At 45.7% G+C, this 242,314-nt stretch overlaps 7 protein-coding genes across 17 annotated transcripts; 5 read left to right on the top strand and 2 right to left on the bottom strand.

The window, feature by feature from the left end:
- The first annotated feature begins 25,309 nt into the window (after positions 1-25,309).
- On the top strand, positions 25,310-64,333 carry BEAN1 (brain expressed associated with NEDD4 1). Of its 4 annotated transcripts, none has more exons than XM_081031580.1 (6): positions 25,310-25,501; positions 31,812-32,043; positions 35,045-35,151; positions 55,674-55,919; positions 60,950-61,100; positions 62,135-64,333. In XM_081031580.1, exons 3-6 carry the CDS (start codon positions 35,127-35,129, stop codon positions 62,457-62,459), a joined length of 747 nt encoding a protein of 248 aa, XP_080887706.1. In that variant the 5' UTR covers positions 25,310-25,501; positions 31,812-32,043; positions 35,045-35,126; the 3' UTR covers positions 62,460-64,333. The 4 variants fall into 4 exon arrangements, with proteins under 4 accessions (XP_080887706.1, XP_080887704.1, XP_080887705.1 ...); XM_081031578.1 differs by having other exon boundaries at positions 25,375-25,501; positions 55,671-55,919; XM_081031579.1 differs by having other exon boundaries at positions 25,375-25,501; positions 31,812-31,943; positions 55,671-55,919.
- Positions 64,334-77,419: 13,086 nt separating this feature from the next.
- On the bottom strand, positions 77,420-111,751 carry TK2 (thymidine kinase 2). 6 transcript variants are annotated; one of them, XM_081030811.1, is made up of 11 exons: positions 104,467-104,542; positions 103,324-103,355; positions 99,641-99,715; positions 96,844-96,897; positions 94,430-94,519; positions 93,006-93,163; positions 92,347-92,420; positions 85,580-85,668; positions 84,923-85,002; positions 82,584-82,664; positions 77,596-81,523 (listed from the first exon to the last, which is right to left on the bottom strand). In XM_081030811.1, the coding sequence occupies exons 5-11, from the start codon at positions 94,491-94,493 to the stop codon at positions 81,425-81,427; spliced, it is 645 nt and encodes a 214-aa protein (XP_080886937.1). In that variant the 5' UTR covers positions 94,494-94,519; positions 96,844-96,897; positions 99,641-99,715; positions 103,324-103,355; positions 104,467-104,542; the 3' UTR covers positions 77,596-81,424. The 6 variants fall into 6 exon arrangements, with proteins under 6 accessions (XP_080886936.1, XP_080886940.1, XP_080886938.1 ...); XM_081030810.1 differs by lacking the exon at positions 93,006-93,163 and having other exon boundaries at positions 77,420-81,523; positions 104,302-104,511; XM_081030814.1 differs by lacking the exons at positions 93,006-93,163; positions 104,467-104,542 and adding an exon at positions 111,680-111,751 and having other exon boundaries at positions 77,424-81,523.
- On the top strand, positions 104,415-113,825 carry LOC308489587 (uncharacterized protein; the record flags this gene model as incomplete). Its single annotated transcript, XM_081030921.1, has 5 exons — positions 104,415-104,620; positions 105,436-105,579; positions 105,669-105,861; positions 111,244-111,336; positions 113,661-113,825. The coding sequence occupies 5 exons, from the start codon at positions 104,415-104,417 to the stop codon at positions 113,769-113,771; spliced, it is 747 nt and encodes a 248-aa protein (XP_080887047.1). The 3' UTR covers positions 113,772-113,825.
- An 18,603-nt stretch (positions 113,826-132,428) lies between these two features.
- Positions 132,429-145,775, top strand: LOC308489588 (CKLF-like MARVEL transmembrane domain-containing protein 2; the record flags this gene model as incomplete). Its single annotated transcript, XM_081030922.1, has 4 exons — positions 132,429-132,671; positions 132,803-132,961; positions 144,961-145,062; positions 145,506-145,775. The coding sequence occupies 4 exons, from the start codon at positions 132,429-132,431 to the stop codon at positions 145,773-145,775; spliced, it is 774 nt and encodes a 257-aa protein (XP_080887048.1).
- A 5,243-nt stretch (positions 145,776-151,018) lies between these two features.
- LOC308490376 (heterogeneous nuclear ribonucleoprotein A3-like) lies at positions 151,019-152,581 on the top strand. Of its 2 annotated transcripts, XM_081032489.1 has the most exons (2): positions 151,019-151,056; positions 151,123-152,581. In XM_081032489.1, the coding sequence occupies exons 1-2, from the start codon at positions 151,051-151,053 to the stop codon at positions 152,191-152,193; spliced, it is 1,077 nt and encodes a 358-aa protein (XP_080888615.1). In that variant the 5' UTR covers positions 151,019-151,050; the 3' UTR covers positions 152,194-152,581. The 2 variants fall into 2 exon arrangements, with proteins under 2 accessions (XP_080888615.1, XP_080888614.1); XM_081032488.1 differs by having other exon boundaries at positions 151,019-152,581.
- A 6,928-nt stretch (positions 152,582-159,509) lies between these two features.
- CMTM3 (CKLF like MARVEL transmembrane domain containing 3) lies at positions 159,510-166,747 on the top strand. 2 transcript variants are annotated; one of them, XM_081030817.1, is made up of 5 exons: positions 159,510-159,792; positions 162,668-162,823; positions 163,885-163,980; positions 164,358-164,478; positions 165,599-166,747. In XM_081030817.1, the coding sequence occupies exons 1-5, from the start codon at positions 159,646-159,648 to the stop codon at positions 165,625-165,627; spliced, it is 549 nt and encodes a 182-aa protein (XP_080886943.1). In that variant the 5' UTR covers positions 159,510-159,645; the 3' UTR covers positions 165,628-166,747. The 2 variants fall into 2 exon arrangements, with proteins under 2 accessions (XP_080886943.1, XP_080886942.1); XM_081030816.1 differs by lacking the exon at positions 165,599-166,747 and having other exon boundaries at positions 159,526-159,792; positions 164,358-164,775.
- Positions 166,748-173,772: 7,025 nt separating this feature from the next.
- CMTM4 (CKLF like MARVEL transmembrane domain containing 4) lies at positions 173,773-225,402 on the bottom strand. The gene is made up of 4 exons (XM_081030818.1): positions 225,069-225,402; positions 184,297-184,473; positions 176,273-176,371; positions 173,773-175,201 (listed from the first exon to the last, which is right to left on the bottom strand). Exons 1-4 carry the CDS (start codon positions 225,252-225,254, stop codon positions 175,037-175,039), a joined length of 627 nt encoding a protein of 208 aa, XP_080886944.1. The 5' UTR covers positions 225,255-225,402; the 3' UTR covers positions 173,773-175,036.
- Between the last annotated feature and the right edge of the window lie 16,912 nt (positions 225,403-242,314).

Here is a 242,314-nt window from a genome sequence, read left to right on the forward strand (position 1 = left end):
TGCAAAACCGCAGAACCCAATGCATTATTTAGTCAAATCCCAATATTTTTTTCTAGTAGATATTCACCTCCATGTTTTAGAATGATGAACAATTTTTGTTTTCCTCAATTGTTTTCCAAATTTTCTATAATCAGCATGCATTATGTTTATAACCAGAAAAGATGTTATTTTAATGTTAATTTGTAAACACTTCTCACTGAAAATTGAAAAAAAATGAATTCAATAATCAAACTTCGTCCCCAAATATTTTTTTAAACATTGAAAGCTTTTGTCCAAAAATAATGTTTTGAATTTACTATCTATTAATGCAACAGATCCTTTTTTTAAAATTAAGTAAATTGCTTTTGAAATCATTATAAAGCAAAATGTTGTTGGAGGGTTAATTTCTTGAGGTTTTTAATGATTTTTTTTTTAATTTCTGAAAGCATTTCTTTGAACTTAGTCATGTGGGGCCTGTACCTCTTAGCTTTTGGACTTTTTTAGCCCCAAATGTCCTGCATCTTTCTGGATCAGAACAATCGCAGTCCACAAATGAGTAAAACCTGGTTTCCAGCAGGTGACCCCAAAGGATTCTTCAATGCAGAGACATATCTTATATTACTCTTTCTTAACGATATAAGAGAAATGACTGGGATCAATTTCTCACAGCCCGTCCTCCAGAGGCCATCTGGAGATATCTGGGAAAATCGAGTGTGCACCAACAGTCAGGACTTCACAGGACTTTGCAATGTGCTTTTGTAGCCTTTGATGTAGACAGTGCCGTTCACTTATGATGCTCCTGAGTAATGGCTGCTGGCGGGATGTTTAATGATGTCACACAGGAAGCTGTGCAAGGGAGTTTGGTGTTCGGAAGGGACTCTCAGCAGGAAGCGAGTCTTCACATCAAAGGAAGAAAACAAAACTCTACCTTTGATACCTTTGAGCTCAAGAAACTAGAGAAGGCTTTTCCTGGCTGAGCAGAAGGAGACCTACAGACATAGAGCGCTCAGCCGGAGACAGAAAAGCCCCACCGAAGACACCACATATAGCAGCCAACATTTTGCAGAGCGTAGGAAAGAATGAAAAATGATCTGGGGCTTGAAAAAAAAAAAAACAGCAACAACAAAAACTGGTACCCACATACATGACTGAGCAATCAAAAGGGACTGAGTGAAAAAAGTATGACTCAGTAACAAAAAGAGGAAACACTGGTACGTGCGACAACGTGGGTGACTCTCCAATGCATGAGGCCAAGGGAAGGAGGACAGACGCGTACGTCTGCGCACCGAGTGATGCCATTCGCACAACGCTCTGACACAAGGCAAAACAGAGAACAAATAGGGTTTCCAAAAGTTGGGGAGCACGGAGGGTTTGACTAACAAGGAGAAGCTGCACGAGGGAGATTTTGGGGTGATGGGAGTGTTCAGTATCTTGTTTGTGGCCGTGGTTACACAAGTCTATGCAGCTGACAAAATCCCAGAACTGTACCCCCCCAAAAAAGTGAATGTTATTACGTGTAAATTAAAAGTGATAGTTTCTTAAATCATCAACAATTTAAAAAAAAAAAAACAGAGAGATATTTGATCAGAGTCTGTGTCATTTTATGTGGTCAATGTATTGGTCACTTCACAGGCTCACAAAGTCCAAGTCAGGCACTTACTTACTCGTTTATTCTTTCTTTCTAAAATACCTGTGGAACCATGTGCCAAACGCCCTTGATTCTATTCCTGGCATCTCTTGAATCCCTCTTTTCTCCTTCTCTGCTGTTCCACCCTTCACTGGGGACCCTTTCATTCTCTCTCCTATGGTTTTCTCACAATTTCCTAATTGCTCTTCCTATCTCTAGCCTCAACTTCTGCCAGCCATTCTCCTGCTAGCACTGAAATGATTTTTCTAAAATGCAAATGAGATATTGCACTGCCTTACTTAAAACTCAACAGACTTTTTCAAACCTTCCATGGCTCTCCATTGCCAAACAATAGAGCCCAAACGCCTCAGTCTGGTACCCAAAGCCCTGTGTGATCTGGCTTCTCCTTAACATTTTCATCTCTTTATTGTCATGTCTGCTCTCATGCCATACACTCCATCGTATTAAACTACTAACCTTTCCTCAGATACATGGTAGATGGTCTTATTGGTCGAAATACACACTGCCCTTCTCTGTGGAAGGATTACACATCCCTAATCCATTGATGTTAAACTTGGCCAGGTGACTCGCTTTGTCAAATAAAATGTGAGTGGAAGAGACACTTGCCACTTCAGAGCAAAACTTTAAGAGCCAGCTCATGGTTCCACCAACTCTCTTCTCTCTGCCACCAGCAATGAACACATACTTGAGGGAACAATAAACCTTCACGTTATAAGCCACTGAGATTTGGGGGTTGTCTGTCACCAAAGCATAATTTAGCCTAAGCTGACTGAACAATGTATGTAAGCTCCATTATTGTTCACTTTGTAACCTGTGTGCATAGTACAGACACAGGGCTGGCATTCAACACATATTTGTTGAATGAATAAATATAATGAGTACAGGAATGAACACAGGACCACTGGGCCCCTGTACATGCTACTCTCTCTGTAAAGAATGCTTCTTCATTTGCTCAACTCCTCCTCAAGCCAAACCTCAAAGATATCGTCCTCCAAGAAGCCTTCCCTGCCCGTCTCTCTCTCCTCCCTAAGGCATCTGTGTATATTTCCGCTCTCATGATAATCGTCTGTCTCCCTGCCTTGGCTATGAGTCCCTTCGGCAGGGCCAGGTCTGCCCCACCTTGGTGGCCCTGTGCCCAGCACAGAGCCTGGCCAAGAGCAAATGGGTGGATGGATAAATGGATGCAGGGGTAAAGGGTGGGGAGTTTCCCATTCCTTCAGGTAGTCACAGGCTTTCTGCACTCCAGGTCTTTGCACAGGCTGTTCCTTTACCAGGAGCATTACTCCCATCCCTGTTTGCTGGCCTAACTGTTCTAAACCCTTTATATCACCAGCCCATCCACTGCATGTCCCTGTCACAAGTAAGGCACTCCTCTATGGCTCCCACAAACTTAGTATGTCCCTTCGACAGAACCCTTGTCGCATGGCAATGACGTTCTCTCTCTCTCTCTCTCTCTCTCTCTCTCTCTCTCTCTCTCTCTCTCTCTCCCCCACCCCCTCCACTCTGAGTTTAGGGCCTCAGTCTGATGCATCCTCAATAATAATAATAATGACAACAACAAAAACAATAATAATAACCAACAAGGGCTTACTCAGGTCAAACAAATGGTTGAATGAATATGCGAATGAATTAACGTGAACAGGGTCTAGCATGTTCTTCCATCATCCCTCAGAAAGCCCAATCTCATCATTGGAAGATGACTTTCTGAATGTGACAGGAGCTGAGCAGATTGGCACTTTGTTATGCTTTGCTCCTGTCCCTAACCTCATGGGCCATATGACCCTATCATTGGTGAGTACATGGTCCCACTTCCCAAATCCCCCAGCCACTCTCCCCAGCAGACTTGGCAGAGGTGTCCCAGAGCGCATGACTCCAGGGAAATGTGTGCAGCAGGTCTGCCAGCCCCGAGCCTGTTCTAATCCGTTACCCACAGAGAAGAACTGCGGGATGTAGGGAATGGAGAACCATACACAGAAAAGGAGGTCAACGTGCATGACTAATTGCATAATTGACTGCAGATGTGATTGGGAACTCTGACCATGACAGTGAACACCCAAGGTCAAGAAGCACTAACCACCTCCACATAACGCCTTCCTACTCTAACTGGCTTTTGCTCCAGAGAATCCCAAGGGAAGCAAGCAAAATGAGAGGAGGAAAGAAAAAGAAGCACTTATCCAGACCTCATCCTAAAGGCAGACCGCTAGGAACTTCAATCATCTGGAGACCAACCAGCAACCGGAAGCAAATAAAAAGCTTCTATGTAACTGATCATCAGAGACGTCAAGGTCACAACAGCAAAGAAAGAAAGAGGAACTTTTATAGATTGGAAGAATCTCAGGAGATACAATTATGAGCAATGTGGGGATCCTGAAGGAGATCCTGAAACAGGAAAGGAACATCAGGTAAAAACTAGTGACATTCACATGAGGTACAATAATATTATTGTACCAAAGTTAATTTCCTGGTTTATTTCCTGGTTTTGAGCATTGTGCTATAACCATAGTACGTGTAAGTTGTTATCATTAGGGGAAACCGAGTAAAAGACATACATGATCTCTATTCTTGCAACTTATCTGTCTAAAAGTCTAAACTTACCTTAAAATAAAAAGGGGGTTTTGTTTTGTCTTCTAAACGGCTTCTATGCAGCCAGCAACATCCTGGTAAAAATGCAGTCATTCTCACCAAACCTGGTTTTGCCGAATTGTCTCTGAATATAGCTTATTTATTTAGCAATCATGGACATTGTTCTCTCAAGAAACCCAGTTCTTCTGTGAAGCTTAAAAGTATGAAATGGAAGGAGGGGGAGAGCTAGAAGTGACACTCTGAGAAGTGGCAGGGAGAGAGAAAGAACGACAACACCGTTTGGGGCCATTTCGTGCAAGGGCAGGCCTGCCTGTGCACCTGAGGCAGCTCTGGTGGCAGCTCCCTGTTCCAGCACAATTGCTGGCACCTTTGTGATCCAACTCCATTTGTGCAGCAAATGTATATGGAGCCCTGACCCGACCCCGAGCTGGGGACACAGTATTGAACAAGACTCCAGTCCTGCCCTCACAGACAGGGAGGCAAGAATACACACACACAAAAGGTCTTATGCAGTTTCTATCATCTTGAAATGTGAAGTACATGATGGGACCCCAGATGAAGGAGCTATTAATTCAACCTGAGGGAAGGCAAGGTCAACAAAGCCACTGAAAAAGGGGAAGGGTGTCGGACATTAGAGGGGGCTAGAACGCAGGGTTTGAGGTGGAGAGTGGTTGGAATAGAACCTAGAGAGCTGGGCAGGGACCAGATCAGAAAGGACCTTGATTGTCCTTTCCAGGGTGGACCTGACCCTGTAGCAATGGAAAATTACTGACGAGCTTAGGCAAGGGTGTGGCTTGATTTAAGGAAGCTTTGAGGCTACAGTGTGGAAGGGTGTCCTTTCTCTAGAGTGAATCAAGAAGAGGCGATATTGAGGCCAGTCTGTGTGCCCTGCTTTACGGGGCAGGATGCCTGTAGCACACTGTATAACAGTGAAAATGAACAAGGCAATACTCCAAACAGAGATGCTGAGAAATAGCTTCTTCCCCTCAGGGCGAAATTCACAAGGCTCCCCTGTCCACCAGACTGCCGTTTCCCACGTACACAGGCTCAGCTGTGCTGCGCCAGAGGTGTAAATTGTCCATGTGCTGTGCTGCATGCAGGTGACGTGATTAACGTACTTCTCAGGGACAAGTTCTCCCAGCAGCACCTCAAGTCCACCCTGGTCAGCTCAAACAAATAGCAGACTGCCTCCTAAGGGAGCAAAAGAGGGGCCCCATCTCTCTATCTGCCAGTCTAGGTTTCCCTGCTGTCTCACAGAGCTCTCCTAGCTCCCTGAGCTGCTGTGCCTGTTTAAGAGGAGCAGGTGCAGAGGGCAGCAAAGCCCCCCACAGCCATTGAGCTGGGTTCTGGGGACTCCCTGTTCTGAGTCTTATGGGTATGTGCAGGTTACATGGAGCCACTCCTGAGTTCCCAAGCAAAGTTAAGAGTCCTCTCCACACTATGCTAGCTGCTCCAGTCGAGGTGGCCACAAGCTAAACATGCTGGACAGGACATCCGGGCCCCACACAGTGCCTACCTGAGACTCCTCCTGCTGGACCATGGTTCTGACAGGACAAGTGATTTGCCCCAGAACGCACAGCAGGTAAATGGCGGAGCAGGGAATTGAAACCAGCTTTTCTGGCTCCAAACCCAGAGCTCCTGACCCAGTCGAGTGAACTTCTCTGTGCTTCCAGAACTTCAAGAAAGCAGAGACCTCATGTAGTCCCCTGTATCCCCTCCCCATCCCCCACTGGCCAATGCCTCCCAGTGCACTGGGCACGTACTAGGGGCCAGGCCAGCCCCTCCAGAATCACAGCTCTTCCCCTGTGACTATCTGAAATGAATGCAGGAAATTTTGCCTGACACACACGCAGGTTTTCTATAAATGTTTTCTGTACTGCTTGGTTTATTCATATGCCATCTTCTTCCAAAAAGAATCAAAGCCACTCACAAACACACATAATGTAATGTTTTCTCTAACAAGTGAGTAACTAGGGGCAAAGGAAAAATACACACAACTCAATGTTTTTAAATAAGTGGGTGAATTGGAACCAAAAAAAATAAGGATAGGAAATAAAAGGAAAAACTCAGGATGACACTGAAAGACACAATTCCCGCACTAGCCAGAGGTAGACTCCCCAAGTTGACTTTAAGTCACAGCGACCATAGAGGGAAGGAAGTACCACCCTCTGTTGAAAGAGTCGCAATATTCAAGAGATATTTAAAAATAAACAAAAAGAAAAAATTGTTGTTCAGAAGAGTGAAACTATTTTTGTTACTAAGCCTGGAAAGAAAGTTCTCCCACAGAAAGAATAAATATTAGTTCCTTTCCCTTTTGCCCCCTCTGCCTGGAATCCCAATTCTTCTTCCATTTTCAAGCTGGGAGCTTGTCTCTCCTGCCTCAACAAGGCAGGTGCAAAAAGATGGGGTACTCTTTTTCTTTTTAAAAAAAGTTTTTGTCAAAGTCTAGTGTACATACATTAATATGCACTTAGGTGTACTGTTCAGTAAATTTTCAAAAACACAATACCCCTGTGTACCCAGCACTCAGACCAAGAAACAGCACAGCCAACATGCCTGAAGCCCCCTCCCAGACAATACCTCACCAAGAGCAAACACTGCATGGACTCTAATCCCATAGATGTGCTTTTCCTGTTTGGGAACATTATATAAATAGAATCACTCAGTGTCTGGCTTCTTTTGCTCAACCTTGTGTTCGTGAGTCACCCATACATTGCTTGTAGCTGTAGTATATTCATTCTCATTGCTGTTTTCTGTCATGTCGTTATACCACAACATATTCTGCTGTGGATGGGCAGGGCCATCCATTCTTGGTCAGGAAAACAAAGACAATCACAGGTTGCACATGTGTATTTTTAACTGAGTTAACTGTTGATAATTCACTTAAGTGCTTGAGTTCAGAAGATGCCAATGTTATTTTTTGAAACATTTAGACTCCAATACAGCATCTGAAACTGTCTGTCTGGCAGTTGACATTATTTCGATCACTGAAATCTATTTTTGTAACCAAAGATGTCTCAGTCCTGTGGCCAGGGGACCAAGAAACATATAGAAAAGCCATAGGGATTTTTGTTTTTGCTCTTTTGCAATTAAACATTCAATATTTGTAGGCAATATTTATTGAGACTTTACTATGTGTCAGGAACTGCACTAAACACTTTGCATGTATTATTTCTTTCAAACTTTACAACAACCTTGTGAAATAATGTTACTTGCATTACTCTCATTTTTCAAGCTTTGTCCTCGGCACCTAGTGTAGGATCTAGTACAAACCAGATACTTATTATGTGCTTATTAAACAAGGCAAGGAATGAATAATAGCAACTACCGTTAACAGAGCCATAGAGTACACAAGAAACTGCCAAATGCTTATCTCATTTCATCTTCTCAACAAACCTGACATAATATGGGAAACACCTTTGGGGGTTTTGCCCAGTTCACAAGTCCTCATTTTTTCTGCAAACTATACCTGCTTATACACATGTCCACTAACTGCCATGTTTGTGCTATATGACCCCACCCTTTTGATCACAGCTGATTGGACCAGACATGAACATCTAATTCAGCTCAGCCAATCAGATTCTCTCTTGGGAATTTGGATTTGTGGTTGAAAGATGGTCAGTTAGGTCTGCTTGTGGCTAGAACTGAGGTGTTGTGAACTCACTCCCAAGCTGCAGTGTGGACTTTTTAATGGAATAGTGGAGACAGAGTATCTGTAGGGCAATAAAAATTAGGAGACTAGTTGGGAGAAAAATGGCGGCGTGAGGTGAGCCTCTGTAACGCTCCCCTGGAATTTACAACGAATCGGACAACAATAACTCCACAAAGGACTCCTTGCACAGCAGACAGGCAAGACGAAGAGGCCGACTACTGAATTCACCTCCAGGTGGGTGAATCGCGCGAGCGGGGGAGGAGGGAGAGGAGAAGTGCGGAGACGGAGCCGCGCGGGCACAGGACGCAGACCTAGCTCAGTGCTCAAAGCCCGCTGCGCCCGGATCTTCCGCCGCTGCGGGAGAGGGAAGGACTCGGACTGCTAGGGCTCCGCTTACGGCCCACAGGGCTGAGGGGGCAGCATACAAAACCGCTGAACCCAACGCTCGCTCACGGCAGACCTCGGAGCAAAGACTGAGGGAAGAGGGCTGAAATCGGTGGTTTAAGCCCTCACTGCCGAGCGGAGAACGGAAGCCCTAGGCACGGAGGCTAGCCGCCCCCTCCCTACCCTCCCAGAGCTCGCCCCGCCCCCACCTGCCCGGTGCTAGAACCGATAAACTAGCAGTGTCGGATCAAAGGACAGAATATTTGCTGCTCTAAGAACTGTGGACCGCAGACACAGATTCGCAGCTCAACTAGTTCCGGCAAAGGGGAGGGAGCTGTGGAAGCAGGACTGGCTGTGGTAGTGGTCGCCGCCATTGCTCTGGGCCACCTCTCACAACTCACCCCGCCCCTGGCCCCACCTATCTGGGCGAATCCCTGCAGGAGTAAACAGAACTGCTGAAACAAACGGGCTCTGAATCTGGTGCAGAAAGAGCTTTGGAACTCCAAAAGCTCTTCGCATACCTATCAACCTGTTGCAGAAGACACTCCTGTAGATGTCTAGGAAGAGAAATAGTAAATCAGTGATTGCCATGAATAACCAAGGCAACAAGATAGCTCAGAAAGAAAGTGAAAAGTCTCCAGAAAAGGAACTTAGAGATATGGACCTTTGTGATTTAAATGACAGAGAATTCAAGATCGCAATTCTGAAAAAACTGAACGAGATGCAAGAAAACACAGAAAGGCAGTTTAATGAACTCAGAAACACAATCAAAGAACACCATGAGCATTTTACAAAAGAGATTGAAATCTTGAAAAAGAACCAAATAGAATTTCTGGAGATTAAGAACTCAATAGAAGAAATTAACAATAAAATATCCAGCTTAGGTAGTAGAGTTGACCAGATGGAGGAAAGAATCAGTGACATCGAAGATAGGAACCTGGAATTTACACAGAGGGAAGAAGAAAGAGACTTGAGATTTAAAAGAAATGAAAGAACTCTACAAGAACTTTCTGACTCCATCAGAAAGAGCAATATAAGAATAATGGGCATACCAGAAGGAGAAGAAAGAGGGAAGGGAACAGAGAATATATTCAAACAAATCGTCGATGAGAACTTCCCAAACTTGTGGACAGAACTGGATCCTCGAATCCAAGAAGCAAATAGAACACCTAATTACCTCAATCCCAACAGGCCTTCACCAAGGCACATTGTATTGAAGCTGTCTAAAATCAATGATAAAGAAAGAATCCTCAAGGCAGCCAGGGAAAAGAAGACGGTAACTTACAAAGGAAAGCCCATTAGATTATCATCAGATTTTTCAGCAGAAACTCTACAAGCTAGGAGGGAATGGAACCAAATATTCAAACTATTGAAAGAGAGAAATCATGAGCCAAGAATAATATATCCAGCAAAGATCTCCTTTAGATATGAAGGAGGAATAAAGACCTTTCCAGACATCCAGAAGCTGAGGGAATTTTCTAATACACGACCTGCACTACAAGAAATACTAAAGGAGGCTATTAGACCACCATCAACAGGGACAACTTGTGGCAACCGAAACATAAAAAGGGGGAGCGTAAAGGCCTGAACTGGAATATGGGAATAGAGAAAGTAAGCGTACTGAAGAAACTGGAATACTCTAAATATCAAACTTTCTTTTACATAAACTCAAGGGTAACCACTCAAAAAAGATCTAAATCTGAAATATATACTGTAATAAAAGAAGAAACAGAGGGAAACATCATAGAATACCACCACACAGAAATAACAGACAACAACAAAAAGAAAAAGAAACAATGGAGACACAGCCTTACCAGAAAACTAAAGACAGAATGACAGGAAATCCTCACATATCAATAATCACCCTAAATGTAAATGGACTGAACTCACCAATAAAGAGACACAGAGTAGCAGATTGGATCAAAAAACTAAACCCAACCATATGCTGCCTACAAGAGACACATCTCAGCTACAAGGACAAGCATAGACTCAAAGTGAAAGGGTGGAAATTGACACTCCAAGCAAATGGTACCCAGAGGAAATCAGGTGTAGCCATAATGATTTCCGATGAAACAGACTTCAGGGTGAAAAAGATAACAAGAGACAAAGATGGACATTTCATAATGGTAAAGGGGACTATACAACAAGAAGACATAACAGTCATCAATATTTATGCCCCCAATCAGGGAGCACCGAAATATACCAAGCAACTACTAACAGAACTAAAGGGAGAAATTGACCAAAACACAATTATACTAGGGGACTTAAATACATCATTGACAGCTATGGATAGATCATCCAAACAGAAGATAAATAACGAAATCGCAGCCCTAAATGACACATTAGAGGAATTGGACATAATTGACATATATAGAGCACTTCATCCTAAAACATCAGACTATACATTCTTTTCTAGTGTACATGGAACATTCTCAAGGATAGACCATATATTGGGACACAAAATCAGCCTCAGCAAATTTAAGAAGATTGAAATCATACCAAGCATATTCTCTGATCACAAAGCTTTGAAATTGGATATCAACTGCAAAAAGAAAGCAGGAAAAAACACAAATACATGGAGATTAAACAACATACTTTTAAAGAACGACTGGGTCAAAGAAGAAATTAGAGGAGAGCTCAAAAGATACATAGAAACAAATGACAATGAAAATACATCCTACCAAAATTTTTGGGATGCCGCGAAAGCAGTTTTAAGAGGGAAATTTATATCATTACAGGCCTATCTCAAGAAACAAGAAAAATCCCAAATAAATAACCTCATGTTACACCTTAAAAAACTAGAAAAGGAAGAACAAGCGAAACCCAAGGTCAGCAGAAGAAAGGAAATAACAAAAATCAGAGCAGAACTAAATGAAATAGAGAACAAAAAGACAATAGAAAAAATTAATGTGACAAAAAGCTGGTTCTTTGAAAAGATTAACAAAATCGACAAACCCTTGGCTAGACTCACTAAGATAAAAAGAGAGAAGACACTAATTAACAAAATCAGAAATGAAAAAGGGGAAGTTATCACGGACACCACAGAAATACAAAGGATTATCCAAGAATACTATGAAGGACTATATGCCACCAAATTTAATAACTTAGAAGAAATGGACAAGTTCTTAGAAACATATAGCCTTCCAAGGCTGAATCATGAAGAACTGGAAAATCTTAACAGGCCGTCACCAGTAAGGAAATTGAATCAGTCATCAAAAACCTTCCCAAAATCAAAAGTCCTGGACCAGATGGCTTCACCAGTGAATTCTACCAAACCTTCAAAGAGGATCTAATACCAATCCTGCTCAAACTCTTCCAAAAAATTGAAGAAGAGTCAGTACTCCCTAACTCATTTTATGAGGCCAACATTACCCTGATACCAAAACCTGGTAAGGACAACACAAAAAAAGAAAACTACAGACCTATATCTCTGATGAATACAGATGCTAAAATCCTAAACAAAATTCTAGCAAATCGAATACAACAATGCATTAAAAAGATTATTCATCACGACCAAGTGGGGTTCATCCCTGGGGCACAAGGATGGTTCAACATTCGCAAATCCATCAATGTGATACATCACATAAACAAAATAAAGGACAAAAATCATATGATTCTATCAATTGATGCAGAAAAAGCATTTGATAAGATACAACATCCATTTATGATTAAAACACTTACTAAAATTGGTATAGAAGGAAAATACCTCAACATAATAAAGGCCATATACGACAAGCCCTCAGCTAATCTCATAATTAATGGTGAAAAGCTGAAGCCCTTTGCTCTACGTTCAGGAACACGACAAGGTTGTCCCCTATCACCTCTGCTTTTCAACATAGTGTTGGAAGTCCTCGCCAGAGCTATCAGGCAAGAGAAAGAAATAAAAGGCATCCAAATCGGGAATGAAGAAGTTAAATTGTCACTCTTTGCAGATGACATGATGCTATATATAGAAAACCCTAAAGACTCTACCAAAAAGCTATTAGAAACAATCAATGAATACAGTAAAGTTGCTGGCTACAAAATCAACGTACAAAAGTCCATTGCTTTCTTATATACCAACAATGAAATCTCAGAAAAAGAGATAGAAAAAACAATTCCTTTTGCAATTGCAGCAAAAAGAATAAAATACCTAGGAATAAACTTAACCAAGGATGTGAAGGATTTATATGCTGAAAACTATAAGACATTTTTGAAAGAAATTGAAGAAGACACAAAGAAATGGAAAGACATTCCGTGCTCATGGATTGGAACAATCAACATAGTTAAAATGGCCATATTACCCAAAGCCATATACAGATTTAATGCAATCCCCATCAAAATCCCAATGGCATTTTTTAAAGAAATAGAACAAAAAATCATCAGATTTGTTTGGAACCACAAAAGACCCCGAATAGCCAAAGCAATATTAAAAAAAAAGAACAATACTGGAGGTATCACACTCCCTGATTTTTCCTTGTACTACAGGGCTACAATAATCAAAACAGCTTGGTATTGGCGGAAAAACAGACACATAGACCAATGGAATAGAATTGAGAACCCAGAAATAAAACCACATAAATATGGACAGATAATTTTTGACAAAGAAGCTAAAAACATACAATGGACGAAAGACAGCCTCTTCAATAAATGGTGTTGGCAGAATTGGATAGCTACGTGCAAAAGAATGAAACTGGACTGCTATCTGTCACCATGTACCAAAATTACTTCAAAATGGATCAAAGACTTAAGCATAAGACCTGACACAATAAACTGCATTGAAGAAAACATAGGTACTAAACTTATGGACCTTGGGTTCAAAGAGCATTTTATGAATTTGACTCCAAAGGCAATGGAAGTAAAAACTAAAATAAACAAATGGGATTATATGAAACTGAAAAGCTTCTGCACAGCAAAAGAAACTATTGACAAAATAATGAGGCAACCAACTGAATGGGAGAAGATTTTCGCAAACAGTTCCTCTGATAAGGGGCTAATATCCAAAATATACAAGGAACTCATGAAACTCAACAACAAAAAAACAAACAACCCAATTGAAAAATGGACAGAGGACCTGAAGAGACATTTCTCCAAAGAGGATATACAAATGGCAAATAGACATATGAAAAAATGCTCAACATCGCTAATCATCAGAGAAATGCAAATGAAAACCACAATGAGATATCACCTCACCCCAGTCAGAATGGCTTTCATCAACAAAACAAATAGTAACAAGTGTTGGAGAGGCTGTGGAGAAAAAGGAACTCTCATACACTGTTGGTGGGAATGCAGACTGGTGCAGCCGCTATGGAAGGCAGTGTGGAGGTTCCTCAAGAAATTACGAATAGAATTACCATATGACCCAGCAATCGCTCTCCTGGGTATCTACCCCAAAAATATAAAAGCATTTCTCTATAGAGACACGTGTACGCCAATGTTCATTGCAGCTTTGTTTACGGTGGCCAAGACATGGAAACAACCAAAATGTCCTTCGATAGATGAATGGATAAAGAAGTTGTGGTACATATACACAATGGAATACTATTCGGCGTTAAGGAAAGATGATATAGGAGCATTTGTGACAACATGGATGGATCTCGAGAGAATAATGCTAAGTGAAATAAGTCAGACAGAAAAAGCAGAGAACCCTATGATTTCACTGATATGTGGTATATAAACCAAAAAGAACAAGACAAACAAATGAGAAACAAAAACTCATAGACAGACAATAATTTAGTGGTTACCAGAGGGTAAGGGGGTGGGGGGTGGGTGATGAGGGTAAAGGGGATCAAATATATGGTGATGGAAGGAGAACTGACTCTGGGTGGTGAACACACAATGGGATTTATAGACGATGTAATACAGAATTGTACACCTGAAATCTATGTAAATTTACTAACAATTGTCACCCCAATAAAATTAATAAAAAAAAAAAAAAAAAAGTAGATGGTAAAAATACACCAAAAAATTAAAAAAAAAAAAAAAAAAAAATTAGGAGACAGAGCAGAGAACTGCAGACACAAAAGGCAGAGTACTTCCTGGGTTCCCATCTGCTTCTGTTCCCCCACTTCCGGACTTCAAAAAGCCCAGACTTAGGTTCTAGTAAACTCTTCTTTTTTGCTTAAAGTAGTTCAAGTTGGTTCCCATTAGTTGTATTAATCGTTACCAAAAAGAAAAAGAAAAATAGGTAAATATTATTTTTCTCTTGAAGAAGCTGAAGCTCAGAGGAAGTAAATTGACTCCCCCAAGGTCACAATTCAGTGAGTGGCAGAGCAAAGAGTCCACCAGTTCTGCAGCCTGAGCTATTTCCCTTCCCACATGCTAGTGTTTCTTGGTCTAGGTCAGTGGGACCCCCAGAGCAATTTTTCACCCTTGCTGCAAGCTTTTTGAGGGTTGGGGCCACAGCTGACTCACTGTACAAGCTCCAGCTGGGCTGAACAGTATCAGACGTCATTGGCAAACCACAAGGATGAAGATTTCATGGAGCCGGAGCAAACATCATGGCATGACTGATGAGACATTATGGGTTTTATGGATTCAAATTCGAGAGGCAGGAAAGGGGAGCATGGAACCAAGGTATTTCCTAGTGACCTTGACAGACAAGCCAGTGAGCGACTGACGAAAGTCCATGTCGGCTCTAAAGCCAGAAAGGGACCACCACAAGACTAAAGACCTTGGTGGGGGAGGGGGTTATACTGCATGCCACCCTGGAAAATAGAGAACCCCTAAATCTTCCTCATGTCACAACCCTCAGCCTGGCTGCTTTGACTTCAGTCTTGGCAGGGTAAATAGAATGAGAATTGGGTTTGGGTCCAGGCCAAATGTAGGGGCCTAGGCCAACTTCAGAGGATGGATGAAAAGCACATCACTGGTGAAGCCCTCATTCTACAGAGACTAGACCATTTGATCCACTCTGTACACACACACCTATCCCCATCTTCCCCAAGACCTACAGAGAAATCTTTCTAAAACACATACCTGACCACATCACCCACTCCTTAAAGCCCTTACATAGACCTGTTAGTCAAGGCCTTAGCCTGTCATCCAAGGCCTTATGACCTGCTGTCGTATAATGAGAAATATGCTCAGTCTTTGTCCCAGGTTCCTGGCATAGAGCAACTAAAACCCACATAATTTTCTGAGTGTGAAGGGTGATGGAGCATCTTTTGTTATGATATTTGTTTTTTGTACAGAGCTCCTAAGACTCTTGAAATTTCCTAAGCAATAGAAGTGTCTTTTGCTATTCATACCAAGCACTTTTGATCACACCAGAGTTGATGCTAATGAGATGACTTGGGAGAGGCCTCTACACAGCCTCAGGAGGGCTACAGTCACCAGAAAGTCCAAGTGATTACAGGGTTGAAATTTAGGTCCCACCCACTGACCTCCAGAAGGGGATGGGGGTGTGGGCAGGAGATTAAGCTGTATAAAACCTCTTGAACAATGATATTTGCTTCCTGGCAGGTGAACGCATGGAGGTGCAGGGAGGGTGGCATGCCCAGAGAGGTCATGGCAGTTCTACACCCCCATACCATGATTTATGCATGCCTCCCCTCTGGCTGGTCCTGAGTTGTAGCCTTTGTAATAAACTAGTAAACATAAGTGTTTCCCTGAGTTCTATGAGCGATTCTAGCAAATTATTGAACCCAAGGAGGGGATTGAACCCAAGGAGGAGCAAATTATTGAACCCTCTATTTGTAAACAGAAGGGTAGCTTTGCAACTAGCATCTAAAGTGTGGGGCATTCCTGTGGTAGTGAGCCCTTAACCTGTGGGGTGTGTGCTAACTCTGGGTAGTTAGTGACAGAATTGCATTGAGCTGTTGGACACCCACTTGGTGTCCAGAAAGATGAAGAATTGGTTCTTGGTGTTGGAAAACACTCCAGACCAGCCATTCCAGTCTTCTCTTATAACACACCACTCATTCACACTCAATTTCACTCCCAATATTCCAAATGACCTATGTCCCTGGAATCACCTTTGTACACACAAGTTATTCTCTCTTCTGGTATATTACCCAATCCATCCAGCTGTTAAAATCTTAATTGAACTTTAAGTTCAACTCAAGGAACACAACCTTAAAGCAGCCTTTTCTAACTTCCTCATATTGGGTTAAGTGTCCTTTCTTTGTCCATGTCTGGCACAGAAAATATATTGTTCTGTGACCATTGGTTTATTCATCTACCTCTCCTAACAGATTTGGGCTCTTTAAGAACAGGGACCTGGTTTTTTACCTCATTTTTTTTTTCCACCAGTACACAGCAGAGTTCTGGGCCTGCAGTAGGCATCAATGAGTATGTATGGGAAGCATGAATGGATGGATGCAGATGGGGTACATAGATGGGTACATGGATGGACAAATAGGAGATTGTGTGGACAAATGGATAGATGAATAGATATGAGAATAGGAGGAAGAATAAATGGATGTGGGGAGGATGTGGAAGTGGATAGGTGAGAGGGAGGCTAAGTGGATGAAGGAATAGATGTCAAAGATTTTATTTAACTCATGCCAAAGATTTTAACTCCTTAATGAGGGAACAAACAAGATTTATACACAATTTAAAGGTGAATCCCAAGCACAGCCACAAGTATAGCTTTTAGCACCCCCGCCCCCCCACACACAGGATATCAATTGACCTCACCTGATAAAATTCATTTGCATCTCAATGGGCAAGGATAGCTTGCATTACAATCAGTTTTTTCCAACTTAAAAAATAATAGAACATATCCAAGACGGCAGAGTAATAAACATTGAGCTTGCCTCATCCCCCCAAATTACTAAATTATGAAACAATCAGCCTGGAGAACCACCTGAAGTCTAGGTGAACAGGAGTCCTATAATTATGGATATAAAGAAGATTGGTAGGAGGCGCGGAGATGAGAAACGGGCTGGTCCCACACCCACTTGTGGTGGTTGAAAACCAGGAGAGAGCTCAACCACAGAGATTCGCCATGAGAAAATGAGGGACCCTAGCCCCTCACACCAAGCTCCCCAGCCTGAAGTACTGATGCCGGGAAGAGGAGCCCCCACAACTTCTGGTTGTGAAAAACAGTGAGGATTCCGACTATCTGGATGGGAAAGAAGGCTGTGGGAAATCCAAACCTCCTCTTAAAGGCCGGCCCAGGCACTCACCCTGAGCTGCGGGGGAGGGACAGTGACTCTGGGGCATCAGAGACATATGGGGAGAGACTACGTTGTGTAACTTCAGGGCAAGGACTGGAGGGACAGTCCCCATTTTCCATGTGGGGCCCTCCTCTGTGCAGCCGGCAAGCAGGCATCATCTTTCCTGTATTGAGCCCACCCTCACAGGCCAAGTCTGAATCTGATTGACCTCGTGAGCTCTGCTGCTCAGACCCTTCTGATTCATTGAGACCCTACCTCACCCAACTTGCCTACCACAGAAGGCTTTATCAGTGGCCGAAACTTACAGGAGCCAGCAGGTGGCAGATGGTCTCAGAGTCTCCTGGCTTTTTGTGGAGCTACCCCAGACCCAGTAGTGGTGGCAGCCATCCTCGGTTTGCCAGTACATGGGAGAGCATGGCTCTCTCATGCACCTGCAGGTACAGCACAGGCAGCAACCAACTGTGGATCACTTTGTAGCCCCTACCAGGTACTCCCTGGCCAGTCACAGGCAGTGGCTTACCTGGGTCTGCACCAGAGCCCCTCCCAAGAGGCCTCAGAACCAACATACTTGGAGGTTGGCGTCAGACCACAGCAGAGCACCATCCAATTAGCCCCACAAGCAGCACACACAAAGAGTGGTCTTAACAGGCACCACAGCCCACTGGGGTGAATCCCACTCAGTGGGGTAAGCCCCCCACACAGCAGACTGTAAGCTGTGGATATGGCCAATCCTTACAGCCAGTCAGCCTGAGGGTCAATACCACCCACTGAAATGCCAACAGCAATCAAGGCTCAACTATAACAGGAGGGCACACACAACCCACACAAGAGACACTCCTACAGCAGGTGACCAGGAGACTGTGCCACTGGACCCCACAGGACCCCTACTACATAAGACCACCTGGCAAGACTGGGAGACATATCAGCCCTACCTAACACACAGAAACAAATACAGAGAGGCAGCCAAAATGAGGAAACAAAGAAGTCCCAAATAAAAGAACAGGAGAAAAATCCAGAAAAAGATTAAGCAAAATGGAGACAAGCAACCTACAAGATACAGGGTTCAAACCACAATTGGTTGTAAGGATGCTGAAGGAACTCAGTGAGAACTTGAACGGAAAGATAGCAAGCATAAAAATGGACATGACACCATAAGAAAAGAACCATTCAGAAGTGAAGAATACAATAACTAAAATGAAGAATGCACTAGAAGGAATAACCAGCAGACTAAATGAAGCAGAGGCTAGAATCAGCAATTTGGAAGACAAGGTAGCAGAAAACACCCAGTTGGGACAGCAAAAAGAAAAAATAATCCAATAAAAATGAGGATAGTTTAAGAGACTGATGGGACAACATCAAGCATAACAACATTCACATCATAGGGGTACCAGAAGGAGAGGAGAGAAAGCAAAGGATTAAAAACCTATTTGAAAAAATAAGGACTGAAAATTTTTCTAACTTGGTGAAGGAAATAAATATACAAGCCCAGGAAGCTCAGAGAGTCCCAAAAAAGATGAACCCAAACAGGCCCATACCAAGGCACATTATAATTAAAATGGCAAATGTTATAGACAAAGAGAGAATTCTATAAGCAGCCAGAGAAAAGCAGTCAGTTAAGCTACACAGGAGTTCCAATAAGAGTGTCAGCTGATTTCTCAACAGGAACTTTGCAGGCCAGAAGGGATTGGCAGGAAATATTCAAAGGAATGAAAAACAAGGACCTACAACCAAGGCCAGCAAGGCTATCATTTAAAACTGAAGGACAGATAAAGAGCTTCCCCGACAAGAACAAGCTAAAGGATTTCATCACCACCAAAGCAGTATTACAAGGAATGTTAGAGAAACTTCAAGATGGAAAAAAAATTTAAAATATGAATAATAATATGGCAATAACTACATATCTACCAAAAATTGCTTTCAATCTAAGTAGATTAAAAGCTCCAATCAAAAACATAGGGTGGCTGAATGGATAAGAAAACAAAACCCTTACATATGCTGCCTATGAGAGACTTCAGATTGAAAGACACATACAGACTGAAAGCAAAGGAATGGAAAAAATTGTTTCATGAAAATGAAAACAAACAAAAAAAAGCTGGGATAGCAATACTTTTACCAGACAAAATAGACTTTAAAACAAAGAGACTCAGCACCCAGTAATTGCACTTCCTGGTATTTATCCAAAGAAACCCAAAACGCTACTTTGAGAGGCCATGTGCATCCAAACGTTCATTGCAGCACTGTTTACAATGGCCAAGATGCGGAGGCAGCCCAGGCGTCCGTTGGTAGAAGAATGGCTAAAGAGGAGGTGGTACTTACAAGGTGTGATCAAACAATATAGTGAATGTTTACATTTAAAAGACTTATTACAGTAAAAGACACATTGCCATTAATCCCCCTCAAAATACTCCCCCTCGCTTCAAACACTCTTATCCGATCGTTCTTGCCACTTTCTGAAGCAGTTCTGGAAGTCCTTTATCGTGAGTGTCTTTAGGTGTGCTGTCGTGGCTGCCTGGATGTCCTGAATCATTTTTACTTTGGGGAAGAAATAGAAGTTGCACGTTGCCAGATCCAGTGAATAAGGTGGATGAGGACACAGCGTAATGTTTTTATTTGACAGAAATTGCCGTACCAAAAGCGACGTGTAACACAGAGCGTTGTCATGATGGAGGATGGTTTACAGCACACTTTAAAACACATCTTCTCTTAACCATAGCTCACACCCGACTGACTGCACTGAACAAGTTGAAAATTGTCACATACCGTTACTGAGGTTTGACACGCTGCTTCCTATATTGAAGATCCCTGCCTTTCCGTTGGATGACACTTGGCATCAGCATTCACCGTATTTTCTGATTGCAACAGAAAAGGCTCCATGTCACACATCACTTCTGGTACAGCAATTTCTGTCAAATAAAAATGTTATAGTATGGGGGCCAGCCCGGTGGCTCAGGCGGTTAGAGCTCCGTGCTCCTAACTGCGAAGGCTGCCGGTTCGATTCCCACATGGGCCAGTGGGCTCTCAACAACAAGGTTGCCAGTTCGATTCCCGCAGGGATTGTGGGCTGCGCCCCCTGCAACTAGCAACGGCAACTGGACCTGGAGCTGAGCTGCACCCTCCACAACTAAGACTGAAAGGACAACACCTTGACTTGGAAAAAAGTCCTGGAAGTACACACTGTTCCCCAATAAAGTCCTGTACCCCTTCCCCAATAAAATTTTTAAAATATATATGTATATTACAGTGTGTCCTCATCCATCTTATTCACCAGATTTGGCACCGTGCGACTCTGGCTCTTCCCCAAAGTCAAAATGGCCATGAAAGGTAAACTTTTTGAATCTATTCAGGACATCAAGGTAGCCACGACAGCACAACTAAAGACACTCATGAAAGAGAACTTCCAGAACTACTTAGAAAGTGGCAAGAACGAAGGGATACGATGGGATAAGTGTGTTCGAAGATGGGGGAGTATTTTGAGAGGAGTTAATGGTAATGTGTCTTTTACTGTAATAAATTTTAATTTAAACATTCACCATATTTTTTTTTTATCGCACCTCCTATATGCAGAAACATTGCTCAGTTATGAAAGGGAATGGGTTCTTGCCATCTGTGGTGGCATGAAAGGACCTGGAGGGTGTTGTGCTGGGTGGAGTATGTCCGACAGAGAAAGACAGATGCAATTTGATTTCACTTATATGTGGAATCTAAAGAATAAGATAAACAAGCAAAACAGAAACAGACTCATAGATACAGAGAACATTTTAGTGTTTGCCAGATGGGAGGGGAGTTGGGGTGGTGGGTGGAAAAGGTGAAGGGATTAAGAAGTACGAATCGGTCGTTATAAAATAATCATGTAAAGTACAGAGAATATAGTCAATAACATGGTAATAACTATGTATAGTGCCAGGTGGGGACTAGACTAGTCAGTGGGATCACTTCTTAAATGAGATAATCATCTAACCACGTGCTATACTCCTGAAATTAATATAAAATAATGTTGAATGTCAACTATAACTGAAAATTTTAAAGGGGGGGAGGGGAAGCACAATAAGAGGTCCAAATTTCCAGGTATAAAACAAATAAGTTATGGGGATGCAATGTCCAGCATAGGGAATACAGGCAGTCACATTGTGATAGTGTGGTACGGTGTCAGACGGTTGCTGGACTTATCATGGTGATCACTTCTTTAGGATTATAAATGTTGAATAACTATTGTATACACCTGAAGCTAATATTGTATGCTAACTATATTTTTTAAGAAAAATCTTTAATTAATTAATTAATTAATTAATTAATGAAACGGTTCAAAGACCATGAAAGACACAAACCCCTAGAGAAACAGATAACCATGTGCCAGGTAACATGTAATATTCCGTTAGAAGGACATGCGGCAATCTTTTCTGCAATTTTAAAGTGCTTCACTTAACCAGTTGTGCATCTCTGGAAAGTCACTTAAAATCAGAGGGCCTCCGTCTCCTCATCTGTAAAGTGAGGTAAAACCACCAAATAAATAAATAAATAAATAAATGCTCCAAGCTCTCAGCAGAGAGCAGATCCAGAAAGAGCTGCTTCAAGTTTTACGTGTTATTTCCCCACCCCTGAGCTTTCTCCCTCTACTTTAGCACCGCCCCTGAGTTTGTTGGCCTTAGGAAAGCCCTGCCCCTGACCTACCACTCAACAAGCAAGAACCAAGCCCTTTTCCTTCATTTCCCCTTAACACCACCAAGACAGTAAATTTCACAGGGAAAGAGGAAAACTTTGAAAAGCTGGTGGGATAGATTTTGTTCCCTCACCTTCTTCCTTTTTAGAATATGGTGTGCTCCCCACCCCCAAAGCCAGGGCAATCTGGCTTTGTAATGTAATTCAAGGCTGGGGGGATGCTTTTGACACAATTCCATATGAAGAATATTCCAGCAAGAAGTAACCTTCTCGAAAGGTCTAATGGGTGTTTTAAACCAATATACCACCCAGAGGCCAGACCCTCCTGATGGCTTTTTCCCTTTCCTTCCTCCACCTTTAGTATCAGAAGATTCCCCAACAACTGAATTGATAAATTGACCATATCCTGTGACAGGGTCATACAGAGCACACTCTAGGGTAAGTCCCCAGGGCCTGGCACTCGGGACCTCTGTCCTGAGATGGCACTGCCTGACTTCCCACAGGTGCCTTCCTCCAGCCTTCCAGCCCTGCCCTTGACCAAGCAGACACTGAACACCACGGTGCTTCTCTGGCACTCAGGAGATGCTCCTCCTGCAAAGTCTGACCCCATACACAAGCCTCAAAAATATATGGACATAACTGCTGAAATAAAGAATCGTAATGGACTTGCACAAACTTACCCATGAGGATGTCCACGGCAGTCTTGTCTAGAACTGTGAAGAACTGGAGACAGACTGAATGCTCAGCAGTACAGGATTGGTTAAACTAAACACAGTACAGCCATCTGATGTAACGCTAGGCAGCCACTAAAAGGGTGACACCGGAAGACAGATGGTCAGCAAGCTTGCCCCACTTAAAGACACTTGTAGAGCTATGCAATTAAAAAGAAAGAAAACTCAGTATTAACAATGACTACTTTTTACGTTCTTCTTTCTCCTTTTGATGTTTCCCAAGTGTACTACACTAGTATATATTTGTGGGTGGATAGATAGGCAAACAGTCATAATCCAACTTCCTGAAACTAGATACACCACCAGCAGCCCCAATAGAAACCAGTTCTGGGTTCCAGTGTGAAGAACAAGCCAGATTTGCCAGACCAGGGATACTCAAATGGAGGGTAGGAGGGAATGAGCTCTTTAGGACTGGAACCTTCCACAAGGACTCACTCAAAGTCAGCTGCCTCCACACCTACAAAACACATCTACACATTCTCTTGCTGTGGAGGACAGAGTGTTCCATGCCGTGGTCACCGTCTGTCCCACAAGCTGTACCTGGCCCAGAACAGAGGTTGCTTTCTGCAAACCCCTCTTAGAGACTCACTGTAATTGATGTTCATTCTGACACAAATCAGCACCCCTCCCTCGCTTCCTGCAATGTGCTGGTTCCTGGAACAGGTTATTGTCCTGACCTGGTCAAGCATGTAAAGTAATTTCCCGTACCTGGTAGTGTTCACGTACTAGTACCCCCTTTACTGTATGTAATCCTTTGGCACCTGCCAAGCAGTAGAATCCATTTCGTCTTGCAATCACCCAAGACACACCTCATGTGTCCGTTTCTCTTAGTAAATTCCGTTAGTTGCCAGACTGGAGTGGCCAGCTTCTTTCTTTGGTCTCTCTCCCTGCCTTCTGCTTATGGAGGTAGACTTTGTCTCAGGGCTTCTCCCTGGGTCTGTATGTACAAACACTTGCCAAAGAAGACAGCTTACAGGTGAAAGTACTCAACAACCAAGGATCAACAGGTGTCTGCTCAATGAAGTCAGCATCCCCTTTAGCAGTGTTATGCACTGACACAGCCCTACGCTGGGGGTCCTAGAGCCTCCGGTCCTTGCCTGTCCTGGCCCCGGCCCTGGCCCACCCCTTCCTTTCTCTAGTCGTTTATTTGTTCATCCATAAAATAAATGCATGAGGTTGGACAAAGGGCCTCTTTCTTAAGACTCTGAAAGATGTTTCCCTTTATTCTGGCCCCTCTCCTGCATAGCACATATGTTCCCACGACAGCCCTAGATGGAGCTGGAATCCCCCAGCCTGAGGCCTACCCTCTCCCGCAGTGTAGGGAGAATGGGGAAGGCAGAGCCGGAGGCAGAGCCCAGAATGAACAGTTGTTACCAAAGGAGGCTGGGAAGTATCCTCACCCACTGAGGCCCTAGACCATGCAGGTCCCTCTGCCTCCCCCCGGGGAAGCCCAAGACATGGCGACTGGCAGAGCCGCGGTGGAGTGAGGTTTGTTTTTTCCATCAGAGCCTGCTCTGTCCCCACCCTTCCTACAGTGCCAATGGCTGCCTCACTTCTCTTCCATGCTACCCCATGGCTCCTCTGCTTCCCCAAGTTTCATCATCAACGTACGCAGCTCGTCATCAGGTTTTATTTTTTAATAAATGATACATATTTTTACTTTTTTTAATCATGTATTAAGAAACTAACTGCCATCAACAAAATTGGGGTTAGAAGAGTTATCAATAAAGCATTTCACCAATTCAGTCATCGAATTTAGAGTGCATGCTCTGTGCAGGCCCCCAAGCGTCTCCCTACTAGGGCTCCCAGCCAGGCAGGGGAGATTAAATAAATGATTCCACAAATCAATGGAGAGCACCTCACATCCCATGGGTACAATAAACAGGAGCTCTATTATAATGAAGAGAGGCCTGGGGGGGATGGGATGGGTTTGTCTAAGGCCCCAGAGGAGGACAGGAGCAGGAGGCCCTGCCAGGCTCGTCTGTCCCTCCCAGTGGCCGAGACAAGTTTACCGGCCCAAGTGTCCATTCCTGCCTCTGACCAACCTGTCTGGCTGTCCTTCCCTAGACATATGGTCTGTGTACACTTCTCTGTACACGTCTGTATGTCTTTCCTTCTCTGGTCCCCTCAGTCTGTATGTTACTCTCTACACACGCCTATCTGTCCTCACACGTCTGGCTGGCGCGCTGGCCTGCCCTCTCGGGACCTCCGGCATCTCGAGACCTCCCCGACGCGCCCGCCCGCCTGCCGCTGTGTGGGCGTCGGGCTAGCTGTGCGCAGGGGGGCGCAGCTCGGCCCTCCCCCTCCCCCGCGCCCCCCCATCTGAGGAATGACCGAGGCGGCAGCGCAGGGCTTCTGAGACTCCAGAGCCCCCGAGCAGTACCGCTGAGGCCCGGGAGGTGTGCCGCCACCTGGGGCGCCAGAGCCGGCGGTGGCGTGGGCGGCCGGGCGGGGCTGCGGCAGGGCAGGGCACTGCACGGCCAGGCTCGGGCAGCCGCCGCCTCGGCTAGGGCTCGCGGGCAGCGGTCGGCTCGGCTCGGCCCCGCCTCTCCTGCCCCGCCCCTGCGCGCCTGGCAGGCGGAGGAGGAGCGGCGCCCCCCGCGACGCCAGAGCCCGATCTCGAGCGCAGCAGCATCCGAGCGGGAACCGGAGCGGGAGCGCAAGCAGGAGCGGGAGCCAGAGACGAAGCCAGAGCGGGAAGCCGAGCTGGAGCCGAAGCTGGAGCCTGCACTGGGGCGCACCGAGCGGAACGAGGCTGCCAAGCCGAGTAAGGGGCGTGGGGCTGGGGGCGGTGCTGGGGAGGGGCGAGGAGGGGGTCCCGGGCCCCTCCCCTGCGTTCTGCGGCGGCCCCTGCGCGCACACATACACACACGCGCGCACACACACACACACACACACACACACACACACGCACACACCCGGGGCGCTGGGGAGGGCGGATGCGCGATCCCAAGCGGAGCCGCAGCGCGTCGGATCGCGATTCCCGCACTCCTGCGGACCGCGACCCCCAGCCCCCGCGCGGGCCGAGGCTGCCTAGAGCACGCCCTCTGGCCTCGGGGAAGGGGCGGTCTCCCGGATTCTTGCCTGACTCGAGTCCCAGATAAGCATCCATCCCGTGTGGGGGACATAAGACAGTCTCCCGGGCCCCGCGCCGTCGGTTTTGAGGATCTCTTAACAACACACCCAAGAAGGGGAAACCAGGATGCACTTTCGGTCGGGGTGGAACAGGAGAGGGGGTCCGGGCTTTGTGGAGTTTGAAGCTAAAACCCACCCCCCACCCTCCAGTCTGGAAGTTTGACCCTCCGACGTGTGGGTCACCCTGGCCATGCCCCCGCTTCAGTGCCTGCCACGCTGGCCTATCTCAGCACCAAGGGTGGGAGAGGGGGCGCCCCAACCGCAGCTTCTCCCGCTTTGGGGCATACTTTTCCTTGCGCGGTAAGTGGGGCCGGAGGCTGAGTCCGAGGCGGCTGCTCTGGCTGGCTACGCAGCGTCAAACGACATAGCCGCCTCTCCCCCAGCGCCCTCGGGAACTGGGTAGTGCCCACCCCACCCCACCCCCGGCCGAATTGCGCAGCTCTTTCTCTCTCCCCATCGGGTTCCTGGCTCGCGGAGGACCCAAGGCTGCCCTCCTGGTCCCACGCGGGTGCGGGCCGTGGGGGGAGGGGGGTCGTTGGCCAGGCCCAGGCTGGGAAGGGGAAGACACAAATGACAGGTGTGAGAGGCAGGGGTTCCAGAAGCTTGGTCCTTGGACTTGATCCACACAGTCCCACGCGCACCTGCCTTGACGATGCCCCTCCTGACTCTCAAACATCCCCACTGCTCTAGTGGAACAAGTGGCTTCACCTCCCTGTGCCTCAGTTTCCTCCACTGACAAGTAGGCTTGATTCTGTTGTTAGCAGAAGGTTTAAGGGCTTTGAAACCAGAGAATGGGCTTGGCTGATTTCCTGGCTGAGTGAGCTTAGGCAAGACACTTAACCTCTCTGAGCCTCAGTTTCCCCATCTGAAACATGGGGAAGGTGGGTTGGGAGGGTTAAATGAGATGATGCTTCTAGGGGGCCTACCACTGTGCTTGACACAGCCAGTATTCAGTTCAGGTTGGCTACAGGTGTCATTTTATGACGTGCCCAGCACCTGTAGATGCGGAGGCTGAGTGCCTTCCCCTGACGTGGTGGGGACATGACCCCCTCCAAAGTGGCCTTTGAATCCCCCATGGCCTTGTGGCCATCTAATTGCAATGCAGAGCTCCTTCTTTAGGGCCTTCCCTTTCTCGGACATTCCCTACTCCCCTGCCTTCTGCTGCCCCTCCCTACCCTGCCATCTCCGTTCAGGTTGGAAAAAACTGTATCTGACATTCCTTTTGCCCTTGGCTGATGTCTGCTGCCCTGGCAGAAGGCTCCTCATGTATTGCTCACACTTTGTACAAGGGAATTCTGCACACCTCCCTCCACTCCGAGGTGTGGGGGCGGATTGCTTTCCCTGAGGGGGGGGGGGAATCAGGCTGTCAGGGGGCTTGGACATTCCAGAGGTAGCAGTTCAGACAGGGAGTGGAAAGCAGCAGAGAGACCAGCCACCATGGCAAGGAGACAGCAGGATGTCTGAGGGGTCCCAACCCTGAGTCTGTGCTCATCCAGACCACTGAGCCACCAGTCCCCAGATGTGATGAACCTCAGAGACAAAATGGAGCCAGTGGCAACTGAGAGGTTAGAACGTCAGAGCTGGAAGGTCCCCAGGAAGAGTTCTGTCTGGTCTGTGCAGCTGGGGCCTCAGATCCAGAAAGAAATGACAAGGCCCAGGTCCTAGGGGGGGATGCTGGGATCCTTGGGGTGGCATGGAGGGTGTAGATGGCAGGAATATTGTTGAGAAGAAAACAGAGGTCTGGCTTGTGGACACCATGTTAGTCCTGGTCACCTGTAGCCCAGCTGTCCAGAACACGGTGGCAGAGGACGAGTGGGTCTGTCCACTTAGTGCCTGGTGGGGACTTGGTGAGATAAGCAGAATAAGCTGCTTCGTCAGGGCTCCTTCTACACAGAAACCCCCTCTCTCCTCTTCTTCCCCTATAGCCTACCCCCACCCTACCTCCACCCCACCCCCATTCACCCAGGAGGGTGTCACATCCCTGTATCTTCCATAATCCTCACTCCTCTTCATCCCAAAGGAGTTCATCAGAAACTAATTAGGAGGTTTGCCTCTTCTGGTTCACACAGTACTTGGAACAAGGCCAATAGAGGATGTGTTAGGGATATGGGCATTACCTTTAGTCTTTGGGAATGATCAATTAGACACACTCACAGGCCTGTTACCTTAAGCCTTTGCCTGGAGTGCTCTGAGCACAGAGTAAGGGGCAGAAAAGTATAAATCTGCTCTCGGCCTCCTAAAGGGAGAAACTGAGGCCAGGAGGGCTTCTGGAGCCCCTTGGCACAAAATTGAGTTGTGGCTGAGAGTGTGGTTTCCTGGAGTTTCACTATAGCATGTGATTCTGCGCAGGAGATTTACCTTTCAGAGCCTCAATTTCCTCTTGAAAATGGGAACAATATTACAGACCTCCCAGTACAGTTTTGAGGACTGAAGAAATAATATGCAGGTTCCCTCCGCTATCTGAACGCAGAGCATTGCTATGAAACCTTTCCTAAGCCAAAATGGCGTAAAGCAAAGAAGCTGTTACCTTAGGACACCTCTTGGTAACAGATGCACGAAATAAATGGAGATAAAGCACAGATGCTCAAAGACACAGTTCAAAGCTCTGGCTGCTTGATGCTGAGATGCTGAGTGTTGTTCCCAGGGAAGGAGCTTGGCAGGGCCACTCTCCCTGTTCTGGGTGCGCCCTGCCTCTATTACGGCTGCTGCAAAGCAAATGCTTAACACTATTTTCGCTTTTCGTCTTTTGTTGTAAAAGTCAAAATCCTCTTGGATTTCTTGCAGTTAGCAAAAACAGGTACTAATGTAGGTCTTGCCTAAAAGTGAAGTGGCACAATGCAAACTTTCAAAATGCATGAGATAATTGTATAGGAAACATGGCAATGCCAAGTGGACCCTTCCCAATGGCCTTGCTATGTCTATATTATGAACATGCCTCGAACACATGCTGTTTCCCAGGGATAAACGTTTTCTCTTTGAATTCTGACAACAGCCCTCTGATTTAGATACTATAATTGTCCCCATTTTATAGATGAGAACACTGAGGCTTAGAAAGGTTAACTTAGAAAGGTTAACTTATATAACTTAGCTAGTATAAAATACTTAAAATATCACCAGTAACTCATAATTTTATGAGTTTGTAAAATTGATAATTAGCACATTGTATCTTAGATGATATGTCATTAGTTATAGGGATGATTCCTCGGAGATCTCCAATCGCTTTATGTCTATATGTTAATTGTCCACGAGCTACAGAATTTTAGGAGACATCTTCACTTATTTTTTCTATTCAAACAGTAATCAAACTGATTTAAAAGAGCAGCCCCCATTTATTCCCACCCCTCTTCTCTCCATCTTTCTCCATAGCACTTATCATTGCCAACATCTATATAGCTTATTCATTTGTTTATTGTCTGGCCTCATCCATGTAATGTACACTCCCCAAAGGCAGGGATTTTTAACCATTTTTACTCACTGTGATATCCCCAGAGTCTAGAATAGTACCCAGCACTTAATATGTTTTGCAAATTATAAAGTGTTTTACAAACATAGGTTTTATTATTATTATTATTATTCCCAAGTGTATAGCTTGCCTGAAAATAAAACATTAAGGTTCATGGCACAATCATTTCCCTCAAGAAATTGGCAAATAGGACTTGCTCAAGCGCCAGGGAAAACATGATGAAGGTTAAGAACAACGGAGATTATTTTCCTAACATTTTAATAAAGCTCCTTATCAATAAGTTCAAAGACAAGTTAATTTTAAAAATCTTTGCAATAACGTATGACATGTTCAAAAGCAATTAAATTAGCTTTTAAAACTTTCAATGAGTTAACTATCACTGACTTATTCACTTAATTACTTTTTATTTTGTTAGCACAAAAGGCTTTTTCAAATCTTCGTTTAATGATTTTTTTCAGATTATACAAGTAATACACATTCATTGTAGAAATTTTGGAAAGTCATAAGAAATGTAAAGAACATAAAAATCCTTAAGCCCACCACTGCCTAGAAAGCACAGTGACTGAATATTTTAGTGTCTTTCCTTTCTAATCTTTTTCTGTCTGAATATTTTCTCTAGGATGTTGTTTTCTTTTACAAAATAAGGATCATGTTGTAGGCAGAGCTCTACAACCTGATAATTTTTATAACCTGGGGTTTTTTTTCCCCCTCTTTATACTGAAAGCCTTTATCTGTTAGTAAAATTTCTTTAAAAACATGATTTCATGGCAATATAATATTCCATTATAAGTATGTGCCATAATTTGCTCAGCCTGTCCTCTCTTACTGGACCATGGGGTTGGCTCCCATGTTTCATGCTATAAATAATGCTTGTCTGTGACCTCTTTAGTGGTTTTTTCGAGCCTTAAATCAGACTTCTCTACACACTTGGTCAGGACCTATTTGCCAGTTTGTAAATGGACTGGTTTATGTGGTTAGACAGAAAATCAAGCCTTAGAAGTTGGCCCTGGTTGGCAGTGGGGAAGTAGGTGGCAGCTGATCCTATCACAAGGAAATTAAGGTAACATGGAGACCCAGTAACCTCTAGGCACATCCTGGCTAACCTAGTGGAGAACGCATGTGGCCAGATGTTGCATGGAGACAGAAGGCCTCCTTGCTACAGAGGCTGCCACACCTGGATCTCTTTTCTAATCAGGACCAAGTTACCTGTTTGCAAATCTAAACATCCCCTGCCCACCTCTCTGCCACTGTTCTCTAGCTCTTTTTCCCCCACTACTGTGTTCATTCATTCCTCCATTCAATCATACAACGAACATTAATGACATTTATCCGCATTTGCCAAGGAGTGTTCGCCTCCATTGGGGAAGTCACCAGCTGGGTCCCAGCCTCATATAAAGACCTTCCTGCAGAGAAGAAAGGTTTTCTGCTGCCCGAGGACCCTCACCTGCAGCCCGGGGAGTTGGCCCCTACTTGGTGAGGCAGATGCCAGCCTTTCAAGATTAGTGTGGCTGACCAAAGTCCCTGGAATTTCTGATTTCCTTCTGGCTCTGGGCAATCACATGCACCCCACAGGTTCATGGAACCCCTATACAATGTCATCATTTGTTCATTAAGCAATCAGTCCCTGGGCATTTACTGTGGTGACCCCAGGGTACCAGTGGTTATCTGGGCTGTCTAGACCTGAAGTCACCACTTCCCCAACTCAGGAAGAGCCCCCATCTCTCCACCATCCCCCAGTCACCCCAGCAGACAATGGGAATCATCCTCAACTCCTCCCTCTTCCTTGCCCTTTACCCCTGCTTCTTAAACATCCCCTACTTAGCCCACTACGTTCATCAGAACCGCACAGCATGCCCTGCCCAGGGGCCTCTGCATTCTCTGCTCCCTCCACCCAGAGCCCTCTTTTCCCAGATAACCACCCGGCTATTCACCCAACTAGCTCCCTTCCTCCAGTCTTTGCTTAGAGGTCACCTCTCAGCAAGGCCCTCTGCAGCTGCTGTATCTGAATGTTCAACCTCCACCTACACACTGCTTCTGTGCCTTCCTCTCTTGTTACCTAACAAACGCCACCATTACGTTTGTGTCTCCATCACAAGAAAGCTCCGTGGGGACAGGCGATGTCAATGTTTGCTTCACCCATCTATCCCGAACACTCAAAATCTGGTACTCAAGGGATTTTCAATAAATACGTGTTGAACCAATGAATGTAGCCTCTCACCCTTTTCTCCAGTCACTACTGCCTTCATTTAGACTCATCATCTCCTTCCATGCTCCCCTGCCTCCTGTCTCCCCCCCCCCCTACACTGGGCCCACCCTCTACACAGACCAGGGAGACCTTCCTAAAACGATAAAAGCAGACCGCGTCCCTGCTTAAAATCCTCCGAAGGGCAGTCTTGGGGCAGGGAGCTCACCACCTCCCCCAACCCCCATCATTTCTGAGTCGCAGTATTGTAAAATGGGGATTTGTTTTGCGATCCAGTGACTGCACGTGACCGTGGTTGAGCTGCGCACCATAAACATCAGGACATCACGTGGCGTCTTCCACAGGCTCGCCCACTCCTGCCGCTCTGCGCAGTCTGCTGTCCACCGCGGTGACGCCGAACCCTCCCAGGTGGCTGCCGCGCATGCGCCAAGCCGCCCCTTGCCGCGGAGCCAGGCTCTCGCCGCCAGGAGCGCGGGGGCGCTCCCCTTACCCTCAGTCATCCGCCCAGGTCTGAGTGTCGCAGTCGGGGCCCCAGAGCAGATGCATTCTGGGAGCGGGGACGTGAAGCGGTGTGGGAGTGCCGCGGACTTGCCGCATACCGTTCAGTCACTTCAGAGCCTGGAGTGTCGCCGCCGCCACCCACCCCCCACCCGCCCTCCGGTTCCTAGCCAGACAATCCAGTCGGAGATGAGTCACAGGCAGGAACGCGCCTCGCCTGGGATGCTAGGCTCGGAGAGAGGCGGGCAGGGGAGACGTGACCTGGGAGCGGGCCCTTCTCCCAACCCCCACCCCTACAGTCCCTGCTCCAGGACTCCTCTCCCAGCAAACGACAGGCTCAGCCTGTCGGTGCCAAATCTGTCCATCCACTACCCCCATTACTGCCTCCTTACAGCAACTCCACACACATGGGGAGATGAGGGTGGGCACTTACTCACAAGGACACCACGTACCCAGCTTGGTCTTGGTGACCCCAACAAAAGCACCCAAGCAGAGGGTCTGATGCCACCAGTTCTATCTCCAGCAATCAAAGACGATTTCACTGAAGAAATTTCTCGAGCTGTGTTGACAGCTATATGAGTTTGCCAGGTAAAAAGGAAAAGAATGGCATCCCAGGGGAAGGGAATAGCCCGGAAGTATGAAAACCCCAGTGTGTCCAGGAAGCAGGCCAGCCAGAGTACCAGGGGTGTCAGATCTCTGGGGTGTCCCTGGCAGTAACTGAGGGGGACTAGGGATAACAGAGCCTCTCCCTGCACAGCTCTTCCACCATCTCTCTGACCTTGGCTGGGTTATATCACTGAGCCTCAATTTTCTCATCTGCAAAATGAAAATGATGTCACCCACCTGTTACAATGATGTTGGTGACCTTACCTGGCACGTGCAGGTGTTTGGTGAATGTGAACCACACCTGAAAGCCCAAGTGCCCAGAGGCCTCTACATACAGAAATGTCTACCTCACCCATGGCCAAACCAGCCAACCCCTCACCAAGCTCCCAAGCCATTTGAGAACTTACGCATTGTCCACCGAACACCGAAACTAACTACAGAAAACCATACATAATACAAGAGTTCTTGGTGCCACCTGCCCTAGGAGACCCATCTCCCACCTCCCTATACCTCGCAAAGATTCGGCCTTCATCTCAGGAGCCTGTGAGAAGAGTGCCTTTAGGCGGCCTCTAGGGGAAGCAGGACCCTGGGGACAACCCCTTGAAGTTTAGGCGGTGGTCAGCACCCTCTATGGCATCAGGTGCCACCAGGGCAGCCCTATAGGAAGTGTACATTCAGCATGCATTTATGAAGCACTTACACTATGCCAGGAGAGGTAGGCAGGGCCCTGGGACTGTGGAGGGAGTGGTGGAGGCCGAGACTTCTCCTGAGGGCACTGGGGAGCTACAGAAGGGTTTTCAGTAAGGGAGGGACATAGCCCATTTTGCCTTTAAGAAAGACCTCTCTGGAAGCAGCACAAGAAATGACCTGTCAGCCTACTTACATCCCCTTCTAGACACACAAGTGACCACAATGCACACGGGTACACCCTCAGACATGAATGCAGACACATGTACACACATGTATTTTTAGAAAGCATAGGTCCCCCCTGAGATCTTAGTGAATTTTCTGGTGTGAAATCCCAGTTCCCCAAACAGCCTGCCACACCAAGGAGACTTCTCTACCAGACTTGGGGAGATCACATCCTACCCTCATTTCCCTAGGCAGAACTTTCAAGTGGGTTTCTATGGTCCTGGGAGTGGGCTTCAGGCCAGCCTGGGCTTCACACCAGGGAGGCTGAGCTGGAAGCCACCTGGAGAGAGGGATTCCTGGGTCAGCAACAATAGCCCTCTCCCCTCACCCCTTCGGAGAGCAGTGAGGCCAAGCATCTCGTGCCAGGGGCTTGCCATAGATACCCTCATCCTCACAGCAGGCTCTTTCCCTATTGGCTCGTGACTACCAGCTTTCCCCTGCAAGAGCTCGCGGGGTTCTGCGTCCATGGTCCCTGCTCAGCAGCCCCCAAAGGTGCAGTTTGGTTTCTGCAAGTCAAGTGACCACACTCCCTAGAAAGAAGAACTATATCTCCCTGCAGTTCCACAGCCACATGTCATTTGGGGCTCAGGAGTGACTAAACCAGTTCAGATATTTCACAGCACCGGAGGATGGGTTACATTTTTAAAATGTGTCCTCCATTGCAAATGGGTGTTAGAGTGGGCTGGCACTCACTTGCTGCCAGACATCCAGGCTTCACACCAAGTTAATATGGGAGGTGTAGGGTCCTTTGGGGAAGAGACATTTCCATTCTCTAGGCCTTTATTTCTGAATTTTAGGTGTCTTTATTTCTGAATTTTAGGGACTGTGCTGGCTGAAGCAAACAGACCTGGGTTCTAGTCCCAGCCCATGATTAGAAGCTGAGTGACCTAGGACGAACTACATAACCTCTCTGAGGTTCAACTTCCTTATTTATAAAACGAGAATGAAAACATCATCTTCCTCTCAAAGCTGTTGGGACAATAGTAATAAGAATATTGTTTGAGCTGCACATCTGTGAACACCCTTCAAAAGCCAGCTGTGAAACCCTGAACTAGCCCCTCATCTTCTCGAGGTCTCAGTTTCCCCTTCTGTGAAATGAGGACATTGGGCAGATCTTTAAGCGTCCCTCTAGTCCTGACAGTTATAAGATGCTTGGGATGCCATGGCCCATTGCAGTTATCAGAGGCAGGGGGAGCTCATAGGTTCATGAGACAGGAGAACTCTGGCATCTCTCACTCTCACTCAAGGGTTCACGCAGGAGAGATATTCCACCCACCATGGGGACCCCAGCACAAAATTGCCCCATCCCTGCTCCAGCACCCCCATCCTCTGCAGCCCAGAGCTCTCCCCAGCTTCCACCCACAATGCACACATCTCAAAGTCACCATCCTCTCCCCAGAGGTTGACAGCCCAGGGGACATGGGTGCCCAGACTGCAGGGTCAATGGGTACTGTGTGGGCACCCCCATCACCAGCCTGTTTGTGTCTCTGCAGGTGAGCGGAGGGTCCTTCCTTGTGCGAAGTCAGAGCTGTGCACGTGGGCAGGCTGGCTCCGCTATTCTGCTCCAAGGATTACATGTCCTTCAAACGCCCCTGCCCCTGTAAGTCTCTTCCGGCATCCCTCTGGGCGAGGGCAAAGCTTGGCGTCAGGGTTGCAGAAAATCTCTCTAGGGTGTTTGGCCACAGAGTTCCAGGGGTCTGCGCAGGGGCTGATGTGGTGTGATGGGTGGGGGGAGGGCAACGCATGAGACCCCTGACTTCTGCAAGAGACATCTCACTTTTGTCCGTCCCTCTGTAGCAGCACTTTCCAAAGTGTGGATCAAGGTTCCTCTGAAGGATATTAACGAGGTTACTTAAAAATTCCATTGCCAAATGAATGTGGGAAATGCTGGGTGAGACAAGTTAAATAGGTTTTGCTACTGCAAGATGTTTCAGAGCCTTTAATGTGATGTGTATTGTGAGGCCTCCACAGGAAAGAGAAAGCCCAGGGGTCTTCCCAGACTTAATGGACCTCAAGGAATGTGTCATGGGAACTACACAGATCACACTCCCTGTCGTTCACTGTCCTAAGGAAACCCTTCCTGCAGCATCCCCTCTAGGAAGCCCCTCAGTTCCTAATTAATTTCCTCTAATGAAGCCGTTAGGTGATTTTGCACGTAACAGTCTTCTCATAGCTCCCTGGTGCCCACGAGGCCAGAAGTGGACTTAATCAGGTGTACCCTGGGACTCAAGGCTGCTGCCCCCTTTATCTTACTCCCCTCGTCTCCACCAGCCAACTCATGCTGCTACCCTTACCCCAGGCTCCCCTTCACCTCTCTCCATGGCAGCCACCTGCTTTCTCCCATGGCCCCCCAAACCCCTCAAAACTGCCGTCACTTGCTGCAATTTGAGAGGGCACACGTAACATCCCCATTCCTTCTCCTTGATGAGTTGGAACTGTGAGTCTGTGTAAAATCAGGGACCCCACCGTAGCCCCCATTTATCTCCCATGCTAACTCTGGCTCATGCCTCACCCCCACTCACTAATGTCTGTTCAAATTTATACCATTAGTATAAATAACGCATCTTGGGGATGGGGGTCTCTCTTCCAAAAAGACAAAACCCTAATTGTTAAATCTTTGAACATCAAGGGGCTGCTGCAGTAGTGGGTAGGGGGAGCTGGCATATCCTGTCTGGATGGAATCACCAGACATGCCTGGGGGAATAAGGTGACAGGGGATTCGTTGTGCAAAGAGTGGTGTTCAGAGAGGTGGGAGAGCCCAGCCTGGCCTCTGGCTACCACGGGTGCCCAAGGAGGACACAGGTCAAGCAATAACAAGGTCATTACTGATAGATAGTACAAGCTCAACTTGTTCTCACTGTCATCACTGGTTGTTCGGCATTACCAGGAAATCAAAGCCCAAGACCCAGGACAGGTATGAAGGCTGCTATTCAAGTGCACTTTGGAGCCCAGGGACATCTGCCCCAGAGGGCTGGGGTGGTCATGGCCTCGCCCCCACGAGCAGCTGGGAATGAAGGAGGCTAAGGCTGATGAGTGTGGAGAAGCTTCTGGGGCCAAGCCAGGCCCTTCAGAGCCCTGCCATCAGCACTAGTAGACGCCATCCCCGCAGGACAGCCCTCTGCATGTCCACCTCCTGAGGTCTCCAGGGTGTGTTCATCGATATGCTGGGCTGTTCAGAAGCAGTTCCTACATGTCTCTGAATCCCCCCACCCCGAGGCCAGGTGCCTGGCATGCAGAAGGCACTCCATAAATGCTTGTTGTATAAACGCATAGTCAAACACTCTGCATGAGGAGCTGGAGGCAGTGGGGTGGGGGGTAGGGGAACTACAGCTTCAGACTCTGCCACTATGTGCTCTCCATGACTTTGGCCAACCAGTCTTCCTCTCTAAAACAAAGGGGAGACTGAGGTTAATGGGTTCCGGGGGCTCGGGACTGGTGTGCCACTCCTTGCAGGGCAAGGGGAATCCAGGCAGCCCCCCCCCGGCCCCCTAACCCCCACTGCTTCAGCCAGAGAAGCTCTACCTGTATCTGCCTACAGGCTGAGGTCTCTCAGATTTCATTTGGAGAAGGTCCCAGGCAGTGGCAGGCCGGGTACTGTGGGGCTTTCCAGCCCACTCCTTCCATCATCTCTCTCCTTTTCTGCCCAGTTCTTCTCACGTTGTCCCATCCAGCTCCTTCCTTTTTCTCTGAACTTATCTAAGTCCCCACTGTCCCCCCTTTTGGTACCTATCTGCCTTCTGCACCCCCACCCCAATACCTCATCGACTTCTGTGTCACTAGATTCATCCCAGAGTTTCCAGTTCTCAGCTATCTCTGACCCTGTTGGTCACTTCAACTTTCTTGATGACTTCTCCTTTGGGTTCCCTGACTCTGAGCCCTCAGGGTTCGCCAGCAGACTCTCTGGCCATGTGGGCTCTGACCATCCATTCGTGCTCCTTTGGCAAAAGGAGAGGGTGGATCTTTGCCCCCAGGGCTCCAACCCAGCCCCTGGCCTTCTCCCTCCAAACACACCAGACCTTCTCATCCTCACTCTGCTTTCAAATGCAGCCTCTAGGCTGGCAGCTTCCATGACTCTCTCCCACCCCAGTTTCTGCCTGAGCTTCCGGTTCCTTCCTCTGCCTTCTGCTGCCTGTTTCCTCTGGGCAGCACCTACCTTCACACCTCAAGTTCAGCCTGTCGCCAACAGAACTCTTTGTGTTCCCCTCCAAGCCAGCTTTTCTCGATTTTGCTGCATTGGATTAGGACACCACCATGAACTCAGTCCCTTGGGCCAGAAATCTGGGAGTGACCCTCATTTCCCCTCCAACACACCCATCACTGCCAACTGCCCAAGGAGACCTGGGGGGTTCCGAACTGGGTCATCAGATTGCCATTCTGACTTCATTCCCACCCAGGGCCTCTTCAGACCCAACCTGGAAATCGCTGCCTCAGTAAACGTTTATTGAATAACCAGAAAGGTGAACAAATCGAGACAAAGCAGATGCCCTGTGGGCAGCTTCCTGGGCTTGCAGACCAGAGACCCTCACATACTTTCCAGAAGGGACACAGAACATAAGAGCTCCAGATATCCCGAGAGCACCTAACACAGGAACACTGAAAAACGAAACTGAGTCCCAGGAGGGCCCTAATGTGGACACATGGCCTCTCGTTAACACCTCCTTTTTGGATCTAGACGTACTCTGTGAATTTAGGTACCTAACAGGGATTGCTGTAACACTCTTAGCTCATAAATGATCTTGCTTGTGAAGACACCAAAATTTCCCATCCGAACCTGGAAGACCTAGGGTAGGAGCCATAGTCTGTTTATGTTTGGTTTTCCACATCCCTACCCCATGCTGATTGAGAAGGGCAAAAGGAAAAGTCCCCAGAAGGACAAACAAGCCCCACAGTTTCCCAAGGAAGATTAAAGTCAGAGCTCAGGGGGTCCAGAGAGGGAGAGGAAGGTCGACCAGTGCAGGGGCAGCAGGGCAGCCGGCACCGGTCTGCCCAGCTTCCACAGCTCGGACACTGAGTAAAGCAGGTCCATCTAATGGCCTCTTGGGAGTCAGGCAGGCGTTAATCTGACCAGGCTAGGCCAACTCCTTCCAGGCACTGCCCACACCCCAGCACTCCAACCGCAGCCCATCTCAGCCTTCGGGCATTTCAGCCCCTCACAGAGTCAGCCCAGCAGACCTCATGACCCCTCCCCACCAATTCAGCAGGTGAGGAGACTAAGGCAGAGGGAGGAGGCAAGAACAGGGAAAGAGAAGGCAGGGAAGCCCAGAGGAGTTCTGCCCATGTGGCTGCGAGAGGGAAGTCGGGTCTTCTGCCAGCAAGTGCCAGGCCTGCGAGCCATTTTCCAGCCTTAAGCACTGAGTGAGAAGGAGGGGGACCAGTCTTGCTCCTCAGGAAGGCTGGAGGCGTGGGAGGCTTCTCCATCTGGCCCCAGCTGGGCAGGGTGGCCCAGGATTCCCCCAGGACCCAGGCTCCAAGAACAGATGCTTTACAACCTCTTCTTTACCATTAGCAGATGGCAGCTCCACAGAGCTTCCTGTGAGGTGGGGGTATTCTGACACCCTCAGGTTGGGGTGGGGGGGCAGACCAGGGGGAGGAGGGGCTTAGAGGCCCCAGGGGAGACTGAACCTGCAGCAAAGCAGGAAGGAGGGCAGAAGGTAGCACCCATTGACCCACAGAGAAGTCAGGAGTCTCTGCTAAGCTCACAGGCTGCCCGCAGGCTGGCAAGAATCACAGCCGGGCAGAGCCGGGCTTAGGTTTCCCTCAGAGTCAATGTGAGGTGGTAGACAGTACCTGGGTTCAAGTACAACCTGGCACTGACCCTTACCAACTGTGCGATCTAGAAATCTCAATTTGCTCATCTATAAAATAGAAATAGACATAAGAAACTTTTAGTTTGATGCTCAGATTTGACGTGCTCCAAGGAGACTCTCGCTTGGTGCCAGGCTGAGGAGATGCTCAAGAAACATGACACTCTTGTCCTTTTGATCACCCTCTCCCTACAATGCTTAGTATTACCCAAGTCTTTAGAGCAGGGAAAATGGAGACAGATAGGGACTTTGGAAATGAATTTGGGGTTTGGACCAGATACTACTGCTTTCTGCTTGCTCTGCTCATTATTATAACAGTTACCTCTGCAGAGACTTACTTATCAACGGAAGGAAGGACTCCAGGGCAAGAAGGGCAAATGATGGGACACACGCCATCGTTTACCACTTCTGTGCCCAGAGCAGATGTCAGTACTCAGTTGCAGCACTGTTTCCTACTCAGCCTGGGTGCAACTTCAGACTCTCTCTAAACACGTGCAGGCTCTACCCAATGGTCGTTTGCCCATGGAATGAAACCCTTGTCCATTTTTTGCTGAGGTCTGACTTAGAAGTGGACAGAGGAATGGAAGGAGCGACTTCGGCTAATCATGTTTCTCTGAGCCTCAGTTTCCTCATCTGTACAGTGGCAGTTGATAAGAGTGTCCACCTCAGAGGGGTACTGTGGGGATCAAAGGAGATTTCACAGGTAAAGCATTTACACGGCCTTATGCTCATTTCTCTACATGGCCTCCTTGCTTCCTTGAAGCTGCCTTGCAAGGAAGGGGTCAGTGTGTCCAATTGACACATGAGGAAACTGAAGCTCAAGGACATAAAAAAACTACTCTAGGTGACACAGCTAGAAAATTGTGGGGTTTCACGTGGGTCTTTGCAGGGCTCAATTTTAGCTAAACCACAGCTGGACGAAAGGACCAGGTTGAGTCAAGTCCACTCCTTGACCCCCACCCCTTGGATGGGGAGTCTGCCCTTCAGCAGGACATCATGTCCCCAAGGATGTCCTGGCGGCCCCTCCTCAGAGTTCTCTTATCTAGCACAGTCTGACTGTAGTGATGGCTAATCTTAATTTTAAATGCACAATCATTTCACATGAGAGCCCCTGGTAAGCAGGCATCCACCTCGGTTTGAGCACTTAACGTAGTAGTAATAGCAGTAGCACTACCCCCCAGCCCCTGCAGAGCACTCCCAGCTGGCAAAGTTTTTGCCTTTCGGCGTCCCCTGGCAGTGAGCTCCCTGGGTGATCTCTTCCAGCCTCGTGGCACTGAGCGGCAGTGACAGTCCCTAAACTTACATCTCAGCTCCAGACTCTCCCAGAACTCGACTCATATATCCTGCTGTCCACCCGTATCTCCACTCAGATGTCTGCAGAGCCTCTCACATATAACATGTCAGAATCTGAAATCTTGACTTATAGTCAGTCCCCCATCAAAGTAGCCCATCATCCTCCCCACCTCAGTAAACGGCAGCTCAGTCCTTCCACATGCTCAGGACCCAACGTTTGTCACTTTTTACTGATCTCCTTCTCATCCACCCCAAATCCAATTAATCTACACATCCTAAGTTTCGCCTTCAAATCTGAGCCCACCTTGCCACCTCCACCGCTAAAGCCCTGGACCAGGGCACTACTGTCATCACCTGGACCACTGTGCCGCCGCCTCTGCCACAGCCAGAGAGTGTAGGAAAGGGAAGGATGTAGAAACTGAAGCTTGGGTTGGTGGAGGGCAGAATGGTGTCCGCGTCTAGAATTCTTGCCAAGGAAAGCACGATCCCCAGAGTTGTCTCTCACGGCATCCCAAAGCCAAGTGCACTGGGGAGGATTTACTTACAAATGAGAATGTGTAATGACATTGCCATTTCTCTGCCAAGAGCTACCCTAATTAGCTACCCCCAAATTCAGCTCTGCCTGCACCTGGAACTATGCCCAGGGTGACTGGGAAAGGCTGGTTGTTCCTGCAGAAGTGTGCAGGCCTGCATGCTTTCCAGATAGGAGAAAGGGGCCCCAAGGCAGAAGTCCCATGCCCCGTGGACCCAGGGACCACTGGACGAGGAGACAGGATTCAAAAACAGAGTTTTTGGGTCCAAGCCCAGAGCGCCCACACTGGTCCCTCTGGGAGCTTGAATACATTTTTTGCCTCCCAGATTTCCCTCTACTTGCTTCTGTCTGCAATCAAAACAGCATGTCCCCCATTAGTCCTCAAACCATCAGCTTCTAGGGCTGCTTCGTCTTCCCACCTGATCCGACATGGACTCCATGTCTGTAGGTGACCTCCAGGCCTTGCTCAAGAGAGTCATTCCATCATTCCAGAGCTTTCTTCTGCCCATACCCCAGGCCTTTCAGCAGCTGAATGACACTTGCACCCCCTAGGAGTGGGGATAAGTGTGGGGACTGGGTGTGGATGTAGCCTAATGCAGTAAAAGCAGAGCTGAAAGACACAGGTTCAAACACCAGTGGAGTAAATGCACTTACATCATCCAGGCCTCCAGTTATTCACCTGTAAAATGGGATGAGACCTAGTTTTCTACGTGACTGGTGCTCAATAAGGATTTCTTCTCTTCTTTCTCCTCTGGCTCTTTAATCCCACAGCGAGAGCTGCAGAACTCAGTCAGTCATTCCTGCAGGGTCCCCCCAAGACTGTTCTGAAGGCAGATCACATCTTTTTCTCCCTCCCAGCCAGCCCCAGGTTAGTGCTGAAAGGCAGCATTTGATAGGCTCTCATCAGGGGCCAGCCTTTCTCCAGAGCGCGTCACATGATGGGATAACTCAAGAAAACAGGTTCTTCCTATCTTGTAGATAGAATGTAACAAACAAGTCATCCGCTGACCCTCTGGGATTTACCCTGCGACTCTACCTCAACTGCCTCATACCACAGGCACAGAAAGTGAGATGCAGATTGAGGTCTGACCAGGGCACAAAGCATGTTCATGGCTGAAACCTTGCAGCTCCCAGCCTGACTCCACATAAAGTGCTCTTTCCACGTGGAGCCCACTGCCCTGTTCTCAGTGAAGATGCAGAAAAAAGAGCAGCCCTCTTTTGCAAGAAAAATGGTGACCCAAGCTACAACTTGAAAAACAGAAAGGTTGTCACAACCTTGTCCCCCTAGGCCTCACCTGGAGGCGGGGTCCAGTCAGACCAGCAAACCCCTCCCCTCCTGCTTCTGCAGCCCTTTCTCCTCTGTGTCCCAAGATACAAGGAGACTCTCTGAACATCTGGAGTGAGAACTGAGGAATTCCTTTTCTGGGGGATCTCTAGAGTTGTTTTTCGTTGTTGCTATGTGTTTGTTTAGTAGAAATACCAGCTCACAAGAGTCAATAGTTAAATGTTCAGGAGTTTCCTGAGCCATTGTTAAACTGTTAGTAGCCAGCTTGAAATTCTGGAGTATTGAAATTCTTGGAGTATTTACACTATGAAAATTGGCAAACACCATAAATCAGGGACCTACTTTTCTTCCTCCCTCCCTCCCTCCCTACCTTCCTCCTTTCCTCTCTCCCTCCTTCCTTCCTTCCTTCCTTCCTTTTTTTTGAAAGCTGGTTTACCAGCACACCACTGTATAGAACATACATACAGAAAGGTACACAAATCATCAGTGTACAGCTCAATGATTTTTCACAAACTGAACATACAGCTTCTCTTGCTCAACATTGCATTGTGAGATTCACGCCAACTACTGAGCACAATTGTAGATCATTTATTCTTATTACTATGTAGTATCCCACTGTGTGAGTATACCACAAATAACTTATCCATTCTACTTTAATGGACATTTGAGTTGTCTTCAGTTTGGGGCTATGAATGAATAGTGCTGCTGTGAACACTCTAGTACAGGGCTGTCTAATAGAACTTTCTCTGATAATGAAAATATTCGCATCTTCACTGTGTAAAATGATAGCCACCAGGCATATGTAGCTATTGAGTGCTTGAAATGTGGGTAGTACACCGGAGGGACTGAATTTTTCATTTTATTTTAATTAATCGAAGTAGCTACATGTGACTAGTGGCTACCACATTGAGCCGCGCAGTTCTAATATGTGGCTTTTGGTGAACATATGGATGCATTTCTGTTGGAAGAATGCATTCCACCTAGGAGTAGAATTTCTGTGTAATAGGGCGTGTGTATCTTTGGCTCTAAAAGATAGAGCTAAACAGTTTTCCAGAGTACCTGTAACAATTCATACCCCCACCAGCAATGTTTGAGAGTTTTAGTTGCTCTTCATCCTACCAACACTTGGTATTATCTGGCTTTCTTCATTTTAGCCATTCTGGCAAGTAGTAGAGAGAGCACCTTGTGCCTTTCATTTGAATTTCTCTGGTTATTAAATATAGTCTAGCACCTTGGATATCCTCTTTTGTGAAGTGATTCTTTACGTCTTTTGCCCATTTTTCTATCGAGTCTTGTTATTGATTTCTAGGAGTTCTTTCTACATCCTAAATATGAGTCCTCTGTTGGATATATTATTGCGAAGGTCTTCTCCCTCTTTGTGGATACCTTTTCACTCTCATAATGGTGTCTTTGGATTAACAGCTATTCTTAATTTTTACATAAAAAATATTTATTAATTTGTGTATGTATTTACTTTATGCATATTTAACTTCAAAATTTAAATAGAAATTATTAAACAGAAAATAAAATGATATAGAATGTAAGATAATGGAATACCCTCTTGGACTTCTTAGGAGCAGAGGATTTTACTGTTACACCTCAAAGAATAAAATTTCATAAATGTGAAAGCCAAGGTGGGAAGCTTTTAAGTTGGATGGCAGCCTTCTTAAAGAGTTTTTTGTCTATTAGTGAAATTTCAGGGTTTAGGTTAAATGAAATTTAAAAGATTGCTCATGAAATAATTTCAACTTTTTCAAAAATCTCATATTTTTGTCCAGGTAGAAAGGTACCTCCAACACATTAAAATATCGAGAGTGATCTCAGTAGATTGAGGAGTATTATAGTTCATGTGGCTGTTATACACGTGCAGTATGTCACCAACACTCTTTAAACAATGAGAATAGTAGTACTGTGGCATTGCTCCCTTGTTGTCCTTGTGAGGGACTAAAATGATCACTTACACCTGTGCAATACTAGCGCACTGGAAATTATACTGCCTATCTACCAAGCGTAAAATCCAATTATCTAAAACAAGATGACTATCAAATCCCCAGACAATATGTGATTTATAACTGAATTTGAATATTCAGAAACCTGTGGCGTGTTCTTTGAATTCTTTTAAAATATAAATTACACTGAGCATTAAATAAGAACACTGCGCTAAATAGTATAACCACAATAGTGGCTGAACTTCCGTAGCTGGCTTAACAAATGTGTACCTATCATTTCAATATCAGTTTCTGCTCAGTCTTAGCACATCCAACGTTTCACCTGAAGTAGGATATTTTTAAGTGCACAAGAATGAAAGGCCCAGCTTTTTCATTGTCTTTTCACAAGAGCCATGGGGACGGCAAGCTGATGAAACATGCAAGAGGAGAAAGGTGTGCACAATTATTTTCCCTTTGTTCAACATTGGCTTTGATTTAGAGTAGAATGCAAAATCATATGATAAAAACTTGAACGAGGGTCTGTTTCTAAATTCTAATGGAGTAACCAAGAACTGTACTTCGACTGCAAAAGTCTTTGCAGGATTAGAAGTACTAACGTGACGCTAATACGGAAACGTAGGTAATCAGAGGTACCAAGGCACTGGTAAGGGGAGTCATCGTCAAAAGACAGCCTAAGTGAATGTCACACATTTTCTATCAGCTGCTGCTAAGCCTTGCATTTTTTTCAGACTGAAAAGGAACCCTGCAGGGCATTTTACTTATCACTGTTTGAAGAAAGGCTGTTTTAGGTTCCTTCATTGAACATGAGGCCTCGGTTTCAAAATTAGTTTTCCTGTATCATCCCGAGACATATTATAGTCTGTTAATATTGCTTGACATTGAACTGCTATAATTGATGGCGCAACTACTCTCTTGGGCATTCCACACAGAACAAACCCATTAGAGCGAAAGAGCTCATTGTGAAAAGTAGACGATTCCATAAAGATATCAAGAAGGACTGTTTTGTGTCCTGGGATCCATTAACTACTTCCAGGCATCTATACAGATACCTCCGTGGAAAGTATTTCCCAGTGTCCTGGGGCAGGTTGCAAATGATGAATATATTAGGTGGGTGCAAAAGTAATTGCGATTTAAAAGGTTAAAAAAACATTGCAAAAATCGCAATTACTTTTGCCCCAACCTAATACTTAGAAAGTCTTCTTTTAAAACCTTCCATTTGCTCCGGCCATGGCCTTGACCCCATTCTCATCTCAGTGGGCCATGAAGTTCCATGGCCCACTGCCCACCTCGAAGCCCAAACTCCCACCAAACATCTTTATTTTAATATAATTTAGTATGTGATCTCATTTGTCAATTTTTTATGGTTGGTAAGTACCTTTGCGTCCTGCTTAAGAAATTCAAGGTCATGAAGATGTTCTCCAATGTTTTCCTCTTGAAACTTTACTGTTCTGCCTTTCACATTTAGACCTATGTCTAGGGGATATTTTTACAATTTGAAGGTTTGATTGTCATCTGTTGAGCACCTACTGTGTGTCAGGCATCTTACCAGGCAGTGTGTTCTGATTAGTTCGTAGCAGAGATGGCTGCTTCCATTTTACAAGTGAAGTGATAGAGGATCAGAGAAGTGAATTGCTCAGAGGGCACTGCCTGCTAGAGGCAGGACTAGGATTTGAACCCAGAACTGTCTGTGTCTTACATAACCTAAGGAAAGATGCAGGTCAGTTCTGATGGAGGAGCTCTGGACTTGCCCTCGAGGAAGGTGGCTGAGGACTGACACTTGTCCCCAGAGAACCCTAGAGACATTCACCCTCTCAGGATACTGAATGTTGGTGAATAAAAGACCTGTGATGGTTTGGGTCCCAAAACAGCTCAGGGCTTTGAAGCAATCTTGGGGGTTGGGGAGATAAAGGGCTTGTCCCCAAGTACCTCACAATATTTTTAAGAACCTATGTTCTGTGAACCACGTGCCAGCATCACTACTCTTGCCCTTTGGGGCCATTATAAAGTAAAATAAGGGCTCTTTGAACACTGTGATACCACAACAGTCAATCTGATAGCCCAGACAGCTAATAAGTGACTAACAGGCCAGGAGCACATATAGCAGGGAGACCCTGGACACAGGGATGATTCACACCCCAGGCGGGCAGAGAAGGATGGCATAAGATTTCATCACGCGACTCAGAACGGTGCACAATTTACAACATGAATTGTTTCTTTTTGGAATTTTCCATTTAATATTTAGGACTGCTATTGACCACAGGAACTGAAACCACAGAAAGCAAAACTTCAGATAAGGGAGGACTATTATATCTGTCTTTGCCTAGTCTACTTGTTTTTCTCATCCAACCTGCTGAAGTGACATATTATGTTAATAGATTTCCAGCACTTAAACCATCCTTGCATTCTTGAAATGAGCCCTCTCTACTTATGCTATATTATTTTTAATACACTGTTGCCCTGGTGCTGGTTTCCCATATACCCTTACAAATTCTGGGAGCTGAGTGAATCTCTGTGGAGCAGAGAACAAAATCCCATTGCCTTTAACATGTTCCAGAATCAGAACCTGTGAAAGCAAAAGTCACTGTGGCCCAAGAACTGGCTCTAGGCTGGTCTAACTTATAGTGAGATAGCTGATGATAATTTTCATCATTCATGAATTTAACATTTTATATATCAATTATTCATGAACTTCCTGGAAAGTCCATGTTGTAAATAGTCGTTTTTTCAAGCCATGATTTTTAGTCTCGTAATGCAAACTGGGGTGTGGAAGCTAATCCCCTAGCTGATAGGTGGGCCAAGCTAGCCCCCCTGCATCTGTTTCTCAACACAATTCCACTATTTCCTACTCATCAAGCATGCACAGTGACTCCGCTGATGTTACAAAAACCTGTGTTCTTTGTGGAAAGTCGCCTAAGAGCCAACGCTAGGTAGTGATGGAAGAGGAGAGAAAAGGAGGTCAGGGTCAGTGATGATTCTAGAAAGAACATGAGAATTTGGTGTGGGTTTAAGTGGAAAGTCTAATTCTGTCATGGCTTGGTTCTGTAATGTCAACCAGTTCATCATTTCTTCTGTAGAAATAGGGGAAAGTGATTTGTGATACTGCTTCAGTGAGTTTTCCAGTCAATAAATAAATTATTCATCAAACCAAAGATAAATCCTTAGTGAATAGCAACATAACAGTACGCATAGAATTTTGATTATGGAGGTACATGTGAGTTAATTTTAGTGAATTTATTTAGGTGGCAGAATTATCTTAATAGTGGAATAAATCACTTTCATCTTATATTTATAGAATCGTGAAAGGCCTGTGGGTGGTCACTTATATTTTTCCAGTTATATTTTAGTGCAGTGGTTGAAAATCTTCTACTTGGTAGTGGAGCACTCTCTTATTAACTCTGATACATGAAACAGATGGAAGCAGAACTACTCTGCATGAAATGAGAGGAGGGAGCCTCATGATATAACAAGACTTCCCTTCTCAGTACTGGGGCACCTGTGTGGGACCTCCTGCCTTCCACCGTCTGAGAGGTTCGTTTTAGTCTGATTCATATCCATGTTCCTGGTGTCTGGCACATGTTCAGGGATGGACTAAGCACTTAGTGAGTATTGATTATTGATGAGTGGGTGGATGAATGTGTGGATTACTGAATGTAGGTATGTATGTATGCATGTATGGATAGATGAATGACTGAATAGATGGGTGGATGATTGGTTGAGTGAATTTATGGAGGATTGATTAATAGGTAAATGACTTCCCATTCCAATCTTCCTTTCTACTGTAACCTGCCCCACTCGTAATGCCACAAATGGCCAAGTAAAAGATGTCAGCCAACCTTGACATGGTATTTGCTGACTTCTTATAGAGATTCAACCCCATTGTGAAGAAGCCTAAATACCAAAAAACCTTTTCCTCACCCCTAGAATCCCAGTGTTCAGCTGCCATCAAGGTGACACCCCACAGCCTCACCCCAGGAGCACCTCCCCCTTTCCTGAACTCTGTTGGGACCTCATCCCTCTGTACTCCCGCCCATGCTCCTTCCTCCCTCCCCTGATCTTCTCCTGCTGGTTTGTCCTTCAAGACCCAGGCCCCTCTGGTAGCTGTCCTTGACCTGCCCCCAGCACTATGACATCTCTCCATCACAGTCTCCTGGTGACCAGAGAATGGATGTCAGCAAGTGGGCTGAGAGATAGCCCAAAAAAATCCGAGGAGGATATTGAGAAGTACCTAAGCAAGTAAGCCTGCCCTGCCATGTCCCCTGTCTCAGGCTCTCTCCACATCCTTGCTAGGAGGCTGGGACCTGCCAATGGTGAGCCGAGGAAAGATGGGGCCTGAATCCTCTTCACCATATTCCCTCATCCTGGTAGTTTCAACGTGGAGAAAGATGTGCACTGCTGAGGCTTGACTTGCCAGGGAAGTGACAAATGTCTTCAGAAATTTTTGTGACAGGAGCCATCATTCAGATCTGAGTCCTTGCCCCACGCCCCTGCCCCCTGCTCCCTCTAGCCAGCACCCCTGAGGGAGTGGACTAGAGGTCCCTTTGTCAGTGCTCCTCAGGTAGCTTCAGGCTTCCTTGTGCCTAGAGTGACTGTGGAGCTGCCTGCATCCTCTACTCAGCAAGAACTTGGTAGTGATGGTCTGCCTCAGTTTCCCTGCATGTTCCCCAGGTTCCCTAAACACAGGCCTGGCTCTCAACCCCTGCCCACCTTTCTCAGACTCATTCACCTACCCTGGAAAGAGAATGGTGCAAGAGTAAGTGTGTCTTCAGACAGGTAATGAACATGTCTAGAGAGGACAGGGGACGTGCCCAAGGTCACACAGTGAGTGAGTGCTAGAATCAGAAACAGAAGCCAGTTCTCCTAGCTCCCAGCCCCAGCCCGGTCTGTCCTGTTCTCTTCCCCTGCTCTATGCCACTATTTGATGAATTATCAGACAGGCCTCGGTTCAAATCTTAGATCTGCCACAAAACTAGGTAGGAAAACTTCAGCTCAACTAAGACTCAGTGTCCTCATCTGTAAATGGGGGTGACAATGGCATTTGCACAGAGAATAAGCAAGCCCAAGACCCAACCCCACATCTAGGCCTGGGTCATGTAGAGCCTTCTGACTCAACTGTCGCTCCCAGTCCCAGCCCTGGACCAGAAGTCTGGGGGCACAAGACTGCTGCCTGGTACAGCAGAGGCCCATAGACCCAGGCACCACAACAGCCCCCAAAGCCTTGGGACCCCATCTGCAGAGTGGGGATAGCACCAGGGCTGTCTCTGAGGCCTGCTCAGGCAGCTTCAAACTGCAGGGGCAGCAGAACTCTGCTGCGGCGGCATTCTGCCCATCCAGTAGTTCACCCAAGCCCTCTCTCCCTGCCCAGCTCTGCGTAGTGTGGGGGCTGTGGGGCTCAGCCTCCTTCACCCCAGTCTGTGTTCATGTGGACCCTCAGAGCAGCCTCCTCACTGGCCTGTTTCCCACCCTGCCCCCCATTCTGCAGCCAGAGGGCTCTCCTAAAGTACTGACAGCACCCCTCCATGTCTCTGTTTGCCCTTGGGATAAAGGAAAGTCTCCTCATTTGACCTTAAGATCCTTCATGGTCTGGCCCCTGCCAGCCCCTCCAAACTCTGCCCCCACCTCTCTCCTGGTTTGTCAAAAGCACCCGGCCCTTACCAGGAGCCGCAAGGTTCTTCTATGGTGGAACTGGCCAGACGGATTTATCATTGATCTGGTGCCCACCCCACACGCAGACTCCCCAGTTAAGAGCTGATTTACTCTCCTGAATGGAAGCATCTCCTCCATTCTCACAGTCTGCTAGTGTTTGTAAACATCTGTGGACCCCAGGGTTGGACTGGCTGGTTGGCTGTCTGGGTAGGAGGTGAGTGATGGGTGGAAGGAAGGGCCAGTGCGTGAATGAGAAGGCCTGAGAGCAGCCCCTTTGTACTCCGCAGAATACACTCAGGCACCCAGAGCAGCTCACCCCTGACTTCCCTTGGTGCTATTCAGATGGCTCCTGAGCTTCCTTTCTTTTCTGGCCTTGGGGAGACAGGGACACGATACAGAGAACTGAGGCCCTGCCCTGCAAGGGCTCTCAGTCCATATACAACCAGAGGAGTTAAGCTTTTGGGATTGCAAACTGGATCTAAGTTCTGGCTCCATCACTTTAGCTCTGTGCCTCAGCTCCCCCATCTGTAAAATGGGGGAAAGCCAATACCTACCACTCACATTGCTGTGAGGATTACATGAGAAGGGTGTGCACGTAAAGGGTTGGTCGCCTGACTGATGGGTGGCTAAGGCCCAGTCAGCAAGAGCCCCTTCTAGTATCACCATTGTTCCTCTTTGGAGAAATCTCCACACCATGCCAACATCTGTCAGATGCAGAGATAGAAATCACACAGAACAGGATCTCTGTCCCCTCCCCAGCCCCAGAGTGCTTGTACCTCCATCCTATGTACCTGCCTGCCGTTGTCCGTTGTCCATCTCTTCCTGCGACACATGGGCTCCCTTCTCTGGAATCTTGGTGTCTGATCAGCAATGTGCAGCTGTTGATACACCTTCAGCCTGAGTAAGCCGTAGGTCACGGCTGGTTCGGATTACATGTGAAGTGGCCTAGAAGAGGCAAAGCATCATTTTAGGGATAAGAGCATTTTACTTTAGCAATATCAAAAAAGCAAAACCGTTTTGCTCTAGCAAGATCCCGTGGACAGTGTCTGGTAGCCACAGAATAGCATCTTGGCTGAGAACATGGGGCTTCGGCTACTCAGTGACCCTGTCCCTCCGTGCACTGTCTGACCTTGGACAAGGTACTTAGCCTCTCTGAGGCTCAGTTTCCCCGCCTGTCAATTAGGGATCACAATATAGGTCATCAAGATTAAATAATAGTGTAAGAAGGCCCGAACACAGTGCAGGACACACAGCAGCTGTTCAGCATGTGGGAGCTCCTCATACTGGTATATGGAGGGAGGGTGGCAGCTCAGGGAAGAGCTGGTATTTTGAGATACAATTTCCTTTTGATCCTGGGCGCCTTTGTAGAAGAGGCTTGGGAAGAAAGTCCAGGATACAGACAAAGCTTGCTTCAGCCTCTGTCCTTGCCACAGCTGGTGCAGGGGCCAGGGAGGCGGGGGGTGGGAAAGGGGACTGTCATCATGTTATTTCTCTGCAATCATATTTATCTGATTGATAAAATGGGCCCTGTGTTTGGAAACTGGAAGAGTTTCCCTCGTAATTTAAAGCAGCACATACATCTGTTGGTCATAGTGACTAGAAGATTAATTTTTCAACCAGCTGGCTCTGCAGGTGTGGGTGATGCCCTCTCCATGCCTGGCTGGTAATGATCCTGGCACTACTGGGAGGGTGAGGCTGGTGGAGGGACGGGTGTCTTCAAGGTGACCCTGTGGGGGCTGGCACCATGCTGAGCAGGACAAGCATACGCACACATTCAACCCTAGGTTTTCATGCTGGGCACCTGCAGACTTGCCGGCTTTCTGGTAGCCTTAGGTCACTGGGTGACCAGTGTGTCCCAAGCCATTGCTACAGCTGGGACACAGTGAACAGGACAGTCCAGAGTAGTGTGGACCCATACACCCCTCCCTTCCCCTAGGAGGGCTGATGGCCCTGACACTCCCAAATCCTGCTCTTTGCTTCCAAGGTGAGAGGCCACATGGCAAAGAGGAAGATGATGACATTGGTTGGACAGTTAGCTTGCCTGTCACTTATTAGAGATAATGCAGTATCAGTGAGACCACTGGCTCAGCTCTAGTCCAAGCCAAAGCCCTGGCCATTAGCTCGGGAGTGGAAACATGGAGGACTGTGGTCACACTAGAGGAGTGGTGGCCCAAAGCTCCATTTCCTGACCAGACATAATCACTGTGTGGAGTACGGTATTGAAAAGAATACTGAGGCTGCCTCCTGGGCTGAACAGGAAAGAGAACCATTGTCCATTCATAAGGTGCACCATTGGCATAGACTTAGGAAATGATGGCAGGCATGCTATATATTTGTCAGCTAAGCACTAGATATCTGCTAAGTTGAGGTCAGACTGGACAATTTAAACTGATCCTTTTTGTCTGGGCAATAGATGGAGAAAAGCCTCACTTTTCCACCTTTCATCTGTGGGTATTAAAGAAAAATGAAAACTTTAGCTTAGGGTAGCTGACAGCCAAGGGAATAAAAATGAGAGGCTGGCACTTCATCAAAAACTCAAGCAGTTACAACCCATCAAAAAGCAAAGAAACCAAATTCTATACCTTGTTGAAAATGGAATATTGAAGTCTCCAACTGTTATTGTATTTTCTTTCTCTCTTCAATTTGCCAGCCTGCACTTCATGTATTTTGAGGACTCTGTTCTTAGGTGCATCTATGTTTATAATTGTTATAACTTCCTGATGGATTGACCCTTTTATCATTTTAAAATGCCCCTTTTATCTCTAATGACATTTTTTGTTTGTTTGTTTTCTGATATTAGTATAGCCATTCAACTTTCTTATGGTTGCTATTTGCATGGTATCTCTTTTTCCATCCTTTTACTTTCAACCTATTGGTTCCCAAGTGAGGCTCTTGGGAACCTAGTTGGATCTTGCCTCTTACCCAGTCTGACAATCTCTGCCTTTGGATTGGATTGACCAATCAATTCTCATTTAATATTATTATTGATGTATTAGGATTTGCATTTGCCACTTTATTTTTTTTTGTCTTCTATATGTCTCTTTTTTGTTCCTCTATTTCTCCTTTTTACTTTAAATGAATATTTTCTACTGTAATATTTTAATTCCTTTAATGATTTTTCACTATATTTGTCTGAGTTATTTCCTTAGTGGTTGCTCTAGGGCCTACTATACATAAATGTATCACAATCTACTTCATATTTATATTGTTAATTCCAGTGAGAATTGAGTTACTTCAGTTACTCCTCTATGACTCTATCCTCTCTCCCGCTTTCTGTGCCATTATTTTTTTTTAGTCAATATTTATGTTTCAGTACTGCCTATGTACAAAGCACTAGGTAGGATACAAGGAAATACAGTAGTTTTTATCACACCATTTTCCTGATCCAAAATCTTCAATCTATCATCATTAGCTACTCTGACATCTTGACCGGAATCTCCTGTACTGTTGCTGTTATACATTTTCCAGCTCCTCATGATTTAGTGGAGAGACTTCAGCCCAGAGAGTACCTGGCTTAGCCATATATTGTCTGTACGATTGTGGGTTAGCCATTTAATATCTTTGGACCTCAGTGTGCTCACCTATAAAATGGAGAGAATTGTAGGAATATAGCTTCAAGAGAAACGAGCTCTTAGCACAGAGGCTACACATAGTAGAGGCTCTAAAAGCAGTGGTCTGTGTTTGGCCCTCAAAGAATTCTAGAAATCCATTTACCCCAGCATTCTCATGTCAGACAGTCAGGAAGCATGCGTGCCTAGCCAAAGCCAACGAGAGCTCCCTCTCCCCAGTACATGCCCCCGCAAGGCAGCAGCTTACCATGAACATCAGCAAGCAAAGGCTTGGACTTCAGGCTATGAGGACATACTGGTCCAGACACACGGCCTCTAGAGCAGCCCCTCTTGTCAAAGCTCAGTAGGAAGCAAAAGCCCCCAGCATGGCCAGAACTGCTGGCAGGGCATGTTCATAGCTCAGGCGAAGGCCCCAAGTTCATGCTTCACCCACCTGTCCCTGCCATGGTCTGAGTATGAGGGAGGCTCATACTCAGTGCTGGGAAGGGATGGAAAGAGAGAAATGACCTAGAGTCCTAGAGGAGATTACGCTGAGAGTCCAGCCTCTGATGGAAGAAATCCAGGCCCTCAGCTGGAAAAAAAGCCCTCTTCTAGCTACTCAAGACGTGGCCATCCACATTCTGCTTGATGACCATCCAAGACACAGGCCTCATTCCCGTGAGGCAGCTCAGGGCCTCACTGCCCTTTCCCCATCTAGTGTCAAGTCTGGAGCCAATCACTCAATACAGGCCTTGGGCACCTTTGCTGTGCTCAGGCCCAGTGCTGAGTTTGAGAACATAGAGAACAATCACACACAAGCCCTGGAAACTATGCGTGATCATATGCAATAAATGTAAAACAGGGGCTTGGACATGGGCTCCAGGAGGACAAACAGGAGGGCCCCTTTCAGAACAGCGCCCGGGAATACTTGCCCCCACCCTGTGGCTCACTGACTGTCTGAAGTTGTCTCCCTATGGCTGTCCAGAGACTGGGCTAGCATCCTCAAGAAGGGCTCATGCCTGGGGCAGGGGACACTGGAGAGTGAGCACTGGACCTGGAAGTTCTAGCTTGGCTTGGCCACAGAGTACCTGGGTGACTGAGGACTGGTCACTTCCCAGTGAGCATTATTCCACACATCTGTGAAAGGGGAAAACCACATCCCTGCCCGGCTGAATGGAAGGGAATTAGGCAACACCCCAAGGCGCTCACTGCCAAGGATCTAGCAATCCCTGAGCAAGGCAACAGATGCCGTGGCTGCTCCCATCTGACTCTAACCCCTCCCTGGGATCCCAGCCCCCAGAGCCCCATCATTTTATCCTTCCATACGGCTCTCAGTGACCCAGCTGTTAGTCCTAGAGGAGGTTCTTACATCTCCCCATGCTCCTGTCACTCCACACCCCTTCCTAGAAGTTCCTTCCCAATCCTAAGGGCCTTGGCCTGACCTTCCCCTTCCCAGAATGTCTCCCAGCTTCACCTCCTCTGGGAAGCCAACGTCCCCACCACATGTGTCTAGGTCAGTTGGTGCCCACAACCCAGGCCGGCCTGATTTCCCTGGAGCCCCCTGGGTAGGTTTCACCCCTGAGACAGGTGGCCAAGGTTGGAGCCCAGCAAAGTTGGTCCTTACAGTTCATCTTTCTGTGTGCCCCTAACCCCTTCTCAAGACCTTGGTAAGGTCATGCTGACCTTTTAACCTTGTGTCTTGGTGGAGTAGACTCCTTGTCTAGCACTGAATCTTGGGTTCACTAATTTGCTGTGTGGCCTTGGGCAAGTCCATTGCCCTCTCTGAGCTTTCCTTTTCTTACCTGTGAGCCAGTTGAGCTCTCAGGCCAGAGGGGAGGAGGAGAGGGGATGAGAGGAGGGGAGGTCAGCTCCTGCTATCAGAGGCTTCTGCAGGCAGTGGGGTGAGGTGCTGTTCATGTCCCTCCTGGCGGGAGAGCCCCTGGGCATGACCTCAGACTATCCTCCGTTGAGTTAGGAACAAATAGCTCACAGGGCAGCAGGGATGGAGGAGGGAGGTGCGTGGCGGTGTCTGTGCCCTCGTTCAGTGTCCTCTCTCTGTTCTCAGCAGCTCGATACAACCGTACCAACTACTTCTACCCCACGTTCTCAGAGAACTCGGAGCACAGCCACCTGCTTGTGTCTCCGGTACTGGTGGCAAGTGCCGTCATAGGGGTGGTCATCATCCTCTCCTGTATCACCATCATCGTGGGGAGCCTCCGCAAGGAAAGGCAGGCCCAGGAGCAGCAGAACCAGCAACTCCAGTACCAGTACCGCCGCCGCCGCCGCCGCTCCCAAGAGTATGAGCTTGGCCAAGGTAAGCTGCTGCCCACTCAGGGGCCCACCCTCCTGTCCAATGGTGACTGCACCCAGGAAGCCTCAGGGAGGGACGGCTCTGCCGTGGCAGGGGGACGGTGGTCAGGGAAGGCATCTTAGAGGTCTTAGGTGATCAGGAGGAGCTCACCGGTGCCCACCACAGAGTTCTCAGTGGCAGGAGAAGCTCGGCTGTTGGCCAAGAGTGGGGCTGAAGGTCATAGGGATGGCATGTGGCTACTCCCTTGTCCCGGCCACTGTTGGTCCAGGCTGGCTGTACTGACAGCTGGTCCAGACAGTGCCTGGATGGAGTGATGGAGTGATAGATGGAGAAAGGGATGAGAGGATAATCCGGAAGGCACATGTGGAGATGGATAGGTGTGGGGGGGGATGAGTGAGTGGATCCATCAGTGGCTGGCGGGGACGGGTGGATAGAAGGGTGGGTGGATGGAGATGGAGATGGACGGTCAGATGGGGGGTGTGTGAGTGCAGGGATAGATGGAATGGGTGGATGGAAGGATGGATAGATAGGAGGGTAGGAGGATCAACAGGTGGGGTGTTAGATGGGATGAGTGGGTAAATGAATACGTGGTTGGATGAACGAATGGAATGAGTGATAGGTGAATGAGTTGGCGGCTAATTCTTGAACTGACGGGTCCCGGAAGTATCTATCTACCCAGTCGGCCTGAACTTTTTACAGAATGCAGCCACCTACCTGACTCTGTCTCATTCTTGGAAGGGGCCAGTTATCTAAAAGCAGCAGGAAGGAACTCCATTGCATTAAATTCTCAGACAATTTTCAATGGCAGGAAAAAGCTTATGCCCAGGCCCAAAGGGCCCTCTGCCTGAGACAGGGGAAAGAAAACCAGGTCTGTGGCACTGCCTGACGCCAGGGGGCGCTATCCACACTGCAGATTAAGTGATCCGGAGGCTCCAGAGCCGTGGCCGCGCCAGGTCTTTCCTCCTACAGGACTGGAAGAGCCCCTCCTTCAGGCTCCTTCCCACCTCTGCACCTTTGCAAATGCTCTTCCCTATGCTCTTCCCCAAGTGACAAAAGCCTACTTGTCCTTCCAGGCCCAGCTCAGATGCAACCTCTTTTGGGCAGCTTCCCGGGCCCCTCCTCACCCCTCCCAGGCTGGGTGGGCTCCCCGCTCCCTGTACTTCCTTGGCATTGTACCCATGCCCCCATCAATGCCCCGTCACAGGACGGCTGTGTTTCATCCGTGAGCGCAGGGCCTCCATAGCTCGCTCTCCTCCAGCTGGGCCCACAGCCCCGCACAGGAACCACCCAGAAAAGGTGCTCAGTGGGCAAGGAAAGGAACCACCTCACTTCATCCTCACAGCAAGTACCGTGTTAGCCCATCTTGTAAAAGACTGGGGAACTGAAGCAACTTGTTGAATGGCGTGGAAGTCCCCAAGCCTGAGCCTGGTATGTAGAGCATGGGAGAGGGGCCCACAGTATTTGCCAAGCTAAGGTTTGGAAGGTCGACAATGGCCTTCAGGAGAGAGATGGGCCTGAGGGCAGGCCCATCCCTCCTGAATCTGCGGTGGGGCCCCGAGACCATGGCCACATGAACAAGGCCCAGGCCCTGAACTGCTTAGCTGGTGGGGTGACAAGAAGTGACAGCCAGACCAAGTCTGCACTCAGGCCTCTGCTACCCCATGCTGACCTGCAGCAGCCTTGTGTCCTGTTACTGCGGGGACCCCTCTGTGGGGTTCTCGTTTCCCTACCCACTTCCCTCCTCAGCTCTGGCCTTGGCACCTCCCTGGGGCCTCAGCAGGGGCCTGGAGGTGGTAATGCCCCCCACACCTTCCTCCAACCTGGAGGTGCGTGGGGAGGGCTGCCCGGAGCCTTAGAAAGACACGGGGGAAGACAGGAAAACACACTGGGCAGAGTTGTGGGGAGGACACTGAAGTGACAGAGCGCCGAGCACTGACCTATGGGCACTGGGGCACTTCTGTCCTCAAACACACCGTTCCCCTGGCTCTAGTGACCAAGGCTTTCCTGGTCTCTCTCCTACTGCACTTAGACTTTGGGGTGGGTTCCTATTCTCTTAGGAGAGGAGTTATTGAGGTCCCTCAACCTTTGGCCCTGGGCCCTCTCCCTACACCCATGGGCAGCCTCATCCTGCTCCAGCCCTCTCCCCCACTCCAGACTATGCACCCAGATGTCCCCAGGACATCTGCCCATGAGGTGCCACAGGCACCAGACCCAGGGTGTCCAAAATGACCTTCATCTTCTTCTCTTACTATACGACCTCGGGAAAATTGCTTAATCTCTGTGTACCTGAGGTGAGTTGTGTACAAAATGGGTACACAGGACCTACCCCCAAAAGTTATTGTGAAGGCTAAGTTAGACAGTCGCTGCTTTAGGCTAAGAGTAGATGCTCAGTGAATGTTAACTATTTACCCCCACCTGCCAGCCACCAACACTTCCAAGGCATTTTACACAAGGCAACCAAGTGACTGAACGGTGACCACTTCCATGCTCTGCTCAGTGCCCTCCCTGGCTCCCATTGCCCTCAGGACAAAGAGGGCTGGCCTCTGTTTGCCCACAGGCCCCTTCTGCAGTCTGGCCAGCACAGAAACAGGAGGCAGGAAATGTTTGAGAATGAGTGAGTGAGTGAATAGATGAAATTCTCTTTCCATAGGAAGGAAAGCACTTGAGCTTCAGGAGACAGATCTGCTCGCTGACCCTGTCTCCTCTCACTTGCTGGGAGTTTAGAGCAAGTGACTTCACCTGTCCTTTCCTTCATCTGAAGGAAGGGGGCAGTGTGTCTCTCACAAGATCCGGAGGGTAGAGCACATGAAATGCTCATGGAAGCAAATTCCTTCTCCCCCTCTCCCAGGCCTCTCAAAGGAGGTTAACCTTGGATTTGGTTTAAACAATGAACCGAGGGAGTTCTGAATTTTGGTAAAAAAGGGCATTAGAGATTTCACCTTTCATGAGGTAGACAGGGGGGGGCTTCTGGAGGCCTGGACCATTTGGGTCTGTGCTAATGTGGAAATCAGGGAAGGAGAGAGGATAATAAAAGAATTAGGGGAGTACAAATGGGGGTGCTTTCCTGCTGTTCTTCAGGAACTCTGCCTCCCCCCCCATGTTTGGGACTGACCGGGGTCATCTCAGGATTGGGGTCTGAGCTAAGTGAACACCTCAGAGCAGCCCCAGTTTTCCTAAGCTGCTTGGACTCTGGGAGACCCAAGAAAAGCAGTCCAAAGAGAGAGCTGGACAAGTGCGGGTGGCCCTGTTGGTTCTCGGGCTTGCCCACCAGGGCCACCCCCCTCAGCTCCGGGAAATAGCCTCAGCTTTCCTGAGGTGTGGACAGCCACCTGTACAGTGGGTGGGTGGGACCCTCCCCTGGCAATGTTGGCAGGGACAGGATGCTTGCCCCGAGCCCAGTGGCCCTGGTCACTTCCTGCCTACCGCTTTCCTGAGCCTCTTCCTCAAGTTCTTCTAAAAATCCCCAGCCTTCAGCTGGTACCCTAAAAGGAAACAAATCTCATTTTAGCTCCTTTTTACAGCATATGTTATTGGGTTCCTTTCTCCTGGTAGAAAAGTAATATGTGTTCACAGCACAAAACCTTTAAAATACAGAAAATATAAAGAAAAAAAATGAGGCTCACGATCCTGTCATCCAGACAAAGCCACTGATGACATGTTTAGAATATATCCTTCTGAGAGCTTTCTCGATGTCCGTAGAGAACCCTGCGATTATAGCTGCAGATAGTTTTGTATTCAGATTTGTTCCACTCACCCTTGTATCAAGAGTTGGAAAAAGAGCTCAGGGGAGTGGGAAGAGCAGCCCTTAGCGTTATACAGACTGTGCAGGAATCCCACCGCCACGCTTTCCCCGGCACGTGACCCTGGCCTCAGCTTCCTGGTCTACAGAATGTGCTCGCATGCTGTCGACCTCAGAGAAAGGTCATGAGCCCCGCCCCAGACAAGCCCCACCCTTGGTATTGAGCACGGCCCTCTGAGGGGAGAAACCCCCTGGGAGCCCATTGGGGTGGGGGAGACTTCCCATTTCAGCCATCTTTGCAGCTCCCCCTGTCCCCCAGGCACTTTGAGTCCTGCCAGAAACTGGGAGGTGGGCAGCTTCCAGGGTGGAGGAGCCGGGACATCCAGCTGCCCTTGGCCCCACCAATAACTCACTGTGTGACCTCCAGCAAGTCACTGAGCCTCTCTGAACCTCAGCAGGAGAATGAGAAGAGGGTGCTCCATCAGCATTTCCTAAATAGTGTTACTAGGTCTGAGAAAATGAGATTCTGTGATCAAATGCTGGGGCAGCACAGTTCAACGTGTTTCTCAGCTGCAGGACTTTTCAGAGCCTTTGATGTGCCAATGTGGTCAAAAGCCCAGAAGAGGATGCAATATATGGAGTCACCAGGATTCATCATAGAGGCCACTTTTCTCCCTGGAATACTTTATGGGAATAGCGTGTGGTTGAGGGCGGGGGGTAAGGAGGCCTGACCACGGAGACCTCTGCAGCCCTCATTCCCTGACACACTCCTCCCATTTTTCATGGCCCAGCCCTTCTCCACAGCTCAAAGCTTCCTGTTCACACCACACTCTTCTTTCTCCCTCCCTCCTTGGTTCAAGCTATTTTGTTCCGCCTGCCCGGCCTGCCCCTCTTCCCCTGGCTAATTCCTAGACAAGGCTCAGTTCTGGGAGCCCCGCCTCCAGGAAGCACTCCCTGACCTCCAGGCTGGGTCAGGCCTGCTCTGTTCCCACAGCCTCAGTACTACCTCTATCAAAGCTCATAACACACTGCCCAGTACTGGGCTGTCCCCAGGGCAGGCTGCCCACCACCCTGGGAGCCCCACCAGGATAGGACGAGCTCTGCTTCCTCAAAGGTACCCCATGCGCAACACAGCGTTGGTGCTTACATTCTGGGGCTGTCACTGAGGGGATCTGTGCTTGGTGAGGAGCAAGATGGTGAGTTGGAGAGAACAGTCTCGGTGGTCTCAGGTAGACACGTGGGGACTCTCCTGGGCTCCAGCCTGAGTCCCAGGCGGCATGTGTGTTTCCTGCAGTGTCTGATGCGTATATGTACGGCCACCCAAGCCACGGGGTGCGCTACGCCTGCAGCTCTGCCGAGGACTGGTCCCAATCCTTGGACCTCAGCTCTGACGGGGAGATGGATGCCATAGAGCCCCAAGACCTGTACCCAGATTCTCCGCCAGGGTAAGGAGGCCTTGTGGGGGAGGAGGGCATAAGAGGATGGCACGAATGTAGGCACGCATCCCCCCATGGGAAACAGCAACACCTCCCCAAATGGTATCAATGCAGAAAACATCTATTCAGAGGGTGTGACCACCTGCTCACCCCTCCTGGCCACACAGGTGCCCAATGAGGCAGGGTGTCACTCAGCAGATGTCACCAGGAGACACTTGAAAAGGAAAAGCTCAGCTCTTTCAGGCTAAGCTGAAGGGGCGAGGTGAAGGGTGCAGGCCCCAGCTCCGTAGTATGTGTCCCCAAAGCACATCCACAGGTACAGGGCTCATCACATCCATCAGGTGGCCCTGTCCCACAGGGGAATTCTTCTCTGGGGACCTTTGGGTTCTGTCCTGCTGGCCACCCTCAGGCAGATTACCCACCAGTTAGTACTTGAAAAGAGAAAAGGGGTCAGGACTTCCATCACTTCCGTAGTGAGAGACCCCTCAGGCCTGACAGAACAGACACATCTGCCCCATCACCCTTTTTACCCTTCCACCCTGCCCCCAGGGGCACTGGCAGGGGCAGTGCCGTTGCCCTCTCCCAGGCCAGAGGAAGGTGTTTTGCCCTGAATCTATGGGTTTAGAGGGGCCCCAAGGACTCCTTCCTAAACCTGGAATGGCCACTTTGGAGTGACTGGAGACCCAGGGGTGCCTGGAGCCTGAGGTCGCTCCCACCACCACACTCAGTGCCCAGCCTGGGAAATCCTTCATCACTAGCAGCTACTGTTGTTCTGAGCCATCTGAGACCCAGCCTTCAGTGACACTCTCTCACGTTCACCCAGAACGTTGTGGCTAAGTCAGGACCGAGTCCAGGCTCAGTGGCTCTGCCGTGGCCCTCCCTGGGGAGTAGCGGGGTCTCCTTGGAGCCAGCATGACCGAGGCCTGGCCTTCATGCCAGGCAGCCTGTCACTGCGGACGGGCCCGCGGTCCTTGGGGAAAGACCCTATGCCCAGCCCTCAGGCCAGGTTCCGCAGGGCCTTGAGTGAGCCCCTTTTCTTGTAGTTACGAGGAGTGTGTGGGGCCGGGAGCCACTCAAGTGTACATCCCCACGGACGCGCCACCACCCTACTCGCTGAGCGACGCTTTCCCCGCGCCGGACGGCCTCCCGGACGCAGGCGGCAGTGGCGGCCCGGGCCCGTTCCTGCAGGCACAGAGCGGCCTCCGCACTGTCTCCATGGATACCCTCCCCTCTTACGAGGCGGTGTGCGGGGCTAACCCTCCATCGGGCCTGCTGCCACTGCCAGGTCTGGAGCTCGGGCTGTGGCGCTCCCAGGGCCCACCCAACCCCGCCTGGGCCCTGGCCTCCAGCCCAGAGAGAATTGTGTAAGTGCTGCTGGCCAAGCCCTGCCAGTGCCTGGGGCTGAGCCATGTCGTCCAGGCACACGCGCATGCGCACGCACACACAGCATTCCCACGTGCATACAAATATACACGACGTGTACACACATGCACACTGAGACACCATGTGTACACACACATCTGGATATGCCCCACGTGTGCAGACACGTGCACGCACACAAGTCCCCACCCACCCACACAACCATCTGTGAAGCTTTCATTAAAAATGAAGCTCTCCCGACCTCCAGCCCCCTCCCCAGCCTGTGAGTTATGACTCTGTAGACGACACTTTGTGAATACAGGTGGAGAAGAGACTGGGGCTTTCTCCACGCTGTCCCCCGGGCCTGTTTGCCCCTGCCCTTACCTGGCAGGCTGTGCCCAAACTCTAATTCTTTCTCCGGAAACTGCTCGACCGTCCCAGGTCAGCTGCCTGCCCCCCCTCAACCCCACAGGGCAGCCTGTCCTCCCACCTGGTGGGACAGGCCTCAGTGAGGCTCAGCTGTGCGCTGTACCTCTCTCTCAATTACAGGGCAAAGAACCACATCACCACCCTGCCACTTACACGGTGAGGGCCACGGGTCTGGGGGCTCAGGCACAACCTGGAGGCCCTCACAGCCCACCCTGTCCTCTCCCTAACCAGTGCCCTCCGTCTGGTGGTGCTAGCGGAGGTATCTCAGAATCCCCCACCCCAAGCCCCAGGTGATGAACAGGGCCCCTGGTGGGCATGCTGGTGGGCATGCTGGTGGGCATGCGGTGGTGGTGGCTTACAGCTGTCCCCACATCAGTCCTACCACTACCCCGGACTGAGTGTCTTCAAAGGAGGTAAAGGCTCTGAGGCAGAGGAGTACGTGCCCAGATGACCATTGTGGCCTGAGCTTGAATGGGCTGGAGCCTGACCCAAGAAGTTGGTGCTGTCCTCTTGGGGGGGTGGCTCATAGTTGGGAATTGAGCTGACATGTTCTGGCCTTGCCCTCCCGGGTGTTTGCAGAGGCAAAGTAAAGGCAATGTGAGCCCCTCCATGCTACTGCAAGAGGACCAGTGTTTGTATCTCAGCCTCGCTGCCAGGGGCACCACAGAGGGAGATGTGCGGGGTTGCCTCGTTGTAGAGTGGCTCCAATCCTGGCCCATGAATTCAGGTAGTTTCCCTCAGAGACGGTGCAGGTAACAGCTGATTCCTGAAGACCCAGCCTGCCAGAGGGTGGCGGCCAAGCATCTTTGAGGGTCCCCGCCAGCATCACCAGCGGCAGGGAGCGGAGTCCTCAAATATACTCTGCCTCCCTCCCCCATCCTTTAAGGACACCCCCCATCCATCCTCTCCCCCACACCAAATCCTCCAACGAAGGGCTAAAACAATTCACTAATCACTTTCTTAAGAAGAGGGGGGTGGCAAGGATGGCAATTGTGAATTTTATTTTCTGTAGAAATAGAATTGCTTCTGGTGCACAACTGAAAGGAATCCGCCCAGAGGTTCGGTAGCACCTGGCGCCCCTGACTCCACCCCGGGAGGGACCTTGTTTACAAGCAGTTCTGTCCACCTTCGTGGTTTACTGTTTTCTAGGCAAAAAATATCTGTCTGTTGTACTGTATCGCCTTTAAACTGCATTCCAGGGATGAAAATCTCTTAACCATCCTGCTTCTGCAACCCTCAGAGTGCTGGGGGAGGGAGAAATCCCTACACACTCATCAGTGTTTGAGGATGAACAGCTTTACTTGTTCCTGGATTAAGCGCTAAATAAGCAACAATGTATCTTTTCTGTGTTCGAAGTAAATATATAATATCAATAAAAATATTGCAAGAAGTAACATTATCAGAGTTGGGTTGGCTCTGCCATCTGAAACTTGCAAGGAAACAGAAACAGTAGCAAACTGAACATATGTTACTCCTCATAAAGTTAGCAGCCATTGAAGCCTTGTCATTTTCCTGTTGACACAGATATTGGGTAGTCGGTGACTAACAAGAGTTACTTTTTTTTTTTTTTTTTTAACCTCACTGGGACATAGCATCCTTTCACCGAGACTTGGCCTGTGTGCATGTCACCAAGACGGGCTATGAACTTCAGGACTTAACTCCAGGAATACCAGGGACTGTACATTTTACTTTTCAAGCAGTTGGTTTATCACCCCGATGGCTTTGATTACCAGGAAAGAGGGGAAATTTGTAATTCGACTAAAATGAGTTGTTTTCTCCCCTCTGCAGAAATTATCTTCCTTTCTCTGCTCTCCATAAGACCATGATTTTGGTCATTGACCTCTTTGCTGACAGAGGCTGGTTCTCTTCCTCTGTCATCCTTCCCTCCCACTTGAACTGAAGTAGAATCCGCTAGCATAGTCTTCGGTCCTAAAGTGCTCCCAAAGTGGGGTGCCACCCTCAAGGTGCAACCCTTAGCCCTGTTCCAAGCCCACACTGCCACCTGCTGGCCGCCTGCTGCCACTGTTCAATGCAAACGAGTCTGCCCCTGAAGAAGGAGCAAATTCCCTCCTCACACTTTCAAATCCACGGCCCATGGCCACTCATAGTTGTAGACGAAACTTGTCTTCCACCTTTGGGATGTTCCATGAGGTTTAACCTATTCAAGCATTCCATTTTCAGGAATAGCTCCTTCCCCCAGCATCTCTGAGCACAACATGATACTTAAGCACCCCTCTCTCTGGATGCAAATCAGTCCTCTGTCCTAAACACTGTGCATGGCTCAGGTGCCACCTCCGTGCTCTGGGGCCCCTCGTCCTGCGAATGAATGTAGCAGCCTTATGGTGATGGCATTCAGCCACGTGCTTACCCCAGCCTGAACCACCCCACACCAACACCCAATTCTGACAACAAACACTCAGGATCCCCCGGCCCAAAGGACTGTTAGACTCAGCTTTTCCTGCCTCCTCCGTGCATGACACACCCTGTGTCCACATATGGCACCACATTCAAGGTCCTTCTGCACACGCAACTGACCTCCTCTCTCTACCAGGGACCTGAGGGGTGGGGGCTGAGGAGGAGCCTTGTGCAGGCTGAGTGGCCTCTTCTGGCCAGAGAAAGCCTTCAGAAAGGGGATTTGCAGCTGCTGGCATAGGAGGCCGTAAGAATGGTCAGCACGCTGTGCCACTGCGCCAGCATGCATGGGCACAGTCTCTGGACGGCACCAACAGCCATCGCTGCACATGAGCAGCGGGAATCACTGAGAAAAGGAGGAAGGAGGGTTGATAGAGGATGGCCATTCAAGCCGCCCCCTGGAACCTCCATTGGCTCACGCCAGCCAAGCCACCCTCACAGCCACACAAAGGAGTCTCTCACACCCAGTGCCTACAGACACCCTGACACACACGCGAATGTAGCACCCCTCAGCACACGTCACATGTGGTTTTGTATGTACTTGCTCAGACAGCTTCGCTGTACACATACTAGTAGCCCTTAAACACTCAAAGGTCCCACATGCACACTCCAAGGCTGCCCACTCTCACACTCAGGGGTCACCCTCAGTGACTGAGCTCATGACTGACCAGGTTCTGGATCTGAGCGGCGGAAGGGCCGGCAGCTTCATGGTCTGAGCGTGAACCATCCGTCCTGGGCTCTGCGCTGCTTCACCTCACATTGCACCTCCCCCAGCCCAGGTGAATTCTCTCAGTCAGGACCAATTACATGGGTCAGGCCCAGTATTTCCAGGCTGGGGGCTGGGCACGCCTTTGCCCTCAGCGTTGCAGCCCAGCTGTGCCTGCTCAGCCTCTCTCCAAGGAACCCCAGGCCTGCAGTCCTCAGGCCTGTGGTCACAGCCGCAGCCACACCACAATTCCCCATCCTCACCAGCCTGACTCCTGGGGTCCTGGGGCTGCCCGCTCTGCCCCACAGCTGACTGGTACACGACCCACCACAAAGCTGGCACCACTATGGAAGACCGCTCTTGAAAAGGGGACCCTCTATGCCCTGACAGGCTCTCAGCCTTACCCTCGTTATCCAATTTCAAGAGACAGAAACCCGACTTAAACAAGAAAGGGTATGTACCCAATTTAGGCTCATGTACCTAAATTGTCCAGGTGCAGCTGGATCCAGGGAGTCCAGGAATTTGGGCAGGTGTATTCTCCTAACCCTGGCAGGCAGAAAACGCATCTTCTCACTAAAGCAGCCACTCCCCTGAGGGCCCACAAAGTGTGAACGATGCAATTACCACCAGCTCCAACTGTTCCAGGAGGTTGCAGTGTTCCAATGGGGAGGAAGCTGGCACTAGAGAAGCAGGGCTGACCCAAGTGCCAGGCGGCAGAGAGGGGAAGGGTTCCAGGCAGCCCACCCAGTTCCCCCTCGTGATCCTGGGCCGCCCTGGAGAGCTAGGCACCGAAGGCCGTTCATAGGCATGACAGCTTTCCCGAGAGTGAGAACTAGGACATCCAGAATGAATGGAGTGGTTAAATCAGTAAGTAACCCAAAGCAGAAGAATCAGTGGGGGAAGAGTCAATTGTGTGTGCCCCTTTGTGAAACTTTGGTTACTGACAGGGAAAAAGACAGAGATACTCCAGCCCTCTCCTCAGGGAGGAAATCTGCTTGGGCCAAGAAGAGAGAGACAGAGAGACAGAATTAGACCCCTATCCCTTCCTTGGTATGTGACCTCCCCTTCAAGACAACACAGTGGCCTGTAACCCTGTATATCTCCCCCGCCCCCCAAATCTGGCACTCCCATTCGGTGCGCTTATAAATTTTGGTGTCACGGAAGAAGCGTGGCCTCGGGTATCAGATAGACTTGGTGTTATAGGCTGAATAGTGGCCCCCAAAGATGTCCAGGTCCTAATCCTCAGAACCTGTGAATATGTACCTTTAATGGCAAAGGGACTTTGCAGAGCGATTCAGTTAAGGATCTTGAGATGAGGCGATTACCCTGGATTGTCCCAGTGGGTTCTCAGGAAGGAGCTGCCTGAGGGCAGAGACCTTATCTCATTTGCCTCTGAAGCCCCCAGGCTGGCATGGAGGGGCACAGGCTGACTGCTCAAGGACAGCACTTCCCCAAACACCAGACCATCGATGATGAGGCCATTGAAAGGGACCCTGAAGTCCTGAAGCCAAGAACCCAAAGGACATTACTTAACCCAACAGTTCCCATATTTATTTATTTGGCCGAAGAAAGTATTACTCCCATAAGACCGATTAAGAACCCCCAACAAGTGCTCTTCGTGGAGCATACTTAGAGAAATGTGGACCCACATGGAAGGAGGGAAGGAAGGAAGAAAGGAGGGAGGGAGGGAGGAAAGAAAGGAGGGAGGGAGAAGAGAAGGAGGAGAGAGAGGGGAAGGAGGAGGAGGGAAGAGTGAGGGAGGAGGGAGGTGACAAGTGGAAGGAACAAGGGCAGTTGGGAGAGTGCACAGGTGATTAGTTCCGTGTCAGTTCCCCCCAAAGCTGTCCTTAATAAAAGGATATATCTGGGTATAAATAGTTTACTTAGGAGGCGATCCAGGAAGCAATGACAGAATCTGGAATTAAGACAAGGGAGGGAGAAGAGCCAACAAAGGGGACATTCATGAGCAGGTTATTGCTGTGACAACTGGGTCGATCCCATTGGGGAGCCTCTGAAAGACAGCATAGAACATACCTCCGAACTGCCGTGAAGAGGGCAGGCAGCGGGGGTTTCTATGCACTGCCCCTCCTGGGTTGGCTGAAGGCTGCCCATGGGTGTGAAGTCCCTGGCCCTTGCAGCCTGCCCCACACACAGGCAGGGCACCCTCCTGCCAGACAACACTCCCAAGCCTGAGAAGTGAGGAGCCTTGGCAGCGACATCTGCAGTGGCTGAGAGCTACAGACGGGCAGCATCTGCTGCAGAGGCAGGCGCTGATATGCCTGCTTTCCCGGTTGTTCTGGGGACAAGGTGAGGACTGAGCCTGACCTCAGCTCTGCTCCACTGGGAGGAGATGGGGACAGAGAGCTGGGCACAGCCCCAGCCACCCTCAGATCTCAGCCCTCCAGTGACAAGCAGTGGCAGGGCTGTGCTATGTGCAGCTTTCTCTTTTGCTATCACAACTTCCTCCTCAGCTTCCTGTCTGAGCACGGGGGCGGGACAGAGGCTGGTGAGCCGAGGGCAGGCCTGGGGAGACCCACAGGACTCTTCCACACCCAGCTTCTGGGAGCCACCATGAGCAGCCCACCTCCAGGCCAAGCGAGGCAAGGCTGCCACGCAGCTGACTCTCCTGGGTGATTCATCAGCTACTACCGGCAGGGGGCAGGCGAGGGCCAGGCTGGGGCTGCAGGAGCCAGCACAGCGGCGCCTCCTCAGCTCTGCGGACGGCCCCTCCTCGTCTGGGGGCCACCAACTGCCCAGGGGCAGTCAGCCCTGCCCCATATGTCTGCCACGAACTGGTGTGGGCACTAGAATCCCTGGAGCCAATCTCTGTCAACCTCCTTTTGTTTCCCTGGAGGAAGAAAATCAGGTCCCTGAAGGTGGGCACTGCAGTGCCCTTGAGCAAGGGTGTCCTGGTAGGGGCAAGGGCGCTGCGTCTGGGGAAAACAGCCTGTCCGTCATGCCAACTGACTTTGGTCCCATTTTATAACTGGAGAAACTGAGGCGAAAGAGGTCAATGTAACTTCTCTATGGTCAGCTGCTCATCAGCAGTACAGACAGTAAGCACTCAAACTCAGGTGGTGCAGCTCCTACATAACCACTAGACTATACTGCCTCTGTAAAGGCAAAGAACCAATGAACTTATAATAAACAAGGGAAGGGGTTTGGCTGTGAAAAGCCACTGGAACGGTTTAATCTCTCTGGTTCCAGGCCAGGATGTTGGGTCGGGAGCCAGGATACTGGGGCCTCATCTCAGCTCGGTCATTCTCTTGCTGCATAACTCGAGACACAAGTCCTGCCTCTGGGCCTCAGTGTGCCCTTCTGTAAAACGGGATGGGGGTAACATGATTGTGGGCGAGGTTTCCATTTTACCAAATGCCATGGCTTACCTGCTTCTCAGGAGCCTCCAGTACCCCTGGGCATCAGCCCTTGGTCCTGCCTAGCGTTATCTCAGCACTCTGCTGAGACGGGTCCCACCTCTAATAAACATCCCTGTTTGTTCCAAACATAACACTGGGAACTTTGCCTACTGGGTGTGGCCTGTGCTTTCTGAACACACACTGCAGACCATTCTGGGCAGGCTGGGCTTCATGGCTACCTCTGAGGCCGAGTTTTCACTGATCCAGGCCATCAACAAGGAAGACACCACGCAGATGGTACTTGAAATCTTCCTGGCTAGCGCCACATGTCAGGCCGTTCTCGGAACCTCGGTCAGGCAGGTGCCTGGGCCTGGCAGAGAGACAGTGGCCAGGCCCTACTGCAGGCACAGTTCAGAGCAGGGCTGGAAAAGACCCATCACTGCCTCCAGGAAGCCCAGGTCCCTCTGAGGGGAGGGTTCTGAGAGGGCCCCAGCCCAAGGCCCTGACAATCAGAGCTCTTGCCTGTGGCCCTGAGCTTGCCTGAGCTGTCAACCATCCCCCAGACCCCTCATTGTTCCCCGGTCCCCTTGGATCCCCAGTGGCATGCCAGCACACACTCGGACAGTAAGGAGTGCCTGGCCTGCTACAGTGACCTTGTCCTGCACCGGACACCCTTGTTTCCCAAGGATCTTCCCTGAGCAGTCTGAGCGAAGCAACTCTAGGGCCCATCTTGAGGTGAGGCCGTCGCCCCCTCAGGTAGCAGTGGCGAGCAGCCCTTGGTCCCCGATGCAGCTCCGGAGAACAGGGATCACCCTCCCCACCCAGGTCCCCAACTGTCAGGAAAGTCCTTGAACCTCAAGCCAGAAGCACAGCCAGAGCTGGCCACCCCTGGCACAGACGCTGCTCCTCCAAGCACCTCTTCGGAGTTAGATGAGCTGTGTGAGCGCCTCTCCCCATCCTCAGATCCCCAACAGGCCACCCCGGGGGCTACTCAGGGCCTGGGGTTAAGAAGAATGGACAATCAGAGGCTCTTGTGGGGCCAGCACCAGCCAGGGAAGGTGACAGCCCAGCCTGTAGGGTACTGGGCTCTGGAGGTCTGCCTCAGATCCCTCTCATGTACGAGAGCCCCCAGCACTCACCACATTCCCCTCCCCATGGGGCCTGGAGGTGCTAGTTCCCACCAGAGTACACTGGCCAGGTCACAGCCGAGGATGTCTTCCCTGGACAGTACAGACAACTGACTAAGCAGATTGCTCTTCTGCCGGAAGGTGACCACTGGGAGAGGTGGCAGATCTGGGACCGCAGCAGGAGGAAGAGCAGGCCCACAGCTTTCAGGCCCAGGGACCCATCTGCTAAGCCCAGCAGGCCTCAGTCCCGTCCCTGCCACCTACTGACTGGGACTTGGAGCTGCTCACGGGACCTCTCTGAGCCCCCTTTCCTCTTCAGGAGGCTGGGAAGACCTAGTGAGCTGAGGTAGCACAGCGCCCCGCAGGCGGACCTCGGGGTGCTTCCGGTCCCCTTCACATCCCAGCTGTGTGTCACCTTGGGCAAATCATGCTGCATCTCTGAGCGGCAGTTTTCCTCAGCATCCTAAGGCACCTGTCACAGGGCAGATTAAAAGAGAGCTGCATAGACAACCAGAAATGTAATACACCCACAAAGCGTTTAGGGCCCATCGTCAGCCGCCCTTTCTTCTCAGCTAACTTCTGGTTGACAGAGAACAAAACCATACTAGGGAGCTCAGGCTCAGCGAGGTCCCACGCCTGCTGTCTGTCCAGGGCTCAGGCGCTCCGCCATCTGGGCTGCAGGTGCCAAGCCCGGGCCTGGAGCGGGGGCATCAGCCATCTTCTGCCCCTACACGTGCACATATGCACATACATGTACACACACGTGGGTGCATCGAGGCACCACACACAACACGCTTAGGCAATCCTCACTGGGGCCCCAACAGGAAGAGCGTCCTCCTCCTCCAGCTAAGATCCTCTCTGGGGGGTGGCAGGTGGCCCTCGCCCAGGGCGAGCCCCTCGGCTTCCCATCTGTGAAACGGGGAGGATAGCCCCTGCTTCCCAGGGCTGTGGTCAAGGTTGTAGGTAAAGGTCCTTCCAGGCATACAGCAGGTACTTAATTAACGTTGATGCCTGTCTTACTCTCCCCAGAGCTGAGCATATGACTCCATCCCTTTTAGTCCCTAAGATCAAGGGGACCACAGGTGGGAAGAATTTAAGGAGGATCCCCCACCCCCAGTCAAAAAGCGGTCCACTGAGCCAGCCCCTACACAAGCTTTTCCAGACAAATCAGGAAGCAGTCTGTACTGGTGGGGAGGGTCCGTCCGTCCGTCCACCCATCCCAATCACTCAGCACAGCACCCAGCAGTCAACACTCAAGCTGATGAGCTATCAATGTCTGGCCCCGGAACCATGACTACCAGGACACACACACACACACACACACACCCCTCCCCCCATTCCTTGGTCTCACCTGCAGTAAAAGAGCCTCTGAGGCAACCTGGATTTCAGGGGCAGGAAAGGCAAGCTAATTTTCCTTTAACCCTTTAACCTTTACTTCTTCTTTTCTGATTATTAACATAATAAGCATGTTCATCCCAAACCAAAACAGAACTTGTGCTCTTCCCTCCAAAGCTGCTTCCCCAGTGTCCCCATCTAGTAAATGACTCCACGTTCTACTCAGAAGCTGAAGGCCAACGTAGAAATCATCCTTGGTTTTCCTCTCTCACATCCCTCATCCAGCCCATCGTGGTCACAACAGAGCCCGAATCTGACCGCGTCCCTCTTTCCACAGGGGCCTGCGCCACTCATTGGAGCCACCATGGTCTCTCCCTCAGATCCCTGGAGGACGCCAGCCCCCTCCCTAGTTTCCAAGCTTCTGCCCTCATCCCCCTGCAGTCTGCTTCCCCCAGCTGCCTGAGGATCCAGAAAACCTGTTTCATTGTGACTGTCATGTGCCCAGTTCCTTCCAGGGGCTCCCAAGACCATACCAGGCTCCACAGGCTCAGCCCCTCACTCTCCTGACCTCATCCGCGCCACTTCCCCCCAGCCCACAGCAGCCAAGCCACACCAGCTTCTAGGTTCTCAAACAAGCTAAACCCACGCCAACCTCAGCCCCTGCTTCCTCCGACCTTCCCCCACTCCGTAACCCCATCCCATCTTCTCTTGTTATTTGCATCTCACCTTCTCAGCAAGACTTTCCCTGACCACCCATCTCTCCATCACATCAGCTTCATTTTCTGCACAAAAATATTTTCGGTGTATTTATTTTCTATTCCCCCCACTAAAATATAAGCTCCATGAGAGATAAACTCTCACCACTGTTTCCAAGGACCCATCAAATAAACCCATCAAATGAGTAGAAAACTTAGAAAATACAGATGAATACGAAAAGGAAAAATTACTCTGGTTTCCACCATTTGGAGATACCCAATGTTACAGTGTTGGTGCAACTCCTTTCAGTCTTTTTTTCTACATATACAATACATATATTACAAATCTGGGATTGTAATATTTATAGTGTTGTGTTGATTTTTTTCCCCATGAAGGGAGTTAACCTTTAGACTTAGAGAAAAGTTGCAAAATAGTACAAAGAATTCCTTTTTAGTCCTTACCCTGCTTCCCGGAAACTTAGCATCTTATCATAATAACCATATCATTTTCTTTCCCACACAGAGTGGTTGCTGTTCCCTTGTGATACTGTTAAGTTCATCTATGCTTGCTTTTTTGTTCCTTATATCCTAGTTGATCTTAATCATTTCTTTATTGCGGGGGGGGGCGGGGAGGGATGTGAAACCATTACTAGGGACTGAGTCACAGTTCCACAAAAGATACATTCACACAGGTGTCACCCCTTCTCACCCTGCAAGTCTCACCCGTCTTCCCTTCTTTCCAGCCTTTTCCCACCAATCTCTGTAGTTTCTGGGTATCCTTCCTGCAGTTTCTTTCCATCTGTGTATTTTCTTATGTCGCTCCTTTCTTATATAAAGGGAAGCATACTACAGATATTCATTTAGAAGGTGCTTTTTCTCACTTACCAGTATGTTCTGGAAATCGTATCCGAGAGTTTCTTCCTTCTTTTTTACAACTGCGTACTACTCCACGGTGTGGGTGCACCATCTTGGGGTTGTTTCCAATATTTTGCGTTTACAAACAATGCTACAATACATAATCTTGTGCACATGTTTTCATCCTAGAAAGTATGTATCAGATTCTAGAAGTGGGACTGCTGCATCATTCTGTAAGTACATATGCCATTAGGTGTCATCCAATTTCTCTCCAGAAGGATTGTACAAATTTTGCACTCCCCCCAGCAATTTATGAGTGCTTTTTCCTCCTAGCTTAACCAACAAAATACGGGTTTTCTTTATGCTTGTTTCTCTTTTTTGTGTTGCCAGTCTGCCAGGTGAGAAGTGGTATGTCAGTTGCTTTTTAATTTGCTGTTTTAATCTGTCCGGGCTGCTATAACAAAATACCACACACTGGATAGCTCATAAACAACAGAAATTTATTTCTCACAGTTCTGGAGGCTGGAAGTCCAAGGTCATGGTGCCAGCACAGCCAGGTTCTGGTGAAGGCCCTTGTCCAGGCTGCAGACTGCCAACTTCTCACTGTGTTCTCACATGGTGGACAGGGCTCTGTGGGGTCTCTCTTATAAGAGCACTAATCCCATTTATGAGGGCTCCACCCTCATGACCTAATCCCTCCCGAAAGTCCACCTCCTAACATCACCATTTGTGCATTAGGTTTTCAGCATAAATATTGGGCAGAGGGGAACACAAATATTTAGATCATAGCATTTGCATTTCTCTAATTGAGTATTTTCATGTTTATGGGCCATTTTTACATCTTTTTGGAAATTGCTTGTATCTTTTTCTCATTTTTTTCTATTGGATTTTTGGTCCTTTGTTCTTCATTTTTAAAGAATCTTCATGGATATTTAGAAATATTAGCTCTTTGTCTGTGATATATGTTGTGAATATTCTCTTCCAGTTTGTTGATTGTCTTTTGTCTACAGTGTTTTTTGGTCACACAAATTTTAAAATTTTTACTTAGTCAAATTTATTCATATTTTATTGGCCCTAGATTTTAAATCAGAGGTATAAAGCTTTCCCTACATCAAGGTTTTAAACAATTCATCCATGTTTTTTTTTTACTCCTTGGTTTCAATTTTTACATGTAGCTCTCTAACCATGTGGAGTTTATTCTTGGGTGTGATATTAGGTATGGATCTATTTTTATCTTTTTCCAAATGGTCACCATGTATCTCGGCACCACTTATTAAAAAGACCATCTTCAACCCAATGATTTGAGGTGTCACCTCCATCAGATACTGTTTCCACGTGTACTTAGGTCTATGTCTGAGCTCTTTATTCCACTGGAGTATTTGTCTCTTTAGGCGCCAGTACCACACTGTTTTAATTTGAGAGGTTTTACCGTATGTTTTAACGTCTGGTTAGGCTAGTCCTCCATCACCGTTTTTCTTTTTCAGTGGTTTCCCGGTTATTCCTGCAGGTTTGTTTGTCTATAAGAACTTTAGTCTAACACATCTCACTCCATAAAAGAGCCTGTGATGTCTCTATAGGGGTTTGCACTGAATTTATCAATTAACTTCGGGAAACTAACAGCTTTATAATATTGAGTTCTCCTATTCAAGAATGGGATGTCTTTACATTTGTTCAAGTCTATTCAGTGTCTTTTCAGGAATTATTTTAACATTTTTCTTGCATGGTTTTGCAAATTGTTTGTTAAATGTATTCCAAAGTATTTCGTCTTCTTTGTTAACATTGCAAATGGGATTTTCACCAGCATTATAACCTCTGTTGGTTGTCTGCATGTGTTAATTTTGTATCATTGAAATCTTGTTTGTGTTGGTTTTCTCAGATTCTTTGGGGGTACACTACTGAATTGGAGTTCATTTTTCACCCCATCAGAAGGGAGTGCTGAGGCTGCTGGGGCTTTCCTGCCTCTGCGTGGATTTTCTTAAGGATATTTCCGGGTGGAAACAGCTCTGATGAGCTAATGCTTCAGGACAGGGGTGTCCATGTCTGTCCTGTTCAGCGGTGTGGGCCTGGCATCCAACACAGAGCCTGGCACAGGGCTGATGCATGGAAAGGGCTGTCAGATGGCATGGAGAGAACAAAGGTCTGCTTCCGGATTACCTGGGGACTCCCAGATGAGCAAATGGCAGGAGAGGATGCTGATATATTTCCCCCATAGCCCTGATGGAGAAGCAGGTTTTGAAAATGAAAAAGAAGGCTTTCCACCACCCTGGCTTGGAGCAGCCCACCCACAGCTTCCCCCTCCAGGAAATTTGCCAGGGAAAGTACAAAAGTCTGGTTGCCTCTCTAGCCAAGGACAGAGAGGGGAAGGAGTTTGAAGGTACAGGAAATAGCCAGGTACTGCTCTAGACCCTCTATGTTCATCATTCATTTAACTCATTCCTTCCTAGTCTATGCAGCCCCTCTCCCTGTGAGGGGAAAAAACAGAACTACAGTGTCTAGAGGAGGAAGAAACAGGACCAGAGAAGTGAGACGACCTGCCCGAGGTCTCGCAGCCAATAACCAGGGAAATGGGGATCCCAGCCCATGTTCTGACCCCAAAGCCCAAACCCCATATACAAAGCCAAGTGGATCCCAAAAGTTAAGATTCATTTAAAACTCAGCAATTGGTCATTGCTCATTTTTCTGTGCATTTCCAAAGATGAGCCTGGAGCTGCCAAGACCTACCCATCCCAGGCTACAGATAAATCTGCTCTGTGCATTAGGGCACACACAGGTGAGAGGTCACCTGGGCCCACGGGGAAGGTCTGCCAAGAAATGAGACAACAGACTAGAAAACCATCAGCTTGCTGTGTAAGAAACTCCAGAGCCTCGCTGGTACCAAAAGAGGCGGTTCCCACAGCCTGCGAAGCAGCTGTGTCTCTCCCAGCCCTCCCTCTGACGCCACAGCACGCCAGGTGCAGATCCAGAGTCCCATGAGAAATGGGGACATTTTTTAAAAGAAAGGCCATCTGCTTCTCTAATGCTCTGTGATTGGATCCTGAGGCATTTTACAGAGGTACTGTCCCGAGGGTCAGCCTCAACCAGGCCTGTGACCTACTGAACAGGTCAGTCAGGACGGTCCCAGGTCAACTGATGAGCACGTGCACCCACTCCGCTCTGATGGAAAGTGCTGGTACCACGGCGATCGCCATTCCTGAGCTCACTAACTGCATCTCCGCCCAGTTCTCCCCGGCACATCAGCTGAACTAACATTTATGGGGCACTTGCTGCATACCAGGCCCTGGCCCGGGCCCCTTCCTTATGCCAGGTCAGTTATCCTCACAGCTCTGAGAAGCAACGCTCCCATTTGACAGATGAGATAACCAACGCTCACAGGAGGTTCAACAACGAGCCAAGTTTTCTTTGAACTCCCGGGTGTGCAATTCTAGAAAGCGTAAATCCAGAGAGGTGGGTCTTAAACGGTGGTCCCTATACCAGTAGCCTCACCATCATCTGTCAGAAAACAGATTCTCAGGCCTATCCCAGACCCGCTGAATTAGACACTCTGGGGACAGGCCTGGCCACCTGTGTTCTAATATGCCCTGAGGGGGCACAGATGCTCTGAAGCTGGAGAACCATGAGCTCGAGAAGCCCAGGGGGCACTAGAGCTGGAAGTCAACAGCAGCTACAGGTCCCCGAAAACGGTGCTTCCCAATGTGTGTTCCAAAGAGCACTAGTGCTTCTGGAGATTACTAAGATAGGAATTTTCGTTTCTCATTTGTTTGTCTTGTTTTTGGTTTATATACCACATATCAGTGAAATCATAGGGTTCTCTGCTTTTTCTGTCTGACTTATTTCGCTTAGCATTATACTCTCAAGATCCATCCATGTTGTCACAAATGTTCCTATATCATCTTTCCTTACCGCCGAATAGTATTCCATTGTGTATATGTACCACAACTTCTTTATCCATAGACACAGACAAAGTTTAGTGGTTACCAGAGGGTAAGGAGGGTTGCGGGAGGGAGATGAGGGTAAGGGGGATCAAATATATGGTAATGGAAGGAGAACTGACTCTGGGTGGTGAACACACAATGGGATTTATAGATGATGTAATACAGAATTGTACACCTGAAATTATGTAATTTCATTAACAATTGTCACCCCAATAAATAAATTTAAAAAAAAAAAGATAGGAATTTTCCCCTAATGAGGGGTTTTCTACTGTCAAATGAGTTTGAGAGTCCCTGGTTTAAAGTTTAAAAGGTGTTTTTATTACAGGAATTCTTGAGTTTAACTAGGCTAATGTACAAGGTACCATGTCCATCACAGAGACAGTACCCAGGTGGTGTTTCCCAAATTTCTTGGATTACAGAACAACCCTCTTTTCTCAGAACACCTATTGTCATCCCCCAGAACACCTGTGTTCCACAGACCCCGGTCTTGAAGAAGAAAAAGCCAAGAAATGTAGACATTCAAGAAGTCAGTAGGAAACGCCAACACCCATTCTGGATTCTACAAGACTGGCTTTCTCTTAGTTTCTGTTTAACGACAGCTTTGGCCGAGTTCATCATCGTATGTAAACCAGAGAAACATAAAGTTCACTCCAGCCTTAGGGGAGCAGTGGGGTTGGGGTTATTAGGAAAAGAAAGCTGAACCAGTGACCATGGGATGTCCCACGAATAATCCAGTGCCACAGCCCAGAGGCACCTGGGAGGTATCATCGTTATCAGACTCTTAGCAATGAAGGGCGGACATTTCCAAGGGCTTGTCAATTATTTTAATAACTAACTCTTTAAGGGTGGTGAAGGCCAAGGGGATGAGTTTACTCATTCTCAGATATGTGGGCACTTGAAGTGAGCTCCCCCCTCTAACCCTGGGGATCTAGGAAAATCAGGTGGCCCAGATTCAACAGCACCCAGGGGTAGACTGGTTTCAGAAAACTCTTCCACCTGTTCTCAGAGTCGTAAATACCCCCATCCTTGCCCAGATCTGACAGGGGGAGTCTGTGGGCATCCCAGGAAGGGGCTCTGACTATTCCCCAGGCAGAGGGGCACTTCTCATCTATGTGAGGGCTCCGGTGGAAATGAAAGGGGGCAGAAAGAAAAACTGAAAGAGAAAAACAAGCTGGGTGACATCATTTCCCAGGTTCCACCTGTAGTGAGGGCCTCCTGAGAGCCAAGCGGTGGGAGTGCGTCTGACTGGCGCTCTCTGCCCTCACAGGGTTCGGCCCAGCACAGGAGGCAGGTGGGGAGGGTGACATGAGGTGAGGGCAGATGGCAGGGCAAGGGGGCCCAGGGCACCGCAGCCTGGAAGCCAGATGGGGTGGTCCAGCCCATGGGCGTAAGCTTCCCTCTTGCCTTTCCCCCATCTGCAAGACCTCCAGTAAAGTCCCTTATCTCAGTTCTTAGAACCTTATCTTAGGCCTTGCAAAGCTCATCATCCACATTTGAGTTAAAGTATGAACAGGAAGCAGTATGTCCTGATGGCCAGCATTAGCCAGAGTAGGAGCTAAGGCGCCCTTTAGACAGGGAGGCCCCTGAAGAAAGGAAGCCACGAAGCAGGAAGTTGAACTGGGAACAGAAGGGCAGGAACAGCCTAGGACCCTGACAGCAGCGGAGCCGCCACACCAGCCCTGGAACACCCACCGCCTTTTATGAGAAAGAGAAATATACTTCTATCTCATTTTTTAAATCACCGGGTCCATGAAACATTTCTAAATGGTTCTAACCAGGTAGTTTACATGTAAAATTAAAAAGCTTAAATGTAAATTGGAATTATTTCACTAAAGATGCTGACTAAAATGCATATACTATTCAAAAAATTTTATTTAATTAGCAAGAGTCAAGGCAGCGGGGGCAACTCTGAGGGGTACTGACTTTACGCCCTACAGAACCCCACCTCAGGGCCAGAATGCGGTAACGCCACAGATCTGGAACCCGTGCCCTGGCTTGCCCTGGCCGGCAGTTCAGGGATGCCAGGCCCTGCCATATTCCTCCCAGCCATCCCTGAGCGTCCCTGGGGAATGCCTCCCTCTGCGCTACCATGTGCCATCTGCTCTCTTCCTGCCCTGGTTCACAGCAGGGTTCATAACTGCTCCGTGACGCCTGCTGCCACCGGCCCCACCCGCTGCACCGGGAAAGCTGGGCTCCAGCCGCTTTATGTGACATCTCTGGGCTGGGAGATTTTTGTGACCAGCCCCGGTCACTGCAAATACACACAGCATCCTCTTGGCAGTGCCAGGTGGGAAGATGAAGAGCTCCTAACTCATACATTCCAGGTTAGGAAACATGATGGTTAAAAAAGAAAAACACGTTATCTTACTGGTAATAGGATGCTGTAGGAAGCTAAAATCACTGGCATAGGAAGTGCTCCAAATAGAACATCAGGTTTTAGGTGAAGGATTTATTGGCTACTATAGAGCAAGATTTTTTCCTGAAATCACATTTCCCCTCAACCAGATGCTCAAATTGAGCGATGGGGAAAACACTGGACCAATCATTTACAAATTCCCCAAGACGGCCCTGGGATGGCAAGGGTCCTGCTCGTAGAGGTTCTCGCCTCCCCCAGGTTTCTAGTTAATCATTGGGGCTGACAGATATGTTGCCACTGACTGCTTCCCCTCGTCTTGCCCACACAGCCCAAGAATCGGTCCAAACAGCCAGGGCTGGGAGCCAGGGTCCTTGCCCTCTTAGCACTCCCTCTAGGAGCGTACCACCAGGGGCACCTGTCACCCGTGTAGCGTCAGAGAGCTGTGTGAACAGGTGCTACACTCAGAGGCTGGGACAAGGCCTTCCAACCTTCATTCATCCCAACTACTTCTCAGGAGGCTCCAAGGCCTGTTTACCCAAAGTTCACAACTGACCCTTCCCCGCATTTGCAACCAGTGTTCTTGAAGCTCTCTCCGCCCACCTCCACCAGTGCTCCAAGAACCTTTGCTTGCAGGTCCCAACTTTCCTGTCCAAATGGTCCCCAAAGAGAATTGTCTTCCTTTCTCTTGCTTCCTACCTGACTCAAGAGACAGCTGTACCTTCAATGCATTGTTACAGCTGAGCAAAGCTAAGATACTTTCTGAACCAATAAAGATGGCTTCATGCTCTATGGCCCAAGGTGTCCCCGTGGATGGAAAAACATTTCTAAAAAAACGTAAGGCCACTTGCATCTCTCTCCCAGGCCACAAACGCTCAGTAATTCCAAGGGCGAAGCTCCACACACAAGGCCACTAGGGATTAAGGGAGCCTCAGAAGCCAGGGCTGGTGGCCCTTTGCCCCAGCTTGGTACTGGGCAAACCAGCCAGGCACCAAAAGCCATTTCCCTGATACGGAACTGGCAGCAACTCAAGCAGGAGCCAAGGAATGATTCTAAGGACAAAGAAGCCCAGATGATGAGGTGGTAAAAGCCACAGTGGCCTCATGCTGGGAAACCACGACACACTGGGCGTGTGCCAAACACAGCAAATTGTGTGGAAGTCTAAAGATGCCGACTGTCCTGAGAACTGGTCAAATAATGAAAAATAATGACATTGGCTCCACGCACTGCCGGCTCTCCTGATACAGATATGAGGGTCCCCAGCAGGGGAAGGCAGGGCAGGATCAGGCAGCCCGGGGTAAGAGAACGTTTTAGAATTGTCAAAATATAAATGGTGCCAACTCCACTGTCATTGGCTGTGTGACCCTGGGGAGCCCCTCAGCCTCTCTGATCTTCAACTTTCTCCCTTGGGATATAAGACCACTACCTTGCCCTCCTGGGTGGTCTGAAGGGTTAGAGATCATGAACCAGCATGATGTCAGGTGGCTCCTGCTAAGGGTTTCATTAGAGGGATCCAGCAATGGGAAACCACCATGAGATGCACGAGGGGGGCTGCAAGGCTGTAAACACTACAGGGTACAACAAACACATTGGTCCCATTTGTCATTTACCCGCGAGGGCCAGAAACCCAGGACAGACACCGGCAAAAGTGAAAAGAACATTAAGAAAACAAATCTGGCCAGACACAAAGCCCTCCCAAGAGCAGATTTTCCACATCATTCTTAATAGCTAACTTGGCAGCAGCGGGCATTTTTCTGGCACGATCTTTCCCATTCTAAAAGCCACGTTTCTGATTCTCCGGAGTTAATATTCGGTCCCGGTTTTGTTCAAAGAGTTCTAACATTTTCTGCATGTCGTGGTCAGCCTCAATCACCTGGAAATTAAACACATGGTCACAGGGCTGCACATGACCCCAACGCCGTCCTTTCAAAGATGGAGAGAAAGAGATGGAGGCAGCAGGAGGAGGCAGGGAGAGGAAGGCTAAAGCCAAACAGCTCTCAGTTCTAGGTCAATCTACATTCTCAGCTGTATTTCCATTGAAGAACCCACTAGAGTTGTCCCTGCAGCAAGCTCATAAATGATTTTTTTCTCATCATTTTATGCTATCCAATTTTCTACAATGAGGGGGAAAAACGGACTTCACCTCTTTAAAAATCTACGACAGTAATATCTCACTTTCCAGCAACCTCACTGTTTTGAAGAGCCACAAGTGAAAGTCTGAGCAGCCCAAACAAACATCCCCACGGCCGAGCACAACAGCCTGTGCACAGCCCGCCCTCCGATCTCACACTATATACATATCCCTGCAGCCTAAGGTACCCACGTGCCTGCCTAGAGGTCCATCAGCAGCAAATCAAAAAAACAAGGGGATGGAGAAGCAAGAAATCACGGCACACATCAACAAAGTTAGAAACGGGCAGTGTCAGCAGGAGAAAGCAGCACTGTAAAAAGCAAACCCAGGAACTGAAAGACATTAGTAGATTAGGGCAAACAGTCCTACACACCTCAGCACCTAAGGGCATCACTGCGTGACAGCACAGAACAGCAAATGGTGCTCCTTCAGGTGCCCCGAGGCACCGAGAAAAGGTGCAGTGAGGCTCTTAGCCTACCATCCACGGAAGAAGAAATGGTAGCATCAGAAAGACCATCACCCCAAATGCATAAAACTACAACCCCAGTCTAGAAGCTTCTGCCATCTGGAACGTTCCTTCGCTGATGATGCTGGATAAGTGAGATACTACTGTGGTCTCTGGTGTGATGACACAGAGACCGATCACCTTCCCTCAGGTCTGTCCAACTCAACCCAGAATTGGGAATCGAGAGACAAAGAACCCCCTTCACCCTCCCCGCTTATGTCTTCCCCAGACTGCAGAGTGGCCAACATTCCCTGGGTCACTTCTAGAAAAGTCTCCTGCCCAGTCAGGGGGACTTACCAGAACAGGGGCTGCTATTGGGAAAAGGTCCCCTTTGATGAGCCATTCCTCGTAAAGTTGGTGAATAGCATCCAGGTACTCCTGCCGGGGAAAAAAACAAACAAACACACGCATGCACGCACGCACACACACACGCACACGCTGTTGGAGCAAGGAGGAGAGATAGCACAACTCTCCCACCCAGAGTCTCGGGGAGGTAGGGCGGGTATCAATGACCATGGGGCAGTGGCTTGGACCAGGAGCCCACAACAGCCACCCTGGCTCAGGTGGACAGCGATAAATGCAGCCACTCACTCTGCCAGCCAGGCCGGGCATCACAACAGTCAGAAGTATCACCACCGCTGCCCATCCCTCCCTCTGGTGCACCTTCCCGCCTGGCTTTTCTCATTTACTGCCACTTTCCTAGCAGTAGGGAGACCAGCTCCTTCAGTGTGTGTTGGGGGTGGCGGGATCCATGGCCAGGCGTCCCAGCCCTGGGCAGCCTGAACCCTTCCCTCCACCAAGAGGAATGTAACTGTCACTGGCCTCGGAGCCCCACTCCCACTGCTTGCACCCCACCAGACAGCTCATAACCTGTGGATCCTCTCTCTGAACCATAAAGACCAACTTCAGAAAGCCCAGCGAGGTGGAACCCGCAGATAGAGAGAACTGGACACACCCCTAACCCCTCAGTGCCTCTGCACCGGGCAGGACTGGACAGCACACACTTTCCCACGCATGGCACAAGGTGCTCTTCGCTGTCCACCAACACCTCCTCAAGCGGCAATTTACTCCCAGCCCAGCTCTTAGGCAGCGCACGGCTGCCTTTTCATCTACCACTGAGTACTCCCTTAGCCACAACAGACAGATTCGTCCTGTAGGACTTGTCAAAACCATTAAGACAGGGGTGGCTGGATGGCTCAGTTGGTTAGAGCACAGTGCTCATAACACCAAGGTCGCCAGTTCAATTCCCACATGGGTCAGTGAGCTGCGCTCTTTACAACTACATTGAAAACAATGATTTGACTTGGAGCTGGAGCTGATGGGTCCTGGAAAAACACACTGTTCCCCAATATTCCTCAATAAAAAAAATTTAAAACAAACAAACAAAAACCATTAAGACAATGGCTTAGAGGGACTCCAGACTTGGCATTTCTTTAGAACAGCTGGGTCATGGCACGGAGCTGCTGTGCCCCCTCCCGGCGTGATCGATCCCTGCGCCACTGTGCCCTTCCTCCAATCATTCCTGTCTCTGGATTTCAAAGGACCTGCCTAGACCAAGGCCTGGGCCTGCATGGCAAACGAGGCTGGGCAAGCCTCAGGAGCCCAGTCAGCCCACCCTGAGCTTAGCCCCTGTGACATGCCATGGATGCCGGCACAGCCTCTGCCTATGTACTTGGAGTGGCAGCTTCTCACATGGGGCATTCAGTTCAATATTAACTGAGAAACTCCCAGGTGCCAGGCCATGGGACACATGCTGGGGATACAGAGGGAATGAGATGTAATCTTAAAAAGCTCACAGTTTCCTGAGGGATGGGAAACAAACATGTAAACAAACAGTTTCAGTATGCTTGACCTAAGGGCTATGATCATAGTAAGCTCAGCGGCTGGGGGAGCATAAGGGAGGGAAGGTCAGGGAAGGCTTCCTGGAGTAGGTGACATCTGAGATGAACTTAGAAAGCAAAAGAACCACTATGCAAAGGCTCATCTGTGTAATCCTACGATGAGAGAGTGTGTGTGTGTGTGTGTGTGTGTGTGTGTGTGTGTGTGTGCCCACTAGTTCTTTATGGCCAGAGTGTGAAAGACAGACAGTAGAGGGAGATAAACCCACTGTCCAGGACCTCGTGTGGCATGCTATGAAATGGGCACCTTATCCTAGACCGTGAGGGGGTGGTGGGGAGTGAGGCAGCCAGACAAGGAGCGCCGTCTGAGCCTCTTAGGACAGCACCGCCTACAGCAGGTGTGGCCCTGAGCCAGAACCCAGAAGGGCGAGGCAGTGAGCAAACACCAGTGAGCGCCACCTCTGACCTGGGCACCGTGCTAAGCACTGGCGATGCGGCAGTGAGCACGAGGGCACGTTTAGAGCAGATCAAGTGGGCATAACAGCAAGCCATCTTCAGGAGACGAACCTGGTGATGCCCGGGCAGGGGGCAGGGGCGGGGGAGGGTGCCAGCACTGAGTCTGACACAGTGAAGCACATCTGGACATGACACGAGATGACCAGCACAAGGGAAGTCAGCGCTCACCCTCCGATACCTCAGTTCCTGGTTCCCTCTCTGTGACAGCAGCACAATGATCTCACAGAGGGTGGGGCCAGGCTCACCCAGTTTGCCTCTAAGTGGGTTAAAGGGGGCTCTTACCAAAGGAATGACCTTCTCCTCTTCCCTGCATCTCCTCTTTAACCTCTGATAACAGGTCTCAGGACTGGTCCGGAGATAAACTGAGATTTAAAAACATACGTGGCTCTAAGGACTCTGTTCATGGCATAGAAGTGAAAGCCAAGGAGAGGAGGAAGGCAGGCATGTGAGTAAGGCATGGAGAGAAACGTCTGCCGGCATCTCTGAGCAAGAGACACAGACCAGGCTGAGCTCCCACTGACCAGCTGTGTGACCCGACAGGCACCGTGACCCTCATCCTGACTTCTGTTCCCTTTCCATGTCACCAGCCCGACCAGGTCACTGGGAACTGAATAAGGTTCCAGACACAGACAGAGCTTAGTATGGGGCCCAGCACCCAGGGGGTCTCAGTAAACGTCCAGGTTCTGTCCCCTCCTGCCTCCCTTACAAACTAAAAGCCCACCAAATCACAATGGATCCAAAGGAGAACACCTTGAGGAACAAAGGCCAGAGTGCTTCTCTGGGAGAGACCAGGGGCCCCCATATTCTGTCTGCCCTCGGGGAAAAGGCTAAATGGATATGAGGAAAGAATCACCAACGGTAGGGGCCCCGCCCACCCCCCTGCTGTGGTGCCTGGACAAGCTCCTGGTCACTGGGCCCAGGGGAGAGGGGCCGTCTCACCTATCAAATCCACGGACACAGCAATGTTGCTCACGATCCAGTCAAACCACTCCGACAGGACGGCGTAGTCCACTTCAGGCATCTTCCCGCTGCAAGGAAACGTGTAAGGATTCTGTTTACCCACAAGACAGTTTCTGGGATGTGCCACTCCCCTGAAGGAACTGGGGATCATTTCTGTTGGAAGGGTGTTGCCAAGGGCACCATGGTGTAGTATGGCCCACAGGACAGTGAACGTGTGGGGATGACAAGGACCCTGGCACCCCTGGCCTTCCCCTCCCTGGGGCGGACGACAGTGTAATGTAGCAAGTGTCATGGCGCTGCCCAACTGGAGAGCTCCCTGGGGTTTGAACTCCAAGGAGAGAAAGGGGCTTTGTCCCTGAGAACAGGGACGGCTCCGGTAGGGAGGCGGAGTGGCAAACCAATTCCACCAACAGAAACTTATTTTGTGGAAATAAGCATGGATGCCCACTGCAGCACTGTTTAAAATCACGAAAAACTAAGTCTTGATACGTCTATGTAACAGAAAGCCACGCAGGAAGTGAGAATGATGGTGTAAAATAATATTTAATGACGTGGAAATGCTCCTAATCACATAATTCAATGAAAACAGGATATAAAACTGTGCATATAGTATGACCCGACCATTCTTTCAAGAGTATTCGTCCACACATTTTGAAAAAGACTAGAAAGAAAAACACCAAAATGTTAACAGTACGTTTCTCTGACCTGTAGGACTATGGGAGACTTTCAATTTATTTTCTTTATACCTTTCAGTATTTTCCAAAATATAACAACCTATTACTTCTCAAATGGAGAGTGGGGGGGCAGGAGGAGACGACTGCATATTTAAATTGTTAACTGAAAAAGGAAGGAAAGGAGGGAGGGTGAGAAGGCAGGAGGGAGGACAGGGGATGGGAAAAAGAGCCAAACAGTGAAGAGACCTGGGGTCTTCCTGGCCCCGGTGGATTTCCTCTGCCCTGAGAGGAAATGAACAGGAAAGAAAGGAATGGCAGTAGCTGGAGGAAACAAACCTGTCAACAGTTGGGTGGCCCTCAAAGGCCCAGGAGAGGAATTCCCTCTTAGCATCCGTCCCCCATCTTCGATCCACTCAGAACTGGGTTTGGTGACTGACTACAAGGAGTAGATATGCCCGCGCTGTGTGCAGCGGGGGACCCAAGCTGAGCGGAGTACGGAAACAGAAGCCTGGACTCCATGGTTCTGAGGGACGTCAGGCAGCGGATGCTATCTCATCCAGGTTTGTGGTTTTCCTCCTGGGAACGCCGCCTGACTCGCCCTCAAGAATGGGGTGACCAGCAGCACTGACAATCTACTGCTTTTCTTTCCACAGCACACACACAGGGCGGCGCTAACTCACCACCCGTGGACTGACAGGGTTTCATGGGGCCTTGCCCTTGTCGCAGGGTGACAAAATTGAGGTCTTGGGTCCACATAAATCCTGCTGCTTCTGCTTGGCAGTTTGCTGCCACCTTTGCCCTGAGGCCCAGAGAGCCCCTGGTTTGCACAGCACAAGTCAAAACAGAAATCTCACACTCAAATGCCAGCCACCTCGTGTACACTATTTTCTTTTGTTTTCACAAGACCTTGTGAGGTCAATGTTAGTCCCAGTTTAAAGATGAGGGAAACTGAGGCCCAGAGAAGTTAAGCCCAGCTCTGTCTGAGCAGTGATTCGGGCCTGGCTCTCTGTGACCCCCCCGAACCCACATGCTCTCCAGTGCACCACTCACCCTCCCTGCTCTGTCAACCGGGGAAGGCCTCGCTCTCAGACCCCTGACTCAGCTGTGAACCACCCCCATCGGGACGAGAGGGGGGGGGGAGTCCAAGAGGCAGGGCCAGTCAGGGAGGTAGGAAGACCTGCCTGTTGTTCCCAACACAGGGTCTTCATCAACGTCCCCGGCCACCGGCCCCACGTCAGTCTGCGTATCATTTCCCGAGCTGGGCCCGCGCAATTCCCTTACTTCTGCTCTTAGAACATGCCGACTTGGCAATCTTGCAAAATCTTTCCATTCAATTATTCACCACCGCTTTAGTTACGTGAGTCTTCCACCTTCAGCTTTTCATTTCGGCACAGTGCCCACACCTCAGAAATTCTCGTCTTTAAGGAAACTGTGGAAGCGGAATCTTCCTCTTCAGCCAGTCACACAACCCTCTCAGACCCCTGGTGGCCTAACTGTGCTTCCAGTCTGCCCACCCGAAACTGGCTGGGGGGTTGGGGGGTGGGGGCAAGGTACTGGAAGAGGTAGTCTCTCCCTAGGGGAACTGCTCACTTGTTCAACCCAAAAGGTAAAACCGCCCTTTGAGAAATTCTGCTTTGAGGGAGGCAGAATTCCAATACGTGGGCTTTACTGGATATGTGAGCCTGCAAATGCAAATGGCAGGGCCAGGCCGCCAGAGATTCCAAGCCAAGACTGCAAGGGTTTCTGATAAAGAGAAAAGGATCAACCCCAAAGGTGAAGGGGCAGCAGTCACTCGCGCACTGCTGTGTCCCCACAGGAGCTCCCAGGCGGGACCTCACACCCCACACATGCCGGCTGTGGTTCCCAGTACCCAGCCAAACTCCCCACAGGTGGGAACCAAAACACCCTCTTCTCGATACAGGCAAAGGATCCAGCCGAACCCAGCTCTAGGCTGCATCTAGTGCGGGCTCAGACGCTGGCAATCAGAAACCTCTCAAAACATCCACTTTCTCAATAACCCTTCACTGTGGATGACCCACAGCATCAAGACAAGCTGAGGTTGGAAGGAGGGTGGTCTCAAAGAAAGCCCACACTCTATGGTCTTCCTTCTGTCACTTTAGCTCTGGCTAAAACCACCTTTCACTGTAACTCCAAAAAGAAAATCTTTGGCCTATGGCTGCCCCACTCCTGACCTAGGGTATAAACCCAGAGATCCTTGAAACGAAGAGAACACAAAACCCCCTACAACCCAAACCTAAAGCAACAAATGTGAAACAGCTGAACGTGCAGGAAACAGGAAATCCTGCACCATGCAGAACTTTCACTGCCTGGCCCCAAAGACTACCCATGGGGGGAGGGCTCTTGATTTCAGGACCCCAAAGGCCCAGGGGATGCCCCCAAAGGAAACAGGAACAAAATTCCAGAGGGAAAGGGCAGGCATTAGGACAAGGGCTCCTTGCAGGCCTCCTGGCTGCTGGCTTCGTCTGAAGCTCTGCCCCTGCAAGTATCACCCAGCAGGATGATAGCCGCCCCATACAGAAACGCAGGCTGCCTGGCCCCTCCCTGGCTCAGTGCAGCAGCGCGGACATGTGAACATGAAGCACAGTAAGCTGTGGGAGCTGCCAACTGTAAAGCCTGGGTGGGAAGAGGCAGAGGCCTGGCTCCCCGAGCCAGCACTCTGGGGGCGCCACTGGGCCTGATGTCTCTGGCCTTATTAACTAGAGAAATCTAGGTGTCTCTCCCTACTCCCTCATGACAGCTGCCCCGGCCAGTTTCCTGCCCAGTCAGGACGGAGCACTGGCTTTCCAATCCTGTCTAGATTCCTAATCTGCCACACAGGGTCAGCAGGACCTACTCAGGGCCGCCTTGAGGTTCAAAGGGGAAGGACACGCAAAGACCCAGACGAGAAAAGCAGCTCCTGTCCACGGGTCCTGGCCCTGCCCCTCAAGCGCCAGAGCAAATGCCCCAATTATCTGCATAGGCTGGTCCAGTTCACAGGCGTAGCAGCTACATTGGGAGGGGGCTTCTCAGAGGTCCTCTGCCTCCCGAACCTGGGGAATCCGGAATATACGGCTGAAGGAAGGGGTACTCCAAGCTACGTGCTAAGCATGATGTTTGTTAGATACAGACAGAAGAACATGTTAGAACGCAAAATCCAATGACATTACAACACAAAAGAGGAAATGTCAAAGAAATTATATTTGTTAAGCAGCCTGCTTCAGGCCACAGGGGCTGCGGGGACACGGGGGCAGGCAGCTGCCTATGTGACCTTGGAGGGCTGCAGGGAAAGGGTTTGAGAAGCGCCACCTTCTCCCACTTCCCCGAAACCACAGTGCTGTGTGGCCTGGCCCTCCAGGTGCCACGTGGTCCTGGCAGCCTCTGGAGCACCCGAGACCACGCGTCGACCAACAGCCTCTGGCTGCATCAAGTGCCACCAGCCCTGGGTCTCAAGGCTCCAACAAGGTCTGCAGAGGAATCCAAGCCCTCTGGGGGAGCTATATGAGCTTAAAAGAATTAGATGCCAAGAACAGAAACAAGGACACTGTACGTTTCTTCTGTGGTTTTTTGTCCCCCAGATATCCTCAGCACAGATGCCAGGATTTCTGGGAGAGCGGGGGAAGCATAAGTACGCGTGAAATTACCAGGGAAGGAAAAGAACTCACAAAGATGAAAAGCCCCAGCCTGGCCCGACACCTCCCAAAGAACCGCCCAGGGCAAGGCCCATGTGATCCGGCGCAGTGACCTGGGCCATAACCACACATTAAGAAACACAGAACCACTATCAGAAGCGTCGTAATGAAGATCTACGTCAAAGCCCCCGGACAGCAGCTTAAACTGCCCCTGGGACAAGCAAAGACACGGGGCTCCTGGGAAACTCCCCAGGCATTGGGCAGCCTATGGGGGGGGGGGGGATTTGGTGAAGACCACGTAGGTAAGGACCCACATAAGAGTCACAGGATCCAAACCATCTGGTTCCAAAGGCTCTCCAGAGATGAACAACAGGAGTGACTCGCAGCGACAAGAAGGGCTCAGAGAGGTTAGGCACCTGTTCATGCCCACGAAGACAACAAACATGGAGTCGGGACGGACCCCACGTCCACCACCTCCACACCCTCTCACTCCCCTTGACTCCTGGCCTCCATTCCAGGTCACCTTCTTCAAAAAAGAGCCACAGGCTGCCACACGGACTGGGCCACGCCGACTGTGATTAGAAGACAGAGACAGCCCAGCGATGTGAGGGTGGCACGGACTCCCCGCCAGCTAGCGGCCCAACGTCTGCTCTTCGAGCCACACTTTTATCAGAGCAGTAAACAAACACCAAAGGGGCTCCCTTGCACTTTTCCCTTCTCTCTTTTGCTGTCCTCCCTCTGGCAGAGACACTAATGAGCAGAAAGCAGAGAAGAATGAAGGATCGTGGAAACAGAGCAGTGACTACTCCAGCCTTGCTGGAAACCCAGGCGGCTGGGGCAGGATGGGACACCAACATGGGGAACACTACCTACGGGAAGGGCAGAGCCCGCAGGACAATCTGAGGTCAGAGGACAAAGCCCTGGCTGCTGTCCCTGAATCCGGAGAATAGGTCTAATGTTCAGAGTAGGTGGAGGCAGAGGCTCATCCTGAGGCCACACAGGCTCAAGGGCACGGTCCAAGGCAGCTCAGTACCCATGGGAGATGCCTTTTTGTGGCGCCCCCAAAGGAAAGCATGTAAAAGAGCTGGGGCCAGAGCCTAGGGAACAAATGGGGCCGGAGACCAAAGAGCGGCGGCACCCAACAATCCAGTGGTTAACAAGCACCGACCAGGTGCCAGCTCTGTGCTGGGTCCCAGCCAGGCAAGTAAACTAGGGGTGGTCCCTGTCCTCAAGAAGCTTACGGGCCCATTGGGAGACACGCAATAGACAACTACACAAATAAACATATAAGTTAAACCACATGAACCACTTTCATAGGTCAAAATTGGTCCAATATTAAAAATTTCATATGATTCAACCTAATTAGAAGTTGTCTTAAATATTACGAAGAAAACCAATAGACAATAGTAATTAAGAATAATAAGGGGCGTCGCCCATCTAGACAGGGTGTTTGGGGAGGGTCAGGAGAGGTGACACTTAGGATGACAACTGCAATTAAGAAGAAATGGCGGGCCAGCACATAGAGAGTAGAAGGCAGATATCAGGACCAACTCCGCAAGCACCCCAAAGCTCAACGCAAGAAGCAGTAGTGTGGGGGGCTGGCAAGGAGGGGGGACCCGGTATACAGCTACCAAGAAGGCGGGGCGTGGAAGAAGCTGAAGTTTCAGACGCCAGCCTGCAACCCATTTCCCCAAGACCCCTAAAAATCAGCAGTCAACTGAGCACAGGAATGGAGGGTCCCACGCTTCTGAGGGCTCAGCACTGCAGGCCACCATAAGTCCCCTCCAACTATGTCAGTATGACAGAGTCTGCTCTCATGAGGGCAGAAGACAGTTTTGAGTGAAAACCACAACAAATATCATGCACACTGCCAGAATGATTGCTCTAGTCGCTCCAAAATCTTCACCCTCCCCAAATCCTCCCACTTTCCCATGTAACCCACAAGGGACCTCCCAGCTCGCAGGCTGGGTTGGCTGTGTGACCCGCTTTGGCCAAAGGGTAGTTAGCAAATGTGAAGCCATGGCTTGAAAAAGCACTCGTGGATTTCTTCTTATGCTTCTGCCCTCTGCTATCACCATGAGAAGTGGATGCCCAGGCTAGCTTGCTGGTCCCAGAGGAGGAAGAGAGGCAAGAAAAAGAGGCAAGTCACCTCGTCACCCTTGCCGGGGCCATCCTATACCAGGTGACCGGCAGACATATCATCAACCCCAACTAAGCTCAGCAGAACCACGTGGCTGACCACCCTTGATGACCGAACCATCAATACAGAAAACTGTCTGTCGCCGAGGTTTTGTGGTTGATTATCACACAGCATCACTGTGGCCATACATAACTGATACAACACAGTAGGTATTCAACATCTGCCAATTGGATAAACGAGTTCCAGTTTCATTTCTAACAAATTAATGGTTTAATAAATTAGCAGTTGAGCAAACTACGGTACCTTCTATACAGGTTCTCTACAAAAATGTATCTTGCGCTGTGAATCGACCGCTCCATCAACCTCACAGGTGACGTCTATAAAACAAAAAATGATTCACTAACTCAGGCAAAGAGGAGGGGGTCAGGAAGGCTTGAAGAACGCCTATGCTCCCCTTGCCAATGGCCCACGCTGAATACAAGAATCGAGAGGCTGACGTTAGACTCAGCTGTGTTCCTCCCTCAGCCTGGACCATCTGCACCCCTAAAGCTCAGTGGCCAGTGCAGCCGTGCTGGGGCTGAGGGCTCATCAGCAGGAGACGTAAGGATTGTGGTTTTGTGGGTTTGGGGAACTGCCCAACTGGATTGTGGGTTTGGGGAACTGCCGAGGGCTGTCCAGGAAAGTGGTGTCAAGTGCAAAGCATGGTGATTACTACAGACCTAGAATAGGGCGCCTTTGCTTAAGCGGTGGGATCTGAATGCCTACGGTAGAGAGCTCAGAGAGGACTGGGTTCAGGTGACATTCTGGGGACTATGCCATCAGTGCCTCAGGGTCTGGCTTTCTGGGACCCCCAAGGATGCCTGCCAACTCTGCTGCTTCCTCATGGGGTTGGTTGGAGATCACTGCAGCCCTTTGGAAACTGGGAAAGATCGTGTCCAGAAGGGAAGGAGGATGACACTTACATCACCCCTGTGCCAGGTGCTCACACCCTGCACAGATGAGCTGTCCCTTTGTCCACAGCATCCCCTGGGAAGCAGGAGGGGCCCTTCCCCTCGACACCAAGTGGGCAAACGCTGCTCTCCCTTAGCATGGCACCCGAGCAACAACAGCACAATGGGACCTGAACCAGCAAGTCAGAGGCAGAGTCAAAGCCAGAACCCAACAATTGCCCGACTCTCTCTCTACTTGTATGTCTATCTGTCCATCTGTCTTCCCTTCCATTTCTGTCCTCTCCTAACTTATCACTTCCCACTGCCCATCTTGCTGGCTCCCCATCCATCTCTCTTTCTGCTCATCTTTCCTAATCTGTCCATCTCTTTTTCTCTCTGCCTCCTTCATGGTAGATTGCCATAAATGGAAGATCACACGTAGTTCCCATGATATTCAGATATAGCAGAAAGAATTCAGATTTGCAAGTGAGTGCCTGATCAGGAAAGGTAGAGTGGGCAAAGGGGAAAAGTACCAACTCCTCTACATGTATCATTTAGATAGGCATTTGGGGAGATAGAAATTCATATGGTTCTACTCCTATCTTTCCATTTTTAAGACACCGATTTGTAGAAGAATGATAGCTATAGTTGCAAGCACCTTGATCAAAGCACCCGGCCAAGTGGCTACGTCAGCGTAACTGGCCGTAGGGATCTCCTTCTTAGAGAGGCTCCAAAGCCAGTGTCTTAGTTGTACACGTGATTTGGAATTATGGGTGCCAATCGGGATCTCTTCAGCCAGGCGTTCTTCCAACATACTGCCCCTTTTCACATCCCCACTGATGGAGGAGCCTGAGCAGCCTGTTTGTGCTCCACAATCTTTCCAACACCCGACTGGCTGAGGGCTGACACCTGACCCAAGAGGAGCCAATCAGCTTCTTTCTCTCAAGAACCTGAGCCACGAGCCAGACCTTGTGAAGGTTAGACAGTGGTTCTCAAACATGCGAACAAACAAAGCGTGCATTAAAATCACCTGGAGAGCTTGATAGAACACAGATTGTTGGGCTGCATCCCCAGAATTTCTGATTCAGCAGGTCCAGGATGGGGCCAGAAAATGTGCATCTCTAACAAGTTCTCAGGTGGTGCTGCTGCTTCTGATCCAAGAACCACACTTTGAGAAGAACTGAGTTAAATGGTGTTGAGCCCAGTTGTGGTCGGGTCATGAAGACTCGGGCTCACCATGGCATCAGAGCAATTTCTTGGCTAGCTGAGGTGGGTGGGGGCACTGGAGGCTGTCCTCAGAGAGCTACAGGAACAGAGACCTTGGCCCAAGACAGAGAAGGCTGAGCAGCACGGAAGGCCCAGTGAGGCCTCTGCGTGAGGGTTCCCTTCCTGGCAATCATGTACCCCTCATTTGAAGAAAAAGTTAAGAAGGTTGAAACCAAGCATCTGAAAGGTACCTGAGGACGAGTGTGCTGGTCCAGCATGGTGAGCTGCACGTATGTCTGCAGCGTGAGGCCCCATCGACAGGCATCACGGTACATCAGGCCCTGCAGAAGGGAGAACACAGCAAAATACCTTCAAGTGTTCTCTCTGTGGAACTCTGATCATGTTGGTCACTGATAGCCATCTCATGAATCCTTGAAACCTACGTGGGACTGAGCTTGGGCCAGAGACAAACCCAACATGATCACAGGGCCCTCAGAACAGAGTGGACAGGGCAGTAACAGCTGTAATAGAAGCTGATGTAAAGTCCCCAGGGAACATTCATGCAGCCATTCAATAAATGTTCATTAAGCCCCTGGAGTCTCTCTATCCATCAGTCAAAGTAAGCTTGTTAAACCTAAATAATGTCTCCCCCACCCCCCACTCAGAACCTTCCAGGGACTTCCCATTGCACTGAGAATGAAATCCAAAGCCCTTACAGAGCCCTAGAGAATTGCTCCCATCTTCGCTTGTCTCCTACCCTCTAAGTCTGGCTCAGGGAGCTTCCAGCCACAAGAGCCTCCTCAGTGTACCCCAAACACTAAGCATGATCCATTTGCTGTGCCTGCTGTCTGAATGCTCTTCCGACAGATATCTACATTGCTCACTCCCTCACTTTGTTTGGGTGTCTACGCCAATGTCACCTTATCAGAGATGCCCTCCCCAGCTATCCCATCTGAAATGGAGGCCCCACCCCATCACTCTCTACTGCCTGTAGACACAAGACACGTCATGCTCTGTATTCCACTTACTGATAATCTTACTCTGCTCTCTTCCACATATTTGCTTTTTTTTCCTCTTGGTCCTAACCAATGAAACTCCACATTCTGCATTGAAAACTGCAGGCTCCTAACTGTGGGTAAAAGAAAATCTCAGAAAGGTTAGGAGAAAAATTCCTCCTTGTCTCATGGCTACAGAAGCGAACACCTGTCTGCATCAGAAAGCCGATTCAGATAAACGGATGAATTGAGACTTTTCACAAAACTGTCAATCTTGCTATCCTGTCCAGAGTGGAAACTTGTGTAAAAATATCTAATTCTGTTTTTTATTATAAAACTGTTATCAGAAATGCTCTTTGTACCAAGAATACTCAGACTTCTGAGACTGCGACTGTGTCCTGTGAAGTGTCACCTCTAACCCCTAATGTCTGCATTCTAGTTGTCTTACACAATAATCCAGACCTGGCTCCTCCATTTCCTAAAGAATGTGAAGTTTTCTGAGGGTTTTTTGTTATGCCCAAAGAGAAAGACTGGCATTCCATCTTGTCCCACACGCACTGAGGTGAAAACTCTTTTCATGCCTCGGGGATTCTGTAGTCAAAAGACTCTGAGAGTTTTTGCTTTAATTAAATATCCTTTACCTGCTTAGATTTCTTCCTAGCTTCAGGTAGCACCAGCTGCCACATCATACATTTAATTGTCTTCTGCCTCCCCATGTGGGAATATTAGGGACAGGAGAACAAAAGTGGGCAAAATTACCAGTTGAATGAATGACTGAACAACTACCTACTGAGTGCTCAGCCGTGTGCTATGTTCTAGCAAACAACAGTGACTCAAATAGATATACTCCCTGCCTCTAGTGAAACGCAAGAGTCTAAAGAACCACACAAGGAGATCCCAACTGTGTTGCTAGAAATGGGGGGACAGCACAGCTCCCCCCAATCCAAGGCTTAAACATAGATCTGTCATTTACCAGCTGTGTGACCTTGGGCAACTTATTGCAGCTACAGTTTCCTCCCCTGAAAAATGAAACTATACCCCTGCATCATGGGGCAGATGCCCAGAACCAAGAGCCTTTCTTAAGTTCTCTCTTACAGGACCCAGACTCCACCCTTCTCTTTGAAGCAGCCAGAGCAGAGCCTTCTGAAAAGGGAAGGAGTGCAATGGCCACAGGCATACCGTAGCCCCTGCTTGCATGGTCCACCCTTGGGAAAGCAGACAGGTAGCTTCAGGGCGAGCCAGAGGCAGCCCCTGGACATTGCCAAGTGCAAACCTCAATCAGAGGTTTGCCAAGGAGATAGGTCCTGGGGGGCTAAGCCTGAGGAGACCTGGGTAAAAATGGGTTGCTTCTAGAAGAGGGTGGGGGTAGAAAGAGCAGCAGGAGATAGAGGCCCCCAGAAGCTGCAGCTGACCACTTGGGATAGTTTGGGATCACCGACAAGAGGTCCCGGGGCTCTGCACATGCTCAGCAAAGCCTTTGAGGTCCTTGACTTCAGAACACCAACACGCCGCCATTTTCCATTTGTCTCCTCCCTCTCCTCCTCCAACCCAGCTAAAAGCAATGAAAATGTCTGGGCAGGAGGCAGGCTCAGGCTCAGGCCCCACCAGCACCACCATCCCCAAGTGCTTGAGAGGAAGATGGTGGTTCACACAGGAAACAACACACTCACCAAAGGATTATGGCCACGGACATTTCTCCATTTGGGTACAGGCTCTGGTAACACCTGCAAGGAAAGAAAACATCAGAGAGTTGCAGTTTCTCAGTCCTGAGCTCTTTGAAAGTGTGTGTTTGGGGGCTAAGGAGAGAAAGAATAAAGATTTGGGCTCCCAAAGTGAGCCAAAATAACTGAGCTACCCTCTGTGTGAGGCCACAACTCCATCTAAACATGGCTTCCTCACCTGACTTCCAGAAATGACTTGAGAACAACTCTATCCACCCCTATATACCAGTATGTGCACATGCCACCTCTCCAGCTGCCTTGGGAGCTCCCTGAGAGGAAGGCACGTTCTCTCAATCCCTCCTCCATTTGCTCCATCCCAGCCCTTACTGCCCACCATGTCTAACTGGGCAGGGAGGTAAGAAAAGCTACTTCAAGCACTTCAGGCTACGGCTTTTTAAATGGTGTTCTGGGGGTCAAAATTTTGAAAGTACCCAAATCCACCTGGGGACCTTCAAGTGCATGTGAGCAGGTACCATAAGTCACAGAAGACCAAAGGAAAGCAAGGCATAGGCCCCTTGAAGAGTAACCTCCCCCCACCTCTGACACCCCGTGCCCTTGCTCATGCTAGTCTTCCTGCCCAACATGCCCACCTCACCTCATTTCACATCAACTTTCATTACATGGAAAACTCCTATCCATCCTTCAAAATCCAGTTCAAATATCCCTTCCTCTGTGAATTATTCCCTGCCCTTCCCAACCTCTTCTCCTTCTTCTGGGTCTTCAGCATTCCATTCCTATCCCCTAAGTAGCATATGCAGTACCACTCAGGCCACAACACAGTGCCTGGCATACAGCAGTGTCCTCATTAGATATTCATTATCACTGATGTTGTTATTCACTGGCTGCGAGGTCTCCAGTTGACCCCAAAGGTCAAGCACAGCTGACCCTTGAACAACACGGGTTTGAACTGTGCAGGTCCACTTATACACGGATTTTTTTCAATAAACACCTATACTGTTTTTGATCTATGGCTGGGAGTCTACAGATGTGGAGGGTGGCCTGCATCCATGACCTACGCCATTTTACACAGGGGACTTGAGCATCTGCAGAATTTGTTATCGGCAGGGGGGTCACAGAACCAATCCCCTGCAGATACCGAAGGTAGTTAAGTCTTGGGAGAATCAAAAGTTACACACAAGTTTTGACTGCACGGGGTTGGTGCACCTAATCTCCATGCTGTTCAAGGGTCAAATAGACTCTTCTAAAGTGCCACTGAGAGTTACACCACTCAGGAAGGGTATCCCCAAGACCCCCACCTGCCCAGGTTTGATAATTCACTAGGGGAACGGAACACAGCACATAGTCATACGCAGCACTAAGATTCATTACACTTTGGGTGGCGAACACACAATGGGATTTGTAGATGATGTATTACAGAATTGTACACCTGAAACCTATGTCACTTTACTAACAATTGTCCCCTCAATAAACTTTAATTACAAAAAAATAAAAATAAAAAAATAAAATAAATCTTGAAAGATTCATTACAGTGAGAGGATACAAAGCAAAATCAGCAAAGGAAAAGGGCGCATGGAGCAAAGTCTGGAGAAAACCAGGCGCAGGCTTCCAAGGGGCCTCTCCCAAGGGAGTCACACAGGACACACTCAATTCCCGCAGCAGCAAGTTGTGACAACACTTGTGAAATGGTGTGTACCAGAGAAGCTGGCCTGAACCTGGGAGTTTGGGGTTTTTGTCAGGGCTCAGTCATATAGGCAGCCTCTGCCTGATATCATACATATGAAAATTCCAGACTCCCAGAAAGCAAGCAGGTGTCCAGAATAAACCATATTGTTTGCACCGTTTAGGCATAGAGAGCCACACTTATCAATTAAGAAACAGTGGGAACTCATGCAAAGCTTAAGTTCCCACATGCCAGCCAAGGGCCAACCTCACAAACTAGCCTCCAAGGAGAGCGGCCTCAGGCCTGCTGTCTTAACTCTTTTCTTCACAACAGGACATGAACATAAAGAAGACAAGGGCTAAATCATGTTTGTTATTTTTATCAAACCATATATATTTTTAACAGAAAGAAAACCAGGAAAGAGAAAAAGGAAAAAAGGAAAAAAACAAAAAAGCAAACGACTCTAAAGGTCTGGAAATTATAGGATCTGCAGAACGGCACACAGAAAAGATTACACCACATACAACAAGGAAGAAAGGTCAGGGTCTTGGTGCTGAGACAATTCTTAAACATTGGTGAGGTTCTTTTTAGTGACTGGGCTGTAAATAAACTAGAAATTATGTTACTACACAGGTCATACTACCCCGGTATCTTAGATGTACCCTGCAACATTCCAGCCATGCTCTACAGTCGGGTTTCTTTCACATGCAGACTCTCCCTAACCAGACTGCGGGGAGCTCTGTACCTACACTGTCCAACACAGGGGCCACGAGCCGCATGTGGCTATTACGAACTTCAAATGTGGCTAATCCAAAGTGAGATACGCTGTAAATATAAAATACATTCCAGGCTTCAAAGACTTAGTATGAAAAACAGAACGCAAAATAGTTCGTTGATGATTTTTGTACTGATTACCTGTCGATGTGGTAATATCTGGAATATGTTATGGTAAATAAAATGTTCTCCTTGGTTTTCTAGTGAGGCTATTAGAAATTTTACATTCCACATGTGGCTTGCACTCGTGGCTCGAATTATATTTCTATTGGACAGGGCTGGTCTACACGCCCTATAAATTACTCTGCCAAGCTTTTGCAGGTTACTGCGAACCCGGTGTGGAGAGCGTACCTCGATGTCTGTTAAGTTAGAGAAGAACTCCAGGCACGTCGTCTTCCCGCTTGCAATATTGCCCTCCACACATACCTGGCAAAAGACAAGTGCATGTGAGAACCTGGAAGAGTATCAGGGAAGACTTTCCAGGGAAGGGCTCAGGTGAGCGGCCTAACCAGTCCAGTCTAAGACTTCAGTGTGTACACAACAATCCTTCCACAGGAAACCACTAAGGTTCCCTGGTTAGGAAGAAGCAAACTGACCCTCCCCTCCAGTGGTAGGCTCCAAGCCCACTGCCCCCCATGACAGACCCTTCCTTATGCCAAACCCTAGACCATACACAGCTTGCCCTCAGCCCCCTCGTTCTGCTCTTCCCTAGCTCAACCCCTCAGGCTCAGACTTTAGGCCTATGTGTCCTGCCTTCTTAACTATAACTTAATGGCTTTGAGGTTGTGAAGCAGGTATATGTTACCTAGAACCTAACTCACTGCTTTGTGCAGAAGACACTCAGCCATGGGCTGGAAGGTATTAAGGCAGGAGGAGCCCCTGGCCGCAGGCCAGGCCCTAAGATGCGTAGCATATGCCATCACCACACGGAACCTCACCAAAACCTGGGCAGTGGGCTCCAACATTTTCACATCAGAGACAAGTGAGCCTTGAAGAAGGGGGTAAAGCAGGGAGGACAGCTTGAACCACCACTCTGCGCATACTAACTGCACTGGAGGAGAGGGGTGTCACGGCACTGGGCAGAGGGGCCACAGCCAGCCATCTTGGGTCTGCCTATACCAAAAACCAAGGCGCCTCCTACAAGTACCTCATGGAGGGAGAGAAAGCATTTGAGGCAGTGGTCTTTGGTCTTGCTTCGTATATGCTAGAATCACCTGGGAGCTTTTGAAAACTCTGTACAAGGAAGCTACACCGGAGCCCAATTACAGCATCATCTCTCAGGTGGGACTCAGGCCTCAGTACCTGGTAAAGCTCTCCAGGGGATTTCAATGTGCAGGAAGGCTGAGCACCACTGCTGACAGACACCCTACCCTGCTTGACAAGCACCAGAGGAGCTCCCAGACCCTCTCATCAGACTCTGGTGGGGTTCTCGAACCTGCTGCCCAGCGATTCTGACAAGGCTCCACTCAGCGAGGCACTGCTGGTGGACACAAGCCACATGGTTTTGGTGCCAGCACATCCCAAGAGGACCTGGGCACTTCCACGTAAGTAAGAAGACAAACTGCCCCTTGAGAACACAGATGTGCCTGGGGCAGACACAGTCAGAGAAGGATCCATTCTGCTGCACAGTGACCTTTACACCCAGGCTAAAGGCACCCAGAGAAATGTGGGCCACTTAGGTGACTTGCCCAAGGTGCTGGGCCTAGCAGGTGAAAGAGAAATCACACCCAGGCCTGGCAGACCTTCTCGTGACCCCAGTGGAGCCTTAGTCACACCCTCCATTAACATGGGCTCAGAGTAGGCTGCCTCACCCTGCCTCACCCACTGTTAACTCCTGTCAGTCGGCTCTGACGGTTTCCTCCTGCCTTGATCCTAAACGATATCCAGGAGAGCTAGACAATCACACTTCCAACAGATGCCAGGCCATCCTCCAATCCCAGCTCCCTGGAAGCTCAGGCCTTTGGAACTCAAAACTACAGAACCAAAGGGAGTGCACAAAAGGGAGATCCCATTAGGAAACTAGGAGATTGGGTTTTTTTACGGTTCTTTAAAGAAACAACTCCTCTTCCTACATATTTAAAAAGAACTTGACCAAACATCATTCTGCACCAACTTTGTTCCTTTCCTGTTCACTGCAAGGAACATGTTGTTCAGATGAGACCTTCTTCCAAAAATACTTGTTCCAATTCCCACCATGAAATCCTGAAAGTTGGTAAATCTAAGGCCTTTGATTAACAACTGGTTTTCCTGGTACAACAGGCAAGGCATGAAAATCTCACAAATATCGTTACCTTTCCACATATTTCAGGCAAGTATTTTCTATAGTTTCTGATCTTTGAGAGTCTTTCAACTGCTCATTGAAGGCCTATTAAGTGCCAGGCACTGTGGACTCAGGAGCCAGTCCCAGCACTCGCAGAGCTCACAATGAGTGTGACGATGGGGAAGAAAGTAACAGGAGAGTACAAGAAAAGCATGCTGTGGGAGCACATGGCCGGCCCAGCCCATTGCTCTGTGATGGGCTCAAGTTTACCTCCACTTTCCTGGGCTATTAGACCTTCAGTCCAACTTCCCATGATTATAACTAACACTGCTTTGCATCACCTAGCCTTATTTTTAAATAACAACATTTAATATTTTCTGAAAATAGAAGTGAAGCATCTTCACAAAAAAAACCAGAGAACTAAAAGAATAAAATAAAAATCACTCATAATTCCAGAGATAAGCATCATTTGGATGTTTAATCATAACCAAGCTGTCCAGAGCAAACAGGCTCGGGCTCCAAAGCCCCTACCAGAAGAACCAAAATATATATCGTCCTATTAAAGACCCTGAGAAATCTGCAGTAAAACGGAAACTCGCCCAAATATCCAACAACTGGTAAATAGATAAACAACCTGTAAGTACGTCTACACAATGGAATACTACTGGGCAATAAAAAATGAATGAAGTTCTAATACACGCTACAACATGGATGAACTTAGAAAATATTATGGTCAGTGAAAGAAGCTAGACCCAAAAGACCAAATGCTGTATGATTCCATTCGATTGGAAATGTTCAGAAAAGGCAAAGCCACACAGAAGAAGTCAATTAGGGGGTGCCTGAGGCTGGGGGAGGGACTGCAAAGGGGCAGGAGGTGTCCATTCCTAGTGATAGAAATGTTCTAAAATTAGACTGTGGTGATGTCACACGACTCTGTAAATTTACTAAAACTCACTGAATTGTACACCTACAATTAGTGAATTTGAAGATATGGAAATTAAACTCAATAAAGCTGTTTTATTAATTAAAAAAAGAAACCCAGTTTAATTTCATTTAACATTCCAATAACTGATAAGGAAAGACTCCTCACCCCCCCAAATTCTCTCTCCCTCTTTCATACACACCCACTGTTAACATATCCCAACTTTCCCTTAACCAGACTGAAAATTTCTGTATTAACAGTTTGTAATATTTCTTTCCTGGTTTTGTTTTCCTATAAATATAATACATAATAGTTTATGTATTATTTCATTTGGATCATACTTCATATATTTTTATACTTGGGTTTTTTTCCACCTCTTACATAATGAGTACCTTCCCAGGTCATTAATTATTTTTCAAAAACATGATTTTGTATACTATTCCATCACATAAGATATCCCATGGCCTCTGGGGAGAGGGAGTCTGAGGCCCAGGGATGCAGATAAACTTCTCTATCCCTGAAGATCCTCTTGTATGTTTTTTACTATGTGCATATATTCCTCTATTCCCCTCCCTAAAAATAAAATTTATATATATATACATATGTATATACATATACATATGTATATATATACTTGTGTATATATATACATATACACATATATACATATACATATATACATACATATATACATATATCTATACATACATATATACATACATATATGTATATATACATATATACATATACATATATACACATACATATGTATATATGTATATACATATATATACATATATATATGAGATATATTATTCTACGCTGGAGAGTACACATAAAAGAGGGACTTACCACTGACCTTTTCTCTTTTTCGTTTTCTTTATCTACAAAAGAAAGGAAATCAACTTTTGAACTGCTTTAAATGATTCAGTTCTTTGTCCTAACTTGCTAAACGACCACAAAAACAGTAATTTTTATGCTTGCTCGCTGACCTAAAAACGTTTTGCAGTGACACCTGGGACCCTCCCTGGGTGGATGGACGCAGACCCAGCACAGCTGTCTACCTTTGTGTGACACTGCAACTGCTACCTGGGTCCTGTTGGCAGGCCTGGAACCCAACTGTGCTCAGCTTTTTTTCACTTTGCATATTATACTTTCCATTTTTCACACACGTTATATTTGTCCTCACAGACGGGTGTCCAGCAAGTTAAAACAGAGTGGCTCCCTCTCGCAGTGCACGGGTGAGAGTTGGCTGTGGGCATCGGTTTCCGCCCAGGTCTCAGGTTCCCACCCAGGACTCACGGTTCTCTCCTAGGCCCAGGGCTGACGTCACAGCCCACCAACCGCACAGGTGGTTCAGAGGTGTCACCGAACAGCCCAAGGCCAAACAATGCCAGAACTTGGCTTTAACGGGGCCGGAAATGGTTTCCATTTCTGAAGGGGAGGGTCTCCACTCCCCGTGGGAGACGGAGGGCGCGGGAACCTAACCCGCCCACCACCCGCTGGGGCCTTCCAGCCCCCACCCCCTACGCCCACGGCCAAAAGAATCAGACCAGGAGTGGGATGGGCAGCAGCCCCGCCCATGGGAAGTGGGGTGCTTTCTGCTCCTTAGAGGGCTCCCAAGCTCCAAACGGGAGAGGGCCCACAGCCCCGAGGTCCCATGTGCTGGCTGCCAGCTCACGTCTGGGGTACCAGCCAGTGGCTGTCCGCGGCCCTCCCTGCGCCTCGGAGGCGTTTCGGATTCAGGCGGGTGCCGGGAGCTGAAGGATGCAAGTGGGGCGCACCCCGCTGAGCGCCAGCCGCCAGCGAGGTGGAAGAGAGGCGTGTTACCCCAAGGCGAGGCCCGGCGCTGCGCCCCCAACGCCGCCGGGCCAGAGGCGGAGCTGCGGAGTCCCTGGCGGCGCAGCAGCCGAGGGACCCAGCTCCGCAGCGGCGGCAGCGGCATGGCCCGGCGGCCCGATCCCGCGGGTCCCGAATTCCTGGGCGAGTCGTTACCCGGCTGCGCGAGCGCCGCCTGCCCGGCGGCTGGCTGGCCGGCCTCGCAGCGCCGCCTCCGTCCCGGCGCCGCCTCGCCCGAGCGCCTGCTGGCCCGGGCTCTTAAAGAGACCCGTCGCATTTCACCCTCTCTCTGGCCCGGGGATAATTCAGGGTGAGGGTGCGCTGCTTGCAGCCAGGAACTCTCCCCGCTAACGGGAGGCCAGCAGAACGAACCCACGATTTGGCAACACTGGGGGATAGATGGCCAATGATAAGTGACCGACTGGCTGATAATTATTGGAGATGACTCAATTGAGCCCTGGCACACACGGTGTCATTCATTCTTCCCAACAACCCTGCCAGTGAGTATTGTTACTCCCAGCTGGGAGCTGGGCTAATTTTCAGAAACTTGGCTGACTTGTTTAAATGATCAGAAGCATTCGAGTGGAGCTGGAATTCAAGCCCCTCTATCTTGCTTCACAGGCTTCTCTCTCTCTCTCTGAACTTTGACGTATCCAGAGCCCGGGCTGTAAATGTACTAGATCCCTCAGGAAGATGTTACAATGTAATACAGAATTGTACACCTGAAATTATGTCCTTTCATTAACAATTGTCACCCCAATAAATTAAAAAAAAAAAAAGAACGCAGAACAAACAGGCTCAGAAACGCAGACTGTGACTCCCTGGGGGCAGCGAGAGGGCACGAGGTCCCGGCCAGTCCACACTGCACGTGTCCTGCATCTACTATGTGGCAGACGCTGGGGACCCTACAGGCAGAAGCGGGCTGGAGGTTCCCTGCTTTTGTGCAATTTAGATTCTGGAGATATGCACATACCATCTGACCATAAATGCTATGGAGAGAGAGTCTTCGTGGCTACTTTGGACAGAGTAACCCAGGAGGTGGCATTTGAGATACTGAGAGTCTGGAGTGGCAGCACAGCCACTCCTGTTCCCCTCCTGCCTTATCTTCCCGCCCGACCCTCACAGGGAGCACTCCTTGACAGCACGGCTCCAGTGGAGAGCTGAAGAGCGGTCGTCTCTGGCGCCTGGCAGGGCGGGGCAGCGCTCACAGGGCGCAGCCTGCGCGGCTCCCCAACCTCCGGGCGACGCGGCGGGCGAACTCCAGGGAGAGTAGCGTAGGGCGCACGCGCGGGAACGCGGGCCGCGGGGACGTGCGCATGCGCATGCGCACGCGCTGGCGAGGGCGGGAAGCCGAGCAGGGCCGTGCGCGTCAGCCGCCTACAGTTGCAGCGGCCGCGAGGCCAGGTGGGGCCGGGCGCTGAGGAGGGCGACGTGGAGGGCATGTGCTGCTGCTTCTGCTGGGTCTACCAAGTGATGTCAGCCCGCAAGCTGACGCAGGAGCAACACCCCTTCCACTTCAGCCTGAAAGCCCTCGTGAAGATGCTGCGGCTGGTGAGGGCTAGCGGGGGGGTGGGGGCAGCGTGGAACCCTGCTCACAGACAGGGAGCTGGCTCTCGGGTGGGAAGGGGGGGGCCCTGTCTGCTCTGCCACCCCTGCGTTTATCAGGGCCTCCCTGGAGGCCAGGCATTTGGCTACGCATGCAGGGAGAAGGAGAGGCATAAGGCACTGTCCCCCCCCTCGGGGGCGTCACACCCACGCTCCTGAAGCTAAACCCGCGTCATCTGCCTGACCGGCCTCGCTGGCACTTAGACACAAAGCCAGGCACCGGGTGCCCGGGGGAGGCAGCTGCAGTTGTACCCACAACAGGGGGTTCGAGGTCTTCTGTGTGTACCCACTGGGAGTCACAAGTGTGGGGGGACCGAGCTCACGGCTGATGTGGCCCAGGGCCCGGACAGCGGAGCTGCCCTTTCCCGGGCATCCGACCTACCGGGAGCATGGCGGTCAGTTCTGAGCAGAGGTCTGGGCAGAATCACCATTGGGAGCCAGGCGACCTGGCTAGAGAAGTGGAAGCTGTCGCAGGAGAAGGTGTTCGAGGCATTCACGACAAAAAGGAAAGGGAAAATAACTTTTTAAAGAAGTGACACATGGGCGAGGGGTCGGAAACGGTTCAAGGTTACAGGGGAGCCGTTCTGCTTACTATAAGGAAGGATTTTATATTGGGGAAGTTCCCAAAATGAAATGGCTGCTTGGGAAGGCAGTGCATTCCCAGACAGCAAAGGTAACAGGCACAGATGAGCACTTAGTAAGGATGTTGTAAATAGCCAAGTAAACGGGTTTCTGCCATAATCAGAAACCCGTTGATTTGCCTGTTTTAGGTAAACAGCTTAAACTTGTTTTCAATAATCATTTAATAAATCATATATTTTCTTCCTTATAGGGACTAACTGTGACATCTATGGCCTTTTTTATCATCTCACAAGCCCCTGAACCATACATTGTTATCACTGGATTTGAAGTCACCGTTCTTTTCTTTTTCATCATTTTATATATGCTCAGGCTTGATCGAGTAATTAATTTTATATTTTGGCCTTTGCTTGTAAGTGTTCAGTTTCATTGTTAAAATTAACTCCTTTTTCCTGCCATAGTGAAACATTTTAATAAACTCCGTTTCTTCCGTTCTCTTAAGCCTGTAAAGAATCTCTGGATAGGCTTAGGAAGGAGGAGCGGTACCCACTGCTAATGGGCTCTGTATTGTCCCTGGGGGAGACTCTCAGGGAACAAGGGCAGTCGCAGCATCAATTCTCCTCTGAGCTCCATCTAAATTTAGATGTGGCTGACCCTTCTGTTAGGAGAATTCACTTCAGTGTAGACCTTCTAAAGAAATTTAAGATCATGATTCATAAAATTATAGAATGTTCTTAATCTTTACCTCCTTTTTAAATGCATGTTGATATGGCCTCAAATTTGGGGGGACAGAGATGGAGGCAGATATACAAGTATCTGCCTTACACATGCCTGGTCACTAAATGGAAAATCAAAATAATCAGGGAGGCTCAATAAAGCACAAAATTATCTTACTTAAAAATGTCTGCAATCATTAATGCTGAATAAGTCTTAACTGATCTTGTAGAGCCTTATCTAGTAGCATATGGATTTCACCCACCATACTCATAGCATTAGGAATAACTGCCCAGTGGAGTGCCCAAATGGTTCTGTAAACTGTTAAAATAGGCAAGTTGAAGATGTTAGTTAAGGTATACAAGTATATGGTCCTTTAGCCCAGAATATAAGCTGGTTCTGGGAAAAACTGAGTGACGTCACCTCTCCTTTTTCAAGTCTTATCCCCAGCATCCTGTATCCACAGATGTCCCTCCTACGACCTTCTGCTGTACTTGTCTCATCCTTTCGAAGTGCTGATATCCAAGCTGATAACCCCTATTCAAGAAAGAGGACTTCAGAGCTGTTCTCAAACCATAAGCATGCTATAAAGCGGTACCTTCTGGAGCCACTTTTGAAAGCCAATGATGAGCATTTCAGGCGAATCACTAGCTGAGAAAGTCCCAACAGGGGGAAAGTTGGGAAATAGATAGGATCTTCATAGTACCTCTCCAAACTCCTACTTGATCTACACTTTTAGAGCTGGACCTGACTAGAGGAAGGTCTAGGAAAAGGGGTCACAAAGCCTTCCCCAGTTGGCCCTCAGAGTACATAACATCATTTAGTGGCAGAAAGGGCCGAGCTAAATTACTCCCAAGGATTTCTTTAAGGAGACAATGAACATGGTCCATGTCCTTTTAATCTTGTACTCAAAAAGTTGGATAGTTGCTCTTCATACTCTACTTTTCCAGGTTTTAGCATTTATTTTTCTCCAGACTAATAATTCTCTGTAGCTTCTTACATGTCCCAGTAATAAACTTGGAGCCCTAAGTTTAACAGAATTCACTGAGAGGGAGAGTGACCTATGTGTAGCATACTGAAATTAGTCTCTAAATCTCTGAAGCTCAAACTTTGCTCATATTTTAATCTTTTAGAAATGGTGCTATATGGTCAACGAAGTTGTTATTCCATTGTGAAACCCAGGTTCCTCTCTGCTCTTGACCTAATGAAGTGATTTATTAACAAATGTTAAATAAGTCTCTGCAATCTTTGTATTCTACTAGGTTGGTGCAAAAGTAATTGTGGTTTAAAAGGTTAAAAATAACTGCAAAAACTGCAATTATTTTTGCACCAACCTAATAGCTGCCTAGATTCTGTAATGGGTTCTTTGATAAGACGAAACACAAACCTTGTATCTGAGACATTTCAGTGTAGCCAGGAAACCAGATAGATGAGCAATTCAGTGTTAATAGGTACTGTGACAGATGTTATCTCCAGAATAGTGTAGAGGCGCCCAGCCAGGGAAGGGAACCAAATCATAACAGGCTTTCCTGAAGAAAACTATGCCTGAGCTGAGGGCTAAGGAGGAAAAGTAGTTAGCTGACTGATACAGGGATGAAAGGACTTTCCCAGTAGAGGGAGCAATGTATGTGAGGGTAAAGGGGAAGAAAGACCATGACCCCAAAGACCTATAGGTCATCCTGAATGGCTGGGATATTGAGCTGTGAAGAAGGGAGAGGGAACAAGAGTGGAGGCCCGAGAGGCAGTAGGAAGTCAGAGTATGCAAGGCTTTGTATGCCCTGGGTTATAAACCAAAGGCCACTTTTTGGAAGTTTTTAAATAGAGTAACATGATGAGCTCACATTTTATGAGGTGGCACTGGTGGCAGTGTTAATGGCTTGAAGAGGAACAAAACTAGAAGTAGGTCTCAGAGACCACTTAGAAGTCTATTACTATATCCAGGCACAAATATGATAAAGGCATAAAGTAAGGTCGTAACAGTAGCTACAGGGAAAAAGGATGTTAATGGAATAGAATAGTTAGGACTGGGTAACTAAAGAGAATCAAGGATACCTGCCATTTGAGTAACTATCTTGGGAAGAAAATGAGATAGGAAGTGTAGGACAAAGAATGGTTTTAAGGGCGGGCCAGGGAGAGTGGTACATAATGAGTTCAGTTTGACAAATACTAGGTTTTCGATGTGTACGGGATATTCAGATGGAAATGTTCAGAACACGTCTGAAGCTTAGGAAAGAGGAGTGAGCACTGCAGCTTTGGGGGTTATCACCTTGGATGGAAATGAGCTCTGGGATTGGCCTAAATGGCTCAGAGAGAGTGTAGAGCAAGCTGAAGGTAAAACTGGGAAAGATCAACATACAGGGTGAAAAGGAAGAGTGGCCAGAGAAAGGCAGGAGAGGACCCCAGGGAGACCCATGTCACAGAAGCCAAGAGAAGAGCATTTCTAGAAGCAAGGAGTGCTTCTTGCTTATTTATATATCTTTATATATCACATATAAAGAAAGTCCAGAAAAATACTCACTGACGACAGAGGCTCCTGACGACCTGCACCAGAGTGGTTTGCCTCAAGTGAACAGGTGACAGTAAGGCTGTGGGACTGGTCAGACTGAGCAGGGAAGGAGAGACAACTGTAACCAGAGGGGCCACCACTAAGTTGAGGAACGTGGGTCAGGGACAAAGAGGGTCATGAACAGTATGAGGTCCCTGCAGAGTGGCCATAGGAATGAGAGCCAGACTTCACTGACTAGGAAAGGAACTGGTCATCTGCACTCAGATTCACTATGTGTATCATTGTCTCAAAGTTGCAGTAACTGACAGTTGGGAGAGTAGGCCTTCTCTGAACGTTCCCCTCAAGTTCTCCAGTGACCGAAACCGATGTGAGCCAACCCAGGGTTTTGTGGTGGTATCCAAGGGCAGGCTCAAAATTTCTGTGAAATCTGCATATTTGTAATTAAATTTACATTCTCCTCCGTGGCATATTGATGTTTTGTTTTTAATATAAAAAAAAATGCTTTCAATGACCATTAAGGGTCATTGATGTTCTGGGGCAGGTACATCCTTTTTTGTCCTGTGAGTCTCTACACGGCCTAGAGCACCACTTTTATCCAAAGCCATTCATATACACGTACCCAAATTACTCCCAGGAAGCAGGGCTGCCTGTCTGAAGTAGAGATGCAGTCTATTGTCTTGAAGCAGAGCAAAATGTCCAGAGGTATTAACCTCCCACAGCTACTCTCAGTATCTCCTGCAAATGAGAACTTTGTTTCTTCCTAAGTGTATCTAATCTTGACCTGTCTCCATTGAACCTCTTCCTATTTTCTTTTTAATAACTACTTTTCCAAGTTACCAGGGTTTTGCAATTTGATATTTCTGTGTTGACAACTCTTTCCTGTCTACAGTTATCTGCAAACATACATAAGTCATTCCAGAATAAAGACGATTTTCCTTCCCCACACTATACATCCATTCAAAATGTAAGTTGCACCTTTTAAAGCCACAGTTCGGAATGAAATGCTTCACTTCAAGAAATCATTAAATGAATGAGCTACATCATCAGAAATAACAGCCATTACATAAAGATGGGAGCTGCTCCTGAAAATGACCACTTTCTCCTAAGTGTGCATTGTTTTAAGTTTTATTGCATTTCAGTAAAATAGTTTGGTTTACAGTGTAGACTAATTTACACTTTCTCTTATATTATTAAAAGTGAGCATTCTGACTTCCCAATATACCATTCTACCTTAAACTTTCCACATATCATCTACTCCTAACCAGATGAGTTCTCCCTCCAAGTACGTAAGAAAGAAGTCTGTTAAGTAGTTAAATTATTGGCATATCACATCTTAAGAGAACCACCAAGCATCACTGTAGACCAAATACAATATAGGTGGCATTTTACTGTGTCAGTTTGATTTCCTAAAAGATAAATACTAAATACATTTGTTTAATAAAACGTAACACTCAAAATTTTTAGGGAGCTGATTCACTTTCTTTTGGTGGTCTTCATATAAAGCTGACCTTTCTATTCTGTGTTTTCAGGATATTATCAACTCTCTGGTAACAGCAATATTCATGATAATCATATCAGTGTTGGCACTGACATCAGAAAGCACATTTACGGTCTTCGGAGGGGTAAGTGGAGGTCTCTCTGCTTTCTTCCTTAGGTTTGATCAGAATTCAGATTTCCTTGGCCAGTATATGTATATAGTACTCAGTGGCTTATTTTTTTTTTTGTATGAATACATGCCCAATTAACATGAAGGAATACGATTTCACACTAAAATGAAGTTAACCAAATAAAGATGTTCCTACATATTTCTCAGGTATGTAGAGCTAGACTAGACTGAGAAAACCTAGACTAAGAAAAGCTACTGAAATCAGTTACAATATTTAATGCTGAGAAACATGATGTCAAGCAAAAACACCATGAATGAGTTTCACAGCCCTCACTTAAAAAAAGAAAAGAAAAACATACCACTTGTGAAGGTGAAACAGCTTGTTCTGAGCTCAGTTATTTCTTCACCAGGTCCTTCTTCAGATGGAATATAATAGATGTCTCATGATAAGGCAATGGTAGAAAGCCTTGTAACTAAAGGATTATTTTGAACACTGTTTGAAGAGATGCAAATCAGTATAATCAGACTTTATCCTAGAAGGCAAACGAAAATTAAAAAGTGTCAAGTAATGTAGTTGAAATAGTCCCATCTAATATTCTTCTGAGATTTGTTACAGAGGTTCAAAATCATTTGGCTTTTCTAGGTTCTGATCTAGAGAAGTGAATTGGAAAGTTCTTCTTAAATAAATCTCCCTCAGATTTTCTTGTCTTTTCATGGTATGAGCCACTTAGGAGAACTGACTGCTCTCAGACAGCCAAGTATGTCAGAATCCATGGTTTTTCATCTCTCTTATTAGGCCCTAAGCAACTTCTTGAGGGATGGGAATTACTCTAGAAATGAGATTGTGCTGTAACAGCAATTTCCCCCAGTTGTGTTTAAAGATAATTTTATCCCTCTACTATGGAGAAAGAGGGACCAGGCATAGGATTTACTTTCATTCACTTATTTACTCATTCAATCATTCAATCATTCATTCATTCTTTAAGTGCACTTTGGTAGGTGCTGACAAAGTATAGAGCTATGTTGTCCCGTGTGGTGGCCGCTAGTCACATGTGGCTACTGAGGTCTGGAAATATGGCTGGTCTGTACTGAGATGAGCTGTACATGTAAAATACACACTGGATTTCAAAGACTTCCTACCCCCAAAAAAGGAATATAGAATATTTCATTAATAACTTTATTATATTGATGACATGTTAAAATGATAATATTTTGGCTATATAGGGCTAAATAAAATATATTATTAAAATTAATTCCACTTGTTTTTCTTCACTTTTTAATGTGGCTATTAGAAAATTTTCAATTAATTATGTGGCTTACATGGGTGACTCACATATTTCTCTCAGACGGCACTGGCTAGAACGTGAGCCCTTTCCTCAAGTTGCTTAGAGCGTAATGCAGGAGACAGACGTGCGAACAGCAATATGTAAAGTGTTGACACTACTTCAAGGTACAGAACTGAGGAAGCAACTACTTCTCTCTGGCAGTTGAATCGCAGGAATAAAGGCAACAGGGAGGGGACCGTTCCAGGTGGAGGAACCAGCAACATAGAGAGTACCAGAGTCATGAAAGTATAGGTAGGAAGTACTTAGTGTGGTCAGACCTAGGAAGCCCACCAGAGATTCAGGGTGGAAACAGAGCAGTGTCTGAAGCCAGAAAGCAAGCCGTTGGGTGGAGCTGACCAAACAGCATGCAAGGAACATGACGTCTCTTCCCCAGCTCTCACATAGCCGTCATAGTACTTAAAGACCATGTTCTAGTTTATTCCCTTTATTTCAATTGTATTTTTCTAAGGCCTGTTTAGAATCCCACCCCTTACATGGATGTAGCCCAGTTTTTGAGAGTTTACTTTGGGTCATCGTATAACTCCAGGTCTCCAAAGCTTTCATCACAGCTACTATTGCCGTGGTTTAATCTTGAGCTGGTGTTAACTTGGACCCTTTCTCCAGCAGAGTTTGCAATAGGAAAGTCAAACAGTGCAACATTCGAGATATAAATGTTGACTGATAACTAAGTATCAGTAGGGCCTTAAACAATACATTCAGGGGCAAATCAAGAGATCCAGACAAGTGTTTCCTGCAGAGCTCACACTACTTCAATGTCATTTCTGCTCACTTAAATTATCTTTTCTCTTTCTCCAGGCAGGTATTAGGAAACTTGGGGATGACAATAAAATGATCTCCGAGGTATTCTTATTTTGGTATATTAGGTGACAGAGTAGGGAGCAAACCCAGTACCCTAGCAGGAGAGGAAGCCGGTGGGCAGAGCACTTAAAACTTGTATGAATGACAGGAAGTACAGGTCATAGCCACAGCAGTGACACTATGTCTTTGTTTCCAGGTGTTTGGACTCCTGGCAGCGATATGCTGCATTGCTGATGCGGCTCTTATTTACCGGAAGCTTCTATTGAATCCAAGTGGCCCTTTTCAGAAAAGTCCTGACAAACTATAAGTTTTGTAATTTTATATTCCTTTTTAGTCAATGCTAAGTATTAAACATATCTATTCTTCCATATAATTTCTGTAGTATTTCTCATTTTAATCTCAATATGGGAGCTGGAAGATGAGATTTAGGAACTCTGAACCCAGCGTTCACCCTTATTGTAACTTCCAAGGGAGCGCTGGAAGCGCCTGGATGGGATAGGATTGGGTTTTCCCCGCTCCTGGGCCTAGATGGCAGAGAAGGAGGCGCCAGGACCACCCTAAATGGTCTCTGAGCCGTCTTCCTGGCTGGCTGGCGGCACAGAGGGGGTGGGTTTGCAACACTGAGCTCCCAGGCTAGGCAGTGGCTTTGCATTCAGGATGGCAACGAGGGTGGCTGGTTTGTCCTTGGGCAGCGGGAGCTGGGTGCGCGCGCGAGATAGGCAGCCGTTGGGGCTCAACGCTGGTGACTAGGGGAGAGGCGGCCGCCTCCGCGGGGCAGGGTCGGAGACAAAGGGCCAGCCTGACATAGCCAGGCCCGGGGTCCACCATGAATGCTGAAGACGCCAAGGAACCTTCAAAGAACTTGCAATCCCGGGAACAGCCCAAGAAGCGCCCGGGAGGCACTGGGCAATCCGCTCCAGAGAGTCCTGAGCGCTCAAGGAACACCGCACCCTCAAAGACGCCCACAGGCCCTCTACACCAGACGCGGGCTGAACACCAAGTGTCCCCCCTGAGCGAATCGGAGAAGGAGGCCATCCAAAAGCGTGTGGAGGGCCGGGCCCAAGTCCCGCCCAAAATCACAGACAGCTTCAAGCATTTTTGTTTCTCGCCCACCGGAGCATTGAAGGTCGTGAGGCTGGTGAGCAGAGAGCTGGTGACCCGGCTGAGTGGATGCCTCAGCCTCGGGAAAGCTTCCCTAGGTCCCTTTGCCAATCACCCTTTTCTGCCTCACCTTTCCTCCCCCTCTCCCCTTGCTCCTCCCACACATCAAACCTTTCTACTAAATTTGGCTTGTTTTTTTTTACTGTCTTTTCTGTTTCTCAGGTTTCCCCTCACAAAGGGAATTAGGGAAGCAATGAAAATAATAGCAGAAATGTGTACATTAGCAAATAATAGATTTGACCAAACACAAATAATAGAATTGACCAATAAAACTGATAAACCACTGGCCAAGGTAACGGAGAAAATGGGGAGGAAAGGGCATATATTCAAAGTCAGAAGCCAGAAAAGGAAAATAATTGCAAACACCAGTGAAGCTGAAAAGATCAGCAGAGTGCTTTCCAAAACAAATTTGAATAATTGGATGAAATAGTTGATTTTCAAGGAAAATATAAATTACCAAAACTGATCCCAGAATAGAGAAAAACCTAAATAGACCAATATAAACACAGAAGAAAAAGAAAACTTATCAAATGCGTATTTTTCAAAAATGTATCAGACCCAGGCTTTTTCACAGGTTAACTCGTTCAAGCCTTTATGGGATGTAATTCTGATACTATTCAAAGGTTTTCAGACAATTGAGAAACACTTCTGAACTATTTTTACAAAGTCAAGTGTAACACTGATATCAATATCTGACCAACTTCAGAAAAAGAAAACTAAATAGAAATCTCACTTATTTCAAAGCAATAAGTATTAATAATATATTAGCAGAAAATACTCCTCAGTACTTTCTAAAAATACACCATGAAGAAGAAACATAGGATGATTCACTATTAAATTTATTAAACTAATCTCCCATATTATAAGTAAAAGGAGAAAAAATTAGGAGATTATATCAAGTAGAATACAAAACGCATGTGACAAAATTCAACATTCATCTCTGATTACAAAAGAGACCAAAAAAAAAAAAACAGTAAAATATGAATACACAGATCTTTCATTGACATTGTTAAAATAAACCTAAAAGTCAGCATCATACATAATTAAACATCAGAGGTATTCCCATTAAAATGAGGAACAAAGGATGTCCACTACCACCACTGTTATTCAGTATTTTTCTGGAACCACTAGGTGGTCACAATTATGAAAAAGAAATAAGAACACCTGCAAAAAGAGGCAAAATATATTTTAGCTGATAAGATCATAATAACTAAAAAACTCAAAGACTGGGAAACAATTTAGAACAGGATAATTCTACTAATGCATTAGTAAAAATAAGCAGGCAGGCACTTCACACAGAAGCTTTTTTCTTTATAACAATCAAAATATCTGGAACATGCTATCAAAATGGCGGCATGAGGTGAGACTCTGTAAAGCTCCCCTGGAATTTACAACTAATCGGACAACAATAACTCCACAAAGGACTCCCTGCACAGCAGACAGGCAAGACGAACAGGCCCACTACTGAATTCACCTAAAGGTGGGAGAATCGCGCTAGTGGGGGAGGAGGGAAGTGAGAAGTGCTGGACCAAGCCGCGAGGGCGCAGGACGCAGACCTAGCTCAGTGCTCCGAACTCGCTGCTCCCGGAACTACCGCCGCTGCGGAAGAGGGAAGAACTCGGACTGCTAGGGCTCCACTTATGGCCCACAGGGCTGAGGGGGCAGCATATAACACGGCTGAACCCAACGCTCAAGGCAGAGACATCGGAGCCAAGACTGAGGGAAGAAGGCTGAAAACTGTGGTTGAAGCCCTCACTGCCGAGTGGAGAACGGAAGCCTTAGACACTGAGACTAGCCGCCCCCTCCCTACTCACCCTCCCAGAGCTTGCCCCGCCCCCACCTGCCCGGTGCTAGAAGCGGAACAGCAGCAATGTCAGATCAAAAGAACAGAATATTTGCTGCTCTGAGAACTGTGGACCGCAGACACAGATTCACAGCCCAACTAGTTCCGGCAAAGAGGAGGGAGCTGTGGAAGCAGGACCGGCTGTGGTGGTGGTGGCTGCCATTGCTTTGGGCCACCTCTCACAACTCACCCCATCCCTGGCCCCACCTATCTGGGCAGATCCCTGCAGGAGTAAACAGAACTGCTGAAACATACGGGCTCTGAATCTGGTGCAGAAAGAGCTTTGGAACTTCAAAAGCTCTCAGGATCCCCACAGGGAGGAGGCACCCTATGACTCAGGTGAACTCTTAACAGAGGAAAGGCCCGTCTCCCAGGGAATTCCCCCATTGTGTGAGAAGCTGGAATAGTGCAGAGAAAACATAGCACTACTGTGTGAGAGAGGAAAAAAAAGGCTGTAGTCAGAGAGAAAATAAAACATTCTACCAAAAAGTATTGGAAAACAAAAGAAAGACCTCTTCCTATCAACCTGTTGCAGAAGCCACTCCTGTAGATGTCTAGGAAGAGAAATAATAAATCAGTAATTGCCATGAATAACCAAGGCAGCCAGACAGCTCAGAAAGAAAGTGACAAGTCTCCAGAAAAGGAACTTAAAGATATGGAAATATGTGACTTAAATGACAGAGAATTCAAGATTGCAGTTCTGAAAAAACTCAACGAGATGCAAGAAAACACAGAAAAGCAATCTAATGAACTCAGAAATGCAATCAAAGAACAACATGAGCATTTTACGAAAGAGATTGAAATTTTAAAAAAGAACCAAATGGAATTTCTGGAGATTAAGAACTCAATAGAAGAAATTAAGAATGAAATAACCAGCTTAGGTAGTAGAGTTGTCCAGATGGAGGAAAGAATCAGTGACATTGAAGATAGAAACCTGGAAATTGCACAGATGGAAGAAGAAAGAGACTTGAGACTTAAAAGAAATGAGAGAACTCTACAAGAACTTTCTGACTCCATCAGAGAATGCAATATAAGAATAATGGGCACACCAGAAGGAGAAGAAAGAGAGAAGGGAACAGAGATTATATTCAAACAAATTGTTGATGAGAACTTCCCAAACTTGTGGACAGAACTGGATCCTTGAATCCAAGAAGCAAATAGAACACCTAATTACCTCAATCCCAACAGGCCTTCTCCAAGGCACATTGTATTGAAGCTGTCTAAAATCAACGCCAAAGAAAGAATCCTCAAGGCAGCCAGGGAAAAGAAGATAGTAACCTACAATTAGATTAGATTATCATCTAATCTATTAGATTAGATTATCATCAGATTATCATCTGATTTATCATTAGATTATCATCAGATAATCATCAGATTATTATTAGATTATCAGATTTTTCAGCAGAAATTCTACAAGCCAGGAGGGAGTGGAACCAAATATTCAAACTATTAAAAGAGAGAAATTATGAGCCAAGAATAATATATCCAGCAAAGATATCCTTTAGATATGAAGGAGGAATAAAGACCTTTCCAGACATACAGAAGCTGAGGGAATTTTCTAATACACGACCTGCACTACAAGAAATACTAAAGGAGGCTATTCGACCACCATCAACAGGGACAATTTGTGGCAACCAAAACATAAAAAGGGGGAGAGTAAAGGACTGAACCGGAATATGGGAATGGAGAGAGTAAGCGTGCTAAAGAAAATGGAATACTCTAAATATCAAACTTTTTTTTAGATAAACTTAAGGGTAACCACTCAAAAAAAATCCAGAACTGAAATATATACTGTAATAAAAGAAGAAACAGAGGGAAACATCATAGAATACCACCACACAGAAATAATAGACAACAACAAAAAGGCAAAGAAACAATGGAGACACAGCCTTACCAGAAAACTAAAACAGAATGACAGGAAATCCTCAGGTATCAATAATCACCCTAAATGTAAATGGACTGAACTCACCAATTAAAAGGTACAGAGTAGCAGATTGGATCAAAAAACTAACCATATACTGTCTCCAAGAGACACATCTCAGCTACAAGGACAAGCATAGACTCAAAGTGAAAGGGTGGAAATTGACACTCCAAGCAAATGGTACCCAGAGAAAATCCGGTGTAGCCATAATGATATCAGATGAAACAGACTTCGGGGTGAAAAAGATAACAAGAGACAAAGACGGTCATTTCATAATGGTAAAGGAGACTATACAACAAGAAGACATAACAGTCATCAACATTTATGCCCCCAATCAGGGAGCACCAAAATATACCAAGCAACTACTAACAGAACTAAAGGGAGAAATTGACCAAAACACAATTATACTAGGGGACTTAAATACATCATTGACAGCTATGGATAGATCATCCAAAGAGAAAATAAATAACGAAATAGCAGCCCTAAATGACACATTAGATGAAATGGACATCATTGACATATATAGAGCACTTCATCCTAAAACATCAAACTATACATTCTTTTCGAGTGTACATGGAACATTCTGAAGGATAGACCATATATTGGGGCATAAAAGCAGCCTCAACAAATTTAAGAAGATTGAAATCATACCAAGCATATTCTCTGATCACAAGGCTTTGAAATTGGATATCAACTGCGAAAAGAAAGCAGGAAAAAACACAAATACATGGAGATTAAACAACAAACTTTTAAAGAACAACTGGGTCAAAGAAGAAATTAGAGGAGAGATCAAAAGATACATAGAAACAAATGACAATGAAAATACATCCAACCAAAATTTTTGGGATGCAGCAAAAGCAGTTTTAAGAGGGAAATTTATATCATTACAGGCCTATCTCAAGAAACAAGAAAAATCCCAAATAAATAACCTCATGTTACACCTTAAAGAACTAGAAAAAGAACAAGTGAAACCCGAGGTCAGCAGAAGAAAGGAAATAACAAAAATCAGAGCAGAACTAAATGAAATAGAGAACAAAAAGACAATAGAAAAAATTAATGTGACAAAGAGCTGGTTATTTGAAAAGATTAACAAAATCAACAAACCCTTGGCTAGACTCACTGAGATAAAAAGAGAGAAGACACTAATTAACAAAATCAGAAATGAAAAAGGGGAAGTTATCACAGACACCACAGAAATACAAAGGATCATGCAAGAATACTATGAAGGACTATATGCCACCAAATTCAATAACCTAGAAGAAATGGACAAGTTCTTAGAAACATATAGCCTTCCAAGGCTGAACCATGAAGAACTGGAAAATCTAAACAGACCAATCACCAGTAACGAAATTGAATCAGTCATCCAAAACCTTCCCAAAAGCAAAAGTCCGGGACCAGATGGCTTCACTAATGAATTCTAACAAACCTTCAACAGGACCTAATACCAATACTGCTCAAACTCTTCCAAAAAATTGAAGAAGAGTCAGTACTCCCTAACTCATTTTATGAGGCCAACATTACTCTGATACCAAAACCTGGTAAGGACAACACAAAAAAAGAAAACTACAGACCTATATCTCTGATGAATACTGATGCAAAAATCCTAAACAAAATTTTAGCGAATCGAATACAACAATGCATTAAAAAGATTATTCATCATAACCAAGTGAGGTTCATTCCCGGGGCACAAGGATGATTCAACACCTGCAAATCCAGCAATGTGATACATCACATAAACAAAATAAAGGACAAAAATCATGTCCTTTATTATATCAATTGATGCAGAAAAAGCATTTGACAATATACAACATCCATTTATGATTGAAACACTTAATAAAACAGGTATAAAAGGAAAATACCTTAACATAATAAAGGCCATCTATGACAAGCCCTCAGCTAATCTCATAATCTCCTTAATTATGAGATTAGCTCTATGTTCAGGAACACGACAGGGCTGTCCCCTATCACCTCTGCTTTTCAACATAGTGTTGGAAGTCCTTGCCAGAGCCATCAGGCAAGAGAAAGAAATAAAAGGCATCCAAATTGGGAATGAAGAAGTTAAATTGTCACTCTTTGCAGATGACATGATGCTATATATAGAAAACCCTAAAGACTCCACCAAAAAGCTGTTAGAAACAATCAACGAATACAGTAAAGTTGCTGGCTACAAAATCAACGTACAAAAGTCCATTGCATTCCTATATACTAACAATGAAATCTCAGAAAAATAAATACAAAAAACAATTCCCTTTGCAATTGCAGCAAAAAGCATAAAATACCTAGGAATAAACTTAACCAAGGATGTGAAGCATTTATATGCTGAAAACTATAAGACATTTTTGAAAGAAATTGAAGAAAACACAAAGAAATGGAAAGACATTCCATGCTCATGGATTGGAAGAATCAACATAGTTAAAATGGCCATATTACCCAAAGCAATATACAGATTTAATGCAATCCCCATCAAAATCCCAATGGCATTTTTTAAAGAAATAGAACAAAAAATCATCAGATTTGTTTGGAACCACAAAAGACCCCGAATAGCCAAAGCAATCTTAAGAAGAAAGAACAATGCTGGAGGTATCACACTGCCTGACTTTAGCTTGTACTACAGGGCTACAATAATCAAAACAGCATGGTATTGGCAGAAAAACAGACACATAGACCAATGGAATAGAATTGAGAACCCAGAAATAAAACCACATAAATATGGACAGATAATTTTTGACGAAGAAGCTAAAAACATACAATGGAAGAAAGACAGCCTCTTCAATAAATGGTGCTGGGAGAATTGGACAGCCACGTGCAGAAGAATGAAACTGGACTGTTATCTGTCACCATGTACCAAAATTAATTCAAAATGGATCAAAGACTTAAGCATGAGACCTGACACAATAAACTGCATAGAAGAAAACATAAGTACTAAACTTATGGACCTTGGGTTCAAAGAGCATTTTATGAATTTGACTCCAAAGGCAATGGAAGTAAAAGCTGAAATAAACGAAGGGGACTATATGAAACTTAAAAGCTTCTGCACAGCAAAAGAAACCATCGACAAAAGAAAGAGGCAACTGACTGAATGGGAGAAGATTTTTGCAAACAGTGCCTCCGATAAGGGGCTAATATCCAAAATATACAAGGAATCATGAAGCTCAACAACAAAAAAACAAACAACCCAATTGAAAAATGGGCAGGGGACCTGAAGAAACATTTCTCCAAAGAGGACATACAAATGGCAAATAGACATATGAAAAAATGCTCAACATCACTAATCATCAGAGAAATGCAAATGAAAACCACAATGAGATATCACCTCACCCCAGTCAGAATGGCTTTCATCAACAAGACAAATAGTAACAAGTGTTGGAGAGGCTGTGGAGAAAAAGGAACCCTCATACACTGTTGGTGGGAATGCAGACTGGTGCAGCCACTATGGAAGGCAGTGTAGTGTGGAGGTTCCTCAAAAAATTACGAATAGAATTACCATATGACCCAGCAATCCCTCTCCTGGGGATCTACCCAAAAAATTTGAAAACATTTATACACAAAGACACGTGTGCTCCAATGTTCATTGTAGCTTTGTTTACGGTGGCCAAGACATGGAAACAACCAAAATGTCCTTCGATAGATGAATGGATAAAGAAGTTGTGGTATATATACACAGTGGAATACTATTCGGCGGTAAGGAAAGATGATATAGGAACATTTGTGACAACATGGATGGATCTTGAGAGTATAATGCTAAGCGAAATAAGTCAGACAGAAAAAGCAGAGAAACCTATGATTTCACTGATATGTGGTATATAAACTGAAAACAACAAAAGAACAAGACAAACACATGAGAAACAAAAACTCATAGACACAGACAATAGTTTAGTGGTTACCAGAGGGTAAGGGGGGTGAGGGGTGGTAGATGAGGGTAAGGGGGATCAAATATATGGTGATGGAAGGAGAACTGACTCTGGGTGGTGAATACACAATGGGATTTATAGATGATGTAATACAGAATTGTACACCTGAAATCTATGTAATTTCACTAACAACTGTCACCCCAATAAATTTTAATAAATAAATGAATAAATAAATAAATAAATAAATAAATATCTAAGATGAAATGAAATAAATTTGAAAGGACTATATGAAGAAAACTTTAAAACTCTACTCAGAGATATTTAAAAACCACTAAAATAACTGGAAAGATGTACTTTTTCCTTGAATAGTAAGACTAAATTTTGTAATACATTTCCATATTATAAATTAAATGAGATCTCAATTAAAATACCAATAGGCTTAGTTTGGGGAACTTGACCAAGACAAGTATGGTAGGCATAAACAATCTAAGAATGAGTACTGAATGGAAAACCAGGTCAGATAATAGGATAAAAAAATGAATTTCCTGTAATTTCAAAAGTACTAGAGAAGAAATTGGCTAATCAGTGGCAGAGAACTGTCCCAAAAAAGGCCTGAATACACCTGCAAATTTAGTATATAATAAAGACTGGATATCAGATCAGTGGGGAAAATATTGGTGATTCCCCATAAATGATGTTGGAATAATCAGCAGCTGTTTGGAAAGAAAGCTGGAGCTCTCCCTCACTCTGTCAAAATCAATATACAGTTACCCTACCTGTATATACATACTTTTTTCTGGTATAAAATATACACTGTGAACAGTGGTTAATTTTAAGGAGATAGGCTAGGGTTGGGCTGAGGGAGAAGAAAGAAACTGAAGTTATTTTTTTACCCTTTATATTGTGTGCATTTTTATTATTTCATGTCTTAAAAATATTTTTAAAAATTTAAATAAAATGTGCAAAACAATACAGACAATTGCAATATAATCAGATTTACATTCTGACAATTAATAGGGTGTTTTTTTTAATAGCACCTATGCATTAAAACAAATTCTGTTTCCTTTCTTGCAGGGTCTTCTCATGGAAGCATTAGCTTGTTTCGTCGTCTCCAAAACCCATGAGACATACATAGCAGTCGCAGTGCTGGAGACCTGCATCGTTCTTTTCTTTATTCTAATCTATATGCTAACCATTCACCACTTGATGACTTGTATACATTGGCCCTTACTTGTAAGTGTTCATTTTCATAATTCAAATATAGGCTTTGCCTTCAGCTACAGAGTAGAGCCTCTCTCCTCAAGTGAAAACACAAGAGCTATCATCTCTCTAGACAAGGACACAGCTGAGCTGTGACAGTTAGGGTTTTGCCCTAGTCCCAGGAGAGAAACTAGCCTAATTCCCAGAAAGATTCCTTGGACGCCTCTGTCTACAGGACAACCAGCACACATACCTGCTTCCATCTCACTATAGTCCTGAACGCCTGATACTTTTCAGTTTGTCCTGAAGAAAATTTTAATTCGTATGTTCAGTAGGGAAACACATTTCTCACCTATTGCTTAGAAAACAGCACATGCTTCTACTTTTCAAACAGCACTCTCTCTAACAGATTATAAACATCCCCCCCAAAAGCAAGGGTGGACATGGCAGAGTTGTAGAAAAATTGTCACTCATGCCCTGAAAGATTGCAAGAGTCAACCTTTTCACATGTGGTAAGGGACATACTCCAAAAGGGGTGACTGACGGTGCGGTATTCAGGAAAAGACATTGTCTGTATAGCCTTCATCATAGCTTTTTCCCAGAATCTCACATTCTTTAACAAATGAAAAATTCCTGAAGCTAATGCGTAAGGTTTCGGATAAATCCTATTTATTGTGGAGCCTGAGGCTCTGCATCCTCACAGACTAGACAGGGACGATAGTTTTGTCCAGGTACAGGCCTGGGCCCAGTTCCTGGCCCTGTACCTTACTAGCTATGTGAACTTTAGCCTCAGTTTCCCCATCCAGGAAATTCAGCGAAGGAAAAGTGTGATGATAATCAGTGCCTCAAGGGCCCCTGTAACACTTAAAGGTATTTAAAGAAAACAGCACGGTGCTTGGCACAGAGTAAACATTCACTACGAAGTGGCCAGCAGGCCCCATCAGATATCCGAGTGGCTTTCACCAGGTTATCTCACACTGTGAACAATCCTAACTCTGAGCTCAGGCCTCTTCCACACCCCCATTTCCTTATTGCATCTTCTTCTATCCTTAAGGTAGGATCAGTTGCATTGACCCAAAACTCAAAATATTTTCTTTAAGTGTCTGAGGGATTTTCTGAAATGGCTGCTGAACTCTCTCTGCCCCACAGAGAGCTGAGCAACAGGGAGCAGACAAAGCAAAATGTGAGCAACTTTAATTGGATGTATGGAAGACCCTCTTAGTTACAGAGAGCTATAACCATGGAGAGATTTCTGAGGGGAAACTCAAATCTCTGTCCATGACATTTTCAAGAGGGGCAGGTAACATTTTTGAGCACATATCATGTGCCAGATACCTTTTTCACATATATTACCTGATTTCATCCTCACAACAACTGGTGAGGTTGTAGTCATCACCCACTCCCCATCTGACAGGTGAGAACACTGGATTAAAGTGATTCAGTTGCCCATGGTCATATGTAGGCACATGGAAACTCAGGTTTGAGCCCAGGTGTGTCTGACTCCGAAAGCCCAGACTTTATGCCTTATTTGTTTGTGATGGTTTCTCTAGCTCCACCCTCACGACATCTTTGTTCTCCTTAGATTCTCTAAATTTTATGTTCTCTCTATCTTCTCCTGTTTCCTCATGGTTTCCTTCAAAATTGGATCCAAGGGTGAGTTAATTATCCTGGGGGGGGGGGCACAGGGCCTTGGGTGTGAGTGACTGAGGGTCCCACAGTGCTAAGGTCAGCAGCTGTGGGCAGGAGAACCAGAGCCCTCTGAGAAAAGGTCCACTGCCATAATGCTGGAGAGCTAGAGAGACCTTCAAGACGCCAAGCTTTGCTGTAGGGCCCAGGGAGCGTGTCCAGGAAGTATCTCAGACAGAGGCGGGAGCTAGGGTCTCCTCAGCATGAACCATGAAGGTCCTGTGAGAGGGACTGTGCTCGTACTACCCAGGCGGCTCAGGACAGCTTGCATAGAGTTGCAGACTTTTGGTCATTGGTCAACTCTGATAAAGCCAGGCCCCCTTTTGCTACCTCTGTCCTTGGGTGACAGCATTCTCCTATCTTTGGACAGCTATGGGAGCCCAGAGTATGATTCAGGGCCCCTGCCTTTTCCTTGCCACTGCCATCCAAGGTGAGGGTCCAGGCCTGGAACAGCACCTGGATATGCATGAGGAACTCACCGGAGCTTCACAGTTGGGAAACTGTCTTACCACAAAGGTGGCCCAGTTATTCTGATGCCCAACTAACCCGCAGTACACATACTAAGCAACTACATACTAACTGACGTAGTTGGTCAGGTGGTGAGCTAATTGACTTGGAAAGTTTTTGAAAAGACCCATCCCAACAGGATCCAAAACTGCGTTGTCTTCTCCTATCCCGTCCCTTCCTTCTGAATTTGCCCTTTCAGGTCCCATAAGATGAAGGACATGTACATCTAAGATTGCTCAGAGGGGTAAATACCTACCACTGGATAATAACAAGGAAGGCTTGGCAAAGTAAGACATGTGCTGGCTCAGTGACAGTATTGGTGCCTACGAGGTGACTAATTGAAACTTCAGAGAGTAGGTACACTTGGAGATATGTTGGCATCAAGCTGAGGGAGTCACTTGGGACCTTAGCGAAAGGCCAGTGCAGCTCGCCAGAGAACACAGGACCTCCTGAAACACTGTAACTGTTTCAGTGCAGGTTGAAGGCCTGCCCACACACGAGAGGGGTCCAGCAGTCACAGCTGCCACTATCTTTCAGCCCTTCTTTGGTGGATGGTTTGGTGCCAGAAGGTACAGGATGAGGATAAAGGAGTACTAATTTTAAGTGGCAATTTCCTTAAAGGCTCACACCAGGATGTTTCCTTATTTCTCTATTCCCATTCTTGTTTGGCAAAGGGCTAAGGGTGAAAGTCCCCAGCAGGGAGACAGGAAGTCTGATAAATCAGGGCTTCAGATCTCAGCAGGGCAGCGTCAGGGGGAAGATGACTTACAGAGAGGGCAGTGCACTCTGGGACCATATTTTGGCAGAGTCTCCTTCTCTGGAGTGCTGATGGAGCCTGGGCTTGGGGACCCATACCCTAGTCTCAACTGCAGCTTCTCGCTTCTGAGAAGGCTGTGCCAGGGACCCTGACACCCATGGGGAGGGTGCAGGTCCAACCCTCAGCTGGCCCCTGACCTGTCAGCATGGCGCTGCGTCAGAGCTAGTAAGCAGACAGCTTTCCTCACCCCACCATGGAGGAATCACTGTCTTCGTTTTTAGACCTCATGATCAATTTTACCCACCCTCATCTAGTGTCATCTGTCAGTGTACCCAAGAAAAGTATGATTTGTAATTATTGTCTTCTGAATAGCCCATATTTTTAACACTTCTACATTGCAAAAAATATTATCAAGTGTGGTCAGAGAAACTGAGTCCTGGTCAAGCAGATGTTTTTGCCAATAGAAAGCAATTAAAAAAATAATAATAAACATATTTTAAACTAAAGCTATAAAAGTGATGTTTCAAAAACTACCAGCAATAGTTTTACATTTATAAGTTCAGCCTTAGAATATCCCCATCAAATAAGATTAATGAACACCAACAGGTCTGGTGATTTCTGATGAGGCCCTGCCATGTGTTTGGAGAACTCCAGGCACAAATGGAACCAATGAAAGTTGCAGTTAGCTGACTACCATCTAATGTTTATTATATATAAATTCTTGTTACAAAGATCACATTTTGTGAAACAAATTTAAATGTTTAACTTTTTTTCTAATATTCAGTGATTTTTAAAAATCAGCGTTCACCATTAAAGCATCTTTTTCTTTCCCAGTTGTAAGTCTACACCATTTTGTTTATCTCAGAGAACAGTCTGAGAGCTTTATGGAAAAATAACAGTCCAGTAACAAACCTATCTCTCATTTTAGTCAGAGGAGGTTACCTGAATCAATAGGGTATTCAGTCAAGGGGGGAAGAAAAAGCTGAGTGAGGACAGCATTTGTGGGGGAACCAGAAGTCCTATTGCATGTGGCAAGGCTCAGCTGCAGTTTTACCCCATCAAGGAAAACATCTCTCTCTGTGTCAAAGATGAAGCTAAACAAGAAGGTCTGTGTCCAAGGGAAAAGGAAGTGGGGTTAGTCAGGAGAAGGCCCTTGGTCACTCAAGTCAGACTGCTGAGGATAGAGCCACTTACTGGCTGAGCAACCCTGGCAAGCTGCTCCCCTATCTGTAAACTGGGGATAATGAGAGTTTGTTGTGAGAATTAAATGAGATCACGTATTAGCACAGTATATGTGGCACAGTACACGGCACACAGTAAGTGCTCAAGAAATGTGAGTTACAATAGGAATGATAGGTACAAGGCATTAGCTCCAAGGGACAAGTCAGGAGAGCACTGCCTTTTGAGTAAGGACCAGGGTAAACTATAACATCTGGGAGTCAAACGAGGAGATGGAATGATGACAGGGAGTCGGCGATTACCCAGGGAGGCCTCGTCTGCATTGGGTTTATTCCTATTATCATTATTAATGTGCTCTCATCCCAATTCTCAATGATCTATGACCACAGCTAGTTAATTTTTATTTTAAAAAGTTTACACTTTGCCCCTTAGTTGTAAGAGTCCTTGCTCACAACTCTGAATAACTTGGTTTACACATAATCCTCAGGTGCTAAGCTTCCTGCGAAGCTGCAAACTGCAGTGCCTGCCCCACTGTGGCCAGACCTCTGCACAGCCTACATAACTCCGCTGAAACTTATTTCCCATCCTCACAGCCCTGCCCCACGTCCTCTTCCCGTGTTACCCACCAGGTGCCCAAATAATAGACATTAGTGCCCTTCCAAGAGGCAAGTCACATTCCACAATAGGGCTCCTTGCTTGCCAATAAAAACAGGCAGAACACCTGCAGTTTGCAGAAAGTTTGCTATCTGTGCACATTTTGAGGACATCTGTCACGAATCTACATTTTGAGGTACTCCCACTACCGACTAGATGCCAGGCACCTTACTTGATGCCTTCAGATTCATTATGCCATATAATTCTCAGATCAACACAATGAATGTCAATCATTATCCCCATATTAAAAATTAGCATGTTGGCACAGAGGTGTGATAAAACATGCCCCGGGTCACACATCTAGGAATTGGCAGGCCAAACTATTTCATCAACAAAAAACACTTTCACGGTATTTGTCCCATACTATGTTGACCTTCCACGACCCATTCCACAGAAAATGCCAAAAGATGGATGCTGCACTTCCATCCTAGGGAGATAGTTCATTTCCTCCTTATTTGGGGATCCCTGAGGGGAGACAACAGTGACTTGAGTTCTGACTCCACTCCTTGGCAGATATTCAATCCTAGGCAATTTAATAAACCTCTGTAAGCCTCTGTTACATCCTCTTAAAATGCAGATGATAACAATACTGCCTTTGCAGGGTGTTTTTGAGCGTTAAATGAGACAATGACTGGGAAACTTGGCACACTGAACACACTTCATTAGAGCCATTATGATTCCATACACTGGAGGGCAGGGCTCCTTGCTATGTTTGGGCAAATGCACAGACAGGCTGACACTACCAAGTCAAGCCACCAAGACTTTTTTTTTTTTATTAGTTTAAGGTGTAACAGCATAATGAGCCACCAAGACTTTAAGACTGAAAATGTTCACATTAGACATCTGGGCCCTATCATGATTATATCACCCTGGGCTTTTGCCCCTCCCTATAAACTGGTGCCTCTGACACACTGAGTACCTTCTCTTCCATCACTGCTCCAATACCAAAGCCCAGCCTCTACTTATACTCAGGGGTGAGCCCCCACCCACTCACCCTTACCCTTTATTTAGCACACAAAACAGCAGATTGGGCTAGCAGTTAAAGAAGCCAGTAAGGAAACCCAGGAGGAAGGACACTAATAGCCTATACATGTCAGGGCAGACTCAACTGTGGCCATATCGTAGGGAACAGCAGAAGTCAGCAGCACAGGCATTCAGTTCAGAATACCAGGCATGCTCCTAAGGTGGCTTCCTGCCTTCTTGGAATATGTGAACCTACAGAATCAATATGCCCCACCTGCCAAAGGATCGGTTCTACCTGCAGATTTGGGAGTGGAATTAAATCCGTAGAGTGCTAACCTAAAATTTTATTTTTATATTAAGACAAATGTAGTGTGGCATAGAATGCTGAATTTACAATGCAAGACTTCAAAAAAAATCATATCATGGAAGACCAATTTGGCCCCCTAACCTCTAGATTTTTTCCATGCTCACTTTTGTATGCCCTTTAAGAAAAGTCTAATAGAAAAGTTGTCAGGTTTTTTTTTGTTGTTTATTTGTTTGTTTTTTACTGGTGTTAATGAAATTAAACCCTTTTCTGCTGACAAAATCCTACCCAAGAACTTAAAATCAAATAAACTCATGTCTCTGGAAGATGTAAGAATTATGCTGCTGAGGGTTCCTCTTCATATTATTCAAAGGGAAAGTTTTTAAAAAGCATCCATGCTTAGATGGGTAATTGACCAATTTAAATATTTTATGAAACACATTTGCATGTAAAGCTGACAATTTTCAATTCTGTATTACAGGATCTTATCAACAGTCTCATTACAGCTGTGTCCCTTTTCATAGTTGCCGCCTTGACAATGCAAGAAAAGGAAAAAAAGCATCTACTGTATGTCGGAGGGGTAAGTAGAGGTCTTTGTGACTCCACTTAAGATCAGTATTTTAAGACTCTTTGAACAGGGAAACCGGCAGACAATCATTATTTCATTTCCAGAACAACATCCTCATGCGCACCCCTTCTTTTTCTTGCGCTGATTTCTACAGAAGATATGAAACTGTGCAAACTGCAAACTCTAAGCTCATGAAAATCTTCATTCTCATACTCATTCTCCAAACAGGGACAAACACAAGTCTGTTGAACTCCTTTTGAGAATTGTACACACTATTTTTTGAACTGTTTCAGCAAGATGTTCTTGTCTATAAATAGGACTTTGACTTTCCTGGACTAGAGAAGAAAAGCACATGAAAAGAATGATGGTAGAAAAAAACAAGTGCATCATCAAAGGTGTGTGACCCAACCTACTCAGGAAGGAAGGAAGGAAGTTCTCAGCATGTGCCCCACACAAGGCTAGGCACATTTTGACTTAATATTTACAACTCTCATTTTCACAGATATGGGCACTACGGTTAAATACCTTGCCCTGGGTCACAAATCCTCCTCATATGAAGAGCACAAGATAAGGCAGATTAAATGCTTAGAAGATGGGGGTGGGGAAGTGAGACTTTGACTCAAGAAGTCAAGCAATGGGAACAGAAATTAATCCAGAAAAAAAGTTTAATTTATTGAATTCATTCCATAATCAGTAAATATTTTGTCAATCCCACTGGATTGTGCCAGGCCTAAACTCAGTGTTGGAGATACAGTCCCTTTCCCCTAGGGGAGCTCACAGATTAGCTGGGGCAAGACTTACATAGCAAAAGTTCATTTAAGCAGCTGGGGTTTAAGCGACCATAAAGAGAAACACCCAAGGCAGACAGCTGGTCCCCATCTGCTAACTCAGCTACCAAGCCTTCCCCTACCTTCCAGAGGCCCCCACCCCCTGGCCTCCATCAATTCTTACCTGGATGGCAGGAGCCCCCACCACCCCCGACTGGTCTCTGCCTCCAGCCTGGTTCACTCTCCATCTGAATCTCCATTCTGCGTCTGGCATACCTGACCTCTCTTCTTGATGAAGTCCCGGATACTGCCTCTCCCCAGCCTCAACTCTGCTCCCTCACTCACCAGCTCCGGAGGCCTCTGCCACACCAGATTCCTTGGAGACCTCGATCCAGTACCTGGAGTTCTCTTCCTCCCAGCTGGTCCCCTGGGAAACTCCTTTCTGCCCTTTCAAACTTAGCCCAAGTGCCCTTTCCACCGAGGGACGTCTGTTTCAGGAGCCCACACCGAGCTGGAGACTCCTAGGGCCAGTGCCCTCCTCTAGTCCTTTTCTGGTGCCTCGGGCATCAAGCAAGGTCATTACTAGCAGCAAAACCCACCATTTCCAAAATCCTTTTCTCTGGGAACGGCAGAAAGGGCTGCAGCAGGTAGTGAAGGGTCAGAGAAGGAAAAAAGGCCACCAGCATCCCTCATCCCGGAATGGGGTTAGGGAACACAAGTGGTTGCTGAGCTGCAAAATAACACCCTTTCCTTCCCATACATGGTCTTGTGTCTGACAGGCCCTGTGTTTCGCGGCAGCAATCGTGTGCCTCGTCGATGCGACTATAGTCACCAAAACAATGAGGAATAACGTGAAACGAGTCCTGGGAATCGAAAGCGAAACCAGGTCCTCCCCTTCCGGGGTAGAACCCACCCCCAAACCCGCCCCATAATCCACGAAGGCATCCTCACAGACGTCCTTGCAGGCAAAAGCGGCTGTGTCTCACCCGTTCCGCTCCTCCCACCGAGCTCGCCTGCTGTCACCCATTTCCGCCCACCTGTGATCATAAAATCAGGGCTGCTAAGTCGGGAACACTTGTGCCTCCACGTGTTGCCTTGTGTAAAAGTCGAGTTACATTTTCCTGCCCAGGCTGGTGCGCCCGTGGGGCACTGGGCATGGCTGTCTCAGGAGGCCACGGCGAGGACTTTGACCCCGCTCTGGTTCCAGCCACCCAGCCTGAAGGCAGGGGCTAGAGCCCGGGGCCACCTGCGAGGCCACACTAGACCGTAAGGGGAGCTCCGGGAGGAGGTGGGGTCCTGGGGGTGAGCCTGGAGGTGGGGAGGACGCTCCTGACTGGGAGATGAGCCGACGTGGCGGCTGCAGGGTCCTGGTGATGAGCAGCGCCGACCCTGTGCGGGGGTGACACGCACGAGATGCGAAAGGGTGCGCGCGCTTGCGCGGGGAGAAGGAGCACCCGGCATTCGCTTCACTGGTCTTGGCCGTTGGGTGAGTGTGGCCTCTAAACAAGTCGGTTGGCACCGGGCTGTCTCAAAGGCCAGGCCTGTCTGGGGACAGCAGAAGAGACTGGGCAGGCCCTGACAAGCTGAGAACCCCCGAGCAAAGATGGCAGACAAAGGCAAAAAGGGCAAACCGAAGCCAGCACCAAAACCAGCACCAAAACCAGTCGCTGACGAGCCCTCTACTTCGGGCGAATCCGAAGAGGAGAAGCCGCCAAAGCCAAAGTCGGTGCAGCCCAAGGATGAAGTGGGCACGAGGAAAGGATGCCGCCGCTACAGGTGGGAATTAAAGGACAGCAATAAAGAGTTCTGGGTTATGGGGCACGCCGAGGTCAAGATCCTGAGCTTGGTAAGTTGGCCTGGTATCCCTGGGCCGGGGCTCCAGGACAGGGAGAGGGAGGAGTGGGCTGCAGGGGCCCAGAGGGGCTCCGGAGTCAGAGAGAGCCCTTTGCTATGGCTCAGGTGAATGTCTCTCCACAGAGCTGCCTAGCAATTGCTCTGGTCTTGTTCACGGGGACTGCCGCGCACCCCATCCTGACACTCATCGTCACCATGGAGATGTCCATCTTCGGCTTCTTCTTCATCATCCACACCTTCGCCATCCAGAGATACATGCCCTTCATCCTATGGCCCATTTCTGTAAGTGAAGGGACAGCGACCTGGTGTGCGTTCCTGTGTGTCAACAAAGAGACACATCTCCTCTCCCATACTTGTGCCCATGTATGGGCTCAGCACCTTCAGGTGGGCCCAGAGCAGGGGCAGCTGAAGTTAGGTAGAAAAGGCCTGCAAGAAGCCCAGCTGGGGGGCAGAGGCCGCGTATCCACCAGGTAGTCAAACCAATAGGTCTTTGCTCTCCTGAGTGTTTGCTCTACTTGGGGGGAGGGGAGGTATAGCAACTAGCTGTTCCTCCCAACCCGTGTGCCAGCTCACACCTTTTTTTAAAAAGTGATTTTTTAAAAATCACTTCTAAAGTAGCCATAGATGTCCAGGATGTTCCGCCCAGAAAGATGTTCAGCCCAAAGCCGTCATGCGTTACGATGGGACTGGGCAAGTTACCAAACCACTCCTAGCCTGTTTCCTCATCTGTAACATGAGGACAGCAACACTCTCTCGGGATTGTTTCTGAGAAGTAAAAGTAAAGTGTTTGACAAGGTCGTGAGGACTTATGGACTTGAAGCCCTGCCCATCACCTGTGGAATCACAGAGCACGCCCACCTAACTCCTCCCTCACCCAAGGGGCCTTGTTCATTGCACATTCACAGCATGCCTCCAGAGTCCTATGCTCACTGGTACACTCACTTTACACAAGAAATGGGCTCAGAATGGCCAAGTAACTTGCCCCCAGGTAACTCAGCTAGTGAGTGGCAGAAAAAGGATTCAAACCCACCTTTGTCAGTAGAATCTCTGTCTTTAATTACACTCTGTGCTGCCTCCTTGTTAAAGGTTATTAGCATTCAGGGATCCACAGGTCTCAATGGGGTATGTGAGGACCCCCAGTATAGGGAGAAAGGAGAAGAGAGCCACATAAGATTCTTGGGAAAGGGATTAAAGAGAGGACAAAGTAAAGGGACAGGCAGAGAACAAGTTACCAGCCAAGGAACTTGAGAAAATATACTTTTAGAAGATGAAAAAACTCAATGAATCTTGAAAATCCTCCCACTGCACTTAACTAAACTACCAGGGGCAATGTAACCACTATTGCTTTAACTGAATGACTGAGCTGGCACGAAAAAGGGAAACACACACAGGTGCCAGAAATGGAAAACGGAAGCAGTAACTGCTCTAGTGTGGGTGGGAATGTCCCACAAAGTGTTATCCCAGGAACCTAGAGTATGGATTTTCATCCCAGGACATAAAGCCTCGGTGTCAAGCAAAGTGGGGGTTTAGAACTGAAAACCCTACATAAAGCCAGCACCCTACAAAGACTACACCCTACCGAAAAGACAGAGAAGATACCTTCCCCTACACAGAGGAACAAGAAAGCTTGTTTATCTCTGCCTCAGCTCTGAGTAAGAAAGACAGAAAAGACCACCTTGAAAAAAAGAAACCTTGAGTCTAGACTTTATATAGATTTGATTTGAATTTTTACTACGTTCAGCCTACAAATCTTTATGCAGCCTAAAAAACGTAATACCTGGGAATTAGCATAAAAACTGATACTAATTTGATGATATTCTGGTGATATCCATGGGACTGACAAAAACAAATGCAAAAATCACAAAGCATAAAAAGTTTCTCACAGGAGGGGTATGGTGAGGGGAGACTTATCAAAAATGAACTCACAGTTCAAAACTACAAAACACCTGATTTTAAAATACTCATTACTAAGAATAATCAGCAAACATAACAAATGGGAGGATTAGAACCCTGAAAATATAATAGCAGAACTGTCTAAAAATAATAATGTACTATTCAAGACAACTCAGAGCCCTAGGAAAAAAATAAGACATTATGAGGACAGAATAGACAGATCTTTCTTAAAGTACAAAATATAATGCCTAGAATTAAACATGTCGTTATTGAAATAAAAATGTCAATAGGTGTGTTCAAAAGCATATCAGACAAAGCTGGAGAATTAGTGAACTGAAAGGGTGGGGAAATTATACAGAACATAGCACTGAGAGATGAACAGAGAAAATATGAAAGAAGTTGAGACAGAGACTATGTAATGAGAAAAATCCATTGTAAGCCTAATAGGAGTTCCAGAAAAAGAAACTCAAGAAAATGGAGGAAATATCCAAACTGATAATGACTGAGAACCTCCAGATTTAATCAGTGACATCACTAAAAATGGCAGAGTAAGGAGCTCCCAAACTCTGTCCCTCCATTAAAAGCAATAATTAGGTTATCAAAATTGTCAGAATCAACTTTTTCAGAACTCTGGAATGTAATTTTTAAAACTTATAATAAAGGAAATGCTTAATGAAGAAATAAGCTGTTGAATTTTGGTAAGAAAATGTTGTAGCATTTTAACTTACATGCCTGCCATCCCTCATTCCTCAGCTTCTCAGTGGCCATGAAGACAATAGCATACATTCCTGGCCACATTCCTTGACGGTGGCAGAGGGAACAATACAGACCTTATTCTCAAAGAATTATGGTTGTGTGTTTTGACCTGTCTGGTGGTTCCCTGAGGGACTCGCCCATGGACTATCCTTTGTTTCAGCTGCCTCAGAAAATTCTCAGGGCTAAAGCAGCCTCCTGGATAATGTATGTCAAAGCATTTAAAGGCGAATATACTAACTAACCACAGCGACCTAGGCCAAAGAAAAACAAATGAGGTAAGCAGTGGACAGACCAGAAGTTTGCAAAGAGGTTGAGTAAGGGGATACATGGGGGAATAACAGCTTTGAAAAGCTTCCACATATACCAGGGAATCTAGAAGGCCACATGCCCAGGGCTGGACACATGCTCAGAAAGACTAAGCTTTCATCTCTGGCTGACCTTTACGTCCAGCTTTACGTTCAGCTTTACTTGCCCAAGTAGCAAGTGAAAAGTACCTGGAGTTGCAAACAGCCTGAACAAGTGTTGAAGAAGTACCCCAACACAGAGCCAATCTGCAAAGACTGGTAAAGTTTATTTATTTGTTTCCAAATATTTAAGGAAATCACTGTCAAATCACTACTTGACCATTAAGGTAATGAAACAGAGACTCGGTGGCCACACAAAAAGAAGAATACAGTCTTTCAAAATATGGTTTCAAAAAAGGTCACTGAACATACAAATGACTACAACTCACAACAAGCAGCAAAAACAAACCTGGGGAGGAATGAGAATCTGGTTTCCAGAGTAACTACATCATAATATTCAAAATGCCCAGTTTTCAAAGAAGCACAAGGCATGCAAAGAAACAAAGTAAAGCACGTACACACAAAAAAAAATTAATAGAGACCATCCCTGAGGATGCCCAGATGTTAGACATACTAGACCAAGACTTTAAATCAACTGTCTGAAAACGCTCAAAGAACTAAAGGAAACCAGAACAATTAATGAACAAACAGATAACATCAGTGAAGAGAAATTATAAAAAGGAACCAAATAAAAATACTGGAGCTGAAAAGTAATATAACTGAAATGAAAAATTCACTACAATGGCTTAGCATCAGATTTGAACAGGCAGAAAAATGAATCAGTGGACTTTAAGATAGGTCAATTGAGATTATCCAGTCTGAGGAAAAGGAAAAAAAAAAGAATGAATAAAGCATGAACAGAGCCTAAGAGACCTGTGGGATACCATCAGGCATACTAATACATGCAGAGTCCCAAAAGGAGAAGAGAGAGAAAGGGGTAGAAAGAATATTTGAAGAAATAATGGCCAAAAACTTTCCAAATTTGATAAAAGACGTGACTCTACATATTCAAAAAGTACGGAGTAGGATAAACTCAAAGCAATCCACACTGAGATACATTATAATCAAACTGTCCAAGGACAAAGAGAAAGGCTAGGAGAGAAGCAACTCATCTTGCCACAAAGGACCCTTAATAAGATTAACTACCAATTTCTCATCAGAAATCATGGAGGCGTGAGGCAGTGGAACATGTACTAAAAGTCCTGAAAGGAAAAAAAACACTGTCAACTAAGAATTCTATTCTTCTAATTTGCTATCTGTTAAGAGTTGAATTGTGTCCCCCAAAAAACAAACAAACAACCATATATATGTGTATACACACACACACACACACACACACATCTCCTAACTCCCAGTAACTGTGAATATCATTTTATTTGGAAATGAGGTGTTTACAGATGATCAAGTTAAAATGAGGTCATTAGAATGAGCCCTAATCCAATATGACTAGTTTCTTTATAAAAAGCAGAAAGCTGGACAGAGACAGACATACAAGTATACCGAGGGAAGAAGATGTGAAGAGACACAGAACAAAGACAGGAAAGTGAGACAAGCCAAGGAATGCCTGAAGCTGGAAGACAGGCCTGGAGCAGATGTTCACTAGCACCTTCAGAAGGAACATGACCCTGCCAACACCTTTATTTTGGACTTCTGGCCTCCAGAACTGTGAGACAAAAAGTTTATGTTGTTCTAAGCCATCCGATTGGTGGTACTTTGTTACGGGAACTCCAGGAGATGAATACAATATTCTTCGAAATTGCAATTATCCTTCAAAAATTACTATTCAAAAGTTAAAGAGAGATTAAGGCGTTCCCAGATAAACAAAAGTTGAGGGAGTTTGTTGCTAGTAGACATGTCCTACAAGAAATGCTAAATCCTTCAGGCCAAAATGAGAAGACGCTAGATAGTACCTTAAAGTCATAAAAGAAGTAAAGACACCAGTAAAGGTAACAACATAAGTAAGTATAAAGACCAGTATTATTGCATTTTTGGTTTGTCACTTTTCTTTCTTTCTGATATGATTTAGAAGACAAATGCATAAAACAATAATTATAAATCTATGTTAGTGGGCCACAATGTATAAAGATATGATTTGTGACAATAACAATAAAGAGATTTTGTGTACTATTGATGCTAAGTTGGTATCAATTCAAACTAGACTGTTATAAATTTAGATATTAATTGTAACCACAAAGTAACCACTAAGATAGACACACACACACAGACACACAGACACACACACACACACACACACACGGAAATGAGAAGGGAGTAAACTCCGTACATTACAAAAAAACACAAAAGAAGGCAGTAATGGAGGAACTGAGGAACAAAGAGATGATATATAGAAAATAGCAAAATGACAGAAATAAGTCCTTATCAGTCATTATTTTTAATGTACATGGATTAAAAGACATGGATTATCATAATGGATTTGAAAAAAAAAAAAAAAACGTGATCCTACTATATGAGGATCACAAGAGACTCACTTTAGATCCAAAGACACAAATAGGTTGAAAGTGAAAATGGATACGGCATGCAAAAAGTTACCAAAAAAGGAGCTGAGGTGGCAATATCAATATCAGATTTAATGAAAGATGTGAATTCTCAAAGAGGTACAAAGAAGAATGAATAAAAACAAAACTATACCTTGATATGTCGCAGAGGCACTGCTGATCACCAGAGACAAAGCAAAACTTAAAAAACCAAGGAACAGATAATTTATCTTAAAGAAACAACAAACACTCACACTGTTAGACTAACTTCGTATTTTTCAACAGCAATGACAGTGGCCAGAAAACAATGGAATGGAATAATTTCTTTGAAGAGCTGAGATGGAAAGAGTAAAATAAAGACACTTTTAGAAAAAGACTAAAAATATTTATTTTCACTGATCCTCACTGAAAGAACTACTAAAAGGTGTACTTCAGGAAGAAATAAATTAAACCCAAAAGAAATGTTTGCAATGTAAAAAAAGACACAGTAAGCAAAGAACCTAGTATGCTTGTGGATTGACCTAAATAAACATTAAACAGACAGTTTTAAAAATATATATATTAATAATTTATTTGGGGAGAGAACAACTAAAACAAGGTGGAACTAAAGTAAGAGCAACTCAATAACATGTAAGACCACAGTGGCTGTGTATGATAAGAATTAAAGGTCCTTTATTTTGTGGGACATTTGGTATTAACATTAACATAGTAAAACATTATACTGCTAAAGAATAAAATTCCAGGATATACGAAGTATGACAATTAAGTTCTCGAACTTTCCACCATGTGCTTATATTAGCAGCACTGTGCAAACAGCTCAGTAAAGTTTCATAACCTTGGTATTTCACAGCTGTGTTTCACAGCTATGTTTGTGTCGATGTGTGGCAATGTCTTGCTGAGTGGCGTTCATTATTGTTGTTGCATGTTTTTGTGTGCCATCACAAGAATGTCAGCTTGAATGAGAGCAACAAACAAACATTAAATTTCTTGTTAAACTTGGCAAGAGTGGAAATGAAATCTGGGACACGTTAGTTCAAGTTTACGGAGATAATGCCATGAAGAAAATGGCAGTGTACAAATGGATTAAACGTTTTTCTGAGGGGAGACAATGCATCACTGATGAAGAGAGGTCAGGGCAGCCAGTAACAAGCAGAACTGATGAAAAAATTGCAAAAATTCATCGAATTGTGCATCAAAATCGTCAGCTGACTGTGAGAAGCACAGCAGACCAAGTCAACATTGATACAGAAACAATTAGGAAAATCTTAACTGAAAATCTTGGAATGAGAAAGGTGTGTGCAAACATGGTCCCGAAGGAGCTCACTGATGAACAAAAGCAAAGGAGGGTCGAAGTTTGCCAAGACCTTTTGGGGAGGCCATGTTATCACTGTCAGGAAACATGGGTGTACCAATACGACCCTGAAACAAAGGATCAAAGTGCACAATGGAAGCCAGCCTATTCTCCATGACCAAAAATGTTCCATCAGTCCAAATCAAGAGTCAAAAATGACGCTGCTAACCTTTTCTGATATCTGAGGGATTATTCATTATGAATTTGTACCAACTGGACAAACAGGTAACCAAGTTTACTATTTGGAATTGCTGAAAAGGCTGCCTGAAAAAGATGAAAACAACCTGAACTTTTTGCCAACAATTCATGGCTCTTGCATCACGACAATGCACCAGCTCAAACAAAACTGTCTATCTATGAGGGAATTTTTAGCCAGTAAACAAATAACTGTATTGGAACACATGCCTTACTCACCTGATCTGGCCCCCAATGACTTCCTTCTTTACCTGAAGATAAAGACAATATTGAAAGGAAGACATTTTGATGCCATTCAGGACATCAAGGGATATACAATGACAGCACTGATGGCCATTCCAGAAAAAGAATTCCAAAATTGCATTGAAGAGTGGACTGGGCACTGGCGTCGGTGCATAGCTTCCCAAGGGGAGAACTTCAAAAGTGACCCTAGTGATATTCAGCAATGAGGGATGTAGCACTTTTTCTAGGACGAGTTCGCGAACTTAATTGTCATATCTTGTATAACATCAAACCTGTTGAGGGGAAAAGGCGAAAAGAGAATAGAGTTCACTCTATAGAAGGGAAAAATAAAAAGGAATATTTGTGGTATTGTGTTAAATACAAAAAATAAAATGGTAGCCATAAATCCAAATATATCAGAAATGATGACAAATATAAATGGACTAATCCTTCATCTAAAAGACAGAGAACGCAGAGAATAGATGTTTTTAATCCTGCAATATACTAAATTAAAAGGCATGTTGAGAAAATGTGTAAGAGAGACCTGGCATAACTTTAATACCAGATTAAAACAATTTTATGTTTTTCAAAAAGGTATATAAAGATCACTACATATAGCAATTCTGAACTTTATGCACCTAACAGTATAGCCCAAAAATAAAAATGGACTTAATTATAAGAAAGAATTGGAAAATCACAACCACAGTGGAATCTTTTAACATGCCTCCCCCAGTAGTTTAATCCACTTAGTTTAATCCACTTAGATACACCTACATTAAACTTACATCCCATAGTTTAATACACTTACATACACAGAACATGCAGAAACCTACACCCAACAGTAACAGGCTCTATATTCTTTTCAAGCACACTTGGAACAATCATTAAAATTATCAAGAAAGCCACACACACACATACACACACACACACAAAACCACAAAGCACATGTAAACAAGTAACAAGGAACTGACATCATTCTGACCACATTCTCCAACTTGAATGCAATATAATTAGAAAGCAACCAGCAAACTTTAACTAAATCCCTATGTACTGTGGGGGAAGAGGTAGAATTTAATGTTTTCTCTAAACATGTGGGGATTTAGTTGTACACAAATACTACCTGTAGAATGCAGCTAAATCATTCAAATTCAAATATATGTAATTAGAAAAAAATGAAAATTAACAGTTCAAGTGTCAATCTCAAGAAGGTACCAAAACAAAACAATGGAATTAAGAAGACAATGCCAAAGAAAAGAGCTAAAATTAATGAAATAGGAAACAAAGATCCACAGTAAGGACTAATAAAACCAAATATATAGTTCTTTGAAAAGACTAATAAAGTAGCTAGACCTTACTTGAGGTCTTTTTTAAGAAAGATGAAACAAAGAAAATATTAGTGTAGGGGCCAGCCCGGTGGCTCAGGTGGTTAGAGCTCCGTTCTCCTAACTCCGAAGGCTGCTGGTTCAATTCCCACATGGGCCAGTGGGCTCTGAACCACAAGGTTGCTGGTTTGACTCCTCGAGTCCCGCAAGGGATGGTGGGCTGTGCCCCCTACAACTAAGATTGAACACGGCACCTTGAGCTGAGCTGCCACTGAGCTCCTGGATGGCTCAGTTTATTGGAGCGCATCCTGGTTGGAGCGCGTCCTCTCAACCACAAGATTGCTGGTTCCACACCTGCAAGGGATGGTGGGCTATGTCCCGTGCAACTACCAACGGCAACTGGACCTGGAACTGAGCTGCGCCCTCCACAACTAAGATTGAAAGGACAACAACTTGACTTGGGAAAAGTCCCGGAAGTACACACTGTTCCCCAATAAAAGACCTGTTCCCCTTCCCCAATAAAATCTTTAAAAAAAAAAAGAAAATGTTACTGTCAAGATCAAGAAGAGCTTTTAAAGATCACAGGGAAAATATAAACTTTTATGCCAATCAATTGGAAAGTTTAAATCGTTAATTTCCTAGAAAAAATATAACTTACAAAAATTCACTCAAAAAGAAGTAGAAAAACAGGTTATAAAATAATTCATTCATGTTTTCATCTGGCACTTGTTTTTTTGTTTGTTTGTTTTTGCTTTTTTTTAGTTTCAGGTGCACATAACAAAGTAATAGACATTTATCATTTATATCCCTCAAACGGTGTCAACTCCCCTGCCCCCATCCACTATCCTCTGACATCGCACAGAGCCATTACATTTCCACTGTCTCTATTCCTAATTCTGTACTCCGCTTCTTGTAACTATATACATATATATATATATATATATATATATATATATATATATATATATATATAAACTTGTAGTTGACATTCATTATTGTTCAGCTTCAGCTTCAGGTGTACAGTGCAGTGATGAGGCATCTACACCATCCCTGAGGTGGTCTCCCTAACAAGTGTCCATCGGATACCCTACAAAATCTTTACAATGTTATTGATTACATTCCCCAAATTAACTTTCGTAACCCCGTGGCAATCTTGTGATTACTGACTACTGGTACTTGGTTTTTACATTTAAATCTTTTGATCATTTGGCATCACTTTGTTATATGGCATGAACCATGACTCCAACTTTATTCTGATGGCTATCTAGTTGTTTCACCCTATCACTTAATTAATAGTACACCTTCTTCCCATTGATTTGAAATGGCATTTTTGTTAAATGCTAAATCCCATATACAGGGTTCATTTCTGTACTTTATATTCAGTTCCATTAGTCTGTCCCTTATTTTCCCTTTTTTTTCAAAGGTTTTATAATATGCTGTACTATCCGGTGGAGCTTTCATCTTAAAACCAGATATTATAAGGAAAGAAAACTATAGGCTTATTTTATTTGAATGTAGCCATAAAAATCCTCAATAAAATAGTAGCAAACTGAATCCAGCACCATATAAGCAAGCAACAATACATTGCAATCAAGCAGGGATGTGCCAGGAACGTAAAGATGGCTTAGGCTTCAAAATTCTATTAATACAAGGTCAGACAATTAAGTTCACGAACTCATCCTAGAAAAAGTGCTACACACCTTATTGCTGAATATCATTACGATCACCTTCGAAGTACTCCCCCTTGGGAAGCTATGGACTGACATCAGCACCTAATCCACCCTTCAAAGCAATTTTGGAATTCATTTTCTGGAATGGCCATGAGAGCTGTCATCATATTACCCTTGATGTCCTGAATGGCATCAAAATGTCTTCCTTTCAATATTTCCTTTATCTTGGGGTAAAGAAAGAAGTCATTGGGGGCCAGATCAAGTGAGTAAGGAGGGTATTCCAATAGTTGTTGACTGGCTACAAACTCCCTCATAGACAGTGCCGTGTGAGCTGGTGCATTGTCGTGATGCAAGAGTCATGAATTGTTGGTGAAAAGTTCAGGTCTTCTAACTTGGTGTTGGCAAGGACATGTGAAATGGAAGCACTTATACACTGCTGGCAGGAATGGAAACCGACACAGGCACTTTAGAGAGAAACTTGGTGATACCCAGCCAAGGAGAAGATGTGCACAGGAGGCAGATAGAGTTTGTGATAATTTTCTAAAAGGTATAAACAACATAATGCCTCTAGTTTGGTTTATTCATACAGTAGAACATGAGTTAAAATTAATGAATTCAATCTACATTTCTCAAAATGGATAAATCTCAAAAACTTTTAAGTTTAAAAAGTACTAGAAGATATAATAGCTTTTATTTAAAATGTTTGAAACAAAATTACTAAAAAGCAAGTACTAGAAAATATAATAGTTTTTATTTAAAATATTTGTAACGCACAAAATAATATATATTGTTTATGAGTACATAATAAGGAGAAAAATACTAATATACACTTCAGAAAACTACCCATGAACTTCCAATGCCTGGTTGCCTTGAGGACAGGGGCAGGAAGAGGGATGGAATGGGGAGACTGTACTCACTCCACAAAGTTCTACTTCTTTTTGTTGTTGTTTTTTAAAAGACCTTAAGCAAATGTTGCCAGATGTTAACATGCATTTCATCTCAATGATTCATGGCTGGCGGAGGTGGGCAGGGGGATGGGATGTCTTCTTATTTTCTGTTTAATACATATTTGAAATGTATTAAAATTCAAAACATTGAAAAGGAAAAGAAAAGGCCTGAGACAAAGTGGTCCGGGGAGGACAATCCATAGAGAATGGCATCCTAGAAGCTAAGGGGAAGGGTCGGCATCATCCAGCGCTGCAGGGTTGGCTGGAAGAAGGGGTACACAAGCTCTGGGCTGGCATCCCCCCAGGAGTGACAGGGGAGGAAGCAGCCTGCTGTGCCTGTGGTTTGGCCAACCCTGAGAAGTGTGGCTGTGCCAGAGGGTGACAGTGGGTGGTAGCTGAGGGGAGGGCAGCAAGGGAGGCAACAGTGCCTTGGCCAAATCTAAGAACATCTGGACCTTGTCAGCAGGGGAAAGGGAAACAAGTATGGGGCAAGGGCAAGACTGAGGCCATAGGGTATGGAAAGAGGCTTGATGATGGAGGAGGTGGTGCAGCCTTGCAAAGAGGGGAGGGGGTATCTAGGAATTCAGGTGGCGGGGGGAAAGGATGAAAACAGCAGCTTCCAGGCTCCCAATGAGGGGCCAGAGTCCAACAGAGCCTCCTGCCAGCAACGCAGCCTACCTGGAATCCATAGAGGGGAGCTAGTCCCGAGAGCAGAAAGATGGTTGGGGTGGTACTCAAGAAAAGGACATCAGTAAGTTGGACACTTATATATTTACTTAAATGAGTATTGGAGGGAGGAAATCAGCATAACTAGCCATGAAATGTGTGGTTTCGCAGACGAGATGGTAACCGAGGGAGCCAGAAAAGGCAGTGAAGCATACTAGGCTTTGGGTCTTGACTCAAAGAGCCCAGATGAGGGACCACATATGTCCACCTAGCCTAGTATATATTTATCTTCATACATTGATTTTTAAATCAGGCAGGAGTGTGAAAAGCATTCCCTTTGGAGGAAGCTATACCAGGCCGGGTGTTGATGGGGGCCTCGGCTCTGTTTCAGGTTGACTCTCATCTCTCCCCTGCTTTCAGGACCTTCTCAATGATGTGTTCTCCACGATGTTCCTGGTGGGGGCTGTGGTCTTCGCTGTGAGAATTCGACAAACCATGCCAGTGAACTACTTTATTGCTGTGGTGAGTCTTTTGTGTTGGGCTGTTTATTTGCTCAGAAATCACCTCTTTTGGAGAATGGGTGTTGTCCTCTGTTTTGAAGGACAGGGCTTTTCTTTTTACAGAATCCTGGGATGCAAGCAAAGTTTAAAATTAAAGCTGATAAATGTTTCCAGTGGAGAAGCCATTTATATACAGATGATGTCCAGGGAGCCAGCCAACCTAATGGCTTCCTTCTCGCAGCTACTTACATGAAGCAAAGGGCCCCACCCAGGCTGGGTTTCAAGAAAGAAGCGGTGGGATGACAGGATGGTGGGGACAGGGAAACTCAGAGTCTCCCAGATCTGGTAGTTTGAGGGGACAAGGGGATGTGTTTAACAGCCTCTACTAAAGAATTAGAAACCAAGAGGGAAATATGCCAGCTTTGGAATGAAAAGCAAAAGTAACGAGGTTCTTTTGTTTTCCAGATCCTTATTGGTGTTGCTGGACTTTTTGCTCTCATCGATATATGTCTTCAAAGAAAACACTTCAGAGGCAAGAGGATCAGAAGGAATGTGCTGATTCCTCCTGCAAAAAAGCCGGTAACAAAGGAAGCAGAGACTGTAAAGCCAAAGGAAGAGGAAAAACCACCAGCAGCAAAGCCAAAGGAAGAGGAAAAACCACTACCAGCAAAGAAGGAAGCAGAAAAACCAGCAGCAGCAGCAAAGCCAAAGGAGAAGAAGGGAGGCAAGAAATGACGTGAAGGGTACATCTGTTGTCAGAAATGGCAGGGTATTTTACAACAAAACAGTTCCACTGTCTCCCTTGTCTTCTTTCTCAATGGTTTTCTTTTCCATTTTAATAACCACCTTTACTTGGAAACTAAATTTCTCTTTAAATGGATTTTAAAGCTAAAGTTGACAAAAACATTATTTTGTTCTTCAACAAAAGTTTGGGTGCAGAGAGTGAGGCCAGAGTTGGGCCACTCCAGGTGGTCACAGGCTGCAGGGCATAGAGGGTTTAAGGGACCAGAAGTCTGGGTGACACCAGCTGTCAACACTGATGAGCCAAAGGGGCCAGAGGAAAAGGAGACCAGAAAACAAAAGGATGCATCTTGTTCACATTGATATTTTTATTTTACATTTTTTTAAAGCATCTAGGTAGTAGCTATGAGAAAAATAACAGGCTTTCCTTACTCTTACTTTGCAGGTTAGTATTGGTCCTTATTTGAAGTGCCCTCGGCAGGAGGGCAACGGGGTGGTGTCATCTCCTCGGGGCTGGAGGCCTTGGAGAACTAAGAACCAGAGTCAGGCTGGCATATGGGCCGAGCAGGATGGTACAGGAGGGACCGAGGGAGCGGCTGCTGCAGAGACGGCCAGCCAGCCCCAGAGGACCTGCAGCATCTGTCCAGTGAAGGCCTGAGCGTCAGCCCTGAGCCAGTCTCAGCCGGGCCCTAGAGCCCCTGCCATGCAGGCCCCGGTCAGGGCCTCAGTCTCACTGGCCAGTGCAGCCAACCTGGCAGGAGAAGAGTCATCCTCACGAGAGGAAGGCAAGGTCCCAAACGGATGCATGAAGAGCCAGGAGGGGGGGTGGGGTGGGGTGGGGTGTGTGTGTGTGTGTGTGTGTGTGTGTGTGTGTGTGTGTGTGTTGTGAGGGAGAGGGATGAGCCCAGCCAGGGATGACATGCTGAGAGGGTCAGCTGCGCCTTGGCCACCATGGGGAAGGCTTGGGCCTCAGTCCTAAGTGCCATGGGGATCCCTGAAGGAAAAGAAGTGACAGGGTCTTCCACTGGGAGGAGATGACACACTTGTCTGCTGCTGAGAAGGGAGTGCAGCTGACAGGAGGCTGCTGCTTGTGATCGGGGTGGGGATGATGGGCGCTGGGGCAGCGTCTACTGGTGCCCGGCCCCTGGCCCCAGCCCCAGAAGCTCTATAGCCCCACACCACCCCCTGCAGGCCAACCAGGGTGAGGCAACCCTACTAAAAGTGGGAACAACTAGAGGGGTTTATTACATTCTAGAGAAAATTCAAAACTGCACATTAGCCTGCCGTATGACTCAGGTATTTAGCCAAGAGAAACGATATACTAGAATGTTCAGAATAGCCAAAAAGCTAAAAAGAGCCCAAATTTTTTAAGGCGATACACTGTGCTCAGCAATAAAATAGAAGCTACTAATACAACATGATAATGAATGATAAAGGTAAAAAATTCATCATGATGAATCTCACATACTAGTATTGAGTGAAAAGAAACCAGACACAAAAGAAACCTACACCATATGATTCCACGTCTATGAAGTTCAAGAACAGGAAAACGTAGTAAAAGAAATGGAAACAGTGGTTGCCTCAGGAAGTACAGGGTGGGGACTGATTACAAAGGAGCATAAGGGAACTTTTGGGGACATGAGGAAGTTTTATATCTTCACTGGGGGAACTGGTTACACAGATGTATACATTTGTCAAACATTTGACTGTATACTTAAGATCTCTGTATTACATTGTATGTGAATTTCATCTAAAAAGGGAAGCTAAATATGACTGTGTTCAAAATCCAGAGGAAAACAATGGACCTTGCTAAACTCCTTTGTGTGGCCACTCTGCTCACACCTGGGGGTGGCTCTCTGAAGCACACAGGGTTTTTCCACACCAAGACAGAGAAGGCATGAAGCAGGGCTGGGCTGGGCTGAGCAGGACTGGACACAGCCACCCGTCGTGCTGCGAAGGGAGCCTGGGACCAGGACATGGTCAGCAGAGACTGCAGGAAGAGACCCCTTCAGAGCAAAACTACACTAGGTATCTGCCAGTAGCAGCGAATGGCCCAGGAGGGGGTCATTATCATGTGCGGATCTGGTGGAAATGTAGATTCCGAAAAGTCCTAATACATTCAGAATAAAGACAGACACTGTATCCTTAAAACAAAAGAGACTGTAAAAAAGGGTAATAAGCTAACAGTTCTTGGGGGTGTGAGGAAACAACTATGGCAGATTTTTAAATGTAACATAAAGCCTGAACAATAGAATGGACAGACAGTCATCTGGAAAATAAAGTCCAGGAAATCTCACAGAAAGTAAAGCCAAAAGACAAGGAGAGATTTATAGAAGAAATTAAGAGAGGCAGGGAGGATAGATTCAGGAGGTCAAACAACTATCTCCAAGGGATTCCAGGAGGTGAGAACAGAGAAAGGGGAAAGAACAACCCACGAAACAGGAAAACATTTCCTTTGGCTAAGAGCTGCAATCTTCAGATAGAGAGGGACCACCGCGTGTTGAGCCACGTTTACTGGAAAAGGACCCTCACATCCACATTCTTGGTGAAATATAAGATTCTAAATATTTAAAAAATCCTAAAAGCTTCCAGAATGAGAGAAAGAGTACAAAGATGTTATTGACAAGCGAACAAACCCGAACATCAAAGGCCAGCCTGGATATTCGAAAACAAACAGTACCTCACACGTTCTGAGGGAAAGGGTGGTTGAGTGAGAAGACAAACAAAAGACAACTTTCTTTTCTTTACAGGTAATGACACCAAGATCACTGTGACAAACACTTGCTTAAAAAAAAAAAAAAAACATAGGGTAGCAAATTTTTTTTTTTAATTCTCAGGGGACTTCCTTTTGTCAAATCTTATATATGGCTATTTTAAAAAGCAAAGTGAAGAAAATAAAAAAATTAAACATCTCAGCCTTAGGCACATCAACTTAAAAACAATTTATTATGGTAAGATACAGATGAAATTTACCATTTAGTGATATCTAGTACATTCACAGTGCTGTTCAACCATTACCACCACTTTTTGTCTTTACCATTCTCTCCCGTCCCAACCCTGAGACATCATCACAGCATCAAATATATGCCAACAAATTAGATGAAATGCACAATTTCCCAGGAACACACAAATTACCTAAACTCACTCAAGAGGAAATAGAAAATCTCAACAGAACAAGGAGTAAAGAGATCAAATTAGTAACCAAAAACCTCCCAACAAATAAAAGTCCAGGACCACATGGCTTTATGGTAAGTTCCACCAAACATTTAAAGAATTAATACCAATCCTTCTCAAACTCAAAAATAGAAGACAAAGGAATACTTCCTAACTCATTCTATGTGGCCAGCATTACCCTGATACCAAAGCTAGATATAGACATCACAAGAAAAAAAATGGACACCAATATCTGGAAAAATCCTCAACAAAGTAGTAGAAAACCAAATCTAATAGCATATTAAAAGGATTATACATCATAACCAAGTGGGATTTATCCCAGACTAGCACTACAAAGCCTTTGAAAACTGAACTGACATTGAACTACAGTCCAATGGTGGGTAGGAAATTGTGGCCTGAATCTAACGAGGTCGATTGCCTGCTTTAACAAGAAAAAAAACAAAAACAAAAACAATATTCTCTGTAGGAGTTCAACAAATCCAGAATTCATAAAATAATGTTCAAAATGTGCAAGATACAATCAATAATTACTTGACATATGAAGAACTCGAAAAAATCTCAACATCTTATGAGGGAAAAGAGAATCAACAGACAACACCACCAAGAGATACACCTAGAATAAAATGACACAAGATTGTTAAAAATAAAATGCTTTCATAAAGCCAGTTCTAAGAAGATGAAATAAACATATGCCACCTTATCTCTCCGACTTAATACAATGAAACACCCTGGACAGTGTATGGAACAGCTCTCTGGGATTTCTGAAAAGTAAATAGCAGCAAGCAGTTTGGAGAAGGAGACCAGAATTTAAAGTACTAGTGAACCAATAGTGAATTTCCCATTTTATTTTTCCTCTAGCCTAGACTCACAGGCAATACAAAATCCAGAACTATGTATTGGGTGTGGACAGAATGAGATCCAAGAGAAGCCCTCTATTCCTAGTTGTTACGGACTGAATATTTGTGTACCCCCCGACCCCAAAATTCACATGCTGAAGCCCGAACCTCCCATATTTGGAAATGTGGCCTCTAAGAATATAATTAAGGTTAAGACTGGATGGCTTAAACAACAGAAATTTATTTTCTCACAGTTCTGGAGGCTGGAAGTCCAAGGTGCCAGCAAATTCAGTTTCTGGTGAGGGCTCTCTTCCTAGCTTGCAGACAGCCTCTTTCTGTGTCCTCACGTGACCTTTCGTTTGTGCACTTAGGATTAAATAGTGTGAATGAGCTCTTTGTTGTCTTTTCTTATAGGGACACGAATCCTGTTGGAGGAGGGCCCCACCCTTATGACCTCACCAAGAATGATGCAAATGTTCGGATGATTAGACAAGGACTTGAAAGAAATTATTATAATCATGCTTTAAGAATAAATGCAATAAATGGAAAGATAGAAAGTCTGAGTGGAGAAATAGAAGATATAAAAAAGTTAAATGGAAATGTTAGAACTGAATATTCAAAATAACCAAAATTTGAAAACTCACTGGGTGTGCTTAATAGCAGAATGAAGATGCCAGAGGAAAGAATTCATGAACTTGAAGATAAATCAATAGAAATTATCCAACCTCCAAAAAAGAGAATACAAAGATTGAAAACAATGAACAGAGCCTTAGGGACTTTAGAGATGATACCAAAAGGTTTAATTATTTGTATCACTGGATTCCCAGAAGGAGAAAGACTATGGCACAAAAACGTTCTGAAGAAATGATGGCTGACAACTTCCCCAAACTGACAAAAGACATAAATTTACAGATATAAGTTCAGTATATTCCAAACAAACAAAATAAACTAGAAAAATCCATGCCCAGATATATCATAATCCAGTTTTGAAAACTGAAGATAAAGGGGGGGAAAAATCTTGTAAGTAGCCAGAGAAAAACGATGTACTATTTATAGGGAAAGAACAATTTGAATGACTGAGGATTTCTCATCAGAGAACATGGAGCACAGAAGGAAGTGGCACAGTTTTTAAGTATTGAAAGAATAACGGTCAATACCAGAATTCTATATCCAGTGAAAATACCCTTCACCAACGAAGGCAAAATAAAGATATTCTCAGATATTGAACTCGAGTTGGAAGAGGCGAGTCCGGTCTCAAAATGGAGGTAAAACCGCCGCCCGGTCGCCCCCAGCCCGACTCCGGCCGTCGCCGCCGCCGCCGGGGGGAGGAGGGCCATGATCCAAAGGAACCAGAGCAGTTGAGAAAACTGTTTATTGGTGGTCTGAGCTTTGAAACTACAGATGATAGTTTAAGAGAACATTTTGAGAAATGGGGCACACTCACGGATTGTGTGGTGATGAGAGATCCCCAAACAAAACGTTCCAGGGGCTTTGGTTTTGTTACTTACTCTTGTGTTGAAGAGGTGGATGCAGCGATGTGTGCTCGACCACACAAGGTTGATGGGCGTGTAGTGGAACCAAAGAGAGCTGTTTCTAGAGAGGGTTCTGTAAAGCCTGGTGCCCATCTAACAGTGAAGAAAATTTTTGTTGGTGGTATTAAAGAAGATACAGAAGAATATAATTTGAGAGACTACTTTGAAAAGTATGGCAAGATTGAAACCATAGAAGTTATGGAAGACAGGCAGAGTGGGAAAAAAAGAGGATTTGCTTTTGTAACTTTTGATGATCATGATACAGTTGATAAAATTGTTGTTCAGAAATACCACACTATTAATGGGCATAATTGTGAAGTGAAAAAGGCTCTTTCTAAACAAGAAATGCAGTCTGCTGGATCACAAAGAGGTCGTGGAGGTGGATCTGGCAACTTTATGGGTCGCGGAGGAAACTTTGGAGGTGGTGGGGGTAACTTTGGTCGCGGTGGAAACTTTGGTGGAAGAGGAGGCTATGGTGGTGGCGGTGGCAGCAGAGGTAGTTACGGAGGAGGTGATGGTGGATATAATGGATTTGGAGGTGATGGTGGCAACTATGGTGGTGGTCCTGGCTATAGCAGTAGAGGAGGCTATGGTGGAGGAGGAGGTCCAGGCTATGGAAACCAAGGAGGCGGTGGATATGGCGGCGGCGGCGGTGGAGGAGGATATGACGGTTACAATGAAGGGAATTTTGGCGGTAACTATGGTGGTGGTGGGAACTACAATGATTTTGGAAATTATAGTGGACAACAACAATCAAATTATGGACCCATGAAGGGGGGCAGTTTTGGTGGAAGAAGCTCGGGCAGTCCCTATGGTGGTGGTTATGGATCTGGTGGTGGAAGTGGTGGATATGGTAGCAGAAGGTTCTAAAAACTCAGCAGAAAAGGGCTACAGTTCTTAGCAGGAGAGAGAGCGAGGAGTTGTCAGGAAAGCTGCAGGTTACTTTGAGACAGTCGTCCCAAATGCATTAGAGGAACTGTAAAAATCTGCCACAGAAGGAACGATGATCCATAGTCAGAAAAGTTACTGCAGCTTAAACAGGAAACCCTTCTTGTTCAGGACTGTCATAGCCACAGTTTGCAAAAAGTGCAGCTATTGATTAATGCAATGTAGTGTCAATTAGATGTACATTCCTGAGGTCTTTTATCTGTTGTAGCTTTGTCTTTTTCTTTTTCTTTTCATTACATCAGGTATATTGCCCTGTAAATTGTGGTAGTGGTACCAGGAATAAAAAATTAAGGAATTTTTAACTTTTCAAAAAAAAAAAAAAAAAAAGATATTCTCAAAATGTGGAAAACTAAAAGAACACATCACCAAGCAGATCTGCTCTGAAAGAACTGCCAGAGGAAGTCCTTTAGACAGAGGGAAATGGTATCAGAGAGAAACATGAAATTCCAAGGATGATGGATGAGCAACAGAAATAGTAAATATCAGAAAAAATTAAAAATAGAACTACTATCTGACCCGGAAATTCTGCTTCTGGGTATATATCCAGAGGAAACTAAAACATTAAGTTGAAGAGCTAGCCGCACCCCTATGTTCATTGCAGAGTTATTTACAACAGCCAAGGCATGGAAACAACCCAAGTATTTATCCGACAGATGAATGGATAAAGAAAATGTGGCACATATACACAATGGAATATTCAGCCATTAAAAAAGAAGGAAACCCTGCCATTTGCAGCAACCTGGATGGACCTTGAGGACGTTATGCTAAGTGAAGTTAGGTCAGACAAAAAGACAAATACTGTATGCTCTTACTTAATATGTAGACTCTAAAAAGAAAAAAAAAAACTCATAAAAAAGGATCAGGTTTGTAGTTACCAGAGGCGGGGGTAGGGGGAATTGGGAATTGGATGAAGGTGGTCAAAAGGTAAAAACTTCCAGTTATAAGATTAAATAAGTACTGGAGATGTAATGTACAACATGATGACTACAGTTAATACCGCTATATGACATATTTGAAAGTTGCTAAGAGAGGAAATCCTAAAAGTTCTCATTACAAGTTAAAAAACATTCCCCTCCCCCCTTTTTTTGTATCTATATGAGATGAGGCAGGACAGTGCAAGATTTCATCACACGACTCAGAACAGCACACAAGTTAAAACTCATGAATTGTTTATTTCCGGACTTTTCCATTTAATATTTTTGGACCACAGTTGACCATAGGAAACCGAAACTTTGGAAAGTGAAACCGTGGATAAGAGGGAACTACTGTACCTGGATGAATAGAATATTCTTCTCCTCAGGTTCTTTAAAATGTTTTATATTTAAAAGCAAAAATCATAGCATCTGATGAGATTGCCAACGTATGCAGACGTAATATATAGGACAACTACAGCATAAAGAGTAGAGGATAAAAGAACCTATATGGTGGTCGGGTCTCTACATTGCATTTAAAGTGGTAAAATACTAATTCTAAGTAGACTGTGAAAAGTTAAACATGTATATGGAAATCTCTATAGAAAACCCTGTACAAAGAGAGTAAAAAACTCAGTCGATAACTTACAATGATACTAAAAAAAGTGTTCAAATAATCCAAAAGAAGGCAGGAAAGGAAAAATGAGAACAAAAACAGAAGGAACAAACAAAACAAATTAAAAAAATGGTAGACCTAAATCCAAATATACAAATAATTACATTAAATGTAAATGATCTAAACACACCAATTAAAATACAGCAATTGTCAGACGGACTTAAAAAAAAAAAGACCCAACTGTATGTCATCTGTGGGAAACCCACCTTAAATATAACGCTATAAACAGATTAAAAACAAAAGGATGGAAAAGGATATTCCATGCAAACACCAGTCAAAAGAAAACTGGAACAGTTATATAAATATCACAAAATAAATACCGTATAAAGCAAAGATAATAACCAGGGATAGTACATAATGATAAAAGGATCAATTAACCCTATGAAGATGTAACAATCCTAAATGTTCCTAACAACAGCCTCAAAATGCATAAAGCATAAAAGATCGAACTGAAAAAAAATAGACAAATCCACAATTGCTGTTGAAGACATCAACTTTTTTCTCTCAGTAATTAACAGAACAGGTATACAGAAAATCAGCAAGGATATAAAAGAACTAAACACCACCACCAATCAACTGAATCTACCTGACATTTATAGAACACTTCACTCAACAAATAAATACACTTTCCTTTCAAGTGCATAGAGCATTCACCAAGATGGACCATATCCTGAATCATAAAACAAACCTCAATACATTTAAAAGAACTGAAATCATACAAAGTATGTTCTCTGACCATCATGGAATTAAGCTGGAAATTAATAACAGAAGATAATTGGAAGATCTCCAAATGTTTAGAAATTAAACAACACTCTGCCAAACAATCTGTGGGTCAAAGGTAAAGTCTCAAGAGAAATTAGAAAATATTTTGACATGAAGAAAAATGAAAACACAACATATCAAAATTTGTGAGATGAAACTAAAGTAGTACTTAGAGAGATATTTATAGCATTAAATGCTTACATGATAAAAATATAAATAAGATATGCCAGGTAAATGCTAACAAAAAAAAGGTAGGCATGGTGAAATATTAATGAAATAGAATTCAAAGCTAAAAGCATTCACTAGGAAAAAAAAATTAATAAAACCTTATAATATGCCAGGCACTATTTTAAGATACTTATATATGTATTAACTCATTTAATCCTTACAATAAGAATATGACTTAGGTAGTATTATTATCTCAATTTTGTGGATGGAGAAACTGAGAACAAGAATGGTATAAACATTTTTGACAACATAAATGGATCTTGAGAGTATAACGCTAAGCGAAATAAGTCAGACAGAAAAAGCAGAGACCCGTACGATTTCACCGATATGTGGTATATAAACCAAAAACAACAAAAGAACAAGACAAACAAATGAGAAACAAAAACTCATAGACACAGACAATAGTTTCGTGGTTACCAGAGAGTAAGGGGGTGGGGGGTGGGAGATGAGGGTAAGGGGGATCAAATATATGGTGATGGAAGGAGAACTGACTCTGGGTGGTGAACACACAATGCGATTTATAGATGATGTAATACAGAATTGTACACCTGAAATCTATGTAATTTTACTAACAATTGTCACCCCAATAAATTAAAAAAAAAAAAGAAGAAGAGTGGTATAACCTTGATTTAAACCCAGGGCTTATGCTCTTAATTGCTACCACTACTGAACAAAATATATTTGTTCATTTAAGACCATAGCTTAAAATAAAATAAAAAACCTCAAGAACTATTAGAAATGCAAGAACAGAGTAATAAATCTAAAACCTTAATAAGTAGCTTTAACATCCTGTTTTAATAAGTCAAGACATCAAGTGAAAAAAAGGATAAGTATACAGAGGGTTTAAATTACATAATTAACAAAATATATGATATATAGATAAATTTTGTACCCAACTAAGAGAGAATATTCAGTCTTTTTAAACACAAAAGGAACATTTACAAAAATTGACCATTAAGACACAAAGAAAATCTCAATGAATTCCAAAAAGCAGAACATACAGACCTATTCTCTGAAGAAAAATAATAAAATTAGAAATTAACCACAAAAGTATAGCCAAAAATTTATCTAATTAAAAATCTTTAAATACCCCTTTACATTATTTAAAAATTCATGAATCAGAGAGGAAATTAAAACTGAAACTATGAACTAATAAGAAATGGATAAAAAACTAGAGCAATGGTTTTGGAATGTGTCCGAAATGGTTTTAAGTGCCTTAGTTTGGAAACAAGAAAGACTTAAATAAAGGATAACACAAATAATAAAATGAAACAAAAACTACGGCTCAATTCTATTTATGAAAATAAAGGTAAAAAATCCCAAATAAAAATACTACTAAAATGAATCCAGAGGTTTATCAAAAAGATAACCCCATGACTAAGAAAGGCACATCCCACAACTCTAAAGATGGTGAGCATTAGGAAAATCACTACTGTTGTTCACAGCATTTATAGATTAAAGGAGAAAATCAGCAGGTTCTAAAAGAAAAAACAAAAAACCTGTATTGCAAAAACGCAAAGTAAAAGGCAAACGACAAACCAGGAAAAAATATTCATAACTCACATTTCAGAAAAAGGACCAATTTTTTGAACATATGCATTCTTAATCTATCAATTTTTCAAACCAACAATTTAATACAAAAATATACAAAGTATGTGAAAAGTCAGTTCTCGGAAAAGGAAATGCAAATGGCTCTCACACAGGGGAAAAAAAAGTGCTCAATCCACTCATGACTAGAGAAATGCAAATAAAAACTGCCCAGAAAGATTTTGGTTTCTAAATACCATTCTCCAATAAAAAGTAGCAGAGCTTCTTGGAGAAAAGGCTCATTCTAGTCCTGGGGTGGGGAGAATACAAAATACACCTGAAGCATCTTATAGTGTCAGAAAATAAGGAAATGGGAAAAAATAAAAAGATGGGGCATTTTAGGTACACAGGAGCCCGCCTAATGGCCAAAGATGGAACAACAACCAATAAAATGAAGCACAACAGTATTTATTAATAATTACAACTGAAAGAATAAAATAAATAACTGGACGAGAATGGAAAATATTCCTTACACAAGGAATGTAAAGGGAATAGAGCCACCCTCCTTCATTCCATAGTACACATTTCCAGGTGCCATCCTTTGTGAGAGGTTCTGGGCTGGGGCCAGTCCCCAGGGAGCTCACAGCCTGTGGTGCGATGGACAGTGTCACGGGTATCCAGTCCCCTCAATGAAGGTCACCTACCCCGTTCTACTTGCCCTCTCCCTGGGCCCTCTCAGCCACTCTAGTCTGTCACTGTATTTTCTTTTTCTCAGTACCCTTTCAGTAAACTGAGATATAAATTTCATGAAATAAAATGCACCCATGTTAAGTGCACAGTTTGATATGTTCTGGCAAATGTATGTCCCCATGTAACCACCACCCCAGTCAAAATAAAGAACGTTTCCAGTACCCCAGATAGTTTCCTCCTGCCCCAATCCCAGGTAACCATGGATCTGATTTGCCATGATAGCTTACTTTCACCTGTTCTACAATTTCATAAAAATGAAATCAGAGTATGTCCCCTTTTGAGTCTGACTTCTTTCATTCAACATAATATCTGCAAAATGCATCCATATTGTTGCATTTATCAATGATTTCTTCCTTTTTATTGCTGAGAAGTATTCCCTTGTATGGATGTCCCACAGTTAGTGTATCCTTTCCCCTGTTGAAACACCGGTGGTTTCCACTTTAAGCTACTAAAAACAACCACTGTGAACATTGGTGTACAAGCCTTTGTATAGAGATGTGCTTTCATTTCTCTCGGGTAAATACCTATGAGTAAAACGGCTGGGTCATATGGTAGGCCTCTGTTTAAGAAACAGCTCCAAACTGGTAGTAACAATTGCCACCTGGGTCAACAGTGCATGCGAGTTCCAGCTGCTACACATCCTCACCAGCACTTAAATAGTAGTGTCCCTTTTTATTAAGCCATCTTAATAGGTATAGTATCTCACTGTGGCTTTAATTTGCATTTCTAGAGGTCTACTGATGCTGAGAATCTTTTCATGTGCTTATTGGAAGTTTATACATCTTTATTGAATTGTGTGTTCAAATCTTTGGCCCCTTTTAAAAATTGGGTTGTTTTATTACTGAGTGGTATAGTTTTGAGCCACATTTTAATTAGCACAGGTCAGAATCAGGTGGTCCTCTGTTTTAACTCTCACCTGGCCTCCCCTCAAGAAATGTGGGGTAAATTCCAAACACCAGGGCCTGGGCGTCCACAATCTATCTCTTCCTGCTGGCCACTAGCTCAGGCCTTTTTCCCACACAGGCTGCCGGGCTGCCCTCTGAACCTGCCAAACATCTATGACCAGCAATCATCTTATTCAGGATTCTCTGGACACATTTAGTGTTTATCCGTGTCCACCCACCCTCAAATAACCTGGGCCTTCCCTGGATCTTGGGCTTCTAGCTCTGCTGTTGAATGAATAAATAAGTGCCTCTTACCTAGCTGGAGAGGTCAGTGAAGTCTTCTCTGAGGAAGTGCTGCTGCATCGTGATCACAGAAGACTAAAGAGGAACTGATCAGATAACAAACTGGAAAAAAGGGCACTTCAGGCAGAAGGGTCAGCATGTGCAAAGGCCCCATGGCAGGAGGGAGTCTGGTTTGTTCAAGAAACTATGAGAAGGCACATCAGTGAGAGAGACCGAGAGTACAGGGCAGTAAGGGGTTATGCTTTTAGTCCCTATAGCAAGACCCCATACCAAGCAAGATGTAAAGCTCCCAAGGTTCCATTGGTGAGTGGATGGAGGTGACGGTGATTGAGGATTTAAGCATCCCTCTGGCTGCTTCCTCAGATCAAGGCAGGGAGAAGACAGAAGTGGTCTGGGATCTAGTGGGGGCCATGATGGTGGTAAGTGGACCTCGATGAAAGCGTAGAAGGTGAAAATGTGCTGCCTTGATGGATTGATGGTGAGGGTGAGGGAAAACAAGGGCAATCGCCAAGGGACTCTGGCTCTTGGGGTGGAAAGATGAATGGCAGTGCCCCTTGCAGAAGCGCAGGCACAGGGAGAATGTCATGGGCTGGGTCTTGGTCACACTGAACTGCAGAGGCCCAAAAGGGTGGTGTGTGTGTGTGTGTGTGTTGTGGCTGAGAGGTGTGTGTGGGTGTCCTCCGGGATAAATGGGGTAGAATGGCAGAATGCAGGCCTGGGGCAGCCAACAGATGCTGGCAGGGGAGGCCGGGCTGGCCAAGGTTGGGAGGGATGAGGGGTGTCCAGGGGAGAAAGAGAGAGGAAGTGGGGTCGGGAGCTGGCAGCGAGGTCAAAGCCACAGGACTAGGCAGAGTCTCGCTGTTGGACGCCTAGTGTCCTGAGTCCCGGAGGTGCACATATGCATGAAGCTAGGACCGGGAGACAGCGAGTGTAGACAACCCTTCTGGGCAAGAAGAGATAGGTGGGAGCTCCGACGGGTGTTCAGGGGTGGCAAAAAGGTCTCGAACCGCCAGGACAGGGATGAGAGGAGAATGTGTGGGGTCTGAGGAGGCCCCAGGCCAGCACAGCGGCGGGTCCGGACCAGCGCGGGCCCAAGCAGCCTGAATAGCCGGGGTCCGAAGGGAGGAGGAAGGAGGGCGGAAGAGGGGAAGAAGGGAAGGAGAGGAGGAGGGGGCAGAGGGGAGGCGGGGCGGGGGCGGGGCGGGGAGGGGATGCACCCCACCGCTGAGCTCGCCTGCCTTTTCTCTCCTTCCGCACAGCCTGGGTTTCCGCTTCCCTCCCGGGTTCGCGGGCAGAGAGAGCGAGGCCAAGCCTGGTCCGTGCCGCCGTCGCCATGTGGCCCCCAGACCCGGACCCCGACCCGGACCCCGACCCCGCCGGCCGCGCCCCGCCCGGCGCGCCGGTCCCGGGGCTCCGCGCCCTCCTGCCAGCGCGCGCCTTCCTCTGCTCGCTCAAAGGCCGCCTCCTGCTGGCGGAGTCGGTGAGTGCGGCGCGGCGCGACCCCCACCGGCCGGCCCCCTGGGCGGCGCCCCTCGCGAGGCGGGTACGGCTGTCCAGACGTGCCCGGCCGACCCCTGTCGGAGCCCTGCCAAGTTGGGCAAACTTGCCCACGCTTCGGACAGACTCACTGAAGTTCAGCGCGTGGGTTAGAGACGGGGCGGAGCCCGACCCCGGGCCTTCCCGGGTTTTTTACCCGCGAGTGCAAAGCTGGGGACCTTAGGGGAGCCTGGGGAGGGGTCCTAGGACGCCGCGTCCCGGCCACTGGAAGCGCAGCCCGGCGCTGTGTGACATCGAGCGCTTCCACCCTCTCTGGGCCCCTTCACGACCCCCCGGGTCGGGGCGCCCTGGCCGGTTTTCTTGGGCGCAGGGAGGACCGGCCGGGCCCGGAGCTGCGAGGCGGAGACTGGAGTAGTGTGCAACCAGCTGGGAGGGGGACCCCCGGGATTGGGTGAGGCCCGAGCAGTAGTGTGGGGGGCGCGCAGGAAGAGGGGCGGGGCGGAAGCCCAGCGGGGTGACTTCATCCACCTCCTCCCCTCACTCGCTGGGATCCAGCCGCCCCGCCCCCGCAGAGCTTCTTCCTCCTTCCCACATCCCCCACCCCGGCCCATCAAGCCTTTGTCCTCGGGACACTGAAAACTCCGCCATTGTCCGCTTGTAGGGTGGGGATTGGTGTTGGGCCTCCATTGAGGGAAGGTGAGGAAGAAGCCAGGCAAAGGGGAAGCGAGATAGGGGAGGCACTTACTACTTAGATCCCCAGCAACTTTAGAGCTCCTGTCTTTATTCCCATTTTGCTGATAAGAAAGCAGAGGCCCGAGCACCAAGGTGATTTGACAGGTGGATCAGATGAAGTTCGGGAGGCAGCAAAGACAGAGGGGTATGGGGGTCAGAGAAAGGCGGATTCTACCCCGACCTCTCCTTTGTTCTACCGGGAGCAGGTGGCAGGAGGCAGTCCTACCACCTCTTGAGTGCCTAGGGTCAGCCCAACTCCCAGCACCTGCCCAACTCCCAAGTAAGGCACCAGGGCCCAGGACCCACAGCCCTCACTCCAAGGGGTCACCTCCTAGTTGGCCACTCCAGAGATTGGTGGGAGTTTTTGGGGAGAGGCCTTGAATCAATCCATCATCCACTGAGGAGACCCCCACTCCACCCCAGTCAGACCCACCTCGTAGGTCTGGGACATAGCTGGGTGTCAGGAATCTTGGTGGAGGAGGATGAGGAGTGGGGAGGAAGGAAGGGTGAGCAGTGGGCACTGACAACAGGAGGGGAGCCACTCCAGGTCACTCCTGTCTCTGGTCATCTCCTGTCTGCCCCGAGGCCCAAGCACGTGGGGAGACTGACGTGGACAGAAAGGGGGAAGAAGTGGCTACCAGGAATTGGGGAATGAGGAAATAGGAATCAAGAGGGGGATCCTCAGAGTCAGGCTTTGGGGGATGAGGTTCAGGAAGGGGAGGGACAGAAGAACAGCCCACCATAGAGGAAGTAAAACAGGAGCTATGGACAGGCCAGGTCAGGGTCCCATGGCAGCCTCTCAGACACCTCTGCCTTAGTTTCCCATCCATTCAAGTTGGGCTCAGCTACCCCCATGGCCATGTTCGGGGCAGATGTGGGTACCCTGGGGACTCCCTGGGATTTCTGCAGCTCATTTGAAGCAACCACAGTGCTTCCTGTGGGGCATCTAGGCATCCCTATGGGGTCCCTGGGCCCCATTACAAACTACTCAGCCATGGACATGTTCAAACCCAGCCACAGTGACAGAAACCAGAGCAGATAAAAGCCAGTAGTCCCAGGGCAGGCTTACTTAAGAACTCCATCTGTGGGGTCAGCTTGGTCCGGGTTCAAATTCTGGTGCCCTCTTATTAGCTGCATAACACTGAGCAATCATGTCACTTCTCTGAACCTCAGTCTTCTCATCTGTAAAGTGGGCGGTGAGCAGCTTCTGGCACATGGGTGGCTGTTAGGATCCCAGGAGATTGCCCAAGTCCCAGCAGGCACTGGCCCAGTGAACAAACCCATCACCTTGGCCTGCTCTGCAGTGTACACTCTGTGGAAATAACTGGGGGCTTCTGGCATCCACCAGTACCAGTTCCCACCACAATATGTGGGCCAGGCTACAGCTCTTCCAAAGATCAGCAGGCCCTGAGGTGTCGGTGTCAACACCCCTCTTCTGGATGTTTATGTCTTATTATGAAAATTTGCATATATTAAAAAGCAGGAAGACTTATAACTGTTAACACCCATATACCCATTACCTGGATTGTACAGTTAACATGTTGCTCTATTTTTCACATATCTGTCCATCGATCCATTTTATTTTTTGATACATTTAGAATAAATTGCAGTTATCAGTACATTTCAACTCTAAACACTTAAGCATGCATATCCTTAACTAAATTTCGGATTTATTTATTTTTCAGGTAAAATTTACATTCAGTGAAAAAACACAAATCTTGTGTTGGAAGTGATTTTTTTTTTAATCTGGTTCCTGCTTAGTGGGCTGCCTTTGAGACTGCTTAGGTTTGATTAGCCCTGTTGGGCACCATCTCAGTTGGGTGGATTCTGCCCTAGAGCCTGCTGGGGTGGGGTGGCCTCCTGTGGGGCCAGACACACGTCGAGTCTGGGGCTTCCTGATTGGGTCCTGGCAGGGAGCTGGCGTGGGGTCAGGACCCAGGGCCATGCCTAGAAGCACTGGGGGCAGCATGGGCATGGGCCCCATGACCCGGTTCTAATCCTGGCAGCTGCACAAATGAAGGCAGATCATATCTGCTAAGGGAGCCGCCTCTATTACTGACTGCAGGGAGGCTCAGAGGGGCACTGGGCAAGTGCCAAGCCTCTGACTTCCTCTCCCCATCCCCCAGGGTCTCTCCTTCATCACCTTTGTCTGCTACGTGGCGTCCTCAGCATCTGCCTTCCTCACAGCGCCCCTGCTGGAGTTCCTGCTGGCCCTCTTCTTCCTCTTTGCTGATGCCATGCAGCTGAATGACAAGTGGCAGGGATTGTGCTGGCCCATGATGGTGAGGGCTGGGGCCCCACAAGGAAGGGGTTGGCCGCCGGTTACAGAGAGTTGTGCCTTTTGGCCCTCCCCCTTTCATCAATGCGCTGGAGGGGCAGTTTGCCGTTGGTTGGACCCAGGCGGGTAGACTTGGCTTCAGATGATCCGGGCCCCATCACTCAGCAGCCACGTGACCCAGATCAGGTCGCGCACCTCCGGAGCCTCCAGTCTTTCTGTGAGTCAGGGAACCCCAGACGGCATCCTCGCGACTGGCCACCAGGTGGCGCCGGTGCTCCCAACTAGGCCTGCGGAATGAGCCTCAGCCGCAGGAATTCAAGCCATTTCCACAGGGGCAGGGCAGGTTAACGGAGGACTTGCAGGGCTTACCCAGACCCCAGTGAACAGCCCTCAAGCAACGCGTTTATCACCTGGGAGGGCCCACAACCCCACCTCAGACTTCTTGCTGTATGAAATGGGTCAGAGAGAAGGGACAGGAAAAGCTGCATTTGAACCCTGGTCTCTTGACTTCATACCCACCATTCTCCCTCATGGGCTGCACCCTCTGTGTCCCCATTTTAGGGACAAGTAAGCAGAAAACATAATACATAAATGGATCCACCACAGGTATGTGGCAAAGCAGGGCCCAGGGCCAGATGTCCCCATTAGAGAACCAGAAGGAAGCAGGTGACAGGATTCCAACTTCTCCCTCCCCGCCAAACGGGGACGTCTGCATACAGGCCAGGCCAGGGTGAGCTGCAGCCTGGTCCATACCCTGATGTCCACTGGGCAAAGGGCAGACCAAGGACAGGGGAGTCTCAGCTGCAGGCAGACCACAGGAGGCACCTGAGCAGGGGCAGGAGTGGGGCTGGGAAAAGGGCAGGGTGGGGGCACCATGGATGCTGGACCTGGGTGTGTCCAGGCTGTCAGGCCCATGCTCCTCTGGGAACAGTAGGATTCCGGCCGTTTCAGCCACCCAGTGCCCTTCTGAGTCCCTCATCCCTGCCTCAGCTCCCAGCTGGCCCCCTCCCCTGCTGTGCACTCCAGGGAGCTCAGGGTAGTGTGACCATGCCCCTCTGTCCCTAGGACTTCCTACGCTGTGTCACAGCGGCCCTCATCTACTTTGCCATCTCCATCACCGCTGTCGCCAAATACTCAGACGGGGCTTCCAAAGCAGCCGGGGTGAGTAACCGCCCTACCCCTGGGAGAGGGGTGCCCAAGTTCACCCCACCTCTCCTAAAGCCCCAGATGCCCCTCAGGACACCCACTTAGCATCTGGGGCATGTTCTATCCTTGCTTAGGCCCCTTGGGCTTTCATATGTATCTCAACGATTCCAAAGTCCTCTAATTAAAGACCTACTCCTAACCAAATTAACAGCTCATTTTCCTATTTGTCATTAATGGGAGGGGAGGGGCCTGTGCCTGCCAATCCAAGCTGCTTATCTGAGCAGATAAAAACAGGTGGTGAGGCTGAGGCAGCTGCTTCTCAGACTCCTGGACCAGAGACTTCCAGCTCCCAATGACACGTCCCATCCACCCTATCCCCCTGTATCACTCAGGTGTTTGGCTTCTTTGCCACCATCGTGTTTGCAATTGACTTCTACCTGATCTTTAACGACGTGGCCAAATTCCTCAAACAAGGGGACTCGGCAGATGAGACCACAGCCAACAAGGAGGAAGGTGGGTGGCCACCCTGCGAGCTTCCACCCAGGAACCAGGCTGATCACCCAGGATGGTTGGGGCAGGGACCTTGCTCTCCCTTGGGAACACTTGGCTGGTTTAAGGCTGGAGTAGGAGCATTTCTCTCTCCATGGGCAGGAAGTATTTTTACAGCCTGGTTCTCACATCCCTTCATGCAGCACTGATCATAAGGCTGGGCCCCTTGGAGAAGCCCCAGGCTCCCTGGGGCCTCAGCCTTTCCAGGAAGGGCAAGATGAGGGCATGCGTGGTACGTCCTCCTCAGTGAAATCATCCCTGATGAGTCCCCCAGGGCAGCCAGTCACTCCGCTTCCACTCCTGGGCACTGTCCACTGGGCTGCAGAGCAGTACCTGCCCCAAGCCAGGCCCCCGTGCAGTCTCGCCTGCCCATGGCTTAAGGGCCAGAGAACCGGGCTCTCATCCTTAGCACCACTGCGCTCAGGCAAACACGGGCAAGCTCAGGCTTGTTCTGCTTTTTATATCCAAGAAAAGTACAACCGACATTCTAGCCCATCCAACCACGCTTCGGCTCAAAATGGCTATTGTGCCCTTACCTGATTTTATTTTCAAACAAAAGAAGTTGCAGGTTGGATGGCTGGTTTTTCAACTGTGACAACATAGCCATACCATTATTTCTGATCACGATGTAAAATAAGTTTGGGGGTAAGGGGGTTTGAAACTATAAAATGGCAAAAAAGAAGTTTCCTGATTTTCCAGTATATTTGAGTTTCCTAAACAAGAAAATATCTGTCCTCACGTTGTCCTGCTACATTGCGGGGTAGGGTTGGGGTGCAGATGTACAGCCCTGACACCACCAGGTGAGAACAGCTCAGGAGACTTAGGGGGGCCTGGAGCCCCAGAGGAAAGGGCATCTGGGCTCCCACCTCCTGTGGACTGCGCCCTGGAGGTGAGAGCAGCTGCCTGTGGAGGGCCCCAGGCCCTCACACCACGCAGACCCCACCCACAGCACAGTCAGCTGCAAGAGGGGCCTAACTAAGCTCAGGGCTCCAGCCAACAGCCCCGCTGTGCCTCTGCAGAGACTGCTCCCAGGCACCACGGGCCAGGAAACTCCTGCCAAGCCTCCTCTTTGCTTTCCTTTCAGAAGAGAATTCCGACTCCGACTCCGACTGAAGGCCTGCCCTGCCCTGGCAACCCGAGCCACGCAGGCCTTCACTCTGACCCGCTGGCCAGAGCGTGGCCAGGGGACCAGCTGTGTTGGGGACGCTGTGACTTCTCACGCAGCAGCGGGAGTTGCTGATAGAGCGGGCCTCCTCACAGCCCCAAGGGGAGTTCCTGAGCCCTGCACACAAGACGGATCCCCTCGGCTTAGCGTCTCTAACCACTGCACAGGAGGGCATTGTGAATATTCTGCCACTCCTCCACATTTCCGTCCCACAACCGTAAGCCCTTTAACCTCTGCCAAACATAAGCACAAAGGACAAAGCAGATGGAGCCTTGCTACCCCCATCACAGGAAGCATTTCATGCCAGGAGCGGGGGGACAGGATGGGACAGGGGACAAGTAAGACAGAAACCACTGTGGGGCCAACCCAGCAGGCCCCAGTGGCTTTTGTCTGCATTGGTGCCCCTGCTCATGCCAGACACTTTTCTTGAGAATGATCCAAGATTTTTTGGTTCAAGGAGCATCCGTTTTCATTCTTGAAGCAGGGAGAAAAACTGACCTTTGCCCTATTATCTAGGAGAAGAGTGGGTCTCAGTGCCCATAACTGCCACCTCACACTCCTGGAGACCATGTCTTCTCCAGGTGACATGACTATTCTGGGTCTAAGACTTTCAAAGAAAAGCTCGTAGATTACCAGGTCCAAAAGATGAAGGTACCAAACGATGAAATAGCAGTGACAGCGTCCTGGGTAGCTGGGCAGGCCCAGCCAAACCCTCTCTTTCCCTGGGGGCCCACGAGCAGGCAACAGGCTCTTGGGCGGTCAGGACAATGCTTCGAGGCACCAGAGCAGGTCTTCTGACCACCTCATGTGGTGAAACGTGCTTTCTGTGTCCCCTAAACACCTATGCTGTGTATATATATCTTCAGTGGGATTTTTGTAACTTTATATAATTTTTCTTTTTTACACAAAAGCTGCTTCTTAAATAGCATTTCCTGTGACCTAAGAGGCCTCATGAATGAGCCAGAGTTCTGGACACCTTTTTGAGCATTTGTAACTTGTGTTCTCTTGCATGTGAATCTCCTACTCTGAAAAAAAGCCATAATGGATTAAACCAGACTGACCACCTGCTGTGAGTGTGTGTGTTTGAAAACAACCTGCCACCCAGAGCGATGCTATCCGGTATCATGCTGCAGCAGACTGGTCACATACATGGTGTGAATCCTGACAGCTCCAGGCGTCAGCAACAACACACATGCCCCTGCTCCCTGCCAGGCACCCCACTGAACGTCTCACGCATGTGCATATTTACTCCTCACACAATCCCGCTTTACAGCCCAGGAAACTTACAGAAGGTTTGGTAACTCCCAGGTTGTCACAGCTCCTTCGAGGAGGCCCAGGGCCCTCTCACATATCCAGCTAACATCCTACAGCACCTCTTAGGAAGCCAGACCCTGGAGCTGTCACAGTTGGAAACTGGGTGCACGTGGACCTCAGACTTGGAGGGTGGGCGGAGCCTGCCTCGGGGTTTTGGCCCAGGACAAGGGAAAGAAGTGAGGCATTCTGCCTCAACTTTCACACACGTTCTGCCAATATCTGTGAACGCTGAATGTGCAGAAACTGAGAGGCATATGGTGGGAGTTTCCACTCCACCTTACCAGCCCAGCAAAGCCAGCCAAGCTGCCTGTCGACACCTATACCACAGAGACCTTGTCCCGTAGATGGTGGCTATGTTCCACCTCCACCTAACAGGCCTGTTTCAGGAACTGGCGTCGACAGCTTTCTCAGGGGCAGAAGGTAAGTCAGAGCAGAGAAAGACGACCATTTTTATATGTCCATTTATTAAACAAGAACTCCTTCATGACAATTTAATACAATAGTAGTGATTAGTGTTGAGAAAATTATTTCCCTCTACATACAAAAATACAGATTTGAACACTATGAAAACAATCAGGACAAGTACCATGAAAAATTGGTCCTTAAAAAGAAAGAAAGGGGGAAAATTGAGGGTAATGTGAGGCTTTGCTGTCAGGGACAAACCAACGAAAGCAAAGGCTTTGGAGCCCCAAAATCACTCCAAATGGACAGTCAAGCCTGAGAACCAAGAGTCGGGAATGCCCACCCCAGGGCATCCATGTCACTTTTAGAAGCCAGGGTGGGAGCTCTGACCAGCCAACAGCACAAACCAAAGTTTACCAATTGGGTATCACCTCAGAACACCCCACAGCTGTATCTAAACTATTAAAGGAAATAGACTTTTACGAAGCAAAGTGGAATAGTTATTAAATTAACATCACCCTCTAAAAGTACCACCGGGACAAGTACCAATCAGCAAGCATTAGTTATTAGCCATCTGACTCAACTTCTTTGTTAGAAAATAATTACAGATTCTGACCCTGCAAAAAGGACAAAAAAGCTTCAATTTCAGGCTTCAGGAAATCCATTCCTTCATTGTGCAATGGCTCAGCTATAATTTCCTCAACATTTTTCTTGACCAGACAGGACTCGCGTCCTGCAGGGGTAGGAAAGCAAAAAGAGCAGCTAGAGTGTTCTCTGTGTCTTGATTTCAGCAAGCTCCTCATAGCAGGGGGTCTTTTGTTCAGGCTGAAAACCGGAAAGTGCCACCAAGCCTACCCAGGGCATCCACAAGCCAATCTGACATCTGAATGGAACCAGAGATCAAGTGGAAGGTGAGCCCGGGACCAGTGGAACACCCCCAGTCCCAAGACACAGAAAGCAGAGCTGGAGGGGTGGCCTGAGCCTATCCTGGAAGATGGCAGACCAGAGAATACCCCCAGGGTCACTAGCCCGCGACCACAGGCCTTTTCACTGTTTTAGACCCAGAGAAGGGAAGTCAGAGCACCAAGGACGTTCTGTTCTTTTTTTCTTTCTTTTTTCTTTCTTTTTTTTTTTATGGAACCATTTCCTCTTACTGTCTAAAGTGAGCAGCGGCTATCCAAGCTGAACAAGTAGTTTAAAAATGCCAAATGCAGTTACACTGATTAAGAATTATTTCACAGAAATATACTCTTACTCTCAGACTGTTTAAATAAGCAGAAACAAGATGTGGGGGAGAAAGCAGCAGAGAGGAGATAGAAATAACCAGGTGTGGTTTTTGTTTTTTAAAATACATATGAAGTTTAAAGGGAAAATGGCCAGCCTCAAAACCAGCATTGCTAAAAGCAATATTAAAGGGACACAATCTAAAATCATGCTACAAAAATAGTGTTATCTGGTTAAACTAAATGTACATCTTTTTTTTTCAATTCTATGATTGACAAGAGTGTTTATGTGACTGACACACAGAAGGCACCAAAGGTGAAGTGATTATTACTTGTCTTAAAATATACAAAGACAGAATTACCTACTTTGGGGGAAAAATAGTCATACGTGTAATAAATAGTTTAATGTTCTTGCCATGGGTTCCTGAACCCCTACAAATTGCAACATATACAAATAGTCTCAATCCCCAGCATTCTCTTAGAGGGACCCACATCAAAATCAAGTTAAAGCACTGATTTTATCTATACATGTAATTTCATCATGAGGCAGGATTTGAAACTCATTTTTAAATGTGTTACAAAGTGAAAGAGTTGGAAGCCAGATGGCCCCTCTGTGAGCCTGGGCCAGTTTGGGGGCCAGTCCAGGCATCCCGCCCTCGCCTACCCCCAGCCCTTGGACCAGCCAGCTCTCCCTTCAAGCCCCAAATATTTGCCTTCCTCACGACTGCAGAGAGGGGGACAGAGTCTTGAAAGCTGCAAATCAATTCTGGAAAAGGCAGGAAAGCAAAATGAGCCTCGGAGGGAAGCAGCCATCAGTCACACCTGGCCCTGCCTGGCATGGGCACCAGCTCTCCACACCATCCTCACTTCCTGACCGACATTCTTCTCTTCAGGTGGTTTTCCTGATAAAAGGAGATGCTTCCTATTGGGTTCCAGAAGGGTCCTTCAAAGAGCACTCAGATGTGATAGTTGCAGATTATTACTGAATCCCATACAAACCATTATCAGAATCAATTGTGTCACACCTTCTCTCCTCTGGGGAACCATTATGAAAAGAAACTCTGGGCCTCGCCTTATCCCTTCAACAAAGCTGATTAAGGTCGTTTGAGACTAGTTCCTCCTCTAAATGAGAATCATAGATCGAATAACTCATTAGAGTCCAGGCTATTAACCTTTTAATGAAGGCTCTCCAACTTTGTGTGTAATGCATCCCAAATCACTCCAGGGTGTCTAGATAGCAAGTCACCTGAATTAAAGTCTTGGCGTTAGAAACGTAGACAACAAACCCTAAGAAAAAGATATACTAATCAAGGACCCATAATCTAAACTTTATTCTAGGCAAGTTGCCAATGATTCAAACTCAGTGGGCTGATGAGTAACTTTTTTCTTTACTGCTACATTTATGGAATAAGAAAAACTAGGGGGGAAAATCTCCAAGGTTGAGAAATTTTTTCCAAATGGAATAAGAATATAATCTAGAAGGGAAACTATATCAGGACCCAACTCCCCCCTCTAAGAGTGTATAAATGCCATTTACTGGTGTGAAGAAAAGTCAAACAGAACATTCCCTTCCAGAAGATAATTCTTCTAGCTCTAACAGATATTGAAGGTATTTTATTTCAGACATAGTTTCGAAATAAAAGAAGTGTAAAGGGTCAAATATTTCAAATTGCCTTCTCAATCAGGCGGTTCTTCTGATTTCAACGTTACCTGCTGAGAAGAGAAGAAACACATGGCTTTGTAAAGAGCAGGGAAGTTTGCAAAGCTCAAGGCAGATGGTGTTAGGTCTACGTCCTCTCTAAGGTGGCACCCAACCCAGAATCTCTGTCACCTGTCCAGACTCATGAGTGCCCAAACTCAATACCCAGAGCCCTCCCTACCCACGCCCCCAGCACCAAAGCACACTGGTCCCAATATTCAGCTCTTGGTCTCAAGCTGATTCCAGAACACAAGACCTCACTTTTCCAAGACAAGAGAATAGGAAGGTAGTTAACCAAGTACATTTTTCAAGACTGCCTGAGTCATTGACCAGTCTCGTGTTATCAACAGGGCCATAGCAGACAGAATCTGCGGTGCAGGGTCTCCTCCTCCCTCCTCTCACCTCCCAGACCTGCCTCTGCTCCCACCTTACCAGCCTGTTGCCTTACTGATCCTAAAAGTGGGTGCTGATGAGTATTTTAAGTCCAGGGGAAGAGCGAAGCCCTGGGTTCTGCAAACTTCACTAGGAACTACAAAAGTGTCTGGAGACCTCACAGCTAATGGCGGTTCCTGGAGCAGGAAGCAACTTTTTGTTTCGCTCAGGAGACTCAATCGGCAGCAGCCCTTGCCCTAGAAAGTGTTTTTGCCTTTTGCTACCCGTTTCATGTCATTATTTTCCTGTACACAAGACATGGAAAAATTGACAACCAGGCAGTGGCACCATGACTTCATGGTTGCTTTGTTTTGGATGGGATGGCACAGTGAGAAACACTTAAATCATCACTGCCTTCCAGAGTCACTAAATTGGCCACACGTGGTCTCCATATTCTACTCATCTGTTGGGACAGGTTCTAAGAACAACCCACAGAAAATCTCGCACAGCCAGAGATTAGAACTTGGCCACCTCTTAAACATACAAAGAGGTAAGGGGTTTCTTTCCAAACAGCACATGAGTGTTTACAAGAAAAGGTGAGGTTGGGCCACACACAGGACATTACACACGGGGGGGGATCATTCAAGGCTCATTCCTTGCAAGAAAGAATTCACATACATGTGCAGACAAAGAGTAAGTGCTTCATCTCCTCAGAGACCACCTATGGCTTAACCCAAGTCTGAATCAGGAAGAAAGCTTCAAAGAAAGGTAAGTGAAGCTGCAAACTTTAAGGGTAGGAATGTTTTCAACTGAGTCACAAAGCTCTCGCCAGAAGCATCCAATACAGGGTGGAGGTCGGATACACTTCCTGCCCATCTGCAGGCAGGCATGAGCCGTCCTGCCAGGGGATGGTAATGGTGCCCAAAGGGCTGGAGCTGTCATCCACCTCCCAGAGCCAAGCCCTCAGAGCCAGGCCGGGTCCTCGCTGGCTTCCTTTTGGCCAGGCTGGGCTCTGCTCATACTGGCCCTTCAAGGTGCGAAGAAAGATATGGGTGCTGGGACTGGGCAAGCTACTGCACTCTTGCCTTTTTGTAGGCAAAGGGAATCTTTCTTGGATGACTACAGCTGCGCAGAGTGAAAATCTAAAATACTTTACTTTAAATGAAACTTCTCTTATGAGATTTTAATCTGTAATTGCTTCAGTCCTTCCCCAGCTTTATATGGGGCCAACAAGTGCCTTCAGGCTTTCATGATTGTAATCTCTCTGTATGAAAGGGAGAAGGTATTTCCCTCCACGCCTGCAAGCAGTGTGAAGGGAGGATAAAGGAGAATCAGAAAAAATATACCACATCGACCAAATCGGTGCCAAGGTAAACTTTCTCTGAAGACGTCAGTGTTTGCATCCATCTAAAACCACCAAATGCTTGAGGGTTTCAACCGATCCAGTCTCCAGGAACAAATTCAAATGCACACAGCAACTGCAGTTCTCTTCAAGTTTGGCAGAAACGATGAAAGCCATTATCATTCCACCAGAAAACTGAGCAACACGAAGATTGCCTCAGCCTGAAAATGCCCCAAACTGACATTGGTCCATACTGGAACTATTAAATGCAAAATGACGCTTCCTTCAATTTGCAAAATTAGCCCTTTTAAGTCCCGCAAATCTAGATTGTCTTGTTTATACACAGAGGCAACATAAGAAACATGCAGGTGTCTTGTATTCACCTAAACACCCATATTCCCTTCACAACTCCTCACCAGCAAGCTGCCGTTGGCGCCGATATATGACTGTGAGTCACACCACTTACAGAGCCTACCTGACCACTTCCGGTTGTGATGGGAGCTAATTAAATAGAAAGAAACATATTTACAAAAACCATGGGACAGCCTCATGGCACAAAGGATATTAAATAGTTACAGGGATATAAATAATTCCAAAGATTCTAGCACTAAGATACACATGAGCACTTAAGTTGCTCTGTGGCAAAAGGTGTCATCACTTTTTATCATATATCAGCATTTACAGTTTCTAGGGGCATCAGAACTCTTTCTCGCCGCCGACTACGCGTTCTCAGGAGGCCAGATGATACACTGGTTTTATTGAAGTGACTTGGGAAAACGTGGGCAGCAATCCTGCCTGACTGGTATTCTTTTCTTCAGTCTCACTTCAAAGGCAGCTTTTTATTGAGGCCAAGTAACATGATTCCCAGCAGGAGATTTCTGATAAAGTTCAGGGTGGTCCTTCCAAGTGGGCCCCATTTAATGCAAGGCTGAGTCTTTGTGACCCCGTTTTTAAATGGAACTCGCAGAGGGAGATAAGTCCAATTTTGACTATGCATATACACTCAACTAATGCAAACTAATGCAAAATAAATACATAAAATGAACAGATAAAATCCAGATGTCAGAATCTCCTCAAAAATCACTACATATGATAGATTCCAAGTTTGTGAAGCACAATTTGTACTGCCTCACAACAGACCTGGAAAGAAGGCTCGATCAGACCTGCTGGGCAGCATGCCCAGCTGTGACCAGGCCTGGCTGCCCTCTTGGGGAGCAGAGGGAGGTGAGTTACCACCAGACCAGCTGGGTCTGCACCAGCAGCCATGGCCCCTGAAGCAGACAAGGGGCTTAGACATGTGACCCGGGCCACTGCTCTGGAAAGGAACTGCAACAGAGCTAGGATTGTACCAGATGTTCAGTTCAGGGAGCTAATCCCTATCCCAACCCTTCAGAGACAGCACAGTACCACTTCCTGTAGAGTCCCCAGCCTAGCAGTGTTACCTGATCAATCTCCCAACGCTGTTCTTATATGAAGAACGCAATGCCACACATGTACAGATGGGCACTGTCTCACACATGCTCTCCCCCCGCCACCCCCAAAGACGTATTCCTAGTCTCTCTCTCTTATTACACAGTACACTGCTAAGGTGTGATCACTCACTAGTACAGATCCCGGGCAGTTTCCACATTACTGCAAAATCTTCCCACTTTCCCACCAGCAGTAAGTGTTTTTTCCTTGGTGAGGTCTAATCACAAAATATTACAGCTAGAGTGAGGTTTGTAAACATTAAAAACAGTTCAAAGAGTGAAAACCTGACAAGTTAAAACAATTTTTCCATAAAAGATACAATTAGTCTCCAACAGGAAAAAAAAAAAATTACAGCATCTTAGGGGCTCGTGTAACTCATTCACCAGAAGAATCTTCACTTTATCAAGAATCAATTCAAAACCTGACATAATGAGACTTTTTCCCAACAACTTCCAAGACCGATGTCCATAGCTGTGACAGACCCTGAGGCACAAAAAGCTACAATTCGTGCCTTCTAAACTATCAGTGTTGTGGTACAAATTCAAGTATTTTCACACCCGAGACAAGTCTATTCAGCATCGCTTCAGAGCTCTTCTCGTGCATTTGGAAATGAGCTCACATCTCTAAAACAGAGGTGTGTCCGCACCTGTGGTCCACACGACAGCAAATGGGCAAGTGTGCTGGCTGGTGGAATGGGTCGTGTTTCTTCCCTGGCTTTTACCTGAGAAGGTAAAATTACAGAAAATCTGCAATTCAGCCTCCGCGTAGTAAGGGTGGATAGGAAAGGAGAAAACAAGATGACCCTCCTATTCCTGCAGGAGAATCTGGGATTCAGGGAGGTGATTCCCTTGAGGAACAACTGAGGGCGGAAGATGAAAGGTGACCGTCCCGCATGTCTGCAGTCCTGTGGAGCTGTCCCTGGAGGCCACAGCTTGTCCCATCCCCATAAAGTCCAGACCCAGCAAAGAGCTCTACCAGCACACCCGTCGCCAAGACCCTCAGGGCCACGTGTGATCTGAGCCCCAGGCATGGAAGACGAGCAGGAGGGGAGGACCCTGGCAGCGAGACTAAATGCTGGCCGGAGCACACAGCGGGCGCTGCCCAGAAACCGCTGCTGACTGACTGTTCCAACCCTGACCTCCACTTCTTGACTTTTCCCCCCTTCTAGCAGCCCCATTTAACCCAAAGTCTTGATTTGTCACAAATACATATGACAGGGTGGCTCTGAGTACAAGGACAGTGAAGACCTACAGTGGACACAGCAGCCTGAGAGGCCAGCTGCTCCCATGATCACCGAACGCTGGAGAATCAATAGACATCTCCCACCCACCTCTGTCTGAACAGCTGGGGATGCGGGCTCCCTGCCTCACATACCTGCCAACAAGGCCACTCTGCAAACCCTTTCCCAAAATGAACTTTTACCAAAGAGGACAAAATTCCACTGAATCACATGAAAACCTGACGTGACGAGGGAAAGAAAACTTGATTGAAAGGATGGGCACGCGGACGAGAGGGGGGAGGACTCTGGTAGGTCCTCACGTGTCCAGGCGCTGGATCTCGGGCCGACCGTCCATGTCTCTGGACTCCGTGCGAGCTCGGATGTAGTCGGTGGCGCTCTGCTGGGGGATGCTGACTCGCCATTTCTGCACTGCCAGGAATGTGTTCACTGCATACACCGCAGTTGCCAAAAAGCCAAATATCTACAAGAAACAGGCACGGTTAGTCCTCGGGCACATCAGCAGTGTACGGGGGGTGTGGGCAGGACCGGCCCCTGAGCAGCTCACAGCCGTCCCCCCGATGCCCGACCCCACGGAATGTGTAGCTGTCAGACCCAAGGCCAAGTCTGTGGACCACTAAGTCCTGCCTGACCTGAAGACTGCCTCAGGTTTCCTTCAAAGTATTTTGGATCTGTTAAAAAAATAAATCATAAACATTCTTGTTTTACAGCACCTTCGTGGCTACCGGTCCCAGATGAGGAAATACATGTAGACAAACAAATACCACGTAAACAGAAAATCAAGGCCTCATGTGGGAGCCAAACTCAAGCCACAGGCCTGACATTCCAAATCACAGCCCCCCAAAGCCCACCTGCAGTCCACTGTCTCTCACCTGGACAGCTCTGAGTGGGCAGCACCAGGATGAGAACAGCAGAGTTTGACTTAAGACTGATGCATCTACTGAATGACACCTGGGAGAGCAACTAATTTACTATTTTTTATAACCCTTTTAATCCCTCCCCATACATAAGTGCTACATACTCTTTGTGAATACAGAAAGGTAGAGCACAGACAGTGAAAGTCTTACATTATCTGGTCGTGTTCCCGTCCCCCCCCCCCCATGGCATTCTACATTGAAGAGCAAAAATGTCTGACTGCTAAATGGTGTGTTCTTCACTGGCAGGTAAGGCTCTTAAAAGCAGCATCAGTAACAGACATCCAGGGAAGGCTCTGTTGGAAAGACTAAAGCAGTGGTTCTCAAACTCGACTGTGCATCTCAATCAGTTGGAGGGCTTGTTAAAGCATACTTCTGACTCAGTGGCCCTGGGGCAGACTGAGAATGGCATTTCTAACAAGCTCCTGGGTGATGCTGAGTCTGCTGTTCCGGGGACCACAGCACCAAAGGAACTGGGACCGCCCCTGGCCCAAGAGCAACATCATTCACGAAGGAAAAGCTAAAGGAGAATGAGTAGGACATAAGCTAGAGGACAGAGGAGAACAAGTCACAAAAAGTGAACAAATCAGCCCGCATTTTAACCACTTGAGTTCACTTACCACGGCAGCAATTTCTGCTCCGGTTTTGTGGTTTAAAGCAGCCAGGACAATCGAAGCAATAAAGAAAAAGAAAGTGCTGAGTCCAGTGTTGACCAAATCCTAATGAAAAAGATAAAATAAAATCACTTGAAAAAGGATCATTTCATCCTTTGCGCTAAAAGCCACTGAAGAACTTTCAAAATAAGAAGCATGATACCCAGCCTCTCTGCTGGCTCCATAGTTTAGTCTTGATGGCCCAGGGGTGTTAGTCACACAAAGGAAGGCAAAGATGACAAGTTTATAGTGCTACTTGATAAATCACCACAGCAAAATCCACATTTTAACCCACCATGTTACCATTTCTTAACAAGTTACTGTAGAAACCCATACTGCTAATCCCTCAAGGATATGCACACTAATTACTATTTAGAAGTTCTATTGTCATCTTTCAAATGCTCGTTCAAATCATCCTGGCATGGACAAAGGTCTCCAACAGTCCCGAATGTACTGAAACTACTGAAATCCCCTCCAACATCCCCTCATTCATTTGTGACATTTCCAGCGCACTGTCTTCAGACATAGAGAACACACTTCACCAGACCTCATAGTCTTTCTTATGCACGGTCTTTCAAGCTGCTCTGTCCTTAAAGCCTGGAGGATTTGCTCCTAAGCTTCTTGCAAAGCAAATCAGGTTACATATCCAATGCTTCAAAGATTTAACTCCCATCTCACTTGTCGAGAGAAACACAACACGGTGATCAAGAGTCACAGCCAGACTTGGGTCCTAACCAACCATGATTTTGGACCAGGCACTTTGCTTCTCTGTGTCTTAATGTGGGAATAATACCCCCTCCTCCCTGAGTTGTCTTAAAAATTAAGTGACACAACACATGTGAAGAGCCAAGCCTGGTGCCAGGCCCATGGTGAGCGTTCCCTGAATATTTATTGTTACTTCTTTTATTACTGCTTTGGCATTAGGCCCCGACAGCCTGGGTCATAGCTGAGTGCCTCTGTGATCTCTACAGAGAAGAAAAATCCAGGCAAAATCGTAAACTGCTTAACCGCCAGGTTGACTGGACCATCGACACCAGGTGGGTCCTCCTGGCTGGCCTGGCTTCAAGGTCCATCTCCAATTTTTAAAGATGCAAAAAGGCAACGTTCGCATCATAACAGTCCTGAGCATGTGCAGCAAGAACCCCAACACGCTCCTGGTCAGCTTCTGCACGGGCTCATGGCAGCAGCAAAGTACTGACTTCAAGACTGTTCAGAGATGTCTGTTTTCAGCTGTGACAAGTGTATTAAAGCCACAGCAAATTTTTCATAAATTCAAACCAGGAAGTGTTTAGTTCCACTCAGCTCTAGGTAAGGGTCTATAGAAATAAAGAAGAATATAAAACGTAGTTTCCAAATCAATGACTATTCAGAAATGGGGGAAATGACTTATGATACACGCTGAGGCCAAACATCAAACAAAATAATACGTATGATAACGGTGACCGTGTAAAAGCATAAATGTGGTAAAGGGCAGATAGATATCAAAGGTGTCAAAGAGGTTCATGTCATTTGTCTATGAATTCCACATCTGGAAATTTATCTTAAATATCATACTAGCGCAAAAAGGTCTAAGTAGAAGGATATTCATCACAAAATTATTTAAAATAGCAAAAAACTAAAAAAAAAAACAAAATGCTAACAAATAGGGGATCTGTTCAATAAAATGGTATCTCCATAAAGGAACATTATGCAATCATTAAAAATAATGACACAGTTGTATAACACAGAAGATACTCAAGGTAGTTTAAACGAAAAAGCATGACTTTACTTGTGCCATTTTTTTCCACTCGGAAATCAAAACATACATGTATATGTGAATGACAGTCTAGAGAAAATAAGTTTTTACCTAAGTATTACAAATGGTTATCCTTGGCTGGTTTGGATCACATGTGACTTTTTTAATGGCTTTATTGAGATATAATTCACATACCATATCATACACCCAATTAAAGTACACAATTCAATCACCACTATCTAATTTTAGGACATTTTCAGCATTTCCAAAAAGAAACTTCATACTCATTAGCAGTTAATTTTTCACCACTCCTTTAATCCTAGGCAACCACCAGTCCGCCCTCTGTGGATTTGCCGACTCTGGAAATTTCATAGAAACAGAATTATACAACAGGTGGTCTTTTGCGACTCGCTTCTTCCACTTAGTATAATAGCTCTAAGGTTCATTTATGTTGTAGCATGTACCAATACTTCACTGTTTATTACTGAATAATATTCCCTTGTACAGATAGGCCACATTTTATCTTTCAATCAGTTTTTAGACATTTCAGTTCCTACTTTTTGGTTATTATAAATAATGCTACTATGAACTTACAGGCTTTTCTGTAGACATGTTTTCATTTCTCTTGGGTCATCACGTGATTTTATTTTTTCCTATTTTATTATCTATATCTTCTAGTTTTTCTATAACACACACTTATTACTTGCACAGTTTAAAAGGCTTAAAACTGGAGTACTATAAAAATTAGTGACCATCAGCTGCTCGAGTTCCTCAGCCATGAAATAAAATCAAAGCTTGCAGGTGCCTCCGTTATGTTAGGGGGCACCCACAGGCACGCCCAACCTCAGAGGTAGATTTGGGGGGGGGTTAAGTTAACATTGGTGCTTCATTTTTTTAATACTTTTAATGGGACATGTACTCTATCAGCCACATGCTTTCCAGTTCGCCACAGTTGTGGCCACTGCCTGCAGGTCATACTCACCCACTTTATGTTTCCTGTCTGCCCCCAACATACCCGAGGTCGCAGCCCTCCTTACGGTAGGAGATGAAGAGGAAGTCACCCTCGCAGACTCGTGCTTTCGCATCTCTTCCTCAGTAATACACCCAAGTAACTCCGATAACATCCAGGGGATCTGGCCTAGAGGGTGCTAACTTGAGGCCTATTGGCCATATCTGACCCACAGATAGGTTTGACTTGTGCAGTGTTCAAAACAAAATTGAACAAGCCAACATTTGAATTCCAGAAACCTGCACATAAAAATCAACTTCTACAAAAACAAAACAAAACCCAACTTCCAGTTGACCTTGAAAATTGTTCCAGAAGCAACAATACAACCTGCTAGGGATGAGTAGGAAAACCACCTTCTCCGTCTCCTGAACCCCGGCCCATCTTCTCACTTGCCCATCTATGTCACAGGCCCAGTCCCAGAGGTCCCTGAGTCTATAACCCTGCTCCAGTCCCAGAGAATGGCCATCCTACAACACACCCCACCCTTTCGTTCTCTGTGCACGGAGACCTATTCATCCTTCAAGTCCCAACTGGAATCTGGCACTTTCATTGACCCACTCTCGGCCCCCAGCCCAGGAAATCCACTCCTTCCTTGCCTGTGTTCTCCCAGGCTTCCCACAAAACTAGGTCAGAAGAGCACACATGGCCCGGGAGAGCAGCTTGCATCTCCCTACCCTGTGCTTTCAGTTCCCAAAACCTGGCACAAAGCAGGTGCGTGAGAAGTGTTCGTGGAAATGATCACAGATGAGGCATTTGTAAACAGGTCCAGTCCCAGGCTGTCACAGCAATTGCTCCCAAACCACAGGGCTCTGTGGCTGGCTCTGGTCTCAGCTCTACACAAGGATGAGAGGAGGTTTACAACCCCTCGGTCCATACTGTATACTGACTTGTGCTCAAATGGCCCCAGGATCTTAGGGACAATCATTATACTGACCACAGTGGTGAGCACCATCTACAGAGAGTGTCTCACTGAATCCTAACTTAATTATGATACAAAATACCTAATAAGGCGGGACATGCTATTTTGTTCTACTTTTAAAAATGAGGAAACTGAGTCCCCGAAAGGATGAGTATGATATATTAAAATATATATATATATGATCTTTGTCTCTGGTTCCTTAGCATTTCCTGAGTAATAGGACTAGTCTTTTGTCATTCACATGGAGCCCCTTTCCATCATCCCTGGGTTTATGTTACTGAGGTGATTCTCTGGGGCCCCAGATAGTTTCAGAGTGAGGGCTGGTTACCAGAAAAACCAACCAGGTGATTATAGGGTTGGAACTCTCAGCCCCACCACCGCCAATCTCCGGGAGGGCTGAAGGGCTGGAGATTGAGTTCAATCTCCAAATGGCCAATGATTTAGTCAACCGTGCCTACTTGATGAAATTTCCACGAACACCCTGAATGACAGTGGAAGGAGCTTCCTAGCTGGTGACTACATCCATGCGCTGAGGTTACACACCGACTCCTCGGGGACAGCGGCTGCAGCACTTGACTCTTTGCGTCCTGCCTATGCATTTCCTCTTCCATTTGGCTGTTTCTGAGTTGTATCCCTTATAACAAACCAGTAAGTGTAAGTAGAGCACTTTCCCAAGTTTTGTGAGACGTTCTAGAGAATTACCGAGCCTGAGGAGGGGGTGTGGGAACTCCCGAATCTGCAGCTGGCCAGGCAGAGTACAGGTCACCTGGGAACCCCCTTTTGTTGCTGGTGTCAAGTGGGAGCAGTCTCGTAGGACTGAGCCCTTAACCTGTGGGCTCTACACTAAACTCCAGGAGTTGGTGTCAGAACTGAGTTGAACTGTTGGACACCCAGTTGGTGTTGAAGAATTAGAGAATTGTGTGGTATGCAAAAACGATGTGGATTTGGTGTCAGAAAAACACCCCACAGATTTGGTGTCAAAGTGGTGTCAGCAAATACCACACAGAGAGTCACGGCCGAGGCCTTAGGGCTCTGCACATGACCCCTTTGGGTGACTCAAAACTGTTCTCAACTCACCACCCTACGCAGCCTGGGTTCTCAGAGAGGGAGAGGTGTGTGGGAGGAGCAGGGCCACTGAGGCCACTGAAAAGGAACACGAAGTAGGAAGAACAAAAACCAGGAGAGTGTGGTGTCACGGGAAGCAAGAGAAGAGAGAACGGTAGGAAGGACTGAGCGTTCCATAGCAGAAAAGGCTGAAACGTTTCGTGGGGGAGGACTGGAAACTAACCTGAGGATCCCGAACCCGGGAAGCCCTCAGTGCTCCTGATCAGAGGACTTTCAAGGACGTAAAGTCACAGACTGGGGAGAGGGGCAGTCGCTGCGTTTGGGAAGGGCACATAGGAGGCTTCTGGGGTGCTGAAACTATCCAATCTCTTACCCAGATGGTAACCACACATTATCATTCTTCATTAAACTGTCCATTTACTTTCATGAATTGTTCTAAATATGTTGTATTTGACAATAAAAGGTGAGAAAAGAGAGATTAGGAGGTAAGGAAATGGAGAAGGCATGCATAGACCTCCCTCTTCTTTATGGAAGTTTTGATGAGCAGGCCTTGACAGTCTGAGTGCCCACTAAAAAGAGTGGGAGCCCCTAGCAGCCTTTCAGTGGTCAGAAGGGGATGGAAGATGGAGTCACAGGGTGGGGGAGGAGGCAGGTGGCAAGGCTCAAGTTAAACACGAGTGTGTGAGTTCCTAATATACAGAGAAAAATAAATATAACAGAATAACTCCAATGGATTCATCCACAAAAACAAAAACAAAAACAAAACTAACATTAACAATCTTTCTGGGTGCTTCAAATTACACTTATATAAAATATATACTTTATATCATCCTCTTTATTTACCTTTTTCATGCATATTTGTGTCGACCTAGGTTCTAAATGACCCATTTTTCTAAATCTACACAAATCACACCCTATTTCACTCATCAGCTGGCTCTGTTGGGGACTCCCACCACCTTGATAAACAAACAACACACCCAAGACCAACCCCCTACAGTGATTGATGAGCTGTGATCAACCCTGAAGAACTCACTTTTGCTCCCCTCCCAGAGAGCAGGTGACCTGAGTGCCCTTCAGCAAGTACCGTCTCCTCAAGTTTATGTAACTCACATATGCTTTTGCTGCATAAGTACACACGTTCATCTGCTCTAACAGGGTGGACATTCTGGAAAGAATCCTAAAGGACAGAAAGGTATTCTCAAGTGACACATAACCACCCAGCCATTTGCCCCAGCCAACACCATCCGGAAGACAAGGATGGACATTAAGTTCCCAGTAAAAAAGATGCACTTTGATATGACCACATGATGTGACCGTCAACAAGTAGAAAGTCTTTCAGGACTAAAATCGAAAAATAAGTATTTCAGGAAGCTCACTAAATAGGTATTTGGGGGGATAAAGGCCAGTACGAATCAGTAAGAAATCTGAGATATAGTCTTGTAACAGATTATGTTTGTCCACTAAGCAGGTAAGACAGAATAAAGGGAGTCGAGTCAAACCTGGTAGAAGTCTACAAGAGAATGATGTGGTTAATAGAAAACAAGGGCCTTTTACTTGGGCTAAAATTACCATTTCTTAGACTGGAAGCAGCGCCCACTGGTGTGAGGTGCCTTTATACACGTTGTCTCATTTCATTCTTAAAACAATCCTATGAGAAAAATGTTATCTCCACTTTACCAGTGGTGACAATTCCCCAACGTAAGGCTCAAAGGGCTCAGGGTCATCACAGAGCCCTTAAAAGCCACTTTGGACTTGAACCTAGACAGGTCTGTCTGACTCAAAGGCCCTGGTCTTAACCTTCCCAGCAGCAACTTCTTTGTCAAATAGGTCTTCTGACAGGTTTTATTCACAACCTGGCCGCGCCCTTCCCCAACAAGTATTTCTTGAAAAGGCCTTAGAAACACAGGGATCTGGGATAGCAGTGAACACTGACCCCGTGGAGACGAGGACAATGACCTTTTTTGGTTGGGGGAGGTTTGTGAGATTCTCTTAAGCAATTTAGATTACAACTCTGTATGCACTTTCTTATGGATAACACAAACTTTGTCTTAAAAATAGTTGAGACATTAAAACCTATCACAAAAACGTAGACAAAATGCCTCCAGTACCTTGAGGTTTTAGAGTTTAAATTTAAATCACATTTTTCTCAGTTTTCAATGCTGAGATAAAACCAGCTGAGTTTTCAACTGACATCAACTTTTCCAGTTCAGCGGTCCTCTTACTTTTCCTCCTGCAAGAGTCTGAACAAGACAGAGCATTCTGCCAGGAAGACCCTCTCTTCTCGGCACCCCACAGGATCACCATGGGAGAGGCCCTGCCAGACAAAGTGACCAGCTCCTGCCTCCTCCTGGGCTCCCTCACATGGGCCACACTTTCCATGGTGCTGCGCCAACCAAAGAGAGGAGATCTCTCCCCGGGGTAGGTGGTCTCAGCCCCCTCCTCTCCTCCTGTGGCCCTCTTGGCAGCTGTGGGGCCCGCAGGGTTCTCCTCCCACAAGCACACAGGGTGAGGCAGCTGACTGCTTTCTTGTGTCTCTCTGACTGATTCCCATTGAGCTCTGGAACATGCTTATTTGCAAAGTAATAGCAAGAAAACCAAGCACTATTAAGTTTCCTTCCTCGTTTAGCACACAGTAAGAACAAGTAACACAAGTCCCTGAAAAGGGGCCTGGGAGTGACCAGCCCTGAGCTTCCCATGCCAATCACAGGGTAAAGCTGTCAAACGAGACTAAGCACCCAAACCACAGAGAGTAGAGGACACATTCCCACTCAAGACTCTGATCAAACTACTAAACCCTCTGCGTCCTCCCCATTGCTTTAAATTTAATAATATTCCTAGACTTTTACAAGTTATTGGTATGTTTTTATTCATATTTTCAATTCTTCCTGAAATGATACTTTTGTAAATGGCTTTTGAGTCCAATGTGAAAAAATGTGCAAAAATGTATTAATTCCATTTTCTCTTTCCCCTGTTCTGTAAATATCAACATTACCTAACTTCTCAGGAGATCATGAAATTGAAATGATATCTTTAAAGAGGTCAAAATCATTGTGACGTGTTTCTACCGTTAGTGAAGATTCCACTTATTTTATAGTTTTATTCAACCCAGTAAAGAAATTAAAAATTTCACAGTTGAATTGCAATGGAACATGTAAGTATAGCAATGAACCAGAACCAAACACGACCTGGAGAGATTCCACGGTTCTCTTGAAGCCAGGTGGCACCCGACCCTTTCACAGTCGGAAACTGGTGCTTTTACTCACTGTCAGGTTCCAGTTGATCTGCGGGATCCTTGTATGAAGGTTGAGACTGAACAGAATCAGCAAGACTCCAGTCACCACAAATGCACTGCAGCTCACAAACTCAAAAAAGTAAAGGCCTTCACACGGGGAGCACTCCATGATGGTCTCTATGCAGATGAATGCAATCAGGGCCAAAATCTAGGAAGAAAATTGGAAACACACATATATGTGTATATTTAGTACATATCTGTGGACATATGTGCCTGCCACATTTAAATAAAACTCAACCCCACCACCATATGCAGCCACAGTCTTCCTCTAGGGACAGCAGTATCACTGTCAGGAACACGACCTGATTCAATTCTTCCATAAGAACAGGTATGGGACCTGAGTGAAAGGATCATATCCCCCTGGGAATAACTAAGCCCCCACCACAGGAGACTGAAACCAGTCTGGTACCGTGTGGCCCTTATGTGGAAGCAGAAAGGACCGTCTCTGCGATGTTTTTAGTTCTATTCCTGCCCTGATTAAGTGGGGCTGCCTCCACAAGTTTCTTATTTATAGTCTCCACCACAATTATGCAAAACCTTGAGAGGGCAAGATCCTCAGGGTGTCCATTTTATGTCATCTGCAAGTCCCTTGATGGTTCACACTGAGGTCACACAGGCTGACTGGGACCCTGATGGCTTTAAGGATGGTATAACCCCCTCCTCCCCCAATTAGAAGTCCCCCAAAATGGGTTTGGGCCCCATTTTTAGGGACTTAATTCATGAGCTATGCTTGATCACAAAAAGACAGACTGGCAGTTGATAAAAACATTTTTTCAATCTACCAATTACAGAATCAATTTCTTTCTGAAGGACCAAAGGAATATTCCAGCAATATGTCCCAAGAGATTGGCGATCATAAAGTAAAACAGGCATCGATAGAAATTAGCAGGTGAACTTTCAAAGGGAGATGCTGGGTGGAGAAGGCTCACAGGGGGCTGAGTGACAAGGAAAGGCCCTATAACAAGGAAAGAAGTGCTGGTCTTGCACCTACAAGCCCATCAGCCTTGGGCTCCCGGCCTCCACTTCACTTCTTTACCAGAGCGCCTCACAACCTACCATATGTCAAGTCTATGCCAGAGCTTCCAGGCCAGACCCCACCTCCAAGGTCAAGGAAGTACAGGCAGGCCGTTCTATGGTCCCAGATTTGTCCTCGAGCCAGTGACTTCAGCATCACCAGGGAGCTTATTAGAAATGCAGAATCACTGCCTCCCCTCCTTGACCTACAGAATCAGAATCTGCTTTTCTGACAAGATCCCCAGATGATTCAAGTGAGAAGTATGCCAGGCATGGCTGTTCTGGGCCCTTCTCCGCCGACTGGAGTCCCACTAGCGCTTTTCAATGTTCCACTTAACGCCACCTCCTCCCCATGCCTTCCCTGATTGTGTCTCTCCCTGCCAGACATCATCTGATTCCATCCTCTCCTAGGAAAGCTTGCTCGTCTGTGATTGCATTCCACTGGTTTTTATACTTACCGTTATGCATCTCTCTGCCTCCTGAGCCTTTTGAAGGCAGGGCCAGTCCCTCTCTCTCTACTCCCAAGGCACTCACTAAGCACAGTAACTTGCACATGGCCAGCAAATGGGGGGCTCACAGAGCCACTAAAAACCCACACCAACAATTCCTGATGTACTTGTTAGCGTCTCCACAGGAAAGGAAGAGTGGCTCTGCTTTTTCCACTGTCAATACTTCCACGCAAAAAACACACTTTTCACATTTCTATCATAAGTCAACACATTAAAGATACGGGCCTTTAAGCACACACTTTGTGCTTCTCCTAATAGCTTTCCTTCTAATTCTCTACAGAACCATAGAGTTTAATTCTCCATCTGAATTACATGCCTGACTTGCAATCAATTCACAAAGAAAGAGTTCATATAAGGGAAACTCCTAAACTTTTTTTTTACCCCTGTAATTGGATCTAGCAATTTTGGGCAAGAAATAACACACTGTACTGATGAGTTACAAATGTTTCTGGTACGCTAACTTCAACCATATTTGTGTGGGAAGGTAACACCTACATTCTTAAATATTAAAATGAAAATGGTATCAAGAACATGCAAATTTACTAGGCCATTCAACATAGCAGTGAACAGCACAGACAAAATTCCCTACTCTCTTGATGCTATTCTAATGGGAAAAAAATTTAATCAAAAATATAGTATGTTAGGCAGTGAAAAATACAAAGGAGAAAATTCAAACAGGGAAGGAGAATGAAGTACAACTAGAGAAAGGATGTTTGAAATTTTAGGGAGAACGACCATGTAGAAGGCCTCACTGAAAAGGTTCAGATTTATTGAAAAATGTATTACAGTTTCTCACAAAGGATATTAAAGGGTACAATTGAACAGCTAGATGAAGAGGTACACAGGGCAAGGTCCAGAAGGGTCTTGAACACAGGAGCTTCTGCCCCAAAGCACTCTAGAGTGTACCACCCTCCGGGCACGTAGATACACTTTGGTTTACTAGCCTAGAAGGTTCACCAACCGGGATGCTCATCAACTTTCCTGTTCAAGGGTTTTTAGAGCTTAATCTATAGCCCTCCCCTTCTCTCCCCATCCCCATCCCAGTGTCCCTGTGTGGCACTGAAAGTTCCAACCCTCTAATCATGTGGTTGATCCCCCTGGCAACCAGCCCCCATCCTTAGGTGCTTTCCAAAAGTCATCACATTAACACAAACTCAGGTGTTCTTGAAAGGGGTTTGTTATGAATATCAAAAAACACCTCTTATCACTTAGAAAATTCTACAAGTTTTAGGAGCTATATGCCAGAAATGGAATCTGAAGGCAAAATATGTATTTCTTATTATAAATCACAATAACTCATGTGCCGAGAGATATATAGATAGATACATAAATACACACAAACTATACATACAATAATTTAATCAATCCCCTATTGATAGGTATTTAGGTGGTTTCTAATAGGTATTTAGGTGGTTTCTAATACTCTTTTTCTAATAGGCAGCACACTTTTTTTGCCTGCCTTTGACAGAGCAAATGTCAAATTTTCCTCTAGCATAGTGAACTCTAACAATCATTACTGAAGCAAAACCTATTTATTGACCAAGAAGGAAGTAAGGAGTCAAAGTTACACTGGAAGCCAACAATTTCAAGGCAACCAAAGTCAAAAGTCATTCGACATATAACAATTTTGCAAATGTCACATGTAAAACTGTACAGAGACATTCAAGATGTAAGAAAGGAACAGCTATCGTATTTGCTAAACAGGAGATCCTGGGTGCCCTTGGAGAGAACCGTTTCCATGTAGCACCTACTAACGGACAAGTAGTAAATAGTTTCATAGTTGATAAGCAAATTGATACTAAAAAGGTTGTCAGATTTCTACAACTGTAGCTAATTAGGATTGGCAGCATCAAAAAGCAGGAAGGGAGGGAGAAAGGGCTGGCTGATTGAGTTACTACAAAACGTTTAAATTTCCCTAAAAGTCCGCGATACTATTGGTGGGAGTGTAAACTATCATGATCTTTCTGGAGGACTGTGGCAATCGACAGTACTACTCACCAGAATGTCCAGTTCTCCTCCTTGCAGGCACTTTGTGAGGTTGGAGATTTGTACTGCGATTTTCCCCAGGCAGATTATTCTCAAAATGTTGAAGTTTCAGAGCCTCAGAACTCCACACTCCCACTCCAACTGCCTGTCTATCACAATACCTTTTGCCAGATGGTGATGGAATAGCAACGAGCATTTTGGGGATTTGGCGAATTGGAAGCTGAGTGAGAGAGATGTTAAATATGGGTTCAGCTGTCACTTCCATGTATAGTTATCATAGCCTTCCCACTGCAGGAATGGCTTTGAGATATGCTTTGATCTGACGTCATGATGAAGACACAGGCCCTAAAACTCACAAAATAAATGGGTCCTACAATGCCATAGAAGTATATGGGTGGTGAAGGAGAGACAGGGTTTAAAACATAGGGAGCCAGAAGCAAATCTATGGAGAATCCTTCAGATCATGAAATGCATGATACTGTGAGCGGACAACTCTGTTTTCATCGGTGCCTAAATGGAGGTTGTGTCCTATCAGGAATATATTCAGTAACGCAGAATATGCCATTGTAAACACACTCTACATATTTTTTCTTTTTGGTGGGAATCGCGTGAAACAGAATTTATCAGAATTCCAGGGCTTGTAGGCAGAAACCTGTACTGGGACTACAAAGAGTGAGTTCATATGTGTGGGAGATCACGGTGCATGCACCCCAATGTATCAGACGGCATTGCGACGCATCTGACAAATCTTGAACTGACAAAGTCTGACAGTCCCGAATAAAATGGCACACAAAATTACTTCCAACACATTGAAACAGCTTGAAGAAACAAATGTTCCAGTGACAACCTGCTACACATATTCAGGAAGTCAATGTATGTAGTATAAGAGCATACTGCTTGTGTAATGATGACGCGCAATACAATGCCACACGTAAAGTTGTACAGAGGTAACCTAAAATTTGAATTGTTCTGGTGTACACCTACATTTCAGATTGGTATTATACACCTTTTCTGAATTAACCGATCATACTGAAATCCAAATATGATCCTTCCTAGTGGAGGCCAAAAACAGAAAGAGAACACTTTTTTAAAATTGTAATGTAATGTGTTTCTCATTCTAAATACTCACTATTATACCTAGGTTTACATTTTTAATTTTATGTCTTTTTCCTTCAAGTGGGCCTCCAAAATTGACTGAGTCTCAAGTCCCTCAACACCTGGATCTACTTCCGAGTTTGGGCAATGAAAGGTGCGTGGGTCAGACATGTGGTACTTCTGGCAGCAGCCTTTTACCACGCTCCCTCCCCTGCCACAGGCCAACAATGTTCCAGGTGGGAGTGGCCTCTGAGTAAGGCTGAGGGGCAGCCAGCTTCCAGGTGACCTGAGATGACAGTGTAACATCAGCGAGAAGGAAACCTTCCTTGTGGTAAGCACCGGGATTTTAGGTTTGTTTGTTACTACAACATACCCCAGCCCACGCTGACTAGAAAGAAAGCTTTGGCATAATGTTAAATTTGCACGTGTCCTGCATATCTGGAACGAAACTGCAAGTTTTACAGGATGAAAATGTTACCACGCCACTCGCTCTTAAAGTCGCCAAATCCAAACAGTTTTACAGACAAACTCGTACCAGATTGTCAGGTCAAGATACTGACTGTGTTATTTACACTCCTTTAAAACAACGTAAGTATTCAGAACTTCAAGACTCCATCTATGTGGTTACAGTGCAGACAGATTTTTTTTTCATTTCTTTTCCAAAATTTCTACAAGGAGTATGTGTGTTTTTATTTGAAAAATTAAATATTCTATGTACAGACACTTTTTGAAACATCTAGGTTTATTATGAGTCAAATGTTAGTGCACTCTAAGAATCAACCCTTCTTTGTTTTGAAACCATTCAAGAATCTTTTTAAATGACGTTAAAAACTTTCATGGAAAAGGAAAGCCACTCGGCAAGTCCATGTTGGTCCCATTTCTTAATCAGGAAGTTCATCTCTGAAGCCTCCTGCTAACACACAACCCTATTTCCACCCACCGCCACACCGTAAGCGCAGGGAGTGGGCACAGAACAGCCGCAAGGCCCACACGTAATAAAAGGGCCAGTCTTACTCTCACTCACGTGATGACAAGGACCCCCAGGAAGGAACAATGTCCCTAGTGTCTATGAAGACCTCTTTGGAGCCTGGACATACTCCTAATCTTCCTTGGTCACCAGTTTGTCAAAAGATCTAAAGAAGCTCATTTTAAAATACATGTACAAACGAAAATCAGAGCATTTAAAAACAATTCTAAGGGGCCTTAACAACCACCAGAGGCAAAAATCATATCCATTTAAAGATGTCTATGACAGTGTGAATCTGAGTGGCTCCTATGTAGCCAGACAGCTTCTTCGGTGACCCCGATGGCTCGGTGGCACTGGCGGCTGCTGTGTTTTAGTCTCAGCTCCAACCCAGCCAACACCCCCCATTATACAGACATAACTAACCAGGTAACGGGGTTAGTGCCCAGGGAGGGGTTGAGATAGAAGATGGAGGGTCACTGAGCAGCAGCAGGCTTTAAAGGGCTCCCAGAGAGCACTGGACTCAGGTGGGCTTAGAGGGAAAGCAGAAGAAAGTTTGTTTGCGGTAGTGTCTCACTTTCCAACTGAGTTCCTTGGTTGGGGCTGAGGTGGAGGGTAGGACAGAATCTGGTCTCTCACCAAAGTACCTCTGTTTTTATGTTTCTATTCCCATTAGCGGTGGTTCCTAAACTTCTCAGACCAAAGAACAGAATGCCTACTAATAGCCTCCAGGAAGCACAGTTTGCAAATCATCACAGTCTGGTTTATACATTGGGAAAATATTTCTGTTGTGCTCTTAAAACTTTTTTCTTTTAAGTTTGAAAATGACTAATGCAGTCTGACCTTTTGGGTTGCAGAGCAGCAGCCCTGAATTCACAGCGTGCTTGGCTGTGGCCCCTGTGGGGTTTCCCACGCTCAGCCCCATGCTAGTTCCCTCACAACTATATCCCTGGTCTTGGGGTACTCAGAGCACAACAGCATATTAACAGTTCTGGAAAGCCTCGCAGTAAAAAACCTGTTTGCCTTTACTTGACTCAGGGATTGTGTTACCTGAACACAGAATTTTTTTTTCCTTCAGCACACCTCTTAAGACTACATTGCAGTGTTTGGAGGGAAACCAATTTGGGAAACACAAAAAATATGTGCTTGGTCAGTACTCAACTTTGTGGGGTCACGCACCATGGAAATGCGCAGAATAAAACACAGAAGTTCATTGACCCAGCAGGGTAGCAACTATTGAGGAAGCTGTTAACAGTGATGAGCACACACACACACACACACACACACACACACACACACACACACAGCAGGGTCCAAAGTACCTTCAGAATTAAACCAAGCTCTAATCCACTGTAGCACATTCAAAATTAAAGTGTCTCTCTTCCCATCAATACTGAAAAAATATCTGAAAGATGAGACATGGCTGGTATGGAGCCACAAAGACCCAACAGGCAAGTTGTCAATCCACTGCTTCTGCTGGAAGACCCCATGATGTGCAGAACAGAGAACCCTGAGAGGGCAGCAGACGGGTGAGGAAGTGACTGCACTTCCGAAACCAACTCCATTCTCATCACCTCACAGCCGACGCTAAGAAGGGATTCCAGAGCTAGAACCACAGAAGAGGCAGAGGCCTTACCCCACCATCTTTCTGTGTCGTGGGGCCAGGGGTTTTAAGTTGCTATGTCTATGTACATGTTTGTGAAATGACAGATCCCCTTGACACATACGCTCCCAGGACAGAAGCCATGGTGTATGGTCCGCCACGTGAGCTCACACAGGCAAGCGCACTGCCAGGCACGACAGAATAACAATGCTTGTGCTTAGGGAGCATCGATAACGTCAGGACGCTCTCAGGTCCTGTGCGGGGCACAGCCCATTCATCATCTCCCATATGCCCACTTAGGAGGCAGGGGGCATCTCCATCGCGTGGCCCACGTTTGCCAAAAGCCCCAAAGCTAGTTCCTCTCCATACTTCTTGTATACCCGGTGCCTAATATGACTTATCCAGGTTCTCAACCCTCCCCACACACTTGACCACAGGAAAAAGCGTCACTGTATTTCTCTTCAAGGAACACAGTATGAGACCCAGTGAGCCAGAGCCATGAGGGTCCCTGACAAAGCACACAACTTGATTACTCATTCTCTAAGGGATCTAACTACAGTATCATCTACTTTTTCTGAGAAATATAATCCCTGAGTTGCTCCTCTCAAGGGAGGCCATCCCATGAGGAAGGTAGACTTAAAATACTACCCTCCTCTCCCCTAAGACAATAGAGTAATAAACAAATATTGTTTGGTTCCGAAACAAAGGAGCTAAATACAGGTGCAAATTATTTAAACAGCAATCATTGTCTTTGCATGTGATCTTTGGTTCCACTGTTTTTCTGAAGCTAAATAAACAGCGTCCAAACTATGGATTTGAGAGAGGCAGAGAATGAAAACTACCTACTCTGGAAGGGCAGGGATGGCCCTAGGAGCTATAGCCACCCAGACGGGCAGGAAACACTAATTAGGCAGTAGGCTTAATTAAGCAAAGGAGCCAGGGGGCAGAGGCAAGTAAGTTTCTTATTGTTGAGAAGAAAGGGAGGGATGAGGACAAAAGGAGGAGGCAGCCAGTCTGAAGACAGAGGGCTGACAGGACCAGGGCAGGCAGCTCTGCCAGGTACGGCCAGCGGGCAGCTGGGCCAGCCACACTCCAAGCTATGCTCACTTCAAACCCCTGAAAGCTTTGTTTTTAACTGAGGACAGAAGAGCTTGAGCTGTTACCACTCCAGGAAGCAGTCAGCTTGCTTTGGTCTGAGCTTGGCCCATGTCACAAGGCCTACTCAACCAGTGCTCCTGACATATTTTTCAAACTGGGTTCTACTGTGTAAATAATTTTGCTATGATGGAATCCTAAAGCCATACATAATCTAAGGGCTGAACTCAGGAGATTGTATTTCAGTTTCTTTTTTTGGCGAGACTCTCACCTTTAACATAATTTATTACAGTTACAGCGTTAAGCGAGGTCTAATGCACCCGTCGTAAGTAACGCACCACGGTGAGTTGTCGACAATGGCTGGCCACAACATATCACAGTCTCAGACAAATTACAATTGGCTTGGACAGCCAACTACCTAGAGCACACAGGCAGTACTACCCAACGAAGTGCAAAATATTTTCTTGTTTTTAAAAAGGTCTAGGAAACCTTATTATGTGGTTTGATGATATAATTGCCATGATTTCAGAAAACCACAGGACGGTCAGCATCTTTCTCGCCAAAAGAATGCCCACAACATTTTACTGCAAATGCCATCCTGCCCAAAAAGCTACGTTTTCAGACCGTTGAAATTACTAATGAAGCAAATGTAGAGGACACGGGAAACAAGCTGCTTTCCAACCGTACACATCTGAAGATGTTTAACTGCTGCTGGGCACTCCCTTTTCTTTCCCCCTTGCTTTCTCACGTCCTAGCTTCATGGATGAAGCTGAAATCCCAGGGAACAGCCTCCCATCCCATGATTGAAAAGCAAACCCTTCCCCTTCCTTTCTCTCCCAGGTTTAGTTCTTGGGCACTTCCCACTAACATCTCTGACAAACCACCTTAACCGAATGGGAAGAAGGACACTCCCTGCTTTTCTCATTGAATGAGAACCAGAAGGCCAAGTGGAGCTTTTTGCTCAAGATTCATTCAGGCCAAAAGAGCGAACCACATATCCTAAGAGGCTCGCAGGGGTTACACCAGGAAAACCCTGCTCCGCCATGAGACCCAAGCCCTAACAGCCCCCAGCACCTCCACATCGACCAATGTGAGGGAAGGTCCCGGAGGAGACGAGCTTCCTGAAGTAGCCAAACCCTCGACCCCCAGGGCCTCGGACACAGATTCACAGACTTGTGGATTCAGGCACCTTCCTCTTTCTTTCCACACAAATTCAAGGACTACCATTCAGCAGTCTTTGTATGAGGTATGATCAAAGAATACAGTGAAGGTTTAAATTTAATGAATGCATTACAGTAAAAGACACATTGCCATTAATCCCCCTCGAAATACTCCCCTTGCTTCAAACACACTTGTCCCATCATTCTTGCCACTTTCTGAAGCAGTTCTGGAAGTCCACTTTTGTGAGTGTCTTTAGTTGTATTGTCATAGCTGCCTCATTGTCCTGAATCAATTCAAAACGTTTGGTCATTTGACTTTGGGGAAGAGCCAGAAGTCACACAGTGCCAGATCCAGTGAATAAGGTAGATGAGGACATACTGTAATGTTTTTATTTGACAGAAATTGTTGTACCAGAAGCGATGTGTGACACAGAGCCTTTCATTGTGATCACAAAATATGATGAATGCCGCCACTGCGGAGTGACATCCAACAGAAAGGCAGGGATCTTCAATATGGAAAGCCGCACGTCAAACCTTAGTAACAGTGTGTGACAAGTTTCAACTTGTTCGTTGCAGTCAGTCGGGTGTGAGCTGCAGTTGAGAGAAAGTGTGTTTTAAAGTGTGTCATAAATTATCTTCCATCATGACAACATTCCATGCCATACATTGCTTTTGGTATAGGGCAATTTCTGTGAAATAAAAACATTACGGTGTGCCCTCACCCACCTTCTTGACTGGATCTGGCACCATGCAATTTCCAGATCTTCTCCAAAGTCAAAATGATTCAGGACATCAAGGCAGCCACAACAGTGCAACTAAAGACACTCACGAAAGAGAACTTCCAGGACTGCTTCAGAAAGTGGCAAGAACGATGGGACAAGTGTTCGAAGCGATGGGGAGTATTTTGAGGGGGATTAATGGCAATATGTCTTACTGTAATAATTTTTTTAAACTTAAACATTCACTGTATTGTTTGATCACACCTCATAAATGTGTTTATTTCATCTTCATTCCATCCTGTGAGGAACGTGGTTGATTTGCTTGTTTTTAATCAAGATATAATTCACATACCATAAGATTCACCCATTTAAAGTATAGAATTCAGTGGTTTTCAGTATATTCAAAGTTATGCAACCATCACTGTTATGTAGTCCAGAACATTTTCATTATCCCCAGGGGAACATTGTTTCTAATCCCCATCCTATTGATGAGAAAAATGGGGGAAAGATATCAAGCAACCCATCCAAGATCACGAAATCTCATTAACAGCAGAGCTGGGGTTCAAATCCAGTCCCTGAATGCTTTTCAGCACTGAGTGCTGCTGATCACCCCGCCAGACACCCCTGGCTTGTACTGTTTGCTCCCTTCCCATCCTGTCTCCTCTCAAATGGTGACAGCTCCCCAGGGCTTTGTGTTGCTGCTTTCTGGGCGGACACACGTACCCAGCAGCTTCCCCTGATCCAGACTCCCACTCCCAAATCTACTTCTGTAGTCTGGACTTCTATCTATGCCCCAGACCCTGGCTGCAACAGTCCCCCACATTGGGCATCTAATGTAAATGTCCCCAGGCACCCACAAATGTCAGCACAAAAATACCCTTCCCTGACTCAACTAATGGCATCACCAGACATTAATGAGCAATCACTTAGCGTAGTAAAGAGCTGGACTCTGTACTTCTTAAATTATATAAATGTCTAAACACTATGCTGTACACCTGAAACTAATATAAAATAATATCGAATGTCAACGGTAATTGAAAAGAAAAACTTTAAAAAATAAATCTAGTAAGGCTTATAAACTTCAAAAAACAAGAGTTGGGACTCTGGAGTCTCAGGGTCGAGTTCCGATTTCAGCGCTGCCACTTATTAGCTCTGTGACTCTCGGCACGTTACCTCTCTTCTCTGGCCTCTATTCATCCGTAAAATGGATGGGGACAATTCTTACCTCACAAGGTTGCTGCAAGGATTAAATGTAAAATACTTAGCACCATGCCTGACACACAGTAAGTGTTAAATAAGTGGTAGCCACTGCCATTACTATGTGAAAGTCCAACAGAACTCAGACACAACCCGTTTCACCAAGCTGAGTCTGCAGGGGGAATAGTACATGGTGTAGTATGTATCAGCATTTCCTTCCTTTTCAAGGCTGAATTACATTCCATTCTGTGTAGACCAAATCTTGTTTCTCCATTCAGCTGTCGATACACACTGGGGTTACCTCCCACCTTTTGGCTGTTGTGACTAATGCAGCTGTGAATGTGGATGTACAAATACCTGTTTGAGACCTTGCTTTCCTGGGTATGTGTAGTCCTTTGAATATATACCCAGAAGAGGAATTACTAGATCATACGGTAATTGTATTTTTAATTCTTAGGAATCAAAAATGGAAGCATAAAGGAGATGAAAGTATAAAAATCAAAGTAATTAAGTGAAAACCCTTAAATCTTAAATTTGGATCAATAATATTAACCTAAACTTACTTTTTAACAAATAGCTATATCCACTGAAAAGGCCTAGAAATAACTAACACCCCTTATACCCAGATTGACATCTCTAAATATTATTTCTCACTCAAAGAAACAAGAACTTCCAGGAGAAATGATTAATTCTAGGTCTGGGGCAGGACAAACACAAATTAAGTACATCAGAAAGCAAGGATGCTATGAAAGACTACTGAGGTTGTGTCGGAAGGACAGAGGGGTCAGCTCGAGGGCCCATGGCCAACAGTGGGACAATATAGATGACAGACAGACAGACAGACAGACAGACAGATAGATAGATAGATGATAGATAGACAGACAGATAGAAATGAAAATAGTAACATCAAATCTTGGGTTTCTAAATACTATCATTTTTCACCGAAAGGAACCAGGGCTCCTTGGAGAATTTCAAGGCTGAAGCAGAAGAGTCGAAGATGAGCCTGGAAATCTTATGTCAGAGAATAAACGGAACACGCCTAAAGGGCATTGGAGCCAGTTCAAAGGGACTCCCGTTGGCCAAATCTGGGACAACATGAGTATCAAAATAAATAATGATAATTAAGTATTAAAATGCATGAATAAATATGAATCCATGAGTCCATACTGATATAAATAAACAGGGGAAAAGGGAAAACTCTTCCTTCAGTTGAAAATGCAGATAATAAATATAGAAGGAATGATGGGTTTCTAAAATCACCATTTGGCAACTATCATAACAAATACTTAATTCAAGCAAGCATCATCATTGGATATTAAAACTAATGGGTGCAAGTCTAAGAAGTTACAGGATAGTCACACAGTCTAAAGTATCTCCTCACAAAAATACTTACTAATGACATAGGGGAGAAAAAGTAACTTGACAGTGGAGAAGGCTGGCAGACATCACTTTAACCAAGTTACAATCACCAGTAATGGAAATAATCTACATCATTTACTTCTGATACGAAGCAGTGAAAAGAATGCATCATCATTTCTGTGGTATTCCCGACAACACCACAAAATAACCAGAATCTAAACAGGAGAAAACATCAGACAAACTCAAATTGACGGACATTCTATGAAATAACTGGCCTGTCATCTTCCAAAATGTCAATGTCATGCAACACAAAGGCTAAGGAACTATTCCAGACTCAAGGAGATTAAAGAGACGTGGTCATGAATACAACACATGATCCAGGATTTTCCTGTACAATAAAGAACAGTTTTGAGACAACCAGGGAAACGCGAATACGGCATATAGGTTAGCTATAGTACTGTATCAGTGTTGATTTCCAGACTTTGTTCTGTGGTTATGTAAGGACACGACGTTCTTCATGATAAAGAGGCATGAAGTCTGCAATGCACTCTCAAAAGACTTAAAACATTATATAAATATACATATACATGTGCATACATTCACATATGCACACAAACCAGAGAGAAAAGATAAAGCAAATGTGGTAAACATTTGAAGTATCTAGGTGAAAGTATATATTATTTTGTACTACCCTTACAACCTTTCTGTAAGTCTGAAATTATTTCAAACTAATGAGTCTTTTTAAAATGAGCACAAAATACTGAAATATATTAAATACGTAAACATTCACTAGCTTGTATTAACATTACAAAGGGGGTAAAATCCCATTGTTCACCTTCAGAGGCTGCTAAAGAAAGCATCACATTGTCATGAGGAAAACTGATAAAAGTATCAAGTATGTACCTTGTCTTTCCTGTACAAACTGTATTTCACAGTATCAAATGGAGGGTGAGGAAAAGTTCCTTACAGAATTCCAGTTAATAAAATGCAGAAGGAATGACAGAATTAGAAAATCATCATTTTTGTGAGGGACCTAGGCCAGAGGTTCTCCATCCACCTGAACTAGAAGATGTTAACTTTGCTGGACTCAACCAAACAATATTCCTTTTTTTTTTTTTTTATAGATTTTATTGGAGAAGGGGAACAGGACTTTATTGGGGAACAGTGTGTACTTCCAAGACATTTTTTTTTCCAAGTCAAATTGTTGTCCTTTCAATCTTAGTTGTGGAGGGTGCTGTTCAGCTTCAAGTTGTCCTTTCAGTCTTAGTTGTGGAGGGCGCTGCTCAGCTCCAGGTCCAGTTGCCGTTTTTCTAGTTGCCGTTTTTCTAGTTGCCGTTTTTCTAGTTGCCGTTTTTCTAGTTGCCGTTTTTCTAGTTGCAGAGGGCGCAGCCCACCATCCCTTGCGGGACTCAAGGAATTGAACTGGCAACCTTGTGGCCGAGAGCCCACTGGCCCATGTGGGAATCGAACCGGCAGCCTTCAGAGTTAGGAGCACGGAGCTCCAACTGCCTGAGCCACTGGGCCAGCCCCCCAACAATATTCTTTTCCTGTCTGTTCACTTACCAAATTCATCCTTCTAACTCCCACTCATGTCATTCCCCACTAAAAGCTTTCTCTGGCTCTTTCTTCAGCCCAAGTCACTCTTCTCTCTCTCTAATTTCCTGTGGTTCTTGGTCTACACCAGTGGTACACATAGTTAGTGTATATGGGAATCTTTTCAAAATTCTGATCCCAACACTGTACGCCAGAACAAGGTTTCTGAAACTCAGCACTATGGACATTTTGGACTGCATAGTTCTTTGTGGCGGGGGCTGTCCTTTGCATTGTACAATGTTTAGCAGCATCCCTGGCCTCTACCCACTAAGTGCCAGTACTCAACCCAACCCCCTGTGGTGGCAACCAAAAATGTCTCTGGATACTGTCAAATGTCCCCTGGGGGGGGAAGGGGCAAAATCTCCTCCAACCTCCAATGAGAACCACTGATCTAGGCCATGCTCATCAATGGCTCTTAGGCTATTAAGTAAAAGGCTGTTGAGGAATTTTAAAGAGATGCCATCAGGCTCAAAACACTGGTACCCACCAATGAATCTTAGCCTCGCGAGAAGTGAGACAGTCAGACACTACTGCCTTCTGGTATCGATGCTGTAGGATGTACACAGCAGCACCTATAAAGCTTTCTTGCCCTCCCTAAAAACCAAGCCTCTAGAGTTAACCAGCTTTAGGAAAGAGAAGAGTTAGAGGAAGAAGTTAAAATTACACTGAGGAAGCCAAATCCAAAATGCAGGAAATTCTACATGATAAATTATCTCATTTCATCAACAAATAAATAGCATACAAGGAGAGGGGGGCGGTTACAGATTAAGAGATTTAAGAAACATACCAAGTAGAAGCAATGGCTGGAATTTGTTTAGATCCTCATTCAAACAAACCAAAAGCCATTTTTGAGATCACTGGAGAAAAATGAACACATACTGGATACTCAATGCTGTCAAGGAATTATTAATTATCTAAATGTGATATTAAGACTGTGGACATGTCATAAAACGTCTTTAACTATTAGAGATACATACTACATATTTAGAGTTGAAATGCTGCAATATCTGAGACTTATTTTAAAATACCATGGTAAAAAGAAGGGGGGGAGGAGTTGATGAAACAAAAATGCAGAATGCTGATAATCACTGAAGCATGGTGAAGGGTATACATGGGCACATTACACTATTCTCTTTACGAGTTGTGATGGTTAATTTTGTGTCAACTTGAGCGCGCCACATGGGTGCCCAGATTAAACCCTTTCTGGGTGTGTCTGTGAGGGTGTTTCTGGGGGAGATTAGCATTAGAATCAGTAAAGTCAGTATAACAGATTGCAACTCCCCAATAAGGCTGAGTATCACCAATCCACTGAGGGCTTCCATAGAACAAAAGGCAGAGGAAGGAGGGATTTGCCACTTTTTCCTGCCTCACTGCTGGAGCTTGGACATCTCATTTGGTCTTGTCCTGTGCTGGGATTTACATCACCAGCTCCCTCGGTTCTCAGGCTATCAGACTCGGACTGAACCACACTACTGGCTTTCCTAAGTCTCCAGCTTGCAGACCGCAGATCATGAGGTTTCTCAGCTGCCATAATCCTGTGCACCAATCCCTCAGAACAAATCTCCTTTTATACCCTATTGGTTCTGTCTCTCCAGAGAGCCCTGATTAACACAATTAGTAAATGTTTGAAAGTTTCCATAATACAAAGCTAAATTTAAAAAGAACGTTGAAAGACTTACAGACAGAATATATAAAGAACTGTCAAATCTTAATAAGAAAGCAACCCAATCAAAAAATGAAGATATTAACACTTTTTTTATTAGTTTCAGGCGTACAGAACAACAAAGTGATTAGACATTTATGTACCTCACAAAGTGATGACCCCAGTAAGTCTATTATCCATCTGATACTATACATAGTTATTACAATATTATTGACTATATTCCCTATGCTGTATTTTATGGACTCATGACTATTTTTTTAATTATAGTTGACATTCAATATTATTTTATGTTAGTTTCTGGTGTACAGCATATTGGTTAGACAGTTGTATAATTTATGAAGTAATTCTCCCCAATAAGTCTAGTACCCATCTGACACTATACATAGTTTTTACAATATTATTCACTATATTCCCCATACTTTACATCCTGATTATTTTATAACTATCAATTTGTACTTCTCGATCCTTTCACTTTCTCACCCAGGCCCCCAACCGCCTTCACATCTAATAACCATCAGTTTGTTCTCTGTGTCTATAAGTCTGTTTCTGTTTTGTTTGTTTATTTTGTTCTTTAGATTCCACATATAAGTAAGATCATATGATATTTGTCTTTCTCACTCTGCCTTATTTCACTTAGCATAATACCCTCTAGGTCCATCCATGTTGTTGCATTCTTTTTATGACAGAGTAATATTCCATTATATGTATGTACTACAATTTCTTTGTCAAATCGTCTATTGACGGGCATTTCGGTTGTTTCCATTTCTTGGCTATTGTGCTATTGTGAATAGTGCTGCAGTGAACATAGGGGTGCATATATCTTTTCAAATTAGTGTTTTGGATTTCTTTGGATAAATACCCAGGAGTGGAACTGCAGGGTCATAAGGTAGTTCCATTTTTGATTTTTTGAAGAACCTCATACTGTTTTTCACAGTGGGTGCACCAATTTGCAGTCCCACCAACAGGGTACATTTTTCTTCGCATCCTCGCCAATACTTGTTTGTTGATTTATTGATGATGGCCATTCTGACAAGTGTAAAGCAGTATCTCATTGTGGTTTTCATTTGCATTTCTCTGATGATTAGTGTCCTTGAGCATCTTTTCATGTCTATTCGCCGTCTGTCTGTCCTCTTTGGAAAAATGTCTATTCAGGTCCTCTGCCCATTTAATTGGATTTTTTTTTTTTTTTGGAGTTGAGTTGTATGAGTTTTTATAAATTTTAGATATTAACCCTTTATCAGATGTATCCCTGGCAAATATCTTCCCCCATTCAGTAGGATGTCTTTTCGCTTTGTTGATGGCTTACTTTGCCGCACAAAAACTTTTTAGTTTGATGTAATCTCATTTGTTTATTTTTTCTTCTGTTTCCCTTGAACACTTCTTGAAATAAGTTCCATAGATGGCAAATAAGCACATGAAAAGATCCTTTAATATCATTAGCCATCAGGGAAATGAAAATTAAAATCACAATGATATACCACTTCACACTCAGTAGAATGGCTATGACCTTCAAAATAAAAGACAATACCCAGCGTTGGCAAAGATGCAAAGCAACTAGAACTCCCATACACTACTGGTGAAGGGGCACAATGGTACAGCCATTCTGAAAATGGTTTGGCAGTTTCTTATGAAGGTAAACATACACTTACCATGTGGCCTGCTAATTTCCTCCTAGCGATTTCCCCTAGAGAAATGAAAATTATGACCACACACTTATAAATAAATGCTTATAGCAGCTCTATTTATAATCACCTAAAAATAGAAACAATCCTTTAGTGGGTGAATGAATAAGCAAACAGTGGTACATCCATAAAATGGAATACTACCCAGCAATAAAAAATATCAAACTATTGATACACACAGCCACATGGAATATCTCTACTGCACTGTGCTAAGTGAAAAAAGCCAGACTCAAAAGGCTACTATATGAGTCTATTTATGTGACATTCTGTAAAAGGGAAAGCTATAGGAATGGAAACAAGATCACTGGTTGCTATGGGTTGAGTGGCAGTAAAGGGAGTGGTTGACAAAAGAAAAAAAAAAAGAAAGGCAGCATGAGACGATTTAGAGGGCTGGTGAAACTATTCTGTACTTTGATTTGGGCAGTGGACACATGACTACATAGTTGTCTAAACTCGCAGAACTGTACACTATGAAGAGTAAAATTTATTGTATATAAATTTAAAATAAAAAATAGAAAAAGAAAATGCTGTGAAGCCTCTTGATAAAGAGAGGTAGGCATAAAACAGTCATGTTATATAGAATTTGCATTTTGTGTGTATGTGTGTACACACCCTTACATACATGTTAATAAATATACACACAGACAAAAGTGTTAGGTACAATGTGAATGGTGTTCATCTCTGATTAATAAGATTCCAGGAAATTTGTTTTCTTCTGTTAACTTACTGGTATTTTCAGATATTTTCTCTAAAATAAATTAGTATTACTTGGGTGATGTCTTTAAAAAGTAGTCATTTTAAAACAAGCAGATAGAAAGATAAATGCAAGCTCCTCTGGGAAGCCTTTCCCGATCCATTCACTATTAGCCTCTCCCCCCATAAGCTTCACCTCCATCTCCTCCAAGCACTTAACACAGGCTACCCTGTAGCCTCATGCTCTCTGTAGCCTTAGCCTCTCCTGCCAACTGAGCTGAATGAGGAAGTGCCTCTACCCGTGCCTTGTTTCTGTGTTTACTCCATTTACTGCATGGTGGCATCTGTGTCAGAAATCGTGTCTATCTGGTTCCCTGCTCTATCTCCTCACCCCCTCACCGCCCAACAGGCATTCAGTAAAGAGCTGGTCAGTGACCGACCAACTAGGAATGAACAGGCACCTAATAATGACCATTAAACCATACCCACAGGTAACTGGACACTGTCCAATAGGTGACAATTAATATTTTATGTCAGCCTAGAACACGGGTTCAGGTGAAGGACCTTTGGGATGACATGTGCCCACTTAAGTTTCTAGCAATTATTTGGGAAAAAGCACGCAGAGCTGGCTTGTCACTTGCCATATTTGTGGAGAAGAGATCTGGAATTGTTAACATGTAAGGGATTAAGCTTTGAAATTATCCCAACAGGATGGAAGGCCAGGCTGATGCCATGAGATTGACTCTAAATGGCATATATTTAAAGTTCAAAGATTCAGCTAGAGGAATACAGACTAGAGGAGAGCAGACTTGATAAAAACAGTCGAATGAAAACAGACCTGGGGATTTTAGGTGACATCAGTCAGGCTGAAGCTGAATGTCAGTAAAGGATGAAGTAGAAAAAGAAAGAAAACAACAACAAAAAAAGGATGAAGTAAAAGACTTAAATTTTAGTAGCGGGTCTTGAGCTGCGTGGTCACAGACCTTTTCTCATCTAGGACGTTCATTTTCACATCTGCAGGTTGAAGTCTGTTCACGCGTTTAAAGGCTATTAAGTCCATACCTTATTAAAATGAGTATTGTATGATTCCCTGCACATACCAGGAAGATCCACAGTGATATTTAAAGCATTTCCTCACTTCAAAAACAAACAAAAACCCCACACACTATGGTTTATCTCTAGCCTAAGCACGTCAGGGCCCCAGCAGCCTGCACATCAACAGCCTATTTGTCACAGACAATAAGAACAAATCAGAAAGCTTCCAAATACCACAGTTTTGTAATCCCAGTTCCAGTTAATGGAGTAAGTACATTCCACCCTGTCTGTCCCACTAAATGCTGGTATAACCCTGGAAACAATACATGGAGCAACTATTTCAGGACTCTGAAAAATAAACAGTAGTAGGCAGATAGGGGAAGATGACCAGAATTCAAAGTTTCCTATTTTTCTTCCAAAATTCCCCAGCTTTGACTCTGGGACCTATGGGATAATACCAAAAGGTCTACTGTTTATGTGACTGGAGGAAAAAGAGCATGTGACAGAAAAAAGTATTTGAAGAAATAACAACAGACAACTTCTAATATTTGGCAAAAGACATAAATTTAAAGATTCAAGAAGCTCAGCAAACCCCAAACACATAAAACTCAAAGAAATCTATACCCAGATGCATCATAATCAAACTGCTAAAAACTAACAAAGAAGAAGTCCTAAAAGCAGCCAGAGAAAAACGATGCATTACACATAGCGAAACAATGATTCAAATGATGCAGATTTAACATCAGAAACCACAGAGGCCAGAAAGTGGAATAACATTTTTAAAGTGCTCAGAAAAAAACTGAAAACCCAGAATTCTATCCAGCAAAACTAACCTTCAGAAATAAAGGTAATACAAAGACAGTCTCGGGTAAAAGAAAATTAAGAGAATTCATAGCCAGTAGACCTGATCTAAATGAAATGCTAAAATTTCAAATCTTCAGATGGAATGGAAATGATACCAAAGGGAAACCTGGAACATCAGCAATGAAAGAAGAGCAACAGAAATGGTAAAAATCTGGGTAAATATAATAGACAATTCTTCTCTTCGTAAGTTCTTTAAAATATGCATGATGATGGTTGAGAGCAAAATTTATAACACTGTCTGATGGGGTTTCAATGTATATGATAACTAAAACAAGGGAAGAGGGTAAAGAGGTAAATAGAACTATGGGGTGGTAATGTTTCTATATTTTACTTGAAGTAGTAAAATATTAATTATAATTCGACTGTAAAATGCCAATGCTATGTTAATTATATATAAAGTAATTCCTAGAGCAAACACTTTAAAAACCTATATAAAAAGATATAGTCAAAACTCAGTAGATCAATTACTCTGGAATACTAGCAAATATTCAAATAATGCAAAAGAAGGAGGAAAAGGAAAAGAGAGGAACAAAACACAGAGAGAACAAACAGATAATACCATAAAATGGTAGGCCTGAATCCAAGCATATTAATGATAACATTAAATGTAAACGGTCTAAATATATACCAATTAAAAGACAGAGTGCCAGAATGGATTTTAAAAAATAGGACCCAACTATATACGGTCTGTAAGAAGCTCAATTCAAATATAATGATATAGGTAGATCAGGAGAAAAAATGATGAAAAAAGATACACCATACAAACACCAATCAGAGAAAGCTGGAGTGGCTAAATTCATACCAAAGAAGACTTCAGAGAATAGAAAGTTACCAGGGAAAAAAAGGCATACTACATAAAAATAAAAGGTTCAATTCGTTAAGAAGGTATAATAATCCCGAATGTGTACATAACAAATAACAACAGAGCCTTAAAACTGATCAAACTGAAAGAAGAAATGGACAAATGCAGTTGGAGACTTCAACACTACCCTCTCCATAACTGATAGAACTAGTAGACAGAAAATCAGCAAGAATATAAAAACACTGATGGGTCAAAGACCTAAACATAAGACCTAAAACAATAAAACTCTTAGAAGAAAATGAGGGAAAGCTTCATGACATTGCATTTTGCAATGATTTCTTGACTTGATACCGAAGGCACAGGAAACAAAAGTAAAATAGATAAATTAAGCTACATAAAAATTTAAAACTTCTGTACATCAAAGTACACAAATCTAACAGAGTGAAAAAACCTACAGAATGGGACAAAATATCTGTAAATCATATATCTAATAAAGGGTTACTATCCAGAATATATAAAGAACTCCTACAAGTCAACATCATCAACAACAACAACAACAAAGCATTAAACTATGGGCAATGGACTTGAACAGACATATTTCTCCAAAGATATACAAGTGGTCAACAAGCACATGAAAGATGCTCAACATCATTAATTATTAAGCTCGACATTATTAATTATTTGCAAATCAAAACCACAAGGAGAGATCATCTCACACACATTAGGATGGCTACTGTCCAAAAAAAGAATCCCATGGGGTTGTCTACATAGACAGTCATGCCATCTGCAAATAGGAACCGTTGTTCTTTCTTTCCAATGTGTATGCCTATTTATTTTTCTTGCACTGGTTAGCACTTCCAGTAGGATGGTGTATATCGGTGGTGAGAGTAGATATCACTGCCTTGTTCCCCATCTTAGGGAGAAAGTGGATATACACAAATACGACCAATTGATTTTTGACAAAGGTAGAAAGGCAATTCAATGGAGAAAGGATAGTGTTTTCAACAGTGTTGGAACAACTCATCATCAATAGGCAAATATATGAACCTCAACCTAACGTTTTCACCTCGTATAAAGATTAACTCAAAAGGGGTCACAGATCTAGAAGTAAAACATGAAACTATAATTCTCAAAAGAAATCATGAGGGGAAAAAAGAAATTAGTAGATTCATGTTTATAAGTAGAACACAATTAATGCAATTAAATACACTAAATTAAAGAGTATACTTTAAAAAAAAATCATGGGGAAAAAATCTTCATGACCTGAGACTAGTTCTTCCATCTGACACCAAAAGCACAATCTGTGAGGAAAAACTTGATAAATGGAATTTCATCACAACTAAAACTTGTTCTGCAAAAAACATGGTTAAGAGAATGAAAAGACAAAATACAGACTGAGTTAAAATATTTAAGTCATGTATCTGACAAAGGTCATATATTCAAAGTATATAAAGGATTCTCAAAATTTAACACTAAGAAAACAAACTGTCCAATAAAAAATGGGCAAAATACTTGAACAGATTCTTTACCAAAGAGAATATACAGCTGGCAAATAAGAACAAGTTGCTTGACATCACTAGTCATGTAGGGAAATGCAAAGTAAAACCACTATAAGATGCCATTCCATACCCATTAGGTTAGCTAAAAGAAGAAGGAAGGGAGGAGGGAAGGGGACAATACCAAGTGCTGGCCAGGACGCAGAGCAAATAATACTCTCACATACTGCTGGTGAGAATGCAAACTAGTACAGCCACTCTTGAAAACTCAGCAGTTTCTCATATAGTTAAACATACACTTACCATACGATCCAGGAATTATACTTCTAGATATTAACCTTAGTGAAATAAAAACCTATGTTCACACAAAAACTGTATATGAATGTTTACAGCATAATCATTCATCATCACCCAAAATTGTAAACAACCCAAATGTCCTTCAACAGGTAAATGAATAAAGACACTGTGGTGCATACTTACAGGGGAAAACTAGTCGGCAATAAGAAGGAATGAACTATTGATGAACTAAAAAAGACATGAATGAATCTCAAAGGCATGACACTGAGTGAAAGAGTCTCAAAAGGTTACGTACTCTATGATTCCATTCATATGACATGCTGGAAAAGACAAAAGTATAGTGATGGGGAAAAGATGAGCGGTTGTCAAGGGTTGGGTGTGACTACAAAGGAGGAGAATAAGGAAGTGTTGTGGGTTAAGACTGTTTTGTATCCTAATTGTAGTGGCTACATGAATTATATATGTGTTACAACTTACAGAATTGTATATCAAAAACGTCAACTTTACTGTATTTTAATTTAAAAAACAGAACACGTAGAGACCACCAACATCTTTGGCATGTGCCCAACCCTCTCTCGCTCAAACTTCTGGCAGTTTTTTTATGCTCAGAAAGAAAATGATGTGCACTCCCCTCATTAGATTTTTTTTTTCTTGGTTTAATTCAAAACCCTGATACGACAAATTCTAAATTAGCTTTTAAATGCTGTTTTTCCAGATTCAAAATATATAATAAAGGCCTTCAATTTTGCCACCCAGTCATAAAACAAAACAAAAATAATCTAAAGAAACTTCCAAAATGGCACCCAGAACAAAAGCCAAGAGTCTACGGGTCAGGGCCAACTAGAGAGCATATGAAGCACATAATGAGGCGTAATGTTCAGATTTAAATACTTAAGATTTATACACTTTTCTGTATGAATACTATACTTCCACAAAAAGTTCTTAAAAGCAGTACCATAAATCTATATTTATAATTCTAAAAAAACCACTTTGTACCATACCCTAAAACAAGTTATAGAACAGCATGTATAGTATCCCATTTTTACAAGTATGTACATGCAGAAACAAAGTCTAAAACAATATATATTTGTTAACGGAAGTTCTCTCTAGCGAATGAGAATACTGGTGACTTTTACTTTCTTCTTCATTTTTCTATAGTAGTCTAATTTTTTTTAAACAACAGACATAAATACTTTTATAATCAGAAAAAGAGGTCTTTTTTCCATTTTGGAAAATAGCATTCAAGTTAAAAATGTGATATTTATGTTATGGATCAATTTATGTACGACTTAGATTGCGCTCCTTGACATAAAGGGGTTTTGTAAGCCTCATCCAGTACTGGATTTCCAAAAGACACTTTACCCGATGTGTGGCTGGAACATGAAGAACAGAAATACGGAAGACTTCTCGAGAGAAGTGGTACCGTCTCTGGCAGCTCTGAATAAAAAGGGAGGAAAGAACCAGGCAAGTGACAAAGGTATTCAAATGGAAGGAGGCCTGTGAGTGATGGTGAAGAGGCACAATTAACCCTAACACGGACAAAGGAATAAAGGCAGGGGAGTGGGAAACAAGGAAATTTGGAAGAGGTGTGAAGGAAAGGGTAGAGCTGAAGCAAAGGCTTGTGATGGAGAGTAAATGTCATTACATAGGAAAAGATCAGTGTGCTCACAGATGCGTCCAAAAGCCAACAATTCCATCCCTCCCCCTCCCCTGCCTTCCTCATCCCTAAGAGGCTGTTCATTGCACAGGGGTTTCATGCTCAGGACCCTGAGTGCACCACGGGAGTGGACACCTGACCCAAGGGCAGCCAACCCAGAGGCTGGCCAGATACCCCTACTTTGGCCTGGCTAGGAAAGCTCTACCCAAATAGAGGCAGTGGTAACAGGCCAATCAGACATGCTCTGGAATCCAACCGGTCAGTAAGTTAGCATCAGAGCAGACAGACCTGGAATGAACATTTTAAATGGATAATCTATAGGAATATATTTATAATATGTAGAAATATATCTCAAAAATGCAATGCCTGCAACTTTGCTAAGCATTCATTTGTGATTCTTCTGACCTTTACAAGCTGCTTTGGGGTTATGCTGTCCTATTTACAGAAAATACCTAAGGATACACACTGCAGAGTCTGAATGCTGCCCTGCACTTCTGTGCACCTACTTAACAGTGAAATGCGGTTCGTTCCGTAGGGCCTCTTAATATGGCATTCCTTACAGCAAGAGATTGTGTTTCCCACTGCAAACATGTCAAGCAGCAGGACTTTTCACATACTGCTCCTCACAGGCTGCTAACTTTGAAACAGTATGTTCCTCAGCCAGTTTTCTCTTCTTGGAAGCGACCGAGCACCACATTTTGTTACTAAAACTACGTTCATTGGCCATGGTTTTCAACCTCCACTCAGGTTCCTGACCAGACCTGCTCCTGGGATTCTTTCAGGTGGATGGCAGCCAGTCCTTGGCTATCTGAAACAGGCATGGGCCCTACGCTGCCCTCCACAGTCTGGCCATGGCCCCTGCACCCCACCGGCCAGTTTTCGCCCCTAAGTTCTCAGACCCAGGCAGTCAGGGCTCATAGGCCCCTGCCAGATAAGCCTGGTGGACAGCCCGCCCTCCATCAGCAGGACCTGCTGGCACAGGATGAAGCACTTGGCTGGCCTCAGGCTACAGTGGGTCCAGCCTGGAGCTGGGCTGAGCAGAGTTCTCTTTCAGATGTGATTAGGTCACAGTCTAGTCTGTGAAGGGAGGACATGGGCCCTTTGTGGCCCAGGAGCCACAGGCTGCCCTTGACTGGGCAGCTAGAAAGAAAAGCAAAGTCCCCTTGACTGAAGCACTGACTCAAGTAAAATCCCCCAGATTCATGAGGCCCAGCTGCTTGGCTCTCCCAGGATTCCCGCCAAGGCCTGGCTTACCTGGTCCTGAGTAAACCCAAAAGGAACCCATGTGTCTGTGCCTGGCAGGATGAGCTCGGCCTTGGGGGCAGCCCACCAGTCAGCCACAAAGGCATCTGGGTGCACATACCCAGGCAGGACCTCCTCGAGTGGAAGTTGAATCGGGGTATCTGCACCAACCTCTACTACCCATCACCCTTCATCAATTGTCTGGCAGATGTCCTAATAACAATTCAGGTTCCGAGATGGACTGAGAGGTTTTCATTTCAACAGTATAGGAGCTCTTGTTGAAATGAGTCACCAAGTTACCTTTTTATGTGTATTCGGTCATGTCGTACTGAGTACATCACTATCTATTATTAGGTGGCTGCAAAAGTACTTGCGATTTTTGCAATTATTTTTAACCTTTTAAACCGCAATTACTTTTGGACCAATCTAATACATGCCTCACAGAGGACCACACAGAATGATGGAAGGCCCTGCACCGTGCTTATTAATTCAAAATAAATCTGTTTAAAATACTGTATCTGCAAAATTAAATTTATAGTTTAAACTTTTGCTTTATTTGGTCTTACTTAAAAATACACTCTCCTATCTAGCTTAATATCACAGCTCAGTCATGTCTCCAATTTCCCAATTAAATAAGACATAAGCTGCTCCACACAGCACCTTTATGCCAGTTAGAAACAGGTCGCAGTCTGGGTGGGAACTTGGATTGGCAAGAGGATAACATATTAAAAATGACATCCCCTCTGGGCTGATGAACTGGAACTAGGCAACGCTTCCTCCCAATGGACCCTGCCCAGGCCAGGGCGTGTGCCTTGACAAACACAGCATGTGGGCTGGTTCTCAGCCTCCCTCACCCTCTAATCTAGACCCACTGTGCAGTGCACAACCTGCCCAACTGTACAAACAGAGATTGGGCAATAGAGATTTAGAGCAGGATGCCTGGGACTTTGTTCCTCGATGACAGTAATCTTACTGAACCAATCGGTTAAATCCTGTCTTCGGCCGGCCCTGATGATCTGGGTGTTGAATATTAAGACGTTAACTGGTGAAAACGGGTAGAATTTTTCTTAGAAAAGTTTTTTTAACTTTGTTTTCATTTATAGTGATCTGGTCTGAGACACAACGGTAGATTCTGTAGTCCATTAAAAAAAGAAAGAAACCTGCAGGTCTCCTGCGGGATCCCCCAGAGCTAGACATGAGAGAGGCTCCACAAATCAAACTACTGGCCCTGCTGGGCGCCCCCAGGCGTCCCTCCACTTGGCAATTCGTCATTCTTTATGGGCTTCACTCTGCTAACTAGCTTGGCAGCCCCCAAGGGCCCCAAAGCCCCAGGCCAACAGCTGAAACTTCTCCAAAGCGCACAGCGAAGGCGAGGCATGCGCAGCATCGCCCCAACTCCCCCCCAGAAACCGCCTTTGCGCACCACGCATAACGGCCTCGTCACCCCTCCCCGCACCGACACATTTCAGGACCACACCAAGAGCCACGTGGATGTATTCACCTGTGACGAGTGGGACTCTGTCTCCCCAGTTTCAGCTCCAAGACCATACTCTAAAAGAATATAGACTAATTTGCAAGCAAATTATCCTGACCTCAATTTATTACCAGAGAAATTAAGGAACTAGGAGGCAATTTGACATCCGCCAGCATCAGCGTTTTGTTACAACCCAAACTTTGGGGCTCCCCAGTACACTCACTTGGGCAGTTTGCCGGGGCTGGGGAAACACCGCACCTGAAACAGAACATCACAGGCCAAGACTTGATTTGTCATCATCTTTCCTAAAACACGCCTGAAGATAAATACCATTCATCCTCTCCCCCAAATCATATAAAGGATAAGAAAGATTATCAGAATTCAGAGCTGTCCCACACCTTCACAGAAAGGAATCAAACCCCTCCAGCAGCAGCTGTCATAGGGGAAAGAACGCCAGCCTGCGGCTCAGGTTCCACAGCCACCAACAAACTGAGGCACTACAAGGAAGTCACAGCTTCTCTAGGGGCTAGATTCCTCGCCCATGAAACAAAGGAGCAGCACACGTGGATGGCTTCAAAATTCCTTCTGTCTAAAATTGAGTTTCTGCATTTCAGGATGTTTTGAGCCATCTTGTACCTCCATTACTGATTTATACCATGCTCTCCCCTTGCTATGGAGCGAATTATATACCCCCACCCCACACTCACATGTTGAAGTCCTAACTGCAATGTGATGACACAGGGGACCTTTGGGAGGTCACTAGGGTTGGATGAAGCCATGAGGATGGGACCCTCATGATGGCATTAGTGTCCTTGTAAAAAGAGGAAAAGAGATCTTTTCCTCTCTCTCCATGCATGCCCAAAGCAGTCACCTGACTACATGGCAAGATGGCAGTCACTTACAAGCCAAGAAAAGAAGTCTCAGGATGAAACCTGAGCTTGGTACCTTGATCTTGGACCAGCCTCCAGAACTGATCTTGGTACCTTGATAAATTTCTGTTGTTTAAACCAGCCAATCTATGGTATTTTGTTATGACAGACTAAGATACACCCTCAACATGAATTACTTGTTTTCTTTTCTTCCTGAATTTGGAACTTGTTCCAAACATACTAATACATTAATGTAAACTCGGATGAGTTGCAAAGTGTTTACCAAGCAGCCAAGTGTTAACTGCTGTGAACACTCAACAGGAGAAAATTGGTTTTCAGACTTGCGGGTGTTTATAAACTTCATAAGATAGTAAGTATATCCAAATCTGTTCAGAAAGCCTGCCAGTCCAGAGCATGAGGGACATATGTAATGTAAGGTAGCCTAGAATGAAGCTAGTGCTCCATCATGGGACATCACAGGACATAGGACATCAATCAGAACCAAAAAAAAAAAAAAAAAAAAAACACACCAGCATGAGGATGGGTATGTTGGTGGCAAAGCCAGTAAGAAGAGGGTAGGGAAAAGGGATACAGGACCCTGCCTCACCCCAGCCCACTCACTTCTGGGGTACCTCCTGGCTGGGCAAAGGGAGGGCAGTAGTGGCCTTGTAGCAGCAACATGTTACTGTGGGAAACAAGGAGCTTCAGCCAGGTTGAGGTGGTAGACTTATGTGGAGAGAACATGAATTGGAGAGTGACTGGGCCGGGATGTGGCTGGATGGATAGGAGGCAGGATAAAAGCTAGCACTCACCAAGCACTTCTCGCGGCCATGTTCCATGCTAAACATTTTCCATTCAACCTCAGCCCAATCCTATGGCAGCAGGTAGTCCTCTTACCTGTACTCCTAGCCACTCTGGTCGGATCAGGCCCCTAAAGGGCATGGTCCTAAGTGTAGGTGATTAAGATTTATTTGGGGGAAAAACAGTCACCAGGGAAAAACAAGAAAAACAATAAGGAAATCTAGAGTGGAGTGCAGGAGGCCATAAAGGATGGTCCTCCAGAAACCCAACAGAGCAGGGGTCACCTGTCAGGCTGAAGGAGCAGAGGAAATGGAGAGAGAGGGATGGATGACACTGGGAGAGTCTAACACGCAGGGGTTGGACATTCCCCATCTCAGGATAAATTGTGAAGGATTTTCAAAATGGACCCAAAAGATTATTGAGTATCTTCAATAGAAAAATAGTCCTCGTTAGAAAGAACATAACTTTCCAAGTTACCTGATGCTATGAAATTGTTGCCTTTTATTGTCTTTGAGTTATTTTGCAACTCTGTCAAGTTGTACACAACTGACAGCAACGCAAGCGATTCCTATCTGTACACAGGCAAATGGATTGTCTGCTGGGGAGACGACTGATCCCCTCAAAGCCAGAGCTGCATCTATTTGAAATCCATTCCATCAGGTGGGGTGGGAGGGGGTGGGGGGGGTCTGTCTATTCTTTGATTTTCCCTTTGAACAAGTTGTAACATCTTACTGGTTCCCCCGTTAATAAAATCTTTTACATTTGTATGAGTCATGATTTTATCTTTTTAAAATTATTCTCTAACACCCACAAACAACATAAGTCCAAAGGGGTGACAATATTTTGTATTAGCTGCTCCAAGAGGGAGAGAAAAAGGTTCCAGAGGTCAATAATTCTTCCAAATACTCTGAAGTCTGCAGGCTCAAGAGTATAGGAAGGCAATCAAGTCTCAATTTTTACCTCTCTACCCCTCCTCCACCAGTAAACACTGCCACCAGATTCCTCGCGACTTTACTGGCTCTGATCTCAGCAATTCTTAAATTTCATCAATAATCCAAGGAGCTAGTCGAGCAGGGCTGAGGGCCCTCCCTTTATAATGAAAGCATCGCCGCTCCCCTGACTCTAACAGGTGTGACCCCATGCATGTATTGCCCAAGAATTGGGAGCCAGGAGGGCTCTCAAGGCTGACAGATCCATCACGAGCAGTGCCAGCAGAAGCGGGGAAGCAGAAATGCACTGAGTCCCTGTAGGAGGGGAAAGACATGTCTTTCCTACATCCCAGGATGGGAAAGGACGGTGATGTTACAACAATGTTCATAACCCTCATGGTTGCAGAAACACACACACCCAGGGTCTCCAGTGTGGTCTCTGAATGTTGGCTGCAGAGCTCCCCAGTTGTTAGCTACGGGGACCCTGAACGAGTTATTGATCTCATTACAGCCTCTGTTCCCTCATCAGCAAAGTATCTGCCTCGTAGGATTGTTGTGAGCATTAAATGAGATAACACAGATAAAACAGTTAGCAATCTGGCACATAGTAAATGCACAATAAGTGTTAGTTTCAATATTTTTGATTGAGAAGTAAATTCAATGTGATGTAAAATAAAACCAGGAATATAATAAAACCTAATTGCTACTTCTTAACTCCCATTTGTCATGTCCTTTCCACTCTCATTGCCAAAAGACCATTTGACCTTCATTTCGCACCTGAATGACTCAGTCTCTTACTAGACCTGCTGCTATCATCTCCTTCTCAAAGCCATTCCTCACACCTTCTAACCCAGCATATCCAATAAAAATACGTCAGCCACATATGTAATCTTAAATTATTAAACTTCAAATTAAGTTTTCTAATAGCCATATTTTAAAAAGTAAAACCAGGTAGAATTATTTTAATAGTACATTTTATTTACCCAATATATCCAAAATATTATCTTTTTCACATGCACACAATATAAAAAAATCATTGAGTTATTTTACGTTTTTTCCTATGACATCTTCAAACTCTTGCATGTATTTTATAGTACTTATGCACATCTCAATTCATGCTAGCCACATTTCAAGTACTTATGAGCCCCAGCTTAACTGCTCCCCGTCTCTTTCAGAAAATCCAAATTCATTAGTCTAACAAATCAGGTTCTTTTCAGTCTGGGACTCCTCATGCCTCCCATTCCATACCTTTGCTGGTGAAACATGTCTGGTTCACCTCCTTCCAATCCCTGTCCGGGGCTTGCCCTCGACCCCCAGCACCTGGGATATTCCTTCTCCACAGGACACCCCACACCTTATGCCAGACACTGGCCATCAACATTCAACATGAGAATGTGCCCATTTCCCACAAGACCACAAGGGCTTCCTTGCCAAGCCCACTGTCCCTGGCCTGTATTAGGGCACTTGGCTCTGGTAAGTGGAATGGTTTGTGTACTTTTTTTCACCCCAAGCAGACTGGGAGCCCCTGGGAAGCAGGATTTTTGTCCTATTTGTGTATGTCTAACAGTACTTGGCCCAGTCTAGGCATTCAAACATATATAGATTTTTTTAAAGGGAGAGAATATGTTAGAATTTTGACCAACATCTAGTAGCTACTAATCTTGATCTAACTCTAAAGTGATTTAGCCAACTCACAATCACAAATGATACGCATGTATAGGGTTAGGACTAAAAACGGTTGAGAGGAAGCAGACAAGCTAAAGAAGCAACTACTTCTGGAAGAGCCATTGTTCCTGGGGTTTTGGGGTTTTTCTGTTTTGTTTTGTTTTTTTTCCATTGGCACAAAAATCTCTTAGCCTTAAACTGCTTTTCAAAGTTGTGCTGGAATAAACGGGAAACCACAAAAATGAAGGCTTCCACTACACCAGTCATCAAGTCGTAGAGGCAAGAAAGAAACCATCCAAAACTATCCACATCTGATTAAACTCTGCACATTTTAAGTGTTTATTAACCCATTTAATCCAAATAATTTAACCAATTATTTGCAATGTTCAGAGACAAAATTCTGGATTACAGTATTTCCTACAACTCTCTCCAGCCTCCGGAAGATTGAGGCCTCGCTTCTCAGGCCCCCGTGGAACTGCTTTTCTTTTCATCAAGACCTTTATAGAACCCTCAGCTTCAATCCCAGTGGCCACGCTTTCTTTACACATATTAAGTGTCTGCTCTAAGGGTTCTCAAAATACTGGCTTGGCCCATCCTCAGCGACCCTCTCTCCCAATACGTTAAGCAAGAAGCAGATAACTTCAATAATTATTACAGAATCCCTGGTTTTCATTTTATACTTTCCTAAGCAAAAGGCTTGGCAAAGCCTCTTATGGTTCCCCACTTTTACAAAAAAATCTGTCTCCTAAGCAAAAGCTTCTGTTTCCTAGTAGCAGCAGATACACTTTTAAAACTTACAGTGAAAAAAGGCAAAAATAATTACACTGGCATGTTATTTCCATACTTCCTCCACAATATTTTCCACTTAGGACAGAGCCAAGAAATTTATTTATTTATAAATATATAAATACATGTTATTTTTCCCTTATGGATCCCACGTCTTCAAATAAGTGGACCTTACAAACTACATTCAATAATAATCCATGTTTTCTTCCTTTTGTTAAACAGACACATCTCTTCCATTGTTTCTTCATGTCTTACTTACCATGTGCCAGGCGCAGTTTTAGATACTGGGGAAAGGCAGGGAACTTGAAACACACGCCTCTGCTCTCATGAAGTGATCTTCTTGTTAGATGGTACATAAAGCAGGGTGAGGGGACAGAGTGGGGACTGTGGTGTGTCCTACTTTAGATAGAATGGTTAGGGAAAGTCTCTTTGAGACAGAACAAAAGAACAACAGTTCTGAAGAATAGAGCCAAGTGGACATTTTTGGGAAAGGGGTGGGGGACAGAAGATGGAAGAATAAACCTCAAATGCGAAGAAGTTCATCAAAATGTTTACCAAAGCTTCTGATCAACACGAAATAATCAGTACCATAACATGCCAATAAAAAAAGAAATTGGCCTTATTCTGTTTAATGCAGTTTACATAGACTTTTTGAAATACAATTAGTACCCACCACCTCAGTCTGACTCTCAATCCCCCATTTCTACATTAATAAACTCTGGGCTTCCTAGGGACTCCCCTCTGAAAAGCAGTGACAGACCCTACCATTTTATGTGGAGACAAGGCCACACACGAAAGGCACAGAGATAAGGGCTAGGGCGCCCCTTTAAAGTGACAATTTTTCACACAAAACTCCTCCCCATCAAGAAGTTAAACTGCTTAAAAATAAGGTAATTTCCAAATACTAGAAAAGCAAGATCTTCTCCCAAAGGAAGTGTCTCTTTCTGAATTCGGTACCCTTCCACTCATCTGTCTCCAGCCAGCCTCAGGCCTGCCACCAGCCCGGGACCATTTTGAACTGAGCCTTTGGATGTTGAAATTGGCTCTTCACCACCACATGAGATGCTGAGGCCATCCCCTTGGCCAGGGTGCCTTGCTCTCTTATTCTCTACCTCTCCCAGTCTACCCTTCCTCCTTCGGGACTCTCTGAGCCCCACCTTGCAAATGACTCCAAACCCCAGCTCATCCCACCCTGCTTTTTACTTCTCCTGCCTATCCCCCAGGAATAATCTTATTTTCCAAACAAAAATCTCAGGACACATTGTCAGTACATAGATACTTGTTATATGAATCGCTTTAATTTTAGTGCTTGGAATATTGCATCATTTAAAGCAAAATGATTTTTCAAAACTTAGGATGTACTTACACATGGTCTGATGAGACAGCACAGGAAATTGAGACTGTCTGGGAAAATTCAGACTCTGCGCTCAGTCACAGGCCTTTGACTACTGCTCTATTCTCTAACAAACAACTTTATTTTCCAAAGAAATCTGACATCATCCTACAAAAGAACTTGGAGCTACTTCCAGGAATAAGAATAAAGAGGCAGTGGTAGTGGCTGTGTGTTGAAGGCCAGAATGTTGTTATTTCCAGGTTATTTCAACAGCTCAGGGAGCTAACAGGACCAGCATGGAAAATAATCAGCCTCAGTGGATCACATACGTGCTGCAGCTCAGGTAAATCTAGAAGCACGCCCCTCTCCAGCACCCAGGTAGGTAACCATCCTACCAGGAGGGCGATGGATCTTGGATTCAGCAGGGCACCGACTCGCCTGTCCTTGCCTCCGCTAAATGTCCTCTGAAGTGCCATGGCCTAGGACAGGCTCTTACCACTTTCAAATTAAAAACAAAAGTCCTCCAGGGCTATCAAGAGAGAATTAATTTGGCGCTGGGACCCAGGAGGAGGCAAAAGGTTTTAGTGAGCTCACCATTTCCCTATGTAAGTACTTGTGGGTAAACAAGACCTTCGGTACGTGGTAGGAAGAAATGCTTGACCAATCAAGCATTGAAAAATGCTTGATCATTTTTCAAATGTTCAGAAATTTAATGATATCACCCTGACAGTAAAAGCAATTCTTGAAAAGTAAGGAAAAAAATGATAACAATTCCAAAGAAGAATGTAGGCCATATTAATGAAGCATTCTAATAGCAAAAATATGGAAACCACAATCAAGGGATTTTATGCAGTCTTTGGAAGAAAAAATTTCCAAAGTTCTTTCCATTTGAGCCTGTCATACAAAGTTTTTATTTCTAATTTACTTTAATCATACAATGCTTTTTTTAATTGAGATATAATTGACATATAATGTTATATTAGTTTCAGCTATACAACATACAACATTATGTTTTGCTATTTGTCTATATTGGGAAATGATCACCCCAATAAGTCTAGTTAACATCTCACCAGACATAGTTACAAAATTTCTTTTCTTGCGATGTGAACTTTTAAGATCAACTCTTAGCAACTCTCAAATATGCAATACAGGATTATTAACCATCATTAACCATGCTGTACATTATATCCCCATACAATGTTTTAAATAAATAAAATGAAGGTAAAGTCCTTTCAAATTGAAGAAATTTTGCCATTAGCAGCACCCAATGTATTAAGCACCTGCTATTGTGCAGAATGTTTGGGTCTTTCTAGTTTCTTCAAGAAGTCTGTATTAATTATCTAAATCATTCTCCTCAAGGGCCTCCAAATTACAAAGAAAGAAAAGTAATAAAAGGTTAAAGATTATGGTCAGTACATTAGCCATAAAGCTAATCTATACTAAGGTAGAGCTAATAACAGCTTACATTTTAGTAATTTTTGAATAGAAGATATTTGCATGTGGTATACAATTCAAAAAGTATGAAAAGCCATACCGTGAAAAATCAATCTCCCTTCCCGCCTGGACTTTGGTCACCCATTTTCTCAACTTGTATCACCGCAGAGATAGTCTATAATGGCAACAGGTTCTGATGACTTGGTATGTGAGAGACACTTCACGAAGGGCTTTGCATGGAAGTCTCTCTGGTGTGGGCAGTAGTATTATCACTGGCCCCAATTTCTAAGTGAGGAGAGTGTGGCCTGAAGTGAACAGGCCATTGGCCAAAGGTCTCATGGTGATAAGAGACATAAAGTCCAAACTCTTAGAACCCGTCCCCCAGTAACCCCCCAACACACAGGTATACACACACAGAGCTCTGGACAAAAGTGACTTCGCGTTCGGTTGTTCCCTCTGCCCTGAACACTCTTCCACCAACCTTCTCCATCCATTTGCTCAGCTAATTTAACTTTACATATACATTTTACAATTAGTTTGTCTCTAAAAAAATCTTGATGGATTGTGGCATTGTGTTTAACCTACAGATCAACTTGTGGAGAACTGGCATTTTAACTATAATGAGTCTTCCAACCCATGGACACAGTATGTCTGTCCACTTATTTTAGGTCATCTCTGATTTCTTTCTTCAGTGTTTCGTAGTTCTCAGTGTGGGGATGCTGCACATTTTGTTAGATATGTACCTAAGTATTTCATTCTTTTCAGAGCAATTATAACTGATATGGGTTTTTAATTTCAGTTTCCAAAGATTTGTTGCTAGAATATAGAAATAGAATTGATTTTTGTGTGTCGACCTTGTATCCTGGGACCTTGCTATAACTCTCTAGGTGCTATTTTATAGACTCCCATGGGATTATCTACATAGACAATCACGCGCCATCTTCAAATAAGGACAATTGTTCTTTCTTTCTAATCTATATGACTTTTTACTTTTTTGGCACTGGATGGTGAATACCAGTGGTGAGAGCAGATGTCATCACCTTATTGCTCATCTTAGGGGGAAAGCATTCCCTCTTTCACCACTATTAGCTGTATGCATGCAGGGTTTTAGTAGATGCCCTTTTGTGGGTTGAGGGAGTTCCTTTCTCTGACTAGTTTGCTGGAAGCATTTATCATGAATGAATGTTGAATTCTGTCAAATGTTTTTTCTGCATCCATTGACATAATCATGGTTTTTTGTTGTTGTTGTTCTTTATGTGCATATGCTGGAATACATCTATGGATTTTTTTTTAACGTGAACCAGCCTTTTGTTCCTGGGATAAATCACAACTGGTTGTGGTGTACTATTCTTTTTACATAATACTGCTGGATTTGAGTTCCTACTATTTTGTTGAGGATTTTTGTGTCTGTGTTCTTGAGCACGATTGGTCTGTAGTGTTCTTTTCTTGAACGATCTTTGTTCAACTATAAAATAGATGTGTAGTATACACTTTCCTGAGGTCTTGGATGATAATTTTACTATTTTTAATAGTCATAAAAACTTAAGAGTGGTTTTATCTTTGCTTTTCTGCTAGACTTAGACTCCAAGTCCTTGACCGGGAAGACAACTTCCAAAGATAACAACAATCTTACAAAGGGAACATGAGACTGTTTTACCAGGAGCCACTTTAAGGTAGATCTAAGAAAGCAATGCAGTGAAACCCACGACTTCACCGTCATCACCTGCACAACCCCGCCCTGCCCCAGAAAGTCCCCCAGACAGCAGGATCCACGAGGGACTGTGCTTGACTGGCTTTGGATGAAAAATAAACATGGTTTCCATCAAGTAAGAGATATATTATAACCCTCCCCTGAAATGCAAATAGCACATTTGTCTTTGAGTTACCTGGGAAAGTAGCTATCAAACATTCACTCCTTCAAAGCTCAATCAGTCATTATCTCCCACATGCTACTATTGAGGAAGCCAAAACCCAATAGGGTTAAGAGATTTCAAGATCAGCAGAACTAAAATTTGAATTTAAATATCTCCTATCACCCAACTTTGTTAGAAAACGTCCTACACAAATGCAATGCAATGTCAGAATGTCAATCAGGCATGGGAGGAGCTCAAGAAAGGGATGTGAAGCAAAAGAGCTCACAGAGGTGTCTTTTCAGAACTGAAATGCTGATTCTGCTCGTAGCACTTTTAAGAAGACCTTTCCTCTCATCATGGGAACCTACCAGGGCTGATGAGTGAGGAGCAGGAACACCGCAAAGGAGCTGCACACCCAGAAACAGCACATTGCCTACCAAGAAATCAAAACCCTTGTGAGTCCATTGCTTCAGCATGTACAAGTTACCCAACCCAAAAGGTCAACAGGCTGCCCAGAGACCAGAGAAATGTCCTTGGACTCAAGGTCTCCTGCTCTGCTAGTATGTGAAAGAACTAAAAATGATGTGTTTGGGGGGCGATAAAGAGCACACTCCAAAACCAGACAACCTGAGTTCAAATCCCAGCTCTGCCACACACTAGCCAGGTGACTTTGAAAGACTCATAACCTCTGTGCCTCAATTTCTTCATCCATAAAATGGGAATGACAACAGTAGAGTAAGAACTCACTAAATGATGCCAATTGTTATTATTTTTCAGAAAGTCTTGTCCAATCCAGGCAGTCCTTCTGACACTGTCTTTACACCATGGTATATGTGATAGCATGCCTTTTCTCCCAACCCCATCCCAAGAGCAAAACTGTTTCAACAAAGTTGATGGGGGGGGAGCAATAAGAAAAAGGCCTACATTAACTATTTCATTAAATGATGTCTGGGAGCTAAAAACCAGTAAGCACTCATAGAATCCACACTCATAAGGAAGATGGTAATTTAAATCAATAGTTTAAAGTCTTTTTCCATAAAAGTACAATTTTACTGTTTGATATAATAACCAAAGGAGACGTTCTCCCCAACTAAGAGATAGGTATGAGTTTAATTTTTGAAAGAGATAATCTATGAAAATGCACTGATTCATTTTCATAATATGTCAGATTACTTTCACAATCAAATAAAATTCCATTTAAAATATCAATTTAACTTTTAAATTGCTAAGAAGTGACCTATCTTTAATTCAAATATATAATTACAATTTAGGGTTGGCATTTTCACAAGTTTCTTTACAGACAGGAAATATCAATTAGCAATAATGATAGCTAACGTTTCTTACATACTAACTAAGTGCCTAATAAACTAGGTGTTAATTTCTACATATTACCTCATTCTCTTAATCCTTTGAGGGAGATATAGGCTCATTTCAAAGAATAACCTCAATCCTGAGGTTGACCATTAATGGTTCTGACAGAGAACTGATTGCTAGCACCTATGTGAGGTTTTAATACTAAAATGATTAAAATGATATAGAAAAGACTCAAACTTTAATGTGCATGTGAATCACCTGGGGAATCTTGTGAATATACAGATTATGGTTCAGAAGGTCTGGGATGAGGCCTCTTATTCGGCACTTTTTTCTTTTTTTTAGTTTCCAAAATTTAACAATCCCCATAACTATTTTGTAACTACTAATTTGTATTTCTTAATCCCTTCACCTTTTCTAACAGGCTCTCAGGTGCTTGCGATGCTGCTGACCACACTTGGAGTAGCAAGGATCTACAGGTTGCTATAGGCCACAGACCACAAAAAAATGTCTATAAAAACTAAAAGGAAAAAGAAGTCAAATTGTTCTCAAAAATCAGGTTAAAATTGATGCATATTTCTTGTTGGGATTCTGAGCTTTGTAACATCTTAGAAATATCTTTCTAATGAATTTTCTTTTCCAGTTTAAATTTATATTCCAATTTCTTGGAGTTTGGGGGAGGGGTTTCCACGAAAAACCTTGATTTTTATCAAAGCTGAGAAGCCAAGTACAAGGAAGCCTGTTTCAAGTTGCCATACCCTTTAAGCAGGTCCCCAACCTGCATTCAGCCATGCATAGCATACCTCTCGCTGTTTAACGTCTAGAGATTAGACAAATGGCAGAGTTAGTTGAGATTTTAGGGGCTGGGCCCCAAAGTTCTTCCAGATGAAAAGGAAAGCTCTACAACAAAATAACACTTTACCATACCACTGGCTTCCATTTCTGGCCTTAGGTGACAAAGTTCCAGCAATGAGGTGATAACTGCTGGATAACATTTTATACAAACTACTGGGTTTCAATTCTTTTACCAGATCCTTTGAGTAACAAGTTCTATTTACTTTCAAAAGTCCATAGAGTAAACAAAGCAAGGTGCTTAGCAAGGCCCTAAATTCTACCTAGGTCCAAGTTCCTGCCCTGCTCTCTTTTATTCACTTCTGATTATCTCTACTGCACTCAAACATTGGCTAGCTGCCTCTTTTAAAAGGCAGTTACACACTTCCACCCCCACCCTATTCTTTTGGCTAACAGCAATGCCTAACTACAGAACCAACATATCTCTGAGAACATTCCAGCTTATCGGATAAGGTCAGTTTAAAATTCTAGAGAGGGATAACCTGCTCCAATTGTCTTCCCTTAGAGCCCTTCAAAAACACCCTCCAGCAATCAGCAGAACAAGCCTTTCACCCAGGAGAGAAAACAGTGATGATTCTGCAATTTACAAACAGTGAGACCTTTATTTAAAGGGTGTCCCCATATTATATTATTTCCAAAGAACGTTTATCTACGTACTCAAGTCAGCACAAGAAGCCCAATCAATGCTTGGAAGAAACAACGTGCACATATATTACAGCTCATGCAAATGGCTTCTCTGCCTGAGAAGTCTATAAAGTTTTGCTGCCCAGCGTCAGGAGGCCTACCTGTGAAGGGCAATATCCCCACGGTTTTTTTCTGAAGTGGAGCATGTGCTGTCCACAACAGAGCTCAGCAACTTTCCAGAGAGGCCTCTTACAAAACCATAAAAAGGAGGCAGGGCTGACAGACCCCTGCCCTGAACACCCTAGAAGCTAAAAATACGAATTCTGAGAAAGGAACTCTACTATAGACAAGACCAACAGAAAGTTTCCTGTTTCTGTTACCTCCCAAACTGGCTGCCCTCCCAGAGTGGTTTAACTCTAGATACCAATTGGGCAATGCCAGCCACGGTGCTGGGGCAGAGGGCTCAGAGATGCAGGTTCTGCCTCCTAGGTTAATTAAGAGGAATCAAAACTCTGCAGTATAAACTGGAGACATTCGTGAGCAGATCCGAGGCTCCCTCACTGCATCTAGGCAACATGCCTCCATTCAACAAACACGTATTGAGCGTGGTCCATATGCTAGGTACCGGGGAGGACACCAAGCCACAGTCCCCAGGGGTGGAAGCAGACAGAGAAGGACCATCAGAAGGGGTGGAGGTTGTGCGGGCCCGAAAACCTGCCACACGTTGCTATGACCAGTAGTACCCAAGGGACAGCTTAACCCCTCAAGCCAGCTCCGCGGACCACCGAGCCCCAAAATGCAACAGGCTCGCGACAGCGAAGGCGGGAGTGGACAGGTAGGCCCTGGGGCAGGTGTTCAAGTAGGAGGTGCACACCTGAGGTGGCAGGGCTGGAGAGGGCAGAGTCCACAGAGGAGGGGGAAAGGGCGGCCCGGGGACCCCGTGAGGGAGGAGGGGTGCGAGGAGCCGGGGGTCTGGTCCCGGGAAGCGGGTGCGCTGCAGTGGCCGGCCGGGCCTGCGCCCCCCGAGTGGCGCGGGGAGGAAAGGCTAGGCCGCCTGCCCGCACCTGGGGCCCCGCCCGGCACCTACCACTTGGGCGACCTTGAGGCAGCCGAGCGCACCGCGCAGGTAGTCGGGGTCGCAGCGCAGGCCTGCCAGCCCGCGGCGCTGGCTCACCGGCTCGGTGGTGGGCTGGTACGGGCTGCTAGCGCCCGAGATCATGGAGGTGCTCGAGGCCTCGCCCTCGAAGCCGTCCAGCTCCTCGCCGCTCCGCATGTTGCCGCCCGGCCCGGGCCGCGTCGCGCGGCCGGCCCCCGGCGCCCGGAGCTGGCGGGCTCAGCGGGGCCGCCGCATCGCCGCTGCCGCCTCCTGAATGAGCGCCCGCGGCCCGCCCCGCCGCCGCCTCCTCTGCGCCCGCCGCCGGCTGCGGCCGCGGATCGGTCCGCTCCGGCTCGGCTCCCGCCGCCTCGGCAGCGGAAAAGGAGGGAGGCAGGAGCGGGCGGAGAGGGAAGGAGGCGGGAACCGGCGCGGCGGGCCGGGAGGGGGCGGAGCGAGGGCCCGCCTGCCGGCCGCTCGGCGGCGCTCCGCGGCTCCGGCCAGGCGGAGGTGGCAGCCGACGCCGCGAACCTCGGGAGGCGGGGCGGGGCGGGGCGGGGTGTCCTCCGGGCCCGCCCTCACCTGCCCGAGCGCGGGGTCCCGGCCGCGGCTCTGTGCCTGGCGATCCCCGCGGGCGAGGGCACGGGTCCCGGAAAAGGGGTCATGGGGACCGGGAGGAACCGGGGCAGAGGGGAAGGGTCGACATGGACCCAGCCGGCACATAGTTGCTGTCCCAGGGCGCTGCCTCAGTTTCTCCTGTGGAGGCAGTGGGATCCTCCGTAAATACGCTGGGGAACTTCCAGGTGAAGACCAAGAAGCGCTGCGCGACCCCGGTGCTGGGAACAGTGCGCTGCCCAGAGTGGGCCTGACTCGGACTGTTTGGCTGACAAGAGGGGTGTAAGTGTCTGGGCTCCCACACAGGGCGCCTTGCCACAACTAGTTCTGAGGCCAGGGCGGAGCAGGGCAGGAATGAGGAGTACGGGTGAGTGGGGGTCGCTGTGGTACCGGTCTGCGGGACAGACACACGGTCAATATTTGTGAATAATTCCCAGTTTAAGCTCTGAATCCACCGGCCTGAGAAGGGGCGCTAGCACACAGTAGACCCTCGGTGACTAAGGTTAGTTTCCTCTTTGCTGAAAAGGTTTTGCGATCTCTTTCTAATCACCAAGTCAGGTTAAACACAGGCGTTTGCGCGAAAGGGCATTAATTAGGGACCAATTTACAATTCAAGTGTGAAGGCGAATTTGAAGCTTAAGTAAAACACTGACTTTCTAAGAAGTCGCTTTCTAAGACTGTCGCTTTGGTTGAACTCTTCCACACCACAGATGTGAGGAGAGCTTCCCAAACTCTAGGCACTTAAACAAGGCACTTCACGAAGATTATTGTTGCCATTTTACAGGAAAGAGGACTAAGGCTCTAGAGCGGAAGTAACTTGTCCCAGGCCACATGATTAGTTGCTGAGCAGAGCCCAGGTTCCAACTTTTTTCACTATACAATGTTGCCTAAATACAACTCAGAAGGAGTTGTGAACTCCAAGCTGAGAAGCAGTAAATATATACTATAACTAAGGTGATTTCAATTTAAAGGGCTCTCACCTTTTGGTTACCAAAGATGGGAAAATACAATGACTCTAATTAATACTCTATTCAACCAACAAATATTTATTGGGCATTTATTATGTGCTAAGCAATATGCTAGGGACTGGAGTCAGCCTGCCAGTTAAATATGACAAGTTGAATGGTTGGATATAGGCTCTGGCCTCAGCTCTCTCCTAAAATCCCAGTGAAATGACAGTTACAGGGGTTTCTTTCTTAAGGGGATAAAACCACTGGGACAAAGAATGGGAAACAAGGCAACAGCAACAAAATGTTGCAAGAGGAAAAGCAAATGGGTAAGCGGTAACTGACTTAGCAGATGCAAGAAAGCTAAACCCTAAGCTTGTACAGGGATAGACGGAAATGCAACCTTGGTTCTAGCACAGAATAAAAGGCTCTGAGACTCTGGGAGGGGCAGCACCAAGCACACCGAGAAGTGGCAGTGGAAACAGGAATGAAAAAACAAGATCAGTTGAAAGTCTTTTAAAGAAGCAGTTGGATCCCTGGATTCCCCTCTCATGCCCTTCCCCCAAGACTGGAGGTTTATTTCCTGGAGAAGGTAAAATCGAGGGTCTCTTAGCTAGTGATGACAGTTGAGGGCAGGGGACCATACTGAAATATATATATATATGTATATATATATAAAATGTTATTTTATAATTATATATTGTATTTATTATATAACATACTATAATTTTATAAAATAATATATACTCTTATATTTGTATGTGTATGTATTTCCTTGGATATTAATATGAAAGCAAAAAGAATTCAATAGAAGAGTTAAAAAAGAAAATCTCACAGGAAATAGAGCCAAAAGACAAAGAGATGGAAAATGAGAGATAAGAAAATTAGAGAAATAGTCCAAGAGAATAAGAGACTAACAAGACTTTCATAAAGTTAAAAGAGAAGAGAATGGAGGGAAGAACACATAAAATGATAATTCAATAACACTTCCAAGAACCAACAGACATGAGTTTTGGATTTAAAGGACCCACCAGTGCCCAGCATAGTGAGTGGACATGAACCGGCACCCAGCCACATCAGACCACTGGGACAAAGAGAAGATCCTCAAGGTTCCAGGAGGAACAGAGCAGGTTTCTTTATAAAGAATGGGGAATCAGAAAGGCATCAGACTTTTCCACACCATCTCTGGGAGCTACAAGGGAACAGAGCAAACCCTTTCACCTCCTCAGGTGAAAATCGAGGATCTGGTTCCAGCTGGAGTGTCAGTCAGGTGTGAAGATCGATAGAAGACTCTTTCAGTTCAGACATGCAAAGACTCCCTCTGTTTCTCAGGAGGCTGTTGGAGGAGGACATCACCAGAAGAAGGATTTAAAACAAGGAAGCACAGGACAGGGGATTCAGGAAAGAGTGGTTGCCGCCTAGAGAGAGTTGATAAAGATTCTTAGGATGAAGGGAAGAGATGCTGCCCTGTGTAGCAGGGCTGGGAGTCAGCCAACCCAGACTGGAGCAGCCAGAGGCTTCGAGAGAATTCTTCAAGATGAAATTGAGAATACATTTGAATATACAGGAAAGAAAGATACATAGTTTTGGGAAAGTTTTTGAGATAAATTAGTGACAAATGCATAAGACTAAACAAATATTCATAGATATTAACTGCAGGGAAAATAAAATGATGTATAGAAAAAAAGTATGGTAAATCACATGGCTCAGCTATGAATAATATTTGCATAATAATGTAAACAATGAATGCTGATCTAACCAAAAGTATGTGACCATATTAGGAGGAGAGGGTGGGGGGCCAGGATGTCTGCATGTGTGATAGGGAGAAGGGGAGGGTGTACAAGAGACCTAACTACTCATCATCCATCGTGGGAGATCCGTAGGTGCTTAAAACGGAAAAACCAAGAGGCAGCAGATGTATGTTAATTAAAAATATAAAGATAAATACAAAAATAATCAGTTCAAAGTTTAAAAGTGTTGCCTTTGAGAGCAGGAAATGTAGTGTGGGTTTTAGGCCTTGTAGAACTATTTGACTGTCTCAACCATGTGCACATGTAACTCTAATAAAAATAAAAAGCTAAATTAAAAACAATTTTTACAAAAGGCACTTGAGAATCCGTGGTGATAGAGCAGATAGAGCCCCTGCCAGCGTAGATGTGGGGAGCAGTACTGAACCCAGTAAATACAACAGTATGTGCTGAGTGTTGGTCATGGTGGTATGAAAACTTCCAGCCAGGATTTAATTGAGTCCATGAGTCAGAATTTCAGCTGAGATTTGAAACATAAACAGCAGTTAGCTAAGGAAAGAGATGGTTAAGAGTGGGTGGAACAGTGTTCTGGGCAGAGGGAATAACATGTGCGAAGGCCCAGAGACCAGCCAAAGCAAGGCACGGTGAGGAGGCACAAGGGCAGAATTCAAGGGGAAGAGGACCGGCCGACAAGACCTGACGCTGAAAGGTAGCCTTGGGCCAGTCCCCGCAGGGCCTCGTGGCCCATTTGAACCAAAGAGTGTTAAGCAAGAGTGTGTCCCCGTAAGGCCTGACTTTTAGAATGCTCTCTCTGGCTTCAAGAGGGAGATGGATTGAGAGGAAGCAAGACTGGAGGCTCCCCTTCCAGTACTTATTAACTTTTTCCTGTCCCTGGACTCTAGCCTGAGTTTATTTTCAGTTCCAAGGACAGACTCAAATTTTTTACTTCTGCTTTTTAACAGAAGTTCACAGACTTCCACGGCATTATTGGGAATCCCGCATAGCACTAGATAAAACTTGGTTTTATTGTGCCTTCCTCAATGTTAAATTGCAATACACCGTGAGTCCGTGGCTATCGCTGTGCTTCCAAGTGTGTCTACGAGTGCTGAAGTCAAAAGGAGGATAATAAATGATAGAGAGAGAAGCAGGCAGCCCTTGGACAGGTCCCTGGGTTTCAGGGTCTGGTCCACATATCCAGGGCTGACTCAAGACAACCAGACTCAGGAGAGAATGATGAATAAAGCAGATGCTACTTTATTAATTGCTGCCAGTGGAGAGATTCTGCCAGCAACTATAATGCTGATGCTTATCTCAGGCCCTGGACTCATCCTGAAAGATCTGCTCGATGTATAGTATCCTTAGAGATGGGCTATTCCCCCAGGATACCCTGATCCCACTGGATCAACCCTGACCTCTTCCCAAGTAACTCAGGCTCACCTTTAGCCCTGGCTTGCTTGGCTCCCTCCAAGGTCAACCACCTTCAAGTCTGGGGACTGTCGCCCCTCTCCACAAGCACACTGATTCCGTGGGCTCATGGAGAGTCCCCACGTCAAAAGCATTGGTCCTACAAAGACCAAGGAATTTAAATTCTAGATTCTGGGAAGGGCTGGAGGCAAAACACCTTCCCAAACTGGTCGCTGCGTGTTTTGCCCCTGGCGGCAGGGCCTGATAAGGGTAAGGAGAAAAGGGGTATGCTTCACTTAGTTTCTAACTCAGGCCTCTCCCCGGGGCTTCCTTGTGAGTGTTGGGGGTGGGAGTAGCTTTTCCTGTAACTTCAATTAAGCAATAGATCTAATCTACTACTTTTAATAAGCTCAGTAATTAGCAGAAGCCCTAGAGACTTCTACCTCGAATAGAAAAACATAAACAGTGACGGTGAAGTAGAACATTTCAAGCATAAAGTATATGGTGGGAAGACCGATTGAGTTTATCATTCACAGTTATCAATATGAAGCGTGAACTAAACACCCAAGAACATCTTATGTTTAATGTTACATGGCTAACAACTTGGTCTGATATGATTCTCTCTACTTTTAAAAGGCCTTTCAAAGAAAAAGTACCCATATAAATTCCTATGTCTGAGGGATTAGACTCAAAGATGTAAAAATAAACAACCCATTTTGGTGTTTGAAAGCAGCAGATGCCCCTGTCTTCCATGGGGGGACTAACTGGACTTCTCCAGCAGGATTCCCAGGGAGGGGCTGAGGCCTGGGCGAATTCCAGGCGAAGTGGTTCAGGGGTTAGAGTTAACTGCTACTTCTGAAAAAACTTGTCCCTTCAGCCGGAAAAATGCTCTCCAAGTCTTCTCTAAAAATAGTGCTCGCTGGGATTTTCCAGTTTGACATTCCTTTGGTTCCTATGACCAAGGACAACCCGAGCCAATCCATCTGCAACCCTTATTGGAGCCTCTGGTGGAATCCCACCCCTTGTGGGACCCAAGTTTACGGTTCCTGCTGCCTCCATTCCCTGCTGGCACTTGACAGATCAGGGGAAGATCCGTCTGCTCAGCAGCTGCCTCGCTTCTCCTGGCTGCACTCTCCCCTCTCTCCCCATGGCAGCGGCAGGAGAATGGCTTTCTGGGGAAGAAGGTAGAGAGAGTGGTTACAGGCAATGCGGGCACTGCCTTCATTTACCTCCAGTACCTGTGGTCATGCGGGGCTGGGTGCTGGCTATGTTAGCCTGTGAAGCCCAGGAAGCCGCTGAGGTAGCCAGAAAGCGCCATACATCAACCAAACATTTGCTGGTGGCCCACCCCCATGTGCCAGGCACTGGGCCACATGCTGGGGCCCCAAGGCTCTCACTAAAGAACGGTGGGGACAGTGACTATGGAACCAGAGAGGACATGCTTGCTTCTGTCCACCTAGCATCCACTGTCTTGCCCCCTCGCCCCCTCTTCTAATGACAGCACTCCCACCTTGTTCTGGGGCTACTCCTCTTCTCCTTCCACCTCCCAGGTGATGGCCACCCAAGAAGAGGAGACACCTGCCCCAAGAATGACCACTCGTGGTTCCCTTGCATCCTAGATCTGCTCAGGGTGGGCATGGGACCTGAGCTGAGCCACTGAGACTCCTCTGGGATTCTTCTTCTAGAATGCAGGGGTTCACAGACTTCCATGTGCAGAGGAACCACTCAAGAGGTCAAGTCTCAGGACCTCCTCCAAGAGTCTGCTCAGGCCTAAGGTGGGGGACAGGGATCTGCCGCTACAAGTATCCACAGGACTGCAAGGCCAGTGCAACTGCCTGGGGCAGGAGAGGGCAGGGCAAGCTCCAAGGAGCTTGGCTCACTGAGCAGCACGAGACCCTGCCAAGTGCGTCTGCCTTCTTGAAACAGTCTCCTTCCTTGATACATGGCCCCAGGCTCTCCTGACTGTCCTGCCTCTCTGGTTGCTCTTTTCACTCATCTTTATAGGCCCGGCCCCTAGAGTTCAGCGTTTCTCAGCATACAGTCATCCCCCCTTATCTGCTGGGGATACGTTTCAAGACCTCCAGTGGAGGCCTGAAACTGAGGATGGTACTGAACCCCATAGATGCTATATTTTTTCCTATACACGCATGCCTATGATAAAGCTTAATTTATAAACTAGGCACAGTAAGAGATCAACAATAATAAAATAGAACAATTGTAACAATATACTCTAATAAGTTATGTGAATGTTGTCTCTGATTACAACCATCCCTCACTTGACTTGCAGTAAGTGGCTTGGTGTCACTCATTTCAGGGGACCCCTCGCTGAAGTCTTCATGGAGGCTCAGTGCTTTCTGGCACAACACGTTTTCTGCTCATGTCTTCCACCCACAAATTTAATGCCTTTCCATCTTAACTAAGCAGTTATCACACACTGGGACCATAATTTTGCAGTTTGAGGTCTGACAGCAAAACTAGCACGAAGTTTTTTTCCTTCTTCACAATTTCACTGGTAGGTTTGTTCTTCCTGTAGATCTTAGCAAGCTCAGCATACGATTTTGTTCTTATTAAGTCAAGAACTTACACCTTTTCACTTAAAGGAAGCATTTACCACTTCTCTTTGGCATCTCTGAATTGTCAGCACCACTACCCTTGCGTTTGGGGGCCATTATGAAGTAAAATAAGGGGGACCTGAACACAAGCCCTGCGATACCACAAGTCGCTCTGATAACCGACGGCTACTAAGGAGCGAACCGACAAGCAGTGTAGACAGCATGGGCACACTGGACAAAGGGACGATTCACGTCCTGGGCAGCACCGAGCGGGGTGGCTCTACATTTCATCATGCTACTCAGAAGGGTGTACAATTTTAAACTTATGAATTGTTTATTTCTGAAATTTTTCATTTAATATTTTTGGACCGAGGTTGACCTCGGGTAACTGAAACTGCAAAAAGTGAAACTGTAGATGAGGGATTACTGTACTAGCTTCATCTCCTTTCGTATGACTCCAGACCTTTCTCCTGAGTTCCAACTACTTAGATCCAACTGCCCACTACGTGTTACCCTTGGGTGTCCTGAATGCCAGGAGGTCAAAATACAATTCATAATCTCACCTGATGCCCCCTCCAATAAAAACACCCATTCCTTGATGAGGCCAGGAGGAAGAGGAGGAGGCACTTTTCTAGTCCACTCCATGTGCCAGATACTGCTCTACTTGGTTTTCGTATATTAACTCGTTTAATCCTCAAAACAGCCCAATGAGGAGGGCTAACTCCTGGACATGCCGTAGGGCTCAGGCTACATGTCAGCTCATCCAGGAACACCTTCCTGAGTCCTCAGGCCGGGTCAGGTGCTCCCGCCCTGGCTTCCACAGCCCCTTGCATCTAAGTATGTATTGCACTGTGTTATGACTCACTGTTTACTCATCCATCTGCCACCCTTCCAGACCATGAGCTCTGAGAGGGCAAAGGCCTCATTTATCTCTGTTGTGTCCACTGGGTCTGGCTCAGAGCCAGATGCAGACAGGCATGCAAGGAACCATTCGTGGGACACAGGGTTATGTTCACTGGTTGTGTGACCTCAGACAAGAGATTAACCTCTGGGGGCCTGTTTCCTCATCTGTAAATTATAAAGAGTTTAGAATTGTGTCTGAGACAACGTAGACATTCAGCAAATATTTACTCATTGCTGTCATTATTCTGAACAAGCAAGGCAGGGCAAGACCTTCTGGAAAGAGTAGCTATCCTAAGCAAAGTCCCTGATGGAAAGGCCTGAGCAGTTCAGGAAGAAGTGAGCAGTCTGGGTGCAGACAAGGAGACGTTCAAAGGTATTTAAAGGGCAGGGGCAGGGTAAATTCTGAAGGCCCCAATAGTCAGGGGGACCATCAGGGCTCCATTTTGCTCTTTAAGCAGGGAACTGACATGATCAGATTTGGGTACAAACAAAAAGTACAGATGAATAATTCAAAGTCTTATCTCCTCTGTATCAAATGAGTAGAGACTCTGTTACCTTGAATAATGTACAGAGCCCTTTAAAAGAAACCAGTTCTCAGAGTCCTCAAAAGTGTGTCTGTGGATGCCTAAGGGTCTCCAGACCCATTTAAGGAAACCCTGGGGTAGCCAGAAACGCCCCCCCAAAATTCAGGGACGCTGATTCTTGAAAGGGGGGCTGAAGGCCCCCTGATCTGGGGCACCTGAGCTAAGCTTGAAGGACGGACAGCCCTTAGTTAAGTGATCAGAGTGGGCAGGAAAGCATGACGCTAGGACACACCAAGGGCAGGCTCGGAGACCAAGGGACTAGGGAAGGGGAATGAAATAGTGGCTGAGGGACACACTTATTAAAGGAGTCATGGGGTGGAGGTTTTAGGAGCTATTGCCGAAGGTCTGAATGTCACACCACTTTCACTCCTTAGCCTGTATACATGGGCAGACTTGAAAGGTTGTTTGTTTTAATTAAATGCATTTATTTGAAACAATCTAAAAAAAAGTCTGTTAAGTACAATACAAAGACCTTCTTTCCTTCAATCATCTGAAAGTAAATTGCCAACCTAATATCCGCTTCATCCTCAAATACTTTAGTAGTGCACATACATATGTCCTACAAATAGGGACCTTCTCCTCCTTTACCAGAATACAACCATTAAAGCCAGGAAATCATTATGGAGACATTAATACCACCTACCCCTCAGATCCCGTTCAAGTTTTGCCAAATGTCCCTGTCTTTGTGGCCAAGTGGCCCCATTCAGAATCAGGCACTCCGTTAGATGTCATGTCTTAGATGTCACGTTGCTTCAGTCTCCTTCAGGCTAGAGCAATTCCTCAGACTTGTCTTGACTTTCATGACCTTCACACTTTTGAAGATAACAGCCCATTACTTTGCAGAATGTCCCTCAATTTGGGTTTGTCAGCTATTTCCTCAGGATTAGGCTCAGGTTATACATTGTTGGCAGAAATACCCTGGAAGTGATGTATTCTCAGGACAGCCTCTCGGGAGGCACGTGATTGTCCCATTACTCATATTCATTTGATCAGTTGATGAGGCTTGTGTCTACTGTAAGTTACTCTTTTTTCCCATGTCATGAAAAAACCTGGGACAATTTAAGCACCCAAATAAATACTGATCGTAATGGATTGTAACCCATTGAATAAATCATACAGATTTTGATGAAGAATAGACTGCTGTTTCTCATTAAACGTTCATTGTATTTATAGCAATACAGACTCATGACTTCCTACTTTATTCAATGGGTTATAATCCATTACCATCTTTTTTTTTTTTAATGCTTAAATTGTCATTGATTTGACCAGTGGGCTCCTGTTTTTGTTTTGCTTTGTTTGCCATGTTTCATTCTTTGAGCCCTTTGTTACATTCTGGCACAGATGTTCCAAGCTCACTTATACTTTCCTTGCCCCAGCCCTGGAATCAGCTGTTTGGCCAAAGAGTCCTGATTTGTTTTATTAGAGGATGGTGTTTAGAAGCCAAGATCTAGACACAAGATTGCTCATTGCTATTAGGCTGTTGCTGCTCCCAGGCCATCAGTGCAAATAGTTAGGGAATGTATGTATGTATGTATATAAACATATACATATGCATGCACATATTTATATGTATATTTTTTATATCTATGTGTGTGTGTGTATTGAAAACCAAGATTTCACAACTGATGGCTGCCAGATGGAAGAGGGTTTGGGGGAAGGGTGAGAAAGGGGAAGAGAGTAAGATGTACAAATTGTCAGTTATGAAAACAATCACGAGGAAGTAAAGTACAGCAGAGAGACTATAGTCGATCATATTGTAATAACTATGTATGGCCAGATGGGTACTAGACTTATTGGGGTGATCACTTTGTAAGTTATATAAATGTCTAATCACTGTGTTGTACCCTGAAACTAATATAATATTGTATGTCAACAGGAACTGGAAAAGTTTTTCATTTAAATAAAGGAAAAAGAGAAAATCATGAGTTCACAACAGTATCCGCAGCATCAATCCAACATTCTAGTGTTCTCTTTCCATTATCTGTAACTCACTTCCCTGGCAGTGAGAAACCTGGCAGCTATTGTCTTTCGTACATTTACTTGATCAATGTACCTGTATGTAACCACTCTCCCATCCCCACTGTCACCCCGATCTCTGCACACAACCCCACATTGGTCCTCCCCTGTCCGGGGAGGCTCACTTCACCCTACTCAGGTTGACACCCCATGTGGATCCCCCCCTCACCAGCCCACGTGGGCTGATATTGAGGCAGGCCAGCCACCCCCACCCCATGGGTTTGTTCTCCTGACTCTACTTGTGCTCTGATATCCTGTGCCCCTCCCCACCATGTCCCCACCCAGGAAGATGCCCTTTTCATCCTGCTGGGGCTAGCACTCCATGCCAGGCCATTTCCCCACCCCCAGCCACAGGGACACTCTCTTTACCCTGCTCAGGTTCCAAAAACTGGCTTTGGGTCATCACAGCTCCCCACCCCAGCCGCAGGCCCAGCCACGACCATGCTCAGCCCACCTAAAGGTTTTAGGGCCAAATCAGTGGGGAAGAGGAAGATGGACATAAAGACTTTGGTTTTTATTTTGAGCAGAGAAGCTGACTGTGGTGTTCGAGCCATCAGTTGTCTTCCCTGTTGCGCCCAGAAGACACTAGTCCTGAAGGGGCAGGGCCCATCTTGCTCACCTCCCTAACACTGACATCTTGGGAGTCACCCACTCATGCCTACGGTTCCCTGGAAGATGGCAATGGTTGCTGAGGAGCAGCAGGGAGGCCCCAGGAGGCCACATGCTTCCACCACGTATTCAGAATCCCACGCATGCAGATGGCGGAGAGCTTTGCCCAGGAAATCAGGCAGTTACCCAGGTGATGGAATTTATGGTGTGCTGAAAGCTTGTCTGCCCTAAAAATAGCTCTCTTGCTCACAGTCTAAACTAGCGGTTTATTTCTTCGAATTTAAGACCTGGTGTTTAGCACTGCCCATGCTGGGGAAGAGTATGCAGATTGGGTAGAGGAAGGTAGCAGACTCCTGAATTCTGTCCCAACTCTGCTCCCTTCTGTGTGACAACTACTTTCCCTCCTGGCCTATTTCCCATCTAGTAAGTGGCAATTTTTAAGGCCTTTTCAAGAAGAAAGGTCTTTGTCTCTCTCTTAATTAGTTCAGGGCTGGTTGTTTCAGGGCCATCTGCATGTGTGGCACTGCACTAAGCACTCATCTCACGGTATCCAGCCTCCCTATGAGGTAGGTGAGTCTCCCAAGCACTTGCCAGATGAGGGTGCTAAGATTCAGAGAGGTTAAGTGACTACCTCTCTGGTTATTTGGCTACCTTTACACAACCGCTAAGTTCTGGAGTCAGGACTCCAACCCAAGTCTACCTGGCTCGGGGTTCCCAGCTGAGACAGCCCACGTGTCAGGGCTGGAGCTGTGGGCTATGGTTTCCCTTTCATGTCAGAGCAGTTCCAGCTCAGCTCAATGCCAGAAATACTTATGGTTGCAAGTGTAGGCGAAAACCATCTGGCAGAGTAGCTGGTTTGAGGCTGTGTTTGGTGATGCCTCCCTTGAGAATTCAAAGCCACTGGCAGGGAGGTGTTGACTGCCCTCCCCTTTGTGCCCAAGACAGCGGAGAAACCTGCCCCCAGGGGCAAAACCTCTCAGGGGTGTCCAAGTTATGGCAGACCCACCAATTTACAGGTGCTGATTTCCCCTGGGGAAGGGAAAGGGAGAGGGAAGAGAAGGTAGGGCAAAAGAGATAAAACTGAGAGGTCACCTGGAAAGAACACCAGGGTCCAAATACCTTAGCAGCCCAGGGTGTGAATGTTCTCAAAGAGGCTTCTGTGGGGCCTGCAGGATGTCCACGGTCACAGCCAGCTGGGAAAGCCCACAGGTGAGCCCTTCTGAAGAGTCACACCTACCCAGGCACCCATAAAACAAACCAAAACAAGAATCTGTTTAGTTTGAGTCTTCCAATCCTGCTTGACCACCTATACTATAAGCCCAGGACACACTTTGGGAAACTAGATCTCGGCTTTGACAAACAGGAAGAGGAACGTCAAGAGCAAGGCCTGCCAGGGAAGGACAGAGCCTGCCTCAGCACCTGGGGCCTTCTCGTGCAGTTGCTACAGAGCAAAGCGAATCCTGGCTGTCTGCTCGCCTCCCGTGGGCCTGCTGTAAGAGAGAACGTGTCCTCTCAGAGGGGTTTTCAGGGCACAAAACCACCTAACAGTAATTGGAACCTCTGAAATAAATACCTTCTCAACATGCACATATTATCCGTATACAAAGTTTAAATAAGCACCGTGTTTAGTTTCCTGTATACTCCAAAGTTTAATTCCAAGCTAACATTTGTTAGATGATTCTGAGTAGTTCAAAAACGGATTCCCAGTAAAATGGTGCCAAATAGTTTAAATATCAAGGACAGATATAACATGCCACAGGCTGCTGACACGTACCAAGGCACCCCCACTCTTTAAAATAAATTACTGCCTTGTAAAGGGACACAATTTTAAATTGTTGAATTCCTCTCCAAACTAAAATTAAGATGCTTATAATCTGAAGTTCACATCTTGTTTGCCTTGTCTAGAACTTTAAATAGTTCTTTAAAGAAGCTGATTGAGCAAGGTGGGTTTGTGGGAAGGATGGGGAAGATGGAGGAGACTGGCGATCATTTAGAAACGTTAATTTAGTTCTACACAAGAAAGAGTTTCAATTAAATATTCTAGAAGAACATCATATATGAAGATATCTCGACGTTCTTGTGATTTATCTTGAATTGCTTGATGAAAACAATCAAGATGGAACACAAAGTTAACAGTACGAGAAAAAATTAACAAGATTAGAAGCACTTGAAAGGTTAGGGTCCTCTTGTCTTAAATGCTGCCCAAGGTCCCAACCCTCCCACACGGAACTCTGATCTTCACTGATCTGGTAACTCCCCACCCACCCCAATTCCTAGCCTCTCAAATTCCTACTCTCTGTGTCTCCTCTCCCTTCAAGCTGTAAGATTCCCTCAGCATCAGAGCCCAGGGAGAGATTTCTGGGCTGTTTCAAGTGTGGCCTGACTCACTGCACCAGCAGGGGGCACTGTCCACCCACAGTGGGAGTTTTGGCTTCTTCCTTCCGCTCCCAACACTCCTACAGGCCTGTCATGTGTCTCCTCCTAATCAGAACACACCATCTGTGCCTCATCAAGCAAGTCCGAGAGCTCACGACAGCACTCTGCATCCTTGTGCCTACCTGCGGGGCTTGCAGGGTGAGGAATACAGTACCAAAGGGCAAGCACTGTTATTGCCTCCAGAAGCAATGGCTCAAGTATAGCATCCCACGGAACCTACGCCAGGTAAGTGGTTACATCCCTCCAACCCCTATTTTCTTTAGAGATAAGATGATATTTAAACTACAAAATGTAAAATGCCACAAACAGAAAGGGTAGATGTTACAAGGGTACAAATGGGGTTGCTGGAACAATGTTATTTAGGGAGTTTCCTAGAGATATTTTCAGGGTCAACAATCACACTGAAGACCTACCATATGTCAGGCACATGTGTCCCTCCTCTGATGTTCACAAAAACTGGAGACAAATTTTATCCCCACTTTACACAGAAACGAGTGCTAAGAGAGGTGACGTTCCCCAATTTTTATTGTTTTCTTTGTTCTGCTTCTTGATCAATTTCTCATCTATCTAAACTATATTTGCCTGATTCAAAAGTCCTGAGACTTCCTGTAAGGTCAGAGGAACCGCCAGGATTGCAGACCATCGGAGACCATGTCCTCACCAACATTCCAGCTGCCTCCCCCCATGCGCTGCTCCCAATCCAGAGCTGGCAGGAGAGGGAATCCAGAGCAGGCCAGCAGTGGGTGTGAGGGCTACCAGGCAAGTGAACAGGCAAGCTGGTCTCGCGTGGACTCAGGGACAGTTGCACTGGTGAAGGTCTCCCTCTCAGGGCTTGCCAAGAGCCCCCCACCAGTGACCACTCCCCACCAAGCTCATCATACCTTAGGAGGCAGAGGTCCTTCCAAGACAGAAGAGTGGCAGCCACCTCAACCTGCCTTCCTCAGCAAAGTACCTGTGACTGGAGCCCCTTCCCCTTTTTTACAGGTATACTCATACTTTCTCTTTGGGTACAGTCTGCCATTTTTCCTCCACCTAACAAGAAACGACTTCTCCATCCATGCCAGAAGGGGAAAAAGGCTGAACAACAGCACACAGGTGCTTAGGAGCACAGTTGAAAACAACCTGCAATTGACCCATTTCCCCTTCTGCTTTAAATGAGTACAAGGAATAGCACAATTAGCTCAAATTCAGAAGCTAGACTGCTTGGGTTCAAATTCTGGCTCTGACCTTAGAAGCTGCTTAGCCTCCATGCCTTAGTTTCCTCATCTGGAAACTAAGATGGAGACAATAGCAGTACTTGCCTCACAGAGCTTTTACGAAGAGTAAATCAATCTGGATAAAACTTCTACGAGTCACCGGTATATAACAACCTTTAATGTTAAGTTTTGCTATTACAATGTTGCTGCTAGTGTCAGCAAATAATGCCCAAAGTATGTACCTATTCACCAAACTCCATCTTAAGGCACAATAGAACAGTGGGTTCATAATTTCTACAACTGCTGATAGGTATGCAGAATGGTGTAAGCTTTATGGGACTTTGGCAATATCAAACAAAAACTACGGATGTACCTCTTGAGTAGATAGTCCCACTGCTAGGAATTTACCGAGGACTCAGCTCCACAAATAAAAACAACATACGCACAAGGTTATTCACCGAGGCATTATGTAAAAACAAGACTGGAAATGTTCTACATGGCCATCTATAGGAGACTGGTTGAATAAACTATGGTACATCCCCATAACTGAGTACTAGGAAGCCATAAACAAGAATAAGGAAGACTGAACTGATAGAAACCAACTTTTAGGCAATGCCGAGTCAAAAAGGTCCGTATCGTATGCTCAGGGGAAAAGGCCTATGTGCAACAGCACCCAGTACCACTAAGCACGCCCACAGTCCAGATCTTAGTTTGTAAATACCAATCCCCACTAAAAGGAACCAAGACGCCTTGGGAAAATGGTTGATTGCAGGTCAGAGGTAGGGGAAAAGCAAGGTGAGCCTGGGGTACCTTTTTGTGCCCAAAAGTAAGGAAATGCTCAAAGACCAATTGGGGTGTATCAAAAGAATGCAACTGGTAAGTCTAGTATCTAGAATATAAAAGGAACTCGCACAACTGGATAAAGAACTTAATTTTTAAATGGGCAAAGGATTTGAATAGACACTTCTCCTAAGATATACAAACGGCCAATACTCACAAGCACATGGAAAGATGCTCGTCATTAGTCACTGACATACCACTTCACTCCCACTAGGATGGCTACAGTTCAAACAAAACACTCCCAGGAAACAAGCGTTAACCAGGAAGTGGAGAAATTCAAACTCTTTTCCATTGCTGGTGGGAATGTAAAGTGATTCAGCGGCCTTGGAAAACAGCTGGATGGTTCTTCAGTTGAAATGGAACTGCCTGATGACCCAGCACTTCGACTCTTAGGTTTATAGCCAAGAGTAAATACGTTTAAACAAAAACTTACATACGAATGTTCACAGCGTTATTCATAGGCACAAGGAGCAACAACCCAAATGTGCATCAACTGATAAATGTATGAACAAAATGTGGTTTATCCATGCAATGGGTATTATTCAGCCATAAAAAGGAATGAAGTACTGGTACCTGCTACAACATGGATAAATCTGGAAAACATTATGCTAAATGAAAGCCAGACACAAAAGGCCACATATTGTATGATTCCACTTATGTAAAATATCCAGAATAGGCAAATCCACAGATAGCTCTGTGGTTGCCAAGGAACAGGGGAAGGGTAGACTTAGGACTACTAACAGGTATGGGGTTTCTTTAAGGGTAATGGAAATGTTCCAGAACTTGGTGGTGGCAATGGGTGCACAGCTTCGTGAATATATTAAAAATCCCTGAACATTTTAAAATGGGTTTTACGTGTGAATTATTTTCTCAATTTTAAAAAAAGGACACACCTAGTTGAAGGAGTTCCCACTCACCAAATTTGGGGCAAGTTGAGCAGCAGTTATTAGATTATGACTTTTAACTAAAAAAAGAAAATCATAGTGAACACCACCACCCCAAAAGGAAAGGAGGCAGAAAGCTCTTCTTTACAGATGAATGCCAGCTAATAAATGTCGGAGGAATGATGGGATAAGAAAATTACCCTTTAAGAACTTCTAGGCCTGCATCATCAGTGGCTGCTGTAAGCGGAGTGTGAAAAGTGGCTTCAGACCGATATTCAATGGTGTCATCCCAGTTCATCTGATAGACCTGGGGGACACCACCTTAACCAAGGACTCAAACCTAACACCACCAATGCAGGGACAAACTTGAACACGTACAACCTTACTTACGTGGCATTCTTGCAAAAAATGTTTGACCTGAATTGAATCATGAGGAAATGGTAAGGCAAATCCAGAATGCGGGATTTTTCTACAGCTGGCCTGACTTATCTAATATATTTAAAGGT

Source organism: Rhinolophus hipposideros (genome assembly GCF_964194185.1).
Source record: "Rhinolophus hipposideros genome assembly, chromosome: 21".
In the NCBI taxonomy this organism is placed as follows: Eukaryota; Metazoa; Chordata; class Mammalia; order Chiroptera; family Rhinolophidae; genus Rhinolophus; species Rhinolophus hipposideros.

What these genes read in the sequence shown, in the direction of transcription:
- BEAN1 (XM_081031578.1), top strand. Translation starts at nt 35,127, where the DNA reads ATGTCCTTCAAACGCCCCTGCCCCT. An exon ending in CTTCAAACGCCCCTGCCCCT is followed by an intron (nt 35,152 to 55,670) that starts GTAAGTCTCTTC and finishes CTCTGTTCTCAG; the next exon opens with CAGCTCGATACAACCGTACC. An exon ending in TACCCAGATTCTCCGCCAGG is followed by an intron (nt 61,101 to 62,134) that starts GTAAGGAGGCCT and finishes CTTTTCTTGTAG; the next exon opens with TTACGAGGAGTGTGTGGGGC.
- TK2 (XM_081030810.1), bottom strand. Translation starts at nt 104,416, where the DNA reads ATGCCGCTGCCGCCGCTGCGGAGCTGGGTCCCTCGGCTGCTGCGCCGC. An exon ending in GTAGAGAACCTGTATAGAAG is followed by an intron (nt 85,669 to 92,346) that starts GTACCGTAGTTT and finishes GTTTCCTTGCAG; the next exon opens with CGGGAAGATGCCTGAAGTGG. An exon ending in AGGAGAAGGTCATTCCTTTG is followed by an intron (nt 82,665 to 84,922) that starts GTAAGAGCCCCC and finishes TTTCCCCGGCAG; the next exon opens with GAGTACCTGGATGCTATTCA.
- LOC308490376 (XM_081032488.1), top strand. Translation starts at nt 151,051, where the DNA reads ATGGAGGTAAAACCGCCGCCCGGTCGCCCCCAGCCCGACTCCGGCCGT.
- CMTM3 (XM_081030816.1), top strand. Translation starts at nt 159,646, where the DNA reads ATGTGGCCCCCAGACCCGGACCCCGACCCGGACCCCGACCCCGCCGGC. An exon ending in GCCTCCTGCTGGCGGAGTCG is followed by an intron (nt 159,793 to 162,667) that starts GTGAGTGCGGCG and finishes CCCATCCCCCAG; the next exon opens with GGTCTCTCCTTCATCACCTT. An exon ending in GGGCTTCCAAAGCAGCCGGG is followed by an intron (nt 163,981 to 164,357) that starts GTGAGTAACCGC and finishes TGTATCACTCAG; the next exon opens with GTGTTTGGCTTCTTTGCCAC.
- CMTM4 (XM_081030818.1), bottom strand. Translation starts at nt 225,254, where the DNA reads ATGCGGAGCGGCGAGGAGCTGGACGGCTTCGAGGGCGAGGCCTCGAGC. An exon ending in AGATCAACTGGAACCTGACA is followed by an intron (nt 176,372 to 184,296) that starts GTGAGTAAAAGC and finishes CTTTTTCATTAG; the next exon opens with GATTTGGTCAACACTGGACT. An exon ending in GAGCAGAAATTGCTGCCGTG is followed by an intron (nt 175,202 to 176,272) that starts GTAAGTGAACTC and finishes TGTTTCTTGTAG; the next exon opens with ATATTTGGCTTTTTGGCAAC.